This window comes from Lepisma saccharinum, chromosome 2 (assembly GCF_977018435.1).
Source record: "Lepisma saccharinum chromosome 2, izLepSacc3.1, whole genome shotgun sequence".
Classification (NCBI taxonomy): Eukaryota; Metazoa; Arthropoda; class Insecta; order Zygentoma; family Lepismatidae; genus Lepisma; species Lepisma saccharinum.
In genome coordinates this window covers 55,026,032-55,271,803 of record NC_139230.1, presented here as the reverse complement: position 1 = coordinate 55,271,803, position 245,772 = coordinate 55,026,032, and the positions used below count along the sequence as shown (strand labels likewise).

Sequence of the window (245,772 nt, the reverse complement as noted above, 5' to 3'; positions counted from 1 at the left end):
ATGTTGGATGTACTTTCATCCAACATATTACAATACATATTTACAAAATATTTAGTTATTCAGTTTATGACAATATGACGAATGTTTGATGGCATTTACAGTACTGTAACGGTGGTAACACAAGTGTACATCAATTCTAAATTTACCTGCCTCATTGGAGTTGTTAATGTAGCGCGCTAGGAAGCAAGGCATTCTAGGTTCGAATCTTGTGTAATACATGAACCTTTCATTTCGTTTATTCTCTCGTCTATGACAAAAAAAAAAACAATTTTGTGCAATGATTGTATCAGCTTACCCTTAATCAATACATCTGGCCACTTTGCTTTTAAGAAATATAGTCATTATAAAAATAAGTATATAGAAAGTAATGTTTTACCAAGGCTGAGCATATTTTATTAAGCAGTTGGTGAAATATTCCATATCTTATTACATCTTTTATTTATTTGTCTGAAGTCTTGTGAAAGAAAGTATATATTTGAAGAACAGTCATGTTAACTTGATGCAGATTTTTGCGACTTCGAAAATTGCTAAACACAATAGTACATTAGCAAAATATTTTGTCTTATAACGTAAGCTATTTATTAGCAGCATAACTGTTTTCTCAGATATAATGCATCAGTGCTCGAATTGAAAAGGGGTATCATCCAGCTAGCCAAATTTTCACAAAGCACCCCCCCCCTTCCCAGCTGTCTGATTGGCACAATTTTAAACCATAGGAGCATCCTCACAGCTAACATTTTCCACTTCAGGCACTGGTAATAACGAGACCTCGGATTTCAGGTTTTTAACCTATTTTTTCCTTTACAGGTGTGTAAGAAATAATAAGTTATGTCAACGTTTCGTTAAAAAATGCAACAACTGATGACGTTTTATAGTGCCTAAAAAAACTATTTTGATTGTTAGAATCTATTTTATTTATATGCGCCTAAATCAAGCCCTTTTTAAGGTTTTTATATATTTTTAAAGATTTAAAAGGATTTTTATCTCACACAGAGGCATCTGTTTTGTTTTATCACGAAAAAAATTCAATGTCGAACGTGTTTGAAACTTACTTTCTGTCGATTTCCCTTCCTCCAAGTCCATGGTGATTTTTCAAAGCTCTAAACAAAGCAAAATGTCTGGTGCCACTGTTACCTGAACAATACGAAGTGGTCTGATCTGTGTGGTCTTGCTCACTTTCGCGTCACTTCGGTGCTTTGTGGCATTCACGCCTTCCAAACTAACATTTCAGCATTGAAGTTTGCACCACTGACCAGGCCAGGATTTTTTTGAGGGAGGGGCCAGATCCTTGTTTATGAAATATACAGTGACGGCTACATGGGGCGATCTGGGAGCAAATGCCCCCAACTTTTATGCCCCCCCTTACTTTGGCCTCTTAATGCTTGTCCACTAAGAAAAAATAACTCTCCTTGCCCCACTCCCCTTCCTCAGTTTTGACACCAATTCTCCGATACTGGTCAGAATTATTCGGATAGTTCCGAGTTTCGCAAATTAAAAATATTTTTAAATTTCCTTTATTTTCTTATACCAAACCAGTGAACAGCCACGATAATTCTACGTATGTTCAGAAAATATTTATAAATTAAATTATAAATATTTAGCAATTATTATTACAATAAAGAATTCTTAATGTGGAAGGGATCAAAGCGGGGTATGGTTAACCAAAGAGAGAGAGAGAGAGAGAGAGAGATTTTCACCTGGTAGCCATTAGCGGCGAATGGGTGCCAAAACTGGGAGGCAAAGAAAATTTACTTTCTCTCAGTAGGCAAGTTTGAGTTTTGTTTTAGGCCCATTTTCTGCACAGATAGACTAATTGGAACTGGACCTACAGTTTAAAGTGGGATCCGAACCACTATGTGCCTCCACCGGGTCTGGGTAGACAAGGCTTGGCATTCATATGCCATAGTGCAAGAGCAAAAGTGGAAATAGTAAGGGAGGGCAGGCGACTGACCTCATGCCCCTCCAATCGCCGCCCCTGCTGGTAGCCTTGCATCAATGGTTATAAAACTAAAAGTACCCAGTTTTCCAGGCTGCAGGCTTCTGGAAACTGCTTCTCTACACAACAAACACATTCATTTATGCAAGGTCAAAATTGAAATTTTTACAAGTTTGAAAAATCGTCGATGTTATTTTCGTAGCTTCTTATAGGTTCACATTTAAAAGTTTCATGGCTCGAGGGGGTAAAAGCATGGCTCCCATGGCCCCTCCCCTGGGTACGGGCCTGCCACTGACTATGATTTTGTTGAAAGATTATTTTCAGCATATAAGATGATCCTCACAGACAAAATTGCGGAGTTTGTGGAAAAAAGATTGTTGCCTAACTATACGGCGAAGAGTGCATTTTAATAGCAAATTTCCAATGGTAAGTTCTGCCATTGCCGTAGGGTTAGGCAACACACATAACGTTATGCAAGATAGTGAGTATTTCAGGATATACAGGGTGGCTCAATAAGTCACTTAACACCCTCAGTACAAGGCCACTGCGGCATGGAATGTGAAAATGGCGATGACCAATCATTGCCTGGCCAAGGGGGAACCACATTGACGCCACCCACACGGTCGGCGGCCATCTTGATGTCCGCCATCTTGAATTCAACTTCAGAATTTTAAATGGGAAGGGGGTCGTGCGACATATCAAAATGGGCTAGAATTTCACGCGCATCGGTAATGCATCGAGATCAAAGTGACGTCTAGGGAGAGAAGTTCGCATGCCATTGCACACGATTTTAATCGGATACATCCATGAAGAGCTGCGCATTATAAATGGTTGTCGCGAACAATTTACAGTGTGACGCTTCCATTGAATTAAAAGTCCTCCACAGTGACAAGGCTAATGTTTATGTTCATAAGGAAGTTCATAAACAGAATATTCGATGCTTTTTATCTGATAACCCATTTTTGACAGATCAAAGCTGAATGGTTAGTGTTGGTAAGTTAATGGTGTGGCGTGCTGTGTGGAACACGATTGGTTAGTCAATTTTCCATCAACGGAACCTTAAATGCTTAGGGCTACTTGGATTTGTTAAATAAACAGTTTTTTCATCCTTGCTTATGGAAGAAGGTACTTTTTACAGAGTTTTTTCCAATAGGAAGGAACACCAGAACCCTATGGGAACCTTTTGAAGCAGTTTTTGTCCAAAGTTAGTTATCAGATGACAAGGGTCGCATATTCTGTTTATGAACTTCCTTCTGAACAAAAACATTAGCCTTGTCATTGTGAAGGACTTTTAATTCAATGGAAGCGTCACACTGTAAATTGTTCGCAACAGCCATTCATAATGCGCAGCTCTTCATGGATGTATCCGATTAAAATCGTGTGCAATGGCATGCGAACTTCTCTCCCTAGACGTCACTTTGATCTCGATGCATTACCGATGCGCTAAACAAATTTTAAGGCATTTTTCTAACACCTCGAAAAGGAGCAAATTGGTACAAGAATTCAGTCATAACTTTTTACTGGTTAAAGATAAGTCGAAAAAACCTTCACCATTGCATTTCTCGTGAAATTCTAGCCCATATTGATATGTCGCACGACTCCCTTCCCATTTAAATTTCTGAAGTTGAATTCAAGATGGCGGGCATCAAGATGGCTGCCGACCATGCGGGTGACGTCAATGTGGTTCCCCCTTGGCCTGATAACGATTGGTCATCGCCATTTTCACGTCCCATGCCGCAGTGGCCTTGTACTGAGGGTGTTAAATGACTTATTGAGCCACCCTGTAGATGTCGCATTTTCATTGCCGGTGAAAATTTTGAACTATTTAAGTTTTTTTGAACCTGCTTTAGGATTTTTCGAGCCTAACTTAAGATTTTTAGGACCTATTTTAGGATTTTTAGAATCTATTTTAGGGTTTTTAGAGTCTATTTTAGGAACCTAAAACCACACTTTTTAGAACCTAAAAATCCGAGGTCTACTTATGGGTCACCGCGAAGGTCTTTCCAACCATCTGCATGCGGATTGAGGCCATTGTCGAACTTCCTCCTCTATTTGTATACTTGCTGTCTACAAGTTTTAGGCTTCCAGAGGGTTCAAAAAACTACTCTTCGCTGTTGCGTGTGTATGCAGAAGGCACCATTTTCAAAATGACAAAAATTGTGTTGTGAAGCTCACCTGATCAGTATTGCAGCCTTGAAATCGTTTTGTAAATAACAGTCGATACTTCATGTAAATTACAGCTGTTTACAGTCTGTCCTGTAATTTTTGTCGGACTTTTAAGGATTTCATTTGACTCTCCCTCGTATGTACGAACCATGGGGGATTTCTAATATTGGAAAGATTCATAATGTGAGAAGGACTTTCGGAACATCCTAGTAATTAAGGTTTGACACCTTGTAGGAGGTTTGATTACCGTTGAGATTTTACAGTGTGTATATATATATATATACCAATATGTATGCAAAGAAAGTTCAAAATAGTTGAACTGTTTTTTATTAAATGTTAGATTTTATTTTTAATTATTGCTTTATATTAATAATTTTGCTTGTTTTTCTTTATTTTATGTTGCTAAGGCCCGTGCCCATGATTTTTTAAGGGGGAGGAGAATATATAAATATGTGGAACAAAGATAAGATTAGAAATGCTGTGAGGTTGATTCAATTAAGTTATTTTGCATAGCATTTCTGCCAAATTTGTCTAATCTTGAGGATGAGTATGAGGAAAATATGAAATTATTAAAGGAACACACTGACAAAGAACACCTATGTCCAGGCTGGGATTCGAACCCGTAACCCCTGGCGTCGTAGCGTTCTGTGATAACTACGGTGGTCGGCGAAATGCTGTTGGAGCATTAGATGTGACCACCAATGCTAGGGTAATATTACAGCTAAAACTAAACATACAACTGTATAGTTGCAACATTATGATCCAAAGTAACGGGGGGGGGGGATCAACTCACCGATACACCTCCTCTCCTCGTCCCAACAGTGAACCATGCAGTCATGTACAGACAAAAGCTGCTACATGGCGTACAGCTTAGTGCTTATTGTTTACATTTAATTCTCAGAATTATTCGAATAGTTCCAAGTTCCCCAAATTAACAGTTTCCTTAAATGTTCTTACACCAGCACATTGAACAGTCACGATAATTGAATGTTTTGAAAATAATATATTTATGAATTAAATGATATGCATTAGCAATTATTATTGCAATAAAGAACTATAAATGTGAGTTAATGAAAGAACGAGATATTTTCATCTGGTAGCCAGTAGCGGAAATTGAGTACCAAAACTGGGGGTCAAAGACACTTTATTTCCTCTTGGTAGAAAAGTTTGAATTTTTGTTTTAGATCCACATTTATGCACAGGTAGGCTTATCGAGACTGGACCTACAGTTTAAAGTGAAATCCCAAACACTATGTGTCTCCAACGGATATTGGTAGACAAGCCTAGCAGGGGAAAAAGTTGAATAAAGTTTGGGGGCAACTGGAACCCATCATCGCACCCCTAATCGCCGCCACTGCTGGTAGCCTTGCACCAATGGCTAAAACTACCCAAAATTGCAGACTGCAGACTTCTTTCTGGAGCCTGCCTTTCTACACAACAAACACATTCATTTATGCAAGGGCAAAATTGAAATTTTTACATATTTGAAAAATCGTCGATGTTATTCTCGTGGCTTCTTATAGGTTCACATTTAAATATTTCATTGCTCGAGGCGGGGGGGCATGGCCCCCATGGCTTCTCCCCTGGGTACGGGCCTGATTTGGATAACATAAAGTGTAAAACAACTACAGTAACATATCTCAGCCATGCTAGAGGTGATACGATAAACACCATATACATTTTAACTGTGCATAGGTGTAGTTGTGAATTTACCTCTGTATCGTGGACTTCTTCACCACGGCTACCTCTCACCTCTTTTTACCACTGTCTACACCTAAAGTAACGAAAACAAACCTCCTGTTCAGTAAACACACACAAACTTAAATATCGTGGACAACAACGGCATATAGCTATAGAAGTGTATTTTATTTTTCTTCAAATCATAACGCAACGCGTGAATACTTAAGATATTGTGAGGATTATTCTTACATGCTTACAGAAAAGAAAATATTTTGGCTTGTTGCTAAATGGGCCTCCATCTCACAACCCGGTCCCCTGTACCTGCCCTTGGACCTGGTCACTAGAGGACTAGTTTAAGAGCATGGACTTGCACATGTAAAAAAAAAAAGATATCCTGATATGACTAAAATATGTGTTTGCCGTGTTTCCCATGTGAATAAGCATTGGCATATTCAGATATAAAAATTAAAGCAACCGAATAAATTAATGTGAAAAATAAGTGCCTGTGTTGCCTCATTGATAGCCAATAGTATTTCTATACGATTAAAGGTTCCATCATCTTCTCTCTCTTCTCTCACCTGGAAGAACTCTGCTAAAATTATGTGTCCAACCCTTTTCCACCATTTCTCTCATAGTCCCATGGATAACGTCCCAAACCGTCAAGGAAAATTCAGCTACATAGTAGGCTCTCCAGCAAAACTCCATGTCTACTGTCAAGAATTAAACAGTCCTAGCGCAAAAACACACACATAAAATACATTAACATACATATCACCAAACAACCTAAATTTATGAAACTGAATATCAGTCGGTCTAATTAGAAGTTATTAATAAACATATATGATATAATACATATAAAAGGATCAAGATAATGATCTCATATAATTTGAACTGTCCATGTATATTCTTAAGGCACAAAAAACCAATATTTACAGCTTAAAATGCCTTCCTACTTGGTGCCGCTTTGTGATATGTAACGTTAGTCTGGAATTCCCCTTGAACATCTAGCATGCTTGCTTTTTGTTGTATTGCAACACACAAATGGCCTCTCCTCACCAATGGTCGTCATCTTTGCAAGTAATGCCAACTATTTGAGCTTGTATATCACGTGACATGCGTAGGAAAGTTATATCATTTATAGATCTGCAGTGAATTAGTTTTATAGGAGTTTATTTCTTTTAATTTTTATAGAAGCCAGATCAAAGCGCCTACCACACCACTGGCGGAGTCTTGGAAATTAAGTCTCGTCTCGTATTGACAGTTCTTGAAGAGGCTGTTGACGTTCACGTTCTCGTCTCGATTTCTAAAAGGCCGTCCCTGATGCCTGCACCACACTATCCCTAATTAAGCACTCTCTTTGGTTTCTTCATTCTTAGTTCGTTTGGCGTCTATTACTAATTCGCTTTCGCTGTGAAGTCATTTCGTAGATATTGTTTTTCACGCTTATTCCACAAGAAACAATATTTGCAGTTTCAGATTACAGTTCACTCCCGCTTAGCTGAATAGTTAACGTTCTTGTCTTTGGTGTGAGTAATCCCAAGTTAGATCCCCGGTAGGGATAGCGCCGAGACAGATCACAGTTTCGTCTCGAAATTCAATTCGAGAACGACACTAGACCCTTCGAGACTTATCGAGATGTGACCGATAACGAGACAGACAGCTGTAAACGAGGCCCAGACTTCCTTTCCGAGAATCACGTTTTGCTCGAGACTTTGATTTTAAAAAAGTTCAAGTTTACTGAACATTCATTACTTCATTATTGAGATTATTCGGACATACAAACGGCTGCTTGTCTAACTATACGGCGGACTTGTGCATTTCGAGACGCGAGGCGAGAAGCATACTAGAGTTTGTGACTTGAGAGGCCAGGATGGGAACGAGAACGCATCTTTATTCACGAGACAAGACTGTGCAAGGCTCGTCCCGTCTCGGTACCATCGCGGCGACAACCCTGAAATAATAAAATATTGAAGTAAAATTTAGTAGGGGAAAAAAATGAGTTCCTCATAGACCGACGCAACAAATTTTATGGCGGATGAAACCATACATCTTACTCTGCTTCACGCGTCAACGCAACGTTTTCCACAGCTTTTCACGAGTGGGAAAAAAGCGTGTAACTGGTGGTCATTAGAGAAGGGCTCTCAGGATCTGTTTCAGGACGGAGGCCGAGGGCGGAGCACGAGACACAAGGAGGAAACTAATCCTTCCGATTCCCCCACGGACCTTCGGTGGCAGAGATTTATGCCAAATGTATAGCATCTTAGTAAGTTTTTACAGGCAGAGTTTCCCCTCAAGATTGGATGTCTGCACAATTTGTAGCATAACGTAACATGACCTTTATTTATGAGAGCCAGAAACTCTTAACTTTATTACTCGTGTTATTATTATTATTATTATTATTATTATTATTATTATTATTATGTATAAAAATTGGAAAAAATATGTAAGAATTTGTGAGTCTTATTCAAACTCTTCACGTTTGACAAATTCACTGTATGCTGTGATTGTATTAAATTATCTGTGATAGATCAGTAGTGTAAAAGTAATCGTTTTACATTTTATTTCAATCCATAACGTTAAGATTTAATAGCATCAGTTTGTCAGGTGACAATATTGAAGAAGTTTTATTGTAATAATTTTACTATTAGACCATTATTATTGTGAGTGTGTGTTGATTTTTCTGCCGTCATTGTGGACATATGTATTTCCACAAATTTTCAACGTTATTTTCTTAACTAATATGCGCATGTAAACATACACAATATCGTTTGCACCCCAAATTTCAAGTTCGCGCAACTACAACCAACTTAAATTTGCGATTCATAAATATTTATGAATTTCTACTTCCCTTCCCCCACTTCTGACTGATATCTTCCGGGAGCTGCATGAACATAATAATAAACTCCAAAATTCGTGAACACCAATTATTACAGAATAGTCATAGGAATTGTGCCACTGCATTGCACTTCAATAAAGCGAATAGCCAAGACTGCGCCAGACTGTATGTGTGTATGGAGGGGGTAGTTATTTTATGTAGCTCGTTTATTTATGCTAATCGCAACGATGATGACGATTTGATGTACCCGATGAAAAATATACGTTCACACCCTATCGAGTATTCGAACCTAGAACCACTGGCTTCTACTGAGAATTACGCCAATCACTCAATTTTGGGACTATATTTTGTAATAAAAAAAAATCTCTCCATAGAAGGGATCGATATGGAATACAACTTTAAATCTTTCATCTATAGGTGAAAATCAAAAGATTTTCATTAGGGGGTAGAGGAGCGTATCGTACCCACGGTATTGGGTAAGAAGTATAAAGTCTTAGCATAGCAGGAAGCAGAGAAAGGAATGCAGAATAAGCAATGAGGCAAACGTTAGGGGAGTGACTCAGGAGGTGTGATCAGTTGGCGAGAATAGGAGAGAGAGTAAGGTCTGCGGATTGTGAGAGAAAAACAAAGTGGAGAACGATTATTGGACGATGGTGTGTGATAGATTCGATGTCTGACAGGGAGGTCAGACAAGTGATAGTTGAGAGGACAAGTGTAGGAACAATCTTCATATATTTGTAAGGCAAGTAATATCCTTTTCTTAACCAATCCATATCGGTTCAGTCATGGAGAGTATAAAACCCATATCTAATCTAAGTTAATTTCTATCGCCATTCCTTTAAAAGTAACCTCTTGCATTTATCACATTTAGGCCAAGCGAGTGATAACCATCTGAGAGATGAATGAGAAATAACTACATCACCCAATTCAATCTAGAGGTTCTTGGTTCGATCCCAAACGCAGCATGGGAGTTGCGTTACGCAAGCGTGGATGCTAGTTTCTTCGATCATGTCGGTCTCGTTTGCAGTGAACAACTTCTTTTTTCTTTCTTTCTTTCAGAGCAGAGCCCCAAAACATCAGAGATCACATGTTACTCCCAGTAAGCACAGTGAGCTTGCTCATAGCAATATTTTGCCCACTGACGCAACGAAATTTAATGATCTGACGTATGTACTGAAGGAAAGAAAAAGGTGTAAAAGGAAACTGGGGTGCTTGGTGTGAGTTGAGTCTTACAACTTGACCTTTAAGTCCCGACGGAGATGATGGATTGGAGCAGGTCCAGGGCCACGTGTTTGCTTCTATGCAACCTTTGGTGACGGTTTGGTTCTTCCGCTTCTCTTGCTTGCTCTTGTTTCCAGATCTCTTGTTTACTTTCTTGGAACTTCGCCGCCGGGCTAAAGCCCTCTGGGGGTTAAAACCTTCCGAAAGGTTTTTGTTGGGTAGCACGTGGTCAGGGCTTCGACTCCTGTTGCTGCCTTTTGATTTACCTTCCAAAGAAGCGTCTGCTACTTCATATTCAAGTACTATACTCTGTCCTGGATATCTCTGGAGCAAACGAACGAAAACAAGTCTCTGCGCAAGTAGTGACGCGAGACGGCTCCACCAATGAACACGTGAGAGGGAATAGGATTGCGTGGAGGGGGAAAGCGACTGCAGTTACCAGCGTTCGCAGCAGCGTGTACTGCTTTGCTCTGCCCACTTAATTTCCCCCCTTTTCCGCCGCTGTGCGCGGCCTTGCTTCAGAGATAGCCGGGACAGAGTATAGCAGAATCATCCTCAATATCAAAATCAGAGAGCACTTTGAATGGGGGATGGGGGATTACTCCCCCTGACTTGAACCATCCCATCCTCTGCTTATGAATGACGTATCCCAACCACAGATAATATTTTTTCCCACCCACTATAATATTAAATGTATCATACTTAATAGAGTTCCAATTTAGTTAATTTTATAGACCCATAGCTCTAACATATAATCTTTTTTTTTTGTTATTTAGCGTCGCTTTTCTGTCACTTTTGGCTAATCGCTACGATGAGGATGAGTGATTGAATTGATGAAGGTACGTTCACAAAGGACAACCCATGCCAAGTCCGAGATTCCAACCCGGGACCCCTGGTGTCGTAGCTTGCTGTGCTAACTATTCCGCCACTGAGGTCGGCTCCTTCCTCCACATAAAAATACACTTAAATTCATTAAGCAATTTATGGCGGATGTATGTCATATCCATTCAAAAACAAACAAAATCAGATACTTCTATAGGATATTTCACTTTTCTTTGGAACTTCAAAGACTAAACTAATAGTGCTTTGGTGTTTTTTAAGACAACGGTCGTGATGGTTCCCGGTCACCTCGTGTGAGGTCAAAAGTTTGAAGGATTTTTAAACATTTTGACCAAGTGGTTATTTACAATGGAAGTAGCTGTACTTTACGAGGTTGTGAAAGTGCCGAAAGTACTATCATTGTACGTACATGCAGAACCTTAATGCTTCTGTTCTTACAGCCAAACAACTCTTGAAACACCGAATCTTATGAGTCTGTACCACTGTGCAATGCACCATCGCTGAAGTATTAAGTAATGCCTAAAGCTTGTCAGAATTTGATTTCAGTGCACTTTATGTACAGAAGGCTAATCGAGATTGGATCTACAGTTTAAAGTGAGATCTGAACCACTATGTGCCTCCATCGGGTCAACGTGCCTTCGAAAATCGAATGTGATGTTCGCAAATGTTCAAATTGAATCAAAACAAGGGAGTTTCAGAAAATTTTTTCATTGTTACCAGAGAAATGTTCAACCTCATTTGCCGTGTGATATTCAATGAAACTCTTAAGCGTGTATCAGATAATTATTTACGAGCTGAAAGTAACTTTCTAACAAATAGCAACACTTTTTCCACAGTGTGTATTGTAAACTCTTAGCAGCAAATATTTTAAAAAATGCACGTGCCGAACGCTAGAGATCGGATACCAGAATGGATTTAAATATTTCCCGATGATACATGATTTTTTTGGAGATTACGGTAATATCCTGAATTAATATGAAAGAATTATTCGATTGTAAAACTGCATTTACCCTGTCCCATTTATCTCTGGAGCAAGGCCGCGTATAGCCGCAGAGAAGGGGGGGGAGGTCGAGTTGGCAGAAGGAAGCAGTACACACTGCTCGAAGACAGGTAACTGCAGTCGCTTTCCCCCCTCCACGCAATCCCGTTCCCTCTCACGCTTTCATTGGTAGAGCCGTCTCATCTCACTACTTGCGCAGAGATTTGTTTTCGTTCGCCTGCTCTAGAGATAGTTGGTACAGAGTGTAGTGAGTTTTGTTTTTACAGAAAATGATCAGTCCTGTGACGTCACGGAAGGGGATGTTCTGTTTATAATGATTGTAAGTATGAGAAAAGAATTAAATACATTTTCTGTTCCATCCTTTCTGGAAGCAATTTTGAGCAATTGCTTGCCTCCATGTGCTAAACTGATTCCTGCACGTGCCATGCTCATGCCCCAAGGAAATCAGATACGCCAAGTCTGCGAAATAACACATTGCATGCGGTGGATCGGATATCTCGTGGTGATGGCCAAACACTGTGCAGTGATGCGACGAACGCCAAGTGTAAGCCAAGATTGGAGGTGCGAGGCTCCGGCTTGTACCCAGTGCATTGACAGATAGCATTACCAGGCAGACACTATCGCTGGTCAGGCAGAGAGCAATGTGGAATTCGTCCTACAAAACCGTCTCTCTCACGTTCGCATATCTCTCATTCAGTTGCTGTAAGAATGAAAAGGAAACATCCTGCTTAGCAACGTTCGTTGTTACGAGGGGATTTTCCCCCCAAACAGTTTTGTCCTGAAAATGCCACCCTTCACCAAAAATTTCCGGGGGAAGAGTTTTTGTTATAACAACAAAGAGAAGCAATTAGTTTAGGCTTCAAAAATACAAAAATTCCACAAATTCGTATAGACCGATCTCTCTTTTGTCACCTCTCTCCATTGTCTGTGAGAAAATAATTAAAGACAGGTTGCTAAAGTTTACACCCCACCCCCCCTTATAAATACTGCTCAGCATGGTTTCCTTCCAGGCAGCTCTTGCTTCACCAATCTATCGGTATTACCACAGACAAAGGTCTGTGGTATTACTTTCACATGCTACTCAGTCTATATCAAATCATTCCCAGCTTGACGTTATATACTTGGACATTTCAAAAGCCTTCGATAAAATAAATCATAATCTCCTTCTTCATAAATGACAATCCAGATTTAACATCCATGGGAAATTTCTATCCTTACTACAAGACTATATGAGTGCACGTGAGGAGCGTGTTATCCTTATTGGCACCTCTTCCAACTTTCCTCCTGTTTTGTCTGGAGTTCCCCAAGGGAGCGTCTTAGGCCTACTTTTGTTTCTTCTTTACATGGATGATCTCCCCGACAGACTATCCTCCCTCCCTATAAATATACTTCTGTTTGCCGATGACTGTAAACTCTTCACAGAAATCTCATCAGAACACGATGCTTTAACCTTACAGCAAGCTCTTACAGAACTATTTGTGTGGTGTCGCCAGTGGAAACTTCAATTGAACCCTAAGAAATGCTCCTGCCTCACCATTTCCCTAAAAAGGAACGAACTCGATTCTGCTTACTATCTTGAAAACAATCCCATCAAAAAAGTTTCCGCTCAAAAAGATCTCGGAGTTATCATCGACGAAAAACTAAATTTTAATGAGCACATTACGAACACTACTAAAAGAGCAATGCGTCTTCTCGGTCTTCTGTACAGATTCACTGAAATCCAAAACCAGTCATCCATCAGCATATTTTACAAATCCCTTATCTGTGGTCTTCCCGATGGCGCAGTGGTAGCGTTGTCGCCTTGTAATCAAGGGGTCCCGGGTTCGATACCCGGTGGAGTCACATGGCACAGTGGTTCGGATCCCACTTTAAACCGTAGGTTCAGTCCCGATTAGCCATACTGTGCATAAAGTGGACTTAAAACACCATCTCAAACCAAACCAAATCCCTTATTCCCCCCATTCTTGAATACTGCTCTCCTATCTGGACCATTGCTTCATAAACAAATCTTTACCGCATTGATTCTGTCCTCAACTTTTTCCTCGCCATTGCTCGCCACAGAATACCTTCTCTGAGACACCTTCATAAAACAGATATTATGTCTGTCTTCAATATCCAACCACCACACACTCGTCGCGAATTAGCAGACATGAAATTTTTGCACAAAATCATGAATGGTAAAATGAAATGCGAATTTCTGCTCAACAAATTTCATCTACGCACGGCCAACCCGCACAATCCCACCACAAGGCTCTCCCATCTACAACGGTCTCTTTTTTATAGGCTTCCCCACTCACCTGCCTCCAAATGTGGACATATTCTTGCCAGAACAAAGTTTTAGAAAATTGTTAACGATGTATGTATAATTTTGATTTGTTTTCATTGCCATCTTGTACTCTATTTTGTTGTTGTTTTTATTGTTATTTTCCTGCTGTTACTGTTTCAGTGTAAAATGGTCTTTCAGTACTGTATCTGAATCTTTAGGTGAAATAAATAATAAATAAAATAAATATCGAAAACACACACAAAGAACAAAGGAAAATGTCTGGTCTGTGTGTGTTTGTCAGTGTTGCATGTTTTCTCTCTCTCTTTCTATCTCTTTCAAAAACCGCAGATCAAGGGTTTATTCAGAATTTTCCATTTGGGGGGGTGTAAGTCCAAATTTAAAGAGGTGTAAGGGTAAATTTTAAAAAGAAAATTACCATAAATTGCGCCTCTGCGAATAATTTTAGGTTTTTTTTGGGGGTGTGTGGATAAATCACTGTGTCAGATCAACACCAATAACAATATATGCACAATAAAATAAAAACAAGAATGCAAGAAAAAATAAGTATGAAATCTAATTGATTCATATTAATAGAATGCAACAACTGAACTAAAACGTATGCATAAAAAAAGGTAAAAAAGGTAAAGTGTTCCCCTGTGCTTAGCACCACGCCATGAAGGCGTATAGGGGGTGTGGGGGTAACGCCCCACACTTTCTTGATCCGGTCGTGAGTGGGGGTGATGTGATCAGCATCACGCCCCTGACCGCCTTTACCCCCCAGGGTTTCCCCCAGGTACCCATGTTATTCGACGCTGGGTAGGCGTATGCATAATATAATATAAAAACGTATGCATAATATATTTCAACTATTTTGTAATTTTTGACATTTTATATCAGGCGTGTGTGCCCAGGAAGAAATTTCGGAAGGGTTTTTGACAGGAAGTGCATCAAAGAGCTTTGAAACAATTTTCTTGTGTTTCTGAAATGTACAGTGCGTTTGTTTTGGATGGCTGATGACATCACTTACAGCCATGGACGTCAGCAGGATTTTTTCCAGGGAGGGGCAAGGAAGGTATTTTTTCCATGGGGGGCAAACAAGGCACATTTTCTCCAAAAATAGTGTTGTTCCCGAAAAAAAACATTCCTTAAATTTGATTTTATGATGTTCATGCTATAATTAACACATATTATTGTGGCTAAAATGAAATTATACGTGTAAAATACATACATTTTGGTTGACTTTCATTTTCCAGGGGGGAGCACGGCCCCCCTTACTACTTTAGCTGGTTTAGCATCTAGAAATTTTTCATTACAACACTGTGCAGTAAGCTGTTTACATAACACTTCAACGTTGGGCATCGGTAGCTAAGTCGTTAGGGCGTCTGACTACCATGCGAGACACCCTGGTTCGATCCCACCGGGGGAGAACCGGGATTTTTTGCACCTGTTCAAGAGGCTCCGGCGCCCACCCAACGTAGAGAAAACTCTGGGGGGAAAGGCGGCCAGGAACGTGGTGCTTATCACATCACCCTCACCTTCGGCCATAATGAAGAAAGTGTGGGGTCCTAACTCCACACCCCCTATAAGCCTTCATGGCGTGGTGCAAAGCACAGGGGAGCACTTCACTGTTTACTTTTTTACTTCGGACACGAAATGGAGACTGATATATAAACATTGCGATATACAAGAAGCAGTGGTGGCGATTTGGTTCCAAAATTGGGTGCGGGGGGCAAGGACAGTTTACTTTACCTTGGTACATAAGGTTAAGTGTGGGGGCAAAAGTATCAAAAAGTGGGAGCAAGTGCCCCCCAGGCGCCCCCCTAATCACCGCCACTGACAAGAAGTGTACAAAAGAAGATTATTTTTTAAAAAAAACGTTTTATCATTATTAACACTGCTATTCCAGAAATATTTCGCGGACGTTTGAACACTCAACCCCCGTTCTCGGCACGCCCATGCCCATGTATACAATTTCAGTTATAACTTTTAGGCAAAGTTATGTCAGATGGTTAGTTATATTTTTTATTATACTTTTACCGCATGAAAAACTAAGTATGCTGACCAAGGCAGTAATTTATTTTATTAAAAACATAAACTAAACGTAACGTTTCAACCTTCTAGCAAGGTCTTCATCAGACTCTGTATCAAGTACAGAAGTAAGAAGATACACAAAAAGGGCATTATATATACACAAACATTACTCCCTCAAGACTATTAGAAAGTTGTTCTGGAACTTTCTAGCAGGTGGCTTTCCCTTGTCAACTGTACTTTCACCTAAAAGGCTAAACATATTTACTTCTATATAGAATCTGGTTGGACTTTTTATCTCACGCTCTTTTTCCTTCATTTTTCTTCCTTCTCCTCTCCTCTTTCTCTCTTGTCCTTTCCACTCTTTCTAACACCTTCTTCCATTCTTTGTTTAACTTCAGTCTCCACGGAGACTAACTACAGACTAAAGCTGAGCTACCAATTGTGATAACTAGACCTCGGATTTTAGGATTTTGACCTATTTTTTCCTTTACAGTTATGTAAGAAATCGTAAGTTATCTCAGCGTTTCGTTAAAAAAAACACAACTGATGAAGTTTTATAGTGCCTAAAAAAACTATTTTGCTTGTTAGAACCTATTTTAGGTTTATGCGCCTAAATCAAGCCTTTTCTTATGTTTTTATATATTTCTAAAGCTTTTTACAGGATTTTTATGTCACACAGAGGCATTTGCTTTGTTTGGTCACGATAAAATTAAATGACGAATGTGTTTGAAACGTACACTCTGTCGATTTCACGTCCTCCAAGTCCATAGTGGTTTTTCAAGCTCTAAACAAAGCAAAATGTCTGGTGCCACTGTTACTTGTACAATCCAAAGTGGTCTGATCTGTGTGGTCTTGCTCACTTTCGCGTCACTTCCGTGCTTTGTGGCATTCACGCCTTCCAAACTAACATTTCAGCATTGAAGTTTGCACCACTGACTATGTTTTTGTTGAAAGATTATTTTCAGCATATAAGATGATCCTCACAGACAAAATTGCTGAGTTTGACTGTGGATAACATGAGTTGAGTTGATGTTTTAAGTCCACTTTGTGCACAGTAAGGCTAATCCGGACTGGACCTACAGTTTAAAGTGGAATCCGATCCGCTATGTGCCTCCACCGGGTATCGAACCCGGAACCCCTTGATTACAAGGCGACCACATCGGGGAGGACCTATGTGGATAACATGAAAAAGGATTGTTGCCTAACTATACGGCGAAGAGTGGATTTTAATAGCAAATTTCTAATGGTAAGTTCTGGCATCGCCGTAGGGTTAGGCAACGAACATAACGTTATGGAAGATAGTGCGTATTTCAGGATATAGGTGTCCCATTTTCATTGCCGGTGTCTATACCTAATCAGCATTATTCAGAAATTTTGAACTATTTTAAGTTTTAATCTACTTCAAGATTTTTCGAGTCTAACTCAAGATTTTTAGGACCTATTTTAGGATTTTAGAGCCTATTTTAGGTACCTAAAAGCACACTTTCTAAAGATCCGAGGTCTAGTGATAACACATTCGAGTCAGTGAATTAAAAAAAAAAATAACTGACAATTGTTTACGGCCTGTTAACATGACCAGTGTCGGTCGACCAGTGGCCCAAGACGTGAAAAGACTACTTTATCCACAACATCCGGCAACAAAAAGGTATTCGGTCCTCTTCACAGCCACTTCCTTTCAAGTCTGAAATCCTCACGCCCTCTCCCTAAATGATTTGTTCATGAATTATTAAAAGAGAAAACATTTAATGCTGATGATGAGAATTGAGCAATTTCTTCCCCGTCAAGTCCAGACTCGAGGCTACCTAATTCTTGGGCTAGTAGCAGGTTGCGAAAATCTGTGTGCGCGTTGGAAAGGTGGAGGAAGGGGGTGAGTTGTAAGAGAGACTGTGGGAGGAAACCCTCATCGATCAACTAACAGAAATTTGGCTTCTTTCATCTGCCCGAAAAGCAAAAACTGCTAATTGGTTGTGAATAATAAGACACTCTTGTCACAGAGGAAAGGAAGCAGATGTGGGTATTGGTTGACACCATTCAGTATTGTGTTAGATCGTTTCATTCTAAACAGAACACGATAACATGAAACGGAAAAAAGATAACATAAATCAGAATAAAACAAGACATTTTGCAGGGCAGATTTTGGTTCTTGTACGAAAAATAATGTGGCGTATTCAAGATTTATTTTGTGGGGGTTCCAATGTGTATTTGTCTTTAGTATATGCTGAAGTTACGTACGAGGTTTATAATAAGACTATGTAAGTGCACGCAGTGGTGTAGTCTTCTTTGCCCCCCCCCCCCGCAAGTAAAAATTGGGGGCCCCTCAGTGAAAAAAATAACTGCTATGACGTACATATAACATTGACAACTATAGAGGGGTGGACGCACGGATGTTAGCTAGTCATCGTCGCCTCCCCCCCCCACACACACAGTTGTACCGCCAACGGGAAATGCATAGTAGGCAAATTGTCCATCTCTATTTTATTTTTTTTATTTTACATCCTGTGTTGGAATGGAATTGTGTTGATCCGAAGCAGGTTTCGACCTCTACTTATTGACTATTTCATTTCAATTGATTATCATGACAGTGTGGAAAACAAACTGAATGAAATTAGTGATGGACAATTTGCCTTCTGTTTCTTTTGCCGTTGGGTGTCCAAGAAATAATTTTTTGCCGCAAATACTCTGCCTTCCCAGTTTTTGTTATCGACGTACATCAGCGTAGTAGCTTCTGGAAAGGAAATCATGATACGAATCTCTGATAAATAACTTGGAGAGGATATTGAAAATATTTGTTTTTACTTAAATGCAGTGCAGACAGGATTCTTTAAAGGGATTTCATGCGGCCAAATATTTAGTGCATCATCTATTGTGTTTTCAGCTTGATAATTAAAAAAACAAATAGGTTACATACGTACCTACACAGATATTTTAAAAAAATACTGTTTTGGGGAATTGTTTAAATAATAGATAACACTCCTACTTTGGATTTTGAGATGGATAGGGAGGGTTTCAGTCCGAAAAGCCATCCTTGGCATCGCAGGCTAAAGATTCAACAGAAAAGTCGCTCAGTCGGCATCACAAGGCCACTCAATGAAAAGCCGAGCGGAAGGGATATAGTTTAGTTGCCACAAAGATATGGAGTTTAATTTTAAATGTTAATGCACTTCGATATTATTAATCATAATTTTAACGATACCGCTGAACCTTTTTTAGACTTTTTCATGAAACCTGTTTTATTAAAATATATCATCAGTGCTCGAAATGGGGGTACGCTATCCCCCAGCTAAGAAAACTTTCATAAATCATCTCCCCAGCTAGGATAATGTGCATACGCGGGTCCCACCACCTACTGCATTGTCTCCATGTTGATCCCTCATTTATCACGTACTCCCAGCTAGAAATTTCCGCTTCGAGCACTGTAGATCATAATAATATTGTAACACAGTGCACAAGAAATAGTTCGACAGAAATGTCCACAAACATTTCAATACTGGAGAAAATTAATTTCACAAAATCCCCCACCCCACAAATAATTTACCCTGTGTGACAGAAGGGGGGAAGGGGATACTGGCCCTGAGAATAAGGTAATAACTGCCCATTTGCGTTCCAATTACTACTGGAATTTTGGACCCCTCTGAAGTTTTTAACAGTTACAAGAAAAATCAATTATATTGTCACAGCAGGTATAGCTAAAAATAGAGAATGACATGAAATGCATGTCAGGTGTGGACTATGCGAGAATCTTATTTAACTCTTATACTTGAATATGAAAAGGCTCCCCCCCCCTTTGGAAATATTTGTTTTTTAAATACCACACGCAAAACTAATGAAAGAGACACAATTTGAGCAAGTGACTGTTCCTACTTGATTCATCATATTTCTAACGATGCCATTTACCCACTATAAACCTACGACAAACAATGCATAAAGGTGTATGATATTTTCTCTCCATTGATGACCATCTGCGAGTAAGGAAGTTCATTTATCATTTCGGAAGGAACCCACAAGTCATGTTGCACGGGCCCCTTTGCTTATCATCGGATTCATCGTCTTAATTCTGCCGGAAACCCACTGGATCACATCCTACAATTTTATAAAATAATAACGATGAACACTGACTCGCGAAGTTATTTGTGGCGTCTTATACTCGTAACATTATGTTCTAACAAACTCTGTTCATACATGTTCTAAATTTACCGACAGGAAAAAAAGCGGGTTCTAACAGTTAGTGTTCTTCTCAAAGACTTTCCTGTTTGAATGGTATTGGTATCCTACATATGTTTCGCAAATCATTTTTTTTTAATAAGCAACATTATCTGTTTAATTTCTGGGATTAATCAAAATGTCAGCAGCAGAGGGAGAACACTGCAGGGCCCCCACACCTCAGCCCCATCCCCGTACCCCGGGGGTTGCGGGGGCGGCTGCTACGCCACTGAGTGCACGTGATTATAACAATTTGTTTCAAGGACATTGTGGTTTTCGCCGATAGGTCCCTTAAATATGCCACTGAATCTGATGCTAATCTTATAAATATTGACCGTAAGGATATTTATCAGTAGGCCTATCAGGATTAATTTTTCGTCATCGCCTTGTGTAATCAAGGGTCCCGGCTTCGATTCCCAGTGGATGCACATAGTGGTTCGGATCCCACTTTAAACTGTAGGTGCAGTCTCGATTAGCCTTACTGTGCATAAAGTGGACTTAAAACACCAAATCAATCAATCAACCAAAGCATTTATTTTTACCATATCGATCAGCCGTAATGAGGGTGGAGGTCTTGGGGAAGCGCATCAACTAAGGAAATAATGTTTTTAAAAGGGCTACACAATGAAAACATAAGATATTTGAAACGTGACAAATAAAGAAAATAACTAACCATCTGGCATAATCTGGCCTAAAAATTATAACTCAAATTGCTTATACAAGGGGGAGAGCTCACGATGATGTTAGCTCCGGGGCTACACATAGATAAATCCTTGCCTGGTATCTATTATAGGTACAGGTAGTAAGCCAAGACGATTCCCATTCATTCAAAGTAGAAAAATCCCCATGCTTGAGTTAATCTGAAGTATTATTTCCAGGAAACGGATTTATATGTAAATACATATTTATGTATGAAGCTGAAATCAGTTATGTCTTGAGTTATCATTGCGCATCATGTAGACTCGAAAAATTCAGTTTTTATTTTCCATATTTGTACATATATTATATTATTTCCATATTTCAGAATATTTCTCAACGTATACTACATATTCGTGCAATAACTACATGTCTCTTTGTGACTGAAAGTGTTGGGTGAATTTCTTGCGAATAACTGACAAATTTGAAATACACTCCCAATACTTCTTGCGATATTGAACGCAGTTTTAGTCAATATAAATCCATCTTAACAGACAACAGAAGGAAATTCACGTTCGAACACTTACAACAAAATGTTGTTATTCATTGATTTGGAAACATAAAAATGAAAGCACGTTTTGTGTTGTTTTATAATTAATGTCCATGTAAGCGTACTGTATTTTATATAGCTCGTGTAGTGTCTTACACTATTAAAAATCTATTTTTTTTTACAATTTTAAGTACATATTTTGGTGAAAATAACTAAATATGTATTTACATAGCACATTTTTATCAGTGACGCAGGAACAATGTTTTTGATTGTGGAGGGGGGATGCAAAGTTCAAGTTACACACATGTGTGTGTGTGTGTGTACGTATTTTATTTCGTTTTTCGGACACTTGGCAAATCGTGAAGATGAGGATGATATGTTGAAATTGATGAAGGGGCACTCACAAAGAACACCTGTACCCAGATCGGGTGTAGTAAAATAGGTTCACGTTGGGTTTTTTGCGGATAGGTATAGACAAAATACACTTTTTGCGTCTAGCTACTAAAAACGAGATTCCTTGAACGGCAACCTCTTGAGTCTGTCAAATTATTTGAGGGGTGCAAGGGGTATAATTCGAATCAAAGAATTAGGTGCGTATCGTACCCCTATAAAAAAAAAATTGGGGGGACAATATACCCTTGTAACCTGTGTTCCTGCATCACTGAATACAATGGTCGACAGTGATTTTGTTAAATGAAAATGAACGGTTTTCCTATTTCTGACGAAAACTAATTAATTTATGTCGATGTATTTCGTGGTAGTGTGTATGGTGAATATTAATAAATAATGAATTAAAATAATTAGTTACTGCTTTCCAAACTGATACAACAGCTTTCCAGATCCATGATTTGTCTGTTACTAATAAGAAATTAATCATTTCCGACTTCAGTTCAACATGCGGAAAAGTCTCAGTTGTGTTGGGTTTCATATTTACAATTCACACCTGATAGTGGATGCAATGAGAGGTTAGTTATTCTCTGCATGTGTAAATTAAGTTCCCTTTTACCGTTTGAGATGCCTGTTTAAAGCATCCAAGTGGATGTCGAAATATGTGGTGAATAGTCAGTGATCAAGAACGTGCTGAACGTTTCCACGAGCTATTTATCAAGTAAAGCTATTGTAAAATGACATATGGAACACAAGAATGCTAATGGACTGCATCTTCCAGGGATTTGAAAATAGGATGTGGTTCTAATGGCAGCTTATGACTTTCTTTTAAAGTAGGCACGCAGTTGTATATTTTCAAACATTTAAAATTCTGCACCAAAGGGTGGTTAAAACTCCTGGTAACCCCAAACTCCATAGATACGCCACCCTATTCAATTATGTCAGAATCTGAAGAAACAGATGTACGTGCAAGAAATAAAGTAAAGAAGAAAAGCAAATAAAAGTGCATATTAAGCACGGGCGATGTTCACAGGGGGATGCCCCTAGCCCAATAATCACGAAAGATATATTGTGTGTGTACAAGGCTTGTCCCCCTCCACAACTCAAAGGTAACAGGTAAAGGTAAAGGTAAAGTGTTCCCCTGTGCATAGCACCACGCCATTAAGGCGTATAGGGGGTGTGGGGGTAACGCCCCACACTTTCTTGATCCGGTCGTGAGTGGGGGTGATGTGATCAGCATCACGCCCCTGACCGCCTTTACCCCCCAGGGTTTCCCCCAGGTACCCATGTTATTCGACGCTGGGTAGGCGCCGGGGCCGCTTCCACCGTTAGAAAAGTTCCCGGATTTGAACCGGCCGGGGATCGAACCCGGGACCTTGAGCATGGTAGTTAGACGCGTTACCGACTTTTTTTTTTTTTTTTTTTTTATTAAAGGAAAGCCCCTAAGCGGAAGCTTTCCCCATCACACTTCATTCACTCATATCATTTACATTTCTATTTCAGGACTTTTCAGGACAGACAATCACAAATACCCATGCCTTACCCGGGACTCGAACCCGGAACCCCTGGCGTTGTAGCGCGCTCTGCTAACCACTTCGCCACGGAGGTCGACACTGAGCCACCGCGGCCACACAGCGCTTATGATATTAAGGTTCTATGTAGGAAATTACAGTATAAAATAGTTACTTTTGTAATAATAACAATAGTAAATTGATTACTCGAAAACCTTGACCTTCTCTCAAATTTTCGAACAGATCTCAAAATCAGCATGAAAAGTCCATAAGAAGCACCTTATCAGATCAATTTAACATTAAAAATAGAAAATTTTGTCGAACAGTGTTATAATTTGTAAACATTGCTTAAGAACGCAATATATAAACCATGTTATATTTAATCAGAATAGTTGCACAGAATAATAAGCGCCTTTTATGGGTTAGGGACATTACGTACAATACACCACCAATATGTACTGTATCATATACGCAATTCATTTCTCAGGACTATTGGGTATCGGGCCTCCCGATGGCTTAGTGGTAACGTCGTTCTCTTGTAATCGAGAGGTCCCGGGCTAAGGTGACTCTAGGTGCAGTCATGATTAGACTTTCTGTGCATAGAGTGGACTTAGAAACAAACTTAAGCAATTCCTCTCCTTCATTTTCTCTACCAAATCTTGACATATTTATTTTTAATCAGACCATCTTAATGGGAAATGTGTCCCAAAGAAAGACTGTCAACTGCATCAAAAATATGTATGTATCTTATGACTTACCTCCATCCAATGGACAAAAATAGTGTTGGTGGTTGACTTGAAAAATTTATTTTTATTTAATTTTTTTTACTGCAGAAAGATTCTGCACTTCCAAAAAGAGTAACGATGCTCCAACAGTTTACGGCTATGAGACGAAACATGAAATGATGTACTCGTACGTACAAGTCCTCTTATTTGTAACTTAGAGAAAAGAAGCCCATAATTAATGTTGCCCACGAGACGAGACGAGACGAGACTTTGGTCTGTCCCGTCCCGTCTCGTGAAAATGCTGTCTCGTCTCGTGTCTCGTCTCGAAAATATTCGTTTGTCCCGTCTCGTGTCCCGTCTCGAAGGGTTCTGTCCCGTCTCGTTTTGTCTCGTCTCGTCTCGTAAAAGTGATCCGGGATATCATGCCAACAAAAGTCAGAAGTAGCAGAAACACGAAATATATTTCCGGAAAGTGAGATAAAGCTCGAAATATTTTACCCATTGCGTGGTGAGAATAAATAAGGTTCGTTAATCATGAGGACATTAATATTAAAAATGCAGTTTGTTGGTTACTGATTGCTAGGTATCTTATGAAATCTACCTTGTGGTTTTTCTGGCTTCCATACAAGAGTGCTCTTTTCATTACTGCTATACCTTTTGGAAGCTTTGAAATGTTTTCCACTAGACCTTCTTTCTTTCTGAATGTCGAACTTCCGTTCACTATGAAAATGTACATTTCTTCTTTAAATTCTAAGCTTGGCGCTCGGGAGCAACAAAAAAGTTTTTAAATGTGTAGTACGAACACAAAAGACTATTTAAAATTTCAATACTTAGTATAATACAAATAGAAAGCATTTATTGCTTTTAATATTGTTAAACATCTTCTATGACATAAGTTTCAAAAAGTGTTTCTTTGTGATATTGTGCTGTTTCTTATGCTCATCTTATGACGCACATACTTCTTTGTTTTCTCTTTAGCCTCTAAGTAAGATACCACCACCGCTTGATCTAATTTATCCTTCGGCAGGCACGCATCTAGAAATATCGGGGGAGGGTGTCCGAGCCAAGTGTTTCAGAAAAAATGATAATAATAACATTAACGACAACAATTAAGCAAATGTTTAAATTAATACATTATTATAATTCATAGGTCTATTTATTTGAATATGTAAATTAATCAATTCTATTATTGTTATTACATGAAATGTTACAAAGATTGTAGAAGAATAGTAATATAACAGCACGAATATTAGCTAATATCTAGCTTACGTGTAGTTAAGATCGCCTAAATTTGCATAAGAACAACTGTCCTGGCAAGAAGTTTAATGTCAAAAAAGGTGATGAATTGAATATTTGCTAAATAACAAAAAAGGATGTTAAGTCCACTTGACGAAAAATAAAATTCCTGATTAATATTTTATTCTTATTATTATAAGTAGTAGTGTACATAAATCTTCATTGATACTGTCATTCAAAGCCGTATGATCGCAATAAAATCCTTGTTCAGCATGAAAAAGTAACCCTCGATTATGCTAAAGAAATATATTTTTGTTTAGCTAGAACAAGGCCCCAAAAGGATGCAAAAGCCGTTCCTGCAAAAGTGTATGTTGTACGAAGCGAAGAAACGTGACAAAACCACCACGTATGGAAGGCAAACCTGCATATATTTTATATCGCACATTTACAGAGCCGTGCCTCCTGAAGTTATAAAAATCCCAACTTCAATGATTCTTTTAGACATGCTATAGTTGAAAAAAATATGTTTAGATGCACCAAAAGTGCATCATTATCAGATTATACATATAACGTGTTATTGGAATCAACATATTTGTGTAAATTGGGTGCCTCCCCGATTACGTAGTAATAACGTCGAGGTCTTGTAATCAAGGGTCCCCGCGTTCGATACCCAATGGAGGCACAAAGTGGATCGGATCGCCCTTTAAACTGTAGGTCGATTCGCGATTTAGCCTATTTGTGAATCAAGTGGACTTAAAACCCAATATCAACCTTAAGAATATTAGAACCCACTAATTCACCCGCAGCTAAGTCAATTTTCACATATCCCTCTTCATCCTCGTTCGTAGACTTCCTGCAATACTCTTGTGCATGTGGGTTGCATCCCACCAGGTGCGAGAAATGTGAAGAGTTATTCTTTCCCTGTACTGCGTTATTTCTTTTCATAAGAGTAAGGCTAAATTCTCGTTTTATCTGAACTTTTAAAAAAATGTGCAAAATACGTCTCTATCTTTAACAACCACCCTTTCTCATGTATGTGTAAAATAATCCCACTCGGCCCGAACCTGTGGCCGAGTGGTTAGTCGACCTCCGTGGCGAAGTGGTTAGCAGAGCGCGCTACAAAGCCAGGGGTTCCGGGTTCGAGTCCCGGGTAAGGCATGGGTATTTGTGATTGTCTGTCCTGAAAAAGTCCTGAAATAGAAATGTGAATGAAATGATATGAGTGAATGTGATGGGGGAAGCTTCCGCTTAGGGGGCTTTCCTTTAAAAAAAAAAAAAAAAGTGGTTTGCACATCGTGCTGCGACGCCAAGGGTCCCGGGTTCGAATCCTGGTCGGGCTTGGTTGTTTGTGAATGTCCATTCATCAATTTCATCATTTCCTTAATCATCCCCATCTTCGCAAATTAGCCAAGAGGCACAAAACGCGAAGTAAAATAAACTAAATCAAATCAAATCAAATAATCCTACTCTGTCTCAGAAAACCTCTTCCTACTCTCAAGTCTCAACAATTATAATTTTTTGCTTAAATTTCCTATAATTTATACAAACAGTAGCACACATCGCGTCCTTTGGTGCAACACTGTCAACAGCTAATGTTACTTTCCTCGTCCTAATAAATTTACTTCCAACCAGTGACGGCGCCAGGGAAATGTGACGGGGGGTGGGGGGGCGGAAGGCTGGCAACAAAATATTGTAAGGGGGCAGTCACATTAAAACGCCCGAAAACACTACACATATATATACATATATAATAATACTTTTAATAAAAATTATTATTATAATTATTATTATTATTATTATTGTATTCATGTATGGTGTTTTGTGTTTGTCTTTTATTTAGAGTGGACGTTTACTGCCTAAATTTAATTCTTGATTACGAGTTTATCTCCACATGATTCGTTTTAATAAAGACATTAATTCTTTTTTATTGATAAGTTGCGTCGTCTCTAGTGGCCTATTTCAGTATTGGAAGACATTCATAATTTTATAATTCATCGTCTTTCTTGAGATGAAACTACTGATATAAATATTTTAGTTATAAGATAATAATATAAATGACGAAAAAATGCTTCGAAGAGTTTAATTTTCTTGCAAAATAAACGTGACGTTGGAAGAAATGAATCTTCTTAAGTATTAGAAACAGTGTGAGGCACTTCTCCTGTAGGATAATTCTGCTCTATGTGCTTTGGAGAACACATTGCCCACCTTTGGTACGTCCAGGACTTGACATTTCTTCTCAATGGCAAGAACAGCCAAATGAGGCAGTTTACATCCAGCATCCTGTTTCGAGCAAGCCTTTTCAAAGATTTTTAGGACAACCATCTTCGTAATGCTGAAGAGTTTTGGGCAAAATTTGTGTTTCACCTTTCAGGGAAATGTTATCACAGGATAAAAAATCAGACAAAGGTTAAAGTTATCTCATAATTCAAGAAATATTCTGACCCTGGCATTACTTACTCTTACTCTACCACTCCAACGTATGTCTATGCTACACAATTACAGGCACCTATGGGGTTCGTGGGAAGAAGATCTTCGATTTTGATATGTACGAGAAAGAGCGAACCTGCATCCAATGATTGAACAGTGGCAAATCCTAATAAGCATTCTTTTACCTGCCCGCGATATGTTTTGAATCGAATTGTAAGTGTAATTTGCATTTTAAGGTTCACGTTCAATACATTTCCAAATAATATCCCCTCATTAGCTTCAAGAGTATCGAAGAAATTCCCTTTGTTACGGTTTCTTCAGACTCATCATCTCGAAATTCAAGTCCCTGAATAGTAAGAAACCGCGATGAATCCACAACAACTGACATGTAGTGTCGGGTTTTCTTCGATCACCTTTGGTCCTGGGTTCGATACCCAGTGGAGGTACTTTAAACTATAAGTCCAGTCCCGATTAGCCTTACTGTGCATAAAGTGGACTTCAAACACCAAATCAACCAACCAACCAAATCTTGAATCAACTTTGAATGTCTTTTAATAATTAGCGTTGTCACTAACGACCACGATTAGAATAATTTGCCTGTACTATAGATGATGTCTTGTGGTCCTGAAAATATTCGTGATGTTTTAAAACCATCCACATTCAACACTTTTTCCCAGTTCTTAAGACTGGTTAAAACTTAGGTTAATCTCGGCTATTACAGGACGTAAATGAATGAGAAATCACCTATGTCCAGGTCGGCGCTCGAATCTTGGACGAAACAAATTAATATTTGTTAATCAAGTTGGTATTATAAGCAGGAAAGTGATATCATGCAGAACATACCACTTAGAAAGGGTGAAAATCGTCATACTCTTATAAATGAACTCTCTTATTATTCGATATTTAATTAACTTAAGTTGGAGGGCCCGGGGGGGGGGCGAAGTGTCTGACATGGGGCGTCCCCCCTGCCTCCTGTGGCGTCATCACTGCTTCCAACCCTCTAATAACTTCGCTGCTGATAGCCTCACCTTCGAAATGGAAGCTTGTGTGTCGGCGAATAATACAAAGCACTTGTGTTCACTGTCCCTCTTTCATTCAAAGTCTGCCGTTTTCCTTTTCAGCTTTTCCTGCAAAACTTCCTGTCAGCAAGCAAAGCAAAGTACAGAATTTTTATTGCCCCTCCCTTGCATCAACCTTTATTCCTACTTTAGGCCTGGATTTATGGCACTTACCCGCTACTGAAAGTCAACCTCGCCCCTATGTTTGGTGTTTACCCCCTGAAGCAACGGTGTCCATTGTTCAAAGCGAAACCTCTGCCAGTGAGGAACGGCGAAAAATAGTCTCGGAATACACCCTGGCCGTAAACAGGCTCCCGCTACCCTGACATGGGTGTCAGCTTCCCTCTGAAGTTTGATAAAACTACTTTGTGAAATTTGTTTAGTAACGATTGAAAATGTAGACAGTAGATACTACATGTATTTTGCTCATAAACTTGAAGGCTAAATTCACAGAATAAAAAGAACAGCTACAACATTCCTTCATCTGATTTACAGAAAGGCTAATCGGGATGGACCCACACTTTAAAGTGGGATTCAAATCACTATGTTCCTTCACCGGGTATCGAACCCGGCACCCCTTGATTACAAGGTGACGACGCTACCACTGTACCATCGGGGAGTCCCCATAGAACAACGTTTCCTTCTACGACGATTATACAGAACTTAGTGCACTTCCTTCATTTGAAATCTATTCTATATCAGGCTCAGTATTTCGTTATTACAATCCAAGGAATAGTATTCTCCTTAAATAAGAAATAAATAAATAAAAAAAAGTATTGGAAATAATCTTCAAACGGACGTAAAAAAATCGAATCCAGCCACCTGTAGAATGCCTGAGGGAAACAACAAGAATTTTCTCAACAAAGACATTTCCGAAATTTCCATAACATTCTAAAAATTTCGCAACCCGTGCAAATAATCACGTGGTAAAATCTTGTCATGGTTCCCTGTAAACACTAAATCACCAAATTACTTCTTTCCATATTTCCCGTATTTTCTCCTCCTCTTTAGCTCTCAGCTGTTCGGAGTGGGATAATGCAAGATTATTTGTCCCTAATTATCTATTTCTCTTAGTCTTGCTAATATCTTGGACTCCTTAATAACTTTCCCAACAACTCCTTATCAATTTGTACTGCCATGTTTCCCACAATGTTTTTCCTACTTCCTAATAACATTCACTTCTGTACACCCTTTGGTGTAAAAATTAAATAATAATAATAAACCCTATCCGTCGGTCCGTTTAACTTTCCAACCTATAGAGCTGAGACTATGTTTACAAGATAAATCTCGGACTCAGATACTCCACGATCTTTTGGCCCCTCCTTCCACCTTCTCTACCTGCCCTTTTACTTGATGTTATTCAGAATTGTATTAGTATCTGGAGTACTATCGTAACATAAAATTATTAACCTGGAATGAATTGAAAAATAAAAATGGGGAGTAACCCTGTGTTTCGAAAGAGTATTGAAAATAAGTTTAGGTATTCATTCATTACTCTCTCTAGAATAGTCTTCTTTTGACTTAACACGCGCTTATCAACGTTTCTAATTGAAATACCTTTTTCCAAGCAAACAAGTATTTGCAACTGATTAAAAATTTTGCTTTTATTTTTTCGAGACATTCGAGACGAGACGAGACTTTTCAAAAGCCGTCCCGTCCCGTCTCGTGTCTCGTCTCGAAAACGAGACGAGAAAGGCATTCCGTCTCGTCCCGTCTCGAATTTCAAAAGGCTTGTCCCGTCTCGTGTCTCGTCTCGAAAACGAGACGAGACGGGACATGTCCCGTCCCGTGAGCAACACTACCCATAATACACAGAAAAATCTTAAGAAAATGAAAATGAAACTCAGATTCTTCCAAAATATGTAGAATGTATTATTGACAATTACCTTGCTGATCTCTTGGGAATAGTAGAAATAATAAATTATCTCATTAAAAAGGAAACTATTATTTGTCGGTACTGTCATTCATTGAAGCTTTTTATATAATCCTTCCTAGAAACTTAAAATCTATAATTTTATTCATTGGAAACCCAACCATTTGACTTTACTTTGAAAGTAACAGAATGCTATTTGAGAGTCATAGCTTGATTGGTCGATTTGATTAACTTTTCTTCGTTTTTCTGCCACTTTTGGATAATCGGTATGGATAAATGATATGATGAAATTGATGAATGAAGGAACAATGACAAAGGACACCCATGGCCAGACCGGGATTCGAACCCGGGACTTCTGTGCTAACCACTCCGCCACGGAGGCCAACCAAAGAGAGAGAGAGAGAGAGAGAGAGAGAGAGAGAGAGAGAGAGGAAGAGAGTGTGTATGTATGTCATAGCGTGATTCCGGAGACTAAATTTCCTTGTGACCTAGCTTCTCTAAGAAAGCAGAACCATAATTCACCATTGTGGTCATACATGAAACCCCATACATTTCAGGGTCACCTCACGGTTTGCAGATATATATGTCAAACAGTGGCGGTCCCTCCATGGAACAGAGGGAACAGGCTGTTCCCTTATACTTATCGCCCTTTTTAGCTATTTAAATTATCTATAATTACATAATAAGAACACTTCTTTCTTCCGAAATCAACACGCCGAAGAAAAACTTTCACAGTGACTGGACGTTTGTTTACTTCACCTACCCTCGTCGTCCCATGCTCTGCTGTCTGTTGCCGAGTATTTCCGACCACGCGCGAAGGTAAACGATCCTCATGGTGCCGCGGAAGCTGAACTCTCTAGCTGTTCCCTACGAGAGACATAGCGAATTCGTTTTCCTTCGAGTTTTTGCTATGTGCTAAAGTTTAATTGCGTCGTAGTGATAGTTTTGAGTGTAGTAAGTCTATAGTTTCCTAATCTCATTGCAAAATTGCGTCTGTCATTCATAACGAACTGGAAAAATCTTCTACAGTCTAAGCGTCTGCTAAATGCCTTGGCTAACCGCTGCGAAATAGCTTCCGAGGGAACAGCTCGCATCCACCTGTTCCACCAGCCCCAAGACGCACGCAGCGGCAGGACAAAGCGAATGTTGCGAGTGTTGTATGATCGACCGGCTGAAGACGAAAGATTTTAGTTCATTGAACTTTACAGAAAAGACAGCAAACCAACACCTATCCTAACCGAAATAAAAACTAAAACTAAATCGTACACAAGACATTTTCAAACAAGTTACTACAACTCTGTAACTGTATACTCTTCCAGTGGCAAATTATTGTTGTCCTTGTTTGTTCCCAAGAAGGGAGTTTGGAACAGTTCGGGTTTTGTCACAATTTCTACAAATGTAGTGGACGCATGGACGTCCGCAGGATTTTTTTCCAGGGAAAGCAAAGGATGGCATTTTTTTCCAGGGAAAGCAAAGGATGGCATTTTTTTCCAGGGAAAGCAAAGGATGGCATTTCTTTCCAGGGGGGACAAGCAAGGTACCTTTTCCCAATAATAGTGTTGTACCCTCAAAAAAACATTGCTTAAATTTGAATTTATCATATTCATGCAATAATTAACACATATTATTGTGGCTGAAATGAAATTATATGTGACAAATATATAATTTTTGGTTGACTTTCATTTTCCGGGGGGGCGGACAAGGCCCCCCTTGCCCCCCTTCTGGACGCCCATGAGTGGACGTCATAAAAAACTCGGCCGTCTGATTGCCATTATTGCATTGAGGACGTTTGAATTACAATGCTCAAGTATAAAAAAAAATGTCAACTTAATCTACAAATAGAGAGATGAAACTGGTTTCGACAAAACATTTTTTCTCTGATCACTCATAAATTGCTTTTATTAATGTTTCCTATGTTGCGCATCAACAATTTTGTTTTTAATGTTTTCTTTACATTATATCATATTTGCTTTAACATTGGTATTTTCATAATTTTAACGTGCTTCATGTATGTGACTTCTGAATTTTTTTAGCATGTTTCGTATGTTTATATGGTTCATTTGAACAAGGGTTGAATTTTACTTGGTCTACTGTATTATATTACGATAGGTATGGGAGGGGAGGGGGCAAGTGCATGTCACCTGTTCCCCTGCCTGATTTAGCACCGCACGCCACTGATGGCAAACGCAAACTTCCATCTCAGTACATACAGTGTGCTTGATTAAAATGGCACAATAGCCTTTCAATTCATCGATGATAAGGTTCAGGCCCACGCCAGGGGAGAGGCCATGGGGGTCACGCCCCACCCTTCGAGGGAAAGACATCCGATGAACTCCTGATGAACATTAATGGAATAATACATATTATGGATTTTTTCAAAAGTAAATATTCGGTCTACTGGAAAGTTTACTGGATGTGGCTTGTCATGTTGTTGCACAAGTCCTTCAATTCGTTGAAGTGCCTTTAGAGACAGTGTCGACAGGTTGTATCCTAATCTCTTCTACAAAGGCGCCCGCAGGATTTTTTTCTCCGGGGGGTAGGGGCAAAGTCATAGAAACTTTATTATTATTATTGCTATTTTTGTTGTTGTTGTTGTTATTATTATTATTAGCTACTACTACTACTACTACTACTACTTTGAAAATCATAAAATTCAAATTGAATTGAAAATACTTTGGCGTTGTATACATGTTCGAGTCTACTATTTAGTTAGAAACTGGATTCGCCTTGCTTCCTTTCAATAAACATCATTGTTGATGAACAGTAGTTTGTCTTTTTGTACTTTTTAACAATGCACAGATATCAATCAGAGTCAGAGACTACTGTCCTTCATAGTACCTCTGATCCATGGTTTTACGTGCCGAAGGGTACTGTAAAATAATAATAATAATAATAATAATAGTTGCTGTAACTTACGGACTGTAAGTCACAGAAAACAATATTTCTTGTTGTAAAATATCACTACAATTTTACCATTCGAATTACATTAACTCATTCTGGAAATCTCAGGGGGCACCTTGTCTTCTAATATCGAGTATTGGCAAAAATAACGTGTCTTGCAAGTTTATATACACAATGTAATTTAATTCGGAAATCTATTTATATTAGCTTTGTTCCTTCACATACAATTCGAATCTCTGCAGGAAATTTCACACATCTGGAAACAACATTGTTTTCACACATTTAAAAATGTTATCCTACCCATATATGCCCATATCTCTTTTTGTGTGGTTCGGATCCCACTTTAAGCCGTAGGTCCAGTCCCAATTATTCGTTCTGTGCATAAAGTGGACTTAAAACAAACATTCAGAATAATTTCTGGCTTGATAAGAGTTAATTCTGTGAAGTTTTGTGTGTTGCAATGCTTGAAACATTGTAATCAAAACATATCACCTCAGTGGATTGCAATCGGGGGAATGTTTATTGCGAAGTATTTTGAGTTGCATTTTTGTCTTGCATTTTTTCCCCAAGTATCCTGCGAAAGCAACATATGAATGATATTGAAATGTGACGGAGGAGGCTTTGGGGGATTGTTGTTAAGTTTTAAGTCTGTCGAGACAAAATACTCGCTCAATGCAAGATACTTTTCTCGTTTTCTCTAGTTGCTTCAACATGGCCGAAGCGAGCATCCTCGGAAAGATTAGCTCCACAATCTCCCAACAGATGTCATATCAGCTTGAATCGCGAATGTAGTCTGTATAAATTGAACTAATATAAAATGTCCAGAAAGTTTTGGTGGATACTATAGAAACTACTACTCACTTTGCCATTACTCCAAAAACATACGAGGACTATATTAAAAAATAAGAGTAGTTAAATGGTCCTCTGGTAAAGTCTTCTAGGTCAGGGGCAGAGCATGCTGATCAGACGTCGTACATAATTTACAGCCTCTCGTGAAATAAATATTAGACAATGGCGATCAGGGATTTACCCAGTAATTTGTTAGTTTAAGTTTTGTTTTTAGTCCTGGAATTATCATCTAGAGTGGATCCAAAGTATCATGTGCCTCCACCGGGTATCGAACCAGGGACCTCTGATTACAATGAGACGACGTTATAACTACACCATGGAGGATGCTCCTCCAGGATTTTTCATATGAAGGGTGTGAATTCGTATTTAGAGGAGCGTAAGGGTAAATTTAGAGCCAAAATAGGCATAAATTGGGCCCTATGTGAAAAGGGAGGGGGATGAAATTTTGGGCGGTGTTAGGGGGTTGTCGGGTGTGTGTGTGTGTGTGTGTGTGTGAATGGTAATAAGAATTACCATGTGTCGGTCTATTTTGAACGCATAGTTACCCAGGACCAATGAAAATCTTTTGAAACCAGAATTATTTGATTCCGCTATTTATAACGCAGGAAAGTCAAGCAGACCCGGCATCCAAAGAAGGCCAACCTCTTCTGCAGCTGAAATTGGACGATGTAGCACGGAAAATGTTGCGTACGTATCCTGCGGACCTAATCGGAGAAGCTGGCGCTTTCGAATTTTGCCATCACCTTTGTTGCAAGGAAGGGAAAGAAGGCAAGAAGTTATCACGTTGAAGGTACGTAGAAATTCTTGTTTCTTGTGTAAATACATCAAATCATAATTTCACTTATAGCTTTTGTGTCAGTTTGAAGATGGTTTTATTCTTTTTTGCAGTAGTTTACGTACTTTCGCGACCGGAGCGTGGTGCTGATCACATCACATCCAAAATGGCATAAATTGAGAATGTGTGGGGCCCTACCCGCACATCCCCTAAATGTGCCTTCATGGCACGGTGCCATTTGCACGGGGAACTTTACTTTTACTACTAGTTTACGTGCTTTCAAAACGAATATCCTCCTCCCTCACCCTTCCCCTCGACTACCCTCAAGCTGAAAATATATCTTCGAATAGGGGTCTCCTAGATGGCGTTGTGGAAACGTCGTCGCCTTGTAAGCAAAAGGTCCCGGGATTGATGTGGAGGCACATAGTGGTGTGCGGATCCCACTTTGAAATGCAGGCCCAGTCTAGATTAACCTATCTGTGCATAAAGTGAGCTTAAAACAAAAACTCAACATATCTTGGAATAAAAGGAGGTAAACATGAACTGAGTCCAAACCTAAGAACTTCCTCCTTACAATGAATCTGCTACTATGAATAATAATAATAAACTTGGGTCCTGTAGGATTGCAAGTTTGGTGCTTCTGTCGGCAATCTAAAGGCATGTTATTGTGTGTATTGACAACGAACCGTATTTTGATATGGTAAAAGAAAATCGCCATGATATTTGCTTTGAAACTGGAACCGTGCAACAATACTATACTTCTAAACACAAGACGCTATATGTCAGACTTCGATGCAGAACACTCCAAAACAACTGCACATCTTTACCGTTGTGCTTATTTGAATAAAATTAAATATTATGTAGTATTTGAAAATAATTATCAGAATAAACCTAAACCCAAACGCAAACAACTTGAAATTATCACTTGAAGGAGAAAAGTGCTATTAGTGATTTCTGGAGCAAATACTTTTTGTGTCTCATTTACGCACAGCTTTCGCAAATGGGGCTGTTCATTGCCAAACTTTTCTGCTAGAGGCGTCACCCCTAAAGAATTTTGTTCGTCATCTGGTTGCCCTAAGCTTTACATTGGAGCGCGATAGGATGGCTATTCAAACGTTATTTTCAACAAAGGTAAGAATTTCTCGTGTAAATCAATGACAAAAGTATGTTTAGCAAACCTTTAAGATTATGTAGCAGGTCATAAGTTTCCGAAAATTAAATTCTCCTGAACCTAAGAATTAATATATTAAAGCGCAACGGCAGGGTAGCTCAGACAGTAGTATGCTTATGCACAAAGAGCAGTAAACTTGACGTAATTTTGTTCATCCCTAGCTGCCATTGGTCTATAATACAAAAATCTATATTTTTACACGTTTTTATGTTTCCTCTTGTTGCGACTTGCGAGTATGTGTAATTCAACGGCGGGAATAGGAATCACAGAAACTCCCCGAACTACAAAGAAAATGTATTAAGTGAGTAAGCGTATGATATTTATCATTATACACTATGTCCTATCCGATAACTTAATATTAACATGTGTTTTCTTTGTATTAAGCAGACATTTTCCCCTTGTATTTTCGTCCTTTTTGTTTTGGGTTATAAAAATTTTAAAATTATAATTCCTGTAAATAAGAAAGCCCTAGATGTTGCGAGACATGAAACAGAATAAAAAAATATTTTTTGAACTATTCTTCTCGATAAATGTGTATCCATATTTACTAGCCATGAGAAAAATATGCTATCACGTAAAGAAAGGAGTCAGTTATTAATAACAACTACAAAAATAAAAGTACAGTCGCGTGGAATTATTATGTATTATTCCTTACCAGATTCACAAGAATGAAGCACTTAAATTGTGAAAATTGCAAGTGACGTAAACAAGTGCTGTGCAAATTTTAAGTTCCGATATCGCTTATGTTGTTGACGATCGTCTTATTAAAATTCTTAGTTTCACAGCACTGATTATTTATCTATCATGTTCTGACATAATTTCTGAGGTTAAGATGAAATTAAACTTGCAATTTAATGTAATACAGTTTGGTCCAAAAAAAATATCCCCACTTGCAATATTTGTTTATTTCTTCATATATTTCAACTTAAATCTATTTCAATGTCATAGGAACGCCAATATTATTTATTTTAGAAACAAGTATAAATTAACTGGTGACTGTAGATAAGAATGCCTATTATTGACATCCTTTCACACAGATAATCCACGTGAATTACATCATACATACACAAGAAATGAATTGTATTTTATTACGTATATGTTTGATGACAATGTTGTAGATGGTTGTTGTTCTTTTCATTTCTGCTAAACAATTTTATTTCAACACCCCAGAGTAATTTTCTTGCATGTGTACATGCATCTGGACAAGTACTGACTCGACCAATTAACGCATGAGAGTGGAAGCGAGAGCATGGAGGGGAAAATGCGGCTGCAGCTACCATCCGTTTTCATCAGCGTGCACTGCTTTGCTCTGCCCACTCGCTTTCTCTCCTTCACTACCACATGGTCTTGCTCCACGGATTCCCAAGACAAAGTATAGGTAGTTCTCTATTAGTAAACTTCAAAATTATTGGTTAAATTAGGTTAGTTTTTATTCTCATGTGCTTTCAATAAAACCTTTGGGTGGGGATACTTTTTTTGGACCAAACTGTAGCAGCACGTTCAGCATCAAATTCCCCATGTATTTAAATGAGAGAACAATTGCCCATCGGCGTGGGGACACAACAGGGGTGCTGCCACATACAATAGTTTGCTTTGACCAGGCCCATTGTTTCTAATGCATGTAATTTTCATTAGCACAAAGAAATAAATAGCACGCTATGAAAATTGCATTTTATTGCGTTCAATTTCTAGAGGAGCCGAAATTACGCTTTTCAAATTGTTATTCCCTTTTGGTCATTTTACGTAATTTTTCTACCTCTTGGGTCAATCACCACGATGAGGATGGATGGTGCTGCAGATTTTTTCTCAGGAGGGGAGCAGAGTAAGAGTTTATATTTTATCCTTCAGTCATAGAAACTATTATTATTATTATTATTATTATTATTGCTATTATTATTATTGCTATGATTATTATTATTGTTACTTTACAGGTCATAAAATTCAAATTGAATTTAAAATACTTTGGCATTGTAAACAAGTTCAGACTCGAGTCTACTATTTACATAGAAACTGGATTCGCCTTGCTCCTTTGCCACAAATATCTATCATTTTGTTGATGAACAGTTCTTTGTCTTTTTGTACTTTTATCAAACAGAGACCACTTAATCTACTGTCCTTCATGGTACCTCTGATCCATGTTTTTACGTGCCGAAGGGCAGGGCCGAATTAAGGTGGGTGCTATTGATGCTGCAGCATTAGGCCCATTCCTGGCCCAGATGAAAACAGACGAGAATTTTCCGAAAGCTGAACAGTTTTCTTTGGCTATATTAACCTGAAAATAAATCTTAGAATTAAATTTGGAGCCCCAATTTCGGACGCCTAGACACAGGTAATAAATTGTTCACCTTGAAAGTTAGTTGTATACAAAAAAAAAATCGGCGGTATGCAGCATCAGGCTCAATTTCGTCTTAATCAGGCCCTGCCAAAGGGTACTGTACAAAAAAGTAATAATTGAAAATGATGGTGTGTAAATTATCAAGGTCATATTCCGACTTCTGGAAGTGATTTCCCGAACAGTCGAGAAATTTCAAAACATCTTATTCAAAAGAGGTTAATTATTGATATTATCTGCACTAAAATTGTCCGAAATTGAAATTAAGTTTTTATTCCAGAAGTGCAAAAACATTAAGTTGAAGGGGAAATAATGTTTACAGTCATGGACGTCCGCAGGATTTTTTCCAGGGAGGGGCAAGCAAGGTATTTTTTCCAGGGGGGCCAAGGTTCCATATTTTCCCCCATAATAGTAATGCCCCCTCAAAAAAACACTATTTCAGTCTGAAATTATCATGTTTCTTCAATGAATTTATAATCATTAACATAAATTACTGTGACTGAAATGAAATTATGTGTGAAATATATAATTTTTTGGTTAACATTCATTTTCCAGGGGGGGCGGGCCCCCTCCCCTTTCGGACGTCCATGTATACGTCACGGACACTTCTGGCTTGTAACGATTCCATTTAGAGCCAATGGTATTGTTACAACCCAGAAGTGTCCGGGACCGTACAATTTGAGGCTCTCACCGCTATCGGGAAATTTCGAAAATTTCCCGACGTGGTCGGGAAATGGAGAATTTTTTTCACTACGGAACGTCATGATTATTAATATTTCCTTCCCAATCCCGTCCCGACCAAAACATTTTCCGTCCCGCGCACTCTGAATTAAGACAGTCAACATTGTTCTGATGTCTCGTGAAAACGTTCTCTTATTATTTTGTTGGATATGTCAGTTAATTACTGTAACTAACAGTGACGTGCACTGAGGAGTAGCTAGTCTAGCAGATATAGATCAATCAATCTCACATCTCGAATTATATTCAAATCACAATATTTATTGTCTTGTTAAAGCCACAGTTCATATGCAAAACAATTTCTTTTCCACGCGCTTCTCGTCCATTTGTGCTATCCGCTGGCAAAGCTGGCTGGATACCCTAGCTCGCTCTTCCTCCGCCTGACCAGTTTTCAGGTAGAAACGGCCGTCCGAAGGAAAACGGAAGATTTCTACCTCTACCTCCCTTGCCCCCCGCAGCAATGGTTGAAAGCCCAGGCTTTCAGGTCCCCCAGTTTATCTCCAATAGGACAGATAGGGGATTGGTTTCTCATAGATTTTTTTGTAAATCCTCTAAAGAACTCAGCTCAGGGTAGTATTTTCTACAGTACTTAAGTTCTCTGTATTTACACAACCTTTTACACGTTGTACAATATATATGTATACTATGAAATGTAGTTTTATTATTTATGAAATGGGAAAGTGTTATGTGCAGACAAGGGGTGTAAGGGGTACCTTCCACGTAGGGGCCCAAAAGTCCACCTCACTTCCATGTAGTACACCCTGGACTGTAGACTAACGAGTCTCTGGCGACTGACACTATGGCCAGTATAATTTTGTGTGTGTTGTCCTGTTTTTTGTCCATGTGTGTGCTGAGTGCCCGTTTAGAGCCTCAGCTTTTAACAGAAGTCAGAAGATTTTAAGATTTTTAGTTATGCAACGTTAGAGTTGTCATTTGTAATGATAAGGGGCTGGTCCCTGTATAATGTGACGGGTGCAAAATAGCCTAAGTGCTGACGCACCCAAAATTTAAAATTCAAATTCAAAAATTCAAATTTATTTACAGACAATAATGTTATGCTTTCTTTTTTTTCTTTTGTTTTTCAAATATGGAATAAATAATGATTAAATTACAAATATGTGCTCAGACTCTCTCTCACTCTCGTTTTGGTAGTGTTTTATTTAAATATACTACTCTTGGCCTCTAACAGTCATATAACATTTATTTGGGCAAGAGAACGCGTGTTCATATTGTTGTTGGTTGGGTTTATTTTACTTCGCTTTTCTGCCAGATTTGGTTATCGCGAAAATGAGGATGAGTGATGATATGATAAAATTGATGAAGGGACCTCATATGAACAATCCAGGCCAGGATTCGAACCATTGATAAGTGCGCATTCTTGTTGCTATGTGTTGTACTCTGCAGTGAATAATGAAATAATTTGGAATGAAACATGTATCTCAGATCTCAAAAAGCCAAATGAATATTATTGAAGAAACTACAAAAAAGTGTGTTTTGTTATCTGTTTTGTTTCTGTGCATAAAGTGTACTTAAAACCAGAAATCAACCAACCGTGGGGGAGTGGTTATCACAGCGCGCTACGACACCAAGAGTTCCGGGTTCGAACCAAATGTGACAAAAAAAGCGACGCTAAGTAACAAAAATGAAATCAAATCATTGATTGATTGCTTGATTTATTTTATTATACTTCGTTTTTCCGCCACTTGTGGCTAATCGCGAAGATGGTACGATAAAATTGATGAAGGGACACACACAAAGAATACCCATGGCCTAGCCGAGATTCGAACCCAGGATCTCTGGCTTAGTAGTCAAATCAAATAGTTTTTTATTTTCGAATGTGGGTGGGGGTCACGTGTACTGTTTTTTAGTACTCATTCATCATTTTGCAAAGTTTTCCTGTTATTGACATTCTTTTTTAGGAATACTGGGCCCTAAAGGGGGGAGGGATGTGACCCACCCCCACCCCCTTGAGCACGCCACTGACTGCTACCCCAAGTGTCGACGTCACCGCACGTCACTGGTAACTAACAGCTTGTAAATCACAGAAAACAATATATAATATTTGTAATAAAATAACGCTATAATTTCATCATTTGAATTACATGAAACTTTTCCAGATATCTCAGGAATAAGTGTCCCCTTGGCACCCCTTCGGGCGCCCTTGTGGTGAGGGAACATTGCCTGACCAGGAGTCAAACCTGGGCCTTTGACTTTGTAGCACGTTCCGTTGGCCACTCGCCATGGAGGCCGATCTATACTTTTACAGTGGCGCAGGAACGTTTTTCATTTGGTGGGGTACAAAATTCACCCTCCCATATATATATACACAGGGTGTCATTTTAATGGCGCCCACGGACCACAGATTCGTATAGAGGACATGAAACCAAACAACTTTTCCCAGTAACATTTTTCCCGTTGGTGCGTCGATTCGACGCTACAGCCGTTCAAAAAAGACCGTTTTGCCGCCTGGATGCTGGCAACCCAACACAACATTTGATCGTACCTGTGACGACATATCCTGTGGCGAAACAGCGCACGGCAGGGTTGCAAGGAACACACAAATTTTGTAAAATATGACAAACTACCAACCACATTATTAGCTGTAAAACGAAGCGAGAAACGCGTCCAGCAGACCGAACACCATAGCCTACCAGCCAGAAGATCAGCAGTCATCTCAGGGGAAGGGGGAAGTGAACCAACGATATGAGAAATGGTAAAAAACTTTTTCAAAATGAAATTTCAATGTCGGATTTTGTCTCAGCCTACAGCTAAAATATCAACAACAATAAATTTTATTGGACTTACAGCTTACACGTGGCTGTTTACGCCCAACTACATGTCAAATATTTGCAAATCTCGTTGCAAGGTTGATATCTACAGGTTTGTGTCCAGATGCCTTATGGTACTTTTGTGCTGATAACGGAAGTATCCGAGGTTCACGTTGTTACCATAGGCGTAGCTACGGGTTGTGCCGGGTGTGCCTAGGCACACCCTAATGGTCTGCTTTATCAAAGAGAATTAAAGACAGATATTTCAATAAGAGAGAAAATAAGCGGCAGTTTGTACAAACGTGTGCACTATCGCTGATGAAACGAGTGTGTATAGATTTTCGATTTTTTTATGTCATTGGAGAAAGATATTTACTGCATTCTACTCTGTACTGCAGCGTCTTTCTTCTATACCTGTCACAAGCTGCACGTGTGAGAGAGCTTTCTCCAAGCTTTCCCAAGTTAAAACTAAATTAAGAGCTACTCAGAAGCAGGATACATTGGAAGCCCTGCTCTTGCTATTTGTGGAACAGGTAAAAGCTTAGTCTATTGATGTAAATGAAGTTATTGATGAGTTTAAGAACATTGTACCTTTTGACAGACGTCTCTTGTTATAGATGACGTGTATTTTGATGTATTTGTTTGTGTCATTTATGAACATTTTGTGTGTGTGTGTGTGTGTGTAATTTCTATGCAATTTGATTTTTTCTACTACATATATTCAGAAATTTTCAACACTGTCATTTAGTGAATTTATATTTCTTTACAAACATCAGTGCAGTTAAAGAGCCAAGTGATTGTGTTGCAAAATATGCTATTATAAAGGTACAGGACCTCATTTTTTTCTTTGTGCACACCCAAATATAAAGTTCTAGCTACGCCTATGGTTGTTACATTACGACTAAAACACGTACAACCACAGTAACAATCTAATGATGAATCAGTACCGAATATACTGCCCTGTTCACAGATGCAAACTATTACATGTGTATCCGGTGCATAGATAAACACATAGTCGTCTTAGAGCTTGTATTACTACTACTTATATCCCTGTATTTTCAATCATTTTTGCCACTTGGCTCATAATGCCCTGAATATACATTATATTATGTGTTGCTTACCTTTGGAATTTTGAGTTCTTTCATTTCTATTTTGTCATCTGTTAAGTGTGTTATCCCCACACCCCCTATACGCCTTCATGGTGTTGTGCTAAGCACAGGGGAGCACTTTACCTTTTTTTTACCTTTTTTCATCTGTTAAGTGTGTCACAGACAACTAGTATCAGAAGGACGACGTGGATAGACTAAATTGTAGATGCCAACTTGGTAACTAGATTTGCAAATATTTGACATGTAAGCTGAGACAAAATTCGATATGACCACTTCCACTTGAATTCTATTTTCTTTCTAGCATTTTTCGTATCGTTTGTTTACTTCCTGTTAAGTTACAGAACGTGTTTTCTTGTTTTGTGTGGCTGATTGTAGCTATGTCATTTTTCACAGAGTATGTGTGTTCCTGGCAACCCTGGAACGCATCGCTTCACGATGGGATATGACGTCACAAATGCAATCAAATGTTGTGTGTGGTTGCCAGCATTCAGGCGGCAAAACGGGCTTTTTTGAACGACTGTAGCGCCGAAACGACGCACCAACGAGAAAAATGTTACTGAGAAAAGTTGTTTGTTTTGATGTCCTCTATACGTTTCCGTGGTCCGTGGGCGCCATTAAAATGACACCCTGTATATATGTATGTATATATATATATATATATATATATATATATATATATATATATATATATATATATATATATATATATATATATATATATATATACAGGTATACATACACATGTACTACTACAAACCAAGTGTCACAATAATAATATTAATTATTATTATATTTAATTAAATTAAAATATTAATTAAATATGTAAATTAATTAATAATGCATTATTATTATTATTATTATTATTATTATTATTACATGAATAGGTCAAATATAGTAAAATAATATAGATATAACAGCACGTATTCATTATCTAGCTTACGTGTAGTTAAAGATTGCCAAGATTCGCATAAAAACAACTGCCCTGGCAAGGAATTTAAAGTAAAATAGATAAATAATTGAATATTTATTCAATAACAAAAAAATGAGTTGGATCCAATTCATGAAAAGTAAAGTTCCTGATTAATATTTTATGGATGATATTAGCAGTGTACATAAATCTTTGGAACCCTTCAAAGCCGTATGCATCAAATTCCTTGCCTTCCAGTAAGTTCAGCGGAAATAGCCATCGATTATGCTAAATGCATAACAAATGCTAAACAATATTTTGATTATTTACTTTTACTACTTGGTAAGTTTTTCGGGGAGGGGGATCAGGAACCCCCCCCCTTAAATATGTCCTTGATATCTAGGTGTAATGTGAAGCCATGGGAAATATTATATTTTAGAACAGCACACACAAATGTCCTGTTATTTAATGCATATTTTGCATAAATATTTTTTTCTTTGTTTTTCTTAGAATTAAAAAAAATATTTTAAAACCAGATAAAAATTCTGAAACATATAAAGCTCTGGACCTCGTTCTGGGTTTATTTCAATTTAAAGGAACGGAAAATCAGGAGTTTGAAATGTGAAAATTGCGAACAAAGATACATCTATTCATTTTAATGCAGGGTGAGATTAAAGGGGTTGAGGAGGATCTTGGGCCATCCCAACCAGACTAATCATCTCCCACCCAATGGATATAGAAACGACATTATTAAATATATAATACTTATGGAGTCCAACTTCAGTTCTTTTCATTCTAATTTTAAAGTGCCATAGCTACGCATAAAAATATCTTAAACAATTTATGGCAGATGTGTACCACATCCAATGCCTTTTAGAAGCCATGTATTTGGTATTTTTTCAGACATATATAGGGCTTGTATTAAAAAAGAAAAAAGAACTCGAGTTGAGATGGTTCCCGATCAACTCGTAAGAAGTCTAACTTTGAAATATTTGTGAAACATTTGACAAAGCATTTATTTCTTATATAATTAGCTGTACCTAATGACACTCTACAAGCACTTTATCATTACATATACAAAACCAAAATCCTTCAGATCTCAGAGGAAACATGGGAAGTTATATGCTCAAGACTTTTTTTGCTTTTCAATCGTTGGTGGACAATATGAAGAGCCGGCCAAGGTTTCTTTTCGTATGTAATGGTATTAAATGCAGGTGCATGCGTGTGTTTTTGGGTGACATGTCAATTTCTCCATTATGTGAAAAGGTAAACTTTAATGTAAGCAAAAGCATGTGCGCGTCACAGTTAAAGATTTTCGCATCTACAAAGAAAATCCAAAACACATTCCCACCTCGCCGGCCTCCGTGGCGGAGGGGTTAGCATAGCGCACTATGACGTCAAAGGTCCCAGGTTCGAATCCCGGGCTGGGCATGGGTGTTATTTGTGAGAATACATCAATTTCATCATATCATCACTCATCCTCATCTTCGCGATTAGCCAAATGCGAAGTAAAATAAACCAAATAAATCAATCAAACATCACTCACAGACCTTGTGAATCCATCCAATCCAAGATATACCAATAGAACCTGCAGCGAATCTAATTTATGTCGTTCATTCATCTGACTAATGTAATTTTTTTTACAGTTTGACTTTAGGGTTTAACTTTAAATGGCGTTGTGTTTGTGTTGCATTCGATATCACAATTAGATTATAAGCAATTAATGTCCAATTATAAGTATACCCTAATACCTAAGTAAAAATAAGTTCCCCCTGATGAAGTCGCAAATTGCATCCTGTTTAAATGTCTAGAAAAAAAATAATTTCACCTAGAAATGATATCGCGATGCGATGAGTCGAGAATTGTCACAGCCTCATCTCGTCTCCTGTGGGGGAACATTTTCGTTCTTGATTGTGCTTATTTTTGTTTCGGTTTCCACTCCGAAGTTATTAAAACTTGTTCTAGATTCACTTCATGCTCAAATAGACTAATCGGAACAAAATTTTCTTAAAAATATCTTAAAACATAGGTTTAAGTATAGTTTTCCGTACACCATCTTAGAAAGTTATGCAAAATATGGGTGAGGTACAGGAGTACATTGTACCCCCCAAGTTGGTCTGTCGTGTCTCGTCTCGTTCGTGTAAATATTTCGTTTCGGAAAATTAATTTTAAACATACAAAAGAAAATGGAGTCAGTCATATACTCTTCTAATGAAGATTTGTATCTTATCTTCGAATCGATGCGATCACTTGTTTAGCAAAGTATACCCCCCTTACGCAAAGGAGCATTCGTCTGCAGCGTGATTTTCTGAGAGCAAATATGGTTCCATCGTTCCACACACATTTTAAACAATTTTCATATCCTTAAAGAGATTTCCAAGAACACAGGTCAATGAACTAACTAGTAGCAAGCACAATGTAGTAGAATAAGTTGGCAATGAATTGAATTTCTGTGGCAAGAAAGATAATGCTCATAAGTTATAAACATATACACTTTTTTATTGGGTGAATTGAAATTAGGTTATTTTAACAGTAGCACCTTCCGTCTGCTGTCAAATTACCAAAGGGGGGTAAATGGGGGTACAACTCGATTTACGGATTTACAGGGGTACAGTACCCGGTAAATGTCTGTTATATCGGAGACACATTTCTTCATTTTTACAGAAGAAACTACTTACGGAAATGAGTTTCTGTAGTATTTTGAAAGTTCATGGAGGTATTTTTTCACCGTAGAATGCTGCACAACAAGAAATAAGCACTTTTGATATAATAAATTTGCATTTTGTGCAAAGAGAACATTATGCCATTGTTTCCATTATGTGGCTGCAGATGGCGCGAGCATCGAAAGTCACGCGGTCTCGGCAGTGTTTCCAAACGTGCCTTTTTTGTACCAGAATTATTTTTTATTATTTTTTTTAACTATGCTTACCTAACCCAACCTAACCTAACCTTGCCGGAAATGGTTCGTGGGGCTATCGTGAATGGTTTTTGGGGCTATACGTCAATGGTTTGTGATGACATAATGAACACCAAAGTAGGTATTTTTCGGTTAAGAAGGTTGAAACACTGCATACCCACTTTAAATCAACAAAACACAAGCACGACGCGCGATATTGTATGTTCCGCAACGGAAGAAAGGACCCAAAAGAATTACTCGTAATGTGAAAATCGAAGTTATTTTCGTGTAAAAAGCATAATGGCACCTTCAACTATGTTCCGCAATACACAATGGACATTTCCACTTTGACATGAAAAACGTTTTAAATCCATTCATTTTACAGATAATGACACAAACATGAGATGTGCAAGATATCTCGGCGATATTTGGTTCGGTTCTCGAGAAACACGCCTTGAAACACCGCTGAAATTCACCTCCTACGTCACAGATTTGAAAACGTTCTCTCCACAGACAGGAGGTCCTGTGACGTCATCACTTAGAAATGCGTGGAGGCGGGGCTTCTGCTCGTCCCGACAACTTAGCATGAGCCGCGGAAGCGACAGAAAATTCACTTGTTACTGTGTAAAACAAGTATCTTACAACTTCCAGTGCAAAAATCTGTGCTCCATTTCTTGGAGATGAATTATGCCCTAGCAGTATAGTAGTATTTACTATAATTCAGCCACTCGGTAGAGGGTTTTCCCATTAGGGTGACAAAACAAACCTTGTAACAGTCAATGGCTGAACACGTGAACAGCCTTGTTCATTGCGAATATATAGGTTAGTTCTGACTGGCAAGAACTTAATGTTATAGGAATGCCTTTTCTGGAATTACAATTATTTTCGTCATAATATTTTCTTCACAAATTTTAAGATAATACTTTTAGAACACACTGGTTTACACGCCAATTTCTGCAATATAAGAGTTGATACGGTATAAAAAGGTACGGTGAGTTTTTAAATTTCATGACAGTTTTCTTCAGTTAATATATAATATTGCAATTTTTTTATTTAGCCTACTTTTACGTCGCTTTTCCATTCACTTTGTTTAACCGCAACGATGAGAACGCATGGTTAATTAATTATGTATCATCTCTAACCATGGCCGTATTTAGGGGGGGGGGTTTCTAGGGTTCAAACCCCCCCGAAACTTCTGACATGTTGGATTAATGGAAGTTCAGAAACCAAAATCTGTAACTCATTTTCCAAATTTTTTTTCGAAGCATCACAAAATACAATGAGACAAGGTTGAAACGATCAAGCTAGAATTTTCATACATTTGGAATTCTGAAACTTGAGTGAAACAGGATTTATTCTCAGAATCGTAGCCCACCCGCGACCCCTCCATTTTCACTTCTGCTGTTATCTTTCCAGTGTTGCTCCTGCGTCACAAGGAATATAGACTGAAAATTCACTTATGATTGTCCCAAAGTTCCCTTTCCAAATTTGTAATTCCCTGTTCGATAAAGTTGAAAATCCCCGTGATAGGAGTTCAAACCTAGGATCTCCAATTTCGTAGCGCATTACATTCGCGATTGAGACAATCCATGCACCAGGCTAAGTTTTTGAAAAAGAATAACTGGTTCCATACTTTTCAAAATTCCAAAAATTAAGTTTTAAGGTCAAACAACAAAAACATTTTGACTAAAATTTTCATCAGACTATTAAAGCTTTTTCTTGAAGGTATCTAAAATTTAATAACAAACTATAATAATTGTGGATTTCAGTACACACTGTATGAAACGTAAAAAAAAAAAAAAACAACTGGTGCTGGATATTCACTCATCTGCTAGATTGAGTAAGCCCCGTCAAGGATATAACAACAACAGGGGCGGTTACAATAATAATAATAATTATTATTATTAGTATTATTATTATTAGGCCTATTATTATTATGGAATAAAATTGTTTTATTATTATGAAATTTTAATTATTATTATATAATTATTGTTATTATTACTATTATTCAAATTTCTCGCGACGCCCATGGGAACAATTATGGATGAACCCCCCCCCCGAAAACATTTCCTGTCTACGGCCATGTCTCTAACATCACATTTCTTCCCACTTTTGGCTAATCGCTACAATGAAGATGAATAACTACAAGCAGTATTCGAAGTCGGAGTGTAGGAGTACACCCCCCTCCACACACACACACACTACCACCAACTTCACAATTTAAGTATCACCCAACCTGCCACGGTAAGAGACGAACTTTTTCTTCTGTACCATCTCATTTCGAAATCATTCACTTGTCCCATCTCCTTTTATGAGACGAGACGGAACATGCCTCGTCTCGTGGTCAACACTAACATTAACAATAGAAGCATCCCCCTAGCTGTCCCCAAAGTCTCGAGCAAACATCCTCCCATGTAACAATTTCCAGTTCAATGAAATGTCACTCACAAGGAAACAGTCAGGCCCAGGTCGAGTCAAACCTGGAACATGTGACTTCCTCAGATAGGCATGAATTTTGTGTATAATAATTACAACGCCAGTTCATTCCTGGTAATTCTGAATCTGCAGTTTGGTTTGCATATATGAGCAGGATAATATTTAGTTTTCGAGGGCTGTACCGTCGAAACGAGGAGTCAAATATATATATATATATATATATGAAAGGTTTTTTTTGTATTTATAATGATAAGCCTTTGCGTACGATGTTAATTCTAAATTTTTCTAGACTTGAGACGAGAACAAGAATTGCCCTCCCAAACCGAGACGGATGTTTATAAATTGAGACGAGACTGTCAATGAGACATTTACAAATAAGCATGAGACAGACATTTACAACTCTCAACGAGAACGAGACCAAAGCTGCCATGTCTCGTCTCGATAGGATCCTTAGTGGTGAAGTTGTGAACCAACCAATTAATGCGTTCGGGGTAACGAGATGAGGCGGCTTTTTTCGCAGTACAAAATTCAAAATAATTATATCGTACCATTTCAGTATGGGATATTGTTATATACATGAGCGTATATATAGTTCACGGGGGGAGGGATGGATAAACTTTTGGTATAATTAGGGTTGCTTTATTTCGTAAGTAAAAACCCAGGACACTGCTGACCGGAAGCTTGTTGAGGAGCATGGGGGAGGGGATGTTGGACCCGACAAAGTTGTGTGTTTGTAGTCACGAAGTCACGCTACTTAGTATTGATACTTTTCTGTTCATCTTGTGTCACTACGTTTTTAAGAACCAAATTTCTTTAATATGATTCGAGGGGAAAAAAATAACTGATTTGACAGTCTCAATGCAGTTTCTTATCGCAGAAATTTCGAAACTATCAGGAAATTGTGCAGATATTGGTCTGCAGTCCCATCTGGTGTGTGGAATTACGAAATTTCCTTCCCATCCGTATCCCGTCCTATACGTCTCTAATTTAAGAGAATGAAATAAGTCCGATGGAATTTTTTATGAACAAGCGGATAGAACAAGCAAACTGGTAATTTTAGTGAACCAAAAAATGAGGGGGTTGGACCCGTTGAATCCCCCTTAAATACGCCCATGGTTATACACATTATTTCCTTGTAATAATTATACATAAACTAAGTATAGATATGTACTGTGCAACTAATGTAATCTTCTCAGTGTATTTTCTCTTATCTGCACAAAAATATTTGATCATAATTTGCGCAACAGAAATGAAACACAAACTGAAATTGCTTTATGGAAAAGAAAGTTAAATAGGCTTTATAAATAAAGTGAAGAATGTGAAAATTCCTATTTTGCACTACATAGGTTACGGTAAATATCGATAAATATAAGTTTAAAAAATATTTTTGAGTGTCTGGTCAGCAACCAATTTTATAAGCAATATTTTTTCGCATGGCCTGAGAACATACACGCAGCTGAACCCTTTCATTTATCTTGCACGTGAGCAGCACGGATATTTCATAGAAGAATGATCATTACAAAGCATAGCTTTCCTTTCTCCTATCGCTCCTTCTTCCATTATTTAAATTGGTACAGATTTGTAAAACTGCTGCACGTGTTCGCTCACCGTGGGCTACCCATCCGGAACTGGACGCTCGAAGCAGACGACAAACGATCTCTCCCTAAGGAGTGACGTAGTAACATGGCGGCGGCGTGTTTTCAGCGCAACGCCAGCCTCGCAACTTTGGAAGTCTCGTTTCTGCCTTAAACTGGACGCAGAGAAACGCGAGAACTTGCAGGGGTCATTTTTCCAGGGTGTAGTTTTTAAAATTGTTGTAAAAAAAATTGAGTGGAAATGTCCATTGGCAAGTACGAACCATTTAAAACTGAAAATATCCGATAGAAATGTGTCTCCGATATAACAGACATTTACCCAGTAACCCCCTTCAAAAATTTGGGGAAGTATAATGTACCCCTGTACCCCCCCCCCCCGTTCCTGCGCCACTGTGCTTTTATGTATATTTTCGAGGACATTTTAGAAATGGGTTTCAGCCTGTTAACCCAGTTTAAATATAAATAATTAATCATGGCATTCATCACATCATACATTTAGATTTTAGAACTACAATCGAAATATATAAACGAAGCTTAGAATTCCACACCGCAACTACTCAATAACAACTACTGAGGACCGACGGAGACGGACCACGTAAATACAAGTGACGTAGTCCGAATCAGTGATCGACAAGTGCTGCACTCTGGGAGTCGTAACACAAACTGCGATGTAAACATAAACGTTGTTACACATATACGTAACGCTACAGCAGACCGTGAAATTGCGAAGCGGCATGCATAGGAAAACAAGATGTAATAATAGTCAGAAGCAGGTAATTTACAGAATAGAGTGAAATTAAAGAATAAGGTTTCACCTTTTTAAAAAGACTAAATTAGTTATTGACTTCTATGGCCAACCTAACCGCAGGCCGCTTTCTCAAACTATTTTCGGTTTACTTAACGTAAAGGTTAGTGTATATTATTTTTTTTTTTACGATTACACACTTAACTTTATTTTATATAATACGTAGAAAATTTTTTTAAAACTCCGTTTCATTGGTCATATTCAAAAAGCCTCCGTTGACAGGAGTAAATTCAAGCGAAGCGTTGCCAAAACCTGTACTCGTGCAAGTAGGAGACGAATTTTAGTAATGACTAATATATTAAAATTGCTTTCAGTTTATGATCATACTACATGTAGACTACTACTAGACCCCAGTACTCCGTACAGAAATGATTACTGTGAGCAGAAAAAGAATTAAATCTAGGTTTAACGAGATACATGATGGGACGATTTAAGATTGATTTTGTAAAACCTCGAATGGCAGGTGTAACAATATTAAATGTTAACACCCATTCATTCTTCCAGCATTCTCTGTACGAGATGTTCTTCATATCAATCTAATGCAAGCGTGTAATTATTCAAACTATTGTGTAATTGCGAGCGAACATATGAAAATAAGCAACAATCATACATTTATCACTTTATTATAACACCTATTGCCATACCGGCATAACTTTATAAATGTAAAATTAGGTTTATATATGTGTTGTTTTCGAATTTTTAGCATTTTTTACGTTATCAAGATAAGTTATGAAAATATACGAGGCAAAAACTATGTGATTAGAATGTTCATCTGTCAGATTATCGTATATGTGGTTCCCAATGCAATGGGATTTAACACACACACATTATATATGTATGCATAAAATGTAATTAACCTTGATGTCAGTAGGGCATCTGGCGGCCATGCAAGAGATGTAGATTTGATTCCCGGAGTTAAGATCTTGGGTAGGAATTTCTTTTGGCAATCCCTGCGTAGTGCTGCTCTAGGACTCATACAGCATCTCATCAATGGATACCTGGGGGGGGGGGGGGATAAATGCTGCCAGAGCATGGTGCTGATCACACCACCTCCAGTGTAGCAAAGATTGAGAATAAGGGCCTTTCTCCCTACTATACCCACTGTGTGCCTTCATGGCATGGTGCAGTACATAGTAAATGTTTATACTTTTAAAAGTTATACCACAAATGTAACGTTATAGAATAAATGTAGAAATTAACATTTTTTTATTTAGTATTTTTAGTAAATCATTATGTTCATTACTCTTGACATATAAGAAGATTAACTGTGAAAGTAACTGTCAGGAGAAATACACAGTGTATTATTTATTTGGTACTTTAATATTATATGGACTACCTCATTTCAGACCGTTTTCTGGGAAAGCAAAAGAAACACTTATGGACATAATAGACCTAACCTAACCTAAAATTTAACGTAGTCAATTGAGGTAGTCCGTATAATACTAAAGTATCATTTATTTATATGTGGATATTGAATTTTGTAACCACAGAACACACATTAATACCACAATTGCTAGATTACTGGAACACTATCTTTAGTAGTTATTGCCCCGTCTAGTTGGCTGCACTTTTTGACTCTCTTTCCACTGTCGCATCTAGTTGGTTACAAAGTACAACACCAAGCCATCTACTTTGTCAATTTGGTGTCACGTGGTGTATTTGTTGTCTGTACTGTTTGCACTATGTTCTAGAGTGGTGTACGATTTGGTGTATGATCATGTGGTGCATGTTAAGCAATGTTTAAAGCAGCAAAATCTACACTGCTATTCTTGTGTACACCATCTACTTGATTGAGCACAATTTCCTTGCACCAACCTCACACTGGGATGCACCTACACTACACCTGGTTTCAAAAGGTGTAGTGAACTAGATGAGGTTTATATGTGGATGAAGTGCCGACACACTCATTTGCTTGGAGCACCTTCTTTAGTGGTCTGCTTAAATCCTCTGTTGCATTCATGTTGAAAGTACCTACTTGTTTTTAACATATTGTTATGTGAACGTTCTGATAACTTTTAGGTGTAATTGCCCTTTTATTGGTGCATAAATGACAGTATTGAACTGAAAAGCATGCTATTAAAATTGTATACTAAATTTTATTTACTCCTAGCTTCGATTAACCACTTGCCTTACAAATTAATTTCTAAAATTTGAAATTTTTTAAATCCAGTTTCTTTATTTTATATTGTATGTTTGTTAGTAAGAATACATATTTTAACTGAAATAGCTATAGCTAAGAAGATAGAATATCTATGTATATAAAACTAATGTATTATTATCCCGAGTTAACTCGGGCTACACACACATGCATAAAAAATGTTCATTTTTAATGAACATAATGTAAGAAACTTATTTTTACAAAAAAATTATAATGTACTGCCTCTAAATATTGCATATATGAAATGAAAGTTTAAACTATTCAGTTCACTCACTTATAAACAATATATTATCCCTAGTATACTCGGGCAATTGAAGGATATACATTTTTGTCATCACAATGAATGTAAACATAATACCTTGCCTTTAAATGTTGTACATCTGTTTTTAAAATCTTACAAATTGCTCTTCTGGTTCTGATGGATTGATTGATTGATTTGGTGTTTTAATTCCACTTTATGCACAGTAAGGCTAATTGGGACTGGACCTACAGTTTAAAGTGGGATCCGAACCACTATGTACCTCCACCAGGTATCGAACTCGGGACCCCTTAGTTCTGGTTCTGAAATTATTAGATAGGCACAGTGTGGTGAACTCTGAAGCATGGAGCTACTCATACAGGGACATTGCAATCTGGGTAGTAGTAACATGATTCACTGTGTATCTTCTTGCCTTTGGCATCTCTCATTCTGCTACACATTCCAAGCATCAAACTGAGTAAGTGGAATGGTAGAGAGTCTCACGAGTTTGTACGGGATAATAAAAATTGAATGAGAAAAAGTAGTTTGGCCCAATATACTCGGGATAATATAAAAAGTGCACCTAGAACCTGCCCAAAATTACTCAAGATATTAGGGCCAGCGGTTCAAGAACACGAAAACTAATTACAACTTTTTAGGTGTCCAGAATCTCAATAAAATTTAACTAAATCTCAACTAAATTTAATAAGAAATTGAATCAAGTCAGCATCAGCAACTAAAATATTTGTTTGATTTTCAGCTTGGTTTAAGTCCACCTAATGCACAGAAATGCTAATTGGAACTGAATGTATAGTTTAAAGTCGGATCGGAATCACTATGTGCCTTCACTGCATATCAAACCTTGATTACATGGTACTGTACCCAGGGGTGATTCCTCCATGTGGAATTGAGGAACTTGCTACAGTTCATTTGTATTTATCTCCAGTTCTCTGCTTTTTAGGAGTTTAATGCAAGTTATAAAATTTTGAGTGCAATGCACAAACAATTGCCTAGGTTAGCTACTGTCAAGAGTTGACTGTTCTCGCGTGCTCCAGCCTCAGCCCAGAGACTATGGTTACAGGTTTTTCTGTTGCTTGCTGAGGAATCTCGGCGGTCATCCTACGGACAGATGGATGAGGAGTGGGAAGGGCAGTAAAGGGAGAGGGGGGAGGGTTGCGAAGATCGGCGAGTGCTGAAGAACCAGCAAGACTTTCCACACAATTAGCGATTCCAACCCTAGCAACATGGTACTAAACTAAGAACAGTTTGATCTTTGTTGGCGCTTAGCACCCTGCTTTTGGCATAATGGTAAAATCTAGCATAATCTGCAAACGCCATTCCTTGGGATAGGGAAATCAAATTCAAAGGAATATGTTTTCAGGAAATAAAAATAAAATTGTGTCCAAATCTTATTTCTCCTTCACCAACGAACATGTTTCAAACAAAAGGGAGTATGCCGATCCAGCGGAAAGCTCTTTTACAACCTTGCCACGATTCATCCTCTATCTTTTCTTCATCTTGCCCGATTTAATTTGTTGGGAGATTTTAGAGTAAGAAATAGGTAGAAAGTTGGTGGTAAACAATTTTCTCAAACCCTTCTATGTTGAATCCATGTTGTTTGTTGCACCATTTTAAACAATTTTTGGGGAAAATTTACACTGACATAACTATTAATAATAAGTAATGCAAGTTCAAAAAACTAGATAAGTAGATGCAAAATTACAATTATCCGAAAAATAAATAATTAATAATAAATCCTAGAACAATTTAGAAACATTTAGCTTCGAAGTTTAAGCAGCACTTGTTATTATCGTCAATCCAACGATGACAGGGAGGGGGAAGGAAATCAAAATTCTTGCAAAATCTGAAATATCGTTAATGTTATTTTTGTTGTTTTTTATAGGTTCACATTTAAATGTTTCATAGTTCAAAATGAGGAGCAAGGGCCCCTTGCCCTATCTTCAGCATGGGGCTGCAGCTAGCATTCTAAATGCAATGGATAGTACAAGCAATACGTGTGAATGTAATCGAATGCATTTTTCTAACCTTCCTCGGTGTACCATAATGTATTCTTACACTCCGCAAAAGCCACGAGTCACCACTGACTGTACCATCGGGAAGGCTAAAATATTTGCTTAAGAGGAATAGTTCATGGCTATATTTACAGGCACTTGGCATCTTTCATAAATTTCATTCCGAGACATTCCTGATTACACGGAGAATTCGCTGGGTCCAATATTCAGCTTTTTATATATAATGCATGCACGTGATATTTGAGAACAATGAAATATATGGTGCTGAATTCTACACAGGATTATATCATATTCACTGCAGCATATAAGAGAAACTCATACCTGAAAGAAGTTTGAAGGTATTTATTATAGAGGAACTGCAAGGCCATCATCATCGCTCTCGTTTCTGTTTTCTGGCATGTTTCCCAGGAGATTTGAATAGGGGTTCGCCGATTTCTGTGGTAGATACTTTACCCTGTTTTATAATACGCAGCACAGTATGCACACATATACCACACGCCAGTGGCGAAGCGTCCTATGAGGCCCGGAGGCTGGGCCTACCCTAATATATTTGTCTATAACGGATTATTTTATTACGTATAAATTTCATTAAACGACACTTAATAAAAGAAAACTGAAATTCTTGGTCTTCCGATAATTACCGCAAGTTTGCAACCCTGCCTGGAACCGTATCTGAGCTTTCAGCGAGGCCCGCCCGAGAGTGCCTCAGCTGGTCCCATAACAACCTATGTGATTTGTGCGGGAAAACATAATTTCAGGGGTACGTTCGCCTGTAATGTAACCTGAGAGGCCGGCCTCTTTTCTCTCTCTCACCCTCTCTCCCTGACTTCCGAAGAGTGCCGATCGTGTACGAGCGCGTGACGAAGCAGGCAGTGGACGTACAGAGCTTGTTGAGAAGAGGCGTTTCCATGGAAGATTCAGAGCTGTGCCGGGAGTGGAGCACACCCAGCTGCTAACATGTAGCGAAAATGTGTTGCTAACACCTCTAAGCCTGGCCTCCTAACCTATCAAAGTAGGCATTATTAGAATTCTAACTGCAAATAATGCATGCAAGTTGGTTCCCAGTGTTAAGTTTGGTGCTTTCAGCTCTTTTGAGGAACCGCTTTTCGCGAAGTGTTAGCTGCTGGATGTGCCCCACACCAATCTCGATTCAGAGAGGGAAAGTATTTTATTTCTTTGAGGAAAGGGATATTGAGACGAAATTTCCTTTCATGATTAGTGACATAACTGAAAACGCGCTACTTTTAAAATGGGGCAAAGTACGTACAATGCAAACGTATAGAGAAAATCCATGTTACTGAAATATTCTGGTCGGTGTGTTACACAGTCCGTGTTCTCATTTAGCATTTCATCATTTTCTAAATCATATTATAATTTTTTTAAAAAAGTCGCCTGTTGAAGAAGAATTATATGCATAAAAAAGTTAAAAAGAAATAATTGGTTGATAGATTTATTTTATTTTACTTGGCTTTCTGCCATTTTTGGCTAATTGGCAAGATGAGAATGAGCGATAATATGATGACATTGACGAAGGGACACTCACGAAGAACACCTATGCCCAGGTGGGAATTCGAACCTGAGGCCCTTGTCGTAGCACGCTGTTATAACCAATCTGCCGCGGAGGTCAGCATTAAAAAGAAATAAACGCTAAGTGACAATCAAGTGAACCAACCATATCTGTAATGCGAGAAACATTTACAATATTGTTATTGAAGTAGCAAATAATTTTACGAGCAGCTTTAATCTAACAAATGTAAGATGGCTAGGGCCTGACAGAACGGCTTTTTCATTGGGTGACGCGTGGTCAGAACATCGAGTCTCATTGTCACTTTTTTCTGACCTTCCAGACAGAAGCGCCTTTATTCTCAGATATCTAATCGAGACTAGATTAAAGTAGAATCTGAACCAATGCCTCCAGGAGGAATCGAACCTTCTACTTCTTGATTATAAGGCGAGAGCGTTAATCACTACATTATCCTTTACAATCACTATCCCAACTTAAGTAGACGAGATTCAGGCAATATGTTATACTTTATTTTCTAGGGGCTATATTTTAACATACTACTGTTAAAAAAAAATCACATCTTCCCCTCTCCCCAAAGCCTGCTCCATCCTGTGCCTACCCTTCCCGAGACAGCACGCTTCGCCACTGCCACACGCTTTAGTCATAAGTTCTCGACTATGAGAAAATACTGTTTCAGGATGCACTTCTTCCTACGCCAATTTATTGAAGTAAGAATACACTTTAAAACTAAGATTTATGTCTTGTGAACGTAATATTTTACCCTTGGTACCTGTACTACTAGTACTAAGTTTTGAGAGCGACATTATTAATTTGGTTTGATATCCTTTATTTTATTTTGCTTTTCTGTCAATTTTGGCTAATTGCGAGGATGAAAATGAGTGATGATATAATGAAATTGATGAATGGACATTCATAAACATCCATGTCCAGGCCGGGATTCGAATCCTGGACCCCTGGCATGGTAGAGCAATATGCTAACCACTCCACCATGGGGGCCGGTTATTAAATAACACTGGCGGAACACACACCATTGCACAACTATCGAACATAAGGACTGTATTTCACAGCATGTTACGACGCCAGGGTCCCGGGTTCATATCCTGGCCTGGGCATAGGTGTTTGTAAGTGTCCCTTCATCAATTTCGTCATATCATCACCCATCCTCATCTTCGCGATTAGCCATAAGTGGCAGAAAAGCAAAGTAGAATAAAATAAAATCAAGCAATCAATCAATAAGGGCTGTATTCAATCCTTTCACAACTGTTCCTCGTGGCGTATGAGTAAAATTATTTTACACCGCCTTTGTTACGAAAACTCTGAACTGAAACTGACTTAACTGACTTGCAATGCTCGTGAACGCCCACGACAATGAAGGTTCATTGTGCATATTGAGCCGAATTTATCACCCATAGCTCTACCAAAGCACAACAACTCAGCTGGGTCAATACGGTGGCAACGAAAAAACAGACGGAAGGAAAATGAAAGGGTTATTATGTGTGTGTGTATGTGATGTTACCCGTGTTTCTTCAAGGAACGATAACTCCGGCTGTAGGCGACAGAAAATCATGGGACTTGTCAGGTTCAAAATGTCGTGCCCCATCTTATGATGAACCTTAAAGTGGCAAGTTTTATGAAAACTTTTTGCGCGCAATAAAAATACAGAAGACTGCATTTAACTTGCATGCCGCAGTTTCTTAACTGTACAACGTTGCACACCTGCCGTTGGCTGGTCGCCAGGGACACGCTCTCCGTAGCTCCGCCTGATATCGCTTCTAAAACCGTGCGTCGTATAGTTCATTTGGGTTGATATTCTGTTCCAAGAAGAAGAAAAAAACAGAATCAGGACAGTTTACTTTGTTTTGGTAGGCAATGCTTAGCACTCAGAGGCCACAGTGGGGGGGGGGCAATCCCCCTTATCCCCATCATTGCCACCATTGTGTGTGTGTATAATGTTTTTTTTTTATTCTGTTCCTTCATTTCTGTCGCACAATGGTGCTTTTCAACAAACATGAATAAAGCACAAGTATTCATGTTCATAATTTGAACATGTGCTGCTGTTGAGGACATTGTGTGTGCCCTTCAGTAGAAGACAGCTAGAGCATAGTATGTATGTGTTTAGTTTGTAAACTTAGCACTCAATTTAATTTTATTGTCCAAATTCCATATGCTGGATGATTGTACGAGATGCTGAAGGAAACAGCTTTAAATTATGCATTGGTAAAGTTCCCTGTCCTCATTGCACCGTGTCATGAAGGAACATGGTGAATGTGGAGCTAGGATCCTAGATGCTTACTCTCAGCTATTATTATTTTGAGGTTATGTGATCAGTACCATCTTTACCCCCAGGGTTGTCAACAAGTACCAATTTATTAGAGGCTTCGAGAACCCTATAGTTGCTTTATGGAGGGACAAGGTCAGAAAAATAGATCACCCATCTAAGATTCGGACCTGGGTCTCCCATGTAGCATTTAGATAACTGAATGACCAAGGCTGAAAATTATACACTACAGCCAAAAGTCACTGCACACCTACTCTCCAGGTGAACGTGCCCAGTTTGACATCAAATCATGTGACTAATGCTATATAAGTAAAGGTAGAAATTCAAGAACACTCGAGACACCTTTTCTGTCACAATGAGTAAACGGAGAGAGTAGTGTTCTTTCAAATGGAGCATGATCATTGGCACCCATAAATTTGGCCATTCCATCAGAGAGATTTTTCAACAATTAAATGTGCCCTGTTCCACTGGCACTGAACCTGATCATCACTGTGGCAGGCCCAAGACAATAAATGATCAGGACTGGCAAAGTCTGAAGCATGTGTGAACTGATCATCGGACAGCCTTTCCAATGATTGCAGAGGCTTTCCATTACAGCTCAGGTATAGAGGCCAGTGATAGAACTTGGTTTTCTGGTCATGTTGCTACTATGGAGCAATGGAAGGTCTTGATCAGGACTGGACCTACAGTTTAAAGTGGGATCCAACAAATGTGCATTGCTCTTCCACCAGGTATCATACCCGGGACCCCTTGATTACAAGGCAGTGGTGCTAAGCACTTATGTAGTGATGATGTCTGCCTCCCCGATGGCATAGTGGTATCATCGTTGTCTTCTAATCAAGAGGTTACCCGGTGGAAGCACATAGTGGTTCGGATCCCACGGGTGCAGTCCTGATTAGCCTTGCTGTGCATAAAGTGGGCTTAAAACACCAACTGAATCAATCAATCATGTAGCGATGAGTCTCAGTACATGAATTGGCAGTTGGATGGATTTGTGTGACCTGGTGAATAGTGAACTTTGGTGGTGGCAGGGTAATGGTCTGGGGCTGTTTATCCTGGTTTTGAATTGGGCCTTTAGTTTTAATCGATGACTTCTGGCATGTACGAAGACATTACAGAAAATAACATGCTTCCCACACTGTGGCGACAGTTTGGAATAGGCCCACCATTTTCTGCATCAACATGATAATGCTCCTGGCCACACAGCAAGGTCAGTTCCATCATTGTTTGAAGATAATCAGGTGGAAGTGCTGACTTGAACTCAATTGAACATATGAGTTCATTCATTGTGTTGATTGCATGCCAGACCCTCTTGACCAACAAGCGCACGTCAACTATTCACCATGCTTTAGTAAGGATGGAAACAACCATCAGCAGTTTACCAGAACTTGGTGGTTTACCTGAAGAGAAAATACTGTAATAACAGCAAAGGGAAGTTCAGCATCCTAGCAATAACATGACTGGTGTCTTCAGAACCAACAGAAATGGATACCTGGTGACTTTTGGCTACATGGTGTACATTGCATATGAAATCATCATTGAAACTTGTAGATGAGCATGCTAGTCACAATCTTGCAAATCATCAGTCATTAACTATAGTATCATACTGATAATGTGCGAATTACTCACCATTAAATATAAACTAAAGGCTAAAAGATTAAAAATCAGCAACTTACGTGTGTGAGTATGAGATTTTTCGTACTACGTTTCGGAGGTTACACTACCTCCTTCTTCAGGTTGAAACGATGTTATTCAGACACCTGACATGGTGCCTCGTCGTGAAAGTGATGGTTAAGGATTTAGGTTAAAATGTTGCATGAAGGACACTTTCTAAAAAAGAATATAAATTACACATCTAAAACCGCGCAATACTATAAAAAACAAAAGAACGTCCAAGGCTGAAGTCGGCGAACTGCCGACCAGTGCTCGGGGTAGGCGAATGCACGGTGTCAGCCCATACCTGGAGAAAGAAAACTTCCCCTCCTCAATCCTTCCAAACTGGGGCTCGGGAGTCACCAATCCAAGGTGAAATCGACTTCCACCTCGGCGGCTTTCCTAACCTCAGGAGTAACACGGAAGCCCATCTCGTCCCTATTCACTGCGGCTTTATCCCATTTTTTAAAGAAATTAACCCAGCCGTCTTCTAAATTCCCATCGTCCCTATTAAGTTTGTTCCAATTTTTCGCGCATATATAGGCAGCTTCATATACATTTCTGTCCAATTTATTGTTAACCTCCCTAATAACTTCCCTTTTAGCAATCTTATGTCGGTTAACCAATATGTGTTCAGATAATCCTGTTTTGGGTATGCCCTCCTTTACGTCCTTATCATGCTCTCCCCACCTAATTTGCATACTTCTCCCGGTCTGTCCCACATATTCCTTTCCGCATTCACACACTATCCTGTACACTCCCTTCCGCTCTTCAGGGTTATTGCGCCTATCCCCCCTCCCTTTCTTATAAGACGTAAAGTGTTTTTCAATACTCCGGGGTGCTCTTACCCCACATTTTATCCCGTAACCCCTCACGGACTTTTCAATTTTCTCGGAGACACCCTTAAAATACGGAATCCCGACAAAATATGTGTTCTTTTCACCGTTTCCTACCTCAGTTTTTTCCTCCTCTTTGTCATTTTGCGATGTTTCTTGTCTAACAATCTTTTTTGCTTTCCTAGCTACTTTTTCCAGGTCGCGGATAGTATACCCATTCTTTACCCCCACCTTCCTTATCCATTCTCCTTCTTTCTCTTTCTCTTTTTCGTCATTGCACAGTCTTTCGGCGCGAATGAAAAAGTTCCAGTTTGGAAGGATTGAGGAGGGGAAGTTTTCTTTCTCCAGGTATGGGCTGACACCGTGCATTCGCCTACCCCGAGCACTGGTCGGCAGTTCGCCGACTTCAGCCTTGGACGTTCTTTTGTTTTTTATAGTATTGCGCGGTTTTAGATGTGTAATTTATATTCTTTTTTAGAAAGTGTCCTTCATGCAACATTTTAACCTAAATCCTTAACCATCACTTTCACGACGAGGCACCATGTCAGGTGTCTGAATAACATCGTTTCAACCTGAAGAAGGAGGTAGTGTAACCTCCGAAACGTAGTACGAAAAATCTCATACTCACACACGTAAGTTGCTGATTTTTAATCTTTTAGCCTTTAGTTTATAACTATAGTATGTTTGCAGTTCAGGACTTTTGTTTTGGAGTCCACTCTATTGTCAGATATGCTAATCGGATTGGACCTACTGTTCAAAGTGGGGTCCCACTATGTCATCGGAGAGACCTAACCAATAATGTGGTTCTTGTGATTTTGTTAACAATGGAGCTATTTTAAATAAGAAAATGTTGTGATTGCAACTGTGCCATATCATAAGACAATATCATCAGTATTGTACAATATTGGTTTAAATTAGGGCTGAGCCGATACCAATACTGATGTATAATAGCAGCAGTATCAGCATCGGTGAGTATCGGTTGATTTTCTTATCCCGATACCAAAGATTTTCAGTGGATAGAAGCGCGGGCAAGGGCAACAGCTCGTCTCAACATTTGTCCTTTTCAAAAGTTAGTTCACCCTTCCTTGTGACAGATTGGGAGATCAGCACAGGAAGTTCCATAGATTTTCCTAGAAACACTGGATAAAACACCACCATCCTGGGAAGCAGATGGCAAGATCAAAGGAATGGGTAAGTGAAAGCTGAACCCAAACGTGACTATGAAGGCATGTAACTGCTTAGTTAACACTGTGGGAAATAAACCATTCATTGCCAATTCTTTCTTGAAGCTCGTGGTGGTAAGATATGTGGATGTTTTCAATCCCTCGCCGCACTAATGCCGGGTCAGGTAGTTGCGTAGTTCTTGGAAAAGAGGGATGAAGGTCACTGTGAAATTAGCTTTGTTTTATCTACATTCAAGCTTGAAGGGGAATCAGAAATTTATACTTACCCTCTTCACATCTGTCTTTCATGTGACTGCCGGTATTGGCCAATGAGGATTATTTATTTCCACCGAAAGACGCCCCCATGGCAGAGTAGTTAGCACATCGTGCTATGATGCCAGGGTTCGAATCCCGGCCTGGGCATGGAAGTTTGGAAGTGTCCATTCATCAATTTCATCACATCATCACTCATCCCCATCTTTGCAAATTAGCCAAAAGTGGCAGAAAAATCGAAGTAAAATAAAGCAAATCAATCAATCAATCATTTTATGTATTTGTTAAGATAGTTATGATCATTTTATGGCATCAGGTTGGGGCAAATGTAACACATTTAATTAGGGCAGTTGTAACTCTGTTACAATTGCCCTTAGTACATTTCCCATTTAGAAAATTCGCTTGTATTGTAATGTTTATTTGATTTGCTGTTTTAAGTCCACTTTATGCACAGTAAGACTAATTGGGACTGGACCTACAGTTTAAAGTGGGATCCGAACCACTATGTGCCTCCACTGGGTATCGAACCTGCGATCTATTGATTACAAGGTGGGAGTGACACCATCAGAGAGGCCCCTCTAAAAATTTATGTACACCACTACTTACAATAATGTACATAAAATATTTATTAGGAACTTTATTTTTCATCAAATGGACGTATCATCATTCTTATTGTTATTCAATATGTATTCAATTTTTTACTCCTTTGACATAAATTTCCTTGCCATGACAGTTGTTTCTAAACAAATTTTAGCAATCTTAACTACACGCAAGCTAGATGATGAATATTTGCTGTTTTATCTCTGATTTTTAGTGTCTTTATACTATTTATGTAATAACAATATTTTTTAGTCAAGATAGAAAGAACAAAATAGTATTAACGTTGTCTTTCCTCAGTTTCTGATTCTGTGGTTACATACAACAGTACTCCATACGCATCAGAGAAATTAAGTACTAATTAATTAATTATCATAGTATTACAAATAATTATATTAACTTATTAAATATAAACAATTTTATTATTATATTTCTGAGACACTTGGCTTGGACTGGCTCCCCAAATTATATATTTCTAAATATGTGCCTAGTAATGTGACGAGTTAGAGTGACTAGGTAACTAGCCTTTGTTATTTTGTACTGGAATTATATAAGTATCGGTATCGGTGGGTATTGGTCATGGTATCGCCATCGGTATCGACAAATGGTGGTAACGTCTCAGCTCTAGGTTAAATGTTGATCACTCAGTACTTTTTCAGAATCCACGTGGCCTGTTAGATTACCAGAAAGCAGAATAGCCATTTTCCAGAGTAAAAATAGCCAGGAAATTACATAAAATTCACCATTCTTATTAGTATGTGCCAAAATTGTGTAGAAGTTGATTTGCACATAATGACTACTGTTTTAATATTTTTAGTGTATAAGTGATCTGTGAATATTTTTATGTAATACTATTTTAATTTGTTGCATTATTGCTCTGTCTCTTCATAACTTAAATTATACTTTGTGGCACAACTTGCCTTTGATGGCCAAGTTCCACCAAGTTCATTTGCATTGATCAATGTGTGATCAAATCTGGTATTCTTGACCAAAGCTTGCTTTTTCCTTTCAAAAAGCTTCCCAATTGACCATGTCCTGCTGGATCAGCACTGATTTTTTACTTTTTCCACTATGTATCAAACTTGACTGCTTGCAACAAAGGCTTGAGTACTGTCCATTCTCTTATGTGGGAACATCCAAGTATCAGGTGGTTTGAATTAAAAGTCCACTACTTGGAGCCCTCTGAAGCCCATTTGGAACAACAGATTGGGATGAAACTTGGCATAGATGAAACTTGCAAACCAAAGGGAAATGATAAACACAAAAGTTAAATTTTCGCCATCACGTGGAAATGTTGCATTGAAATAATGACTATGCCAAACCGTATTGTTCAATATGTATGCCATCAGTGGGAATGACCCTTTGGAAGAAGCATAAGACAGCATGATGTCTTACGAGCCACATGAAGTATTTCCTGGGTAATGGTAACAGCATGTTGTGTTATGCTGGCTTTCAACTCTGGCCGAGTCCATACATGTTCCTGATTAATGCTGAACACTGTCTTTCAGCAATCGCCACAGAAAAAAAATAATAAATAAATAAAAAAAATCACATGGGTTTAAGTCTGGTGAACAGTGTGGCCAAGCATCTGGAAAAACCCCTGGAGATGACATGATCATCTCGAAAGTTGGCTCAAGGCAAGTCAGTTACTTCTCAACCAACACATGGGGATGCTCCATCTTATATGAAGTCAGGGGTCTCTAAAACATTATTGTTCTTGTGGGCAGTAACCACATGCTGTGCAAGGAGTTGGTCATAACATGTACTTATAATATAAGGCACATGAGACAGAACCTTGCTGTGTTGCCCCTCAAAGCAAAAGGGGCCAAGACTGAAACCAGTGTTGAATTTACACCATACAGTGACATAATTGGAATGCAATGGCTGTTTCAGCCATATTTACACCTGGTGGCAAAAATTTGAACTATTTTTTTCATTGGCATTCTTTTCTCCAGGGTTTTCATAGCCTCTATACCAAGTTTCACCACAATCTCGTGCTTCAAACAGGCTCCAGAGGGCTCTGAGTAGGGGAACTTTAATTCTAACAACATGCATTGGCAGCAATCAGTAAGAGTATTGCAATTGATATCAGCTCCTTATAAGACATATATATAATCTGCCCAGTGGTGGTGATTAGGGGGCAGTTGCCTCCCACTTTTCGCAACTTTTGATCCGCACTATGCTAAACCTTATCTGTCAAGAGAAAGTCCCCTAGTTTTGGAACCCAATCGCCGCCACTGAATCTGCCTGATGTAATGTGAGGGATGATTGGGAAAAATTAATACAAAGCCTGTAAATTCCAGTAGGTATTCATTAGATGAATACGAACAGACTCACGTGAAAGGATACTTCATACACTACTTCTCAACGTAGTCTCCTCCCTGGTCAGACATTTATCCCAGCGCTTCGCGAGGTTCATGGTGCCTGTCTCATAGAACTTGGGGTCCTGTTGTCGTAACGAAGCCCTTACTTTGTGCTGCACAACATCATCCAAGTGAAACCAGCACCCTCCGAGATGCCCCTTCAAAGGAATAAATGTATGGTAATTGCTCGGAGCAAGGTACAAGATGTTTGGTGGATGTTGCAGCACATGCCACCCAAAACCTGCCAGGATGTCATGAGTGTTATGAGTCATGTTGTTATGAAGCAAAACGGCTTCTGTGGTGAGAAGTCCAGGCATCTTTTTCCGAATTGCTTTTTGTAGGTGCTGCAATGATGCCAGTTTCACTCAGTTGATGTTGGCTCCGACAACAGGACTTTGAGTTCTATGAGACAGGCATGATGAACCTTGTGAAGCAGTGGGATAAATGCCTGAACCGGGGAGAAGACTTATGTTGAGAAGTAGTGTATGAAGTATCCTTTCACGTGAGTCCATTTGTATTTGTCTAAAAAAAATACCTACTGAAATTTACAGGCTTTGTATTCTTTCGTCCCGATCATCCCTCATAGGTTTGTTCCAATTTTACATCATCTGTTCTCATCCATATTTATTAATTGTAGAACATCTCCATAAAATTGACAGTTGTGCAACTTGTTTACAGCTCTTGTAGCCGTGCTGGTTTGATGGATAGATATACAAGATGCATAGGCAAGGAGGGAAGCGTATTCAGATGGATGATCATCCACCACCACAATATGAATCTCCAATGACCCCATTAACTCCAATGGATCACAGTAATCAGGATATGCAAGAATCATATACTCCATACACACCTTACACACCTTCACCTGGAACACCCCTCACTCACAATGCGTAAGTTGCATGTAAAACATTAATTGCAAACGTAGCACTGGAACTAGTTAAAATTAACCATGAAGAAACCTGGGTAAGGGAGCATGTGTCTGTAAAAATCTGACTTTCATGTTGTGGACAGTTGTTGGCTCTTGAGACATATTTTTTCTAGTTGGCATGTCGAAGGATGCCACACTGGCAAGGGACACTGGTATAAAGGTTAGTTGTCCCTTCAAATTTTGAAGATATATTTCATGAGATGTTGAGACATGCTCGTGATGTGCTTATTTCTTTGTCATACTTATCATTGGTTGCAACAGTTGTTGCTTGGTTAATAATAGAACATCCAATTTCTCTTCTCCCCCTCTCACTGTAACTTTAATTTTTTCATGATGAAATTAAAGTTATGCCTTGTATAAAGTGTGAGTAAGCACACAATCTTGGAAAGGCTTAACCTGTATAAACTGCACAATAAAATTTCAAAACACAGACAGCACATTGATAAAAGTGTTCAAAATGCTCCATCACAGGTTTGATCCCCACCACCACAAAAATAAATTTGTTTGCCCAAAGATGAGAGAAGAGGTGCTGTCTCAAAATGTAGTGTTAGAGTAGAAGCACCAAGAAATGTATAAAGTCCAATTAATATGCACGCCAATAAATAACAATTCTCACTAACATTCATGCTACTTATGTGTTTGTGTTTTATTGAAATAAATCTACCCACAGACTGTGAGTTAGAAAATAAAACCACTTCATGTTAATGAATATAGTTCTCAAATGTATTTACAAAAGTAATACAAATAGTTCTGCCCATTAAGGATTCTTCATAGTCAAATTCCAGTCATTCCCATTAACCTATAAGCCTTAAAATTAAGGCTCATCTAGACCTTCGGCTGATGCCAGTAAAGCCATTTTAGAAATTTGGTCTCCTTTCTAAAAAGCGCTATGATATTCCATATTCTGAAAAATTACATCTGTTTAGAATTCCTTTTAGAGCGTTCACATGAATCTTTGTGTGGTTTGTTTTTGCTGTTTTCTATAGATATTTGTAATAGCTTCATGGCTACATGAACCTATTGAACTATCTAGACAACAGCAAAACCAAACCACATGAAGATTCATATGAATGTTCTAAAAGTAATTCTAAACAGATGTAATTTTTCAGAATATGGAATATCATAGCATTTTTTTTAAATGAGAGGAAATTTCTAAAATGGCTTCAGTGGCATTGGCCAATGATCCTGCCATGCCTGAAGAGTTACTATCATAAGTCTAATAAAAAGTTATGAATTCTGTTTATGCAGAAGTATTTGATTTTAGTGTGATTTTGTTGCAGCAAGATTGTTATTTATTGAAAAATACATGAGAGATGGAATCATGGTCAAATTCCAAAGCTGCTAAAAATGGGTAATAACTGAATGTAATTGTAAAATTCAGTTTTAGCAAGTGTGTGTGTGTGTGTATTGTGCTATTAATGTATACCTCAAAATGTTAACACTGTTTTACTAATACATATGGAATTTTTTGGCAAATTCATTGTGTAGGTGTCTTAGTTTTGTTTTATTAAGCAAATTTTAGTTTGGTTTCTTTTTCTTTAAGTTTTCAATTATGTTGCTACATGTGTATTATGTTGCCAATAACTGAAACTGCTATCAACATAGTTACAAAATTGAAAAGCCATTCTAATGAAAGGCCCTTTTCAAAAAATTATGTTCTACTTCTTTAGTAAAATTTTCATTCCAGATTTGATCCTGTACATCTTGAGGATGTTAATGATTTTGGAGGAAATCTAAGGAAAATGAGGTAGGCTGGCTAAGAAATGATAACTGTGATGATCCCTTCATTTTGTCTTCTTACATGAAAACTGTCTAAGTATTTTTAGGAGGAATCAAGGGATTGTAGTACAATTTTACAAATTACCATGAATCTATATTTGTTTAATTTTCAATTACAAATAAATGAAGACCCATGTTGTGTAATTATGTAATTGATTGGCAGTGTAAATTCCCTGTCGTGGTTTTCTTCTTAAAATTGCAGCTTTATTGCTTTTGCAGAAGATTTTTAAGTTGAATTATGTTGCTTTATATTGTGTGTTGTGCTATCCTAATTAGTTTTTTAATTGCTAATTTTCTAAAAAATTCCCATTTTGCTTGAGTTTATTATCCTAAATTCATATCAATCTGTCTTTCAAGGTGACCTGAGTGAAAAATCACAGAACTCATGTTATGCTGGAAACTTGTGTAGGAATTATTTCAAATTGATGCTGTCATAATTTATAATATGAACAAGATATGATATCTTCCACATGAATCGGTTGATAACAATGTATAGTGCACATAGATTTGACATTCTTTTTCATTGTGTTCTACTAGGATGGTATTTATTACAGTGAAAAAGCAATTACTACTTTTGTAAGAATCTGACAAAAATGTACTATTAAAAGATACAAATGATATACATTAGTGTTAACTGGAAACAGCATAAGAATATTAAACTTTTAATGTAAAATATGGAAGTAACGTTTGTGAAAATGTGCTAGATAGTTGCATAATACTTATCTTTAAAAAATGGCTTAATTTGTCCCCTATCACTCTCTCAAACATTTATAATGGTAAGTCCAGTTTACCTTCCAACTAAATAAATTAAGAGTTTCAGAGTATAGGAAGAAATGCTGGAATTAGTAATGCCCTTTCTTTGTTGTTTCATTCAAAATGGTCAGTATATGTTACAAATATATTTTATTTCCCAGACCAGACATGTTTCCAGATCAGTATGACCATCAGGCACAGTATCACCCCCAGACCCAACCTCAGACACAGTATGACCACATTTATGATGCAACACCTCAGTACGAAGCCCAGTATCATTCATCACAGCAGGATCAAAGCCTTCAGTATGATCAGCTACCTCAGTTTGAACAACCCATGACCCCCATTAGTATTGCTGGAAGGACAAGAGCTGGAAGAGCTAGATCTAGAGGTGAGTTCTGATGATGACAAGCAAGTTTTGATAATGTAGTACACTAATACGCACTCTTTATTTCATGAACTTTCCTTTACAATTAGAGTTTATTCCTCAACAAAGTACCATATTTCTTTGAATCCCGTATTGACTTTTAAGGGAAAAGAAATACTTCCAATTTAAGGTGCACAGTTTGTACGTAATACTGATACTTTATTAGAACACTACCATAGTACATTTACTGTGTTGCTACATTAAGATGATCAGATTTTTAAAACAACAAAACTGCAAATTTTTAATGTATTTCTGAGGAAGAAATGGGATGGCAAAATGTACACATTTTAACATAAAAACTATTTAATCATAAAAATTTTTGTTTGAAAACTAATGAAATAAATAGATTTAAACACAGACAAATAAATTGAATTTAAATGTAATTTTCAAAACAGACCTGCCGTAAGTTTCTTCTTACCAGCACTCAGAGCAACAAAAGTCAGTCACTTTTTATACTCCCACATATGTTCAGTGGTGTAGATCTCTAATATAAACCCACACTGTAGTCAGATGTGAATGACTGAATGTTACTGGGTCATAGTTCATAGTAAAAGTATAGGTATATTGTTGCAGTAATTCTATGCTGATAATTAGAGGCACATATTTTTGGTAAATAAAAAAGCAAAATTTCGGTATAAAAACTGAGTCAATTTCGGGTTCAAAAGCGGTAAATAAAATAAAATATCGGTGTTATAGCGGTGAATAATCACATAAAAAATGCTATATAAAATGACATTTTGGTTTTAAAATTGTGAATATAATCCTAAATTTGATTTAAAAACTACACTTATTCCACAGAATTAACATTTCACTTCTAATAGTCCATTTTTGTAGTTATCCGAGTATTAAGTTTATTTCTGTGTAAAGGAGTCAATTTTTGTTTCTCCAATATTAACAGCAGAATTAATCAATTTTCCGGGAATTGCGTAACTCTCAGGATAATTCAGACCTTAGAAGGTGTCGCGTTGGTGAATAAACCCTAAATTTCGTGTTTAAGGGTTAATTTTGCTTTTTGCAGTTCATTTCGCATTATTTCGTGACAAAACATGGTCACAAAATGCATCTCACACCTTTCAAAAACATTAAAAATTAACACTACAATGTGTTTTTTCAAATTTCGTTTTTTCGTCAAAAACGAAATATGCATGCCCCTACTGATAACACTGTCCAACAAAATTGAAGTTTTTGTCTGTTAAAAGAGAAGTTGGGGGTGATTCTAATTGAATTTGATGTGCTGATTTCAAATCTAATTACAGAATTTATCCATCACGCATGAAATTTGAGTAACAGGGTACATACAAAATATCAGGTACATACAAATCTTATATAACCTTATAGTGATACGATGCAATATTATTTACAATGACATATCTAGAATGTCTTCGAACTTGATTTTCGGCTGTACTTTGCCTGGGGAACATCTCTTTTTAGTGTCCAGCAATAATCTCCCAACATATTTGGAGTCCATTTTCCTTGGTATCACCTTTTCATTTCACCAATATGGTGGTGGAAATGATCTTCATGTTCGTCGCTCATTGTACCAAGGTTTTGCGGGAAGAAACGAGGTGGTAGTCTAAAAACTGTATCTTCAGAGACATATTACACCCCAGAGCATGATAGTTCTGAATCAAATTACTGACAAGTTCTCGGTAATTTTCTTACTTGTTGTTTCTGAGCAAATTTATGCAAACTTCCTTGAAAGATTGCCAAGCAGCCAGTTCCAGCCCATTTAGGTTCTTTTCAAATCATTATCTTTCATTAGTTTCCTGATTTGAGGGCCAACAAATATTCCCTCTTTTAGTTTCGCCTCAGCAATTCGCGAAAACCTATCTTTGAAGAACATAAATCCACTACCCTCGCGGTCCATTCCTTTTACAAAATTCTTCATCAGACCAAGCTTTATGTGGAGAGGAGGCAGTAAGATTTTGTCTGAATTTACAAGTGCTGGATGAACAAAATTCTCCTGTCCTGCGATGAGTGACTCTATCTTCGGCCAGTTCTTTGTAACATAATGATTTTTTCTATCTCTGCTGTCCCATTTACACAGGAAACAGCAAAATTTGGTGTAACCTAGTTGCGATACTAAGAAGATAGCAATAACTTTTAAATCTCCACATATCTGCCAAGAGTATTAGTACTGGATATTTGTTAATAACAGTTTCATGTTTTCATAACTTTCCTTCGTGCCCCAGGAATATGCTACGGGAATGCTTAGATATTTATTTCAATTGTGCAATAGCACTCCTTTCAAACTTGTTTTCGAAGAGTCTAAAAACAAACGTCATTCTTCACTTTTATGGACAACGCCTAGTGACTCTAATAGACCATCCATGTTACAACAGAAAACAAGGTCCTTATCTTCAGCATACATATCTACAAAGTCTTTTTGGCGTTGCTGGAAAAAAATAACTAGTGTCACTCTCCAACAAATGCCATCCTTTTAATCGCGATGCAAGCAGTTCTGCTTTGCCATTACTTAACTCTAGATTTTGAACTAAATCGTTAAGACCCTCTTGAGTTATTAAGTGAGGTTCAGCTGTTGAAACACTCCCCACAAAATCAGGATCATTATGCAATTCGCTACATTTGTTAGGAACACTTTCACTTTCTTCCGTTATACTTATGTGATCTTGTGGGGCAGGTATAGGAACTCCACGTCCATGAGGCACCGGTAGAGTTGATGATTCTAGTGATGGATATTTCACTGTTTGCCTTGATTTCGAATTTATCCCAGATATATTTGTCAAGCAAAAATAGCAGTCTGTTATATGATCCTTAGGTTTCCGTCATATCATAGGAATTCCAAAAGTCATATGACGAGATCATTTCAGCCAACCACCAAAAGCGTTACACAGTTCGCACAACAGATTTTAGGGGCCCATTTCTTGTTTTCGTCTATCTTATTGTCAAAGTAACACTCATAAGCTTTTCTTACACGAGGAGTAAATGTTCTCCTATTTGCTTTTAAGGTCAACTCATCACAGATATAACAAAAATTGTTCCTGTATTTTACGCAACTTCTTAACATGATTCTGTTTTTGCTTTGAAACACTCACTGGAACTGAAGAACACTCAGGAAAGCTTCTTTCCTCCAGACAACTTTCTATTGAAATGAGAAGTAGACATAACAGTTAAATCACAGCATTGTGTTGAAAAGTTAATCATTGTCAAATTTTTCAGTCAGATTGTTTAACAAGTTAAATTGTTGTCATTCATGCAGACATCAATGGCATAAAGTTACTAGTGTATTGTTGGAGCAAAGACATAAAAATATTTTAAATATTGCCTACCAATCAGCTAATTATGGACTGCATGCTGCAATAATAATGCAGAATTATATTTTTATTGTTACAAAAAAATGGTGGGTGATTGACAATTTCTGACTTCATTTTCGGAATCAGCAGGTAGGAAAACATAAAGAACCGTTGAAATTTTACTTTTAACAAAATCATTGTTGGACAGTGTAATCATTGTTACAAAAAGAACATTTTGGTATCCCATTTTACGTTGAAAAAATCGGGACATTAACTCAAAAAAGGGACTGTCCCAGCTAATACAGGATCTCTGGTCACCTTATGTTACATTTACCATTAACCCTCTTACATGTTCCAGAGTAACGCGGTTGGTATACAGTGAGCCTGGCTCTCACTTATGGATTTCATTATTTTTTGTCATTTTTTCTAATATTTTTTTACATTTAATCATATTAAAATTATTTATAAATATTTTTGAAAAATATATATAACATTTTGGAATTAATATTTATATTATTTATTATGTAATAACAAATACTTTCTTGTATTGCAGTATTACTGGTTACAATTATGAAATACAATTTATCAAGAAAACATAATTTTTATAATTTTATTTGAAATTTACTTTTGATGTTGTTATGTACATTCCACCTATTAGTTTCATCATGAGGGACAAGTAATTCATCTTCATGGAGAGATCGATCCCTGTTGCTATTATAATTACTGGCCAAATCCATCTCCAGACAGTCAGAGGGGTGGGAATTATAATCTCTGATTTTCCTGAAATTTTAATATGTGAAAGTGTGAGAGAATCCTAGAAATACTGATTTTTTATTTTAATTTTCACTCGAGATATAGCTGTTTAAAGTTGACCATGCGGCAGCCACTTTGGATCTGTCAAATTTTTTAAATTGCAATATCTTCTCAACAAATAGAGATAAATGGATGAATCTTTCTTTGTTTTGAAGTATTTGTGTTTCTACATATTATAAACAAATAATATCTCCATAAAGGATACTGTTACTGTGCTAAAAAATGGTCAAAGAATTCCCAAAATAAAATGCTATATGACAACATACAGCCTTTTTAAACATGAGTATCCAGAAATAAAGATAGGAACAAAATTTTTCTCTTTGCATCCTAACTGGGTAATACCACATCCAACAAGAGATGTTTGTGTGTATGTATTCTGTTCAAACTTCAATCTCTTTGTAGTTACCCTGAAAAACCTGCTGCAAGAAAATGATTGTTCGGACAGTCTTGTGAGTAAGGTGTTATCATTAGTTGTGTGTCCTATGGAGAGTGAATCATGCTTATTACAAGAATGTCACAAATGTCCAGGTCAGGGTGTAGTAACTGTACAAACCTTACGACTTGAAGAAGCAGCGGAAGAGAATGATGAAGTAAGCTATGCAACATGGGAAGGCTGTCAACTTGTAAAAAAGACAGTGGCAATCGATTATTTTCTTCAAGAATTTTCCAGATCGACTGTGAAGGCCGTAACCCATATTTATATGAAAAATGTGCAAAGTAAACACATTTCCCTTACTAAAGATGGATCAAAAACATGTGCCCAACATGTAGTCATTCATTGTGATTTTGCGGAGAATTGGTCTGTTGTTCTACCAGGAGATGTACAGGGCTACCACTGGTAGAATGACCTAATATCGATTTTTACAGCGGTGACCTATTTCAACAATGAGACAACAAGTTTTACAATTATTAGTGATGACACAGGACATGATTCTTCTCATGCTTTATTAGCACTTCAGAAGATCAAAAAAAACCTTGGTGTTAAACCAACCAGAACTAGCATAATCTCAGATGGGGCTGCTAGTCACTTTAAAAACCGATTTCAACTTTATGAACTTTCAAAATCACCAGCTTCCTCTGAATGGATTTTTAGTGCAACTGGACATGGAAAAGGGCCATGTGATGGGGTCAAAGGTCTAGTGAAACATCATGCCACGAAACACAATCTATCTAAGCCTCTAATACAGGCAATTCAGAGTGCAACAGACATTGTCCAAACACTTGCACAGTACACTACTGCAATCAGGTTGGTACTTTTATGATGTGGAAGATTTTCGAGCTAGAAAACTGGAAGATTGGAGAACAATTGGACCAGTGAAAGGAATCCAAAAATCTCATGCGTGGGCTTATGATGGAAACAAGCTCTCCATTTCAAGAACAGTGGGAAGTATCATGGAATATGTTTCAAGTGGCAACAGTGAGGATATAACAGCTGTTAAACTGCATGATCTTCAAAGTTTAAAGACTGGAATGTTTGTGGCCTGTGTGTGTGAAAATGAATGGTGGGTGGCAGAGGTCACACAGGTCAGCAATGAGTTACAGGAAGTTACTGTTAACTTCATGCTGCCTCATGGCCCATCCAGTGGGTACCACTTTCCTGACAAGAAACAGCAAGCTTATCGCATGTTATATCCAGTTGCATGATATTCTAAAGACAAGCTTATCATCCTGTCCCTGTTGGTGCATCAGCAAGAGTTCATTCCATACTAGATGCTGACACGAAATCTATTCAGCAACTGTTCAGTGTTTATAATGGACTAGGATAATAGAAGGACTGTCTCTGTTATATTAGAACTGTCTTTTTTAATTACTTCAGCAAACAGTGTCTTATAGCATGGATTCATAACATATATTGCATAAGACAATTTATAAGTGTATTAATGTAACATTTCCACGGTTCCAAATTTGTCCAAAAATGTTTTTTTTTTTAAAAAAAAAAACTTCATTAAAAATTCGAGAAGCAAAATGGAGTGCTCCCCTTTTCAGGATTTGTAGTACCCTTAGATATACAATTCCTATAATATTTTTAGAATTTTTGAGATCGGCGTTTTTGAGATAAACATTTTTTTTTAAAAAGAATAGTATTTTTTAAAATTGCTGTTCCAATGTTGGTCTTGGAGATATTATTTGTTTATAATGTAACGGCTGTGGGGCCTGTCCCAAGGCACTACCGTTAGGGGTTATGTAACTCAGATGTCTGGGCGTAGAGCTGAAAGAGAATGCATTATTATCTAGGTAGGGTCTTAATCCTAAATAGGAGAACCTGTAAGGTGTAGACACAATTAGGCACATGAGTAATGATTAACAATAACAAGGTTTATTATAGAAAACAGATGTGGCTGATATATGAAGAATATCCCAACCTATGTGTTAGGGAAAGGGAGCTGAAATGAAGGTAGGATAGATTAGCGATACTTAGTAAACTTGAAGTGAAGATCCTTGTCCATCTTCTAAGTGCCTGAAGACAGCCTGGACTTGGCTGGGTGGATAGCCATCTTGGGTCGGAGACTGGACAGCGCCTCCGGCCGTAATTCAGATCTGCTGGTCGACTACCACACCTCTAGTCTTGTGACTAGGGCTTATATACTTTGGGTGTGGCCGAAACAACCTTAGGCAGGGTTATTTCTGTGCCTCGTGTCGTTGTCAGGAAGTGCAGAAATCAGGGGGACATGGACAGAGGACTGACTGTCCTTGCATCGTGTCATCGGTCGTTCGCATGTGGTGTCCTCACATGTGGTGCTCTCTGCACGTGGAGTAACTGATCGTATCTGGTTCCTAGAAACCTTCTCAGTAACCGCAGCTTTTCTGTTGTTTCTGACCTTACTTCACCAAAGGGTAGCAAGTGCATGTGGACTGAAGACAGGCGAGATAAGATCGATCCACAGCGCCTTGAGTGCTTCCTGTTGAAAACCGCACCCAAATCCAAGTTTACAGAAGGTCATGAACGTGCGGAAACTTGCACGTTACAATAATATGTAGGAACACAAATACTTCAAAACAAAACAAAAAAAAAAAAGATTCATCCATTTATCTCTATTTGTTGAAAAGATATTGCAATTTAAAAAATTTGAGAGATTCAAAGTGGCTGCCACATAGTCAACTTTGAACAGCTATATCTCGAGTGAAAATTAAAATAAAAATAAAAAAATAATTATTTCTCGGATTCTCTCTCAGTTTCACATATTAAAATTTCAGGAAAATCAGAGATGATTATTTCCCCATTTTCATTTTCACTGCCTGTCTGGAGATGGATTGGGTCTACTATTCAATTTCAACATTATCATATGGCACTGAGAATCAACCACAATCAAACAATCTGCCCAGGCCTTCTCTTTATTCACCACTTGGTTCAGCAAATTATGCTTGGATCTGTTCTTCATTCGTGCCGAATATCGCATCTCAAAGTTTATTTAGCAGGAAATATTAGCACTAATAAGTGAATGGAGACAAATAACAAAATAATTACCAAAGAATCTAAACAGAAAACAGTGAAAACCACGAATGTGATGGGAATGGTAATTGAAAACAATGCTCATACGGTTGGTTTACGTGTCAGCACGGCACTCACAAAACACAGACTGGCATCAAAATGGCATGTCTACACAGAATGAGAGTAGTGCTATGACCTACAGCTGATACTGTCTGGCCACAGACATTACAAAAGACAGCTACACAAAACCAGAAACTGATACCATGATCTCTACCTGAAAATCCTACAATTATCCTAGGGTGAGCGCCGCTCTCACACATATACCAACAAAGGGTTAACAATAATACCATTGCCATTAGCATTTACATTAACCATTTGAATGATAACGGCACATGCGTTTTTAATAAGTCTCTTCCACTATCGGTCCTTTCACCATTACTAGAAGTATCTGATGTAGGGAAGGGATCAACCAGCTTTACAGTTTCCAAATTCCTCAACACACAAAATAATTGTCCATTGGAATGCTGCATCATATGAGTGACTCTTCTGTTTCTCCTTTTTTAATGTACACTTTACTAATGCTAACTCACTGAGCATGTCTTTAATGCAAAGAGCATAACAATAAACCTTCTTCCTTTGTTTCTCCTGCTTTAGTTCACTGCTAAAAATAGACTCACTCCTTATTGTGAAATGTTGATTGTTGTAACAACTAATTTAAAGGGAAGAGAATTTCATTAAGGCTGATTTTTATCAATATTGGTATTGGTAAATCATTGAGGAAAAAACTTGTACATGTACATCAAAATTGGCAAATTCTACATTCTATATTACACTAATACCATGGTATATTTAAACACATATACTCGGATAAAGGACATTATCGAATCCAAGGTGCACCTAAGATTTCAACATCCGAAACCCGAAAAAATGGTCACCATAGATTGAAAGAAATATAGTATTCCATTTTGTGGTGGTTTAAGTAGTCTGTATGCATTCCGTAATAGTTACTACTACTTCCATTATTAGAGTAAAAATTTGCTGAATGTGCACATTACTCTACTATTCAAGTATCAAATAAATTGGATGTTAACACAAGATTCTCAGAATGGTAAATCAACTACATTTCAGTAATTTGAAAACTCCATGTTTTCTTTCTCAATCAAACTAAACCAGATGTTGACATTTGTATGCAATAAACATTGTCCTTTGTGTATACAGGACTTAAATTCGTTATCCTGAGATACAGGATGTTCACACATTGCTGATGTATGTACAGTGCGTCTACAAATATTCATGATTATAATTATAAACTACACTGCTCAAAAAATAAAAGTAGTCAGTTATTGAAACTTGTATAACTTTATTGTACTGCTACATATTCAAATGAAAAATATAACAACTCTTCTTCTTTGTGACACTTAACAAATTACACAGAAATTCTCTTTATGTAACTCAATTCATGGTTTTGTTTGTCCAAATGTTTGAAACCAAAGCGTTCATTTGCCACAAATGAAAGGAAACCTGTGTGTACTTGTCACAGATGAAACAAAACAACATGGTTACATGGTAATGCTCACAAGTTAATATGGGATACTGCCTCCCCTGGCCTGAAGAACAGCATCACAGCACCTGTTCATGCTTCTGACAAGATGCTGTATGTTTACTTGAGGTACTCCATTCATCCCCAAGGGCTTCTGCAAGGGCCTGGAGTGTTTGGAGATGTTGATATCAGTCTCAAACACGTTGTTGCAGTTGATCCCAGAGATGTTCAATCGGATTCAAGTCTGGACCCCTAGGTGGACATTCCATTCTTTGCAAATTGTGCTCCTGGAAGAGTCTTTGAACGACATTAGCTGCATGACATTTTGCATTATCATGCATGTATAGTTCATTTTCCCCAAGTTCTCTTATCTGAGGAATGACATGTGGCCCAAGGATCTCATCAATATAGCATCTCACACTTATGGTCCCTTTTTTAACAATGTGGAGATCAGTTTTTGTATCCAAACTTATGCCTTCCCAGACCATAACAGATCCACCTCCATAAGCAACAGTTGGTTGAATTGCTCAGGGATGGAATCATTCCCCTTGCTTTCTCCAAACACTTTTGTGGCCATCTGAACTATGCAAGGAGAAACTGGACTTGTCAGAGAATAATACAGGATGCCATTGTCTTAGCTGCCACTGAATATGGTCTCTGCATTTGCATTGCATGATGTCTTGTCAACTGGGTTTTTTTAGCAGGTCATTGAGATTGCAAAGCAGCCTTCCTCTGTCTGTTTCTGACGGTTTGGTCACTGATTCTCGCACCTAAAGCATGCAATAGGTCCTCCTGCAGTTCTGGTGCACTAACGTGGCAGTTCCGTAATGCTTGTAAATGAAGAAAACGGTCTTGTGCTGTTTTTTGCTTTTGACAACCTGTTCCAGGGCATCCGGTAACACTTCCATGCACTTGAAAACGTTTCCATAGTTTCCATGTGGTACCCTGAACAACCCCCACTATTCTTGCAACATACTTTGGAAATGACCCTCGTGAAACAATGTAACTGCACGAGTGGCTTCATTGAATGACAATTGCTGTCTTCGCTGCCTACCTTGGTCCTCACAATCAGCCATGGCTTGTAAGTACCACGATGCATGCTGACCAACCATCGCACACACTTTGATGCGCATTACATGAAGCATGTAGATGTGTTTAAGAAATGACAAACAAAGCAGCAACAGTGGTGCCATATTCTGTAGCGAAGAATATTTGAATTTAGCTGTAGCCATATTATATCATTTGTACACACAATCATTGTTTTCAAATCTAATTTTCTGCATGTGACTACTTTTATTTTCTGTGCAGTGTATAAATCATAAACTGCTGGTGGTCATATGCACATGAAATGTGTGTCTCTGGAAATAGTAACTCAAGCACTTTCATGCCCACACACAGTTCATGTGCACCTCCTCATGTCATACAGTAGACATCAAGGTGATACACTCACTCGGGCCTCCTCGATGCTGCAGTGGTAGCATCGTTGCCTTGTAATTAAGGGGTCCCAGGTTCGATACCCGGTGGAGGCACATACTGGTTTGGATCTCACTTTAAACTGTAGGTTCAGTCCCTATTAGCCTTTCTGTGCATAAAGTGGACTTAAAACAACAAATCAATCATTCAATGATACACTTACTCACTGGTCTGTGGTTGAACATGTTAAGTGGTCGACTTTTGATCTCGCCATGGTTCAAGTCCCAGCCTGAGTGTGAGTGTCCCTTCATCAATTTAATCTAATTAGTCCTTATCCTTATCACAGTGAATAGCCAGAAGTGGTAGAAAAGTGATACTAAATAACAAAAATACAAGCAGATATATCCATTCACGCCACTTGCACTCTCCAGTGTATTCACCGGGATGAACTTGATGGCAGCCTTGATGTGTAATCTCAACATTAAAGATGTCATCTTTGTATGCCCAGTGCTGATGATCTACAACAGTTATGGACATGCATTAAGTCCATACTGGTGGACATGCTGGAGCATGTGTGACATGAGTGAATATATTAGTTGGATGTCTGCTGTATGGCACGAAGAGCACACATCAAGTGTGTGTGTAAGTTGAGCACAAAAGTGAGTTCCTCCTTCTGGAGACAAAAATTCCATGTGTACATGACCACCAAATGTTTATAATTACAATCATAAGGATATTTGTGGACAATGTGTGTATATATACAGGGTGTCATTTTAATGGCGCCCACGGACCACAGATTCGTATAGAGGACATCAAACCAAACAACTTTTCCCAGTAACATTTTTCCCGTTGGTGCGTCGATTCGACGCTACAGCCGTTCAAAAAAGACCGTTTTGCCGCCTGGATGCTGGCAACCCAACACAACATTTGATTGTACCTGTGACGACATATCCTGTGGCGAAACAGCGCACGGCAGGGTTGCAAGGAACACACAAATTTTGTAAAAAATGACAAACTACCAACCACATTATTAGCTGTAAAACGAAGCGAGAAACGCGTCCAGCAGACCGAACACCATAGCCTACCAGCCAGAAGATCAGCAGTCATCTCAGGGGAAGGGGGAAGTGAACCAACGATATGAGAAATGGTAAAAAACTTATTCAAAATGAAATTTCAATGTCGGATTTTGTCTCAGCCTACAGCTAAAATATCAACAACAATAAATTTTATTGGACTTACAGCTTACACGTGGCTGTTTACGCCCAACTACATGTCAAATATTTGCAAATCTCGTTGCAAGGTTGATATCTACAGGTTTGTGTCCAGATGCCTTATGGTACTTTTGTGCTGATAACGGAAGTATCCGAGGTTCACGTTGTTACCATAGGCGTAGCTACGGGTTGTGCCGGGTGTGCCTAGGCACACCCTAATGGTCTGCTTTATCAAAGAGAATTAAAGACAGATATTTCAATAAGAGAGAAAATAAGCGGCAGTTTGTACAAACGTGTGCACTATCGCTGATGAAACGAGTGTGTATAGATTTTCGATTTTTTTATGTCATTGGAGAAAGATATTTACTGCATTCTACTCTGTACTGCAGCGTCTTTCTTCTATACCTGTCACAAGCTGCACGTGTGAGATAGCTTTCTCCAAGCTTTCCCAAGTTAAAACTAAATTAAGAGCTACTCAGAAGCAGGATACATTGGAAGCCCTGCTCTTGCTATTTGTGGAACAGGAAAAAGCTTAGTCTATTGATGTAAATGAAGTTATTGATGAGTTTAAGAACATTGTACCTTTTGACAGACGTCTCTTGTTATAGATGACGTGTATTTTGATGTATTTGTTTGTGTCATTTATGAACATTTTGTGTGTGTGTGTGTGTGTGTAATTTCTATGCAATTTGATTTTTTCTACTACATATATTCAGAAATTTTCAACACTGTCATTTAGTGAATTTATATTTCTTTACAAACATCAGTGCAGTTAAAGAGCCAAGTGATTGTGTTGCAAAATATGCTATTATAAAGGTACAAGACCTCATTTTTTTTCTTTGTGCACACCCAAATATAAAGTTCTAGCTACGCCTATGGTTGTTACATTACGACTAAAACACGTACAACCACAGTAACAATCTAATGATGAATCAGTACCGAATATACTGCCCTGTTCACAGATGCAAACTATTACATGTGTATCCGGTGCATAGATAAACACATAGTCGTCTTAGAGCTTGTATTACTACTACTTATATCCCTGTATTTTCAATCATTTTTGCCACTTGGCTCATAATGCCCTGAATATACATTATATTATGTGTTGCTTACCTTTGGAATTTTGAGTTCTTTCATTTCTATTTTGTCATCTGTTAAGTGTGTTATCCCCACACCCCCTATACGCCTTCATGGTGTTGTGCTAAGCACAGGGGAGCACTTTACCTTTTTTTTTACCTTTTTTCATCTGTTAAGTGTGTCACAGACAACTAGTATCAGAAGGACGAAGTGGATAGACTAAATTGTAGATGCCAACTTGGTAACTAGATTTGCAAATATTTGACATGTAAGCTGAGACAAAATTCGATATGACCACTTCCACTTGAATTCTATTTTCTTTCTAGCATTTTTCGTATCGTTTGTTTACTTCCTGTTAAGTTACAGAACGTGTTTTCTTGTTTTGTGTTACGGTACATAATGTGGCTGATTGTAGCTATGTCATTTTTCACAGAGTATGTGTGTTCCTGGCAACCCTGGAACGCATCGCTTCACGATGGGATATGACGTCACAAATGCAATCAAATGTTGTGTGTGGTTGCCAGCATTCAGGTGGCAAAACGGGCTTTTTTGAACGACTGTAGCGCCGAAACGACGCACCAACGAGAAAAATGTTACTGAGAAAAGTTGTTTGTTTTGATGTCCTCTATACGTTTCCGTGGTCCGTGGGCGCCATTAAAATGACACCCTGTATATATATATCAGCATGAGATATGCCGTAGATGCTTAGGTTTAAAAAAAATACAAATATTGAATTAACCAATATACATAAGGATTCAGAAATTCATGTATTTAGTATTTTTTTTTTCTATTTAACAGGTGGTGCAGCAGGGAGTGTGAAGAGATCAAGTGTAGCACCAAGCGAAGAAGAACCCACAAGGAAACGTCGCCAGGGAAGAAGGCATGCAGATGTTGTAATAGATGATGAAGCTTCGTTGTATAATATTATTTGGCAAGGAAAATCATCCCTTCAGGTAATTTTGCTTATGTGCATATGAAAATAGTCATTGTTGTATTGTTATAACATAAAATTTAACCCTATAAGCAGCTTTTGCACTTAGTGAATAGAACTTGATTTTAATTTTAATGTTTGAATATATTTGGTAGTTGACGAACTGGTGATAAGTGAGTGCTAAAGCTAGGATGACCTCCTCACAAGTATTTTGTGGAGTCCCTAGTCATTGAATTGAAAATACAGTAACTTAATATGTAGTTTGACTTTGTGATCAAGAGATTCTGAATTCAAATTGCAAACAAATAAATACTACTGCCATGGCTTATATATGAAGAGCCATGGTAGCTCAGTCATTAGGGCATCTGACAACCATGCGAGAGACCTGGGTTTGATCCCTGGCAGGAGAAAACCGGGATTTTTTCCACCTGTTCGAGCAGCTCCGATACCCACCCAGCATCGTATAAAGTGTATACCTGGAGGAAACTCTGGGGGGTATAGGCAGCATGGGCATGGTGCTGATCACATCACCCCCACCTTCAGCCATGATCAAGAAAGTGTGGGGCCCTAACTCCACACCGCCTATACACCTTCATGGCATGTTGCAAAGCACAAGGGAGCACTTTACTTTATGGCTTATATACGAGTTTAAATTCATAACATGAATCAGTCATGAAATTAAGCCTTTAGTTTCAGGGCTCTGATGTGAATTATTGATGCCCACCTTTCACGTGCATAATGCAGATGAATAAAAAGCATTTTGCTGGCTTTGAATAGGAGCTGGAATATAAAGAAAATTTAACCAGAGAAATCTTGTTGTGATGACAATGACGATGACTGAATTGATACTTAAGTCGTGTCTAAGTCAGGGTTTCACCAGGGCATTGGTGATATTGTGTGTGTGTGTGTTCACAAAGAACACCCATGCCGAGATTCAAATCTGGAACCCCTGGCATTGTTGCACACTGTGATAGCCACTCCACCATGGAGGCTGGAGTTCCAAATATAATGTACTTTGTCAGTTGTGTTGAAAATCACAAGTATGTACACTGACATATAATATTTGATGTAAATTTTTGCACATTTTCTTCTGAGCAGAATTTATTGAGAATTGTACATGTAATAATATTCTATTTTATGTGTATATATAGCTGATATATTATAAGTACTTTTAATACAAATAAATGTAATATTGAAATGATTAGCATTATTGAATGGTGTTTGTTTATTTTGCAGCAAATAGCAGATGATTGGATTGAGGCTTACAAAGTGAATAGGGATTTTGCTTTGTTGACACTGATGCAATTCATTGTAAATAGCTCAGGATGCAAAGGAAAAATCACACCAAATATGCAAGCAAGCTTGGAACATGCAGCAATTATTAGGAAGATGACAGAGGAATTTGATGAGGTAAGTTTATTTTTTGAAATTTACTAAATGTGTGTGGTAAAAAATAAGGGTGTAAAGAAATTTGACCAGCCAACAATATGTAGGGAAATTTCGAAAATATAATATCAAATAAATAGGACAAAAATTTACATGTGAAAATCAGTTTGTTATGTGGGGAAATCAGTTTCTGGTGACAATTATATGTATCTCACTAGAGCTGACATTTTGGTTGCTGTTTTCTGTATAAACCATGCCATGCAGGTGTGAAATAAAATGATATAAACTCTACTTTCCTATAATCAGCATGCTATCAGAGACTTGGTAAATAGCTGCTTTTGCTTTGCAGGAAAAACCCTGCTGTTACTTTTATCATAGTTTTGCAACCGATATATTGTGCTATCAGATTCAGACCCTCTTGTCCTTATTGTCTTACACCCATAAGAAATAAGCTGTAACCATGGCTACCAAGCACATTGAGTGGTCAAATCATGAACTTGTGACAGAACTCACGTTTGGGGAATAAAAGACGTGGCAGTGAAACAAGTTCCCAAGTGGATGGTGGCAGGGCACACTGAATTAGTAGAACCATTACAAGTAAGTCTCTTGGATAAAGTCAGTAATTTGCTACTGAATGTTCAAGGTTTGTGTCCCAGCCTGGGAATGGGTGTTCCTGTGAGTGTCCCTTTATCAACTCACCTTATCATCATTCATCCTCATTGTTGCAATTAGCCAAAAGTGGTTAAAAGCAGGACAAAATAAAAGAAATACAAGACTAATGATAATAAACTGAGAACCTCTTCAACTTTTCCTGCCATGTTTAAGTGATACTTCTGCAGTTTTAGAACAAGGAATCTCTGCTATTGAAGAAGATGTAGTCTCCTATCACAAAATATATACAGTGGAACCATGATTTCACATTTTTCAGGGAACCTGGTTTAAAAATCTTAAAATCAGCAAACTTTTGTGACATTTTGCATTATTGGGACCATGAAGATTGAATGTACAATGCAGGAAAATGTAAAATTGGGGTTCCGCAATATGTTTTCAGTAAAAAACATTGGAAGAAATTATGCCAGTTGAAAGATATTTTATGTAGTTTTGGAGAAAATGTGTAATTAAAGCTAAAAAGATAGTATTGAAAAGTTCAAATTAACATATTTCAGTATATGTTATCACCATAAAACTTTGTTATGAGATATGAAAGGAAAGTCTCTGCTAATATCTTGAAAATATACTGTACATGTTCTTCTTATCACAATTAATTTATTGTTACTGTTTAGTAAGTGTTGCATTGACAAGCAAAAAATAATTACGTTTCCTAACAAACAAACAATTCTCCCTCAATTTTTTTGTTCTTTTTCAGGAAAGTGGGGAGTATCCACTCATTATGACAGGACAGCAGTGGAAAAAGTTCCGAAGCAGTTTCTGTGATTTTATTCAGATTTTGGTGAAACAGTGCCAGTATGCAATAATTTATGATCAGTATTTAATGGACAATGTAATATCACTTTTGACAGGACTGTCCGATTCCCAAGTACGTGCCTTTAGGCATACTGCTACTTTGGCAGGTAAGTGCTCTTGGTTGAGGCATGGAAGTCTGTCTCTGATCTGTATATTTCTTTCACCAAAACCATGATTGTCAGTCATTTCTACCATTGAGTAGCCTTAGATCTGAGCATTGCATGATGTGTACTGATTTCAGACATTCATTGTAACGTCTACTTAACTACCACTTACAAAATTATTTTTACTTTAACTTTCATCTTAATTACTACAGAAGTAAATATAATCCCCTATGAAAATTTGCTGTCATGCCTGTTGTTCAAAGTAGGTGTGATAACTCAAAGTCCACTTTGCCGGCCTCTGTGGCAGAGTGGTTAGCACATCACACTACGATGCCAGAGGTCCTGGGTTTGAATCCTGGCCTGGGCATGGATGTTTGTGAGAGTTCATTCATCAATTTCATCACTCATTCCCATCTTCACAAATTAGCCAAGCAATGACACAAGAAGCGAAGTAAAATAAAGTAAAGTAAAGATTTTATTTGTTGATGGTTATTTAAGAAAACTTCTGTTTGGGGTTTTCATTTAATTTTATTTTTTTCAATATTTAATTTGTAAAACTTTTTAGTTTAGTATGAAATTTCATGCTTTCTGGCCTGTTGTACACTTCTCCAAAACTTATCTGACTGCACTGAAATATTTCCAAGTCCATAAATCAATTATGTGGCAACATAGCACCTGAGTGTTAGCTGAGACTGGCCAATTTTTTGAATGATTCTCTACCACATGAAAATTACAGCGGTGATCAATATCCACTTACTAATCTTTTAATTGTCTCAATTTTCAAACATCAGAATCAGTGAGAATTGGTAAGAATATTGGCATTGATATGGGTACCCTTTCAAAGTGCTATTGGCTCACACCTAATTACAACATTGTCATGGTACAGAATTATATTTCCCCAAATCTTCTATCCATGAATGCTCTCATGATCCAGAAGTCTGCCCTTGATCCAACAGGATATCCATGAAAACTGAGACAGAACAAGTCTCTAAAATGTTAGACATAATACAACAATGATAAAAGTACAAAGTCATTCACATTTTGTTTCTAATCCCCCACTTCCATAATTGTTCTCATGATAGTGGCTCAACAATTTGGTTCCTAGAAGTATGGGAATGCTCCTACAAAAGCAATCTCGGAAAATGTTTTATGTGGACGGAAGTGATAGTGGGTTTTTTTTTTGGAAGGGGGCTTGTGTTAATAAAATAATAGTATTGAGGAAAAGTTATAGAGAAGTAATGACTAAAGAGTGAATGGAAAATTGCAGCTTTGTTAATATCAAATGGAAATACTTATTAATATCGAATGGAAATATTTGGTAATATCAAATGGAAATACTATGTTATATTTTTACCTTATTTTGTAAACATGAGGACAATGCAGTTTGTATCATCTAATTAACATTGAAAAGTGCAGTTTCTGGCCAAGCACACGTAACCCCACTTTTGAATCGTTGGTACATATTTAGACTTTATGACTGGAGTATTCATGTCACTTCTGAAAATCAACTATTGATATTTCATTCCTGTTTTCTTTCATTTATATACATATGGTATATGGCATACTTGAGTTACAATGTAATACGAATATTGTATTTTTGTCAGAAAGTTGTAGTTATCAAAATTCTGTTTGGAGGTTTTTCAAATGCAAAATATTTAAGTGTGCATGTATGTACAAAACATCTATTTATTGTACAGTTGAAGTTTTGTTTTTTTGGAAGAAGGGCTGGGCTCTCATGGAAGTGAAATTTTAGTTTTTACCTCCCAACAACCACAGTTAGAAGAAATTTAATTGGAATTTCACACAAACACTATTTTTTGTTACCTCCAGTAAATATTTTGACTTCCGAAGAACATTGTAAGATAATGCGAAAAATACACAGGGTGTCCCAATAAAATGTATACACACTTTGAATGACTATAACACTAACAATTATTATGAATCAGAAAAGTTTCATAATTCAAATTAAAGTAGACAAATGTATAAGTCAGCCATTTATCGGAAGTGTTCAAATTGTTGGCTGTTATGGTCCAGGCACAGCTAATAATGCTCATCAATGGAATCAAGAACGTTCCTAATCATTTCAACTGGTATTTGGGCACATTCTCTTTCAATTGATGCTTTCAACTCATTGATTGTAGCTGGTTTTGTGCTGTAAACATTGTGTTTGAGGTGTCCCCACAAAAATAAGTCCATTGGGGTCAAATCCCGTGAGCATGGGGGAGGGGGAGGGGTACTCGGTGGTACCTCTTTGTCCTATCCATCTGTTCACCAGATTTTCGTCAAGATAAGCCTTCACGTTGCGATGTTAGTGGGGAAGTGCTCCATCCTGCTGGAAGTGCCATTCTTCGTGCCTAAACATCTTTTGAATGTGTGGCATGATGGATTCCTGCAGCAAGTTGAGGTAATTTGCACCAGTCACAGTATGGTACGAAAGGAAAGGTCCAATTAAACCAAATGCTGACAAACCACAGCACACTGTAACTCCTGGTAAGTTCACATGGTGTTCCATTGTCACATGATAATTGTCAGTTGCTCAGTTGCCCAGTAGCTGCAATTGTGATGATTAATTGAGCCATTTAATTTAAATGAGGCCTCGTCACTCCAAACAATCTTGTATGGTAATTGATTGTCCTCTGCACATTTTACTTGGTACCATCCACAAAATTCAATTCTCCAGTCATGATCATCTTCGTTGATAGCATGGATTAATCTAGGAATAAAACATTTCCAATGGGAACTCTGCAAAATTCAGTGGACGCTCGATTTTGGAAGTCCTGTCTCACGAGCTGCTTGACGAACAGATTTTCTAGGAGATTGCTCAAACCTTTTGATGACTTCTCTTTCTCTTGTGAGACTGTGGTCTTGCGGAATGCTTCTTATGGACATTGTGAACAGTTTCTTCCACCTCAAACTTATCTCGCAGATGAGCAATTGTGCGTCGTGTTGGTGCATTTCATTGAAACCCTTCTAAACTGACTTTGCACTTCACTTTGGTTCTCAGTCTTCCAGTAACACTTTAGAATAAATTTCCTTTCCTCAAAGCTTAGTCTGACTTCAGCCATTATTTTAAGTGGTTACACCTGAAATAATAACAAAACGTATGGTAGTTATGAGCTTTCATAGAGTGTATACATTTTATTGGGACACCCTGTATTTGAAAGGCATTAGGACAAAAATTGTAAAAACCTATTTTCAAGCAGATCATACTTTTTGCCAAAGATCCTACATTTCCTACTTTTTGATACAATGAAAAGAAATGTGAGGTCTGTGTTCCATTTAATCATGTGACCAATTGTTGCATTGAAATGTGTTGAAAATACTTCATATATTGTTCTCCTGCTTTTCAGCTATGAAACTAATGACAGCTTTAGTAGACGTGGCTCTAACTGTGTCAGTTAATCTGGACAACACACAGCGACAATATGAAACAGAGAGGCAAAAAACACGTGACAAGAGAGCAACAGACCGCCTTGAGAGTTTAATGAGCAAGAGACAAGAACTTGAAGAAAATATGGATGAAATAAAGAATATGCTTACATACATGTTTAAATCAGTTTTTGTTCATAGATACAGGTGAGTGAAGTTTTCTGCTTATAGGTGAATTAGGTTTATCATATTTACTTCTAAAACTATTAATGCCAGATTGATTTGCTTTTGTCTATAGTACATTAATATTTTGCAGAAGTGATACAGATTTTTATATCATTGTGCAAATATAGGTGCAGCCACTTGATGGGATTTTGAAGGGGTTACAATGGAGAATCTGCTTCAAATATCCACATGGAGTTTGTTTTTTAAGTCTGTGGAAAATTCCATTTCCAGTACTGGAAAACTTGGAAAAATTCAGGGTTTTGGTTAGTTCTATTCTGCAGTTACTAGGTAAATTCAATTGAGAACGAACAGTTTGGTTTTCATTCGACAAGGCAGGATCAGTCTATAGTTTCCCATCATAGTATTTATTGTTGTCTATAGATTGGAGACTATTTCTTTGTATTAGTGGTTCCTTGTTTGTCCTAATGATTGTGAGTTTACAATGTCAATGTAGGATTATGCTAGGAATTTCTCAATGGTCTACACTCACCAATCATAAAAGCACTAGCTATGAGATTACGGAAGGGATGTTAGTTTAAAAGCAAGCTGTAATCACATTACATGTTGAATCTTGTTTCATGTTTTTCTACCACTTAACATGCTCGAGCACAAATATGGCGATTAAGTGATCGACTCATGGCCTTGCTACCGAAGGTGCTGCACTCAAGTCCTGGGGTGTTTCTTTTTTAGTGTACCCTCATCACTTTAATTAAATCATTGTTCATCCTCATTGTCACATTAAAAAAAGTGACAGAAAAGTGACATGAAATAAGAAAAATTCAAATATTTTGCATCCTAAAGAAACTGTTATCTGAATTGAACTTTGCACAGGCACTAATAAAATAACTCATTATTCTTTTCTCTTTCATGTTTATACAGATTAACCTGTTCTAAAAACAGGATGAAAACAGAAGAGTCAATGCAGCATGAGAATAAAATATCTGCAGGGTGCCTGATTTTGGAGATATTGCATCTCCATTGTCAGTATAAAAAGGAAGGTAAAGAAAAAGCATTCTCAATCACTGGATGTATGTAATACTGATGTGATCCTGCCTACCTTCTTTTCTAACCTGACAATGTGGGTATGACATGACATGGATGTGTTGATGGCCTGCTGAGGCTATTTATTCTCATGTTATGTTGCCTCTTGCATTTTTATTCTGCATTTAGTCCAGGTAAGATTTTATACTTTTGAGCACTTTGTTTTTTCTTACGTTTGAAGCAGACTTATGTTTAGTTTCAATTCTGTCTTGATTTTCAGTTCATGGAATACAGTTGAATTATTTGCTTCAGGCCACTTATGTACACAAAAATTTTAGGAGAACTTAGTACGTTTATCCTATTTGTGCCATAACTGCTTTCGTTACTTTCATTTGCAGCATTTCTAAATTGACTTTTCACATACTTTGCAGACATTATAAAAAATATTTGTATCTGTCCATCCTTATTGGACACATTAGGAAAAAAATACCATTATTTTTCACTGTTGTTATACTTCATGATTTGTTTGAGAGTAACATTAATTGCAGGTTTCAATTTTACTATTTCTTTTTCTTTTTGCTTTGATCATGTGATAGAGAAGAATCAGCACATGTTGATTAGTTAATCATATCAGAACCTGCATATATTTTATAATCAGATTTGTAGGTTTCATCCATTTCCATATTTTTTGTTTTGGAGGATCATATGCATTAAAAGAGTGAAATAATCTTACAATGAAACTTCAGTTTTTATTGGCTTTGTGCTGTGTTTCAAAAATATAAAGAGAAATAAAAAAAATTGTATGTTTTTGAAGTTTAATTTTTTTTAGAATTTTATGGAAGGAAAATCCAATTTTTTTCTCTAGATGTCTGCTGTTTTACTTTTTGTTTTCTGAGATTATCAATAAAAAGAGCACATTGATGAAATGAAGTTTTAGCAGCTGGATAAGAGGAAAATTCAGCTGGTACATGTTGGAAGAAGATGCAACAAATGAACTGTTCAAGTTGAATTTTTAAAGGTAACAAACAATACAACAAACAATTATAAGCTGTATATGTTGGATATGGTGCCTGTCTGAAAAATACAGGGTAAAATGATGCTAGAGGTGGTTGCATACTTCTGTATAAAAGGCATAGATTTTGTTTCTATAAGGTCACTGGTACAGATTCGTTAAATAAAATGCACGGCATTGGAGAGGATTGAGATATCTTGATGGGTGTTTCCTTTGTCACTGGAAAGTGTTTCTGAACACATGGTTTAGACATAGTTGCAGATATGATATGATGGAATGGATCTGTGTGCATGCTTGTATATTAGTGTGTATACAGTGGAACCTTGATTTCTGTTCCTGCATTTTACATTTCCCACATGAAACATCTTAACTTTTCTGGGACCAAAATAATACTAACATTATTTCCCAGATTTTACATTTTCCTGAATTTTATGTTCGTAGTCACTGAAAAAGAATGTGTGATCAAGGTTCCATTGTGTGTACATGAACCCATGATGCATGATAGGTGATTTCACATTCATAATGATTGGAATTTGAAGGACTTATCTTTACTACTCTTTGATAAGAAAAAAGGGCTTATACAATGCATGAACTCAAATGGGTGCTATAAATCACACCACACGCCTTGGTGATAGCAAGTGAAATGTTAAATTAGAGAGCAGTGATAAAAATGGAGAGGTATAAACATAGGTTTTACATGCAGATTTATCTTTTCAGCCTAAAGCGTTACATGGTATGAACTATGTGTTTATGTGTGTGTGTGTGTGTGTGTGTGTGTGTGTGTAGGTGGTGTTGTATAGGATTCAAATTGTTCCTAGTTGGGGTAATATTTGTTGGCATTAAAGGATTTTATGGAGGTTTTGTAGGTAAACTAAGAATTTTCTCCGTTATAAAATCCATATGTTAAATATTTTAGATATAGTGCAGTACATGCAAGTGTTTATTGTAATTGTTTCCCTACCCTTGGCTAATATATGTATTTTAGTTTTCAGCATAATGTTGTTCATGATATATTAAACTTCACAATCATGTCATGATTCTTTAAAGTAATTTAGCGCATATGTTGATAGCATGTTAGTGAAGGATAAACCTATTTTTAAAAAAATCCTTTGACATTAAATATGAAAGCTGTAATCACTCAAATCCTAAAAGAGTAATTGTCAACCTCCCTCCCTCCCTGTACAACCAGTACTTGAACTTAGTGTAACCTCTCAATCTTTGCAAAGAAGGACTACATTAAAAAGTTTCTAAAGATATCCATTTCGCGGTTATGCGGAGATAGGTAATTGATGATAGGCTCAAGGAGCATGATGCTGACCACCGACTTGGGAGGAACAGAACAGGCCTTTCTTGCCACCTCATAGATGAAAACCATAACATAGACTCTGCCGAAACAGTCATGCAAGCAAAATCCACACTAGAAAGGTTTTCAAAAGAAACCTATGCAATAGTGACCACACCCACTGACCTCAACACTTAATCCCGGGGCCCTCAATAAAACTTGGCTTCCTGCTATCAGGAATATGCACACCCACCCAACCTGCTCCTCCCCCGTGACAAGAAACCAAGCATGGACCCCAAGCGTTCGCAAAAAAGCCTGCCTGCGCATGTGAACAAGTGCCGCTCCACGAAAGCAGACGACGAGATCTGGAACTGCCGCATACAGCATCAAAACCGCAATGCACGGTAAAAGAAGGAAGCACTACACCCACATGAGAATGACAAAAAGTGAAAGGGCTGTGTCAACTAGTGCCGCCACAAGCACAAGCGAAAGAAGGAACCACGCCACCCATAGCAAGACAGTACACGTCTGATGAAGCCATTAGACGAGTGGCGAAATTGATCGCGAAAAACCCACCCAATCATCCACTTCATACCAAAGGAAGAAAAAAATAACATACTAAACTACCTGGATCTCATCATAAGCAGGAAGAATGACAAATTCAAGACCAATATACACAGAAAACCCAACCCCAGAACACAATACATCCACAAACTTTCTGGTCACCCTGCACGGCAAAAGAAAACAAAACATTTGGATCAACTTCTTCCAGAGGGCCATACACCTCACCTTGGATCCTGAAGACCTGCAAACTGAATTCGAGCATATCATCTCCCTTGGCATCAGCAACGGGTACAGCCAACAGGAACTCCTCCACCTCCTGGAGACTACCAAAAGAAGGAAAATGAACCAGCCACACCCCCAGAAAGAGAAGATGAAAGAAAAATGGATCAGCCTCCACTGACATCCTGACCTAACCAAAAAAAAAATCCAAAAAGTTTTAACCAGGCACAGTTTCAAGATAGCAGACCAACCCCCTCCTTCCATAGCCTCCCACCTAACCCATTTCAAATGTTAATACACTGACCGTAATGCAAGAAGTGACGTCTGCATAGTCACCTGCGCATGTGGACGCAAGTATGTAAGGATGTCAAAGCACCGTCTTGATTATAGGCTCAAGGAGCATGATGCTGACCACTGACTTGGGAGGAGAAGAACAGGCCTTTCTTGCCACCTCATAGACGAAAACCATAACATAGACTCTGTCAAAATAGTCATGCAAGCAAAATCCACACTAGAAAGGTTTTCAAAAGAAACCTATGCAATAGTGACCATTCCCGCCGACCTCAACACTAATCTCAGGGCCCTCAATAAAACCTGGCTTCCTGCTATCAGGAATATGCACACCCACCCCACCTGCTCCTCCCCCAAGACAAGAAACCAAGCACAGACCCCAACTGTTCGCAAAAAAGCCCGCCTGTGCATGCGAACAAGCACCGCTCCACGAAAGCAGACGATGAGATCTGGAACCGCCGTGTACAGTGCCAAAACCCCGATGCGTGGTAAAAGAAGGAAGCACTACACCCACACGAGAATGACAAAAAGTGAAAGGGTTGCTTCAACTAGCACTGCCACAAGCACAAGTGAAAGAAGGGACAACGCCACCCGCAGCAAGACAGTACACGCCTGACGAAGCCACCAGACGAGTGGCGAAATCGATTGCAAAAGAAAACTTACGTGGAAAAATGAATAGAAAGCTTGTCAGAGTTAATTACATTAAAAAGGTTAAAAGGGATTGTAATTGAAACATTTCAAAAATACATTTGGTATTTGATTAGTATCCTGTTAGAAAGCCTTCCACAAATATGTGTGTTGGTAGTGTATTTACAACAGAGCAATTAAAATAAAATTTATCAAAGTATTAATAATAATAATATTGGGGACAGGATGGAAATAAAAAATAATTTGTCCTGAAATACACAAATATCGAAACAGTAATGATATCTGATGGGTGTTGATACAGCCAAAGATGACGCCAACATTTTTGAAATACCAGAGTGCCAGAACATGAAACCCTGCATCATTCAGCCTAATGTACTAGTAGCTGCATGCTGAAATTTTTTAAATTTGTTCATAATTAAATCTTTATTATTTTAACAATTACAATGATTATGTAATTAATTACATTAATTACACAATTAATTACAATATAATTATACAATCTCAATTACAATGATACTTCACAACTGCCGTTATGATCACTATTACCATGAAAACTTTTAAAAAATGAGATGACACATCAGGTTAACATCGCAAGTAGCATATGGCCAGTACTTTTCCAAGGACCTCATGTGGTTTTCCCGGCAACCAAAGCCTTGCTGACCAAGTCAATTATTTGAACATAGTGGCTTCAAATGTTGTACCACCAACAACATGTAGTACTTTTCTAACAAAGAGTATTGCAATGCAGAAACCAAAATAAGCACAATAAATGTATTTTTCGACCAATTTCTTTAAAATTTTGACCCCCCCTTTTTTTTCCTGGAAAAAGGGCCATTACTTTGAGGGACACTATTCCCGGGGCCATTGTAGAGAGTTGAGCATGGACTGTTAATTCAAACTCCAAGAGGAGAAGAAAAAATTCAAGTTGTCCAAAATTTGAATTAACAAGAACGTTATTAAAGATGATTTCAAAGGGAATAAATTTCTGTTTGAATTACAGAGTAATTCAAATTATCCAAGTTTGAATTAAAGAGAGTCCACTGTATCTTGTAATTCTGTGTTACACAAATGCTTTGATGGGGTTTATAAAACCCCAAGTATGTTCAACCTCCTGGTAAGAGCTCAAAGGAGGCTCTGAGCAAAGACTGCTACTTCTACTGCAAACTGTGGTTTGTTTTTGGAAATTATATGGAGCCACACCATCATAGGTTTCACTCAACAGGAGAATTGAAACACTGTGGGGTTTTAAATGCCCCACCACACCAATAACAGCTACCTTACTAGATCAGTGCCCAGATGAAATAAGAGATGAAATTTTTCATACAGAAGGATGGGTATATTAGGTTTTTGTATGATAAATTTCAAACCTTTTTTTATTTCATCTGGGTTTTGATTGAATGTTGGGCACACCTGGTACTGTCCTCACATGACCAATGCTGCCAGTGCACCTCGTAACACATTTTTTTGAATATGCCATAATTAACCCCATAAAGTTGTCTGTAATGCATAAAAATTTATCGTTCTTTAAACAATTCAATAAATACCCACACAGACCATCAATATACATCAAAAATTATTGCAAAAGACTCCATGCTTTTCTTTACTTCATACGAGTACAAAACATTTTTACACCTTAGTAACTTTTTCTGCATATTGAACATTCACGTGGAGCATGCTTTTGTTGTTTAATGTTTGAAGTAGGGATGTGATGAAGCTGAAAATTTACCGATGCCAATGTACTCACCCATAATTTTTGGAACCAATACCGATGCCGATATTTAACCGATTCTGATACATAAGATTATTCAACAGAAATGGGATGTTATTTTCAGCATGACAAAAATAAATATGCTGTGTGCATTTCTATTGCATATCATATGTATATACATATATATTCTCAAGAGATGCAAATGTACATTTTCATCTAAAAAAAAGTGATTATGTGAACCGTTAAGAAGAACATAGATTCTCAAGAGATTTAACATTAGTACACAAGCATTTCTTTGAAATGCAAAATGAATTTCTGTTCTTAATGTTGTAAATTTAATGCTGGCAGATTCAACTTCAGAAATACAAGTTTTTGAAGCACTTCTGGAAGTAACCTACTTCTTCTCTTATCGCAAATCTGTCCAGCAACACTGAATACTGATGCAGCAGGTATGCCCAAGTATTTTCTCACCACTTGCTTCAGGTTTGGATACTCACTTTTGAATTTCCAATACAACAGCAGATGTTGGTCACGTGGAATAGTTGGTTCAGCAATGTACTGTTTTATTTCTGATTTTCAGGTAGGTTGATCCTCTGAATGAGAGTTTGCAATAATTTTATTAAAAAGACTCTACAAATGATGAAGAATCATAACCTAATTTTCAATAAATCTTAAAAAATTAAAATATAAAACCTATTAGAAGGTAAACTCTAGTATTATCTGTACCGGGTTAAATATCGGAATTTTGCCAATACTGATACCAATGCCGATATGTCAATTTCTGCCGATTTTCATACATCTGTAATCGGTTTTGGCACATCCATATAGACAAAGTTAATACCCAGTATAAGTTTCATATATCTATTGCTTTTTGTACAATAGTTACATATGCTCAAAATCTCAGTTGTGTGACTTTTCAGACACACTGTATAAGGAAAACTTGTCCCCACGTATGTTAAGTAAGACTTGTGATGGAAGTGCTGAATCAGCAGACATTTTAACTTCAATCAATCATTTACTTGCTACCAATCAATCATTTACTTGCTACCAAATCAGGTATATGTTCCATTTCTTTAATTTATAATGAAGAGTATTGTAAAAAGAATAAAAGAATACATTTTCCAGAATAGTAGTACATTGGAAATGATAAAGATTCGAGTAAATATATATATATATATTGATTTATCCCAGATCACACATTGTTGCTAACTGGAATGATTTTCCTCTTAGATGGCATTATGGATTATGATGAAACATATAATTAAATACTGTTATTAATCTTGTTACTACTTCTTTTCTGTAAATATAATGTGGTAATTGTAAAAGGTGGTACCTTATCAAGAATCTCTGAAAAATGTTGCCTATTATTATTCTTATTTTTAGTACATATTGTAGGAGATTTTTTAATAGTTACCAGGAAATCACAATTCACATATTTTCCCAACTATCAGTAATATTCCCCATCCTGTTCAAGATGTTACTTGCACTGCTTTTTTTTTAGTTATGTTCTATTTATTTCCAAAGAAATTAAATACTGGATTATTTAAAGAATTCTTTGCTATGGCATGAATATGTTTCATTTATTAATGCTGGTAAAGGTAATAAGAATACCGTTGAATTGCTTGGACATCACAGAACTAATTACTTTTTTATCTTTTTAGGGACACGCTACCTGAAATAAGGTCAATATGCATGACTGAAATTGGAGTTTGGATGAAAAAATTTCACCAAAATTTTCTTGATGATTCTTATTTGAAATACATTGGTTGGACTTTACATGATAAAGTTGGAGAAGTTCGGTTGAGATGTTTGCAGGTATGTTTAGCACTAACCTCTTTGCCAACAATATATTTATTAAAGTATGGTACCATCATATTCTGTCAAATTCATGATATTCATTTGACAGGTATGGTACTAATAGTCCTACCACACCTTAAAAGTAGAGAACAAATAACACAAACAAAAAGTATTTAATATCAAAATGTTTCAACTTTCACCAGTCAGTCTACTTCAGTTGTGATCATGACATCTAATTGCAGTTCTCTACCTACTTTTTCTCCTCATAATACTGGCAAAAATGCTACAAAGTACCAGCCAAACAATGATCATAAAATGGTAGACCATTCATCACACATTAATTACTCAATTAGTGTAAAATCACATCTGCATTGAACAATCACTGCATTAGGAACACCTGACATGGAACATTTAGTGAATGATGATGTAATACATTATACAACATGGTGCCTACATCACAATTAGCCAATAATGACACAGAAAAACACAAATAACAAAATTTCTTCTGTGGTCTTATCATCTTGATTGATGCCAGTGGAATGCAACACAGGAATGTATGTCTGATACAACCAGTGTGAATGGAGTCACTCCACACTTTGTTTTATGTCACTCAACTTAAAAAAAAAAAGGCTTTGAACAAAACATATTTTTAATAATTGCTGAAAATTTTCCAATTTACATTTGTCTTGACAAGAAGAAAAGGTTAAGTCCACTTTACGATCAGAACAGCTAATCAGGACTGGGCCTACAGATTTTAAAACAAGATTTTGACACCCCAGAATTCTAGTCTGGGACCTAACTTTTGGGGATCTGAATCTAACTTTGGGGGCAGAATCCAAAAGTTCTCTGCCCCATTAAAAGAGCAGACAATACTAATGCTAAATTACTGTACATTTGCAAAATCATAAAAATTAGTCATTAACTTGCTTCTGAGGTCCTACGAGCTTAAGACAAGTTCCACCAACATAAGTCCCAGGTTCGAATCCTGGCCTGGGCATGGATATTTGTGAGTGTCCATTCATCAATTTCATCATATCATCACTCATTCCATCTTCGCAAATTAGCCAAAGGTGGCACAAAAAGAGAAGTAATAAAGCAAATCAGTCAATCAATCTGAAAATTGTTAGGTGGGCAAGTGCGCTCCCCCCCCCCCCCAAGGTATGCCTAATTAATCTGGGACTCCTTGAATACAAGATAATAGCAATTACCACTACTAGTATACAGAAGGTCGATCCATGTATATGTGTCCGATTTTGAACCGTCACCCCTGCACACACAATCAACCTATCCAAGCGGTTCAAAGCGTGGGAGGATGGTTAGAGCCTATAGTATCGTGGCACTATTGCGAGTGTGTTGTGTGCATCATGGCTCCTAAGGTGAACCGTATTGGGGAGGACTACGTAGTTGCACTTTCCACGCCAAATATTCAGTGTCGAAAATTCAGAAACAGTGCAAAGAACATGGATGCACCTTGGGTTCGACGACTATCAAGAACATAATCAAGCGGCATAAAAACCACAAGGTTCCAGCTATTCAGTCGCCCACCAGGGGGATGAGGAAGCAAGCGTGCACTGCAGTGTCGCCACCTGTCTCTCGGAAGTTGTGTCGAATGGCGCTATAGGAAAACCCCCGATGCAACGTGTGATGGCCACATGACTCCATGTGGCCCAGTCAACTGTGAACTGCACCCTACGTGAGAAATTAAACCTCTGGAGGGTCTTTAAAAGCCGTGGACATTACCTCAGTGAGACCCATCGGTGTGAGAGAACGACCAACAGGCACCTCTACGAACGCCATTTATCCGGGGACAATGCAAAGTTTGTGGCCACACTAGATGAGGCATGGATTTATCTATCAGATTGTGGCAAAATTCGAGCCATAACGTACACTCCACGCGATGCAAAATGCCGTCCAGATTTCGTCCGTCATTGCAAAGCAACTTTCTCTAAGGGATTTCTGGTTGTTGCGGGAACACCTATCAAGCCAAGTTAACTATTCGTCAGGTCCAAAAAAACTGTAAAATCAATTCTGCGTTCTTTCAGCAGAATATCCTGACCCCGATTTATACAAACGATCTGCCATGTTTGTATGAAAATACCGTAAATCAAGTGTCTGTGCATATGGATAAGGCCTCATCACATACATCTCGTTCTACCCAGAACTTTCTGCAACACATGGCGACAGACACCGGCATTCGGGCTATTCCATTTCACGATATACTGGTGAATGAAGTGACCGAATGTGAGTCCCATGGATTTCTGTGGGTTTGGTCTACTGAAACTGGCACTTTTTCCTCGTCGTGTCATCAGTCTCTGGGGCCTGTGGAAAGCCTGTCAGGAGGAATGGCAGAAGATTCCACTTCCTGTACTTCATCGTAGCCTCCTACAATGGAAGTTATGGTGCAGGGCTATTGCCAAGACACACAGTGAACACATTGAGGGCAACCGATGCTGGTCCCGTGGATTTTCATAAGGTAAGTGGTAGTCCAAAATCGGACAAACATACGCGGATCGACCTTCTGTATATCTAATGCCCATTATTGTGTACGTAATTTCATGATCAATTGTTGTTACAGAACTGATCAAGAGAATGAAATCAATATAGATTCTTCTGTATTTTAAGTCATGGTATTTTATAAATGTGTTTAGCTTGCTGCAAAAATTACCACCTTGACAATGCATGCTGAAACCAATAAATATATACAACAAAGGATACCACCTTCCAATTTGCCCATATGTTTTAACTCGGTGATGCTTAAAGATTATGTATGTGTAACTTCATCACCAGAAACATCAAGCCATGGCCGTGTAATTTTCCATTTGTTAAATTTTTCACAGGCAATTTAGCTTCACAAAGAAACAGCTTCCAGTTGTCTGACAGAAAAGTTTTGCTATAGAATTGCAAAGTGGGAGAAGTGACTAAATTGCCAATTATTTGTTGTTTTCACCCCCCAAATATCATTCTCCCCAGGGATAAAATTTATCAAGCAGAGAGGGGGACACCCCCCTCATCCCCCCTTACAAATACCACCCTCGATACAACAGGTACATGATCTGATTGTAACCAGTATCTGTTTCATTGTTCTTCATATTTAACTCCTGTTTTTAGACTTATCTACTTTAGTAGCATAAAATGCTATGATTTGTGACACCCTGGTGTGTGTATGTGTATTAGGGATGACATTTTTCCTGATATTGAAAAAATATTGATGTAAAATTTACTGATCTCCTCATGGCTCAGTGGTATCGTTGTTGCCTTGTAATCAAGGAATTCTTGGTTCTATACCTGGTGGAGGCACGTAGTGGTTCGGATCCCACTTTAAACTGTAGGTCCAGTCTTGATTAGCCTAACTGTGCTTAAAGTGGACTCAAAACGAAAACTCAAACTCGAGCAGTGTAGTCCACAGATGTGATATAAAATTGCAAATGTTCCTTGAACATAAATTGTTCATTAAGCCCCTAATTAATGTATATAGCTAGATAACTGCAATGGGTTTTGCATAAATTTAGACTTTACAAAACAATATAATTTGAAAATAGGAATTGTAGCTTTCCTGGCGATGTGATTCGAACAAGTTAACAATGGGGACGTGGAACTCCAGCTTAGTCACGCCTGGAACCCACTCCTCCGTAAAAAACACAACACCAGCCAATAAGAACACCAGGATCCAGAATGAGCCAATAGGAGGAGAGCGTCCAAGCTCCACCCCATCATAGTCTTGTATTTAACCCTACACTGGTCTCTCTTTTTTACATTCCCTGATGATGAGAGCAATGGATGCGCTTGAAACGTTGGAAGCTAATGCTGATTTAACGTGGCTGGTAACCCGAGAACACTTGTTCCATATACAGGAAAACCTCGTTAATACGATATTGGTTAATACGAAGTACCCTTTAATCCGAAGTTCTTCCCATTCCCCAGCCGATAAGATAAGATTTATAATGTATTTCAGTACGGATAAATCGAAATACGGATAATTTTTAATACGAAGTTGTTTACAAGACCCTTCCGCAAAACTGGTTTCGCTTAATTCGAAGTAGACACCTGCGTAAGTCGACAAGAGAAGATCGAATGTGGAGAGAGCTTGGACGTTATTTTAACTTGACCTTGACATGTTTCCTTGTCCTAAGAGCTGCTGACAACTCGAGGGAAGCAGCCCGAAATGCCCGCTGGACATTGACATTCTTTGTCAATGTGCATGGGAGGTCAAGCTCTTTCCCCGCTGAATGCGCCACCTTGGAAATATTCACCAGTGCCAGATGAGAAATGCAAGATAAGATCGCACGAATGTTCCAAATTACAAGATGCGTGGCGCCTGGAAGTCTCACCAATCTGTCTAGCTCTGAGCTCGAGATACAGCAATTTCCCGTGAGCGAGCAACTTTTGGCCTGGTAGCAGACAACTTCCGGTAACCACTTTCGTTAAAAGCGTGTCCTTTGTGCCCTGTAGACCTTCATAAAAAAAAGGGAAACTGTTACAGATAATCAAAGCCGCATGGGCCAACTAAAGATCGTCAACCCGCTTAATGCGTTGTCATCTAGGTTTCCCGCAAAAGTTGACATCGATCTTACGTATGTTGCAACTCCAGTTTCCCGCTTCATACGTTTCCAAACTGTGCCGGTCATAAAATTTGCCAAAACAGTGTTTTGTTGTCTGAGTGACTTCTCCCCTTTATCTTTCAGCAAACGTTGGGGGGGGGGGGGGTCCGTTGCTAATTGTTTCGGCCACGATATTCTTGCTCGTGTGCGCACACCGGCTCCTTTGGCGTCTAATAAAAAGCAAACAGTTCTGAAAACCTTCTTTAAAACGAACAAAAACCGCATGATAAGTAAAAGAAAAGTGACCCCCTTCCTTTTCCTACAACAGCTCATTATCCGCCACTGGTGTGCATGGTAATGTGATTTTTCACACTGCTGATAGAAGTTCGGTCTTCAACAACTGCCTTATCTTTAAAATGCCGATGATTTCCCTTCTGCCACCTGCTGCTCTAACTTCCAGCCTGTCTCATTGTGTTTACCCTGCAGCTGGCGCCAGTGTTTAGTCTAGCGTCTGGAAAGCTCTCGCTTGCTGATAACTGCAATGACTCATCCAGTGGGAAGGAATAAGCTTCATTGCTTCATTGTTTTGAATCTCCCAAAGCCATATAATCCCCGCTTTTCTTCAGAACCATTAGCGTGCTGCTGTTAAAAAAACAAACCCGCAATGCTCAATGTAGGAATACGAGAGGAAAAGTTTTGACGGAACGAGTGTTTGACCTCCAGAATACTCCTGAATCCTACAATAAATTGTCGATTAATCTGAATAGTACGCAAGTTTCGTAAAACTTGTTTTTAGTTCATTTTTTACTGCTGAACTAAGCGGGACTAAATATACAGTTTAAAGTGGGATCCAAACCAGAGTGATTATCGAGTGCGGCACTGTTTAATGTGTCCTAGGATACACATTGGGTGCAAACATCGCAAGTTGTGTGTTTACTTTTTCAGAGTTGATTACAATGCAAGTTGAGGAAGAGTTTGGACTGCCCCCTGAAAAAGGGGGGGGGGGGCGAATATGAAGTTAACTGAAGCAAAGAATACGTGACTTTTTTTTTACGATGTGTTTTAGACAGCCGAACCAGAATGAAATTTACAGGCCCGATTTTTTTGTTTTGTGCCAGGGAAAGGTTGTGTTCTCTCCCAAGAGAATCTTCTCTCCTGTAACGGACAATGTTCTAGTACATAAAATCCAATATTCATTCTGTTTGATTATCTCCAGTCTCTTGCTCGAGTGTGACTACTGTCAAGACCCACTTCTTGCAATAAACGAGATTGTTTTCTTTTCCGTAGGTCTCCGTGCAAACGGGTTTCTTATGAACTAAAATTGTAAGAATTTCGTGGAAGAGCAACAACTTTGCACATTTAAAAGAAAGTACAGTTTTTTTATAAGACTTTTTGCCACAACATGCATCCCGTGCATAACCGGTTGTATAACTAGGCAGGATAAATGGTGTTAACCGACACCTTGTAATCTTTGTGTCCGCGTTAAGCTCCGTGTTCTCATTTTGTGTAACATTTTTTACACTTCCTTTAAAACGTACAATATTATTATATAGTACATATAAAGCTTATTTTCTGAGCTACCACCAAGTATAAAATATCCTTTGTGGGGCTAATTTATACTCTACTTTATTTACACCTGAAAACAGGCGCCATCTTGAAAAGTTTGGATAACTCGAAGTCGTTTAATACGAAGTTGACAATTTTTGGTCCCTTGAACTTCGTATTAACGAGGTTTTCCTGTAATTTGAATTATATTTTTGTATCTCTTGTGGACTAAATTAGAGGCTACTTGTAGATATATAATACATCAGTAAAATTATCAGTAATTTCACTGATAAACCAATATATCCATAGTGGCTGACACCAGTAGTTCCTTTTGTTAACTGTAATCTTTTTTAAGGGATGGGACAGATTAATTGGTACTCTATTGGTATTGCTCGATATAGGTATATCTATATATCGGTAAAATTACAGATTATTTTACCGATCCGAGATATCTATAAATATCTTATAATTTAGTGCACAATTCTGCCATTTTGTTATAATTTTTATGGATAATCTTCATGCCCTACTTTTAAAAAAAGTAAATGTCTAAATATGCAGCTTCTTTTGCACTGGAGTCACCTAGAAAAACACATTTATTAACCCCTTCCCTATGTAATTTTCTGACAAAATGCTTACCCGTTCTGTGTATTTTTTTTTCTGAGTTTGCGTAGTAATATTTTTAAGTAGCTACTGCTTCAGCACAATTCATAAGAGTATCATGGTTCATATGTCTTTCTCTTCAGAATAGAACAGGCTTTCAAATGGTGCCACACACATGTGTACATCAAGTATGAGGAAGGGAAATTGGGGATAATTCGGGAAATTTCCCTCCGAAAAATCTCTTTTGGTAACTTTAGGGCCCTCTGGACCTGCCCTGGATATAGGTACCTGATTATAATCTACCTTGAAAAATACTATGGTCTATATGTAATGTGTTCACAAGTTTCATTGCAATATCTTCAATAGGTATGAGGGAAAAATAGTAGAAACTCGAACTTAGGACGTAGTCCTTCTTTGTATGGTAGTCCATGAAACATGGAGCAGCACGAAGTCCAACATTGCAGTCATTACACTGATAACAGGTTTCCCTTCTTGATCCTCTCTCTGAGCAATCTTTACACTTTCTTGAAGCATTCTTCTTCTTTTCGGTTGCTGGCACATAGGCAGGGAAGTGTATTTTGGTCAGCCTCATTGGATTTGGTTTAGAACTGTCGGTTGCCATAGTGTAGGTTAGTTTCAATAATTTTGTCTACCAAGTCAATTTGGAATTGCAACATTGTTTTCTTGCCACCAAGCTTTTTATTTACCATATGAACATTGAATACACAAAGATTCAACAAGTGTAGAAACTGCTTTTTGTAAAACTTTTTCAGTCTTTTTCTTTCAACAGGGTACACTGACAAAATTTGGTCACACTTATCTACACCACTTATATGCTGATTGTAATCATCTATTACAGAAGGTATGAGAATCTCCTTGCCTTTCCTCATAACAGGTACTTCTGTGTCTTCATGAGTAGTACTGAGTATACGCACTTCGCGTGTATCCTTCCATTTCATCAGCATAATTTTACCAGTTGCTTCATATACCACATTATTTTCCCTTTTCTTTAGTTTCCCTTCTTCAACTTCATGGGGAATGTATTATTCCATTCAACACAGGTTACTTCAGTCAGAGATGTTCGCGGGCATAATATTATGCCCAACACAGAATAAGCTATAGTGACCAAGGGCGTAATATTACGCCGAACACAGGGAAGGGGTTAAGGAGGTCAGTGAACCATTCAGATTCTTCAAGGACCATTTGGAATTTTATATCTGATGGGTAGAATATTGATTATCGGTATCGGTAAATTTTATATTTGTACTTTATTGGTATGTCAAAATTTTATATCAGCCCATCCTAAAACTGCATGCATCATAGTAAATATATCAAATTTCATTCCTTGAAAAGTACCTAATATTTTATTTGTTATGGATTATGAAACTTAAGTACAATTCCAACTTCTCATGTCAAATTGTGTGTGAAGCATCTTTTTTTTCAGTTGGAAAACATTCCGTTATTACATACATGATTTATTTTTTCTTCATAGGCTCTTCAACCATTATATGCTTCAGAAGAACTTAAGGGAAAACTGGAATTATTTACCAGCAAATTCAAAGACCGCATTGTATCAATGACCTTAGATAAAGAGAATGAAGTTGCTGTTCATGCAATTTGGCTTGTAATTAGCATATTGAAGTAAGTGTGTGCCTTGCCAATCTTTTAGAAGGATAATTTTATGTCAGTTCAAGTGTTTTTTCTCCAGTTTTAACATTTTTGAAAGTACAGACATTTATCTGGCTTCTATTTACGGTGGAACCACAATTTTACATTTTTCAGGGGCCCATGAATAAAGAGTGCAGGTGACTGCTTGTAGCTTCTATGCATCAGGTTTAATTTATGAGTTGGATTGGGTGGGATCTTCATTTACTCTGTTAACTTGCAATTTGTTGCTAGTTTCAGAAGTCTGAGATGAGGGGTGATCACTTATTGTCAAAGGGTAATTGTCTTTATATACTGTCCTGGATTCAGTTCACAGTGGAGACTTGCAGAGCCGAAGGAGGTGTCCCATCATCGGGAGATGCGGCGATGACAAAGGAAAATAATAAAAATATTGCTTTTTAAATATTTTAGAGAAGAAGTAAAAAAATAAGTCAGAATATTTGCATATTTGAGTGAAATTAGTCAAGTGACAGCATGAAACTGCTAGAAATATACAGGAGATTCGCTAAGTTTAGTGCATCGAAAGGAGAGCCTACCCCCGTACCCAACCATCCCACTATGTTTCCTGTTGAGTACAATGGTGTCAGGTGGGCCAGGTCATCGCAGCAGGTCTGCGAATCCAAGGTCCTTCGACTGCTTTTCCCCCACTCTTGAAGGTCTGGTCATAAGATAACTTTTTTTCAGCCCCCCTTGTTTACAAACATGGCAGGGTTTCTGTAATGTCAAGATGAAACTTCTCAGAATGCCCAGCTCTGTAAAGCATGCAACACTCTTGTTTTTAAGAGAAAAACACATATTGAAGAGCTTGGCAATGCAACTTACACAGAATACATGAAAGTAATGGTGCATAATAAAAAAAATATTAGTAAGCAAAAGCATAAATTTCCCCATGGTTTGTGTTAAAAAGAACTGAAAAAAAAAGCATTTCTATATCCATTGTATTTCCTTCATAGTATTTCTCCTTTTAATTTTCAAATATCGATTTAAGAAAAAATATTCTTGCTTTACAAAACAAGAAGTACTGCCTGTTGTTTTGTGTTTACTATGTTTACAAATGACAAGATTGATCAAGTTTTTTGTTCTCAAGGTGACAGACATACTTACTCAGACAGAACCTTTTCCCTACTGTATCTTACTTTCGCACCAGTCATGGCCAAAAATATCAGGATTCCGGAAAGTTAGAAATTTTGGTACCCAGATTTCAGATGCAATCTGAATTTTGGAGAGAGAGGTTTAACAATTTTTCCGTTTTTTCGGGTAGAATTTATTAAGAAAGTTTTGTCTTCCTTATTTTACAATCATATACTCCATTGAGAGAAAATGGATTTGGCCATCTCTACTTCACACGTCATGTATGAACACAGTTATCATCATTATCAATGTAGGAATTCCACTTTTGATCCCAAAATATGCCCAGTTTTTTACATAATCTTGATCATTTATTTACATTAGATATGTTGCTCTAGCCGTTAGATAAGTTTTGATAATAAGAAGGCACCAGTGTAATAAGAGAAAGTTGCGCTTGCCTTTTAAGTTCTGGTTTTGAGCCAGGTGCTTGTATTTGGTTATTATCAAAGAAAAACAGCCTTGCTGGTTCATTTCTGTTAGAAGCAGGTATTAGCATGCAACACCTTTGAAGCCACCAGACAAAACACTGATACTGTCAGCAGATCCCAGAGAATCAGACTGGCAGGAGAGGAGGGGAAGTTGGAGGAACAGGTGGTGGAAGAGAAGGTCCTTGGCATTTTAAAGATAATGCAGTTGTTGCAAGCAGGCCAGTTTCCATGTTGATGGTGGCAATGTCACCAAAATTAATATACCCTTTAGAAATAAGCTGCGTGGAAAAGTTAGTAATTTTCTATTGTGTATTTAAAAATCAAATCAAGTTTGGCAAGTTGAAATGTTTTGTTTTCCTAGAAAAATATGAAGTTTGTGTAGGCTGTAACAAAATGCAATGTGTTTTGTTATTTAATTTGCATTGAGCTTGAAATTGTGATGCATACATTGCCCATACATACTGAAACAATTTAGGAATAACTAATAAAATATAATTACAAATATTTGTGTGTTGAAACCAAGTGTGAAACAATTTACTTCTCGAACATTGTTGATTTATCAATTTTATAAGGAAAAACTTCAGCCAAATAGAAGTTCATATTCTAAAAAGTTATATTTCCTTATTCAAAGGTTGTCATGAAATATTTGTGCTGTTATATTTCAGACATCATCGAGACATTCTCACAGACAAAGATTGTGAATATGTTTATGAACTAGTTTATTCATCTCATCGTGCTGTTGCACAGGCTGCAGGCGAATTCCTAAATGAACGACTTTTCATCTTGGATGAAGAAGACAATTTGGTAGGAATTAGGACAAAAAGAGGGAAAAAGCGCCTTCCAAACACACCTCTAATTAGGGATTTGGTCCAATTCTTTATTGAATCTGAGGTAAGAACATACAGGTTGACTTGTTCAATTGTATAATCAGAGGAAAGTGTGTTTTGCAACATGCAGTAGAAATTGATTGTTCTTTATCTTGTTTTTGAGCTAAGCAACTCTTAATAAGCAGTCAAGTTTATGCACATAAATATACACTTTTTCCATTTATTGTTCTGACTAACTAACTCTCTAGCCTTCTTAAACCTGAAGGCTTTTGGCTGCAGCAACACAAGCCTTCCATCTGTCCCTATCCTGGGCAAGATCAATCCAATCTTTTCCATCCTTACCGATTTCCTTTAGGTCCATCTCAACTTTATCCCTCCATCTTTGTCTTGCCCTTCCTACAGGCCTCTTACCATCAAGTTTCTCAAGAAGAATCCTGTATACTCTTCTTTCCTCTCCCATTCGTGCCACATGATCTACCCACCTAAGTCTTCTTGATTTAATTATTCTAATAATATCTGGACATGAATACAAATTATGTAGTTCTAAATTATGTAACCCTTCTCCACTTATTGTTGTAGTTTTTTTAAAAATTATGAGTACATACATGTAATACTGCTGTAAAGTATGCGAAGGAAAAATGGCTGTGCACACAATTCATGACAAAATGTGTTTTTATGTGCTACCTGATATGCTCACGAGTTTGATTTCTTCAAGTGATAACTGATTGAGTCCATGATAAATCACCCTTCGTCAGCACTTACTATTGTAATTGTACATGCCATGGTGGCCCAGTTGGTATGGCATGTGAATTCTATGTGGGAGACCTGCGTTCAAGTGTGAGTGATCAGAGCACTGCAAAATCCCATTTTCTCCAACTCACTCCCTCCTGCCCATTAGAACAGGTTTTCCTGCTGCCCAGCCTGTGCCAATGAGTCCACTTGTCTTTACCCAGGTTCCTCCTCTTCAAGGCACTTTGCGCTTATAAGGTAACTGGGCATTCAACAAGACCCAGAAGGTCTGCAAAACTTGCCGCCACATTAACAGTTGCAGCCAGTGTTGCCTACTTGTTTAGCTCCTAAATCATGAAGCGCTAGAAGGGGGCTATCTTCTCCAAGGAAAATCTATTACTTAGACATTTTATTGCCAGGAAATGCATGCCACATTTATGGCTTCATTTATTTAAATAAAAGATTGGACATGCTGAAAATTCTGTATCAAAAACTTATATTCTTCCATCACATGGTGTCTTAACCTGTTCCACAGAACAGCATGTTTGTAGCAAGATTATAAGGGTGTCTTTTGAATCCTCAGTGGCCAAGCACATTGAGTGGTTGACTCATGACATCTGCATTGAATGTGACTTGTTTTAGTCCTGGCCTGTGCATGAGATTCTTTTTTTTTTTTTAGTTTCCTGTCAAGGAGTACTTAATTGGATTACAGGTGACCTTCCCAATGGTGTAGTAATAACTCTTGTCACATCAAGGTTTCCCCAGGTTCACTCCTTCATGGAGGCAAGTGGTAGTTCGGATCTACGAAAAATACAAAATGCAAATACAAATAATAAAGGTTTGGATATAATAGAGGAAAAATTAAAGTTGTTTCAGCAGGTTCATTGAGGTGCTTTGTAAGGTTTCCCCAGGTTCACTCCTTCATGGAGGCAGGTGGTAGTTCAGATCTACGAAAAATACAAAAATGCAAATACATATAATAAAGGTTTGGATATAATAGAGGAAAAATTAAAGTTGTTTCAGCAGGTTCATTGAGGTGCTTTGTAACTTATATTCTGATTAATCCTCCATAGTGAAAGGTAAATATGAAAGGAGAGTTAATTCTTGAAGCTTTCTTGGTGCAAATGATGAAGAGGTTTTCTTGGGATATCAACCAGAGATCTCGTCATCCCTGAAGATGAGAGTGATGGTAGCTCTCGATAGCTTGCAAGCCTATCTGAAAATCACCTGGTTGATATCCTGAGAAAATCTCTTCATAAATATAAATTTAAAAAAGGTCAAAATCATACGTGTTAAACATCATACGAACATAAAAATATTTTGGGATGCTTCCCTTCAGATTTGTGGTAAAGCAATTAAGGTTTGTGAGTTTATTTTTATCAGTAAGTTTGATGTATGATCAAAATGTCGCTCAAACCAAGAAGGTTTTAATTATGGACCTCCTGTCACTCACAATTATGCCCACTGGACTGAAGCATCTCACTGAGCACTTGTTGCGAGAGTACACAAAATGGGCTAATCGTGACTTGAGGTTGAATGGTGACTGGATAAAATTGATAGAGGAACAATCACAATAGAATAGCCATGCCCCACACCAGAACTGGAACCTGGGATTGCGGGTGACAAGATTGTGAGTCCAGCATTCAATGGTCTTGGCCTTTGAGGCGACAGAGAGAAATAAATCTCACAAAAACAGATTTTTAGAATTGTGTTAACTGGTTACATACATTAGTTGCTTATGGCATATTCTTATGGAGAATGCATTACGGAAAACCTGTTTCAATGTGTATATGGGTGTGAAAAAGTAGCAAAGTAGCACCATTTTTAAATCTCATCTGTGATGTGGCTTATCAAGCTTTGAGTTCCCTTTCTATGTACTGGAAATCCATTGCAGTTGGCAACATTACAGAAAGGTTTGCACCTGCTACAGTTCTACAAGAAGCAGCTATGTCATGCAGTGGGAGGGGCAGGGTGTGCATTTGATTGAAAGAACCCACTGAGACTTGCTTGTTATCTCAGTAGAGTGGGTACCTGGCAGGTTTAGAAAGTGGCAGGAGCAAGGTGGTCTGCTAGTAAGGTAACATTCCCAAGCAGAAAATTTGTTGCACAGGTTGCATGATATTTTAGAAGTGATTTCTCGCAAACAGGTTTGTTCCAGGTCTAGTGCAGTCCACTGTGGATGATCTTGGGTGGAATCAATATCTGCATAACATAAAGTTCTTTTGGAGCTCACCCAGCCTTTATAATCAATCACTGCCTTGGGCAGGGGGGGGGGGTAGCCAGACCTTTTTGCTAATCACATCACCTCCACTGTGGCAAAGATTGAGAATGTGTGAGGTCCAACTTTCACGTTCCTATGTGCCTTCATGGCATGGTACAATGCAACTTTTTTATTGTTCTTGTGTATGCATGTAAATCAGCTTCCTGGAATATTCTTTTGACCTTCCAAAATTTTGGTTGTCCATTTTCCCTGTTCTTTTTTCAATAAAAATACAGCCTGGATGAGGTTATTTTAGTTTTTTTTTTTTTTTTTTTCACATAAAGCTGGAAAATGTGTTTGATTGGGTTCTACACACAGTGCATGTACATTTTTATATCACATATAAGGTACACTTTTTTCCAAAATTTTTCGCACAAAAAACTGTGTTACATGTTACACATGAAGTAATTCCAACAGCTAAAATGAAACCACGTGTATTATGTCTAGAGACATGCATATTTCGTTTTTGACGAAAATCCGAAATGTGAAATTATATATTGTAATGTTAATTTTTCATGTTTCTGAAAGGTGTGAGGTGCATTTTCCCCACCCTGTTTTGTCATGAAATAATGCGAAATGAAGTTCAAAATGTGAAATAGACTCTAAAACACGAAATTAAGTGTTTATTTACCAACGCAATACTTTCTGAAGTTTGAATTATCCTATGAGTTATGCAATTCACGGAAAATTGATTAATTTTTGCTGTAAATATTTGAGAAGCAAAAATGGACTCTTTTGCACAGGAATATTTAAGTATATTCCTACTGTGGTAGCTACATAAATGTGCTATTAGAAGGGATATATTTATTTTGTGCAATAAGTTAAGTTTTTAAATTAAATCTATCAATATTCACAATTTTAAAACCAAACTGTAATTTTATACACTGCTTTTGATCTGATTTATTCACCGCTATAACACCTAAATTTCATTTTATTTACTGCTTTTGAACCCGAAATTGACTGTTTTTGTACCAAAATTTTGCTTTTTTATTTACCAAAAATTACAAAAAATATTAACCAATAACTGTATATATAGAGTAGAAGAATTCTTTGAAATTAATTGTATTAGGTAAAATAGTTATGATTGTAAAACAATAATGTTAACTACTAAATTTATGTAAGTGGTGTTACGTTTCTAAAATGCTTTTTGGATGTTTTTTTTTTTTGTAAGATCTATAGATACTTTATATGTATATTTCTGACGATTATAATACATGTGATGTTCTCACATGTTTCTACAATAAAAATTATTATTATTATTATTATTATTATTATTATGTACCTCTAATTATGTAACTGTGTGTAGCACATACACCAACAGGCACAATTACAAATTACACCCATGGGTTTATTATGTTCACTGGAAAATATTGTAAACAGTGTCATTAAAAATTGCTTCCATGTTGTTGTTTTTTTTATCTTTTATTGGACTGTTTTTCATCACCAAGCAAAGTGGCCCCATTTTGGTAAATTTCGAGTGGGCACTTCCCATCCATCACATGGGAGCCATGTCGTCGGTATTTGTCGCATGAGAAATAATGGAAAACAACTTCCTCAAGACTCATTTCCATGTTAGAAACTTGTCAGGAACAGATGCTAACTTCTGTTGGTCACTGCATATAACATGTACAGATGGGGGACAAAATAATACGAACACCTGTGAATGTAGAGAAAATCGTTATTAATAGTCACCCTGTGACTGAAGTACACTTTGTATGCGACGTGGGATGGACGCATAGAGGTCATGCACAATGTTTAAGGGAATATGGAGCCATTCTTCCTCCAGAGCAGTCTCCAATTCCGAAAGTGTGGCTGGAGGCGGACTTCGAGCATGAAGTTTGGACTCCAAATATCCCCACAAATGTTCTATAATGTTCAGGTCAGGAGACTGTGGGGGCCATTCAAGATGTCCTACTTCATCGTCATGTTCTTCAAACCATGTTTGGACAGACCCAGCAGTGTGGATAGGAGCGTTGTCGTCTTGAAAAAGTGGTCGGTCCCTAGGAAATAAAGTCTGGACAAAAGGATGGAGATGATCCCCCAGAATGCTGCGATAGTGACTGGCATTGATCTTCCCATGCAGAAAAACAAGTGGTCCCACACCATGCCAAGATATCGTGCCCCATACCATAATGGACCCACCTCCATGCTTCACAGTCGGCAAGAGGCAGTCAGGATGAAATGCATCTCGAGGCGTTCTCCACACATAAACGCGCCCCGTGGTCTGAAATAACGTGAATGTTGATTCATCAGACCAGATGACTTGTTGCCACTGCTGTGGGGACCAACTTCTGTGAGCTCTCCACCATTGGCGTCGCTTGACAGCATTACGTGATGTCACCAATGGCTTACGAATTGCCACTCGGCCATGAATGTTTGCAGCATGGAGTTCCCTTTTGACAGTTTTGGTTGAAATGGGGTCCTGGAGATGCCTGTTCATTTCAGATGTTATCTCGGATAACGATTGCTTGTGCTTTCGGGCCACTATGCGCTTCAACACCCTCCTATCCCGAGCAGCAAGCTTTGTCTTTCGTCCACTGTTGTGCTTTGAAGACGCCATCTTACCTTGTGTTGTGTACACTACCATAACGGCTGATACTGTGCTCCTTGCACACCCAACAAGCTTTGAGGTTTCAGTCACCATGGCTCCAGCTGAACGTGCTCCAACAATCATGCCTCTTTGGAACTCTGTCAGGTCTGACATTGCAGTGTCTCTTGAGAGCGTATGATAGACGAATGCACCACCAATGACTGCTGTTGGCAAACTAATACCTTCCCCTTCACAGCCACTAGGTGGCAGACTTCAGTGCCAGGTGGTGCTGCTGTACTGCCGGTGTGAAATGTGGCATACTTTTTCACAGGTGTTCGTATTATTTTGTCCCCCATCTGTACATATCAACAGGCATAAATTCAAATTATGCCCTTGGGTTTTTCCATGTTCAAAGCTAAACAATCAAAAACAACTATGCTAAAAATTGCTACCACAGTGTAAGACGTTTACTTTCAGGTGTTTCTACCAGTCAGGTTGAATTTCTATAGAATCAATAATCTAAAAGAAACACAAGAAGTAAAATTGCTGTTTCTCATGTTGTTTCACCTTCTATCGGAAAGTTTTGTGTTACTCAGCAAACCAGCACCATTCTAGCAGTCATCGCGTGTGCACCTCCTGTCACATGGAAGCCATATCATTGGAATTTGTCATGTGAGAAATCAGGCCCATACCCAAGGGGGGTATTACCCTTGATCCATGAAAATTTTTCATTTGAACGTATAAAAACCTATGAAAGTAACGATGATTTTTCAAATTTTGCAAGAATTTCGATTTTGTTCTTGCACAAATGAATGGGCTCCAGAATTCTGCTGTCTGCAATATTTGGCAATTTAAGTTTTATAACCATTGATGCAAGGCTATCAGATGTCCCGATTTAGTCGGGAAAGTCCCTTCCTTTCAATCCATGTCCTGACTTTTTTCGTCTCGGCTCGGACACTACGTGCTATAAAGGAAGACTCTTGCGCCACTGTAGACATTGTACTAGTTATGTACGACTTTCTGTAGAATACTGTGTACATTTTAAAAATTGTCTGAATTTTTTTATGAGTCAAAAACAGTTGTTTGACACTTGAGAAATAGGAACTCCTTGATTATTGAATGGTTTCTTCTATTACAGTGTCACTAATTTTTCACATTAATTTGCATAAAGGGGAATTTTGTATGCTTTTTACATTATGGAACAAAGGTTTCTCAATGACTGCAATACAAAACTAACCATATAAGGGGAAGGGGGTGCATTTAGCTCTCCGCCAGTACTGCAAGGTTTGATCCCTTTTCACCGCCACTGAGCAGAAGCATAAAACCTTTATCTTTCTCCAGCATCAGGGTTTTTCTGCAACTGATATCGATTCTGCCAATCATAGAATGGCTTACGATTAAATGTAAATAGGATAATCCACTTCGCAGCAGAATCGTTGCTAGAATTTGGGGGCAAAAGATTGCCTGAAGTACTTTCAACAGATATTGTTATTTTCCCAAAATACTCAAGAAAATAAGTACAATATTATTTATGAGATTCAGTCAATCTGAATTTATTTTACTGCAACTTTTATTCTTTTCAACTTGTAATTGTCTTGAGCATAAATACACAGGGTGTGACCATACAAGACTGACAACTTTTACACTGTGTAGAGGACATCAAGACGAAAAAATTCGATGTTGCAAGATGCTGCAAATTGCATTTTCTATCCCATATGTATGCAACTCCATTTAATAGCTCCTTGGTTGCCACTGGCATTTATTTTTACTGTCAAATACGAGGGGTAGTCGTAAAGTTTTAATTATCACCTCGAAAAATCAAGCTGCGACCATGAAACTTGGTGATGGTGTTAGTCCTTCTTTACATATTCACCTTTTAATGCGACGCATTTTTTCCAATGATGGATGACTTGGTAGAGACCTTGGTTGTAGAAGTCTGCATTTCGGCTGTTCTGGAAATGTTCCACCTTGAAAATCACCTCGTCTTCATTCTGGAAATGCCTGCACGCAATGGTTTCTTCATCCGAGGAAAGAGGAAGAAAGTCACTTGGTGCCATGTCAGGTGAATACGAGGGGTGAGGCAAAATTTGATAGCCCAAAGAAGCAGCATGTGTGACTGTGTCCTGTGCAGAATGAGCTGGGGCGTTGTCATGGAGCAAAAATACCCCTTGGACAGCTTCCCGCTACGCTTCATCTTGACAGTCTCTCGTAACCTCGTCAGGAGATTTCGGTAGTATGCTTCTGTGATGGTTTGCCCCTTACGAGCATAATCTGTTAGCACCACACCATGACAGTCCCAATAAACACTCAGCATCACCTTGCCCGATGATGGTTAGGTCTTCGCTTTTTTCGGCGGTGGTGAATCCACATGTTTCCATTGCTTGCTTTGCTCCTTTGTCTCGGGGTCATAGTGATTCACCCAGCACTTGTCCATGGAGATTAGGTGGCTAAAGAAGTCATCTGGATTGGCCTGACACAGCTGCAACATTTCTGCTGCTGCCTCGGTTCGGCGGGCTTTTTGAATTGGTGTAAGCAGTTGCGTGACCCAGCGGGCGGCAATCTTTGTCATGTTCAAAATGTCGTGCAAGATGTTGAAAACTGATCCATGACTGATTTTCACTTTTTCCGCTATTACCTTGATTGTGATACGCTGGTCTTCGAGCACCAGGGCCTCCACTTCTCTTGCGATTCCCGGTTCTTCACAGAGAGATTATCTGCCAATTCGTTCTTCATCATTCAGACTTGTTTGACCACACTGGAAGCGTCTGCACCACCTAACCACTGTGTCATATGATGGTGCATTGCAGTCGTACACTTCCACCAACTCAGCATGGATTGTTGCAGCGTTGTTCCTCTTCAAATGCAGAAAACGAATTACTGCACGATACTCCACTTTATCAATGGGCTGCGCCATTTTGTTTTGGCTCCTCTAGTGGCATGCTACGGTACTGTGGCGTGGAGATTTCAATGTGTACCAGGACTGCAGATCTGTACCTCCAAACATACAAAAAATTCATTACATAACTTTATTTTTTCGAGGTGATAAAAACTTTATGACTACCCCTCGTAAGATTCCAAAAGCGAAAAGAGCAAAACAATATTTTGCCAGCAGAGATGCTGCCCGGGTGAAGTCACTTATCTTGGCCGTTTCCTTCAGATAATTAATTTACAGGGTTCGCACTGACCTGAATGTCCTGTACAACTGGAGGAGTCAGGATAACCAGGATGTGAGTGAGAAGGTAATTGGAAAGAAAGGATTTTTTTTTAAAGCGTTCAAAACCTGTAAAAGTCAGGTGAATTACATGATTTTTGCTTGCTTGCCAGAATTTGTAACTGAAAACACATTTCGTTTTATCTTCCCAACAATCTTTCTTTTATGTTAATATTCCTTCTTTTCATTTTTCATTTATTTTCAAAAATGTTCAACAAACTTGATTCATTTGATTAACTTGCAAAGTTGAAGTACAACTCTAATTTATTAGTATGTTAAATCATTATACAGTTTGATTTTGCAAAATGGGTGAACACTCATCTATCACCACACAGACATATGTTGCTTCTCGTAGGCTATCTTTATTTAATTTTTAAAAAAATCACAGGTTAGAAAATGTTATTCTTCAAGGATTCCTAGCATCAAAATGAGCAAATTTCTCTACACACCCTCTCCCATATATGAATGGGCTCCAGAATTCTGCTGTCTGCAATATTTGGCAATTTTAGTTTTATAACCATTGATGCAAGGCTATCAGACATCCTGATTTAGTCGTGAAAGTCCATTCCTTTCATTCCATGTCCCGACTTTTTTTTATTTCTTTCTTGTAAATATATAAATTTTCTCTTTACACTTGCTTGTGACCTCTTCCTCATGGAAGGGAGAAGTTTATTTCGTTCGAGGCAACTATGACCCTATCAAAAACCCTTCCAGTTTTTTTTGTTTTTTTAAGGGTACGCCCCTGAGTCAGAAATGCATATATAGTGTATAATATGTTTACAACATTAATACACATGCTGTGCCTAGAGAAAGTTTATAAAATCAGTCTTTGGGTCTTCCCCCCCTGAAAAAAATCCTGGGTACGGGTCTGTGAGAAATAATGGAAAATAACTTCCCAAGTACTGCAAATCTATAATGTAATTATAAAGCTACTGCTTCACTTCTGGATATTTGCAATGCTTCCCCTGGAAAGCCTGCTTCTTGGATGGAGCTGCCTTCAGCTTTTCTTCTTGTTTGTACAGTTTTCGTACACTTGCCTCACCAATGTCAAATTTTTAAGCTGCATATGGTAATTAACACCTTAACAGTGTCCTAGCTATACATTGAATTCTACTAGTTTAACTATAATGACTTACACTGGAGTCTTCAGGTATTCATACCCGCTATTTTCAAGCACCTGCTTTTTTGAAAAGGGAAACTCCATGGTCAAAAGGAACTGAAATATTGACTGAAGAAAGATGAATATAAACCATGAATCAAACATTTTGTAAATTATTTTCATAAGAAAAGTTTCCACTGAGATTCGTTGAAAATATGTTACTGTATCTTGTCATTTTCAAATCTGTTCTTCTGTAATCAAAGGGTTCCGGGTTCGATACACGGTGGAGGCACATAGTGGTTCGGATCCCACTTTAAGCTGTAGGCCCAGTCCCGATTAGCCTTACTGTGCATAAAGTGGACTTAAAACACCCACTCAATCAATCAATCAATTCTGTTCTTCATTTCAAAGTAGTGATTATTTATTACTTGGTAGTTCAATAAAATGTCTTGAGTTCCAATAATGTGTACAACATCAATGTTAAAAGAATTTTAGATAACATTTTATATAATGTTGAGAGGAGAGAAATTCCACAGCGATTATTGCAGTTTATTTTATCACCTTTTTTAAGCACAGAAACAATAATAAATTATTTCCACTGTAGTGGAATTTCCTCTTTATTCCATATTAAACAAATTAATTTATGAATTTTACATATTAACAAAATCCCAGCATATTTTATTAACTGAGCTGGTATTAAATCAGTGCCGATATTAAATTTCATTAAGCTTGTTAATTTTCAAAACAAAAATTACAGTCTCAAAACTACTTTTGTTCATTCCAGCTTCATGAACATGGTGCATATCTTGTAGACTCCTTAATAGAATCGAACGAAATGATGAAAGACTGGGAGTGCATGACAGATCTCTTATTAGAAGAACCAGGACCAGCAGAAGAACCTTTGGATGACAGACAAGAAACAAGTTTGATTGAATTGATGGTTTGTTGTATACGCCAAACAGCAACTGGAGAACCACCTGTTGGCAGAGGCCCCACACGCAAGGTAGGTTGACTTCAAACAACTTATTTAATAATTGATAATTTCTAAATAAGAAGTTGCTTAAATGACAGTGAACATGTACACTGATAGTCATAATCTGACCTAACAGACATTCAATTAATATACACAGAAGATCATATAAAACTTCTCATTGTTTTTAAGTTTGAATAGTTTTTAAATTATATATATTTTCTTCACAACATTACTTACATTCTTCCTGTGTGTTTTAATTTTGTTCAAAATGAAGAACTGTAAATTGTTTTCTCTCACCTTTTTTTCATCATGTTTTGTATATGGTCATTATTGAATCCACAGTCATTTTGGTCTTTCACGGGTTCCACAAAAGTACTGCATGACATTTTTGTGTAGTATAATTATCCTGGAAATTATACAAGATTCAAGGTTTTGTGTAAAAAAAAACTGATTTTTGTGGCAACATAACATGTAATTTAATATCATCCTGATGTAATTCTTGAATATTTTAAAGCAAATATCTCTGTAAATTGATGCATATAATTAGAGTGAAATACTTACACACTAATATTAAGGGCATGCGGGACAGTCTCCGCCCAGCTTTTCCCTCAGTCAGTGTTGCCAACTTAGCTCTTCTGGAGCCAGATCTGGCTCTTTCTTGCACTTGTTTGGCTGTTAACCGGGGTGCCTGCCCCCGTGCTCCACTGTGACACCATCACTGGTTCCGGCCCACATAAACCAACTTTTGCCATGATTATACATTTTGCACATCACGTGATATTGTTATATTGGCTGTGTCGCCTTACCCAGTCTTATATCCCCAGCTACTTTTTTTTATAGCACTGTGTTGACGTGAAATTGGCATAATACTTATCAGGGAATCCTTTATTTTTGATTTCATACGACCATGAGGTGGGGATGCTGCCAGATCTAGATGGTCAAAACTAAGAATAAATTGTCATCAATTTAGAGTTAACGGTAATAGCAGCGCCCCACCCATTTTGACAACTAACATTACTCTAGGAAGCACTTTATCCAGACTTCGTAAACCTAGCTCCTTGAAAGCCAGTTTTAACTTCATTTAACGTGAAATTTAGCTTTTTTATGCGCACCAGGTTCGGCAACACTGCCAGGAGGCAAGGAGAAATGCATTAGGTATATGGGAGTATTATTTGATTTGTTATCTTGGGAATATCAAACTTCCGATGGAATAGAAAATGATATCAACGGGAAGAGGGCAGTTTTGAAGAAGTGATTGTCAAGCAGAAAAGTCGAAACTCCCAGCCCGACCCTGTGGCCGAGTAGTTAGCACATCGCACTGCGACGCCAAGGGTCCCGGGTTCGAATCCCGGTCGTGCGTGGTTGTTTGTGAACGTCCATTCATCAATTTCATCATTTCATCACTCATCCCCATCTTCGCAAATTAGCCAAGAGGCACAAAACGCGAAGTAAAATAAACTAAATCAAATCAAATCAAATCAAATCAAAACTCCCATTTGATCAGCCACAACTTGATGTTGAAGTTGATTCCCCATAAGGAATACTTTCGATTCCGAAAATTCTTTATTTCATATTTTTCAAATATCATTTCCAGCTTTAATAATCAACATAAAAAAACGCTTCCACTTGCAACATGGAGAGAAATTCATACTCTTGATACACCCAGGCATCTTTGTTAGTAGCAGTACCCATTTGGGCAATATTGAAATAAATGCACAATAAACTGTATCTCCTCCCCTTAATCAATATTTTGGAAAACTCTTAATATTACAATTTTCAAGCATCGGTATCGGTGGGAATTGGTGATAGTATTGGCACTGGTATCAGTATCGACTCAGCCCTAGTAATTACTTCTGCTTTTTTTTAGAAAGAAACTTGTATGCTTGTTCATGTAAAATCTGATTTTGGTGTCTTTATAATAGAACATTGCATGCAGTGTCAGAAATATGAGGGGGGGGGGTGTTCATAAGATTAAATCATTTAGCCTCCATCTTCCTCATCAGGTAATTTTGAGGTTATTGCATTTCAAAGAGTTTTTTTTATTTTTAAATCTGACTTGTTGACTAAATCTGGAATCATTGTCTTCTTGTAACATTATACAGGGTGATTCTAAAGTCACTATACATTTTAGTGATATTGTGACAAAATACAATTCTTTTGCATGTTATGTGAAGCAAAGTTAACAGTAGAAGAAAGGACAGCCGTTGTTTGTGCTCATCTGCGTGGAATGACGTATGAACAGGTGCAGACGGACTTCGCTTGGAAATTCAGAAAACCAGGCCCCACCAGGCTGGCTATTAAGAACCTGGTCAACAAATTCAAGTGAATAGGTAGTGTTGTGGATGAAGAACATCCTGGTAGGCCAGCCGTAACACCACAAATTGTAAAAAGTGTACAGGACACAATCACACGTAGACCCACCGCATCAACCAGGTGACTCAGTATCCATAATCCCAGCATCTACCAACTGTGGCTCATGGCACGGTGAATTGGGGCACACCAAGCTTCTTACTATGCACCACCCCATTCTGCCATCATCGTTCGTATCACCTAAATGAAGTTTTCACCGGTAGATGGATTAGTCGTGTCTTGTAACAGGGAGTTGCCCCCCCCCCCCCTCGATCTGACCCTTTAGACTTTTTCATTTGAGGGTTTATCAAGTCTAAGGTGTACGAGGTGAAGATCCACAGCATAGACCAGTTGAAACAATGCATTACGGCCACAGTTGCTGAGATTGCACCAGCTATATTGGAGAAGGTGTTTCGGGCTGTGGTGGCTTGTTGGCATAGTAGTTATACTGATTTTGTGTCCTTCTGTGATATATGTTTCAGTACATATTGTATTTTGTACAATAAATCCTGTTCATGCAGAAATGTATAGTGACTTTAGAATCACCCTGTATACTATGTTTCATGTACCTGCATTCTCAATCTGAAGAATGGCAATGAATCAAATAAGCATAAGAATTTAAGTTCTTTTCTTTAATAGTCTCCTTCTCCCTAGTGGCATATTATTGCTCTTTTCCTCAAGTGTAGATGATCTTTTAGTTGTCTCCTATTATGCATTATAAATTTATTGATACATTTGTCTTGGAAGGATGTAATTTAACTTTAATGTTAAAATGGGGTGGGGATCACACATTACTCTTCTGCTATTTGATGATTTATTGTTAGTTAATCCTTTAATTTCCTTAATCTTCCCCTTGTCCTGGGTTTGCTCCACAGCAGAGCTACGCAGTGGTTCAGATCCTACACTGAACTGTAGGTCCAGTTCCAATTAGCCTATCTGAACATAAAGTGGACTTACTTTGACTTTTAAACTTAATCTTTCAATGCTTACACTTAGAAAAAAATGATGATTTGTTTGTTATGGTATAACAAGCTCAGGCTTATGAGGCTTCCACTGCATCCTTAGTGCCCAAAAATACCCCCATAACTAACCCATAACTAACCCCCAATCCAATATCTCAAAGTTAAAAAAATAGTTGAACCGGTACTTTGAACACCTCCATCAGGCAGCGCTTAGTAGCACAGCATTGTGATTGCCATTGCAGATGTACAAAAAACCACGATTAAAAATTTCCTAAAAAAAATAGTGATCCCAACACTTTGAAATGAAACAGCCTAAGGAATAGTTTTATAACGACCCTCGCACATATGCATTAACAGCAATATACAACAAGCACGACGAGAATCTTCCCATAATTCTCCAGCTTATGTTTATTCTGAGAAACCCTACAAATACTAAAATTCACTGTTCTGGTTAAATTTACAAGCAGTCAAATTATTTATACTAACAGAAATTCATGCCCAGTGCATGCACGAAAACCCCCTTCCTGAAAGAGAACACATGGTTAGAAAACACACACACACTTGGACAATAATGTGGGATGAATGAGGTAACCAAGTTGATTTGACAACACTGTGTTTATTAGAACAATGTAGATCAAAATAAACAATTCCCTAACCAGAAATTTTCATGTCCATGGACTTGAATTTTACCTAAACCCCAACATAAATTTGTGTGTACAGAATTTTCAAATTAGCTAATTATAAACTGACTGGTTTAATTATTGTGAACTCAATACTCTGAACGAGCCGTATGCAATGCGGCCCTTACAAACATGCATATCTTTCATGTATATCTCATGTGAGAATGAAGTTTTATTTTTCAATTCCTGTACATTTTAATATATGAATGATATAAACTGGAGGTATATTACAAAGTTTAAATAAGCTTCATTCTATTCAGAGGATATTTTATCCACATATATTATTCTTGAAAATTTTTTGACATGTCCAGCATGTAATTCTTCCTTCTGAAGAGTTGTTTCTGTTCCAAAGTAACACAAGAAAGTAGAACTTGACATCGACGAAGATGATCAGTAATGATAACAATGATCCCAGGTTTCAGTCCTTAATATCAAGTAGCATTTTCTTATAAATCGGATAAATCATATCTTTACCTGTGCATCAATGTAGTCCACGAACTTTTGACGACTAATCACACAGTGATATCCCACATTAAGTAAGGAAATTGTACCACCTCACCTTCGACATGGCGATGTTGGTAATTAAGATGATGCAACTTTTTGCATGCCTTTCCGTTGGGTTTCACTCCGGAATTTACCACAATGGAATACTTGGGCTAAACTTCTCCACCACACATTCAATGTCAGGCTGAATTAGCAATAGGACCTGACTGCCATGACTCTTCCACAAAAACGTATCTCCTCACCACCGACACCAAACTCTACCACACTCGAGCAGCCATATACACTATCTGTTCCACTCTTCAATCTCCCCCCAACAGCTTCCCTTCTTTTAACTCATACACACTCAAGAATTACCTTACTGTTATATAAATTACATTGTAATGTGATGCGTGTTATAGGATCTGTCACGGTAGGCAAACTCTTTGTTGTTCTAATCCAACACTTCCAACATGAAAATTAAACAAAAAGGAGTGGAAATTCTTTTCCCTCCCTCTCCCATGAAAATGTTGAGCAAATTGTGCAAATACTTAGAAGTGAAAAATTGTACACTAGTGGAGGCTTATTCGTCTCTCTGTGCAATGAAATTCAGGAACCCCTCAGATACTAAACACATTAATTTAAAATACTCAACAACTAATATCTGGATGCCTTTTATAACAATGGCATTATTTTGCCACTTTGTTGAGTAATAAGTAGAAATTTAAACAATTTTAAATCTTACGACTGAGGCTCCCAAATGTGAGATCGGCTGCAGAACCATCTTCCGAGAATTTTGTTAAACTTTACAAATACGCACTGCACATCAACGATGCACAATGTGAGCAAGTCGTGTACATTCTTGGCGCACTAGGAAACAAGAGAAATTCCCGCTGACATCTATATCCATCCATTACAATGGGTTGGGTTAGGTTATAGATGGTCTGATATGAAATTTTTGCCAACTGAGAAAGCACTGATATGAATTTTTTGCCAACACTGAGAAAGCACTGATATAATATTTACTGATACCAATAACTGGTATTGTACAAATATGATAAAAATTTGCAAATATTCCCTGAAGAACATGAATTGTTAAATAACCCCATTAATTAATATGTATCCAGATGACTACAATGGGTGTGAAAAAGAAACCAAGTATTTAGACAACATTTACTTTGCAAAACCAAGACATTCAGATTGTGTGTTTATACCAAGTGTAATTTAATCTGCCCCATCCTTAGCTTAATCAATTGATTTTAAAGTGTAAAATTTCATTAACTGCCAATTATCATATTTATGTTGTTAATTAATCACTGTGATGTATTTAACTCATTTTGGTATTACCTTTGATAAGTAAATGCAATAACTTGGAAATTTGACCTGTTTTATGTTTTTATTTCTATGAACTATTCAAGTTTCTCTGGTATTTTCATGATTATGAAAAATAAGGTGTGGTAATTTAATATTTGCTTTGAAAACTTTCTTATTCAACATTATCTGGTTTTAGACATCATTCATTTCACCAAGAAAAACCAACAACCAATCAGAAAGTATTTAAAAAATTAACTCAACTGAATTTGCGAGTAGCTAGCTTCAAAATTATAGCTGTAGTTGTGGCAGTAGTTAACATTTTTTGCCACTGGAAGTCCATAATCAATTACTAAATCTATATAGATAAGATGCAGAGAAACCATAAAACATACACATTTCCAGTTAATTGAGTTCACACTATATGTATTTTACTGGTAAGCTTCAAACATTTTGTACTTGCCCGAGTTGTTAGCACATCGCGCTGTGATGCCAAGGGTCCCGGGTTCGAATCCCGCTTGGGCTTGGCTGTTTGTGAATGTCCATTCATCAATTTCATCATTTCATCACTCATCCCCATCTTTGCAAAGTAGCCAAGAAGCATAAAACGCAAAGTAAAATGAACTAAATCAATCAATCAATTTTGTACTTGCAGATACTTTCAGCAAAGGATATGAAACAAATTCAAGATGACAAGGGACGTTTAACTGATCATTTTATTCCATTGTTGCCAGCTCTGCTTGCTAAATACATGGCAGATCCTGAAAAAGTTACAAATTTACTTTCCATTCCACAATATTTTGATCTTGAGATATACACAACATCACGCCAGGAAAAGGTGAGTTAAAAGATAAGAGCAGGTAACAGTTTAGCTTTGTGTAATGTGTTATGTCCAAATGCAGGTTGCAGAAATTAGATGTCATGTCAAGTAATATAATATTCTACATGCTAAATTTGCATTACATATGTTTTGGAGTGACTGAGGCCAGACATTTATTTATAATAATAAGAAAATATGTAGTTTACTTCCACTACAATTTTAACATACTTTGAAAACAAAACTTTAACCTTTATCTGCCAGACCTCTAGCGTGCCTGTCTTTTCATTTACGCTGGAGCCATTTCAAGCAAGGGCTGTTCAAACTTGCCGCTAAGTACCAATAAAAGTCGTAACTGGAGAACTAATTAACATAGACAGTTGTAATTAGTGTTGTTTTCTTTCTTGAAGACTGGGCTTTTAACGAAGGTAAAATATATACATTGCACCTCCAAATAATTAGTGTTAATGGAAGAAGAAGAAGAAGAAGAAAGTTGAATTTGATGCGAATACACTCCTGTGTTCCCTTCAATACACCAAAGAGAATAAAAAAAAATGTATCATCTTGCGGTAGTATATTTCTACAACCATGCAAAGTTTTGTTGAAATCAGACTGATACTTCTTGAGAAGAAAATAACATTTTATAAAGTGGCAGTGTTGCCAGCTCCATGACAATGTCTGGAATTTCGTTTCTGGCATTGTCCCTATGGATGCCGGATGGACCAAATTTAGAGGGAAGCACAAAAAAAAGACCACTCTATGAGGATATGTAATGCACGTACCGCAACTTGGAAATTCGGGGTTCTAAAATTTTGCATAATTACAGAAACTTTTGAACTTTGGCCCTTTGCCCCTTCTTCCCCCCCTGGACCTGTAATTGTCGGATGTTACTTAAATGTTGCTTTTTACTCACTCTTACATTTAGAATTTAAATTTTGCAAAAAGATGCAGTGGTTGAGAAGTTACAGCATTTTATCTTCAATTTATCCCATAGTAACAAAAGGGAAACAAACTGCTTTTGCGAATGGTGCTTGGTAATAATAGTAACAATGGATGTATTGTTTTGTAATTCAAGTATATATTACCTTTTGGGCATTAACTAATGAACAAAAAGGACAGAACTGAAATATAATGTATAGTTTTCAAGAAATCATGCATTAATTGCTGCCATGTGCTAACATGTGATCGGGGCAAATTTTGACAATCAATTCTTTGCCCCACGTCCCCCCTGAATCCTTAATTGTCTGACATTGCTTAACCTGTAGTCCGCCCACGTAACACATGTTACCCAAAAAGTATGACAAGAATCTGTAACACATATGTTACAAAAAAGCTTTAGGTACAATTATCGAGGGTTTGCCACACTTATATTTGTATATTAAGGTTGAAACACTGACAGTTCGTTCAGGAACATGTGTTTACAAAAATTCCAAATCCCCTCCCCTCCTTTCTCGGAATATGTCACGTTTTTGGGCCCACCCAAACACGTGTTGGCTCGACACTTGACAGACACAATGAATGCTTGGTATTTATGATGCTGTTTTCCTCCAAGCTTCCAATGCTGTGATTTAGTACTGATAAGGCACACATTCTTCTTTGTGTTTAGACCTGGTGATCCAGCTGAAGTAGTGGTGGGGGGGATAGGGCAAGGAGAGAGGGGATTGGATGAGGTTTGGCGGTGTCAGCTTTCTGTCGCCTCTATGTTAGAAATGCAATGAAGCTTGACGATAGCCAGAGGCCAGAAGCATGAGTCTAAAGCATGCGTCTATCCAGAAGTATAGACAAAACAAACGATTGCAAAGGCTCCCTTCTCTCTGTTAGGAAAGGCCTCAAAATAAACAGTTTGTATTATATAACAGCTCATCGATTTCCCTAACGCACAATCGTTTCCTTCCGGACATATTTCCACAAAGAGACGAGTCAACAGGGAACAAATAGATTCACAGTAGCTACACAAGATGCAAGTGTGAACGAAAAAAGCAAAAGTTCAGGTTTTCTCCCCAAGTAGCTGGAGAAGAGGGGGCAAACTCCAAATTTTTATGATTTTTTCATTGAAATTCGGGGGATTCAGCCCCCGCCCGTAACCCCCCCCCCCACCGTTGGGGCATCCAAATTTTACATGGTTGCATGCACCGATGTATTACCTGCAAAACAAAAGTTATCCGAAGTAGATTGGTCCCATAGTGTCAGTTATAACAATTTTATGAATAATATGCAAATTGGCTAAAATTCGCTAGAGTTTTACGTTTTGCCTTATTATTCAAATTGTATTGCACCCATGAACATGAATCAAGTTTCATTATGTTGCGGAAGGTCCATTCTTTTAAAAAAAAAAAAAAAAAAAGCAAAAGTTCCGGTTTTCTCCCCAAAGTAGCTGGAGAAGAGGGGGCAAACTCCACATTTTCATGCTTTTTTGATTGAAATTCGGGGGATGCAGCCCCCGCCCGTAACCCCCCCATGGTTAGGGCATCCAAATTTTACGTGGTTGCATGCACTGATGTTCTGCCTGCAAAACAAAAGTTATCCGAAGTAGATTGGTCCCATAGTGCCAGAGTTATTACGATTTTTCCCCATTATGTATACGAATTCAAATTTCCCGCTCGAAGTCTCGGCGACACTGGGCTTACTTTCGTCAGACCACGGGGCGTACTCAGGGTTAAAATGTTGCTTTTTACTCATTCTTGCTTGCAGAATTTTTTTTTTAAACAATGCAGTAGTTTTGAACATGTAGCCACTTCTAGAAATCTACCCCATAATAATATGATGGAAACAAAGGACTTTTTCAAACTTCACTTGTTAACCCATCCGCTTACCTAGTCGTCGAATCGACGGCCTGACTGGACGTTTGCTTCCCATACCTAGTCGTCGAATCGACGGGTTCCCGATTTTCATCACGTAGTTCCTTTTTCATTCAATAGATGGCAGAGGTTGTATGATCTTTCAAATCTATGATGTGTATGTTTGTGCTGCTAAGTTTTTCATACCATTTCAAGCGTGTTTTGTTCAGTAATTTCTCATGTAAACAAACCTTCATTTGTTACGTCTTGCAAACATGTTGCATAAGAATGTTGTAGATGATTCTGCGATTGAAAAGTTGCTTTTCGATAGCGATGAAGAGGAAAATGTGGATTTTGGACGGGGAGATGAACAAGGGGGTTCATTTTATGTTAGTGAAATTGAAGAATCTAGTGAAAGTGTGGAAGAGGTGGCTGTGGCAGGAAAAATATAAAAGGTTGAGGAATGGACATGGAATGCAAAGATGTGTGTGATCAAATTTATTAGGTGAGTTTCTAATTATCTTTCAAGTAAACTGCATATGTGCATACTTATTACTATACTTCCACTTCAATATATAAAATTTTCACATAAATTGCTTGGATAGTTTAAACAATATTTGACATCTTGTCTTGCTGGTCAACCTCCACGGGAGATATCCAAATTTAAATGGTATTTCATGGCAAAAAAATTAGCATTTAAATCGTAAGCGGATGGGTTAATAGAAATAAGAAGGTAAAGTCCTTTCCTGTGCTTTTCACCATGCCATGAAAGCATATAGGTGGGGAGGGGGGGGGGGGTTAGAGCCCTACACTTTCTTGATCATGGCTGAATGTGGGGGTGATGTGATCAGCACCATGACCCTGGCTGCCTTTAACCCCCATAGTAGTAACAATGGATATATTGTTTTTTAATTCAAGTATATCATACCTTCATATGTATTCTAAAAGACAGGACTGAAATATAGTTTTTAAGAAATGGCATGTTAATTGCTGCCACACATTGCTGGTCGAAATATCAACCATCCAGCGTTAAAGGGTATACATGTGGTGGTCAAAATTTCGACCATTAGGCAGCTAAAGGTTAAACAAATATATATTGAAAATTTGTAGATAGTTTATTTTTCAGATTATCTAGATAAAAAATTCTCCATTTTTAGATATTTTCCGTAAGTCCATTTATAGTTCTAGTTCCATTATCGCACACTTTAACCTCTTGTGGCTGGCTGGGACAACTGCTATCCCAGAATTTGCAACCCCTATGAGGATGGCTGGGATAGCACTTGTCCCACAACATCAATTAACACAATATTTCTCTGAAACTAATCAAGATATTTTTTTATTGAGTATGACATACTTGAAGATGAAAATAATTCACTTAGTGCTAGTATTCTTTATAAGTGCTGAATCTTTTGTAGGCACATTTTCATGTTATGAGAACCAATCATTTTTTTTTTCAAGTGTGCCTGTTAGAGGCCTGACAGGATAGGCCTGTATTCCTAAAATATTTTTTTGAATTGATTTTTTGAAGGCTTTTTTTTTTTCAAAATATTGGGATGAAAGCTACATAATGTCAAAGGTGGGATTCCTGCAAATCTCAAGTGATAGCATCCATAGGAGCTATAGAAGAACCAAATTTCCCCAGAAAATTTTATATAATGCTTTTTCATAGGTGTTTTATTAATATTTAATATTTTACCTCCAAAAGTATTGAACTATTTCAACATAACTTTGCATGATTGTAGGAACATAACAGTGGTACATAAGATTACTTATGAGATTTTTCATTTGCTTTGGTTTGTGGTGGCCATAGTAACCTTCCATAAGATTTTTTTTGGTAAAATTTTAATTTTTTAAAAATTCTTTATATATAATATTTTGATTTCACTACTGCTGAGAGTCTTATCATTAATATCTCCATCTTTCTACCTTCTTTTTGTTTGTGTGTGTGTGTGCTTCAAAATCCATCCCAAGAGACTGGCCAGTGTCAGAAGCATGTATCTCTTAAAGGTTAAGCCAGTAACTGTGAAACCCACTCAAAGAAATTGTGTTTGCATGAGAACTGACCAACCTCTTTTGGTTCACACTATCCTCTATCATTACATGATTTAACACAATATATTGGAAGAATAAATAAAAGAAAAAAAGTTTTTACAAAATTGATGTTAAAAAAATCCAAATAGCACATTTGGTATTTGTAAAGAAAACAAAGCATTCTATATACAACATTGTTTGTCACAATTCACCTAGTTGATCTCATCTCATGTGAAAGATGACAACCACCCTGTGTTATAGGAAGATTAAGTTGATTTAATAGTATAAATTTGTACAGTGAGCATGGTTTGTATTAGGGATTGGACAGATTTATCGGTATTCTTATCAGTATCAGTGGATGTAGACATATCATATAACTTTCATGTACAACATATGTTTTACACATATGCTACATGGAGTGACGTAAAAAATAAGAAAATGCATATGCAAAATGTTAACACTAAATTGTTACGAAAAAAATTACGAAATGTATTTTTATTTGCATAAAATTGAAAATCGAGGATGCCAGTTGCCTTTCTGTGCCCCTCCATCCCCTGCAGGTGCCCTTGGCCATCTTGAAGAAGAAATAAATAAACAATACGTGAAAACTAATTCCATCTTGAGTATCATTTTGTCCTGCTACTCTTAGATTCTGCTAGCCTTGCTTTTTTTTTTTTACTTCAATGTTTGCCCCTTGTCCCCCACAGAATTTATTTCTGACCAACGTTGAGGGGGTAATGTCTTCTCCTCCCCTGTGGTTGCAAATCTTTCGTCTGCCCCAGATGCTGCGATGTCGGGCCAAAACGCGAAGTGCACGGCAACTTCATCTTTGTTAAAATCCTCTTCTGCCGCACTATCCCCATCAACGAACTGTAACATTTCTTCGTGAACTTTGGGCTCCTCGGCAAAATCTGAAATGGTAATTTACTAAACATGTTAGGTGGAACATATAGAACGTACTAACAGGTAAACTACCCGTCACAATACAACTCCCGTTAAATAATTTCCCAAGCACGACCTGATGATATCTTGAAAACACCTGAAATTTTTGTTCCAGTGTGACTTGGAGAAAAGAGCAACAACAAGTCGGCAGACAATAAAACCATTTAACAACAATGCCAAAAAAAGAACTTGCTGAGATGTAGGCAAATATTGAAAAAAACAAACAGGTCACTTAAAACAAAAGAAGAAAACATTCATAAAAACAATACTGACGAAAGAAAGAGCAACGGCCTTTGATCTTTATAGAGACTGCTGACAATACAGGAAAATATATGCCGCTTCTCTTTCAATTCTTGGCAGTTGTATAGAATAAGAGCGATCTCACTACAATACCTAACATTAGGGTGCATCACTGTAAGAGTTAATGTTTTCAACACATGTTTACAATAGGGGGTGCTGAAGGCTGTGCGGATGAAAATTAGGGGGTGCCCAACCCTGGTGCTGCCCCTGGTCATTCCCATCCCCTGACTCTCCTTTGTATGTGTGTGAGCACATTCCATTTGAATGTGAATTTCTTTCACCATGCAATATGTGGTGATCTCATTTTCTTGACTAAACTGGATGTATGCAATAAAGTACCAGAATAATTGTTCAAATTTTAGCCAGATGAAAATGTGAAATTTCTCTTTTTGTAAAAATTACAGGGCCTGGAACTTTTGCTTAAACTATTGCAAGAAATAGTGGAAAAACACACAGACACTGATGTTTTGGAAACTTGTGCAAAAACACTTGAAGTGCTTTGTGGTGAAGACTATGCAATTATTACACGATGCAGTGTTGCCCAGAGCACAGTTATTGATTTAATTGTTAATAGGTATCGAGAAGCCATTGATGAGTACAATTCACTTATTGACGGAGTAAGTATATTTATTATTTCTGCATTATTTAGTATGTGGTACATGGTGAAACTGAACAGTACCAGATAAATTTTAGTGTTTTAAGTCACCTTGCTTTAAAAAAAATATCTGTTGTGTTGATATCCTACATAGATAGACTTTTAAAGAAACAATTTCTAATTTTGTGCAAATATGAAAAGTACACTTCAGTAGTTACACTTTTCCAAAATTAATTTTTCATCTTGTATACAGCAAGACATTATTGTTTCAACTTTATGTTTGTTTACAGAGGTGAATGCAGTTCTTTTTGTATCATAAAAGTGAATAAAAAGTGATAAATTTTGCCAGCCTCTGTGGCAGAGTTATCAGTGTAAATGGAGTGGTCAGAGGTGCCACGTTCGAACCATGTTAACATGTTTGTGTGTCGTCGTCCATTTCATCAGTTATCATTCATCCTTATCATCATTAGTAACCCAAGAGGTGACATAAAATGAAATGAAATTTAATTGAAAAATAGAGACATAAACTTTGTAACTTTCATAAATAGTGATAGTACTTATAAACATATTTTATTTGATAAAATCATTACAAAACACATTTCGCTATCCTTTTTTTTTAAAAAAAATCATGTCTACATAAGCACATCAATAAAGATAGAAAGAATTATCTGCATATACATATCATAATATTACTTGTAGGCTGAAATATTGCTGCAATTTTGTGCTCTCATTTCTTATATTTTTAAACTTTCTTCAATAATTAATATACACACACATGATGTGCTTACGTATCCACGTACCTGTTTGGTGTCGACTGTCACCATTCACATCCGAACTGTAGTTATCTGCTTGTTGGGCTTCGTGTCTGCCTTGGTATGCCAAGGGCCATTAAGTGTGCTGCTGTTGCTGGATTGTCTTCTGTGTCATCTGTCACTGCTTGTTTTTTGCTCAAGTATAAGAAGCCAAATGTGGTGACATTGTCCATTATCAATATGTAGTTCATGGGGGAAATGCATAATGGTGTGTGTTTCCTTGATTTGAGTGGCAGTTAATATGTGCACTACGTGCTTGGTGGACACTTTCTTGATTTTGTGGTTGCAATATCTGATGTGTTTTGCTAGGCCAGTGAGCCTGCAGACTTAGCAAGCACAAGTGATACTTCCTCGATCCACTGGGGGTGTATGATGCAGTGTCTCAGTGCAAGGCACATTACAATGTAAATGTTACCCTGCATGCTGCATGCGACAGCAGCTATTTACGTGCCAGGCTTGTTTTGCCATTGTGATTTCGCTTGCTCTTGCATACATTACCTACTCTTTGTGCTTGTGCTATTACGACTTGGATTTGTGCATTGTGTTTTGGATTTCGATTTTGGATTTATCTTGGTTTTGATTATGACTTGTAGACAACTTATGCTTTTTTATATTTCGATTTGTTTGCATTTTTTGAGTTGATTTTGTGAACGATTTTTGACAACCCACACTATTTATTACGGATTTGTGATTTTGGCAAAATAAGTGGAAAGAGGACAAATGAAAATGGCAAAGACAGAGATTGTGCAGTGGCATTGCATCCTGAAGTCAACACTTTTCATGATTCTCAAAATGAGACATGAAGTAATGAACGCAGTGCAGATGAAAGGCCACAGTGTAAAATCTAAAAATTTGAAGGATGCGACACATGCAAATCTGGGAAAGGCTCTGGAGTGGTTTAGCCAGCATAGAGTGCAAAACATGCCTATTGATGAGCCAATGATGTGGAAGAAGGTCGACAAATTTGCCCTGAAGTTGGGTATAGAAAACTTTAATTGTTCAAGTGGGTGGCTGCAACGTTTCAAAGCGCTTCACGGAATATCTAGCCACAAAGTCGTCAGTGAAAGTGCATCGGTCGATTCACAATCAGTGAGTGAGGGGCTGGCATTGCTCCAAAACATTCTCAGCCGCTACCAGCCTCAAGATGTGTACAACACTGACAAGCTGGGGATGTTCTACAACTTGATGTCAGATCGCACTTTTGCCGTGAAAGGAGATAAGTGCAAGGGTGCAAAAAGGAGTCAAGACCTTCTCACCGTCCTTCTGTGCTTCAACATGGACGGCAGCGATAAAATGGAAGCACCTCGTGATTTGGATGTTCAAGAAACCCTGAGGTTTCAAGGGGAATATCCTGCCTTGTGATTTTGACTCAATAAGATGATATGGATGTTTATGGGTGTCAGAGGTGTTTATGAGGTGGCTTCGAGGCTTCGACTCTAGGATGGGTGCAGCAAACAGGAAAGTCATGCTCTTCATCATTCATGCCCTGCACATCCTTCTCTTCACAGTCTCCAGAATATCAAGCTGGTTTTCCTGCCCAAGAACACCACAGAATGTTTCAGCCTCTGGACCAGGGATAATCCAACAGTACCGTGAGATGCTTGTATGGGGTATGGTGTGGAAACGTGACATGGCCCAGGAGGTCAAGAAGTGGGACATGTTCAGGACCATGGGAGAAATCGTTGCCAGTTGGAGGGCTGTGAAGCCTGAAGTGATCGCAAACTGCTTCCGACATGCCCACTTCATCCCACTAGTTGGCGAAGTGACTGCAGTCTGTGTGCCTTCCGCTGCCGCCAAAGACTCGGACAGCCTGCTGTCAGTGGTTGCTGAGCCCCAGCTGGGCTCCTCCACAAAACCACAACCTGCCCAATCTACAGCTCCTACATCCCCCCCCCCTCCCCTTCGACTTTCTCTCATCTGTGCGATGAAGAAACATAGCAGAGTTTGGCCCCAGACTGCACCTATGAGGAGTACATAACAGTAAGCGGACAATGCCATTGCTGTCTGGAGGCACCCTCGATGAAGCCGATATAGTTAGAGGGCAGCAGGAGTGTATAAATGAAGAGGGGGAGGAAGAAATGGAAGAAGAGCCTGAAGATGTCCCCACCATGAAAGATATTCTGAAAGCGGGGGGATGTGTATGCAAGCATACTTAAGCACCAGGTTCCTAGTGAAGAGATGTGGTCCCACGTTTACAAAGTGAAAGACTTTGTAGAACAAACGAAGAAGAAACAGTCATCAATAATGGACTTCTTCAGGAAGTAGTGGGGGGGGAGGTCAGTGAATTTTGTCAAGGACAACCTGTGACAACTGACAAGAATAAGCCTGAATATTGCACATGGAGAGTATACTTATTGATGTTTATAAATTTATGTATTTTTTGTGCGTTTCATTTTCCAGCAATATTTAATGTTTTGTTTTGTTAATGCAATTTTTTACTTGGTTAACATATATGTACATATAAGGAGGTAGAATTATGCATCCATGACCTCCATTAAAGTTGTCATCCCACCATTCACTTGGACTGACTGAAGGAAAGCATGGAGAAACCTTTGACGTTTATGTTGCTTTTGTTTTCCGCCACAACTGCAATAACTGCTGACTCCAAGCTGTTCAATTTTCAGTTTTTCGCTCACTTTGCGAAAATGTTTGAAAAAGGTAAAATTTGATACTCTCAGGGTAAAAGGGTACTATATACTGTATTTATGCATATATACGGCACGCGCTGGTTTTTACTCAGCATTGACAGCATGAGAAAGCATAAAGAAGTGATCCAACTCCCTTTTTTTCTTTCTGCAGCTTGCTTTGAAAATTAGCACACTATACTAATAACCACAATGACTCATCCAGAAGAAAAACAAGATTGTTTTCAATCTGCTGCTTCACAAGACTGTTTTGCTTTGATGATTACGAAATACGAACACCAGACACAAAGTGAGGAGTTACAAGACAAGTCAGTTTCTGTTCTTATGCTGCTTTCTGAAAAACAAAACCAACTCTATCATGCAGCTAACACTATAATAAACATCTCGAACACAGAGAAGTGCAAGACTGAAATGCAGGTTCTAAGTATAATATAATTGGTGCTTTTCTTCAGAATCATTCACGTGCTCAAAATAAGTCACACAATCTTCAAGTTGGAAATAATGCCGAGACAGATAAAGAAAAAAAAAAAGAGAAGTTATTTATGGTAAGACTGTTAGTTGAAGAGGGAAGTTAGCCTTTTGGGCTGTTCATGCTCACAATGAAAACCCCTGCCAAAGAACTCTCAACGTGTGTGACAAAGAACTTCTTGAGAGTTGAGAGTCCCTCGGCAGGGGTTTTCATTGTGAGCATGAACAGCCCAACATCATACAGTACTGACGTTACACATTCATTGCCATAAAAATCTTTCATTTCTGATGAATGTCAATTGAGGGACACATTTTCTGTAGCTAGAAACTCGGTCACAACATGCAGTTTCAGGTGCACCGACATAGTATGGTTACATGCTGCCATTTTCCTCGCTCTAGTTCAACAACGCCTGGTGATAGAAGTTTGAAACTTGGAATGGAGAAGGGGGAAAGTCTGGAGAGTACAATGCATGGTCGCTCAAAATCCAAAATGTCTTTACACCTGTAAAGGTATTGGGTGGGTTCATCAAAATTAGGGAAGTCTCGACTGAGGCCATTAGATCAAAATAAGGACAAATACCCGAAACCCCACTATTTTACAAAAGTATTAATTTTGAAGCGCTTGACGTGTTGTTCACGTTGCCTCAGTCTCTCATGAGAACCATAACTTGTAAATGTTTACTAGAATATCTAATAACGCTAAATGATGAACAATACAGTATATGCACACATAGACAAAGTCATGCCTAATCCACTGTATCTGCCAAATTAGAAGTTAGACTTAGATCGATAAATATCTCGAAATGAGCACAAACCTTGATCACTACAATAGCTGCTTAGAAACAATAATCCCCTTTACAGTATTTAACCCCTCCATTTATTTTATATGCGTCCTCATGCAATCAGTTATTCAAGGAAAAATATTTAGCAACACTGGAAAAAACACAATTTATGATTATTTATTTCTTATACCTAGATGGCAAATTGCAGGTTAAATATGGAAGGCAATATTCATAATGGTGACCGTTGGTCTAATTTATTATAACAACCTTCATGACATAATTGGTTGTTATTCTCATTCAACAAATACAATAGAGAAATTCAACACTGTAACAATAAATAATAGACGTGCCAGCATCTTTTTGTTTTCTTACAAATCATTCAAGATTATTGTGATTATATATTTCCAATCAACAACAAACAATGGATATTGTCTCGAGGAAAAACAACGTTCATCCAATTCAATTATCCCTTTAAAATTTTATCTACAAATTTTCAATATTATGCATTCTACAGGGACATTTGCCCTAACCTTAATCATTAATGATTCTCGTGGCCTTTTATTTCTGATTATATCAACATAAGTCAAAATTTGGTGCTCTTACAATAAAAGGGAGATTCGTCAATTTGAATACAATGGACAAAATACTCACGACGATCGTGTCTACTCGTGTCAATAATTCGCAAGAAAAGGTTCTATTTGAGACACATAACTATCATCCAACCATTTAATGGTCAGCATTGCCAAAATTAAAACTTTACATGATTTTTAGAAAACTTCACAATTCGACACCTTTCACTAATCACGACGCTCAACTTTTATACACGTCCAACAACCAATTTTTACGGAGAGATTCTAGAGCGGCACTTTTAGAGTAACAATCAAAACATATGTCAACGATATATTGTTATCTCTTCCAAAATAACTTCACTATTCCAATTTCACTTCACGCACAAATTACCAAACAAAGTGCATACCTCAAACAAGTTTTCACTTCTAAGTCGCCGAATGGAATATCAATTCTGGGAGAGCAAAACACATGCATTCCTTCTTTGTCAGCTTATTATCCATGAAGCCCTTCCTTCTTACTGACTAGACAGTTCAATCTGGTTCTGGTAAAATGGGTTACCAAACTTCCAAACTGGGGAGTTCCGACTACAGCTACTCAAGTTGATCCCGACGTGACGTATCTCAACCAACACATTCTCTGATTCCAAAACTTCACAGGTGTTTTTCTTCCTTTGCAGCATTCAAACATTCGTTCTCGTAAAATTGGGTCACTACAGAAGGTACTTTTAATTCTTCATAGTAGCAATCGTCATTGCCATCCATAGTTACTTCTCTCCTAATGTTGCTTTACGAAACGAGAATGTATTCCTACCTTCTTCATAACTTCAGGCTGCAGTTTTGTCCAATTCGAATGGGTCGAGTCAAACACATCGCTAGGTGTGATTTCACAAACAGTAGTTTTTCCTTCTTACTACCGGTGTCTGTCGTAATAGTACATTCACTCGAAAATATCATTATGCAGAAATTCCTTCCTTTCTTAACACCGCCGAAAACTTCATGCTGATCGTAGAAGCTAAAACTGTAACTTGCGAAAGGGAAAGTTATTCAACGTCATGGTCAGGCAACGTGAATAGACACGTACACGGCAGAACTCGGTCACGAACATGAAGCGATGATCCAACTGTGTCTGAAACATCCCGTGACTCGATGTGTTGTGTTTTGCAACCAATTCACTTAAGTGAGGAAGAGACTTCGAGACCTGTAGTGGCGATTGGAGTAACCAATATACCAAAACAAAGACATGATGCATTAGCGTACCGAAGAGATGAGGAAATATTGTGAGATTTTTATATGCGTCAAGAAAATTGATAACAATTATATATGTGAATTTATGCACATAAGAAAAATGTCACACACAGTCACAAAAAAATAGGAGGCATTACTTTTCAGCATGCCCTCGTATAAATGGTGATTAGTTAGTTCATTAAATAAAGTATTTATTTTTACCAATTGCACACATATACTGTATAATGCATGATAATAAATGAAAACTTGTGAATGAAAAAGTGAGCAATTGATGCAAGCTACTTATTTTGTTTTCCTGTATTTTATCCTAGGAAGAAGAACCAGATGAAGATGAAACATTTTCATTAATCAACAGTTTAAAGAAAGTTTCAATTTTTTACACTTGCCACAATATTGGTCCTTGGAATTTGTGGGATTCATTTTTCAGGTGCATTAAAGAAGCAAAGGAAGGGAACAATGCATACCCTGATGAGGTAAATCAAACAATAAGATTGTAGTTCTTTTATCTTTTGCAGTTCAATTACTTAGAATAAATTATACAGAGCATGTAAAGGTAAAAGTTATGAAACTGTCTTATGTTAGCTCTCATGTGATTCACGTGGTTTACATCATGCTACGATGCTAGGGGTCTCGGGTTCGAATCCCAGCCTGGGCATGGATGTTTATCAGTGTCCATTCATCAATTTCATCATATCGTCACTCATCCCCATCGTCACAAATTAGCCAAAAAGTGGCACAAAAAGCAAAGTAAAATAAAGCCAATCAATCGATTCATGTGGTTTGACTGTATGGATGCTATGGTACTAGGCTCAAACTGATTAAACTGTAATTTTCCAGTTTAATTGAGTTGTAACTAATTTTATGTCATTCTGTGAATATTGCCTTGAAAATGTGCACATTAGGTCATTCAGTCACCAATTGAATCTCTTCAATGATACATCATTGATTTGAACAAACAGCCTGTAATCAATGTATGCCCATTTCTCATTTCTTTTTAAAAATTATAAGCAGGATGTCCTTGTGTAGATGAGAATTTTGTGACAAGTGTTGGATAATAGCAAGTTATTGTGGTATGTAATGGGCAAATGAGATTAAGACAGGGAACTGGAGTACGAGTAACAAGGTGAGAATTAAATGGAAAGTTGTCAGTCAGTTACAATTATTGTAGTATGTATTAGGGATGGGATGGACCAATATGAAATTTTGGTCAATACGAATAAAGTACCAATATAAAAGTTACCAATACCGAAAAACAATATTCTACCCATCTGATGTAAAAATCCAAATGGTCCATGAAGAACCAGAATGATTCATTGACATCCTTAATAAATGTATGTTGCAATTCAATATTTACACTGCAATTCAAAATGTGTTGCATGTGTAGAGATGTACTCTTTTTAAAAATAGGGCATGGAGATTATCCATAAAAATTATAACTAAATGACAGAATATTGCACTGAATTATATGCTATTTATAGACATATCGGATTGGTAAAATTATGGCTAATTTTACTGATATACCAATATGTCTATATTGGCCTACTGATAGAGTACCGATTTATCTGTTCCATCCGTAAACACGAACTTGAACACCCAAATGCCAACCCCATTTCCATGTAGTACACACCCGATTGCATTTTTGCAGACTAATAAGGCTCTGCCATCTGTACTCAATAACCAGTATAATCCTCTGTGGAATCTGTGTTGTGTCCTGTCCATGTGTGTTTGTGTTTGTCCTTTCATCACTTTCATCTTATCACTGTCCATCCTTATCTTCATGATTAGCCATAAGTTGCAGAAAAACTAAACAAATAAACCAAATTAGTCAACTTGCAAACTTTATTATAATGTATGTACAGATTTACAACTTATTCCATGGCACACCATGTAACAACTAGGATATGTGATAGCTAAATACTCATCTTGAGACTCTTTGTAAAGTTATTATAGTCCATGATACCTGAGTGTAATTTATGTGACACAATGTGAATATATTTTGTATTTTTGTTATTTAGTGCCACCTTATGCCACTTTTGGCTAATCATGACAATGAGAATGAGTGATGATTAGATGAAACTGATGAAGGAACACCCATACTTAGGCTGGGACTCAAGCCCAGGAACTTCAGCAGTGAGATCTAAAGTCAACCAGTTAATGTGCTCAGTCACAGAGCTGGCACACATGCATGTGGAACATCCTCACACAAATGTGAATATAATTTATGCAGCACAGACCTAAAATAAAAAATCAATTGTCTGTCATCACAAAAGAACAACAGAAAAGTTTAGAGAAGTTCACATATCATGGTTCTAGGTTTGAATTCTGAGTAAGGCATGAATGTGTCATTGCATTTGCATCATTATTTTTTTAATTAATCAGTCATGATTAATTTAAGATGTACAAAAGCAATGTAAATTAATAGAAATAGAAAACTGCATTCCTTATCAGTTAATGTGCAAGAATCATTGCTAGAATTTCACCCTTTACTCGCAACTACAAGACACTTTTTTTTTTTTCATGTGAAGTGGAATTGATTGTCTGAAGGCTTTTCATTCAGTTGACTTAAACTCCTATTCATATTTTGGGAAATGAGATATGCAGAAGTAAATAATTACAGAGAAACTTAGTACTCACGATCTCTGCAAAGCTGTTTTAGCTTTGTGGAAATCATGAGTACTGAGTTTCTGTGTAATTAAAATCCTATATAGTAATGTATAAACAAGAATTAACAGTGTGTAAATTTGCATGTTTCAAAAATTAAAGAAAAATTATAGACAAAGAATGTAATAGTTGATATAACATTGAAAGAGGAATGATCTGCAAATGTTGAAATTCTTAATGTTTTGAAAATTATATCAAAATGATATTTCTGAAATTTCTAGGCTATCAAGTACTGCATTTCATCTTGTTTCTTTGGAATTCTATGGGATCAGAAAATTCTTGAAGATGCAGGTGATAGAAGAGGACTGTCTCAAGATTTAGAAATCCTTCGAGCAAGACTTGTGATGTTTATTGATGCCATGAAAGAAATTTTGTACCTTTCCTCTAATCAGATGCTGAAAGAAGAGGTATGTTGTGATATAATAATATTGCCTGTATTGGCAGGTACAGATACAGAACAGATTAGGGCTAGACCGACAATAAATTTTTGCTGATACTAATATAAAATATACTGATGCCAATAACTATATTCTACTTATCCGATAAAGAAATGTTTCAAGAAGACTGCAATAGTTCATTCACCTCCTTACTTAATCAGGGTGGCAACAGACCTGGAAAACCGGGAAAGGTCAGGGAATTTGAGGTGTCAAAAAAAGTCAGGGAATTTCGTCTTCATTGACTTTTTTTATTATTTATTTATTTAAAGATATCATTATGGAACTCTGCAGGGGAACAGAAAATCTAGTTTGTAAATTTTGGCCCCAACTTTTAGGCCCCTTTTATGCGCAACACAACCACGGTGCCAGAAACCAGTGATGGCAGGAGGAGAGAGAGATATCTCTCGCCCGGGCTTCTCGGCGGGAATTTTAAATTCGAACACTCTTTGGAGGAAAATTGTTATAACTACTTTGGATAACTTTTGTTTTGCAGCTAAGCTAAAACATCAGAGCATGCAACCGTGTACAATTCAGAACGCCGGACCGAGGAAGAGGGGCTTGGGGGGCTCAACCCCCGAATTTCAATAAAAAACAAAAATCTGGAGTTTGCCCCCTCATCTCCCGCTATTTTGGGAAGAAGGTGCAAACCTTAGTATTCTCTTCAAGGAATGGACTTCTCCAATGAGAATGAACATGTTTCAAGTTTTTGGGTGCCATACAAGTTAAATAATAAGCCAAAATGTGAAACTCTGTTGTTTACGAAAAATAGGTAATTTGCATATTGCTCAGAAAATGGTTATAACTCGGGCACTATGGGAGCAGTCTACTTCGGATAAGTTTTGTTTTGCAGCTAAAACATCAGAGCATGCAACCGTGTACAATTCAGAACGTCGGACCGAGGAAGAGGGGCTTGGGGGACGCGACCCTCAAATTTCAATGAAAAAACATAAAAATCTGGAGTTTGCTCCTCGTCTCCCTTAGTATTCTCTTCAAAGAATGGACGTTTCCAAAGAGAGTGAAACATGTTTAATGTTCCTGGGTGCCATAAAAGTTGAATAATGAGCCAAAATGTGAAACTCTGTCGGAAATGTGGCATGGGTATGTTGCGGAGAGGGGGGGAGGTTGTCATCAATATGAATTTCCCAGGCTTGCTCCAGACCTGTGTCAGAGTTTCCACCCAAACATAAGAGTATGAAGGTCCCAAAAGCACATCCATTTCATAATCAGCACCATGATACCATATGGTATCATCGGGCGAGTACGACCTTACTCTGATGATACCATATAGAATCATCGGGGGACTAAAGGTTAAGCCTCTAAATATTACATGGAAAATGCATTGAATTATCATTTTTTCTTCTCCGTATTGGAGTAGTAAGGTGACTTGTCAACAGATGGAGGGAATAAGAGCAGGTGGCGCCGTCCGACAAATAGGTTCCATTGATACATACGATTTTTGTCGAATATCGCCACCCGACAAAGTATCTCACAACAACATGCGACAGAAATTGCATGGACTGCAACATCCAACAAAAATCGAATGCATGAACAAGAAGAGCTTTAGACTGCAAATATGCTGCTGGAATTTTATTACTCTTCTGGCTCTCTTCACCTTATTTAATGTAGCAGTGCTTACGAAGGTTTTCTTTCATCATCCTGATGTATTACTGGTTTCGCACAAGCTAACATACATGTACAATGACATTGCATTATTCTTAGATATCAAGAAGAATCCAACCAAATGGGATATATATTGAATACTATCACGAAAAAGTGAAACATAAACCTGCATTGGTGAACGTTATAAAAATTTGCAAGTGCATGCTCCCAACCTCAAATTCACTGCAACACTAGTATTGCAATGAAATTAACACCACACTCTATCCTGTCTGTTTAAACTCATGAGAGATGGTCATTAATCTCTCACTGAGTAAGGTTAATGTCCAATATTATGAAATAAAATACTAATAATAAATACGTAAATATTTTAATATATTTACTCGAATCATTCAATCATAAAAGGAAATCACTTTCTTCAAGAATTGACTTTTCTCTGCCAGACCTGCTAAATTTTCACTTTCCATCTACTGATTTATACGAGGGGTGACCAGAAAGTAATTTCCAATTAGTAGGGACATTGATTTTTCGCAAACGCGAAAACCATGAAAAATGATAATTGCTGCGAAGTTATGTTTAGGAATGTGCAGTGATGTCTGGACACATTTTTCGCCAGTTCGAAATATCGAAATAATGCGCATTTGGCATAAAATGCAAATAATACATGGAATAATTCCGACAGCCACATTAAATCATGTATTTCTCACAATTTTTCAACTTCTATCAAAACCATTTGCTTCACAGAGCAAAGTAGCAGAGTTCTTACAGGAGATCGAGTGCGGATCTACCGTCACACGGGAGCCACATCTTTGTATTTGTCGCACGAGATATGTTTTGAATTGCCAAGCTAAGTGCGCACCATCGGCATTTGTCGAGCAAGTAATAATGGAGCTCAGTCGTTAGGGTGTCTGACTACTATGTGAGAGACCCAGGGTCGATCCCCTTGGGGGGAGAACCGTGATGTTTTCCACCTATTCAAACTGCTCCGGCGCCCACCCAGCATCATATCAAGCGGGTAACTGGAGGAAACTTTTAGGGATAAAGGTAGCCAGGAGAGTGGTGCTGATCACATCACCCCTACCTTCAGCCGTGATCAAGAAAGTGTGGGTCCCTAAATCCACACCCCTACTATACATCTTCATGGAAAAGTGCAAGGGAGCACTTTACTTTTACTTCCTCAAAAATCTGTTCCAACATATCAAACTGTCACGAAAATACGTAGACCATAAAAAGGTAAAAAAAAAAAAAAAAGGTAAAGTGTTCCCCTGTGCATAGCACCACGCCATGAAGGCATATAGGGGGTGTGGGGGTAACGCCCCACACTTTCTTGATCCGGTCGTGAGTTGGGGTGATGTGATCAGCATCATGCCCCTGACCGCCTTTACCCCCCAGGGTTTCCCCCAGGTACCCATGTTATTCGACGCTGGGTGGGCGCCGGGGCCGCTTCCACCGTTAGAAAAATTCCCGGATTTGAACCGGCCGGGGATCGAACCCGGGACCTTGAGCATGGTAGTCAGACACGTTACCGACTGAGCCACCGTGGCCACCATACGTAGACCATGTCACCTACAATTTAAAATAATAGTTTAAAAGCACAATGGAGTATTACGTTTCGGTATATTTGGCAATGTAAATGTTCTAAAACAAAAACACGAATTTTGGGAAACGTAACACTAACAAGTCAAAAAAAGATAATGCCAATTTTTGGTGCCATAATATATCTGTATCTGTCACGTGAGATTGATTGATTTTTAATTTTTTTGGGTGCTTCGCCACTTATGGTTATTATGCACCCTTCAGTATATACGGGGAAAATTCCATTATCTAAAATCCTTACCTTAAAATTAAAAAAGTGGTATGAAAAATAACTTTCCCAGAATAACTTTCAAGATATCGAACTCTTACGAAGAGGCGTAAGCCATGTGACTTACAATTTGAAACAGTAGTTTAAAAACACCATGAAGGTATAATTTCAGATATTTGCCAGAAAATGCGCTAAAATGAAAATGTGAATTTTGGGAAAAATTACACCATATAGTAAAAAATAAGAAATAAGAAAATACACCAATTTAAAAAAAATAACAAAATATCAAGGTCCCTACTGATTAGGCATAAATAAAACAAGAATATCAGTTGTAATTTATTGCATTAGTAACAGTGAGTCCTAACCTAATTTTCAGCATAATCACCACCGTTGTTCTGGCATTTGTCGTAGCATGGCACTAATTTTTGTATGCCCATGGTATATGTATCTGACAGCAAAGACTGGAACTATCTCTACCGCAGTGTAGCTGTCAAATCTTTGCCCTGCCAGAAACCTATTCAGTTAAACAAAGAGATGAAAGTCGGTACATTCAAGGCCAGGGCTGTACAGGGAGTGGTCTAAGATCTCTCACCTGAAGTGATGCAAAGGGCCCATGTGTACTCAGCTGTATGGGGTTGTGCAGATTCGATTGGCCTTCCGTGAATTGTCTGCACCATCGTCTGACCGTACTATCACTCACAACGTCTGGTCTGCACACCTCACACGATTGCTGGTGGCTTTGTGCGAAATTCTGAGCGGGCAATCTAGGCTACATCGCAGTCGGTGGGAGACTGTATGAGAGCTGCAATCTTTAACCTAGAACTGTCCTAAAACGGCTGCATTGCAACTGTTCCAGATTACAGCTTCAATCAACTTCTTCCTGCCTGCATGTGTGTGTGTCGCTCTCCGACCACTATTGCTGCGTATAGGTACCATTGGAGCTGTTTTCAGGATGAACTCTCAGAAGCTTGTATTATTAGAGTGTTCCGGTTTTAATGTGTGGTTAGCTAATTCAGGTACCTATATAATGCTATTCTATAAATTCCTTGCATTTAATTTCTAATACCTACGTACCCTTTTCATCAGCATTAATGTTATAACTGTACTTCACTTGGATATACTGTACTGGAGCAGAAATCCCATTGATAATGTAAGGAAACTTTCTTTTGTTTGATTGAATTGTTTCACTTATATGCAAGAGTTAAGTTGTTTGATTTACAGAGAAGAGAGAATTAGCTTTATGCATTGAAAAATGAGTCCGCACTCATGGTTCTTGCAAGCAGAGGGTTCCAAACTTCAGTGGAAATATGAACATATAATACCGAGAATGTATAAGGAGACTGATAAATTACAAATTGTATTTCTTAATCATTCACTCTTCACTCTTATCTCATTTAGTCGTAACTTTAAAAATAATCAAGTATTTTATTTTAAACTTACTGCATATGACAAAATTCCGTAATCCTTCCCTAGCTTGTGAATTGTAATAATTTTCCAAATTCACTTTTTTGCTGTTTGAATTCAAATCATAGAGAATAGAGAAATTAAGTCAATTTCATAGAAGATAATATTAGTACTTAACAAAACCATACGTGGATCTGTGTGAGTTTATTATTTCTATTTGCAAAAACATCGATTTAGTTTAGTTTGTAATTGTCAGGGAAAAATGTAAATTTTGTCCTGGAAAACCTGGAAATGTCAGGGAATTTTATTTCTGCTTGTTTGTAGCCACCCTGTTAATGCATGTATGAGTCTTAGAAAACAAACTTTTTTTAAAACTTGTTTTACAGAACTAGAGTGTGTGCATGGATTATACCTTTATATTCATAAACCTAAATCAGAAGGGCAAAATTTAACCCTAACTTAAAGGCTATTTATACAAATATCAATATCACATTGGTAAAATTGACAGTAATTTATAGATAAACTGATACACCAATATGCCTATATTGATCTGTACCAATTGAGTATTCCATTCCTAATGGTAATTATTCTAAACGGCTTTACATTGATACAGTGTGTTAAGTATCTGCTTAATAGGAATCATAAGAGTACTGACATTGACTCATCCTTTCAAATGACCCACATTTAGCCCTATTTTGTAAAGCAATGTGTACCAGTCACTCGATCTAAATTTTAACTATTAATGTTTTGTTTCAATTTGTGTTTATATCTGTAGTATGCAAAATACTTATCATTTTGATTATTTCAGGCAGTACTAATTTTCTTCTATGCTTTCAGGCATTCATCACAATATGTGATCTTCTAATAGTGTTTTCCAGTCAACTTAAAAGCATTCCGCTGATGGAATATTTAGTGTATGAACCTGATAGAACATTGCCTCAGATGCTGAACAGTTTTGTACAAAGTACTGTTCTCATTGGTGAGGATAATGGTAAGAAATTTTACTTCTGGTGCAGGTATTAGGTACATATAATGTAGAAAGTGAATTGTTTGGAAGTATGCTATGTTGTTTGAAGATGAGTTTTTCAATATTTCTGAAAGATTACATGTTAAGAAGAAGATATTGTTCATGATATACAGTGCATTTTGCTGTCCCTTGTGCACCTGCCGGCGACCCGCTTGGCAGACGGCAACTCACGGCAAATCATGTGTAATATAATATATCTGCTATGGAAACTACTAGCTTCGAAATGACTCCCAAGTTCTCAGAATTACAGCTACAATTACATTCAAAATAAGCACATTAATTGTGACAGGGGATGTTGGAAATATTGTCCTCGTGCATCCACACATTTCTGGCATGTTTTTAGGAAATTTGTGGTCTGATTCCAGAGGTTGGTTTTAAATTTTATGCAATAATAGGCTAAAGATTTGCCCTAAAATTCCTTTTAATGTTCCTTGGCCAGATAATATAGGCATTTATGTTTAAAAAACACCTGGTGCTAATTCTGAGTGGAATTCATGTTTTATAGTGTTCTTTTGTGCCTGTTTTAGTCACAAGTGCTTCTTTCGATGATAAATGTTTTTCCAGTGCCTAATCCGTAAAAATGATGAAAAAATGTTCTTCACGTTTAGTGCCATTTTGTATTTTGTGCTTATTTGCCTACCTATTTTGAGAGTTTTTAGTGCCTATCAATCTTTATCCTGTTTATAAGCCCTTATTTATCCTCCCTTACTTTCCTAATAGCAATGTGGACACGGATGGTGTAAATAATATAGGACACTGAAAAGTATCATAAACAAATTATGGAATATTTTGAAAACAGTCAGTAATTAAGTGTGTGAGAATTCTTTAGGTGTATTATGATAACTTTTGTTTTCTTAATCGCAGAGACTTTATTTAAGTATATATATATATATATATATATATATATATATATATATATACTAATGATGAAGGAGACAGTAAACACTTACCACACGAAGAGAAATTATTCTATATTTCGCGATCTATGTCGCATTTTCAAGTTGAAGAAGAAAGATTGGCGTTACGAAGAGTAGAGGCACAGAATACTGACCGTAGCGTCTCTATGATCAGTGTTGCCAGAAACAGTTGATAGATGACGAGAATTACTTTCACCAGTGTTTACTGTAAGGTGGGTGGGTAATTTTGGGGAGGAGAGGAAAGGGTTACTTGTTGGCTAGGTTGAGTCCGGGGGGTATAGTGGCATGCGTGCCTGTTATGTAGGCCCTTTCCCAGCGCCTGCGGAAAGATGTGTCAGAGCTGGTGGGGTAAAAGATGGATGATGGCAACACGGAAGCAGTTATTGAAGGTGGTGTTATGGCTGTTGGTGTGGATGGCAACAGTGAAATCGGAGTTTTGGGTGGAGGAACGGTGATTATTAATCCTTAGGTTCAAGGGGGTGGAGGTTTCGCCTATGTAGAAGTTGCCGCAGATTTGGCAGATGAGGGTGTAAATTAGGTTGGATGAGTGGCAGGTGCCCTTAGGGTGAAGGGTGAACTCACCTGCCGCTGTGGGGATCAGGAGGGTGGGGGAGGTGATGAGTATGGGGCAGGTCTTGCATCTGGGTTTGTTGCACCTGTGAGCTGGGGGGAGTGGTGTGGATGGGGTGGGAGTGTTTCGGACCAAGATGTTTTGGAGGTTGGGGGGGCGACGGAAGACGACCCTGGGTTTATCCCGAAAGATGTCCCTCGTATCAGGATCACTGTGCAGGATGGGGAGGAGGGAGTGGAGGGTATGTCTGATTTTCGTAATATGGGGGTGGTATTGGGTGATCAGGGTTGGAGGGTTGGTTTTAGGTTGTTTGGTGCGGTTGTGGGAGTAGGCGTGCACCAAGCCCTAACCAACCGTGGCTATCCCTCCACCCTCATCAACAACAAATCACCAGAGCCATATATATAAACAGGCAAATTATTGGGTGGACTTGAGACCCAGAGGTTTGTTTAAATTTGCGCCACTGGCAGTGTTTCCTATTTTTGTTTCACTAAACTACAATAATTTCATTACTCTGAGTGTACTTCTGGCTTCATGACAACACTGGCATCAAAAGCATTGGGACGGGAGAGCACGGCCCTTAATAATTGAGAGAAATGATTTTGGAAGGTGGCAGATTGGACTGACTCACAGAGATGTCAAATTTTTACTCTAAAGGACCTACTATGTTATGATAATTATTTCAAATTCATGCCTGAAACAAATACGGTTACAATTACAATCAAAATAAGCACGTTCCTTGTCACGAGATGCTGGAAATGGTGTCCTCCTGTGTACGTATGTGCCATTATTAAAACTATAGCAAGACCAAAATAACACTTGGAACACTAAACACGTAATAAACACTTTATAAAACTATAGAAAATCACAAGAATACTTGTGACACGTAAACACTATAAAAATATGACTGAACTGAAATTGCGAAGTTACTGAAATTGAATGGGGTTAAGAAAGAATTTCACAAGTTATTTACAAAGCCATGTGTTTCAGTTGCCGCTCTGGCACTGTGAGCTGTTAGGAAACTTAAGTGCTCTTTTAGCATGTCTTGTTACCAAAGCTCTGCGAAATTTCATAAAAACATGCCAGAAATGTGTGGATGCATGAGGACAACTTTTCCAACATCCCCTGTGACAGTTAACGTGCTTATTACGAATGTAATTGTAACTGTGATTCTGAGAACTTGAAGTCATTTCGAAGCTAACTGTTTCCATAGTGGAGATATTACATGCGATTTGCCGGGAGTTGCTGTCTGGCTGGTCGCCAAGCAGGCCACAGACAGACGCACAAGGGATGGTGAAAAACACTGTATAAGAGGAGTTTGGCCTAGTTCAACAACTAATAGGCAGAGTGAATTTCATTATATTATCATTCATCCTCATCTTTGCAATTAGCCAAAAGTAGCAGAAAAGTGAAGTAAAATAAATCATTTCAAGACATGTTTGGATTCTTGATGATACAAGGTTTGGATTTATGCTTTGTAAGATTAGTTTTATTAAAATACAATCAGCTCCATATGCTGATTCATTTATCATATCCAGCTGCCAATGTGTGTTGTAGAGGTTAACATAATGCACTGTGACACCACCCTGTCCATAGAGCATGTGATGACTAATGTGAGGTAGTGTGTTCTTCATTTGCCACATTGACGTTGTCCATGAGAAGTGGACAAAACGCTGATATTTTATGATGTTGTGGGCTAGTTGTTTGTGTATCAAATATCGTTCACCTAATCACAAAGTATCGTATCTCAATATTTGCAATTTTTCAGGAGAGCAATTTAAAAGTTTTCACACATTTTAAAACTATTACTACAGAAATAATATTTCACTTCTGAAACTAATATTTTGGATGGGTGTTTACTGGAGATTAAAGTTTCTTTTCAAGCAATATTCTCAATAATTGTGTTATATCTAGTGGTATAAAAAGGGGCATAAACAAGATACAACCATTTGTGACGACTGTGGTATGTCCGAATGCTTGAGATATGACACCTTTTTTAAAGTGCGTCGTTACTTGATTGAGCAACTTCTTGCATTATGTTTTAGCATATTGACTTGTTGCTACTATTATTGTGATGCTGTATCATTGTGGTAGTTTATCACTTCATTTTTCCGTGCTTTTCCATGAAAATATGAATAATTTTGTTACAAAATACTTAAAATACTTGTAGAAAATGATTGTAATTTTTCGATTGAAACAAAGTATTCAACTATAAGAATAGAACTTTGATACTGTGCTTCAACACATTCATTTCTCTATTTTTATCTGATTTAGGTGAGAAAGAGGAAATATAGATCCTAGTGGCAGGGAAACCCAGTGATTGATTCATAAGCATTTCTGTCAAACTTTGACTAGGTGATGATGCCTTCATACCATTAGCAGCAATTGCAGCCTTTAGTACTTACATACCATGAAACTGAAGTTAGCAAATCGTCGTTTATAACATAGTGCAGTTTCCTGGCATTTAGACATGTAAATAACTGTTTGTAAATCACATTCAGCACATCTCACATTGGTACTTGACAAGGGAAAAATTCTCATATCCTCTTTTATCAATTGCCTTCTGACGATCTGTCAATTTTTTATGTAGGTCAGATTTAGTATTAATGAAAAAAAGGTTCAGCAGTGTGTGAACAGTAATTTTTGGGGTGATATAAAGTCAAATTCACACTGCTAAATTATTTGTCGTGTTTTGTGAAACTAGCCCGGTGAAGGACTATTGCACAGTGATTCGTATCTCACCTCAAACTGTAGGTCCAGTCCTGATTAGCCTCTCTTTGCACAAAGTGGACTTCAAACAAAACTCTTGTTGTGAAATTTGTGCCTTGTGACCTGGGGGTCTCTTGGAGATAACTGTCATGCATTTTAATCAGTCAAATTTGGATTCCTATGTTATTCGAAGACTGGCTACTGCCATAATGAGATTCCACTTGTAGAAATCTCTTTAAATAAACAAGTCATTTTTTGTAATCTCTGTTTTGAAACCTTTTGTAAGGGACACCTCCCTCTCTTCTCTATTTCCAAAATGATGGATTCTTTCATTTTTTAAAGTCTAGTTCTAACAACTCTTCCCGATATTTTGAAAGTATTTAGGAAAATAATATTCCATACTACCAGTTTTTCATTAGTAAAGAAAGGGATATTGATAGTTTTCTAACAACGAGCGACTTCTTTGATTGTCTTCAATTTTGTGTCTTGAACAGACACAAACCTAGCAATAAATTTTCTTTTGAACTTAAGATCAGAGTTTTCATAATATAAAATATTTGCTCTTCTTCACCAGATCTTAGTCAACACATTTTTTCAATTTTTTCCACTCAAGTTCATTATATCGTTATCTCAGGTGGTGCTGAGGAACAAACTTCTTTGTTCTAAGATTCCAACCTTGACTTCTTAGTCTATCAGCAATCTTTATATTTGTTAATTTTGCGACCAATCTTGTTCTGACTCTTAACTTAGAAATGTTCAGTATTCATTTGCTGATCCCCAAAGGGGTTTGGTTGTTTTCTTAAACATCGTAATTGGTTTATGATTATTTTTGCACCTTATATTGTTTTGAAATGATCCCAGCACACTACATACATACACTTGGTACAGGTACAACTTTCTTCTTGTATGAAGGACCTCACATAACATCGGCATGCAAGTACGATTGTTAGTATCACAAGCACAGAAATTGCCATATGAATTTAGGTCAAAATTTTCAAAGATGGGTTTCTTCGTTTTATGTTGTATCTGTGATAAAGGAATGTCACTGCCAGATGAGGAATTTTCCATTGTTTCCTGTCAATAGCAATAATCACGATTCCTGTATACTACTTTTGTTCTGGTTTCCAAAGATTTGAACTTGATAACTTGTTTTAAAGTATTTTCACCAGAAGAAATCAAGTGTATATACAACATTCTTGCATCTAAACTCAAATATCCATTTTGCTTCTTCTTCTAGTAACAAATTACTAGAACTAAGCAAGTATAGACATATGTTGTAAATAGACTGTAAACAATGTACATATTTACCATTGTTAATGACTGTAAATTCTTTTGGCTTTTCTCTTTTGGTTTCTGACAAAGTTAAAACCTTTACTTGCAACAATTCGGTCAATGTCAAAAATATTAACTTCCCATCGAGAAAAATGGTCTTTACAAACAAGGGACCAGGCAGGCATATCTCAGTTTATGCTGGAAAATTTTCGCCACAAAGAGACGTAACTCAAGTTTGTGACAATAACTTTTTTGCGAAATGTTTAGATACAACACTTTGACAAATCCTGAAAAACTGAATATCTCGAAAATGGATGATTGTTCGGGGACATCGGTTTGTCAGATTGTGGGGACCACCATATACTACACATAGGTGAAATATCTCAAATTTTGCTTTTTTTGAGATACGACACTTTGTGAAAGTGTCGACAATATGATTATATGTTGTCTTGTGCAACTAAGTGAACACTGCAGCATGACCTTACCAGCATGTAGCATTCAGTGTCATTTTCTTCAGTGCAAGAAATAGATGTTTGTTGTGTTCATTCTCTCTGGGCCATCAATTTAATTACCTCATTATCACAATAAATTTGGAAAAGTAGAAAGAGTTATAAAATTATTATTATTATTGCAGAGGAGCAAGATGACCATTTGAAAATAGAACACCTCCACAGAAGAAGGAACTTGTTGGCTTCCTTATGTAAGCTAATTGTGTACAACATAGTACCAATGAGAATTGCAGCTGATATCTTTAGGCATTATGTAAAGGTATGTTTACCAACAGTAACATAATTAATCTTTATAAAAATTTATATTTCATGCCATGATAAGGTAAATAGTACCAACAATTGGTGAACAATGCTTGTTTATCTAATTTTTTTGTTGATACAGTGAAATCTGTTATATGTTTTATAGGGGACATAAGGAAAAATGTATAACTGAGAAAAACGTATAATTTAAATGATAAAATGAAGTACACAAAGAAAGAACAGGAGTACTACATATGCACCAAAGTTTGCTGTATTGCACTGATCTGTTCTAAATCGTTATTGTATATTCACAAAATCACTAGAAATAGACAGTGAAGGTGCAGGGGGAAATGGTGTGAGCAAGGTTTACCTGCTTAATCCATTCAGCCAATTCCCTGCAAAAAACCATGTTGAACATTAGGACATTTATCTCAATCTTATGTTTACCATAACTCTTGTTTCCCGCTTTATATGTTTTCCAAACCCTGCCGATGACAAAATTTACCAGAAACCTGCTCCGTATGCCAGGCGACCTCCCCTTTCCCTTGCTGTTGCAGCAGTCTCATTCATTCATCATGTGATCTTGAACTCCTGCCTTATGATCGGGGAACAAACGCACAATTACCAAAATGATAGTAACTAAATGCTGCTTTCTCTAGGGTTTTAAAAAGTGTGATTGAGGTGTCTTTGTTCTCCCTTCCTCCACAAAAATGTATGTGGGCAACTGAGAACATGGCTCAATCACACTTCTTTACATATGCTTTTACGTAATCCTTCCTAGTATACAGGCGAGAGAAGGGGGACTTACTTGGAAAACTTTCCTTTCTTCTTGTTTGCCGGGAAAGAAGTAAGGAGAATTTGCCAACCACAGTTATCCGATATTGGTTTAGGAATGAGTAAAAAGAAGTCACTAATCTCCTCTCACAAGAGATAATTAATCTGCAACTGCTGTGCAGGGCTGTGCAATAATTTCATGAAGCAGCCTTCTTTTTAATGCGGCTATCTGCATAGGAAATATTGCTCATATGTCCCTTACAATACAATAATCCTTCCCCCCCTTTCTTTCTGTAACATATTTACGTATTGTGAGAGTTACTCACTGTATAATATAATCTATACAAAATTTGTATGATACTCTTACTTACGTGAGGGTGAGTATAGAATTTCGAAACTACGTTTCGGGGTTCAACTGCCCCCTTCCTCAGGTTCTTTTTCCTCTAGGCACAAATCATTTTATGCTGCGTCAAGAGTGTTAAAAGGATAAAGTTAAAAGGTTTGGTTAAAAAACACTTGTTAGAAACAGGTGACCATTCCTTTAAAATCCCCAGTTAGAAATCCTGCTTTAAGGTGTTCCCCATTCTCCGTAAGACCTCTTTTGCCGGGATCCTATTAAATTGGCTAACCACATTCCATTGTTCTGCTAGCTCTGACAGTCTACTCCTGACCGAGAAGTTGTAACAGTTATTTTCCCCTCCTACGCTGTTCCACCTTCCCCTACTTGTGTCACCAATCCAACTCGAACTCTCGTTCCACCTCAACCGCACGGACCACTTTCGGAGTAACATGGAATCCTATCTTATGATCTTCTTTCTTTGTTCTGTCCCATTTTTTAAAAAAAATTCACCCATCCCTCCTCTAAATTTCCATCATCCCTGTTCAATTTTTAACTTCTCCCTATGCATATATTTGCAGTCTCGTAGACATTTCTATTGAATTTGTTGCCTTCTTTCCTAATAACCGCTTACGATTGCATGTTCGGACAATCCGGTTTTGGGGACTCCCTCCCTAATATCGTCCTCGTGTTCACCCCATCTTATATGCATACTTCTTCCTGTCTGTCCTATATACTCTTTGCCACATTCACATTTGATACTATATATACGCCTTTGGCTTCCTCAGGGTTTCCTTTCCCTTTTCCTCCCTTTTTATATTCTGTAAAATATTTCTGCATATTCCGTGGAGCCTTCATCCCACATCTAATCCCATACTCTCTTACTGTTTTCTCAATTTTTTTTGGATAACCCTTTAAAATACGGGATCCCTACAAAACTAACATTCTCCTTACTTTTTCTTCTTCCCCCTCCCCCTTTGTTTCTCTTTCTTATCTTTATTTATCTCTAGGTTGATAATTTTCTGCATGTTCCTTTGTATGTGTTTCATTTCGTGGTTTCGGGAAAAGAGGTCTTACGGAGAATGGGGAACACCTTAAAACAGGATTTTTAACTGGGGATTTTAAAGGAATGGTGACCTGTTTTTAACAAGTGTTTTTTAACCAAACCTTTTAACCTAATCCTTTTAACACTCTTGACGCAGCATAAAATGATTTGTGCCTAGAGAAAAAAAAAACCTGAGGAAGGGGGCAGTTGAACCCTGAAACGTAGCTTCGAAATTCTATACTCACCCTCACGTAAGTAAGACTATTTTATACCTTTCTTTCTGCAACTTGGTTCGGGAATAGGCACGCTGTTAACCAGATAAAAATGAACGTTGTAGTCCAGCTTTTCTTGTCTTCAAGAAGTCCTTTATCTTTAAAATGCACAGGATCTTCTATTCCACCACCTGTGTGTTGGGGCCAGTCTGACTGTTACGTAAAGCTCTTCCAATGCAGTCCCTTACCAGTAAAGGATGCATCTTTTCGTTCTTGTGCTGCCTTCTGATAAACAAAACCATAATCCTTATCTTGTGGATAACACAAGATTAATTGAACACTAGAGCCAGTGGCGTGCCCAGAATTTTCAAAGGTGGTCTTACGTATACATTTTTTTTTTGCCTCCTCGATGACATCATGATAACACCATTGCCTTGTAATCAAGGGGTTCCGGTAGAGGCACATAGTGGTTTGGATCCCACTTTAAACTGTAGGCCCAGTCCCAACTAGCCTTATGTGCATAAAGTGTACTTAAAACCTTTAAGCGAATGGAGCTTCACATGTCTGTATTCCCTTTGAATCTGCAACCTTTTCAAGCATGCACTTTTCAAACTTGCCACAAGTACAAAAACATCGTAACTTGAGAATTAATTGTCGTAGAGAGAATTAAATTGGTTTTGTATTCTTTCTTAAAGACAAGGCTTTTAGCGGAGGTAAAATTTATACATTGTTCCTCCCAATAATTAGGGTTAACCACATTTGGAGGGAAATGTGACACAAGACCACCCTATGAGGATATGTAATGCTCGTGCCACAACTTAGAAAAGAAGAAAAGCAAGTTCTCTGTCTTCAACAACTGTATTATCTTTAAATATGATGGTAATAAGATACAGCAGAACTTCCCCATCCCCTACAGGCTGGTCTTGACTTTCCCTCCCTGTCTTCAGCTTCTTTATAATGTTTACGACAGGTGGGGAAGTGTGGTGCCAGTGACTTCTCTGACAGCTTGAAAGATATCAGTTTCCGATCTAGCTTTAGGCAGAAACGACTTGCCCACCGCAATGCAAAGAACAAAAGTAGGATTATTTAGCACAGGCCAATCTGGTTCAAGGGTGCATTGCCCATTCCATGCAATCTGATGCAAGTGACATAAACAGAATTCCAAGTCAAGAGAGATAATTGTTAAAGTAACTATAGAATATGTAAATAGAATCCCATGTTTGCAGCTGATACGAAAACCTCTATGGGAACGGGTGGCAGATGTTATCATCACAGAAATCTTGAACTCCGAGAGCAGCATTCTTTCCAGCAAGTAGAGTAAAAAATGTATAACTGAAGTCTTTAAGTCTTTTCCTTGTTGGACTGAAATCGTTGAACATATAACTGGAAAAATTGTTTATCTGAAAATTGTATAACTGGAATATAATAGCACGCAGCCTTAGGGGATTGCCAGAGACCACCAGAAAAAAAGTACTAATGAGAAAAACGTAGTATCGCAAAATGTATAATTGTGATTTCACTTAGTACAATAGGCATGATATATATTTACCAATACAAAATTACTGATATAATGATGCACTGGTCTGATGTAAAATAATTAGTACATGAGTAATATATTTATGCCCTTTGTTAATGTAATGAGTTGACTGCATTGATCTTATTCAACGAATATGAACTTCTTGGAAATTCAATGAAAGCAGCACTATACATGAATATTGCATGTAATTAAATTGAATTGTTGTTTTAAGTCCACTTTATGCACAGATTGGCTAATCGGGTCTCAACGTACAGTTTAAAGTGGGATCCAAACAACTGTGGAATGTTCCTCCACTGGGTATCAAACCCAAGACCCCTTGCTTACAAGGTGACAATGTTACCACTATGCCATCAAGGAGGCCCATTACATGTAATTTCATAAAAAAACTAAAAATCAACTATAGAATATTTAAATAGAAATATGAGGTTGATGAGCTATGGGTAATTTTACTGATAAACAGATTAAAACAGATTAACCTAGTAACTGGATATTTTTGAGTCTGTGACTGAAACCTTCCCTGGGTATTGTCTACTGGAGATGATTGGCTATTGCCATATTCATTTTATTACAATAAATATTCTGACATTTTTAAAGAACAAAATTAATTGGTTGTTGTTAATTTCCATTGTTACAAAACAATAACAGCACATATGTTTACTACTCAGTCCTGCTATATCTGTTGTTAGCAGGTTCCTGCAGTTTATTGTTCTGCATCATAATGGTGTACTCTGATAGACAAAACATCCTTGACTTCAGTTACAAACATCATGACATCAGCTCAAACTCTGTATGCCCAAGAAATGTTAACCGATTAACAGTCTGGATGTAATATTATGTCGTGTCCACTGCAATTGTTGGATGGAAAACATATTTTATGTCCTAACCCTTAACTGGATTAGAACATAAAATATGCTCTTAACAGGGTTGGGACATAGTTTAAATAAACCCCATCCCAATAACAGTATAATGTTGCACTTTGGGTATTTTAACCAACTTGAAGGGGTGTTTTTTCTATTAGCCTTTGATGTATAGAGCATGTTGTGTTTTAATTTTAAACATTTCTGGGTTCTTTATCTCTTTTTAACATTAAAATGTATGATATATGAGATTGATAAGAAATGCTGACTGGGGTGTATGCACCAAAATATTAATGGTAGAAGGATGCAAAACAGAGCACTCAGACTATTGATGAGTATTATGCATTCAGTGTAAATATCAAGATCATGATTTTTGTTTAATTTAAATTTTAAATAAGTCAGCATGCTATTTTTATCTACACAAGGTAGAAATCACATAATTACAATATGAGAAGAAATTGTAATGATTTGATTTTGGAATAAAAATGCTATGTAGCAAGGTTTTCAAATATGTGCATTTTCTCTAAATGCCATTAATTATTGTCTTACTAGTGTGCTTAATAAAATATAATGAACAGGATTCTAGTTCTTGCAGATATAATGGGGCCTCCCCGATGGCACAGTGGTAGCGTCGTCACCTTGTAATCAAGGGGTCCTGCGTTCGATACCTGGTGGAGGCACATAGTGGTTCAGATCCCACTTTAAACTGTAGGTCCAGTCCCAATTAGCCTTACTGTGCATAAAATGGACTTAAAACACCAACTCAATCAATCAATCAATGAATCTTGCAGATATAACTTTAGGCTAGATTATTCATGATGAAGTCTATGTGAAGATATAATGCAATTATATATTTTACAATTCACTAGCAGCAATGCCTTTAATTTTTTCCATGTCACTGTAAGTAGCATATAACACCAATATATTTTCCATTGTAATCACAATGTGTACATGAAAAATGAATATTTCTTTTTCAGTTTTACAGTGAATTTGGTGATATCATAAAGGTTACAATAAATAAGACCAGGGAAATAAACAAAATAACAAGTGCAAGAACAATGCTTAGGAGTTTAGTTATGCAGTTTAATGAAATGATGATAAGAAGGAATGGAATGAGAGTTGGTCGACAACATGAAGATTTTGTTACGCTCAAGGTAAATGTGTTAGCAGTTCTCTTCTGTTACTATGTAACAAATAGTTATTTTATTGTAAAGTTGTTTTTCTATTATTGACATTATCATTACAAGAATGAATATGCATGGTAAGAAAAGGAAGTATTTTGTGACCAGGATGTCATGTACATTAGTTTGTGGCATGGCAGCGGTAGCGTAAGTTACATTCTCGGCGCATCCATGCAACTTTCACTTACTCCTTTTTTTAAAAATCTTTCTTTTTTAAAAATATTAATTCATGCCTATATTTATGTTAGGTATACAGAAATATGAAAAAAACATACATGTAATTTGAATCGGTGCAAAAGTGCATACAACAGACAAACTGTAAAAAAAAAAATTTGTAATTATCTATGAAAATACACTCTTATGCAAAAATTACGATATTGTTAAATACCCATTACCAGTCCTCTGCGTTTTTTGATGGAAGCAAATTCTTTTACTAGTTTGGCCAAGTGCAGTTTTCAAACCTGATCACTTTCGATGCTTAACAGCACCAGTCCACTCAATCTCACTCTTGTCATTGTGCTTCTCAAGTAATTTTTGATCACTTAGATGGCCTCTCAGCTGATGAAGACATCACAGGTAGGGTCAAATACAGCATATAAGCAGTGTATACATCAGGAATGCTACTAGACAGAATTTTGTTTTCTATCAAGAGGAATTCTCCAACTTTGCTGATATTTCACATGTTTCTTTTGATTTCAGTTGCCACATTCCGAAACAAACAATTTATGTCGCTGTAGTGCAAAATATATCTTCTTCATATTTCTTCCAGAAATTAGTTGCAGATTCCACTAACTGCCTGTGTGTGTGTTCTGTTAGGGTGGTGGGGCTTAAAAACTAAAAAGGTGAAGCTTTCTTTGATTTGTTTCATACTCTGAAATTTACTGTTTACTTCGTTTACTAGAATATCTAAAGTAAGGTAGAAAATATTTACTTTAAAACAATCCAATGGGTCGAGAAAGCCAACATCTTCTGTCAGTTCATCGAAGGAGGGTTCCCCCCCCATTTGATTGAAATTACAAGTAGGGGCGGGGAGCGGTGAAAGTCAGCATTACCAGTGCATTTCCTTGCCTGTTGTCTACTCTTTGGGGACGTAAACTATTCAGCTAATGAAGGTTTTCTTTTAATCTTGTAATCCACTTTCTGCTTTTCTAGTGATTAACATTTTCTGTTTGCAGTTGTAGGGACTTTAAAATATAATATGTTCAGTTGAAAATATATTTGAACACCAAAAGGAAAACTTTTGTGAACTATCGATCTTTCTTAATTTATCATTCTTACTCCACCCCCGAAGCCCATGCCCCCCTTGCACTGCGGGGTTATTATTTATGCCACTGCATGGTAACCATGAAGTCTGGGTTCTGGAAGGATGAGTCTGATTTATTGTCGACTCCAATGAAGTGGAAACTTCACTTAGCAAAATTTGCAAATGTCACAGGTTCCCTTAACATGTTTTTCAAGCTGCAGGCTGCATATGAATTGTTGGTGCTGGCAAATTTTGTAACACATTAAATCTCTGTGTTTTGTAATAACTAAACTGGAAATTGATAGCCTAAAAATGCAGCAGAATATTGTAACATTCATGTCGTTATTTGTTACAGGAACTTGCAAAGAGATTTGCATTATCCTTTGGTCCTGATGCAGTAAAGAATCGAGAAGCTGTAACAACTCTTCACAGAGAAGGCATATTATTTGCAGGTTATACCTTTGAAGATACTCCAGAATATTCACTTGCACCTCACAATCTTCTGTTCCTTGAAATTTTGGTGGAGTTTTCAAGTAAACTTTTAAAACAGGATAAACGTGTTGTGTGAGTACTGCACTAATATTCTTATAATAAAGTTAATAAAGTTTAAATTTGTGATATCTGATCTTATCATCCACATCTATTTTAGAGTAATTCAATTGTTTGTTTGTTCAATTCATGTTTTAAAAAAGTAAAACTCACTGATTGCTTCCTTGCAATGAGAAAGTGTGGTAAAATAGTTTATTGACCAACAAATTGTTTTATTCCAAGGAGAACCAAGCCACTGGAAATGAATTGGGCAAGATACCTAGAAATTTCTGTAATACAGACTATATGTGTATATCTATGTATGTGTGTGTATACACACACACATGCAAAAAGTTTAAGAACAAGAGTGCAAAGACAGATATACTGTACATGGCATGAAATATATGTGGCCCGTTTTACAATAAAAGGTAAGAAACACACAAAAACAATGCTTTGCAATGATTTGGGGAAGGTAAGGGAGACCAGTTGTCTTTCTGTTGCCTCTTTCACTGATTGGTACTGTGCAGCACATCTGCACAGTTCCCTCTGTGGCCAAAGGGCCTCCCCATTGGTCTTCGCCTTGTAATCAAGGGGTCCTGGATTTGATACCCGGTGTAGGCACATAATGGTTCAGATCCCACTTTAAACTATAGGTCCAGTCCCACTTAGCCTTACTGTGCATAAAGTGGACTTAAAACACCAACTCAATCAAAGCATGCAGAAATCTACAACGAGGTGGCCCACCAATGCTACTCATCTCTATCAGAGTGTGTTCAATGCTTGAAACACCCAGTGAAGCACTGCAAAAGCTGCTTCAAGAAATATTGAGGTTGTGCCAGTCTATCATCAAGGCAAGGGAAGACAAGCATGTGTGTATACTCCTGCATTCTTGGTTTTCATCATTATTTTATTGTCATGTTTTATGTTTCATGTATGTAGTTTGCAGCAGGGTTGTTAAAGGTCCAGGAATTTTAAATAAATTCAATTCTGGTCCAGGAGAAAAAATCAGCAAGTGTAAATGGGTTCTGGACCATAAAGAACCCTTTTATGTGTAAACTATTTCAATTTGGTCCAGGAACCTTTTTCCAGATAAATGTAAATATGGTTCAGAAACCTTTTATCTGGCTGAATTTAAATTCGGTCCAGGAATCTTTTTTCCAACTGAATTTAAATATGTTCCAGGAACCTTTTTTCTGGATCAATTTAAATATGGTCCAGGAACCTTTTTTTCCAGATGAATTTAAATGCAGTCCAGGAACCTTTGTTCCGAATCAGTTTAAATAGTGTCCAAGTTCCATATTGAAATGAAACAATACGCAACTTGGACCAAATTTAAATTGTGTGAGAAAAAAGTTCCTGTCCTATTACAGAACCCATTAGAATGTATGGGTTCCTGGATCTTTTACAATCCCAGAGTTGTAAAAAGTCCAGGAATTGTAAATAAATTCAATTCCCATCCAGAAAAGAAAATCAGCAAGTATGAAAGGATTCTAGGCTGCAAAGAACCTTTTTATGTTTAAAGTATTTCAATTCGGTCCAGGAACATTTTTTTCTGGATGAATTTAAATATGGTCCAGGAACCTTTTTTCTGCATCAAGAATCCAGGAATCTTCTTTCAATGCAACAATACGCAACTTGTACCAAATTTAAATTGTGCGAGAAAAAAGGTTCCGCTCCTGAAGTGGAACACAACAGAACCCATTAGAAGTTATGGGTTCCTGGACCTTTAACAACCCTGGTTTGCAGTGATGAACAAGAAATAAATTTTTCTTTACATACAAATGCCTGCTTGTTTCCATCTTTTTCCTAAACTTTTTGATAACTATTACTGTATCTATCTGGATGTTAAATATCATAATTGTTTTCTTACCTACAATTTTGAGAGAAAACTCGTTCATACAGTGCTCAAAAAAAGTTTTGCATATTATGATCGCATGTGTTTTGAGTCGCGATATCCCCAAAAAGTATACTGTGTTTGTTCATTATGTGAGCAATGCTTGAGACAGGAACTGACATAATGCCCCAAGTGAGTTTGATATTCAGCAGATAGAGGGCAGTACAGTAATTGCCACATGATCCCTGAGCAGAATTGAAAGCAGCCCGATGGGAGGCATTGTCCATGTCTTATCCGCACTTGTGAGTTGCAAACTGCACAGAGAGCAGGTGGGAAACGAAGGGCAACATGCCTCGAGCAACCATTTCTGCTACGGACCACATTCGAATTGTAATGCTGCTGCAAGAGGGATATCGCCAAGTGGACGTTGCTGCCCGTGTTGGAGTGAGCCAAAGTGATGTATCTCGAGTGTGGAAAAAGTTCAGGGAGACACAATCAGTTGCTGATCGACCAAGGACAGGGTGGCCATGCAAAACAACATGCAGTAGACCCACTGCAACTGCTAGCAGTTTGTGCCAGGATCTGCGGAGGGCCTCAGGAGTGAATGTTTCCAATCAGGCAGTGCGGAATCGACTTCATGAGGAAGGATTGACGTCAAGAAGACCCATCCTCTGAAACCACACCATAAGAGAGACCGTGTAAGGTGCACAGCGAATGGAGTCAGGAACAGTGGGAGCACACGCTCTTTACAGACGAGGTCACCGTCAGTTTGCACCTGTTAAGCAAAAGCATAAGGGTTTGGAGACTATCAGATGAGAGATTGAACGAGCCCTTCATCCAGGAACGTCACCAGCAGCAGGGGGCTCTATCATGTTTTGTGGTGGAATCATATTTGGTCGACGTACGCCCCTAATTCCTTTCCAGGGTCACATGACTGGTCTGATGTACAAAAACGCTATTCTCGAACCCGTGGTAGCAGGTTTCTCTACAACTGTGGGGGATGGCTTCACGCTGGTGTATGATAACGCTCGACTACATCGAGCCAGAGTGGTTCAAGAGTTCCTTGATGTGCATGGCATTTGACGGATGGTATGGCCGGCGTATTCACCAGATATGAACTGTGTGGAACATGCATGGGGACACCTGAAGCGAGCAATTGTCAGCCGCGAAAATCCTCCTATGAACAAGGTGCAATTGTGGGAGGCTGCCATTCAAGAGTGGGACAGTCTTCCTCAGGAGAAGTTGAATGTTCTTATCCTTAGCATGCCCCATCATGTTCAATCATGCCTTCAGGCTCGAGGTGGCTATACACGGTACTGAACTCCCATCTGTTGATCCCAAGCATGCCTGCGAGCCATAGGTACACAGTATTGCACTGCCTTTCTTTTGTATTTCGCATCCAACATTTTCAATCTTGTGCTTCTGGTGTGATTTTGTTTCTTCTGCATGGCTGCACTGTTTTCTTTCTGTTTGTGTGTCTCCCATGTACTCTTGATTATGATTCCATGCATCTAGTACAATAAAATGATCACAAACCCTGAATATGCAAAACTTTTTTTTGAGCACTGTATATTGTGATATTTTTTTTTTATTATCTGTTTCTTTTAGGAGGAATTTCCTAGACCAGCACATTAAACCTGGTATTCAAAAAGTACTGCTAGAGGAATGGGAACCTTTGTTAGTATATCGCAATAGCTTGGTCCATGGTGACAATGATATGCCCTCTCAAGTGCCAAAGAGAACTTACAACCGAAGAAGAGAAAATGGTAAGATATTTGTAACAGTAAACCTGGGTACATATTATCTGTATTTCTGTTTCCATGGCCATATTACATGAAAAACAGTTTAATTTGTACTGGTGTTTATGTGCTGAAACTTTCCTGATATACACACAAGAAAAGTAACAAAATCAGTTACAAACTTCAATGCGAGTTAATTTGTGAAATGTTGTGATTTTTTCCTAGTCACAAAATGAAATTAGTTACATTGGAACATTGATTTTATGTTTTTCAAGGAACCAAGATGAAAAAATTTAAAGTGCCTAAGATTTAAAATCCAGAAAAATTCTGTAGCATTTTGTTCTATTAGGACCCTGGAAATTGAATGTATAATGTGGGAGAGTAAAAAAATAGGAAAAATAAAACTGGGGTTTCACTGTAAGTGTGATACTAAATACTTTGACAATTTTATTATGATTAGCCTTCAGTTTATTGATACTACAGAGCTGCATAATCTTTACAACTGAATAGTTCTTTTGGGGAATGGGGAGGGAGGGTATAGATTCTTAAGGATTCTGATCTATCTTTAGGCTACGAAACAGAAAAGCTGAAAAAAGTATTAAGTATGAGTTGTATTTATCTGCGTCAATATTGATATATTTGAAACTATTAGACCTAAACAAAATTTGACAACTGATACACTTGTTATATGTAAGTCATGCAATAACACAACATAAATTGCCAATCTGCCATCTGTATGTCTGTGACAGATAACAATTACAATATATGATCTTTCATATCTCAAACAATGAGGTGGTATCCCAAATTATCAGGAACAATTACAATATGTGATCTGTCATCTCAAACAATGAGGTGGTATCCAAAATTATCAGGACTGGTGCCACTATCTGGTCAAAAACTCACCTTGGGCTATTATCAGCCATCATCCTTGAAGTAGCCCCTTTCTGCATGTACACACTGGTCCAAACAAATCAGCCTTTTTTCTTAATTCATCCTGGAAAATGCATTCTGCGAGGGTGTCCACCACTGCCTGTGTTTGTTCTCGGATCGTCACAAAATATCACAGTGGCAGGTGGAATTGACTGGCCTGATGGGACAACAAAATCCCCTTGATGTCACAGAAATTGATGAGCATACTATTGACTTTGCTCTTCACCTCTCTCACTTGCTTTGGTCTTCGACTTTTCCATTGGGAGGAGCAACCTGACAAAGCTCTTTGAAGATGCCAACACAATGATCAACTGCCAGGATCCTCAGCACAAATTTGGCACTGACACGTTGCATGCCCAATTCAGCACTCAAAATCTGTTGACATAACCAATCTCTGTCTCATCAGAAAGGTAATGAATGGTTTAACGTTGATCCTCATGAATGAGCTGTTAACATTTGGTAACAGTGCTGGGGTGTTTTGCAACTGAGAGGGTCTGTGTGCATGTTTGTTGTCGAACACAGATGTTCGACTGGCCCTGAACTGAGCATACCATTCAAGCACCTGTGTATGGTTCATTCTTTCTTCCCTGAATACTTGCATAATCATTGCCAGTGTCTCAGTCTCACTTTTCCTGAGATTTACACAAAATTTGATGCGTACTAGGTGGTTTTTTTTCAGATCCAGTGAGAAATCACCTCACACCACATACTTGACTCCAAATAATAGAACATAAATAGCCAGTGTGTTCACCCACCTGGGTGAAATTTTGTACATTAGCTCCCAAAATATGCCAGTACTGCCCTCGACTATTGCATCATGTCACAACTGCTGTCCATATGGCAGCAGCAGTTCTGAAAATTCTGGATAATACCTAATAAAACTGCTAATTTAAAGCTTACTATCATGTTGGTACAAGAAATACATGTGAAATACTTTTGAATCATTTGCATACACATTTTTGAGAAACAAATTTCTTATCCTAGAGAATTACACTTCACTTTTTACATATATCTTCTTACAGATTGGACGTGAAAAGATCATAACAGCAGTGACAAAATTAAACTGGAACACCTTTTAATAATCTTTTCACTTAATATGCATATTTAAAGTATGTGTAAAAATATTTTCCATGTTTAATTTTCTTTCCAACAACATATCTCATCCTCCATTCTATTCTCATAGAAGCTTGCTTTGCATATCTCTACAGGATAAATGGTATTTGATGTCTGGGTAGGGCTCTAGCTCTATTCTTGTATGAAATGCACACCCCCATTTTTTAAAGGAAAAAGAAAGTGCATGAGGTACTCAAGTAAATAATATAGGTTGTTTTAAAATAAAGTAATGCAAAAAAAAAAAATGGAAACAAAAAAAAATCCAGGAATTGTACAGGTAAAGTTTTTCTTTTGTTGACATATAGTCAATGTTAATACTTATTAATTTATTTAATAGGGACTGAAGCAGTAGTGGATGATGAAGAAATGGGAGAAGAGGAGGAACAAGAAGTGGAACCTCCTGCACAGGCAGAGTAAGTTTGAACATAAAGCTGTTGCTACCACATAGATTAAATCCATTTTATTTCGTATATGCTGCCTTTCTGCTGCTGTTAGTATAGTGTGATGGTTGGGTGGGTCTAAATAACATGAAGTTTTTTTTTAAAAAAATATGATATGTTCACACTTTGGGCCCAGGCTACGGGATGCATGCAGGTTCGAGTCTTCTGGGGGAAGTGTAACAACCTTTTTACTGAGATTTCGGCCAGTGTATGGGTCCAGTGGCCACCCACTATTGTGAGGAAATTGGAGAGCTACAAATGAGTAGTGTAACCCAGTCACAAAAACCTACAGAAATGACTGGGGATTTGTTGTGCTGACCACATGTTACCTCATAACTGGTTGGATGATTGCCCAACTCTGCTGAGGCATGTAGAAGTGAAGCTGGCAGTCTGTAAATAGACCCTGGGCCTCACAGGCTGTTGCGCCACAGGTTCTATGATTCGAGGGTATCAGAAATATGATACCATCATCAAAATTCTAACGTTTAGAACATTAGATAAGGCATAACTTACACCATATGCCATCATTTCACTAAGTAATAAAGACCAGTTTTGGTATGTACTTACTTTGTTCTCGAGCTTTCACCACATCATGTGGCTTCCTCAGGAGATAGGACAAGTATAGTTAAGATTTAAGACATGGGAAGGTAAATTAAAGGTTAAAAAGATAAAAAGACAATAAAAGTCAAAAGACAAAGCAGCTGGCAACTGACTCACGTCACACAGTCAGTTGCCAGCCAGAGTTTGAGTAGGAAGGAGTGACAGGGCACTCCTATCTCCTGAGGAAGCCATACGATGTGGTGAAAGCTTGAGAACAAAGTAAGTACATGCCAAAACTGGTCTTTATTACTTAGTGATTTTGAGCATTACTAGTGAATTTTTCTTCTCTTTGTAACAATTATTGTAAATGCCACTTTCCTGCAAATTCTTGTATTGTACTACTCAACTTCGATATATATATTTTTTTTTTTTTGCACAAATTCATTTGATGAAAAATGAATTTGAAAGTGGAGCTCCAAGACAGTTGCATTATAAAAATCATAAATGATTGTGTATTTATATTGTTTGATAACAGAACTTGTGCAACTAGTTTGAATTATCAAACTTTAATGTACATCAGTTCTTTAAGTCATCTCTCCGTATGTTTTCCTTGCAAAATCAACAGATTTTTCTTTCCTTTCCTTTTGGATTCCAACTTGTTTTATTCCAACATATGACAGTAGAAAACTTCTTACATCACGTGCCAGCAACATATTTGTTAAAAACACTAAAAAATGCAGAAACAGCATGATAAAAAAAACTCGAGAGGTCCTTCCAAGCTTTTTATTCCATCTCGGAATCATCATCAGGGCTGGTTGAGGGGCAACAGACGTTCCGCTGGTGCTACTTGCTGTGTATGCCGGAAGATCTCGTTGTAGTCTTGCAGGGTTGGTAAGTTCTTGTATGTTTGGATTGTTGGCTGGGAGAGATGGATTTTTAAGTTTTACTGTGTTTTACCATGATAAATAAAGATTTCCACATAAATTGTCATTAAAATTATTTGTGTTTTTGTTCATATGTAAGTTTAAGATTAAACATCCTTACCATTGAAAGCTCGGAAGAACTCCTAAAGTGTTTTTTATCATGCTGTTTGTGTGTTTTTTATTGTTTTATTCCCTTACCATATGTACTTTGATTTGCATGTTACTATAAGTACATTTCAGTGACATTTTTCTCAGTGAAACATTTAATTTTAGTAGTTCATTTCAAAGTGCACACTGTATATAAAATGCTACACAGTTCTAAATAACCCTGTTTTCATGGGTTGAGACGATGAACTTGTTGAAATGTTCACAAAGATGTAAAATTTTAAACAATGTGTTAGTATTAGTATCAGAAGCTATAGGTTAGTTTTCATTTACCGATACTGGCTGATATTTTCCAACATTTTGATCATTCGCAGGGTGTGCAAAAATGTCGCACAACACTTTTGCGAAGTCTATTTATCCTTAATTATTGCATATGAAGTTATGCAAAATTTGAAGTGTCCATTGATTTTGTACAATGTGAAAAAAAAACCTATATTTTGTTATTACATAACAGGTATTTTTATATTCTGATGTAAGTTTTTAATATTTTAAAGCAGAACTCTGGTAGAATAATCAATCACTAAAATGTTTTGTTACAATTTTCAAGCATCGGTATCTGTAAGAGTATTGACATCAGTATGGTATCAGCATATCCACGGTGAACCTGACACTAGGAATGTCTTCCCAAATAGACTTTTGGTCATTTTGAAGTTGGCCACCAAACCTCAGAAACATTGTGGTCCAAAACATGCCCCTACACACCCGGCACCCTCCCGCACATTGAGATGCAAAACCTGTCTGATTTTCATCCCTTCCTCCATCCTTCATATTCACCCTCAACCCCAAAGGCACTTGCCACTCCTCAGACTTGATATATATATTCTCATCTACCAGATCTGTGATGGAGCTTACCTGGGTGAAACCTCAAGCCCCCTCCCACCCTAGAATCAATAATAACCACTCATCCACCTAAAACTTCAATTTCACCATTGCCACCCACAACACTAACTTAAACAACTGGTTTTTGTGTATCCATTAGCAACCAACTACACATTTAACCAATATATTCTTTCAGAGATCCTACATATCAGTTATGCATGCAGCCGTAGCCCCTGGACTCCAGCTAACTCTTCAGTAACCACTCAACCTATAAGCCCCTCTTCACACTCAATCCCAGCGAGATATTTGACATTTTTCATCCCACCTGTCCACCATCCAGCAAGAAACACTGGTGAAAATTGTCTTTTGTCCAATGCCTGTTGCTATCTTCTCCCATCATCTTGCTACATTGTAGTACAATGTCATCCTTTTTTCTTAATTGGAAATGCAACCAGGTCACGAAATATTGTTTCCATTTTGTGTATTGTTGACTGTTTCCTTCCATTTTTATTGATCTATCCTTTTGTATATATCTGAAACCAGTGACTTTTATTTTGTAGAAAACCACCAACACAAGGAATTAAAATTTGGATCAGAAGGACAGCAGAGGATGACAGTAACACATACCAAAGTAGTGTTGTTCCTGACTTTAGTGACAGAAAAGCAGATTAAATAGTTATTTAATAAAGAGGTAAGCATTGTTTTGAAGATAACAAATTTCTTCAGATAATTACATGGGATACATTATAGACTTTTTAATAGTTACAAAAGTTACAACTAGCTGTCTACAAACACAAGATAATGTGTACAATGTTCTAGAGGAGTGTGGTAACATACATCCAAAAGTAAATTTGAAAAAAATGTGTGCCTGTGATAAACATAAACTGCTATCACAACTCTTGAATAGTATCCTATACATTTAATGTGTGTATCCTGGTGACATATCACCATTACTTCACTTCCCAGTGTTTTTTAGTTACTTCACTGTTCAATATTATCTTAGATGTATGGGAATTAATTCATACTTCATTACAACTGCCAGTAGAGGGCCATCAAGTCTTCATAGACAATGTTTTGAGTAATAATGAGTAGCAATGCTCCAGTGTCATTATCCCATCCCTGATGTGGTTTTCAATAAGGTCTGCAAAATACCCCTCTACAGTTGCAATCCCCTCTTGATTGAGTGAAAAATGCTGACCAGTGAGGAAGAGTTTGAGTTTTGGAAAAAGATAGATGTCTGAGGGGATCCAAGTCTGGGGAATAGAGTCAATGTTCCAACAATTAATTGTTCAAGTTCTGTAAATTTGTAGATTGCTAAAACACTTTTGTGGGCAGGTGCATTGCCTTAATTAAAAATTATTTTCTTCTTCTGCAAACTGGGTCTTTTCTCAATTTTTTTTTCAATTTCAAATAATTGGAGTAGTGTTCTCTGGTTATTGCTTTACCCTTTTGAAGAAAACCATTATTTAAAATCCCCTTAAGTAACCTAGGTGGCCGCGGTGGCTCAGTCGGTAACGCGTCTGACTACCATGCTAAAGGTCCCGGGTTCGATCCCCGGCCGGTTCAAATCCGGGAACTTTTCTAACGGTGGAAGCGGCCCCGGCGCCTACCCAGCGTCGAATAACATGGGTACCTGGGGGAAACCCTGGGGGGTAAAGGCGGTCAGGGGCGTGATGATGATCACATCACCCCCACTCACGACCGGATCAAGAAAGTGTGGGGCGTTACCCCCACACCCCCTATACGCCTTCATGGCGTGGTGCTATGCACAGGGGAACACTTTACCTTTTTTTTACCCCTTAAGTAACCTAAAAGACCAATGCCATAACCTGTCCTGCTGTAACTGATTGTCTTTTTCTGGGTGAACAACTGGCTTCTGCCCTTTGGCAGCACTGTTTTGATTCTGGTATATGATGGCGAATCCAAGTGTCATCCATAGTTATAAATCAATGAAGAAAATCAGTGTTATTCCTGAAAACATTCCAAACACTGTTCAGACATTTTCATACGAATGAGTTTTTGATCTTCTGTTAGTAAGCACATCACCCATCTTGCACTAAGCTTTTTCACATTCAATTCTTCATCCTACACATTCTTTCAAAATACCTATAGCTAGTTACACACTAAAAATGATGACCAAGGCAGAAATTTATTTAAAAAACACACTATACACGTGACATTTCAACCTTCTATCAAGGTCTTCATCAGACTCAGAACAAACTTTTAAGTTAAGTTTGTTAAAGGTTAGTTAAAAGTTTGTTCCGACTCTGATGAAGAAGGTTGAAACGTCATGTGTATAGTGTGTTTTTTCTGCCTTGGTCAGCATTTTTAGTGTGTTATTAACCCATCTGCTTACCATTTAAATGCCCATGCTGTGTCTGTGAATTATGATTTAAATCTGAAGAGCAGCATTTTAGTTTGCAGTATGCATTTCAAAATTGAATATCTTGGACACTGGAAGTCAGATCTGCATGAAACTTTCACCAATTACAGATAATGGTGTCTACGTAACACATATATATGAACTATATCGATATGAAAACAAGAAACTTACCTAATATGTATGCTTTGTATGGTACACCTTGAAGCACTCTGGCATATGGAGTGCCACCTTGCACTTTTCGCATTCCCACCTGCTGCTGGATTTCTTATTGTGCACAGAACACATCTTACCATGTCTTGAAGGGTTGGTTTTAACTGGATTTGGGGGGATCTGTCTTGCAAAATGTCCCCAGTTGGCACATTGCAGTCTCAAGGGCGTATCCACGGAAGGGTGTCCTCTTCTTTCATACTCTGGTAACACAAGTTCAGCAAGCAATTGCTCCACTACCAACAATCAAAACTCGTTCAGTTTGAGTCACTTTACTGTAGGCTTTACCTTCTTGTACATCACATATGAATTGAAGAAAGCTAAATCCATCAAATAAAAAAATATCTTTTTATATGCTTTGAGATACCGACACATGATGTGAAATGAAGCTAACTCTTGGTCCATTTTGTCAACCGCACCCATTTCCTTGTTGTATTCTATTACTGTTCTGGGCTTTAGAATATGTTGTCTTGACTTCCTGTTTAATTTTCCAGTGTTTGTCATGTGTACACCATCATGCATAGTAGTTAACATGCAAACAGGTTTTCTGTCTATCCATTTGAGAGCTAGCACGCGGTGACTACACAGCTGATGCCTCACCTTTCTTCAATTTCACATCTTTCAGTTCGACAGGCATTTGTTTTTTTGCTGGACATTCTGACTGTGCCTAAAACATTGGTGTTGGCATTTAGAAGTTTATTGCACAGTGTTGGGGATGTATACCAATTGTCTATATATAATGTATATTCTTTGTGGAGAAGAGAATCCATCAGTTCAAGCACAACACGCTCATGTTCAGGTACTTTTTCTGCAGTAACCTTTGCCCCTGTATAAATTCTGAATTGGTAACAATATCCACTAGAAGATTCGCATAATTTATAATACTTTATTCCAAACCTTGCTCTTTTAGTTGGGTTGAACTGCACAAATGAAAGTCTCCCTCTGCATTTTACAAGGCTCCCATCAATGACTATATCTTGCTCTGGAGTGTACATGTTGTGAAATTTTTTGTTTATGTAATCTAAAGTTTGCCTAATTTATCTTGGGGGTCAATGTCCTCATTGTTTACAAAATGCAGATACCACATACTGAGAAGAAATCTCATGTAGGGCATAACAGTTGCAAGAAAGGAGTTTGTTATTTTCCTTGTGCTCCAATAACTCTGCAAACTTTCTTTTTTCACTTGTGACTGGAGGACACACAGACAAATAAAAGCTTTAATTTCATCGGGAGTTGTGTCAAACTATTTTATTTCATTACTGTTACCTGACTGAGTTTCTGTGTCTACTTGAGTTTCTATTTTGCTTTTTGCATACGAATTTGTCTCATTGGAAATATTTTCCCAGAAATCATGTTTTAGAAATTTGGTGAAAACCTCACAAGTTGTAGGACTAACCCCTAATGATCGTAAAACAACATTATCAAACCCAGGAGTACCTGAAAATGCCATTTTCCTAGGTAAATCATTCGGAGAACATGAAGAACTCCACTTCCATGATTCTTCCTTGCTCTTCTTAGCAACAGGTGGTCCGCCCCCATTACAAGCCACACTTTCACAACTTTCATTGCCATTTTCACTGCCCGAACTTTCACTCTCGATAGCACTAGAAGATCCACCATCATCACTTTCACTAACTAGTTCCAAATTATCTTCACCATTGCTCTCCAAAAGCAGGTTTTCAATAACTTTATCATCCACAAGCCTCTTGCGTGACATGTTTCCAACAAAGGACAATCAACCTTTTGTTTATATGAGAAACAAAGCAAACAAAGCACCTCAGTAGTATGAAAAAGTTACCAATACATTCAACAAGAAGTCTAGCATAACGTAACTGTCAGCTTCTGCCATCTGTTGACAAAAAGAAGAACTACAAGGACAAATATAGCAGGCCGCCGATTCGACGACTAGATAAGTTAAGCGTATATCTTGTAAGACCGTCGATCCGACGACTAGATAAGACGATGGGTTAAGCATGGAAACAAGGCTTAACAGTGTTACTATAGAGTGGCAGCTCGTGGTAATTCAAAGTGGAGGGGTGATAGCTCACAAATTTGCTCTATTGATTTGCTTTATTTTACTTTGCCTTTTGTGCCACATTTGGCTAATTTGCGAAGATTGGGATGAGTGATATGATGAAATTGATGAATGGACACTCACAAAATCCATGCCCAGGCTGGGAATCGAACACGGGACCCCTGGCGTCGTAGCGCGATGTGCTAACCACTCCACCACGGGGGCCTGCACAAATTTGCTCTACTAGTAATGTGAGTTTAAATGATGAATTTCGTATAACAGCCAATGTGATAAGAAATTGATACATTCGTGTTTACTGAATATCATGTTTTACACGTTTGCACATATTATAATAAATTAATAACTATTTAACAGTAATGCAAAGAAGATGGAAGAAGAAATAGAATTCTAACAGATTTAGTCGTTTAACAGAGGGGAAAATTCAGAAGAAGGGATATTAATTTTTACACAACTTGATGAGCACACTGACGAATATTTACGTGCATTGATCGTGAAAATTTCTAGTAAAAAAGTTACACAGAAAATGTCTCCTGTCCAACATTACTAATTGATATGTGAAATAGGCACCAAATTAAATATCTCACTGGAAAGGTGATATCTGTGTTACCAGAAGCTCTAAAGTAAAAACTTCAAACTTACCAGAAATCTTCAGATATGCTTGTAACTGAAATTCATCCTTCTGTCCTGCAACGCGAAATTTGCGAGTGAACTCACAACCTATCTTCTATGACACTTGTTCTAGATTCAAATTCGGCCTAAGTTTTTTACATTTATTTTTTCATCCAGACTTCAGACTTCTGGTAGAAAAACTTCGCACCAACAATTTCTCCACACTGTTCACTTTTCCATGGAAAACGAAGAAACAACAAGTGTCAATACTATCATCTTTGGGGTTGCCAGACAATTGTGCCAAATTTTAAGAAATTTGTAGTTCACAGGTTCCTGTAGTGGATCTTGGTGAGATTAGATGACGAGTTTCTAATTTATTTATCATCCACTTTGAAAAGAAATTGGACAACTTTGTCACATTATCAGGATTTTTTCAAACGTACTAATCAAAACATGTTATTAAATCTACATGATGTACTCCACATCATTGTAATCCAAATGTACTTTTCACTAAACTCAGAAAAATACAACGCATATATACGATAATTTTGCGTGTAACAAGAATCTATACATGACTTCCGTGGCTAGCATACTGCATAACAATGCCAGGGCTCCTGGGTTCGAATCCTGGCATGGGTATGTGTGTGTTCTTTGTGAGTGCCCCTCCATCAATTTCATTATATCATCACACATCCTTATTGTCGTGATTACCGAAAAGTAGCAGAAAGCGACGGTAAATAATAAAAATCAATCAAGAGTCTGTACATTTTCAGTTACAGATATTTTTTTCGTCATTGGAAATTGCGTTATTTATTGCTCTACTCTTATGTCATAAGTGAATAAGATTATGGAATACAGAATGATTTTTATCAATGGTTGGTAATTTTCTTTCTTATGTTAACTTCATTGCTTCTGGCAACTCTTCATTGTTTACCGTTCTCCGGAGAGAGGGCCAGTTTCGCCTAGGGGGTGGGTTTCGGATGACAAACCCTCCGTCCTCCCAGCCAGAGATCCCGCGTGTGCTACTCCTCCAGTTCCCTCGCATCTTACCCCTCGCGACCGTGCCTGAGAATGCTATGTCTCGTAAAGTGGGAGGAAGGCACCCCGCCACATTTCTCTCCAAGTTGCGTATTCCCCCGCACGGTGGCGTACAAACTTCGCAATTGTCGCAGAAGAATGATTACAGAACCAACTAACCAACGATCTATAAGCAATGGAATATTTGCAATTCAGACAGTGTAAAAGCTAATATATAAATGTTAATGTAATGTTTGTTCACTTGTGGTTGCACACGGCAGTGCGGCATCCGTATCGTCCTTATGACTGGCCGCCTTTGGACTAGATAAGGTGATGGGTTAAGCATGGAAACAAGGCTTAACAGTGTTACTATAGTTATGTATATCTATAGCTTTAATAAGGAAACAGTGAGCAAATTCCAGCAATTATTACAGGAGCTCGAAAGTTCATTGCATATACTATTGGCAGAAGGTATAGACTAGATTTTAAGAGGGTGAATGTCTGAGACTACTAGAGCAACCTATAGTTATAGTATGCATTTCTATTTATTATAATGAGCTGCTGTAGTCCAGTGAGAAACCTAAGTGATTTCATATAGAAATTTTTAAGATAATGTGTGTGCATAAGCATATTGGCGGCTCGGTCATCTTCTGGTTAGTTGGTACCTGAGGGGAGGAAGTCACAGGAAAGGTAGAGGGATCACATAATGTCCACTATGACTGAGATAAAAAGTGTGCGACCCTTATGGCATCGTTCAATGCAGAGGGATGAGCTTTACTTTTCTTTATCTTTATCATGTCCATGTAAGTTTACGATGTATTGTTAAATTCTTCAATAGAAAATTTACTAATTATCTTTTGTCTTTTCCATGTTATCAAGCAGATCTGCACATTTAGCACAAAATGCACTCCGTGCTGTCACTTGATGGTCTGATGATGGTGTTCTTTTTTTTTATATATATATATATGGGATGCAAGTTGAACCTTAATTTTTTGCAGAACATGGCTATTTTAGCATGGCACATATAATGTGATTGTGGAAGTGATAAATATTTGCAGCATATATATATATATATATATATATATTCGAGTGCAAGATTCTGTTAACTGTAATCATATAATGCAGAGGAAAAACAGTTTCTCGAATGCATGGTATTTTTCAACACAAATGTGTGATGAATAAATTTATTTAAAAAAATGCAAATGGTGACTTACAAAAAAACCCGTTATGGACAAAATGTGCTTTTTAGATCTCATCGACTTACCAATATAATTATTAGTATTATTTAATAGATACTTCATCACAGAAAACTATGCCAGAGAATTGTAGCATTCCATGTGCCATTTTTAATTTCATGGCAGTGATGCAGCATACCCACTGTATTTCCTTCAGTATGAGTGGTTTCATGCTAAACTGCATCTACAGAAATATCAGTAATGTCTCAATTGTCTGGTGCTACAGTGTATAATTTTTTTAAATTATTTTTTTGTATTTCTGGTGGTATGACCATTAATTATATTTGTTTCAGCTATATTTAGTGAAATTCATTGAGATTTTTATATGCTGTAGATTTCTAAGTCAGTATTTTATGCATTAATGGGCTCTATATAATATATATATTTTATAAAAAGAGGCTTTTTGTAACATGTGAAGCCAATATTTATGTAAATTATTTTAATGTCTGTTATCTGTGAGAAAAGAATGCATTTGTATTCTTCATATTAATAATAAGTTGAAAGAGTTACATATTAAATTTGACAGATATGTGTTTATAGTGAAGTTTGCACATTTCATATAAACTACCTTTCATAATTCACAGTACATCAAGTAAAAGAGCTCTGCATTTTTAAAAAGTGTTTCACACATATTGTGCTAGCACATTTGTGCACTAGGTTTAGTCTGAGTTAACCTTGTAAATGGTAAACACACCATTAGCTCTCAAATCACATTACATAAACTTTGCAGTGTTTTTTTTCTTGTGTGTGTGTTCTCATTAGCATTTATTTTATTTTACTGATTACCAATTGTGAATGGATTACATTGGATTTGTTCTGTTCCAATTAGCATTTATTTTACTGATAGCCAACAATTAGATTTTATGAAGTGAATAATATTTATTTATTGCTTCATTCTCCTGTCCATACTGAAAGTCATATTCCCTAATCAAAATGTCTTGTTACAATTTGGGATCAAATGTAAATTATAGGTAACACAAACATCAAATTTAAGAAAAGAAAAATCACTATTTTGCCAAGTAAAGAAATTGATATTATGTGCTGCTTTGGATGGTGGGAACAAGTTTAAGAGCACTAGTGAATTACTTTTTGAGTTTAAAACAATGATACAATTTGTTTTTATATTGATATATAAATATATATATATCAGTGGTATTTTTAGTTCCTTTTCAGCCCATTGCAGGATTACAAGGAATGATTTTTTTTGTAAAATGTATGAATGTTTGTTATTGTGATTAGACTGAAATAAAATAATATTTCCTATATTTTTATGTTTGCAACATTCCTCACTTTTTATTCTTTGAGTATGCTCCAAATAGACAATGCAAAAAGTATGTTAGTATGTTGAATTTTACTTTTGGTTATAAGGTTGTACCAATGCTGATTTCATTATACCTCCATATTGGTTAGAACAATATGCTACAATGCCAAGGGTCCCAGGTTTGAATCCCACCCTAGGTGTGGGAGCTCTTTACAAGTGTGTCATCATCAATTTCATCATATCATCAGTCATTCTCGTTGCCTCAATTAACCAAAACCTGCAGAAGAGCTATGGTAAATAACAAAATTAAAATCAAATTAATTAATCCTGGTTTAACAATTATTAGACATTGTGGACATGTCCACAATAACACATGAACTTTACATATCATATTACATAAATGATGTGTGCCAAATTTATCTGAAATATTTGTTTTGGTTCCTGAGGAAAGCACACTCAAACATTACTGGAATTCTGCTCTTATCATGGATGTAACTTGCGACCTAACTTTGGAGGGGGCAACAATCTATTTTGGGGCTTAATTTTGGGGAAAAGGGGCAGAATCCAACTTGGAACTTAACTGGGGGGGGGGGGCAGAATCAAACTTGGGACTTAACTTTGAGGGGGGTGCAGAATCAAAGTAAGAGACTTGACTTTGAGGTGGGGCGCAGATTCAATCTTGGGACTTAACTTTGAGGGGGGTGCAGAATCAAAGTAAGAGACTTGACTTTGAGGGGGGGCAGATTCAATCTTGGGACTTAACTTTGGGGGAGGGGCAGAATCAAACTAGAGACTTGACTTTGAAGTGGGGGGGCAGAATCAAACTTGGGACTTAACTTTTGGGGGGGGGGAGCAGAATCAAACTTGGTCATAATAAACTTGAGACTTAGCTTTGGGGGCATAATCAAACTTGGTACTTAACTTTGGGGGGAGGGGCAGAATTAATAAGTGTTCCATCTCATAAAAATATTGTCCAGAACTATTTTGCTGAATAGCTTACATTTGCACAATCATAAAAAAATACACTTGAATACTTGGCTACTCAGGTCCCAAGAGGTTAATAAAAGTATCATTAGCTTTTAAATTGAGTAGCCTGAAAATTTTGGGGGGCAACCCCCCCCCCTTCCCTCCACCAAGTTACACCTATGGCTCTTATGTTACTGAAATTGAAACCCTCTCTACCCTTACACTCCCCTCCATACTCTTTAAGATTGCACCTGATGAGACTGTTAAACAACTGATTGTAAATTGACAGCTTAATAGCTGCACTTGCCTTTTTCAGTATACTGAAGGGATGATTCCACCATTTGCACCAGTTCTATTCTTTTATGCTGTTTCAGTTCAGCGAGTTTTAACAACTTATCACCACCCTCGATTCCTTTGAGGAAAACTCCCGGGAGGAATCGAGGCTGATGTGGCCGTGCAGTGGACCGTACTAGAGAGAGTCCTGTGTGTCTCGAGGATGTTCATTGGAAATTAAGATGTTAAAATTACTACCAGCATGCTTCAAGGAAAACAGATAAATATATCTATTAACATGGCTTTTATTACACGTCTGTTGGAAACAAATTTCAAAATATATTAAAGTTAACAGAAATACTTTGGAACCATTCTCTCGTTCCAACACACAAGTCAACTTAAATACACAGAACAACTATCTACTGTTTTACCAATTAAATCTAACTAACTCTACCTGTACATTAATGTAAGTGAATGTGCAGTGCATCTGTTCGGCGTGCTACCCAGAACTCGAGTGTCCCAGCCTTCCTGGTTGCTCTTGAACACTCGAGCTCGTATTGCACAGCACCAATCAGATCACACCTGACGTAATATCTACTTCGTATATTTAACCCTAAAGTTCGCTAGTTATCACAAATATGTTAATTATTAATGCCACTTAAAAAGAACGTCGAGTGGTCTTAAACTGCTGGCTCATTTAGAGACTTAAAATCCTGTTTTTACTTGTGTAAAATCATTGAAAAATTGAGACAACTGGTGAGTGGGTGTCTTCAACCTACAGGGTGCATCATGGGAAATGGATGGTTTTCAAATGGAGAATTCGAAACAGGGAGTAGGGATGGAGAACTCGCTTGGCCATGCCATTTTTGGTTTGGTTTGGATCGGCTCAGCGTGGCAGCAATAGATGCAATGTCAGTTGCAGGCATTCTTACAGTGCGGTTTCAATATCGGACGTCATGGGTCCATTTCAATTCACAATATTTGATTTGCTTTATTTTACTTTGCTTTTGTACCACTTTTGGCTAATTTGCGAAGATGGGGATGAGTCATGATATGATGAAATTGATGAATGGACACTCTCAAACATCCATGCCCAGGCTGGGATTTGAACCCGAGATCCCTGGTATCATAGTGCGATGTGGGATCCATATCATGAGGTGGAGGAAATTGAGAGGAGGGTTCCTATTGTGAGGGTCAATAGGAATATCATTTTTTTAGGGTTTGTGAGCATTAGAAAGAGAAGAAGGAATTAATTATAACCTTCATGTGTGGTTATACAACTAGGATCTTGACCTAGATGTAAAGAAGATGGAGCATGGTCAAGCAACTTTGATACTTTAAGGTAAGCTTTTCTTGTTTATCTTTCTTTTTTTGTCATTATTGTCAAGAAATGTCTTGTTTTGATGACCTCTACAGCCATGAGCTCACAAAGCATTCTATGAAACCCACTCTCAGTTCATCCATTAATATTAAGAGGCACCTAAAATAATTCTTTTTTTTTCACTAGGGAAAATCATCACAGAGAGTATTTCCCCCCTTAGAAGATAAACTAGGTAGTATTTGCAGATTTATCTACTAAAATTAAGAATGGACCAATATGAAATTTTGGCTGATCCAAATAAAGTAATGATATAAAATTTAGTGATACTGATTTTCTGCCAATCTGATGTAAAATTCCAAATGGTTCTTGAAAAATGTGAATGGTTCATTGACCTCCTTCATAAATGTATGTTAACAGATAACTGCAAAGAAAAACCTGCTGCATATTTAGACACTTACTTTTTTTTTAGAAAGTAGGGAATGCCCATAAAAATTATCAGAAAATGGCATAATATTGCACTAAATTATAAGATATTTATAGATATATTTGATCGGTAATTTTACCATTACATCAATATGCATATATCAACTGATACGGATAGAGTACTGATTAATCTGTTCCATCCCTAACTAAAAATAGCTATCCACAATGTTGAATTGCAAGTATTTTTTTTTTTAAAGTTAGTATAATTAATCATTTTAGCTGTGAAGTTTTAAATGACAGTATATTTAATTTGGAGTCTCTCATATGTGATGATAACTGTGTACTGTACTCACGAAAGTACTGTATTATTTTTTAATAAGGAAACAAGGGGACTTGCAGAACACATGTTTTATTTGCATTATTATATACATTCACGTTTACATGCAAATAGAGATTATGTAGTAATTAAGAGAAAGAAAAATATAGGAATAAAACAAAATAACATTATATGAGTACACAATTTTGAATATATGTTATCAAACATCATGTATTTGAGTCAAGAATAAATGGCACAGTAAGGCAGCTGGTATCACTGTAAATACCTGTTCTGAATGACTCAACATAATTTCTTTACAACATGCAGATGTTTAAAACTGTCTTTGCACCTTCATAAAAAAACATGACTCTCTTTAGTTTCTGTACTTTAATACAAAAACTATTGATGCATATAAGCTTTAACAGGTACTCAGTAGCTTTGACTAAACAATGAGCAAACAAACCTTTGGTTGATTTAAAGCTTATCATCATATAAATACATAGAAAAATATAAAACTTCCTTATAAAAATACCCCATCTTCTTACAACAACTGGTACTCAGTTTAAACCTGCAAAAACTTCAGTGGTCATTAATAAAGAATGAGTATTCTTAAATTAATACTGCTTTACATGCCTTTCCTAGATCATTTTCTCTCCTGGCAATCCATCATCTGAACTTACTTCTGCAATGCAAAAATACAAATAAAGTAATGATTAAGAGGAAAACAAGAATGCAACAAAACATAATTGCATAAATAGCACTTTGGTAGGGAGGGAGAATCAAGTTTAGAACAAGTGAAGTTACAGATAGACAACTATTTTGATTTTTATAAAAAACCTGTACATGGATCCTGGTTGCTCTATTTTATGTTCTAATGTTTAACATATTTAGCCAGCAGCAAAGTCCTGGTGGGGTGCCATATAAATACATATATGTTATTTACATAAATGTTATTTATAACATAACTTGCATTCCAAGTATGTATCTCTAAAAAGGCTCTTTTGTTATTAGGAGCTACATGATTTTTCCACCACCACAATTTGGAGGCAGTTCAAACTCAATAATGCGACTTGAACTGCTGGTGTGATGTGATGAAGTTTGAATGAGGATAAAAGCTGAATAGATTTTTCCCATTCAATGTTTGGAAAAATGCAATGTAATCTTTCCTGGATCCAGGAGAAAGGAAGGGCAGGAAATTATGTTCTTTGTCCCACCCTCTATTCATTTTTCAACAAAGCTGAGCGTGAACAAGTTCCTTACTCCTCTAAGATGTGTACAGTTTACACTTGAGGAAAAAGATAAAGGATAACACCACAAAATTATGCAGTAGGTAATTCTTGAAGTGAAAAAAATAACATACAATGTTTAAATAATATATAAAAATATTGAGATTATTGTTCATACTTTCACCATGAGATACAAACTATAATATGTGCTTACTGAAATTTGATCAAGTGCAACTAAATGACCCACCCAGAAGGTTAAAAATGTTTTCCTGTGGAGGATTAGTAATCACTGAGCATTTATTTGAAATTCTTCAAAGCTATCTATATTCCTAACTTACAAATGCAAGGCAGCTGCAATCGCTGCATGTACCTGTTCCCAATGGTTCAACACACCCGAGAGCAGGCTTGAGGAAATTACTTGCATTTAAAGGTCAATGGGCATTCCCTGCAGTGCAAACTTCCCATGATGAATCTCAAGGTCAGTAAGCAGCAGAGCAGGAATATGGGAGTCCTTTGGATTGAGAGGTAGAGTTGCAAGCAAGCCAGATTTAGGGGAAACAGGAAATATTGGCTTTTTACCAATTGCGGGTAACCTGTTTCCTTTGCAGTGTTAGTTAACGTCATATTTTGGATCTAGCTAAATAATTTTACATGGTGTAGCAGCCAAGAGACACATTTCTTCTAGTTACAAATTTGTTTTTGCCGGTCGTGAAGTTTGTGTATGTGCCTACCCAATGGCATAGTGGTAACAGTGTTGTCTTGTAATCAAGGAGTACCAGGTTTGATCCTCCCTGGAGACATATTGCATAGCGATTTGGATTCCATTTTAAAAGTGTATGCCCAGTCCTGATTAGCCTATTGAGCATAAAATGAACTTAAAAGAAACTTTCACATGTTCAAGCCATTGGTGTCTTGAAATGTCATGAGAACAGGGGACATTACTGGCTGGCCTTTATAGGCCAGGGGATGTGGTTGCACTCATGGCTGATATGTAGGCCCTCTCCCATCTTTCATGTACTGAGGTGTTGGTGGAGTGGGGCAAGGAGTGGATGATCGCTACCTGGAAGCAGTCATCTTCATCTTCTTCTTCTTTTCCGTCCTCTTCTGCCATTAAGTGCCAGGTTCCATCAACCACTTCCTGTACACTTTCCGGTCCAAGGCTAGTTTTTGGATTTCTGGCATTGTTTTCCCTTTCTTCATTCCTATCTTTTCCACATACTCTTCCCATTGAACTCTGGGTCATCCTCTCTCCCTCTTGCCATCTGGTCTGATCTTCAGCACCTGTCTAGGCTTGCGATCCTCCTCCATTCTTGTAATGTGTCCAAACCATTGTAGTACCTTTCTCTCTATTGTTTCCAATAGTGGTTTTTGCGGTAACTAGTCTCTAATGGTGGTATTTCTAATTCTACCTCTTCTAGTCTTTCCTACTGCTCTTCGCAGGTATCTCATCTGCTGCTTGAAATCTGTTATTGTGTTTTGGTAATAATGTCAAGCTCTCTGTTCCATATAGCAATGTGAGAATGTAGATTGTCTTGTAAATCATAATTTTTGTTTGTTCACTTATTTCCTTTTTTACCAATTAATGTGTTGCTCTTCTTGATGGTTCGCATAACCATTTTTTGTATGTGCAAAGTAATCTAACACAGTTATTTTAAGTGGTTTTTATTGATTTTATCTGCGACGTTTTGTTCTGGTTTCCCAGAACTTTCTCAAGCTACACTAAGATATACATACAAAAACACAACCTCACATGGCTAGTCACTCTACACTTCTAAGGAAAGAACGTGTTGTTGAGTTGATAGTACACTTGGTTTTCCTTTTGTACTCTATTATTCACTTCTTCATCCATTCTTCCATCTGATGTTATGATTCTTCCTAGGTATGTGTTCTGCTGCTTCTCTTTCTCCTCTATATTTAGGGTTGCAATTTCTCTTTCCTTTGTCATCGCCATCAGTTTACTCTTATCCACGTTCATGCTCCTTCCTTTGTCTTCTATTACACTTGCCCATTCGATTACCGCCTTCTGTAACTCCTCTCTATTCCTAGCCACCAGGGCAATGTCGTCAGCATATACAAGTGACTGTGCTTGTACTGGTCTCATCTTTCGGTTTCCTACTTTGTATCTCCCAGTTCTAGTTTACATTGTTTGATGATCTGGTTCATAAAGACAATAAACAGAAGGGGGCTCAGGCTGTCTCCTTGTTTTACTCCCATTTCTATCCTAAATTCATTTGAGCATTTCCCTGCTATTCTGACTGTTCCTTTCACTCTCTTGTAATACACTTTGTATTCTCTGTACAAGTGCAGAGACGTTCCCATGTTCACAAGTGCATCCATAGTTGTTCTCTTGGTACCATATCAAAAGCTGCTCTCAGATCCAGAAAGGGCACATAAGCTTCTCTTTCCTTACTTAATGCCTTTTCAATGACTTGCCGCAGTGTAAATATACGATCCTGTGTCTGATGATTCTTTCTAAATGCAGCTTGCTCTTCTTCTAGTCTGTTTTCCACTTCACTTCATAATTTCATTTCCAGAATTCTCATGTAGACCTTCATAGCTACTGAGGACACACATAGAGCTCTGTAATTCTCACACTTGATTGTACTACCCTCCTTGTAAATTGGTATTATTATATTTTTCTCCCAGTCTGTTGGTATGTTGTTGTTCTCCCATGCTTCCTTACATATTCTCCACATCCACCATATAACCTCTTTTCCTCCACATTTGATAAGCTCTGGGGATATTTCATCTGCACCTGCTGATTTTACAAGTTTTATCTTTTCTATTGCCAGCTCTACTTCAAACAATTCTTTTCCATTTCCATTTTGGCATTCACCCTGTTCTCTCTCTTTCTTTTTCTTGGTTCTGTTTGAACATTTCTCCATAGTATTCACTCGATACTTTTAGTACTTCCTCTTTTTCTGTTTTAATGTTCCCTTCTCTATCTTCTATAGTCCTTGTTCTCTTTCCATATTTCCCTTTAAGGTTTTTGACTGTTTGCTGGGGCGATTCCTCCATGTACGAAGTGAGGAACTTCCTACGGTTCATTTGTACTTATTTCAAGTTCTCTATTGTTTAGGAGTTTAATGCGTGTTATAAAATTATGAGCGCAATCTACTTATAATTGACTAGATTAGCTACTGTCAAGAGTTGACTGCTTTCGCACGCACCAGCAGCAGCCGAAAGACGATGGCCACCACAGGCTTTCTGCTGCTTAATGAGGAACATCGGTGGTCATCCTACAGACAGATGAGTGAGGGGTGGAAGGGGCAGTGAAGGGAGGGACAGCGAGATTGCGAAGATCGGCGAGGGCTGAAGAACCAGCAAGTTTTTCCTCACTCGGCAATGCCAACCCGAGCAAAATGGTACTAAACCAAGCACAATTTGATATTTGTGGCATTTAGAACCCTGCTGTTGGGGTAATGGTAAAATCTACCATAATCTGCAAATGCCAGTCCCTGGGAGAGGAAAATTGAATTCAATGGAATATGTTTTCATGAAATAGAAATAATATTATGTCCAAATCTTATTTCTATTTCACCAGCGGACATGTTTCAAACAAAAGAGAGTATGCCGATCCAGTGGCAAGCCTTTTTTACAACCATGCCGTGATCCATCCTCTCTATTTTCTTCATCCTGCCTGATTTAGTTCGTCAGGAGATTTTATGGTAGGAAATCAGTAGAAAGTTGGAGGTAAAATTGCAAAATTTTAAACAATTTTGGGGGAAATTTACACTATTACATAACTGTTAAGAATAAGTAACGCAAGTTTAAAACTAGAAAAGTAGATGCAGAATTGAACTAAATTTGGTAAACGCTGTAAGTGCCACAAGAATTCAAACACCGTTTTCCATGTTAAACTGTGAAATGTGTCATGCTTTATAATGTGGTAAGCATGAAATGTGGCTGGTAGCCCTCTAAGTAGTTCAAAGGGCATGTAAAGAGGTCACTAGTGTGCACGTTCTTACAAACAATGCATGTGAATGTAATTGAACACTTTTTTAAAAACTTCCTTGGTTTACCATAACTTCTTCCTACACTCCGAAAAAGTCATGAGTCACCACTGACTGTTTGCTAGAATTGTTTAACATTTCTTTGAAAGTTCTCTTCCAAAATCTTCCCAAGCTTCCATCTTTGCTTGTTTTACAGCTTGCTTGGCACTATTTCTTTTTTGTACATATTCATTCCAGTTATTTTCTGACTTATTTCTGATATATTTTTCCAAGCTCCTTTCTTGTTTTTAACTTGCTCTTTAACAGCATTGCTCCACCATTTTGTTCTCTTCTTTTGTCCTCCTATTGTGGTAAGTCCACATATCTCTTCTGCTTTTTTAAGCAGAGTTGTTCTTTACACATTCCATCTCTTTTCCAATGTATTTTCCCCATTAATTTCTTCTCTTATGCTAAATTCTTCTGTCACTCTTCTTTCAAATTCTGATCATTTCTCTGGGATTCATATTTAGACTATTTTTATTTTTGTGTATCTTTCTGTTTTCTTGGTTATTTAAATCCAGTCTTCATAATGAGTTCATTGCTTAACTCTGCACTTCTATATATCCTAACATGCTGTCCTGCATATATCATTGTCCTGGTGCATGTAAAGTAATCTATTGTACTTCTATCTCCTCTATTTCCAGCTTCAAAAGTTATTTTATGAATCTGCATGTGAGGGAAAAATGTATTCCATATGAGCAAATTGTTATGTATGCAAAAGTTTATAATTTGCTTAGATTTGTGTAAAACTGGTCTTTTTCAAATTCTTCTGCATCTTGGGTTGTGGCATAAACTTATTTGAGTTCTACTTTTCTTTTAGATCTAAATTTACTCTTATTATTTCAGAGCTCACTGGTTCCATGTATATCACTCTTGCTCTGTAATTTGCTTCTAAAATGATTCCTACTCCTTCCTTAGCCCTGTTCTTCTTACTTATTCCTGAGTAGAAAAGTGCATAATTCTTATCCAGAATCATCTCTCCATTTCCCTTTTTCTTAGTTTCACTAACTCCTAGTACCTTAATTTTATATTTCCCCATTTCTCCAACTATTTCATTTTCTTTGCCTGTTAAAGAAGTAATATTCCATGTTCCAAATGTCGTTGTCCTTTCCTTGCCTTGTTGTCTCCAATGAATCCGTCTATATTTTTTCCGTTGATTTCTCTGAATATTTGTTGTTTCACACTGGGTGGGTTATTGGCCCTACACCAGGCTAGCCCAATGGAGGGGCTGCCTCCTCTTGGCCTCTAGGCTTGCCAGATATTCTTTTGGGGTTTCTTCCCCTAGCCCTTGAAGATCCCTCTTCCATCTGCAACGCAGCAGATCCTCACTTTTAAACTCTAGTTAGATTGAGTTGCCTCTTCCACCATCTGTGCTGTGAGAATTTCTTCTCCACTATTTCTGTCGTTGAGGACTTCACTGAAACCCTGGCTAGGGCCTCTGGAGCCAGATGGAACAAGGTTCTTAAAAGAGCTATTACTCCTCTAGGTTCCTCAGTCGTTGAGATGGCCATCCATCTTCTTCCACTTTTGGAACAGTTGACCGTTAGGTTGCTTCTTAGTCTGGCTCTTTCCTCCTAGCCTGCCCAGCATGGGTGACCCTACTGGTAGCTAAGCTACTGCCGGTATAGCCTAGGGAATCATCAGAGCATGCAAGCCCCACCTACAAGGTCGTGCAATCGCTAGGTGGCGAGAAGCTGTTACTGAAGGGAATATTATGGTGCTTGATATGCACGGCAACAGCGAAATCCAAATGAAGGGCAAGACTAAGCACTATGCCAACTTCTGCATTTCATTTAGAGTTCTATTCTCTTGGTATGTGCTTCTAATGAAACACAATTATTTTAATTCTGAAGTCATGGTGTCCAAGTTGTCATAGATTTATTGTAAGGACATCACCACCATTTGGGGATGCGGGTGGTGTAGTTCGCTATGAAATAGTCTGCATCCTCTCTCCTACCTAGTCTAAGAACCTACATGAAAAATGTACAAGTGACGAAAATAAGCATTTTAATGCTTACAATAAAAAATTGCAACCTTGTCAGCACCCACAATCACTGAAAAGGAGCTCAAGTAATAAAATGTTGCCAACTTGAGTAAAATGCTTTGGCGACAACACTCGTCTGCATCCTCTCTCCTACCTAGTCTAAGAACCTAGTGGCCGCGGAGGCTCAGTCGGTAACGCGTCTGACTACCATGCTAAAGGTCCCGGGTTTGATCCCCGGCCGGTTCAAATCCGGGAACTTTTCTAACGATGGAAGCGGCCCCGGCGCCCACCCAGCGTCGAATAACATGGGTACCTGGGGGAAACCCTGGGGGGGTAAAGGCGGTCAGGGGCATGATGCTGATCACATCACCCCCACTCACGACCGGATCAAGAAAGTGTGGGGCGTTACCCCCACACCCCCTATACGCCTTCATGGCATGGTGCTATGCACAGGGGAACACTTTACCTTTACCTTTTTTACTGGCATGTTCATGTATTTAACTGTGACTGTTCACCTGAAGAAGTATTTCCCAAGGATTTTTTTCATCTTGAGAATTTTTACTCAATGACACAATTATATACCTATACACTGCATGTTGTCATCACTTGACCCGCCTGACAGCAACTCCTGGCAAATCGCGTGTAATATCTCCACTACAGAAACTTCTAACTTTGAAACGACTACAAGTTCTCAGAATTACAGTTACAACTACAATCAAAATAAGAAATAAGCACGTTAATTGTCACAAGTGATGTTGGAAATGTTGTCCTCATGCATCCACACATTTCTGGCAATTTCGCGGATCTTTGGTAACAAGACACACTAAAAGGGCACTTTAGTTTCTTAACAGCTCGCAGTGCCAGAGCAGCAACTGAAACACATGGCTTTGCACATAACTTGTGAATTTCTGAACCCCATTCCATTTCAGTAACTTCACGATTTCAGAGTGTTTACATGTTACAAGTGTTCTTGTGATTTTCTATTGTTTTATAAAGTGTTTATTAAGTGTTTAGTGTTCCAAGTGTTATTTTGGTCTTGCTATAGTTTTAATAATGGCACACACACGTACACATTACAACAAAAAGTTTTTATCCTACAATTCATATGTGATTAGAAATTCTTGCAGGGATGTTCGTAGACGATTTTCAACAGAATTCCCAGATGTGCCTGTTCCACACAGAAATACTGTGCAAAACGTGTGAACAAATTAAGGGAAACAGGATCTATTCTTGATAAGAAGTGAATAGTAAAATAGCGTGTACTTACTGAGAAGAAATTGGATCAAGTCGGAGAAAGATTAGAACATACTCCTCAAAAATCACTCTGACGACTTGCAAGAAACAGAAATTTCTCTAACAGCAGCATGGCAAGCTACCAATTTTTTAACACTGAAGCCAAACAAGGTCACTATTGTCCAGGATACCTATACACTGCATGTGATAACCATGTGATAACGATAGTTGGGAAAATTTCTTTAACTGGATTTTGGGGAATGTTAATGGTAGGGTAATTGATGCATGCTTAATATTCTTCTCTGATGAAGCATGGTTCCATTTACGGGGCCATGTTGCATCACAGAATAACAGATATTGGAGCTCAGATAAACCCGATTTTATACACGAAACTCCTTTGCATGACCAGGAAATCTGTATTTGGTGCACAGTAAATGCATACAGAGTTATAGGGCCCATATTTTATGAAAATACCATAAATGCACAGAGATACAGGGATGATATACTCACACCATTCTTCGAACAACTAACTGACATTGAATGTCAGTCAGAGTTTTGCCAAGACTCTGCCACCTCACACACAGCTGAAGAGTCATCGGATTTCATTCAGGAATTTTATTAAGACAGGGTCATTAGCAAAGGATTGTGGGCCCCATGGTTTCCTGTATGTGATTTTTATCTGTGGGGGACATTCAAAATAAAGTCTATGCAACAAACCCCTACACATCAGAAGAACTGAAGGAGAATATCAGGAGAGACTGAAGCAATTTCAGAAGCTGAATTGTTGCGTGTAAATGGAAATTTCCTGAAAAGATGCCAGAAATGTGTGGATGCAGGAGGACACCATATCCAGCATCTCTTGTGACAAGGTACATACTTATTTTGATTGTAATTGTAATTGACACTTTAGTTACTATAACAGTATTTGTTGCAGGCATGAATTTGGAATAATTATCATAACATAGCATGCCATTTACAGTAAAAATTGGTATCTCTGAGAGTCTGATATGTCACCTTCAAAAATCATTTTTCTCAATTATTAAGGGCCTTGTCCTCCCTTCCCTATGCTTTCAATGCCAGTGTTGTCATGAAGCCAGAAGTACATTCAGCATAAAGAAATTATTGTAGTTTAGTGAAACAAAAATAGGGGACACTGCCAGTGGCACCAACTTAAATGAGCCTGTGCGGCTCAAGTCCACCCAATAATTTGCCTGTTATATTTTATTTTAGAAATAAAGTCTCTACGATTAAGAAATCAAAAGTTTTCATCATTTTACACTTAAAGAATTCTCACAAACTTAATTACTGACTGTTTTAAAAATATGTCATAATTTGTTTATGATACTTTTCAGTGTCTTATATTATTTACACTATCTGTGATCACATCGTTATTACGAGGGGCGTTCCATGTTGATTTACACTTTCAAAATTCCCACTATCCACGGTCCGGCATTTGACTTGTCATAATGGTCGCTGATAGGTAATACATAGATCTGCTGCCAGGTGTCAGCACAGGACAGAGGGTGTAATACCTGTGAACCACAGCAAATTTTGCCAACAGCTGTCAGTGCATGTGTGGACAGCATGGAGAGTGATCAGCAAGGACAGTGCTGGATGACATGGTTTCTGTGGAAGAAGGGTGTAACCACAGCAGAGATTGATTCACAGGCAATTAGTAGCAGTGTTTGTAGAGCATGCACCATCATGAAAAACTGTGTACAACTTGGTGAATGGCTGGAAACAGGGCCACACAACAATGTAGAAGGGAACCAGTTCCGGATGGAAAGTGACAGTGATGACTCCAGTCACCATCGCATCGTGCACAAACACGTTAAACTGGGGAAGGTGTCTAAAAGGTGGGTTCCCAAAGCCCTGAATGCAGCACAGAGACGACAGTGTGAGGACATGAGTTGTGACGTTCTGCAACATTACAACCAGGATACAGAAGGCTTCATGTCCAAACTTATGACCGACAACGAGACTTGGTTCCATTACCATGAACTGGAGACCAAAAGGGAGCCCCCTATAAAGTTGTCCGGACATGGGTGTGACATACTCCAGCAAAGCGGTTCCAGGAGGGGCTGAAGAGAGACAGCATTGAGAAAGTGGACTATTCTCTGAGAGTGCAAAAAAAAATAATAATAATAAAATAAAGTGTAAATTAATATGGAACGGCCCTCGTAGGAAAGTAAGGGCTTATAAACAGGATAAAGATTGATATGCACAAAAAACTCTCAAAATAGGCAGGCAAATAAGCACAAAATACAAAATAGACACTAAACGTGATGAACATTTTCTTTCATCATTTTCACAGATTAGGCACTGAAAAAGCAGATATATTCGAAAGAAGCACTTGTGACTAAAACAGACACAAAAGAACACTGTAAAACATTTAATTCCACTCAGAAATGCACCAGACGGTTTTTTAAACATGAACGCCTACATTATTTAGCCAAAGAAAAAAAAAGAAGGCATTTTAGGGCAAATCTTTAGCCTATTATGACATAAAATTTAAAACAAATCTCTGGGATCAGGCCACACGTTTTTTAAAGACATGCAAGAAATGTGTGGATACACAAGGACAACATTTCCAACATCCCCTGTGACAATTAACATGCTTATTTTGATTGTAATTGTAACTGTAATTCTAAGAACTCAAAGTCATTTCGAAGATAGCAGTTTCTGTAGTGGAGATATCACACACAATTTGCTGGAAGTTGCCATCTTGCCAGCCACCGAGCAAGCCACCAACAGGCAGCTAAAGCAACTGGGCAAGGCACTGTATATACGTATACAGAAAGGGTTATTTTGGGTAAATTAACTGCAATATTTGTCACTTTCACTCATCTTGTGACACTGTATTATTATCTTCACTTGACCAAAATGACCAGAAATCAGCTGAAAGTATTTGTATTGTCATATATGTTGAACTCATTTGTACTGATTGCCCCTATAAAGCCTCAGCTGTTATCACAGGTATGGAAATTTTAGCTCTCAGATATATGTTTTGGTCTTTAGTACTTGATTAGGAGTTCATCAAGAGAGTTGTCCATAGGTGGGTACAAATAGACAATATGCTACATTCCCATAATTTTAAAATACATATAAAAAAAACTTTTTTTACATAAAAATTTAATATATTAAATTCTGAAATAAATCAATTATATTTTTTAAGAAAAGGACTTAACTGAAAATAACTGACATCAATAGCCATTTAGAATTTAGCAAATATTTTTGGGACCCCAAGGAGTTCTGAGACCATGCTCTGAGAAAAACAGATTCAGGGCGTAGTTTGCAATGTATGAGTGTTAAGATTTGTTGCATTTTTCTTTAAAAAAGAGAAATTATACATAGAAAATAATGAAAGTGGTAGCACTTACCTTAAGTCTTAAGTACCTCCCCCTTTACTCCCTTCTTCTTTTCTCTTACATTTGTGATCCTGTATCATCAGCATCATTGGCAATATTACCAGCTTCAACGGCATCATTGTCAGCGACAAAATCTGTACTATCATCAGCATCATGGATAACACTGCCAGCATTGTCAGCACCAAAATCAGCAGTAGCATGTGTGGCAACCACGGGTTCCTACAGAAAAAGAAAGTGTTTTATTTATGTAGTCGAACTTCTGATCCTGTTGGTATATACGTACATTCAGTATTCACTGGTTTGTGATCACTAAAGCCCGGATTTTTATGTAATATCAACCCCTAAAATATGTACATAAATATGTAATAAAAATGTCTGAAATATGTAAAAAATATGTAAATTCATAATGAAATATGTACTATAAATATTTATTCCAAACGTTACTTCCTATTTTTGTTACATTTTTTCCTCACAAAGGGATATGTTTATTTCAAAAAGACTTACAAAAATTGAAGTTACAATATTACAATGCTTACATTAAGTATTTTTTATGTTCTTATAGAGCAAAAATATTAACCACAATTTGAATATATTCAATATTTAATATACAATGTCACCAGGTACCATTCAAAATATTCAGTAGTAAATTTTCGTTGCCCAAATTTTTCACTCAAAAAGCACTACAAAAATTCAGGTTACCTTTGATCTTGGGGCAGGCACTGTATTTAATTATTTAACTTACAATATGTTACCAGGTACATTTCCAAATGTTCAGAAGTAAATGTTTGTCGCCGATTAGATAATATGTTCTTGTACGCAGAGAAACTTCTCTCCACGTCACAAGAAGTAACCGGAGCGTACTTCAGGAGGTGAATGTGGTCGGGAGAAATATCATTGGGAGGGTTAACTGTTTCACCATTGAGAATGCGGCTCACTGTAAATAAGCTGACGTAACCTGGGTTTCTTTCAGTCACTGCGTCAAATTTTCTTCGAGCTTTCTCTCCCACATCTCCTCCAACAGCAGACAGTTTCTTCTTGCATCCTCATATATATCCATGGCTTCCAGGAGAGGAAGCCCAACAGTTTCAAGTTTTTTTATGCTTGTATCAATCCAACCAAAATTGCTGTTTATGTATGCCATATCGCAAGCAAGTTTGGTGTCCTTGAAGAGATTTTGAGCAGTGCGTACCGATACAGCTGAGTCCGCCGAAAATGAGTCAAGCACAGATTTCACTTCTTCAAAATGTTCATTGTAAAACTTACTTGCCCGGATCCAATGATCCAAGTGTCCCATCTAGTAAGAATAGGTTCCGGAGGAAGTGGTACACCTGGCAATTGTTCCTTGTAAACTTGCACACGTTGTGGTGCCTTCAGAAACACCTTTTTCGTGGAAGAAATAAGTTGGTTGACTTCCGGGAAATTGCTTCTCACCTCCTCAGCAATGCGTTGGAGAGCATGTGCCAAGCAAGTAAAGTGGATCAAGTTAGGATAAAACACTTTAAGTGCCGTAGCAGCTTTTAACATGTATGACGCACTGTCTGTGAACATAAGAAGAACTCTCTCTTCTTGTACGCCATCCGGATACAACAATTTAAGACTGTCATTCACAAATCGTGCTATGGTGGAATGATTAGTACGCTCTAGAACTTTGCATGCAATGAGATGTGGTGTAGATGGAGAATCGGCAATTAGCGTTCCAACAATGAAATTACTTACATACCGTCCCAAAGCATCAGTTGTTTCGTCGATGGAAATCCACACATAGGAACTGCCTACTTCTGCCCTAATTGATTCTAAAGTTTCTTTGTAGGAATGTGGAAGATATCGCTTTTGAAGGGTTGACTCGTCAGGAAGTTTACGGCCACAATATTTTTCCAGAAAATCCCGGAACTTCGGTACTTGAATTTTATACCAAGGGATGTTGCTGCAATCATTGCTTCGCACATTTCCTTGTAAAACACACTGATGAAGAATCCTCTTGCATCTGGGTTAGTAAAACTTGCTTCTTTTCACTCCGTAGTTGTTTGTTTTTCACATGAAGTGAAGTGCGAACATGTTGATCTAAATGAGACTTCATAGTGCACCCAACTTTTTTATCGCACACTCGACAAAAAATAACTTTACCATCCGTAGTAAATGCATCATCGACTGCTATCCAAGATCGCAACTTTTGATAACGAGATAACGAGGAGGTAGGCGGAGCCATTCCAGCTTTCTACAGATAAAACACTGTTTAAATACTGAGGCAAGCTCTTCTTAAAACTCCAATGGTTAAAATGAAAAGGCGACGAAATATACATACGAAATTCTACGGTTGAGTTAACAATACTTCATTCAAGATTTGTCGCTGCCGGCTGCAAAAATCAAAATGATCACAACAATGTACGGATGTTGTACTTGCCGCCTTCCATTGTTGGTTCTCTTCATTCGCTGTGTGTTTCTTGCCGCTCCATGTTACAAACTGGAAACTGAAACACTGTCGAATCTTGATGTAATTGTTACGATGCGGCGAATCAACGAACTGCTATGTACGTACAAGGAAGGCAAATCGCACTTTTAAGTTACTATATTTTTTTAGACCTGGAAATGGGGAGGGGAAGTGAGAAGATACTTTTTTAACTAGTAAGCCAAAAGTTCATTGGATTTTCCTCTTAAGGACTGTTTTATGTAAAAATATTTAATATCTTAGGAATATGTAACATTTAGTAAAATATGTAAAAATATGTAATATAAAACTTCACTGTGACATCTCTACTGACGTAATTCGTCAATATATTTTAATTCCACGCTTGTACATATAAAGGAAAAAATATGTAATTACATAGAAATCCGGGCTTTAGTGATCACATACCAAGCCACCTTGGCATTGATGATAAGCAGGGAATGGATTTATATGAAGTAAAAATGTGCTAAATATGTAAATACATATTTAGTTAATTTCAACAAAATATGGATTTAAAATTGTATAAATTAACATTTCTAATAATATAACACACAAAGTACATAACTCTTGAATTTTAAAACAATTGACTGCGCTTCTCTCGGCATTGTAACTATTACCGTGATTGTCTTGAAGAGAAATCAGAAGTTAATCCCGTACATGTGTCACAAAATCATTGCTTCTGAAGCTGTTGTAGGGTGAGCAACTAGTAGCAAGGGTGAAGTTACACACAAAAATAATAATGTTGTGACGACAGAAAACTTGTAATTAATGCAGCTGGAGGGTATAACAAAGGTCGTAAACTTTCATTGGTTTAATGTCGCTTCGAACTTTGTCAGTTATTTGCAAGAAATTCACCCTACTCTTTCAGTCACATGGGGACATATAGTTATTGCGTGAATATGGGGTATATGTTGAGAAATGTTCTGAAATATGGAAATAATATGTAAAAAAACTAAAATATGAGCCAAAACCTATTGCATGTACAAATATCGAAAATAAATTTTTGGAGTCTACATACCATACATAACTGATTTCAGCTTCTTACATAAATATGTATTTACATATAAATCCGTTAGATGATAAGTGATATGAGGATATTGGGTCCTATGAATAAAACATTTTAGAGCACATGCTCCATATTGTATAATTAAAGTGGCTGAGAACCTGTACACTTACTCCTTCAGTTCGTGCATGCTCCAGTGGTGAGGAAACACTTAATTCACATAAAATGGAGCACATTTTATTACTACAACCCATTGCATCTAAAGGTGTGGAGTTCACTCTGAGGCAGTTTGAAGCTGAAATTCCTAGCTGGAACAAGAGTGGGAAGATGCTTGTATGATTCAACATGGAGACAATGATGCAAGTGAGAGGATGATTAACATGTTATTTGCTATGTGGATCATAATGACCAAAATTGGTGCACACCAATCATGCCATGTTGGTCATTATGACCAAAACATGTGGCTTGCACTTTGTTGTTCCTAGCAGGGGTGTAGTGGTGCCAGGCCACCACCCCGGTACTTTTTTTTTAACCCCTGGGACCGCCCTGGTTCTTCATTTTTGTAACAACTATTTTTTTACTTTAAAAGTCTTCCTTAAAAATATGTAGGTGCCAGTGGCGGCGACAAGGGGGGCAAGGTGGGCAGTTGCCCCCCCCCCCACTTTTTGCCCATTTTTGCCCCCGCACTATGCTGAACCTTATCTACAAAGGGAAATATACTGTCTTTGCTCCCCAGTTTTAACACTTTGCCCCCCCCCCCCTGGTTCTGGAACCCAATCGCTGCCACTGTGTAGGCCTATATCGAAAACATATTAACTGATATAATAAAATGCACCTACTCTGTTATGAATAGCCAGTAAAGCAACCGTTATTTAGGTGAAAGAATCAATCAGCTGGCTGCATTGTGTCGACAATGGAAGTTAAGACTGATGCCGACAGCATTTTCGCTCTCAACAATGGATTTTAGTTGCGATAAGACAGTGAAGCATAAAAAGGGAGAATTTGTGGCTGACTCTCACTTGCGTCTGTTCTTTTGTTTTTAGCATTTGCATTGTGAGTTTCAAAACGTATTTTCAGTCGCGCCCTGATTTTCTATTCGAAATGAAAAGAAGGTGTGAGAACAAGGTTACAAATTATTCACAAAAAGTACAAAAAACAGAAAATAAATCTGTGAGTGACAATGGTAGTGATTCTGCAGTACTGGCTGTACATAGTGTTAATCCTTCGCCGAATGTATCACACATAACACCAGCAAAAACAACAGCAACATTCCAACATGAAGCCAATACAGGTAATGTTTCGTGTTCTGATTTTCCCACTGAATGGTCCGAGCTGCAGTGGTTGCTCTTTCCTCAAAAGTATCTTCCTTTGAACTAAATGTATATGTCTCCCAAGGAGCACTTGCCAAACACAGGGTGCCAGATGCCAGCAAAGTTCAGATTATGCTAGGTATAAAACCATAATGCCAGGGTTGGTATCACTGATGAGGAACCACTCGATCCTTCATCGCTGGCCATTTAACCAAGCAACCCCCTCCCGCTCGCTTCAACACCCCTTGCCCATCCCGCTGTAGGTGGAAGATCGAGGTTCCTCAGCAGCAGGAAAGAGGGAAGGCTGACGTTTTTAGCTGTCAGCTGGAGCAAGCGAGTGATAGCAAACAGTAGCGAACCTAGTCAAATGTACACACATTGCACTCATAATTTCATAATGCACATTATGCTCATAATTTTATAACGCACATTAAACTCCTAAAAAAGTAGAAGACTAGAAATAAGTTTAAATGAACTGTAGGACGTTTCTCACTTCCTACATGGAGGAATCGCCCCTGAATCTTACATCCGTTGACCCATTTTTTCATTTTTCCATTTCATGAGCATTGATGTACCACATTAATGTATGATAGTCTAAATTTCCCTGTTTCTACCATCTAGCATATTTGAGATTTTTCCTTTCTGCAATTCTTGGCTCCAAAATTCCCTGTTTAGAACATTTTCCACTTCATCACTGCTTGCCCACCCCCCCCCCTTTCCATTGACAAAGCTAAGAGAATTTGGATTTGCTGCTTTCACTTTGCAGTCAGTATCTCACATCCTGGTCATAACGTGGAGTCCAGAGTCTCTGTCTTTCAGTAGTAACCCTTCCCTCATCCACAAGCAAGCAAGGAACTGTCTGGCATGCCAGCTGCATTAACTTGAAGAGCTCTAGACCCATTATTTTCACTTTCACTAATTTCCCAGAAACTTTATGGTAATATGTCCATGAAATTGTGTCTAACAAACTTTCTTGCTTGCAGCAGTTTCATGACAACAACAAGGCCAAAAATGTCATTACCATGCAGTTTGCATCATGGATGGCATCATTCTACAATAAAGGGATACAAAAACTGACACACCTCTACACAACAATGGTGGTAATTATGTCAAAAAATAGTATACATACATGAAATGACAATATCTACAAATTTGAGTTTGCAACCCTGTCAGAATGCACATGCGCATGTGTGGCATACCTACATCCGTGGAGAGTTGGGAGTCAGGCATGTATAGTATACCATGGAGCCTTGGCCGGTACACACACAGATTGTGGTGGTGGAAGTCTTCATCCAAACAAACACCAGGCACTGCTGCGGGACAATGAAGATCGCCATGCACCTCTCAGACACACGTGGCATTCTGAGGTGGGTTAGACAGTGGAGAGCCTTGGGTAATGTTGTGAACTGTCAGTGCTATTGTGCTATTCCACAGGACATGTTGAAACATGCGTTATGAAAGCCTTCCAGCATCACCTTGAATAGTGCATTTAAGCAGAAAGAGGATATTTACAGGACGTTATTTTCAAGGTGCACTGATGTCTGCATTGTCCATATTATACACTGTAATCAGTGCTGGATTTTTAGGCCCCCTTGCAAAATATTACCAAAGGCTCCCTAGTTCATACTTTAACATTAGTAAAGTAAACACATATATGAGTGTCGGTGGCATGGCATGGGATTTTAAAAAGTGTTACCGGTTATCAGTAGGACATTTAAGGGAGACTTGGGCACCTCTCCCCCTCATGCCCCCCCCCCAATGTCTTCAAGTAGTTCATATAATATTAATCTCGTACGTCTGCAATTCAATACTAGATTTTGGTAAAGTTATTAATCAGGGGAAAAAATGTTGACATAAGGACTGAAGTGAAATCGCAAACATTGGTTGTTTACACAATAATACGTAATTTGATACAGAAACATCGAAGGCTACTTATAAGTAGATCAATCCAACGACTCTTCTTTGAAAATAGTTATATGATGCTGTGGTTCCGGGTTCGAATCCTGGCTTGGCCATGGACGTTTGTGATGTCTATTCATCAATTTCATCATATCATCACTCATCCCCATCTTCGCAAATTAGCCACAAGTGGCACAAGCGAAGCAAAATCAATCAAATCAAATCAAAAAAGTTCTATGATGCTGTCATAAATTCATTTGAATTTGAATTTTTGGGTGCATCATGGTCATGGTCCATGTTATCCACACCTGAATTCCACACATTTTTTTTTCACCTGAAAATAGAGTACATGGCCAACAAAAGAGTTTCGACAACTGCGCACATCCACATAACCACGGATAGTCGTTATACCATGAAACATTGAAATGTCGGTCATATCCAGCAGACGACTTGGTTTTTAAATCGTTCAAAATAGGCTTTGGCCTCCCTTTCACCACAATTTCGCTTTTTTCTGCAAAAGAACGAACCGAAAGATTGCTTCAAAATATCTTCTATCGCACGATTACACACACTGTTCAGATAGGATGAACCCGCCACCTCGGAACTCGGAGCAAGCTCCATTAATTAATTGACAATACCCGAAAACAACATAAAGACGAAAGACACCACTCACAAAACTCGCACTGCACAGTCCCTCCCACAAACCGTTGTTTACTTTTGTAACACGTGAAGCACCCTCCTTTCCCCCTCCCCTCTCAGCATCGGCACTTCCCCAATATTTCCTTCGGAACCTGCAAGAAGTCCAGTTCTACTACTGTTGCCATCTTAGTTCTTTTGAAACCAGATTTGTCCAAATCGCGAAACTTTTCGTTTCAAATACGTATGTAGAGTGGATGTAGTCTTCATCTGTTTCCTAACTACTCCCACTCCCATGTTTCACTAAATCCACTGAAATCTCATTTCTGACACCACTACTATTTCGTATATTTTACGTCCTTTGCTACCTTTAAGGCTATCACTTTATAGGATAATCATGACGATGAGGATGCATGGTGAATTATTGAAATAAAATTATTATTTCTTTGTGTATGTAATTATTAATTTTTATAATTATGTAAATAAAATAATAACATCGAACATTGAAATAACAATTTCTTGCTGAGGATTTGAACGTGCGACATCTGACACTTCAGAGCGTGCTAAGATAACAATCGGGAAATTATGCTTGTAAGTAATGTTTTCACCCAAAAACAGTTCTACCACCTCAAAAAAATTGCTTCAATCCGAAATTATCACATTCCTGCGACAACGTATGTCAATCTCAATCGACCTTTTCAACAATTATCACAAATTCCTGTAACCGAAATAATATTATATGTGTGAAATATAGAATTTTAGGTTGACATTTTCAGGACAGCGGATCCCTTGACCATACCCATCCCTCTCCTCTCCTTCTCACCCATGATGTCAAAGAAGGAGGAAGAGGACTTTCGTAATCACTGATGAGTGTATGTGTTCAAGATATGTACTTGTAAAAGAAAATGTCAAAGGTTTAGTGGTTATTCAGTGGGTGTGTGTGTGTGTGTATATATTTGTTTGTTCCGGCATAACTCTCCAATTCCTGGAGCAATTTCAACCAAACTTGGTACACGTATCACTTGCAAATCTGGAAATAAATACTGTGGGGGTAAGACACCCCTGGCACGCCTAGGGGTGGGGTTGGAAGGGGTAACGTAAAAATAATCGAGAACCACCGGTCGGACCCTGTGGTGCCAAGGGTCCCAGGTTCGAATTACGCTCGGGCTTGGTTGCTTGCAAATGTCCATTCATCAATTTCATCATTTCATCACTCATCCACATCTTCGCAAATTAGCCAAGAAGCACAAAACGCGAAGTAAAATAAACTAAATCAATCAATCGAGAACCACCAATATTAAATTTCACACAAACAGTCATCTGTGACTCTATGCAATCCCCCACAATTATAGTGTTTCTCAGGTTGTCTAACTTTCAGGCTGATATGACTTTGTGTTCCGAAAATGACCGATATTAGTGTGGAATCCATAGTTTACGTGGTCGCTAAGAATAGTGATACTCCCAATGTTGTTCAACTCCAAGACACCCTTGGCATCCCTAGGGGTGAGGGTGGGAAGGGCGTGACATGTAAAACGACCGATATTAGTGTGGAATCCATAGTTTACGAGGTTGCTAGGATGAATAGTGACACTCCCAATGCCATTCAACTCCAAGTTTATTTTGCACTATAGTTAGAATTCATTATTTTCCTGTCTACTAGAATATTGGGATAAATAAATACCCAGGCAACGCTGGGTAATCAGCTAGTATATATATAAAAAGTGAAAGAGGAGAGAGGAAACATTCACCAGATGCAGAAAAACTTCAAAACTTTCGCGGTAGCTACCGCACCATCACGAGGAGAATAAAGACTTGTTAACTGAGCTCGGTTTCATTTAGCCCTTGCGGCACTCCTTACTTTTATGCTATACACACATACACACACACTCGTGGGCGCGCACATGCACGCATACACACACACAGAAGAAACTGAATAACAGCAAAATTCATATAATTTAATGAGAGGTAAGGAAGGGAGATATTTTTCAAGAGTCAAACCTTAGGTAAGATACTACAGTAACAGGTAACAGTTGGGCTGAAATGTTCGTAGGCTGACTTATAGATGGCGTTACTAGAATTAAATCCATGTGATTTTTACTTAGTACTAACCTTCAAAAGATACGTGTATAAATTTCACAGCTGCCGGATAATTAGTTCGTGAGATATAGCATTGTGAGTGAAGCAGCTTTTGTTATTGTGAAAAAATGGATAAAAACAGAATTTCGTGTGTTAATAAAGCATTGCTTTTTGGCGAAAAAAATACTGTTGAAGCCAAGGCTTGGCTTGATAAACATTATTCGGACTCTGCACCAGGAAAATCAACCGTTGAGAAGTGGTTTGCTAAATTTAAACGAGGCGAAATGAGCATCGAAGACGATGCACGCAGTGGACGCCCCAAAGAGGCTGTTACCGACGAAAACATCAAAAAAGTCCACAAAATAATTTTAAATGATCGTAAAGTGAAGTTGATCGAGATAGCTGAGATTATTACATAGCGTTGTTGGAGCGTTTAAAGGATGAAATCACGAAAAAACGGCCCCATTTGAAGAAGAAAAAAGTGCTGTTTCATCAAGACAATGCACCGTGTCACAAATCAATGAAAACGATGGCAAAATTATATGAATTAGACTACGAATTGCTTCCCCATCCACCATATTCTCCAGATCTGGCCCCCAGTGACTTTTTCCTGTTTGCAGACCTTAAAAGAATGCTCGCTGGAAAGAAATTTAGCACTGATGAAGAGGTAATCGCCGAAACTGAGGCCTATTTTGAGGCTAAAGAGAAATCGTACTATAAAAATGGCATCGAAAAATTGTATGACCGCTATAATCGTTGTATCGCCCTCGAAGGCAACTATATTGAATAATAAAATCGAATTTTGTCAAAAAAATATTTTTTACTATGTTAGCCTACGAACTTTTCAGCCCAACTGTTAGAGTAAGGAACAGAATTATAGCAGAGGGTATCTCTGGACAGTTTGGTAGAATTCTACAAAAGCTTTACAAAATCATATTCAGATGAAACTTTTGATAAGTTACTTTTTAGAGCTGTTTTGAAGATAGACCAATTCAGCTGGGGTAAATTAGGTTAAAGGTCCACAAAGAAAATAGTAATTTCATTCCATCCATGGGTTTTTCATCCCTTGTTCCCTCATGTTGGATATATAGTAGGCTCTGTTTCACCTCTTGGATCCTACAGTCAATGAATTTAGTAGTACCATGTAATTTATATACTGCAAGTTTGATGCACTCATTTGAACATTCTGTAAATTAGAAAAAAAAATACTTTTGCCGAGAAGAATTAAAGAGTAATTACTTGAAGTAAAAGTAATTCTGCCTATAATGTTAGTCGGACTGCATCTTCCACAGCAATGCTGTGTAAAGAAGCAAAATGCGGCACTACTAAGGCAAGTGTAAGTACAGTTTCAACTAGAAGCCCCGCACTACAGAAGCTAGGGAAGAAAACTTGTGCCTACCATATTTATGTGTTGTGCGAGTTACTCACTGAATAATAATCTATACAAAATTTGTAGAAAATAGTCTTACTTATGTGAGTGAGTATAGAATTTGAGACTACATTTTGGGTTTTGACTGCTCCCTTCTTCAGGTTCTTTTTCTTCTAGGCACAAATCATTTTATGCTGCATCAAGAGTGTTAAAAGGATTACGTTAAAATGTTTGGTTGAAAAACACTTGTTAAAAAACAGGTCTCTCACCATTCATTTAAAAACCCCAGTTAAAAATATTTCTATAAGGTGTTCCCCATTCTCGGTAAAACCTCATTTGTATGGGATCCTATTAAATTGACTAAACACATTCCCTTGTTCTGCTTGCTCTGAAAATCTATTCCTGACTGAGAAGTCGTGAAGGTTAATTCCCCTCCTACGCTGTTCAGCCTTCCCCTACTTGTGTCACCAAACCAACTCAAACTCTCATTCTACCTCAACCACATGGACCACTTCCGGAGTGACATGGAATCCTATCTTACAATCCTCTTTCTTTGTTCCATCCCATTTTAAAAAAATAATTTACCCTCCTTCCTCCAAATTTCCATCATCCCGTGCAGATATTCGCAGCCTCATAAATGTTTCTATTCAATTTGTTGCCTTCTTTTCTAATTACCTCTTTCTTTACGATCCTATGTCCACTTATGATTGTTCAGACAATCCAGTTTTGGGTACTCCCTCCCTAATGTTGTCTTCGTGTTTTTAACACTAGAAGCGCCAAGCCGGTCATTTTGACCATTTTTCAAATTTCAATTTCTGCTTTGTACACAAAAAATTTTCTTCGTGCGTTGAAATTTTGTAACTTTTCCTAAAATTTGCAGTACTTTATTACTGCTATGCATTATTTACAAAAAAAATAATACTAATGGAAATATTTGTGTTTCTCCCTAGAAGCGCCGTTGCCGGTCATTTTGACCGCTAATGTATTTCAATGGAAAACCACTTCTCGGTTGGAACGTTGCACTTACAGTTTCCACAATATTCTTCCTTCCTCTTTTAGACTCGCCCATATATGTTGGTGTATTGTCAAAGCTGATAAGAAGGAGAAAGTGAAGACTTAGTTTCATTTGAACACTGCAGTTTGTAAGCATCTTTTTCTAGACAATGTGTCCTCAGTCCAGAGGAATATTTGAAAGTGTTACAGGAGATTAGTGAAAATGAATCCGATGTCGAGGACCCAGATCTTACTGTAGACGATTCCATGATTCGACACATACAGAAATGTACGGAAGAAGAAGCAGCTCGAAAGCAGCAACCCAACTTGCGTTTGTCATTACAAGAACTTGACGCTTTCCTGGCTATTTTATATGCTAGAGGAGTGTATGGGTGCAGTTCTATAGACTACGATTTTTTATGGGAAAACTACTTTGGGGGCCACCTTTCTTTCAACAAACAATGTCAAGAAACAGGTTCAGGGAAATAATGAAATATCTTAGATTCGATTCAAAATCTTCCAGATCTGAACGATTACAAACTGATAAATTTGCACTGTGCTCTGAAATTTGGGACAAATTTATAGCTAATTGTAGGAGTTGCTACACTCCAGGGGTAAATCTGACAGTTGACAAACAATTGTTTCCTTCGAAAGCAAGGTGTAGATTTACACAATACATGCCAAACAAACCAGAAAAATTTGGTATAAAATTTTGGATGCTAGTGGACGTACATTCCAAATACATGTGCAATGCCTTTCCATACCTTGGGAAAGATGAATCAAGGAATGATAATGTTACTGTACCTGAAAATGTTGTATTGAGAATTACTTCACCTTATCTAAATGTGGGTAGAAATGTAACTACTGACAATTATTTCACATCGCTAAAACTCGCTGAGAAGCTAAAGGAGAAGAAGACGGGTCTAATTAGCACTATGAAGAAAAATAGAAAGGAGATTCGTAATGAAATTGTGAACATTAGAACACAAGTGTATGAAACATGTTTGCTAAAAAGGGGACATTACATTGTGGGCATACCAAGCTAAACCAAACAAGAATGTTCTATTCCTAAGCTCCGTGCATTCAGATGTAGAAGCAGAGTTGCAAAACCAGAAGAAACTACTAGAAACAATCAAGTATTACAACAAAACTAAATGCGGTGTTGATGTTGTTGATCAAATGGTACGCAAATATTCAGTCCGTGCTTCATCACGTAGATGGCCGGTACATGTGTTTTACAATATCTTAGAACGTGCAGCAATAAATGCATGGGTAGTTTACAAGGCTGTCATGGGGAGGAACGTTACAAGATAACTTTTTGATATAATTAGCTGAGGAACTGAGAGAAGGACATTTGAATGCAAAGCCCAATAAAATATTGTCAACATCAATCTCAGATGCACGGAATGTAAGTGGCTCTGTTTCCAGAAAGAGGTGCCAATGCCAAGTGGCATTGTGCAATGAAAACAAAACAAGTGACATTTGTTCAATGTGCAACAAATACATTTCTGGAAAATGTGTTTCTGGTGTAGAAAAGGTACTGAAATGCAAAAAATGTAATATGTGAAATTTCATGACGGAAACTTATTTCCTTGAAGAAAATGAATATTTATTGTTGTAATTAGTGCATGGAAAATAAAAATCGCTGGGTTTCATCATATTTTTGTATTTTTTTACAAAATATTTTGTTTCATTAATAATAAGATGATTATTGGCAATATCCATTTTGAGAAATGGTCAAATTTTAAATACCGGTCATTTTGACTAGTGGTGGCACTTCTAGAGTCGTTTTCACGTTCAGAAGACACAATGGGCTCTTATGGGCAATGCTTTTCTTATGGGAAATACGAGCGCGCTGTTGTGAAATTTCTGGATTTACAAATTTAGCTTAAGTAAAATTGGTACCTGCAGATTTGCAGGAAATTTTGTAGAGAATTCGATGGTGAACACAAAAAACTGGTAACTTACTTACATAATTTTAGATAAATTAAAAACGCAAATTTTCTGTGAAAACACAATTTTTACATTGTTTTCATTCCTAACGTTGAAACATGCCGTAAAATTGAAGCATTCATTATTAAAAAAATTGACAGTTTTTTAATTGTCGTAGGTGATGGTGGTACTCAGAATTTATCAATACTTTAAAGCATATTTGCATTAAAAAATATTCAAATAAAGTATGTGGAGATTTTTTATATTCGTGTAGTAGAAAATGTCGTCACTGGCCATTTCTTGTTCTGTAATTCCAAGTAAAAACTTCCAGCGACAAAGTTGTGGAGAAAATAATGAAATTATTTTTTATAACCACTCAAAGGTTCCCAGAAATATTACTTCCATGCATTTGGAGGTTTTTTTCTTAACCCGAACCGCGCGCGAAGTAAGGAGACGTTGTCTGGCCATCTTGAGCTCGCTCACCGCAGCATTCCGGCTAATCACCACCAAGTTTTTGAGTTATTTTATTTCCATTCAGTAAAAATATGAACTTCATGCAGTTTGTTATAATAGAATTGAAATTACTTAAATTTAATAATTGACAATTATTTCCAATGCTGCTGTTGTGAGCAACATTAGTGCTGTCGCAAATACACGTTGTTTTTGTTTACATTACTGTCGACATTAATACTGAAATGAAGAAAACCTTTCAGTTTCCAACGTACACATAAATTCATAGACGACATATTAACCTTTGAAAGGCTTTGTAACACGTGACAAAATATGGGGCTTCAAGATAGAAATATGACATGCCTTGCTTGAGTCATTTACATCTTATCAGTTCACGTGGGCCATAACTTATTTGTTTGTTTGGGTTGCAACTTGAATCAAACCCATGTGCCAGGTTCCCCTTACTTGAGTGAGAGTAGACTTTTTCCCTCTCTCGAAAAAGTGTTTTCAGTTGTGTGAGCGCTTAGTGATTTTTACTTTTTTAAGTAATTTCTGAAGTGTCATATTCGTGCATTACACTCGCGTGTGTAGTGATCGCAATTGATCATAGTAAAAAAGATAACTGTAACGTTCACAGTATAATATTAATATTAATAATTACATATAATTATCATTATATATACAAAATATGTAACACCTTCATTGTGAAGGAAGCTCATCATTTCCCGGCGACATGAGCTAGCGCTGTATTGGCAACACTGTGCGGTTTCTCCATAAGCGCCGTTGTCTCTTCTGAACGTGAAAACGACTCTAGGTAGTAAAAAATCCTGGCGCTTCTAGTGTTAACAAGTGTTTTTCAACCAAACCTTTTAACCTAATCCTTTTAACACTCTTGACATAGCATAAAATGATTTGTGCCTAGAAGAAAAATAACCTGAAGAAGGGTGCAGTTGAACCCCAAAACGTAGTTTCAAAAATCTATACTCACTCACGTAAGTAAGACTATTTTGTACAAATTTAGTATAGATTATAACTTGTGCCTAGAGAGAAATTAATATTTGGTTTGTGGTATGGAACATTAAACAAAAGTTACCAACCGAAAAACTACTGCATGTTATTCAACCTAAAATGAATACCAAATCCTTTCACCTTTGAATATTCAGTACATAATATGAAAGGCAAGAGCCCCCCTGCCCCCCACAGTGTGGGGTTTTGTGGTTTGTAGATCAGGCACTGACTGTAATAAATGCCTGTGTGTCCATTTCTATTTCATAACCATATAAATTTGCTAAAAGCACTCGCCCACTTTCCGTTGTCATTTGAAGTTGGTAGATACAATGTGAGCCAGCCTGTATATTCTTATTTTGTGGATAATTCTCATATGTGTAGAAATTTATTTCTAAAAATACCTCATTTGGTTGTGGTGCAGGAAGCATACAAGGGCCTGTAGCATCCATGTGGCCAGATTGGAGACATCCCAAGGCATGAGGATGTGGCTGTACTTGGGGGTGTTGCAAAGCATAAGGATATTGCATTTGTGTTTGCAGGTCACCTTGATAATCATGATGATATGGCAACTGTATATGCTGGCGCATTCTTGAAGAATAAGGATATGGCATGCCCTCCTCATTTGCTTCTTCCAGATCCTCGACTTTTGCCTCCAGACACTCAATTTTATCCTCCAAGTCATCGACTTTTTCCTGCATATCATCAACTGTTCTCTCCAAGTCAACCTGAAACAATACAAAACATTATCATATATCTAATAAACATGATTAACATTTGATCATATTTATGTGAAGACACACGCATAAGACATTGCCGCCTCGCCTTGTAATCAAGGGGTCCCGGGTTTGAATTCCGGTGGAGGCACATAGTGGTTTGGATCCCACTTTAAACTGTAGGTCCAGTCCCAATTAGCCTTACTGTGCATAAAGTGGACTTAAAATTCCAAATCAATCAATCATTATGTGATGTGAAGACACATTGACATGCACCTACCAGCTTGTGTGTAAGGGTCCTAAGGTTGATAATGGTTTAGATCTATCCCCTTAATTGGACTTCTCATTTTTCTGAGGTGAGGTGCAAGAACACCTTACTTTACACTACTGCCTATGGGTGTAGGAAAACAGATTGGTTTTACTTTCATCAGTTTGTGTTGGATTGCCACATATATATGCAGGGTCTTTCCAATGGTGTAGTGTTAACTAAGAGGACCTGGGTTTCATACTACCTTGTGGAGGCACATTGTGGTTTGGATCCCACTTTAAACCGTAGGTCCAGTCCTGATTAGTCTTTCTGTGCATAAAGTGGACCTAAAACCAAAACATTCAACTCAATGTATATGTGGCAAGATACCACAATGTGTTTTCCAAATCACTCACTTATACACCCAATAAACAATGCATTTTAACTCCAAAACATAGCAAATGGAATTATCAACAAACTTAAAATTTCTTACATCCATTTCCATTAATATCTCATTGAACATTCTAATTCATCATATTTTTTAAAAAAGTTTAGCATACAAGTTGGTAGTTAACCATGCCCTCTTACAATTGCATCATACTGTGTCAGTCTTTATGCATACTAGCATGGTCGTTACAACACACACACACATATTGTGTTACCAACAATCTTAGACTTCTCTGCCATATACAAATTATGAATGTCTTAAACAAGATAAATACTTAAAGATTTCTGTATCTTATTGTCTATCTTACCACATTCATGGACATGGCCAGGAGGAAAGGGCACCAGAAAAAACAATAGTGGAAAGGCAGAAGAGACAGAATTTTCTGGAGAGTGTCATGCTTAACATACCTCTAAACATCCTAGGGCGTCATGGGTGGAACACACACATGACATTTTTTATACAGTGCCTTTCACTGTTGAGTTTTACGTGAAGTGGCAGTTAACATGCCGGGTAGTGGGAGGGCATCTGCCGGCATTTAGACCCACAGCTGTACGCTGACCTTGGCACTGGACACGTCAGTGCATCAGTATTCAGATAGCTGGTGTCCAGATAGCACATGTTTGTGAACTGTTAAGATGTCAACAAGTGTTTTAGATTGTTTTGTTTTATTTTACGTATTACTGGTGCTTTTCTGCAGTCTAATAATGCCACCCAGTGCATACAATTTGAAACAACGCATTTTTATGCAGGACACTTACATCATTACGAATTATTGTAAGGAAGTTAGAATACATTTTGCAGCAGAATTCCCAGAAGTTCCTGTTTCACACAGAGACAGTGTTAGGAAACTTGTGAACAAATTGAGGTAATCAGGGTCTGTTTTTGATAAGAAGCAAAGGGTAAAACAGCATGTGCTTAATGAGGAGAAACTAAATGATGTTGAAGTATGATCAAAAAACTATCTGGCGCCTTGAACAAGAAACAGACATTTGCATGACGTCTGTGAGCTACCAAGCTTTTAAAACTGAAGCCATATGCAAGAACCTCGTGAGCTCCGACCATGACAGTCTGGATGTGCCTATTTCCATGCCCCCTGCCCTCTAGAAGAGGACATCGACCCCAGATCCAGAATAAGTGCTACCTGTGGAACCGAGCACCGTGGGAGGAGATAAGACTTTCCCTCGACTCCTTTCCCTGAGAGTTTTTGGAAGATGGAAATGTCAACGACACATTTGACCTATTTGCAGCTGTCATTCAAGCATCGATGATGGACCTCATGCCTACATGCAAAGTAGCTTCTCGTATATTTCTGCGCTGGTTTGACTCCGAGGTGCGGGATGTACTGGCCAACAAGACACAAGCATGGCAACTTTGGAAGGACTTCCTGAGTGAACACATGCACAACATCTATGCTGCTCTGCGACAGCACTCAAAGTATCTTCTTCAGAAAAAATACAAGGAACATATAGACAAGATCACTGTAACAATCCCGGAAAACCCAAAAAGCTTATTTAATCTAATAAACTCAAGAAAAAATAATAGTAGGATTCTAGCTGAAATTACATATGATAGTGAAAGTAAGGGCAGAACTCTTCAATGCTTACTTTCACAGTAACTTCCACCCACCGTCCTCCCTTGGAGCATTGCCAAATGTAAGGCCAGTCTGTTCCTCCTTCTTGACGCTTGCCACTACACCCGATGAGGTGAAAAATCTATTGTTGTCTCTTTCAGCTCACCGTGCCCTAGGTCCAGATGATATCAACACTGTGTTCCTCAGGAACAGTGCAATCCTTGTGTTATCTCCTCTTCATTCTCTTGAACAGATGTTTCTTGGAAGGCGTCTTTCCTCAAACTTGGAAACAAGCAAACATCACACCGATTCACAAAAGTGCCAACAAAAATATTGTTTCTTTTTACCGACCAATCTCCTTACTCTCTCCTCTGTCGATGGACAGACTGTATAAATTTGTTTCTCCTTACTTAAGCTCAAACCAACATGGTTTTTCCTGGTAGCTACTGTCTTACAAACCTGTTGGTTTTTCTCTCACATGCTATGAAATGTATTTCAAATAATTCACAATTAGATATAATACACTTTGATCTGGCCAAAGCCTTTGATACTGTTAGTCACCATCTTCTGATTCACAAATTAGGCAATAGATTCAACATTCATGGCAAATTTCTATCCCTTCTCACAGATTGTCTTAGCGATAGCCAACAACGTGTCGTTCTTCGAGGATACATATCTAACTTTCTTCCTGTCCTAACTGGAGTTCCACAGGGTAGTGTTCTAGGACCTCTCTTATTCATATTATTCATCGACAACCTTGCCGACCTTCTCACAGCTCCCTCTAGCAATTACCTTCTTTTCGCAGATGACTGTAAAAGTTTCAGAAAAATCTCCACTTCTGACGATACTCATCTTCTTCAGAATGACAAAACAACATTTACTTCCTGGTGTCTAACATGGGACCTTACATTACATCCTGAAAAGTGTACTACTCTCACCATCTCTCTCAAGAAGAACCTGTTAAAGTCATCGTATTCCATGTCTGGCAATAACATCCAAGCAGTATCCTCTCACAAAGACCTAGGCATCCAAAAACTCACATTTGAAGAACATATAACAGGCACAACAAAAAAGGCCATGCGTCTCTTAGGTTTACTGTATCGTTTCACTGAAATTACTGACATCTCAGCCCTTACCTTATACTTCATATCATTCATTTCCCCATGGGCCTCCCCGATGGCGCAGTGGTAGCGTTGTGGCCTTGTAATCAAGGGGTCCCAGGTTCGATACCCGGTGGAGGCACAAGTGGTTTGGATCCCACTTTAAACTGTAGGTCCAGTCTCGATTAGCCTTACTGTGCATAAAGTGGACTTAAAACAACAAATAAATCAATTAATCATTCATTCATTTCCCCAATAATAGAATACTGCTCTCCTGTCTGGTCCATGGCTTGTTCCACTCAACTTTCTAGAATCGATTCAGTTTTTCACTTCTTCCTAGCTATAGTTCGATACAGGGTTTCCTCATTACGCAATTTTTCATCTCCGCATATTTTGTCTTTTCTAAAGCTACAAACTGCTTATCAGCGACGTTTGCAGAATGATTTCAGTTATTTACACAAAATTGTGAATGGCAAAATCTGCTGCAACACACTCCTTGAGGAATTCCACTTTCGAGTACCTATGCACAAAACTCGCAACACAAGATTATTTTATACAAAGAAACCTAGACTACAAATTCAAAAAAGATCCCTCTTTTACAGACTTTCCACACAATACAATGACCTCCCATCAAGAATCGATATTTTTTCCTCCGAGTTTGCCTTTTGGTCTTCTATTAGAAGAAATGTTTGTAAATACCTAGGTAATATCAAATAGTGCCATCTTTTGCTTATTTTTTTGTCAATTTTGTGTTATGTTGTTACTTTTAATTATTATTTTTTAATATTGTTTTGCTTATTATTATTATTATTACGTTTTCATTGTTGACAATTTCAGTGTAAAATGGCCACCTGTGCTGTATCTGGAATTTTCTCAATAAATAAATGGAAGAATTGAAAGAAAATATCAGGAGATAAATTGAAGCAATTTCGGAAGAGGAAATTCCCTATAAATATGCTGTAAATGTGTGGATGCAGGAGAACATCATTTCCAACACCTCTTGCAAGAAGGTACGTGCTCATTTTAATTGTAACTGTCCATGTAATTACACAAAATTATTTCATTACATAGCTAGCGGTTCCATTTATGCAGATGTTGCATCCAGTTTGCCAGCAGATGCGATCTCACTGCCAGGTGTAGTTGGCTGCCATTCTGTGGAAGACTAGAAGGTCAAAGGCACTGTATTAAAGTGACTATTCTACTGATAGTAAGAAACATTTTTCTTACAGTTTCTGTGCAATGGAATATGAAACTTAACACTGTTGATTAAATATAACTACCTTTAAAATACTTTCCCAGATTGATAAGTGAACAATTTTGTGTCATGGGTGGGACAGACGAAACACTTGTCTATTTACGTAATAAGAAATTTATTTTATTTTCTGTGAATTGTCAAATGATGAAAAATACATTATTTATGATAAAGAGAGAAGGTAATTAATCGACTTTTGAATATTCAAGTGGAGTTGAGGGAGAAACGTAACAGTTAAAGGAGAAATAAATTGTTTTCTTTTTTGTGTCATGGGTGGGACACATTAGAAATCAAAAATAAATCAAAAAGTTAAAATAAATGAACAATATGTAAAATACCTTCTACCTTAATTATGCATAATACAGGAATTTTTATGCAAATGGCAATTTTATATTGTTCACTCATAAGATAGGATAAAATTATAGCATAGCATTTAATTTAAAGATTTAAGATTCAGGGGCACTCTGACGTGGAATTCCCCCATACCAAAATGCATATTTGGTCTAAAGGAGCATTTATTTATCTAATTTTGTTGCTTTCCCTAGGCTTGTAGGGTTTGACTGGTTGACTCCATCTAGTATAGTCATTGTCCCATAATACAAAAAGAATGTATTTACTATACATTATACAGTTCCGAAAAACAGTACTATTAACATATTGATTTGATAGATTGATTTAGTTTATTTTATTAGTTTATTTTATGTCACTTTTCTGCCTCTCTTGGCTAATCCTGACAACTATTTACATAGTTCTTGGAAGTTTTCCTGTCGGCGAATGATGATGAGATTTTCTTGGGATATCAAACAGGTGATTTCCGGATAGGCTTGTGAGCTGTAGACAGCTAACATCACTCTCATCTTCAGGAATTGAAGTGCAGAATATAATACCCATCTTCACCATGCTGAAATATCCGATCAAAAGCACAGAAGTCCATAGTCACCTGGAAATCTCTCTCCATTCTCTGATGGACTGGGAAAGGATAGACCCCACCACCAAAGCCCACATGGAACTGCAAGCCAGCAAGAACCCAGCCAATTAGAGCAGTAAATACATCCATCCACCTAGCCTCAGACAGTCAGCTGACAGCCAAAACTGGCAGAATACCATCCACCACATCGTTGAAGCTCCTAAGACCATCTCAACCACAGACATTATCAGCAGCATCAGGTAAACTGTGAAAGATCTCCCAGTCACAGCCAGCCAGGACATACGTCGAGACGTATATATGACCCTTAAAAGGGCCATTCTGCCAAAGCCCAACATCACAGCAGCAGAGAAAGCCATGCTCAAGCAACTGAGAGATGACCAGGACATCATCACAGTATCAGCAGACAAAGAAAATGTCTCTGTTATACTCCAATCCACAGACTACAACAGCAAAATCTCCGCCATTCTCACCAACGGCACATACCAACCTTTACTCTGAGACCCACAGGTGCAATAGAAAAGAAAACCAGAGCTCTACTGAAGAAATCCACACTGCTGAAACTCAGGACTGGTACACCCAATGGAACAGTATCACCACGACTATACACCCTTCCCAAAATTCACAAACCTGCTGCACCATTGAGACCTATCATCAGCACCATTGGATGCCCTACCTACAGACAAACCTCTGATGGCAAGTGCCAACACCATGTCAGACACTCATCAGACTTCATCAAGACCTTGCAAAGCATCAGAACTTATAGAGACAGACAAGAATAACAGCCTTCCATTCTTGGATATTCTCATCAAACACAAGTCAGATGAAACTCTGGGATGTAGTGTTTACTGGAAACTGACTCACATCGATCATACCTTAATGTAGGTAGTTTTCACCATTCATATCATCAAGCTACAGTACTCTCACTTTGTTCCATGAGGCCATCTCCATCAGTGACATTGAGCAATACAGAGGAAATACAGCATCTTCATACTGTGTTCAGATAGAATGGATACTCAGAAAACAATATTAACACTAGGAGGATGGTGATGTCCTAGCTACCAATTAAAACTAACCAGTCATTTTGAGGGTACAATTTCTCCTTGCAATATTTTTCACTGCTTTTATTCTGAGCATGAAACAACTCCTGTGTTTCCTTATTCCTCTTGTCACATTATTATAACCACTTGTTACAAATTTTGCCTCCTACAGTGGCTAGTAGAAGGGCATATCAGGAACAAATAGTCTGGTCAGAAGAACTGTGTTATTCATATTCAGTTAAATCATGGAAGCCATGGAGTAAACATAACATTGTCAAAATTATAATTAAAAATATATGTATAAGTATATAAATAAATCAACTGTCAACATAATGGTGTGTACGTGTATATTATGTATTTATTTATTTATTATTTATTGATAGGTTTATTTTATTTATGTATAGTGTATTTTTATTCATTCTTGAGTTATTGTGTTTATAGAACCATTTTTTGTGTCCATTTAGATTACGTATGATTTTTTCATTGGTGGGCTATTTTGAAAAATATAAATTCCTTATTCTATCACAAAAATTATAAATGCACGAACGCTCACTTGGAAGGGAGTAAATATCAATCAGCTAACACTCACATATATTGTCATCATCTTGCACATCCTCATCTGAAGAATAATTTGTAGACAAGTTTGTAGGTGATACATAATCAACATCTATTCCGGCATTGTCATTATCTGCTTTAAACTCATCTTCATAAATATTGTCCTCTCCCTCAGAAGCAACATCTGACAAATCACGGAGATAATAAGATAGCTACATCACAATCATGTAAGCCACGTTTGCATGACATATTGGACACTGAACTGAGCCAAATGCAGTAAGCGAATAGAGAATCTCAATTGTGACATAGACAGGGCTCACACTGGACCCACCTGGCTGGCAATATCCAACCAACAGCATGGACATGGCAGATACTGCTCCCAATGGATCCACCATCTACACTGGGAACTTCCCATCCGAAAAACATATAAATGATATTGACGTTTAGCACTGTACTTCTACCCTGAAGATGAGGGTGGCATTAGCTCTCAAAAGCATAAAAACCTCTCCAGAACTCACCTGGTAGATATCCCAAGAGAGTCTGTTAATCATTCTTAGCTGGGAAATCCACAAGATTTATATCCCAAAATGTTTTATTTTTATTTTATCATTGTGCTGGGTTTATCCAAACATATGTCTAAATGCACTGAACTAATAGAAGAATGTGCTGGACCTTGTTTTGAACTAAAATTTGTATTCTAGCAAAACCATGGGTATTAGAATAAGACTCAATCTCAGCACAGAAAATGAAAATGACTGTGGTTGGAGCCGGTCTCCGTGGCAGAGTGATTAGTACAGCACGCTACAATGCCAGGGGTCTCGAGTTCAAATCATGACCTGGGCAAGTGTCCCTTCATAAATTCCGTCACGTCATCACTCATCCTCATCTTCGTGATTAGCCAACAGTGCCAAAAAAGGAAGTAAAATAAACTAAATCAATCAATCAATCAACTGTGTTTGGAAAATCATGTGCTACAGTTCATTGTAACTTACAGCATGTAACATTGTTATTCGTACACATAGAATTTCAGAGGAAAAAATGTCATATCTACTAGTAAATATAATTATTTTCATATGTACCTGGAAATTAATGTTAATGAAGGTTTCACCAACAAATGTCAATAAAAATGTATGTTCAAAGTGTATAAACAGAGCATATAATTTCAGTGGCGAAGCGTAGAGTTGCTAGCAGGGTAGGCACAAAAGTGCGATAATATCCATTACTTGCTTAAATCCGTAAAAAGAAAGATAGGGGAGTTATGTCATGGAGAGTGGTTCAATTTCTCTCCAGGCCGCTTCTTTACTTGCCAGTGGTGCGACATTTTCAAAAGTGTTGTTACCTGCCATCAGTACGATAATTATGTCTTAGATGTTCTCCTCCCACCCATCAGATGTCATCGATCTAGATTTTTGTTCATTTCGTTTTCTTTGTTTGTATTTTTTCAACCCCTGATTTACGCATGCACCTCCAGAAAGAACTACCAATCATGAGACATCGCAAAAATTCAACGAATAGTGCTCAAGCCCTGTTGTCAATTCTTCATCACTTTTTTCTAAATTTATTTATTTATTTTGCAATGAGGTGAAAAGGGCTAGAAAAACCCCATAATTTTCGGGTCAGTAAGACGTTTGACGTGAGCAGACGACAGAATTTCGCACTTTCAGCGACTGTTAGTTTGGTATGTTCTACTTTGCCAACTTAGTTTTTTTTTAGCAAGACTTCCTTGCATCGAGGAAAACGCCATTGTTATCTGTTATCTAACTAAAGGAATGGTTGTAGTTAATTCCAGTCTTAGCTTTCTAGATAAATGAATTTCTGACACCTGTATGTGCAAGTAAACATAATTAAAATTTTGGATATTTTCGTCTCATTTGTTCTGTTCTATGTTAATCGTGATGATGAGAATGTATGGAGAATGAATTAAAGGAATGGTTGTAGTTAATTCCAGTCTTGGCTTTCTAGATAAATGAATTTCTGACACCTGCATGTGCAAGTAAACATAATTAAAATTTTGGATATTTTCGTCTCATTTGTTCTGTTCTACGTTAATCGTGACGATGAGAATGTATGGAGAATGAATTAAAGAGGATCAGGAAACATTGACATGACCACAATTAGGTCAACTGGCTTCATAACATGTTAGAATGACCACTATGGGGCTTTCAAGAAAAAACATATGTAAAGGTGACCTATCTCATTCAGTGTGAATACTTCGCATCCTAGTTTGTGCTAACCACCTCTATGATGGCAACACGAAGTTACTATGTAACATATAAACAGATTTATAATAAATATAGATTCTTGAAAGAATAAAATCCAAATTTTTAAGCTCAATTTAGCTCTTTTCTGCTAATCCAAAGTGACAACACTGGCCTGTTCTACCAGACCTGAAACAGACATGGCCCCACAATAACCCCATAACACTCTTTGTCCTAAACCCAAAAAAATTCTTCCCTTGCATTGTACTCTCATTGTCCGCCCTTTTCTCTTGTTATTCCTTCAGGGTAAATGAAACTGCCTACCTCTCCACTTATGTCGGCTGCATAAAAAAATGTCTGCTTGTAATATCTATTCGATGACAGTGTTAACGCATTAAATAACGTTTCAGCAATTTTTTTTTTTTTTAAATTTGGCTGTCACTTGCCACTGCTACTTGCAAAGGAAAATAGAGTTGAAAACATTTTAGGAATTATTGTTATAAGAAGGAAACATGAAAAACCAAAAGTGGGTCCTACCTTACCGATGATTACATCTTCACTCAATTAAGAACTCAATTGTTCTTGCATTTTAGTCCAGCACTTTCTTGCATAAATCTGATTGCTGCACATGAGACGAATCACAAACAAAGCTCTACCGCCACGAACCTCGAGCTCCGAGCCACGCTTCCTTGTAGCGTCCTGAGCAGGAGGCAAGTTTTCACAGACAGGGAACAAGCGAGGGAATCCCCATTCACGATAAAAATAAATTATTCTATTTCCAGTGAAAGTAAAACTACTTTGTAAATATAAGGCGTAACTAGCATTTTAATTTACATAATTTGGTATGAAGACTTACTTTACAAATATAAGTTCTTTAGACTTTCTATTTACACTACGCTGTTGGGTGAATCGACAGGACCATCAGCACTCTGACCAGAAAACTAAGTCAGAATTACAGTACTCCGTAATTTTGAATTTCACTTACACTTGTCGAGGAAAGGAAGGAAAACCTAAGTTTCGCACTAAATATGGAGAATGTACAATGAAATAGAAATCTCTCTGCACAAACACAGGCTAATGTTTATAAAAAATGCTGGTACACCACAAATTTCCAACCCTGGCGGAAATGCAGTGTTGCTGATATTCTGTTCGTCCTAGTGGGTATCATGGCGAGGCCGGCCTCAGGAGCACGTTATAAGCATACCTACAGTGTTCGTAAGATTAGGCTTCCCACATATACGACCGTATGACAGAATGTGAAGAGAAGAGGCCCCAGCAAATCTGCCTCACTCCGAGGAAAGTTCGTATACTGGACAGGGTTAGAATTTCTTTGTAATTATCATAAATGAAAATTCCAAAGTTTTGCATTGTGTTACATACATATGTTTTGACAAAATAAGTAAATACACCTTTAAAAGAGTAATGGCGTGGGTAGGCCCAGCCTCCTGGCCTCATAGGACACTTCGCCACTGTATAATTTGTGTGAAAAGACAAAAACATGCTGTTTCATGCAACATTGTTATTTGTACAGGCAAGAGTTTCAATCTTCCTCGCATACAGCGCCACCGCTATTCGGGCAATTTCATGCAGTTTGCAACTTCGTAAAAAGTTTGAACATGCAGGCACGCTCCCCATCAAGAGAAATGGGCAAGGTGAAGGAACTTAGTTCTGAAAGAAATACAAGATGAAGAAAGAGGGATTTTATTGGAACTTGAAATAGAAGAAGAAGGCAAGTTAAGCTACCTTGATATATTGATGAAAAGGAAGAGAGGAGAAGAAATTGAAACCGCTTGGCATCAGAACAAGTGTGCAGCAGGGGTATTCTGCCACAAAAGAAGTGATGTAAGTGAGGTGACAAAAAGAAATTTCATAAAGAATATGGAGGACAGAATAACGAAAATATGCACGAAGGAATGTAAAAAAGAAGGCAAAAGAAATAGCCTATGAAAACAGCTGGAAAAGAATGGCTATGAGAAGCAGGATAGACTGGACATAAACAGAAGAAGGAAGAAAAGAGGAAGGGGAGAATTGGAAGAGAAAGAAAAAGATGAAGAGAAAGAAAAAGAGAGGTGGTTTGGAATAAGGAGTATGGGGGAGACCACAGAAAAGATATGCAAAGTGCTTAGGAAAGCGGGCATTAAAACTTACAGGAAGGGAGGGAGAAGCATCTTAGGAATAGCGAAGAATGCAAACAAGAAAAAGGAAAACAGAGAAGAGGAAGAGGAAGGGATTATCTACAAAGTAAAATGTAAAGAATGTCAGAGTGTGTACATAGGAGAAATGAAAAAGAGACTGAAAAATAGGTTGAAACAACATAGGGATGATGTACGACTTAAGAGAGAGAGAAATGCGATATTTAAACACACGACAGAAACAGGACATGACATAGAGTGGGATGAGGCTAAGCAGATAGGAAGGGAGAAGAGAATGCTAGTGAGAAAATGGAAGGAAGCCAAGGAAATAGAGAAGAAAAGTGAAGAAGACACAATGAACTGGAATGGGGGACTGAAGTTAAACAAAGAATGGAAGAAGGTGTTAGAAAGAGTGGAAAGGACAAGAGAGAAAGAGGAGAGGAGAAGGGAGAAAAATGAAGGAAAAAGAGCGTGAGATATTCTATATGAATATCTCTTCACATTCTATATGAAAGTAATTATGTTTAGCCTTTTAGGTGAAAGTACAGTTGGAAAGTGAAAGCCACCTGCGCGAGTTAACATGAATTGGCTAATATGGAATGTGCCCAAACTACTACAAACACCAGCTCAAAGTCCAGACTTAAATCCCATTGAGCATTTATGGGCAATTTTGAAGAGGCGAGTCCATAAAGCAGGCGCCAAGTCCAAACAAGAGTTGAAAACTGTTGTGCAAGCCGAGTGGAATAAAATAAGCTCTGAAACATGTCAGAAACTGGTTAATTCTATGAAGAACAGGTGTCAAGCAGTAATTAAAGCCAAAGGATATGCATCAAAGTATTAGAACTGTCAGTCAATTTGCTCTGAATATACTTTTTTCTTTTATATTATTAAGTGTATGAAGGGGACTTTTCTAACGATGGAAGCAGCCCCGGTGCCCTCCCAGCGTCGAATAACATGGGCACCTTGGGGAAACTCTGGGGGGTAAAGGCAGTCAGGGGCGTGATGCTGATCACATCACCCCACTCACGACCGGATCAAGAAAGTGTGGGGCGTTACCCCCACACCCCCTACATGCCTTCATGGCATGGTGCTATGCACAGGGGTATACTTTACCTTTTTTACCTTTATAGAAAGGTTGTACACAAAATGGCCATGTTTCTCTTTCAGTTTCATATAAGTTATTATTGTCACTGGTTATACAGAATTTGGGTAAGATTTTATGTTCCTTCGAAGAATATCATGAATAAATAATAAATAATTATAGATGTTTTCTGTGTATATGGGTATGTTTGTAAATAAAATTATGCCTGTATGTGTGTATATTTGTTTATATGTGAGTATTTACATGTGTATAGTTATAAATGCCTCAGTCTGTATATAGATATGTACCTTGTTCTACCTCGGTGAATATCATTTTTGGATTTATGTTCTCTAGAATACTTGTGCTGGTGTTCTTTATGAAACGATTATTGTAGTTTTGCTCTCCTTTTTCTTCTTTTGTTTTTGTATTGTTGGAATTATAATTTTTTAATTGTTTAAAATATATATATATATATATGTAAGCCTATTGTAATTGGAGCGAAAGCTCTGTTATAGGAGAAATAAATAAATAAATAAATGATATTAGTTATTGAATTGTAAAGGAACAATTTCAAAAAAGTGTATTTCCTTTCAGATATTAAAGCATTTTCTTTGAAAATCCGTGTGTACGAATAAGAATGTTACATGCTGTATAAGACTTTCTTCTGCAATCCCTAATCTTATTCCTCTTGACTAACACTTCCAAGTCAGACACACATTTTTTCACTATGTTACATACACTGTAGGAATAAAGTTAATGCAAAGAAATTCATGTGATTTCTCAGAAATAGTTCCCTTCTTATATGTTTAGTTCTGGTGTTATTTCTGGCCCATAAATATATTGGTCGTAGCTGTACAGCTCATAATAAGATCCCACAGATTCAATGTTGAGTTGTATGGCTTTCTCACATGCACTATATTCTCATGTGCAATATTCCTGAAGTGCTGCCAATGTGAATCAATAGGATTTTTCACGAGACACGTGTATTTATTTACATTGACTATGTTCTTACAATGGACAGATAATAAAAACATGTTTTAGAAGAATGCTTTGGGGGGCTGATCCAATACTGCTTTCAATGGATATCATCCACAAAACCTAAGAGATCCATCCACAGCCACACAGACAAACAGCGAGTTACAAACACTGACTCAAGAGGCACAGTATGCATACCATACATCCCTGGGTTATCAGAAAATATAAGCACAATTTGTTCAAAATTCCATCTTAGCATTATTATCATAATATGCAATGTAATATGACATCATGCAGTTAACAAACCATGAATCGATGTAATTCTAAAAGTGAATAAATCAAGCAATCAATCACTACCCAACACCTAAATAGAAAATCCATACAAGCTAGTAAAAACTGCATGTAAACATTTCATGTGAATGAAAGTAACGGGAATCTGGATGCCCTCTATAGAAGAGGATATATTAACACAAGCAACACACCTGCAAAGATGAAACAGATGGGTTGAAAATAGATGAATATGCATAGAATTATGAACATAGAATTCAGTGGAACAACATAACGGTATTTCACAAATAACCTAATTGGAAAAATGAAAGAAGCAGCCTTTGTAGCAATGACCCAAAACCCTGTAAGTCATCTCAGTGTAAAATTCAAGCAAATATGTCCCTCCTTCTCAAAACTTAGAAATAACACCATAAGAAAACACGGAGTTGTTAACAAGCTTTTTTAATCATGCTTCTAAATTGTGGCATCTCTTGTTTCTCTTGTGCAGTGGAAGAACAATGTTTCTGAAGGACACTTGTTCACTGGCAGAAATTTAGGAGAGGGGGTATTCTCTCTCACACACACATACTCACTCTCTTGTTTTAGTAGTGTTTTAAATATGCTTATGTCTTAGCCTCTAATGAAAACAATTTGATAAGCTAAACAGTCATAAATATGGATGTACTTGTTTAGGCATGTATGTTTGCATGTGTTGTACGTACTTTGTGATGTACTTTCCAGTGAAATAATAGAATAATTGGGTGGGGAAGTTGAAACAGAAATCTTCCATTTTCCTTTTTGTAGCACTTTTTACCTGAAACTGGTGAGTTGGTCGAAAAGGTTGTTGGAGTAGCTTGTTTCAACTTGCCTCCTGATCATACCAAGGAGTGAGAAGTGTGTGAGTTGCATGTGAATGTGGCTTCAACATGACAATAAATATTGTGATTTGAAAATGATAAGAAAATACATAATTATGTCTGAATAATACGCAATTTTACTCTGTTGGAGGAAAAATCATTCCAGATTCAAACTAGACACCAACAAACAGATACTTACAACCTCAATCTGCGAATGGCGTAAATCCTCTTTCAACTTGCTTATTTCAGCATCCTTTTCTGTTAACAGCTACAAAAATAAAATAATTTTGAATGAAAAACTAATTAAATCCAACAAAATCAAATAAGAAAATTAAAGAGAGAACTAAACAGTGAATTTAAATAATTCTAAAACATGCATGTGCAAGAAAAGCAACAGCTGGAATGAGGTGGCTGAGAATACGTGGGAAATATGCAATCATTATTTAAACTGTATCCATTACAAATTTGGCAGTAATTTCCTGTATAGAGACCAACTATCATTGAGCCAGTGAGTTGATATGAGTATTTAGAGACAGTATATGAAGTGGTCAGTGGGAGATAGTCATAAGCCACACGTAGACGGTTTTGAGATACAGCCGATTGAATGTTTTTCAAATATCCTTGATACAAAATAAATGGAAACTTTGAATTTTGCATAATTTACAGGATAAATAGACTCTATGAAAGGGTCAGTCACATGGCACTTTTTTGACCCCATAGAAGACCAAAATGCCAAAAAAGTATCAGCCAGTGTTGATAAAAAAATCCAACCATTACTTTCCAATATGGATTCCATGGATATCAGCATTAGTATTGATGGATAAATATGTAATAAAAATAAAACATTCTCATGACAACAAATCTTGTGGATTTGATGGCAGTGATCATTTATATGTAAATAACAGGCGCGTATATTCTAGGCTACCTAGGCTATCGCCGAAGCCCAGATTAAATACAGGAAATAATCGACGATCAAATGTGACTGATGCTTCACTCTCAAACAACGACCGCGGGAAAAAATGATAGTATAAAACCCGCGACTCCTGTGCACCGTACTCCCGGGGGAGTGTGGACCATGCTTCCTTATGGCCTGAGCTGAATGGAAAAAAAAAAGGGCTGAGCACGGATTTTTCGTCTAAGGTTTGTTTTCCTTGTGCTCGCTCTATACATGGGGATGAACTCCTTTCCTTTAAAACTACCACCAGGCTTGAGCGGTTAAAAATTCTTCCCCGACCAGCACCTGGGGGTGGTCGGTGATGTATTTGTAGTGGCTTCATAGACATTGAACTCTTCGTTTTACAACGGCGGTAAAACCTTACAGCGATGCCAAAGCGCTAACCAGCATGGGATTTTCCCAGGTAAGGGAAATTTTGATACTAAACTACTATTACAGGAACGGGAAAAGAGTGGCTGGCATGTGATAGGGAATTTGTCCTCTAGGCCAAAACAACACTGTCCCATCGATCACATGCAGAACTCGCAGGCCGCTGACCTTCACCCAACCACGCTTTACGATGTTTTCAACCCCTCTCCTGCTTTGTTTATGACTGGCTGGGGTAGACTGACTGGCCGGAGATGACAAAGGGCATTTTGCGAGTGGAAATTGCGTTGAAGGAAGTTTAAGAAAATTAGGTTTGTTACTGTGTGGATTTTCTTAAGTGTATTGAGTGATTGAATTACGTATATATGTTTTGAATGATCTGTGCTGCGTCGTGTAGTGAACGAAAATGAATGACATAATTAACGAACTATTGCAGAAACAATGTACTCTGCTTTTCTATGAGGATAAACTTCAAATCGTGAAGATATGCAGATCTCTGGCATTGCAAAGAAAAGAAGAGAAGAATGGATTTGATTTGTTATTTTGCGTTGCTCTTCTGCCACTTTAGCTAATCCCGACGATGAGAATGAGTGACGATACGATGAAATTCATGAAGGGGCATTCACAAAGAATACCCATGTCCATGCCTGGATTTGAGCCTGGGACCCCTGGTGTCATAGTGCTCTGTGCTAATAACCAGTTTACCACAGAGGTTGCCAAGAGAAGAATGGAGTTCCTGTCCAAATTAAATATTCAAGGTAAGAAGTTTATTATACGCGTATATTTTATTCTCACACGTAGGCCTACATAAATATTTCACAATATGGGCCTCTATATTTTATAAATAACCATGAAATATTTGAAATGTTTTCCTTATTGTTTTTATATTAATGAAACAGTGATATTTTTATAATTATTAGTAAATTGTAATGTACGTATTTTAATCCCAATGTCACATCACCTTAAAATCCAAGAAATTGAACGAAAAAGAGCCTCCCATTTGAACATTATGATAAAGAGATAGCCCAGGTTTTAAACCCAGCATACGCCACTGGTAAATAATCTGCAGCCCACATCCTTCACACCTAGAAAGTTTCAGAATTATATTTGTAGTAGGGCAAGAATCCTTCAACATGCTGAGGGATAAATAGAAAGAATGGAACACAAAGTGATAGAAATGAGTAATGCATAGAGAAAGAAATGCAGAAGGAAATGGAGAAAGAGAAATAGATAAGGAAAGAAAGATAAAAAGAAAAGTGGAGGAAAAGAAAGAAAGCATGAGAATTGTCCAGAAAATGAATGCGAAAAAAATGTTCAGAAAAATTAACCATTAAGATTATTAAAAATTAAGTTTATTAGACAGAATGTAATCCCTATTGAATAAACTAATCAATCTCCAAACTGTGCTCTTTTACGCAGCTTAGACATTTTAACAGAGAGGGTACTGATTGCAAAAAGAGGGCTTAATACTCAAAGTACAAAAGCAAAACAAACATATTGTATATCAAAATTATAACAAGGAACTTACGTCATAGTAGCACACCTCCAAATTCTTACTTTCATTTTCAAATTTTTGTTGTAATTCATCACACTGAAGTTTGAGATCTAACTGCATGTACAGACTCTTCAAGAATGATGAAGTTTCGTGTTCGCCACACTGTTTTACAGACCCAGCAGAACACCCTTGAGTAGTCTTGGCCACTTGTTCTTTCTCTATCTGGAATTTAATAATAAATCAGTAAGCATTGTCAGTAAGTTGAAAGTGATCAGGAAAAATATTGTTTTAAAATATAGTTTATTTCCAGTTTTTCTAGTTGCAAAATTTTCGGCTTTTAGCCTAATTTTTCTGAAAGAATGAACTTACATTAGTACATATTGTTGGATAGCAGTTTTTTTACTTTTATTTCTCTCTCTAATGCAAAATACATGTTTTCCTAAATTTTAAATACAACTTGAACATGTAATTCATGGGTATATATAAATAAACACTTAACACACCACTTTGTATCACATGAAAACTGGTCTTATTACTATGTCATTCCATTTAAAGTGTGTGTGTGTGTGTTCCAGCACTGGTTGCTTGACTACTTTGAAAAGTTCTAATCTCTTGTATATAAGAGTAAGAGTTAAGTGCGCAGAATTTTTTATCTCCCCTAATACACACATGCTGTGGTCACATGCAACACTATACAGTGGAACCCCGATTTTACGTTTCCAGATTTTACATTTTCCTGCATTATACATTCAATCTTGATGATCCCAACACAGCAAAATGTTATAAAATTTTCCTCGATTTTACATTTTCCCACATTTTAAGTTTTTTCAGCTTGGTCCCTTGAAAAACTTAAAATAGAGGTTCCACTGTACTACACTCCACTACACAGTGTCGCATGTGTTGTATTTGCAATGTAGGAAACTACCTTGTATTTCAATACAAAAACTATATGGTCATCACATAAATTTCTGTGTGGCTGCAACATTAGGGATACAAATGACACATACTGATGTTGAGTGTGCAGTATTCTTTCAGGGGATTGAAGATTGAGACAAAATTCACTGCTTATTAAAATTCTAGGCAAGTGTCTACGTTTCTCATGCTAGTGTTAATAAGACAGAATAAAAATGTAACTGTGACAATTAATGAAGTCCAATATTTCAATCCTACAAACAAGAATCAGGAATAAGTTAAAAGTATGAGAGGAACCAGCAAAGTGCATTACATATGGTGCTATTTAGTTATTCAGAAGCTTGTGTCACATTTGACCTTTGTAAAGCACAGCCCAGACTTTGAGAATCTTCAACGGCTCATAATTTAGCTGTCAACATCATCTTTGGTATACACCATGCATTAGCAGAATCTGGACAAAGTTGAAGTTCAAGTTCTCTCAAAATTTGACTTCAGCAGTAGTTGGTTGCTGATGTGTGTGTAAGAAGTGCTGAACATTGAAATGGCCAACTTAGTGATGTTGAGTGTAGAATACAGTTAGAGAACAGGCTATTATTGAAGGTCTTCACATTGGAAGGTCACCCACTATGGATTCTGAGGATGGAAACTTGGCATCCAGGATGCTGTACATCTCCCAGCAGGATTGACTCACCAGCTCACATGAGCCTTTTAATGCAAAACTAGCTCTCTAACAATGTGGACATGTTTTGGTCCAAGGAATTCTGGCCAACGAATAGTTCAGATTTAAACCCTCTGGACTATTATGTGTGGATCGTAACTGAAAGGATCAGTAACAAGTCCAGGCACCCCAACGCGACATCTCTCCAGGCTGCTATTGAGGCAGCATTCATGGATTTGGACCAAGAGCAGTTAAGAGGGCATGCTTGTGCTTCAGACAGAGAAAGGAAGCAGTGATCAAAGCGAAAGGGGTTATATTGAACAACAGGACTCGGGAAGGATCCCTATATTGACATATAAAACCTTGTTTGGTAAGTGTAAGATTTTGAACACGCTTGCTATAATACATTGTTTGTTTTGTCTGGATTTTGCTGATGCATCCTGTAGTCAAGCATTTTCATGACCCATCTTCTACAATATCGAGCCATCTGTTGTTCAGCCAATCTAAATTACAAGCCATTTGAGATTCCCATAACCTGGCCTGTGCTCCACCTAAGATCAAATGTGATACACACATTACTGAATTGGTCCAATAGATAACCCCAGAAGTAATGTACTTTGCTAGTTCCTTGAATACCACCAAATGCTTTCCAAGGAATTTATCAGCTTGTTGATCTCTGTAGTTATGTTTTTATTTCTGATTTATTACCACTTCTTATTTTTCAAGTATGTTCCAACTCTCTGAACAAGTTCTTTCAAGTTCATATTTAGAGGAGAGGAGGAGGGAGAGTTATTTGATATAACATATATTACAACCAAATTTTCGGTTATATGGTAGCAAATATCTCCTGTACCATGGCAGTGTCCAAGGTGCAAGCTTTGTCTCCTGGCCAAAGCATAACTTCTTCAGAGCTTTCGGCCTGTGTATGGGACTGGTGGCCACCCACCACCACGTGGAAATTGGGGAGCTACAAATGAGTAACATAACCCATTCACAGTAAACTTACAACAATGACTGGGGGGTTTGTCTTCCTGACCACACGTCACTTTGCAACTGGTTGGATGATCTCCCACCTCTGGTGGAAGTAAGACCGGTAGTCAGTAGGTACACACTGGTCATCACAGGGTTTTCGGTAGAGAGATTTGTTTTCACAGATAAGTATTTATAATGTGCTATCTTGAAAAAGCTGGAGTCTAATGTGTGTCAACTTCATCATTACAATTATTTACCATCATTAATTTAGAAGCCTGTCATAAAATGAAAGTGCTTCACAAGGGATTTTGGCATTGGCAATATGAGCAGTCTATTCAGTATGTCTATGATATCATATGTATTCCATTACACCTGAGCAAGGTTTCCTATATTAGCTGTTTGGGAGGCAAAGGGGGATTACTTTTCTTACCATGTAGGGTTCTTAATAAATTTGCCGTTGAGTATAAAATATTGAAAATTTCATGAAGAATCTGGTAGATTAATTCACCTCATTAAGCATATGTAATCATGACTCGGATAAGTTTTGCCTTAGAAAACTAAACTCAAAGTCAAAAATTAATTAGGGTACATAACTTAAGCCTTTGTATCCATAATCCATAATAACTAACAAAATGACTTAACTATACAATAAACTACAGATTATAGAAATATTGGGTCTGTATAATATTATTATCAACTTAACCAATAAATGCAGAAAATGTAAAAATTGTATATTTTTGCATATTGCAGAAAACATGCAACGATACTTTTTACTAGAATTTTGATCTAAATATTTAAAAATTGTTCATGCTACCTTAATGTAAGAAGTATCAGGCACTTTAGTATTCACTGGCTTTGGATACGATCATCTGGAGATGCAGCAATGACAAAGGAAAATTATTAAAATATTGCATTTTAAAAATTTTAGTAGAAGAAGTAAGGAAATAAGTTAGAATATTCGCATAATTGTGCGAAATAAGCCGAGCAACACCATGAAACTGCTAGAAATAGGTTCTCTAATTTTTAGCTCATCGAAATGAGAGCCCAGTACTACTCCCTCACCCGAACCCTCCCACCAAGTTTCCTATTGAGTGCAATGGTGTTACACTGCCCAGGTCAGTGCAGATTTGTGTGAATCCCTTCTATATGTTTGGTAGCATTCAGCTGGTCTTGGCAGACACCCTTTAACAAGAAAAATGGGAACTTTCCCTGCTCCTTGAAGGTCTGAGGCCTTTCCTTCAGCCCCTATAGTTACATCCATGACAGGGTTTGGTCTGACGTCATCAAAATTAAACTTCTTCTGAGTTTTCTAGCATTGTGAAGCATGCATCGCTGTTGTTTTTAAGAGGAAAAATACATATTGAGTAATGAGTGATATGAAATCTGTTTTTCATTGTCAAAACCTAACATAGAAGTTTGACTGAACACCACTTGAGATTTCAAAGAATCAATTAAGCCTCGTTCTTGTTTCTCTTTCTCGCAACAATGGAGTTTGCCTTTAAAAGTGACAATTGAGGTGATTGCAATTCAGTTCCAAGCATGAAGAGAAAGAGAAGAAAAGAGAAGTGTTGCTTTTTCATATTGCTCAATTTAAGTACTGCAGTCTCCAAAGTATTTTCTTTTTCAAAGTTTATAATTTCTAGTGTTATAAGCAGTATTATTTGAATTACTGTATGAATTGACTGACAATTCACAAAGCAATATCAACAACAAAATAAAATACAATAACATGCTGTGCTGCAGCCTTTATGTTTACTTTGTAATTCGTACATGCCAATTGATTATGTACAGAGTGTATCATAAGCAGTGGCGGCGATTGGGTTCCAAAACCAAGGGGCAAAGTGCAAAACTGGGGGGGGGGGGCAAATACATTATATTTCCCTTTGTATGTAAGGTTTAGCATAGTGTGGGGGCAAAAGTGGTGAAAATTTGGGGGGCAACTGCCCCACCCCCTCACCCCCCTAATCGCCACCACTGGTCATAAATGAAAGCAGAGATACATCTCGTCAAACCCAGATGAAAGTTCCTCTTGCACTCTTGCAAAAGATGCTCAGTGTCGGAGCTAGACACTACCGAAAGTGTGGGAAAGTACAGTTCACACCTCTGTAGGATGAGTACTATGGCAGTCAGAAAGGCAGTTCCAAAGGAATCTTATGCACTCTACCAGAAACGCACCATGAGAGATCTGTAGGACCTATGCGTCAATGACCTTGGCATTTGCCATGGATAAATATTGTGCCCCCACCTCCCAGTTGAAAGATTGACCCTGAGGTTTGGCAAGTCTTTCAATGACTACGTAAAAATGTCATGCTTCCCCACTGATACAAAGAGAAAAAGTGGAGGGAAATAAATGAAAAGAACAATCAAATGTAAAATGCAAATATTAATTACCTGTTAGTAACAAATCATATTTAATAAACTTTTACCTCAAGTTCTTCAATGAGTTCAATTAACCTCTGAATTTTCTCTTCTAGTGTACCATTAGTGACTTCTACTTCATCGATATCCATTTTGTCGGTGTCTGAAATTTACAAGAATTCAAACACAGAAGTTACAATCGGGAATTACATATCAAATATGTTGTCTATCATTTTCACTTATGTTATAAGGATAAAAAGTTAACATACATTACTGGAAAATTAAACAACAAAATAACAAGTAATTCTTAAAGGTTCCCATAACCACAGGTTGCAATTAGAAAATTAAACACATGTGGTTTAATAGGTTCTTTCCAGAAACTGATGTTTCAGACCCATTGCCAGATCCTTCCTCAGGGTGGCTCAAAGAATAAAAGTCATAGCATTAAAACATAGCATCATGGCCACCAGTTATCTTGTGAAGTGACGTGCATCTTTTATGCAAGACAGCTGGTGGCCACGGTGCAGTTTTTTGTATTCCTGTGACTTTTATCATTTTAACCATGGGCTTATTCCACATCAAATCACTCAGCAAAATTTCAGAATAAGAATTGAAAAGACCTATAGATGCAAAGTTATGAATTTTACTTGACCTTGTAAGCATAAATTTAATTTTTTTTCATAACCTTGGCAAGCCTGCTGTGTGAATACTCTGTATTGCTGAGAACTAAAATTTACGTATGTAAGTTACTTCATGTCCTCTACCATCCTACCAAATTTCATGAAACTCTGAAATGGTTGAGTTGAAAAGTTCATTTTTTGGTGATAATTTGGCATGGAATGACCCATATACATGTACATAAAACTTGTTTTAGAGAAGATTTATTAAAAGAAGCAGTGCAAATCCCACTATTTTTAATTCACAGCCGTTACACGCCATTAGGTAGTATTTTTCTTAACGAAAATTAAGTCCAAAGGGGGTTCTGGTCCCCATAATCCCCCTTCGGTGGCGTATGGTCCAGGTCGTCGGATTTCTTGTACATAACTGCCACAAAAATGACCTACCTCGCTCTCCCTCCCTTTGGGGTAAATCTCCGATGAACCACTTGAACAAATCAGCCAATTTCTTGCAGAACAAATTCGAAGTTTCTAAATGGTGGTGTCTCTCGATGCTATCTTTGGTCTTGAAAGTTACAACTTCTGTAATCTCGATGATTTCGGTGGACAGTCAAGTTTTTAACTCACTAACTGTCACTAATTAACAGATGGCAATTTTCAATCGTCCTCCAGTCTCGATTCCTTGCACCTTGCTTCAAGCTTTCCTGTGTACACAACGCTCACTGTACACAGACTGTTTGCCGCAAACGACAGGAAGTCGGCTGCTAAGGGGGAGAACCTATGACGACACTTACGAAGCTGTTACATGATTGGTTACAATCGGGAAAGACAAGAGAATAACGCAAAGGATGTTTACGTGGGGAAGGTACATTCCTTACGATGACGAATGGCCAAGTTATGAGCGAACCACAACTAGTGCGTTGACATTCCTGTGATTGAAAGTAGAGAAAGTAGCCTCTTACGGATGTGATTCAAGCAGTGCTTAAAGACTACGTGCCAGATTCGCAACCACGAATTTTTGTCGGGGAGAGAGGGGAGCAAGTATCTGGATAAACGTACCAATAATAATAGACTAATAATAATAATAATATCAAAGACGTTATTATCCTCGCAAATTACGCAAAGAGGGGGTAGAAGTCGGTACTAAAGCTTTTGTGTTAGAACAAACGATTTAAAATGTTTTTTTCAACGTTCAATTTCACATTAGCTAATAGTGGAAAACAAGCACGCAAACTGTATTTTCGAAAGGCAGAAAATACATGATAAATGCATTCCGAGTATAATTCTTCTTGTACACATAACATGTATTAATTTCATGTTATGCTCCAGTGCTCCTGAAATTTTATATAATCCCAGAAATTGAACAGATAGGGTCGCTTATATAATAAGAAATCCACTTGCAAAAACAGGAATCTGGTTTTCAGTAACATATGATAAGACGACGTCTGCGATACTATATAAGCAGGGGGCCGACATCCATGGCGGAAAGGTTAGCATATTGCGCTACGACACTAGGGGTCCCGGGTTCGAATCCCGGCCTGGGCATGGATGTTTGTGAGTATCCATTCAATTTCATCATGTCATCACTCATCCCCATCTTCGCAAATTAGCCAAAAGTGGCACGAAAAGCGATGTAAAATAAAGCAAATTAAGCAGGGGTGTACTGGCTCAGCCAGAGGAATCCGGGTAACTGGATATATCAGCCCCCTCTTAAATGCAGAATTTAATTACTTGCTCGCAAATGGCCATCGGTAGGGAAAAAATCCTCATCTCATACCTTTATAGCTAGCCTACACTGTGATCAGCATCTTGCCCCTGACCGCCTTTACCCCCCAGGGTTTCCCCCATGTACCCATGTTATTCGACGCTGGGTGGACGCCGGGGCCGCTTCCATCGTTAGAAAAGTTCCCGGATTTGAACCGTCCGGTGATCGAACCCGGGACCTTTAGCATGGTAGTCAGACGCGTTACCGACTGAGCCACCGCGGCTTAGAAAAGAAACAATATAATAATAATAATAATATCAAAGACGTTTATTTGACATAAAAGATTCGAGCCTAAAAATACTTTTGTATATGATGGAACAAAATGCAACATCTCACTGATTTATCTTGAGTTCTGATTGTAAAATATGCAAGCGGTAAAATTATACCCTAAAAGTATGAAGTAAGTACATTTTAGTCGGTATTAGTTAGCCCCCGAGAATTTGACTCCGAAATCTGTAGCCACCCCCCCCCCCACTTATTTCAGGCTGGCGCCGTCACTGTGTGAATTGCATACAGTTATGAATCCAGTAGAATCACATCGCCTGTTATGGGTTTCTTTAAATGAGCCCAAAACTCGGCAGGAGGTGGGGCCTAGGGGGCAATTATTATTATATTCACTTGCCCTAAAGGCCAGTACTCCCTCTTCTGTCGCGAAGGGTATGCAGTGCATGAGTTAAATGTCACCATTATTTTGGGGGATTTTTTCAAGTTGAGATTTTGTGGACATCTCTGTCCAGCGAATTCTTCTTTTTCGGTGTGTTATGACTTAATTATGATCTACAGTGTTCCAAGCCGAAATTCCTAACCGATCGAGTTTGGGGATGGAAGGGAGGATTCGTGTATGAATCAGCATGGAGGCAATGAAGTGAGTGGGGATGCTTATGCAAATTATCCTAGCTGGGGGACACGTTATGAAAATTTCCTTAGCCGGGGGATATCATTCCCCCGCGCCCCTTCCCGCACACACACTTCGAGCCCTTTTCTATAAATGGAACTGGTCTTGTTTCTTGGAAAAGCCTAAGAAATATACTGTATGTTCAGTAGTGCATGCAAATAAATGGCATCGTTAAAATTATGAATAATAATATTATTGAGGTCAACTAACATTATCATTTATCCGTTCGCCAACAACCTTTTGGGGGCCAAGTCCTTCCGATCCGCCATTCATTGAGTGATGCAGTTTCATTCATAGGCGTGCGCAGGGGGGGGGGGTGTAGGGGGTGGCAAATGCCCCCCTAATGATGGACGTGCGCAGATGTTTTTCTACGGAGGGACAAGCAAGGTATTTTTCCATGACGCATATTAACCCGATTATAGTGTTGCCCCCTCAAAAAAACACCTCTTGAATTTGAAATTATCGCATTCCTGCATCCCCATTGTAAATTACTATGACTGAAATAAAATTATACGTGTGAAAATGTACTTTTAGGTTGACATTCGATTTCTAAGGGGGAGATGTGGCCATCCTTGCCCCCCTTCCAGACGTCCATGCCCTTATTTTCACCTAGAAATTTAGGATAGAGGAAACTTATCGCCGTTATTAAATGATATTATACTCTTAAAGAAAATGAAGTATTTTCAAGCCGATGAAAGTTCAAAGCAACTACAGGGGAAGGGGGTGGACTGGCGCAACCACAGCGGGGCAGCGTGCATCGTCCCCCAACCTTGGACAGAAATAAATTTTAGGGGGGTAAACATGGAAGTAAAGGAAAGCAAGACTAGCAGAATCTGAGAGCAGCTGGACAAAAGGATACTCAAGATGGAATTAGTTTTCATGTCTTTCTTGCATTATTTCTTCCAGACGGCCAAGAGCACCTGCAGGGGGCACAGAGCTACAATTGCCCCCTCGATTTCAAATATTATACAAATAAAAGTACATTCCGTAAAATTTTCTTGCTCGCTTCGTTCGCAATTTGTGCTTTTCTTGCATTATTGTCAAGTTCAGAGCCGCAGCTAGGGGTCGAAGGGAGTTGGCCTTGACGCCGAACAGTCTAAATAAAAATAAATGTAAAAGAGAATGCCATGGCGCTCAATGAAAATTTTTGCGCCATATTAAATCAATACCGTTTACTTTTGCAAAAATTTGGGTCTGAAAATTTTCTTCCTTGCTTCGCTCGCAATGTATTTTCTGTACTGCATTTTAAATTATCAGGGAGAGAAGTAAGAACAACTAAGTAACTGCTAAACAGTCTGGCGGGGAAGGGGGGGGGGAGGTGCGGGTGTGTATATATATATGCACACCCACAGGCGCGTGCCCAGGATTTTCGTAAGGGGGGGTTATGAATCCAACACATTTTCCAGTTCACAGGTCAAATTTCTTGTAATAAATTAGATAATTAATATACTTGGATTTTATCCCAATGAACGCAATCAATGTATTTGCTATGGATGCTTCATGTTTTTATTGCATCATATAAAAGCACCTGCTTGAATATTTCCAAATTATTAATATTTTATATTTAATTGCTCAAATATAATTTTTAAACAAAAAATATGTACACTCAACATTGTAACAACATTAAAGAGATTAAGACTACTTGATGTCTTAAAGACAGTAATAAATAAGGTACCACAGTTCAACAATTTAAATTCTGAAATTTAGGCATCGAGGTTTCTTTGCGAGTTCTGACAATATGTCGTCACAAGTAACTTTTATATCCCGGTGAATGTTCAGAGCAGCTAACCCATTTAATCTTTCTTCGCAAATGGTATTTCGAAGATAGGTCTTCAACCGCCTCAAAGTTGAGAATGATTTCTCATTTGATGTTGTTGTTACCGGGATTGTACATAATATGCGCAAACGTGTGTTTACCCAGGGAAATATTACTTCACTGCATATATCAATTGCTTCAAGAGCATTTACTGGACGTCTTTGCATTGCTGCAAGATGACGATACCACAGTTTCATTTCAGTGTGAGCGTCGTCGCCTCAGGCCCGTAGCCAGGCATGGGCCAGGGGGGGGGCTCAGCCCCCCTGACAGGATTGCCAGTCCCCCCCTGGCACTACCGCCAGCCCCCTTGACATTAGGTAAAACTATTTTGTATTCTAATTTGTTTGAGGTGAAGAGTGAAAATGTAGGCAGAATATATTAATTTGTTCACAACTTCGTTCGTTCATCTTGTTCATGAGCAGAAGTCTAAGCAGCAGCAAGTGTTTAGAAGATTCTCTAGACTTTAGAAAGTTCTTTCATAGGGAGCCTTCTTTATCTGTACCTTCCCAACCCCTGTTGCAGCCTCTCGTTTGACAGAAATCTGTGACTTTCATGTCATTATCCACATTCCTTCTGCATCTGCGTCAAATGTCAACAGGTCCCAAGTTTTATTGCTTTGGCCGGGGGTGGAATGTACGGTAGGCACTATGATTAAAGTGAACATTGTACATTTTAACATGTATGATATAGATATCTGTATCATCAAAAATAGTATTGAGTGTGTATTAAGGGATGGTGTCAGTAGCAATCATTAGCACTTCAAGAGATGTTTTAGAAGATATAGAAAAAGAAACTGTAGTATTTGTATGATATTTCTAAATTTTATATTTTAAATTAATTTAGTGACCCCCGACACACATAATATACCTTCATTTAATACTACAGAGCATTCCCTGACATTCGCTACGAGACTCGGCGGCAAGCGACCCGGCGTCAGCGGTTGTTTTTCCCGGCGAACTGTGTCGGCGACAGTCGGTAGAGTAGGCTATTAAAATTACAGTTTTCATATTGTGTACTAACCTTGACTACAGAAGGTGTTAAAAATGATGTCCCTCTGCTGCAACACGTTCCTGGCATCTCAGAAAGAAATTGGCATTTACACGTGCAAGTTCGTCTACTGTAATTCTCCCGATTTCTCGTACAATACTCTCTTTTAACTCACGGATGGTGTGCGGATTGTCTTTGTATACTTTATTTTTTAGATTTTCCCATAAATAAAAATCGCAGGCTGACAAATCGGCGGACCTAGAGGGTTTTTGAAACACCCGTTTCTTATGAGAGGCGGCGGATAGATTTCCGAGGAGACTGTTCTAACCTTTGTCCTATCTCATCGAGTTTTTCCTCAGTAAGTGCACGTGGGTTTTTCTTTCCACTTTTATTCAGAGCTGACCCTGTTACTCTAAACTTTTTTACGAGGTTTAATATAGTGGTCCTATGTGGAACGGGAACACCAGGAAATTTCGTTGCAAAACGTCGTCGCACTTCTCCACAATTCCTCTTTCCGAAGTAACACTCGACAAGATAAATCCTTTGTTGTAATGTAAACTTTTGTGGAGTCATATTAAGCCACAATCTTCAACACACGGACACGACACAACACAACTTCCGAGGGAGGATTATACTGGCGTCAGTCTGCAACGTCAACAGAAAAAGAGAGAGAGAGAGCGAAGGCAGATAGAGCGAGAAAAACAGACTGTAGCGTGCGACTGTCGCGAACCAAGTTCATCGGGAAATACAAGCGTTGACACCGGGCCACTTGCCACCGAGTCTCGTAGCGAATGTCAGGGAATGCTCTGTATTTAACTTTTGAGAAATGGACTTGGTTTACAAAACCCCCCCCGATAACAATTGAGCCCCCACCCCCCTGGAGGTCAGTTCTAGCTACGGGCCTGCGTCGCCTTGTAATCAAGGTGTCCCGGGTTCAATACCCGGTGTAGGCTAATAGTGGTTCGGATCTCACTTTAAACTTTAGGCCCAGTCCCGATTAGCCTTACTGTACATAAAGTGGATTTAAAACATCAATTCAATCAACATTGTACTTGTTGTGGAGATGGTTTTGCTAAATATTTTGTACATTTTTGGCATTGTATTATTATATTATTGGTCAAAACATTTGTTTGACAGTAGACAAACAAATACGAACGCCTTCAGTAATTAACATTTTCTACTACAGTGTCATTAATATGTCATATTCATTTTCATATTAGGTCTATGGAGAGGAATTTTGTATAATGTTAACGTTATGATTTGATTAGATTTGATTTAGTTTATTTTACTTCGCGTTTTGTGCCTCTTGGCTAATTTGCGAAGATGGGGATGAGTGATGAAATGATGAAATTGATGAATGGACATTCATAAACAACCAAGCCCGACCGGGATTCGAACCCGGGACCCTTGGCGTCGCAGCGCGATGTGTTAACCACTAGGCCACAGGGTCGGGCTGTTAACGTTATGGAACTGCGAAACAAACCGCACCACAGGATCTGTCACTGAGCCCGACAAAATCTTGCCAGACAGTGCTCGAAATGCAAATTCGTAGCCGAAAAGGGAGGGGATGTTTGATCGATTTTGGAAATACGAGGGGGTACATCCATGGGCGTCCGGAAGGGGGGGGCAGGGGGGCCGTGGCCCCCCCTGGAAAATGAAAGTCATCCAAAAATTATGTATTTCACACATATAATTTCATTTTAGCCACAATAATATGTGTTCATTATTGCATGAACACCATAAATTCAAATTTAAGCAATGTTTTTTTAGGGAACAACACTATTTTGGGGTGAAATGTGCCTTGTTTGCCCCCGCCTGGAAAAAAGTACCTTCCTTGCCTCCCCTGGAAAAAATCCTGCGGACATGCATGGGTACATCCTCGTATGGATCAACATGGAGACAATACAGTAGGTGGAGGAAGCTCAATATGAAAATTATTCTAATTGGGGGTATGATTTGTGAAACTTTCTTAACTGAAGGCAGCATCCCCTACTTCGACCACTGATGCCAGAAAAGATGCTTTCAGAAAATGAATTTATTACTGCACACGTATATTACTTATTGTATTTGTTGCGATTGTATAAGAGAAATATTCAGAAGATTTGTAAGGAATATTTACAGTTAATAGGATGCCTATCTAGTCTATCCCGTGTCGTAATACAAATTTTATCCCTTTCCTACAAAATAATAAAACTGTCCATGACAACCGTGATTTAATAATGTGGTTGCATACATATACACTGTATAGTAGCACCAAGCTTTCTGGGACCTCGGAAAATACGTGAACCACAGGCTTCCCCGTGGCTTTAACTAGCGACACTAGTGCCACTGCTCCGACGCCAGGGTTTCAAATACCTTGGTGGATCTATAAGATAGGTAATATCGTTTTTCGAGGGTTCGTGAACAAAACAAAAAGTAAATGATTTTAAAGTCCATTTTATATTCAGATACGTTAATCGGGACTGGTCTTAAAGTTTAAATCGGGATACGTACCACTGTGCAATGCACCTTCACAGGGGATCAAACCCAGGACCTCTTTGATTACACCACCATCGGTGAAAAAGGTAAAGGTAAAGTTTTCCCCTGTGCTTAGCACCACGTCATGAAGGCGTATAGGGGGGGGTGTGGGGGTAACGCCCCACACTTTCTTGATCCGGTCGTGAGTGGGGGTGATGTGATCAGCACCACGCCCCTGGCCGCCTTTACCCCCCAGGGTTTCCCCCAGGTACCCATGTTATTCGACGCTGGGTGGGCCCCTGAAATCGTTGAGGAAACTTGTTCATCTTAATGTTCTCTCGCCCTGCGAAAGTTTATTGGTGATATAGGGTGACATCCTACACACGTCTTCCAGACATACACACGCGGGCACCCCCCTCCCCTGCACACACACGATTGTATGCTTACAGCACATGCTGTGCCCTCCCAGAAAAACAATTCTAAATCCGCCTATGGATATATCTGCTATCAAATAATGAACGTCACTTACCTCGACAGTTCCTTGACATAATTTTGCAACAAGGTTTGCAATATCTTCTGTTATGCCTTCTTGTTGAATATCAAGAGTCTGAAAGTTCGCACGTTTCACTCTCGCAATTCGGATGGAATTCCTCTGAACTTAAATCGACCTTTTCTGACGTTCTATTTGTGGAAGGTGAAGCTTCAACTTCCATTTTTTGTTTCCTTTGGAAATAATCTAATACGTATTTCTCCTCTTTTCTCTATCCATCTTAGTTCCACGTCAAAAATCTATTACACACGCAGAAACGTAACACACAACACGACCACTTCGACTTGCTACCTTGCAGATTGCAACTCGCTACAACCCCAGTGAACACCAGGACTTGGGACAAAGATACCGGGCGGTCGAATGTCTGAACCATGCATCCAGCTTGGTCCAGCTCAAATTACGTCACCAGTGTTGATAGAAACCAGTAGTGTCAGTGTCAGTAGTGTTGGCAACTGCTAAATTATTTACGCAAAAATTCAAGTGAGATCTTTCACACATGTTACAAGAAAATTTAATAAACTGAAGGCTGGAAATTGGTTGAGAAAAAAAAATCTAATTTGTAAAGAGCACAAGAGTAAAACGTATAATATTTTGGCATATTAATTGCTTTTATTTTGTTTATGAAACTGACTGGGCAAGTTGGGCTATATAACGCATCCTTCACCCCTCCCTTCCTCCCGGCATGCTATTGTACAAAACATCGCTTGCCTACTTCGTAAAACCATGCTTCGCTACTACAATTATTATTATTATTATTATAATTATTGATATTTTGAAATAAATATGCATCCAGGTGCGAAATAAGATTTTGACTTACTTTGCCTACTAATTGTAGTGATTCAAATCTCACAGAACTTTGCTCTGCTGGTATAAATGGTATAAGAAGGGGAAAGAAAGAAAAGGGAAGTTAGCAGCACTGCCGTAACAGGAAAGGGAGGGTCATTCTCCTAAGAGGGTCATTGTGGGTGAAAGAAAGGGGAGGAGGGATTCCTTCAGTTCGCATTCCAAGGGTTACGGCTCTTTTCTTGACCATACTGAGAAGGAAATTCTCCTTCCTTTTCAGTGACTAAGGAATGAATGAATGCTTGTGCATTGCTGTAACTCAACTCCAATATTATCAAAAGTAATTGAAGAAGCAATACATTTCTCATTGCCAAATGTAAACATTTTACAATATTGGCAATTTATGAAATAAAATGTATTTCTGCTTTGAATTTTTTTAAATGACGAAACCAATGGGGGTTTTAACCCCCACCAACCCCCCCTGGGCACGCCACTGCACACCCATCAATGCAATAAAACTAAAACAGCGATATAAAATTAATTAGGTTTTTCTTTCCCAACTGAACTTTCATCAATGCCTTTGCCCCCTCCCCCCTAATGACAGGGTCTGCGCACGCCTATGGTTTCATTGAATAGAGTCCCATCGTTACTCTATTACCTGACTGGAGTAGGCACTATCTCCTTCTAGTATAATTCAATTGACCTTGTGGTGCTGGGTTAACACCGACAATTTATAGTTCTAGTTCAAGCTCTAAAACTGAAATTTTAAGTTTGTTTGAATATAAAAAAAATGGTAAAGTGTTGCCCTGTGCTTAGCACCACACCACGAAGGCGTATTTCTTGATCCGGTCGTGAGTGGGGGTGATGTGATCAGCATCACACCCCTGACCGCTTTTACCCCCCCCCCAGGTACCCATGTTATTCGACGCGGGGGGTGGGCGCTGGGCCGCTTCCAACGTTAGAAAAGTTCCCGGTTTGAACCGGCCGGGGATCGAACCCGGGACCTTTAGCATGGTAGTCAGACGCGTTACAAACTTTTTTTTTTAAAGGAATACCCCATCATTCACTTTTACTCATATCAATTGAACTATTTTCTCGATTTTTCTCATGACAGACAAACACAAATACCCATGCCTTACCCGGGACTCGAACCCGGAACCGTTATAGCGCGCTCTGCTAACCACTCCGCCACGGAGGTCGACAACTGAGCCACCGCTATATTGTTTGAATATATTACTCAATATTAGTATTAGAAGATGAATGTGAGCGACTCTTCCGTTGAATCTTGTCCTGGCTAAGCCAAGGCTTTTGGGGTTGAAGGCACAATCATTTCAAAATTCAAATATTTCCAATTTCTTTTTCCAGTTATTTATCAGGGATTCAGACCATCCTGATTTAGTTTCCACAAGCTATTACACTGATGTATGCTATAAAGTCGATTACAAAAAATGGAAAGGCAGAGATAACATTAGGATAAAAGTTAATTTATTTTACAACTGGGGAGGGAACGTCCGTCTCCCGCTGGAATCAATGGTCCGGATATTCTCGATAATGTTTTTCACTAAGGGGGGCGCCCAATATTTTACATGCG

At 37.8% G+C, this 245,772-nt stretch overlaps 2 protein-coding genes across 3 annotated transcripts; one reads left to right on the top strand and one right to left on the bottom strand.

The window, feature by feature from the left end:
- The first annotated feature begins 51,715 nt into the window (after positions 1-51,715).
- LOC145984041 (cohesin subunit SA-2-like) lies at positions 51,716-181,016 on the top strand. The gene is made up of 24 exons (XM_083117381.1): positions 51,716-51,829; positions 67,657-67,868; positions 69,594-69,653; positions 70,600-70,829; positions 84,402-84,556; positions 85,771-85,944; positions 87,287-87,491; positions 90,839-91,064; positions 99,449-99,602; positions 107,760-107,908; positions 110,154-110,379; positions 120,929-121,147; positions 127,555-127,737; positions 134,171-134,383; positions 141,194-141,355; positions 143,765-143,950; positions 149,643-149,796; positions 155,936-156,069; positions 161,790-161,966; positions 163,592-163,800; positions 167,207-167,364; positions 169,718-169,793; positions 172,828-172,958; positions 179,401-181,016. Exons 2-23 carry the CDS (start codon positions 67,696-67,698, stop codon positions 172,937-172,939), a joined length of 3,735 nt encoding a protein of 1,244 aa, XP_082973507.1. The 5' UTR covers positions 51,716-51,829; positions 67,657-67,695; the 3' UTR covers positions 172,940-172,958; positions 179,401-181,016.
- A 3,445-nt stretch (positions 181,017-184,461) lies between these two features.
- Positions 184,462-235,633, bottom strand: LOC145984434 (uncharacterized). Of its 2 annotated transcripts, XM_083118097.1 has the most exons (7): positions 235,376-235,633; positions 234,380-234,474; positions 229,445-229,633; positions 226,795-226,863; positions 211,637-211,960; positions 196,129-196,335; positions 184,462-184,995 (listed from the first exon to the last, which is right to left on the bottom strand). In XM_083118097.1, exons 2-6 carry the CDS (start codon positions 234,461-234,463, stop codon positions 196,174-196,176), a joined length of 828 nt encoding a protein of 275 aa, XP_082974223.1. In that variant the 5' UTR covers positions 234,464-234,474; positions 235,376-235,633; the 3' UTR covers positions 184,462-184,995; positions 196,129-196,173. The 2 variants fall into 2 exon arrangements, with proteins under 2 accessions (XP_082974223.1, XP_082974224.1); XM_083118098.1 differs by lacking the exon at positions 226,795-226,863.
- Positions 235,634-245,772: the final 10,139 nt, after the last annotated feature.

Excerpts from the sequence above, each read along its gene's own strand:
- LOC145984041 (XM_083117381.1), top strand. The coding sequence starts at position 67,696 with ATGCATAGGCAAGGAGGGAAGCGTATTCAGATGGATGATCATCCACCA. Across the intron at positions 141,356-143,764 it reads ACAATGCATACCCTGATGAG|GCTATCAAGTACTGCATTTC; the intron begins GTAAATCAAACA and ends TGAAATTTCTAG. Across the intron at positions 161,967-163,591 it reads AAGATTTTGTTACGCTCAAG|GAACTTGCAAAGAGATTTGC; the intron begins GTAAATGTGTTA and ends TATTTGTTACAG.
- LOC145984434 (XM_083118097.1), bottom strand. The coding sequence starts at position 234,463 with ATGGATATCGATGAAGTAGAAGTCACTAATGGTACACTAGAAGAGAAA. Across the intron at positions 229,634-234,379 it reads AACTCATTGAAGAACTTGAG|ATAGAGAAAGAACAAGTGGC; the intron begins GTAAAAGTTTAT and ends ATTAAATTCCAG. Across the intron at positions 226,864-229,444 it reads TGGAGGTGTGCTACTATGAC|CTGTTAACAGAAAAGGATGC; the intron begins GTAAGTTCCTTG and ends TTATTTTTGTAG.